The sequence below is a fragment of the Biomphalaria glabrata genome, chromosome 18 (assembly GCF_947242115.1).
Source record: "Biomphalaria glabrata chromosome 18, xgBioGlab47.1, whole genome shotgun sequence".
NCBI lineage: Eukaryota > Metazoa > Mollusca > Gastropoda > Planorbidae > Biomphalaria > Biomphalaria glabrata.
In genome coordinates this window covers 11,413,221-11,645,720 of record NC_074728.1, presented here as the reverse complement: position 1 = coordinate 11,645,720, position 232,500 = coordinate 11,413,221, and the positions used below count along the sequence as shown (strand labels likewise).

Genomic DNA, 232,500 nt, shown 5'->3' with positions numbered 1-232,500 from the left:
AGTCGACAGTCAGCCTGTCAGTCTTCCCTGCAGTTTCTGTTGCAGTCATAGCCAAAAGTCTTCTCGGGGCAGTCTGTTGGAGAGTGGAAACCTTTCATAACGAAATCGGTGTTACGGTATTAAGAGAATTTTTCCTGAAACGTTTCGATCCTGACAGAGCTGAGACTGAAAGCACGGGCGCTACTTCTAACATCATTTACGTTCTTGTTAATCTACAGGTGCCTAGTCGAGCTGGACGTGACGTATATTAGCTCTGAACTGGCTTTAAGTGGTCTCGATAATCCTGGGTTCAAACCCTTGCCACAGCCATCCTCCGCCGCCCCCGAGGGATTTGGGCTAGGATGTAATACTTTTTAGAGCATAAGGACAATACGAAATTTTAAGAAACAAAATTTAGTGACAGTTAGTATCGTCCAATAGTCAAATGACTATTGTTTACCACATAGAAATGAGTTGAAAGCCTAGGCATTAAATATGACCCACACATCAGTTAACCCCACTCCATGGAGCATATGTGTCCAAATAAACGCAGGTAGCCGATTCAGTTTGGAATCAGCGGCGTTGCAGGCTGTGCCAGGTTTTCGTCAGAGCTGCTTTTGGTGGAATTGGTAATGAATATAATAAAGCTTGTCTTCAAGTCCGAAGATTAAAGACGAACCCTAACCCTATTTCCCGTGGCTACGCATCCCCAGCTGTGACCTACATATTTTGCCACATCCAGGGTAAGCATTAACCATTGTCCGCAGGTGGACGATTAAGTCTTTCTTTTCGCCGTCTGCGTCTGTCAACGGCAGCGGAATTTCTCATGTGTATCCCGCGGCATTTGTGAGTGACCTTCAGCTGTCTCTTTCTGAGGCCGCATACAGCCAAATGCTCTCCTCTATGTCAGCCTAGGAAAGTTGACGCCTAAGCTGGTTTTTAAAGCGTTTCCGTGGGGCGCCTCTGTCACGTCGACCACCTTTAAGCTCACCAAAAAATACTGTTTTAGGCATACGTTCGTCTCCCATACAGGATACGTGCCCTGCCGATCGTAACTGTCGGACTATAAGAAGTCCCTCTATACTGTCCATGCCGACGTTCGCGAGGACATGGATGTATGTATAATGAACATAATCAGTCGACTATCTACTAAATACTTCCCATGGCATGCATCTCGAATATCCTCTTACAACCAGTTCAATATCGGTAATGACAGCGTCACAAAAAAAAAAATAATAATAAAAGCAAGACCACAATCGCGTTTGTTCCTCAAGATGACCTTCTGACATCGTCAAAAAACGCGAGCTTAGACTGTAAGGCCATAACACGAGATCCTCGTGGCATGCAAGGACCTTTCTGGAGGGAATTTTACCAGGAAAAAGAAGGAGTGTCAGACACAAGAAACAATCCAAAGACAACATCAGAGAATATAAGTATTTTGTATTGTGTATTACTCGAAATGTGACTATATATATATATTTGAGGTTTCCACCAAGACACATATGTGAATGTCTTAAAAATGTAATTCACTGGATGGCTGTCAACCATGACTTTACTTTATTTCAGGTTTTGCAAAGACGTTGTCTCATAATATGTACTTTTATGTGAACGAACGATTTTAAAGGTATGTAACTTAAACAAAAATGTTTTTTTGGTTATGAATATGATTACTTCCCTTGTCAAAATGTAAGAAATGTTGTAGCTAACGGAAAAAGAAACAATATTGATTTTAGTTATAGCGGTGTGTCTGTGAATTAACCTTTGTGTAGATATAGTCATGAATCTTCGGGAAAAAAACAGCTATTTTTTTTTAAACAATAAATTGTAAGGAACATACACTCTATTGAGCAATACATCTGAAGTGAATTGATTACAAACAAATCACTGAATCAGGGCTTCTAACTCTTCTAACCAAAAATTTCACGAGGTTCAAAGCACTTCTAACCAAATACTTCACGAAGTTCAAAGCACTTCTAACAAAATACTTCACGAGGTTCAAAGCACTTCTAACCAAATACTTCACGAGGTTCAAAGCACTTCTAACAAAATACTTCACGAGGTTCAAAGCACTTCTAACAAAATACTTCACGAGGTTCAAAGCACTTCTAACAAAATACTTCACGAGGTTCAAAGCACTTCTAACAAAATACTTCACGAGGTTCAAAGCACTTCTAACAAAATAATTCACGAGGTTCAAAGCACTTCTAACAAAATACTTCACGAGGTTTAAAGCACTTTTAACCAAATACTTCACGAGGTTCAAAGCACTTCTAACAAAATACTTCACGAGGTTCAAAGCACTTCTAACAAAATACTTCACGAGGTTTAAAGCACTTCTAACAAAATACTTTACGAGGTTCAAAGCACTTCTAACAAAATACTTCACGAGGTTTAAAGCACTTCTAACCAAATACTTCACGAGGTTCATAGCACTTCTAACCAAATACTTCACGAGGTTCAAAGCACTTCTAACAAAATACTTCACGAGGATCAAAGCACTTCTAACCAAATACTTCACGAGGTTCAAACCACTTCTAACCAAACAATTCACGAGGTTCAATGCACTTCTAACCAAATACTTCACGAGGTTCAAAGCACTTCTAACCAAATTTTTCACGAGGTTCAAAGCACTTCTAACAAAATACTTCACGAGGTTTAAAGCACTTCTAACAAAATACTTTACGAGGTTCAAAGCACTTCTAACCAAATACTTCACGAGGTTCAAAGCACTTCTAACCAAATACTTCACGAGGTTCAATGCACTTCTAACCAAATACTTCACAAGGTTCAAAGCACTTCTAACCAAATACTTCACGAGGTTCAAAGCACTTCTAACCAAATACTTCACGAGGTTCAAAGCACTTCTAGCAAAATACTTCACGAGGTTCAAAGCACTTCTAACCAAATACTTCACGAGGTTCAAAGAACTTCTAACCCCATCTGTGCATTAGTCGTCTAATGAAAGAAAGGTTTGGTTATCTCTAGGCCTGTTACTGATGGTCTAAAGAGATGTTATCAATATCTAATACCGTACATTGCTTGCCTTATGATTTAATGTTGAAACAAGCAATAGAAAAAAAACAAACTTTTAAAGCCAAAGCTTATCTAAAGGGAAATAACCACTAATTAATATCGTTTATCTAAAATTACAGGGCTTAGCTCCCTATCTGTTCTACTAAATAAATTAATTATTTAGTACTAAATGCTAATTTAAAGGGTTAATTTTGTAATTGATTCGTGTGTTATTATCGACTATGAATAATTATGCAACTTGATCCCAGAGCGTGAAGCTGGAGAGAAAAAACGTCTCGAAACGTAATAAGGGGACTCAATCCCAATATATATCCTCCTATCTCATTATGTAGCTTTTATTCCCCTTTATTTCGAATCAAACAAGCTAATTAATCACCAACAATTAATTAACTCATTGTTTAATTATTTTGATGGATTCATGTCTTGTCAGGTTCAATGAAAAGTTCTGCAAAGTTTTAACTTGATCCGAAAATGGGAAATGTGAGAAAAAAAAATTTTTGAAACTTTTTACCAGAAAGACTGACACAAAGAGTGAGTTGATAAAAGAGAGAGAGAGAAAGAGACAGAGACAGAGGAGGAAAGAGAAAGTGGGCCGTTTCATTTCATTGTAACAGATACAATAATTCACGGGCTACAAAATATGTTAGGGGGCCGTTGAAATTTGGCCCGTTTATCTGAAGTTCCACACAAAAAAACAAAAACAACAGGAGGTGATGCTCCAGCCATAATAAACAATTTAGAGCTTGGGGAAAAAACAACGGGCGTAGCCGGTGTGGACTGCTAGTACATAAACTTAGATAATTTCAGAAAAAACATTAATTATTTATTTATTTATTTAATTAATTAAATGAGTTTTAGTAAACATACATCAGCTTTTTTTTTTTAGTTCAATTCGTATCTACTAACCATTTTAGCAGTTTACTTTCAGTTCTATCAATTTCAGCGTTTTACTTTTACTTCTATCAATTTTAGCGTTTTACTTTCACCACTATCAATTTTAGCATTTTAATTACACTTCTATCAATTTTAGCGTTTTACTTTCACCACTATCAATTTTAGCGTTTTACTTTCACCACTATCAATTTTAGCAGTTTACTTTCCCCACTATCAATTTTAGCATTTTACTTTCACCACAATGAATTTTAGCGTTTTACTTTAACTATCAATTTCAGCGTTTTACTTTCACTATCAATTTTAGCATTTTACTTTCACCATTGTGAATTTTAGCGTTTTACTTTCACTATCAATTTTAGCGTTTTACTTTCACTATCAACTTACTTAAGCATTTTACTTTCCCCACTATCAATTTTAGCATTTTACTTTCACCATTGTGAATTTTAGCGTTTTACTTTCACTATCAATTTTAGCGTTTTACTTTCACTATCAACTTACTTAAGCATTTTACTTTCCTCACTATCAATTTTAGCATTTTACTTTCACCAGTATAAAAAATTTAGCATTTTACTTTTCTCACTATCAATTTAGCATTTTACTCTCACCACTATGAATTTTAGCATTTTACTTTCACCACTATAAATTTTTACATTTTACTTTCCCCACTATCAATTTTTACATTTTACTTTCCCCACTATCAATTTTAGCGTTTTACTTTCCCCACTATCAATTTTTACATTTTACTTTCCCCACTATCAATTTTTACATTTTACTTTCCCCACTATCAATTTTTACATTTTACTTTCCCCACTATCAATTTTAGCACTTTACTTTCACCACTATAAATATTAGCATTTTACTTTCACCACTATAAATATTAGCATTTTACTTTCACCACTATAAATATTAGCATTTTACTTTCACCACTATAAATATTAGCATTTATTTCTATCCTTTTAGCGTTGACTACTTGGTCAAATGAAGTGTAAGGCAGTATGCTATATCAGACCTATATATACCTTCTAGTTTGAACTGTTAAATATTCATTCGTTGTAAGATTCATTCCACACTACAGCAAAATTATATTAATGTCTACGAGGCTTGGTAACCTAGTAGTAGAGAACCTGGCCTCCGTGCCTGGCGGTGAAGAGGTTACTTGGTGAAGGCTAAGATCTTGAACTTGGGGGTATTTAGGACTTCCCAACTTAAATTTGGGTTCCTGATTAGTACAAAAAAGTAAAGGATGTTAGTCACTGTACTAACCACCCGATACATTCGATACCATTAGCCAAATGAGCTTTATATCACCAGCCTTCATGTTTAATAGCTCCCATTACCAAAAGTGTGAGCATCTTACCTATTGGGCAAGTGATGAGATTGTCTCCCCTTTTTGTTGGCCTATTTCGGTGACTAAATCCATGACATGATGGTACTGAGTTGTTTGAGGTCTGTTTGAGAAGGCAAGTCCGACTGGAGGATGGATAGGGTTAACATCGTCTCATAGTAGTGTGTTAGTTTAAAGATCTTTCTCTATTCGAGCTATTTCTTTTTTTTTTTTCTACATTTTTTAAAATTATAATTGTAGTCATTTAAAACTAAATTTCATTATTTATTGATTTCTCAGACTGTGCCGGATTTCTTTATATTATTATTCTTCTAACCAGCTTTTTGCTGCTGAGCTGTCAGCTCTTTTGCAGACTGCGCCAAGGAAAAATTGTGTGCTGTTTTCTTCAGTTGTTCAGCACTGCCGTACAGGCAATGTGCCGGGTTTTAGTAAGTGGAGACCAAGTGGAGGCCAACTCTCGCGAATGTACGATCTCTAGCCGACACCCGTTTGTCAGCACTTTGGTTCGACAGTTGGGACGCTTCCGATAACGACCGAGAGCTTCATAGGCAGTTGAAAAGACTAGACCGAAAGGAAGCATGGTGGGAGCTCAGCCGTGCGGAACAGGCTGTCCTAGCCCAGTTCCCAGTCCAATGGACGGTTTGGGGAGAACTACCACAACGGTGCCGCCATTGCGACGAGGACGAAAAAACAATAAACGACATTCTTTACGAGTGTCGCGTTTGGCATGAGAGACGATCGGGACAAGGAAATGAAATAGAACTGGTTCGTGTGCGGCATTAGGTCTGTCCTTGTACGGTGACAAGGCGACACAAACTCACTGCTCGCTCCCTGTTCCGTACTCTAAGGGAGTAATTCTCAGCATGGTTCACTACTAACGGGGTTTCTGATTCGGATAAGTAGAGGCCAAGAGAAGGATTTTTGTGGAGGTGAAGTGGAGTCCAAGCGGAGATGAAGTAGAGGATTTGTGTGGAGGTCAAGTGGAGGTAAAGTAGAGGATTTGTGTGGAGGTCAAGTGGAGGTCAAGTAGAGGTCAAGTAGAGGATTTGTGTGGAGGTCAAATGGATGCCAAGTGGAGGTCTAATGGAGGCCAAGTAAAGGACAAGAGAAGGGTTTGTGGAGGTCAGGTGGAGGCCAAGTGGTGACTAATAGAAAGATTTGTGTGGAGACCAAGTGGAGACCAAAATGGGGGTTAAGTGGAGGTCAAGTGGTGATCAAGTGGAGACCAAGAAAAAGATCCGTGTGGATGACAAGTGGAGGCCTAGTGGAAGTTAACTGGAGGTCAAGTGGTGATCAAGTGGAGACCAAGAAAAAGATCCGTGTGGATGACAAGTGGAGGCCTAGTGGAGGTTAACTGGAGGTCAAGTGGTGATCAAGTGGAAACCAAGAAAAAAATCAGTGTGGAGGTCAAGTGGTGATCAAGTTGAGACCTAACGGAGGTTAAGTGGAGATCAAGTGGAAGCCAAGTGGTCAAGTGGAGGATTAGTGTGAAGACCAAGTGGATGCCAATTGGAGGCCAAGTAAATGACAAGAAAAGGTTTTGTATAGAGGCTTCTTTTGGATGGGTACATTATTTCTCAACATTTTTGTCCTGTACCTTTAGCTCCATTAAAAACACAATCAACCACTAACCAACACGTTAGAGATACGTGGAAAGTTGTATGTAAAAAAAGGCAAGTAAAAACAAATTTCCTAGCTAGTAATACGAACTCGAACCAGTCAGAGCTGTTGCAGTATGTTTTATCACTTGGCCACTGAGATAACACTCTTTCTTACCTCCCTTCTTCGTACTGAGGGGAAGTAACTCTTCCACAATAATCTGGATAGCTCCAGCTGCTCCACTCCCCCCACTGGCCAGGAATTGGTAAGGTCGCTAAAAAAAGAATTTAAAAAACTGTAATTAGTTTGACGACAAAGACAAACTAACAGTAAAGATAAAATTAAAAATCAAGTTGGATAAAACTTGTATTTAGCTGCGTGCCACATTGAGAGCGTCGTTCCGCTCGAGGGGTCAAAGTAAACAGTAACAATACCAAGTCTGCATACTATTAACTAGTTGATAGCCTTAAACATTTATTTACTAACTAATTTATTCACAGCGAGTGAGACTAAAGTCTACAAGGCATGCGTTCTTAGCATCCTATTGTACGGCAGCGAGACGTGGACAACCTACACAAAACAAGAGAGACAACTAAACTCATTTCACTTCCGCCGCCTTCGAAGGTTCTTAAAAATAACATGGAAAGAAAGAGTGTGTAATACTGAGATCCTCGCGAGAACGGGCCTTCCCAGCATCTTTACAGTCCTCAGGCAACGCCGCCTGCGCTGTCTCGGACATGTTTGCCGGATGGAGGACAATCGCATCCCGAAAATCATTCTGTACGGGCAACTTGAGTCTGGCTCAAGAAAAACTGGTCGCCCCCACCTCCGTTACATTAATACCGACCATTGGGAAGACATAGCCTTAGACCGCGCGAGTTGGAGAGAGACGGTGACCAAGAAAGCTATGGACAGCGAGAAAACATGGGCCTCGACTTTTGAAGAAAAGAATGCCACACGGAAAATGGCCAGCTCTTCTATCACCAAAGCGAAAGCCACCTTGACCTGCAATATTTGTGGACGGGAGCGTCTCTCCAAAATAGGGCTCCACAGCCACATGAAAAAGTGTTCGAGATGAACTATAGTCATTTAACGACTGAAAGAGGCCAATTAATACATTTATTCAGTTTTATTTCTAGAGTCATTGCAGCAGTGGCGTCGCTATTGGGGGTGCGAGATGTGCCGACACTAAAACGATAACATTTTAAAAGTTAACGAAAATGAAAACAAAAAGTACAAAGTGCTTTACAAGATTTAAAAAAAAATGATTTGGGAAGTGTGTCTGGAAGACTCGCTGAGCTAATCTCACCGGATGACACTAAGCCCTAGAAATATCCCTGTCTTGTTGCATGGCACACATTATAGGATGCTACAAAAATGGACATGAATAAGTATTTTTAAACATTAAACATTTTTCAGAAACATTCATAAAATAGATTTAAAGCAGCGAGCCAGAGTACTATCAGCAAAGTGAATCAAAATTACTACATTTTTTTTTTAATTTTTGAAATGACAGAAACAAACAGTTCTAATATACGTTTTATGGCTACTTCTTCTGTCTCTGTGTTTTATGGCTACTTCTTTTGTCTCTGTGTTTTATAGCTACTTCTTTTGTCTCTGTGTTTTATAGCTACTTCTTTTGTCTCTGTGTTTTATAGCTACTTCTTCTGTCTCTGTGTTTTATAGCTACTTCTTTTGTCTCTGTGTTTTATGGCTACTTCTTTTGTCTCTGTGTTTTATAGCTACTTCTTTTGTCTCTGTGTTTTATAGCTACTTCTTTTGTCTCTGTGTTTTATAGCTACTTCTTTTGTCTCTGTGTTTTATAGCTACTTCTTTTGTCTCTGTGTTTTATGGCTACTTCTTTTGTCTCGTTGTATGGCTACTTCTTTTGTCTCTGTGTTTTATGGCTACTTCTTCTGTCTCTGTGTTTTATAGCTACTTCTTCTGTCTCTGTGTTTTATAGCTACTTCTTTTGTCTCTGTGTTTTATGGCTACTTCTTCTGTCTCTGTGTTTTATAGCTACTTCTTTTGTCTCTGTGTTTTATAGCTACTTCTTCTGTCTCTGTGTTTTATAGCTACTTCTTCTGTCTCTGTGTTTTATAGCTACTTCTTTTGTCTCTGTGTTTTATAGCTACTTCTTTTGTCTCTGTGTTTTATAGCTACTTCTTTTGTCTCTGTGTTTTATAGCTACTTCTTTTGTCTCTGTGTTTTATAGCTACTTCTTTTGTCTCTGTGTTTTATGGCTACTTCTTTTGTCTCGTTGTATGGCTACTTCTTTTGTCTCTGTGTTTTATGGCTACTTCTTCTGTCTCTGTGTTTTATAGCTACTTCTTCTGTCTCTGTGTTTTATAGCTACTTCTTTTGTCTCTGTGTTTTATGGCTACTTCTTCTGTCTCTGTGTTTTATAGCTACTTCTTTTGTCTCTGTGTTTTATAGCTACTTCTTCTGTCTCTGTGTTTTATAGCTACTTCTTCTGTCTCTGTGTTTTATAGCTACTTCTTTTGTCTCTGTGTTTTATAGCTACTTCTTCTGTCTCTGTGTTTTATAGCTACTTCTTCTGTCTCTGTGTTTTATAGCTACTTCTTTTGTCTCTGTGTTTTATGGCTACTTCTTCTGTCTCTGTGTTTTATAGCTACGTCTTTTGTCTCTGTGTTTTATAGCTACTTCTTCTGTCTCTGTGTTTTATAGCTACTTCTTTTGTCTCTGTGTTTTATGGCTACTTCTTCTGTCTCTGTGTTTTATGGCTACTTCTTTTGTCTCTGTGTTTTATAGCTACTTCTTCTGTCTCTGTGTTTTATAGCTACTTCTTTTGTCTCTGTGTTTTATGGCTACTTCTTCTGTCTCTGTGTTTTATGGCTACTTCTTTTGTCTCTGTGTTTTATGGCTACTTCTTCTGTCTCTGTGTTTTATAGCTACTTCTTTTGTCTCTGTGTTTTATAGCTACTTCTTTTGTCTCTGTGTTTTATAGCTACTTCTTTTGTCTCTGTGTTTTATAGCTACTTCTTTTGTCTCTGTGTTTTATGGCTACTTCTTTTGTCTCGTTGTATGGCTACTTCTTTTGTCTCTGTGTTTTATGGCTACTTCTTCTGTCTCTGTGTTTTATGGCTACTTCTTTTGTCTCTGTGTTTTATAGCTACCTCTTTTGTCTCTGTGTTTTATGGCTACTTCTTCTGTCTCTGTGTTTTATGGCTACTTCTTCTGTCTCTGTGTTTTATAGCTACTTCTTTTGTCTCTGTGTTTTATAGCTACTTCTTTTGTCTCTGTGTTTTATGGCTACTTCTTCTGTCTCTGTGTTTTATGGCTACTTATTTTGTCTCTGTGTTTTATAGCTACTTCTTTTGTCTCTGTGTTTTATAGCTACTTCTTTTGTCTCTGTGTTTTATGGCTACTTCTTCTGTCTCTGTGTTTTATGGCTACTTCTTTTGTCTCTGTGTTTTATGGCTACTTCTTCTGTCTCTGTGTTTTATGGCTACTTCTTCTGTCTCTGTGTTGTATGGCTACTTCTTTTGTCTCTGTGTTTTATGGCTACTTCTTTTGTCTCTGTGTTTTATGGCTACTTCTTTTGTCTCGTTGTATGGCTACTTCTTTTGTCTCTGTGTTTTATGGCTACTTCTTTTGTCTCTGTGTTTTATAGCTACTTCTTTTGTCTCTGTGTTTTATAGCTACTTCTTTTGTCTCTGTGTTTTATAGCTACCAATTTTGTCTCTGTGTTTTATGGCTACTTCTTTTGTCTCGTTGTATGGCTACTTCTTTTGTCTCTGTGTTTTATGGCTACTTCTTCTGTCTCTGTGTTTTATGGCTACTTCTTTTGTCTCTGTGTTTTATAGCTACTTCTTTTGTCTCTGTGTTTTATGGCTACTTCTTCTGTCTCTGTGTTTTATGGCTACTTCTTCTGTCTCTGTGTTTTATAGCTACTTCTTTTGTCTCTGTGTTTTATAGCTACTTCTTTTGTCTCTGTGTTTTATGGCTACTTCTTTTGTCTCGTTGTATGGCTACTTCTTTTGTCTCTGTGTTTTATGGCTACTTCTTCTGTCTCTGTGTTTTATAGCTACTTCTTCTGTCTCTGTGTTTTATAGCTACTTCTTTTGTCTCTGTGTTTTATGGCTACTTCTTCTGTCTCTGTGTTTTATAGCTACTTCTTTTGTCTCTGTGTTTTATAGCTACTTCTTCTGTCTCTGTGTTTTATAGCTACTTCTTCTGTCTCTGTGTTTTATAGCTACTTCTTTTGTCTCTGTGTTTTATAGCTACTTCTTCTGTCTCTGTGTTTTATAGCTACTTCTTCTGTCTCTGTGTTTTATAGCTACTTCTTTTGTCTCTGTGTTTTATGGCTACTTCTTCTGTCTCTGTGTTTTATAGCTACTTCTTTTGTCTCTGTGTTTTATAGCTACTTCTTCTGTCTCTGTGTTTTATAGCTACTTCTTTTGTCTCTGTGTTTTATGGCTACTTCTTCTGTCTCTGTGTTTTATGGCTACTTCTTTTGTCTCTGTGTTTTATAGCTACTTCTTCTGTCTCTGTGTTTTATAGCTACTTCTTTTGTCTCTGTGTTTTATGGCTACTTCTTCTGTCTCTGTGTTTTATGGCTACTTCTTTTGTCTCTGTGTTTTATGGCTACTTCTTTTGTCTCTGTGTTTTATAGCTACTTCTTTTGTCTCTGTGTTTTATAGCTACTTCTTTTGTCTCTGTGTTTTATAGCTACTTCTTTTGTCTCTGTGTTTTATAGCTACTTCTTTTGTCTCTGTGTTTTATGGCTACTTCTTTTGTCTCGTTGTATGGCTACTTCTTTTGTCTCTGTGTTTTATGGCTACTTCTTCTGTCTCTGTGTTTTATGGCTACTTCTTTTGTCTCTGTGTTTTATAGCTACTTCTTTTGTCTCTGTGTTTTATGGCTACTTCTTCTGTCTCTGTGTTTTATGGCTACTTCTTCTGTCTCTGTGTTTTATAGCTACTTCTTTTGTCTCTGTGTTTTATAGCTACTTCTTTTGTCTCTGTGTTTTATGGCTACTTCTTCTGTCTCTGTGTTTTATGGCTACTTATTTTGTCTCTGTGTTTTATAGCTACTTCTTTTGTCTCTGTGTTTTATAGCTACTTCTTTTGTCTCTGTGTTTATGGCTACTTCTTTTGTCTCTGTGTTTTATGGCTACTTCTTTTGTCTCTGTGTTTTATGGCTACTTCTTCTGTCTCTGTGTTTTATGGCTACTTCTTCTGTCTCTGTGTTGTATGGCTACTTCTTTTGTCTCTGTGTTTTATGGCTACTTCTTTTGTCTCTGTGTTTTATGGCTACTTCTTTTGTCTCGTTGTATGGCTACTTCTTTTGTCTCTGTGTTTTATGGCTACTTCTTCTGTCTCTGTGTTTTATAGCTACTTCTTTTGTCTCTGTGTTGTATGGCTACTTCTTTTGTCTCTGTGTTTTATAGCTACTTCTTCTGTCTCTGTGTTTTATAGCTACTTCTTTTGTCTCTGTGTTTTATGGCTACTTCTTTTGTCTCTGTGTTTTATAGCTACTTCTTTTGTCTCTGTGTTTTATGGCTACTTCTTTTGTCTCTGTGTTTTATAGCTACTTCTTTTGTCTCGTTGTATGGCTACTTCTTTTGTCTCTGTGTTTTATGGCTACTTCTTTTGTCTCGTTGTATGGCTACTTCTTTTGTCTCTGTGTTTTATAGCTACTTCTTTTGTCTCGTTGTATGGCTACTTCTTTTGTCTCTGTGTTTAATGGCTACTTCTTTTGTCTCTGTGTTGTATGGCTACTTCTTTTGTCTCTGTGGTTTATGGCTACTTCTTTTGTCTCGTTGTATGGCTACTTCTTTTGTCTCTGTGTTGTATGGCTACTTCTTTTGTCTCTGTGTTTTATGGCTACTTCTTTTGTCTCGTTGTATGGCTACTTCTTTTGTCTCTGTGTTTAATGGCTACTTCTTTTGTCTCTGTGTTGTAAGGCTACTTCTTTTGTCTCTGTGTTGTATGGCTTCTTCTTTTGTCTCTGTGTTTTATGGCTACTTCTTTTGTCTCTGTGTTTTATGGCTACTTCTTTTGTCTCTGTGTTTAATGGCTACTTCTTTTGTCTCTGTGTTTTATGGCTACTTCTTTTGTCTCTGTGTTTTATAGCTACTTCTTTTGTCTCTGTGTTGTATGGCTACTTCTTTTGTCTCTGTGTTGTAAGGCTACTTCTTTTGTCTCTGTGTTGTATGGCTACTTCTTTTGTCTCTGTGTTTTATGGCTACTTCTTTTGTCTCCTCGTTGTATAGCTACTTCTTTTGTCTCTGTGTTGTATGGCTACTTCTTTTGTCTCCTCGTTGTATAGCTACTTCTTTTGTCTCTTTGTTTTATGGCTACCTCTTTTGTCTCTGTGTTTTATGGCTACTTCTTTTGTCTCCTCGTTGTATAGCTACCTCTTTTGTCTCTGTGTTGTATGGCTACTTCTTTTGTCTCTGTGTTTAATGGCTACTTCTTTTGTCTCTGTGTTGTAAGGCTACTTCTTTTGTCTCTGTGTTGTATGGCTTCTTCTTTTGTCTCTGTGTTTTATGGCTACTTCTTTTGTCTCTGTGTTTTATGGCTACTTCTTTTGTCTCTGTGTTTAATGGCTACTTCTTTTGTCTCTGTGTTTTATGGCTACTTCTTTTGTCTCTGTGTTTTATAGCTACTTCTTTTGTCTCTGTGTTGTATGGCTACTTCTTTTGTCTCTGTGTTGTAAGGCTACTTCTTTTGTCTCTGTGTTGTATGGCTACTTCTTTTGTCTCTGTGTTTTATGGCTACTTCTTTTGTCTCCTCGTTGTATAGCTACTTCTTTTGTCTCTGTGTTGTATGGCTACTTCTTTTGTCTCCTCGTTGTATAGCTACTTCTTTTGTCTCTTTGTTTTATGGCTACCTCTTTTGTCTCTGTGTTTTATGGCTACTTCTTTTGTCTCCTCGTTGTATAGCTACCTCTTTTGTCTCTGTGTTTTATGGCTACTTCTTTTGTCTCCTAGTTGTATAGCTACTTCTTTTGTCTCCTCGTTGTATAGCTACTTCTTTTGTCTCCTCGTTGTATAGCTACTTCTTTTGTCTCTGTGTTGTATGGCTACTTCTTTTGTCTCCTCGTTGTATAGCTACTTCTTTTGTCTCTTTGTTTTATGGCTACCTCTTTTGTCTCTGTGTTTTATGGCTACTTCTTTTGTCTCTGTGTTTTATGGCTACTTCTTTTGTCTCTGTGTTTTATAGCTACCTCTTTTGTCTCTGTGTTGTATGGCTACTTCTTTTGTCTCCTCGTTGTATAGCTACTTTTTTTGTCTCCTCGTTGTATAGCTACTTCTTTTGTCTCTGTGTTGTATGGCTACTTCTTTTGTCTCCTCGTTGTATAGCTACTTCTTTTGTCTCTTTGTTTTATGGCTACTTCTTTTGTCTCTGTGTTGTATGGCTACTTCTTTTGTCTCTGTGTCTTATTGCTACTTCATTTGTATCTGTGTTGTATGGCTACTTCTTTTGTCTCTGTGTTTTATGGCTACTTCTTTTGTCTCTGTGTTTGATAGCTACTTCTTTTGTCTCTGAGTTTTATGGCTACTTCTTTTGTCTTCTTGTTGTATGGCTACTTCTTTTGTCTCTGTGTTTTATGGCTACTTCTTTTGTCTCTGTGTTGTATGGCTACTTCTTTTGTATCTGTGTTTTATGGCTACTTCTTTTGTCTCTGTGTTTTATGGCTACTTCTTTTGTCTCTGTGTCTTATTGCTACTTCATTTGTATCTGTGCTCTATGGCTACTAAATTTAGCAGTTTTTTACCGGTTAGTTGACCTATTTCATCTTACATTTGACTTAATATAAAGTTTTGGTTGGACAATTTACCAATGTCTTTCAAGGAGCAGTCTTCTGTCATGTTACACATGTCAGTCTTCTGTCACGTTACACAGGTCAGTCATCTGTCACGTTACACAGGTTAGTCTTCTGTCACGTTACACAGGTCAGTCTTCTGTCACGTTACACTGGTCAGTCTTCTGTCACGTTACACAGGTCAGTCATCTGTCACGTTACACAGGTCAGTCATCTTTCACGTTACACAGGTCAGTCTTCATCTCTTTGTCATCCCCGATGCAGTACTGTGCGTCTGGTGTGGGCTTGGGGTTAATGCATAGTCGACTAGTAGCGTAAGAGAGAAATAAAAACTCTAGGCTTTCAACAATGTGATAGAAAGTTAGAGATAGAGAGATGAGAGATGAATAGATAGAAATAAAGAGAGAAAATGAAGGATATAGAGAGAATGAATATATAAGAGAGAAGTACAGAGATGGAGATATTTATCTACAAGGCTTGTCTTCGAGTCCATAGATTAATGAGGAATGCAGTATTTCCCGTGGCTACGCAGTCCTAGCTGTGACCTACATATTTTGCAACATCCATGGCAAGCATAACCATTGTCCGCAGGTGGTCGATTAAAATTATCTTTTTGCTCTGTCGTGTTTGCACGACACACATAATAAGCTGCTATAAATGAACAAGTGTTTTAAAACATTACAAATGTACAGAAACATTCACCAAATAGACATCTACGAGGTACTAGCTTTACCCACCGGCTACGCCCGTTGATTTGTTCCCACGCTACAAATTGCCAAACCTTTTTTTTTTCTTTTTAGTCTCATCTTAACAATTTCTTCTCTAACATACTTTTCGCCCGTGAGTAGTTGTACCAGATATCTTCTCTCGTCTGTATCTTCTCTCTTCTGTATCTTCTCTCTTCTGTATCTTCTCTCTTCTGTATTGTTTCGAATCTCACTATCCAGGCTCCCTGCAAACTGCACCTTACACCACCAACTTAAAGAACTTGACAACTCAGGGCTCCAAAGTAACGTAACACTTTAATAGTTGAATAAATAACAGCCAATACTGTACAATTGGCAACATGTACACTGTACAAATATCTCTCCGATAACACCGTTCCGCCGTATCAACTCTTGCACTGGCCTCTCCGTCTCGTTCCGGGCTTGCACTGGGTTCAAAAGTTACAGGACTGACTTCACACACTAGGCTCGTTGTGTCAGACTCGATCGCCGACCAAGATCAAGACGCCAGTCGTCTCAACTGTACTTGACAGTACTCCACACTGAACCGTCGTAATGCTCCGTACAGAACCACACCGCTGAATTGCGCTGTAGTCGACCGGACTGTAGTGAACCGGGCTCTGAACCGTCTTGACTGCGTCACCTCCGCTCTTATATAGGGTCCCTACTGGCCTTCTCGAACCGGACAGAACGCCGCTTGACGTTTCTAGGTGGTCAGATGACTACAATTCTCGTGACGCTCCTGAGCTCTGTTCACGACGGCGATTCTTCCCGAACTGTCCTGTTGACACTCGACTCGGCTGACCGTCGTAGCTCGTCACGGTTGACCGCTCGTCTAGCGCTGGCCTGGGGCGATTTGCGTCGGCTGACTACACACACACACCACTACCCCTCTCTGTGCCACCACCAAGTTTATAACAATATATTCTATAAGAAATAAAAATTAATTTCAAAATCGATTTATTGATCAAATGATTTTACATTGACTCAAGTTTCGTTAGGAGCGATTAATAATTTGTGCAAAGTTCATCTTGATCCAGGAATTGGGAAGTGATAGAAATAACATGTACAAAATTTGTAGCAGACAGACAGGCACACAGACAGACAGACAAAGCAAGTTGTTCTATGCCTTGTTAAAATACGATGGATATATAAATATTCACCACAAGAAGTTGTCGAGTCTACCTACCTATTGATAGAAACAACAGTGGATCTGAATCCACCAGGTCTACTGTTTATTGACAAACAAGAACAAACGACTACTATCAATGACTGTTAATGGGACTATAATGAACCTCATTCCTGACGATTTCAGAAAATAAATATTCAGTTTTTAATACTAAAAAATAAATATACTCAGAGAGTAAGCAGAGTTTGTTCTAAATACTATCCGTCGTAGTTAGGAAGACAGTACTTCTATAAGCTAAGGTTCCCTTTTCCTACTATACGTTCCACGGACCTAGAATTAGGATAGGTCATAAAACCAGTGGCCTCTGCTGTACTGGCAAGTTAGTCCAGTGGTATTTTGTGGTCCCAAATTATATTATCTAGGCTATTAATTATAACCTCTAGATATATAACTTACTAAGACATACAAGTAATAACTTTGAGATTTCATTACAACTAATAAAGAGTTTATTAAGGAACAAAAGAAAAAGATCATTAAAAGAAAATGGGCATAAGGGCCAACAAAGGCAAGTCAAATAATGAAGAAATGAAAATAGTAGGGCCGGTTCAGTTCAACACAATCATAGAACTGCCATCACAGAGGCACAATAGTGTCTCAGCTCAAGACAAACAATGAATTACAATAATATAAAACAGGAATCAAAATAGTCCATGAGACACAACTGTCTCTTCTTAAGACAAAAGTTTGTCTTTTACATACTTTACGACCAAAATCTGGTCGTTATAAAAAAAACATGTACAGGAAAGTATAAGAGACTAAGTAGACATAATATTCACATCAACCAACTTATTAACAACAAATACATAAAGTCTACTTAGCTCGTTAGAGAAAGATACATTCCCATAAAGTGGCACACTCCTCTTGATTAACACAGTCAGAGTAGAACATCAAAACTATCATATAAACATTATGGAAATATAGTTCACAAAAATGTACAGTGGTCAGCTCAAAGACTGAAGAGGAAGTGGCAATTTTACACAGTTAACAGGGACTTAAATCAAGTAATAAAAGGGGACTAACTCTAATAAAAAAAATAAAGGTAGCCACATAGACATAAATAAATATAGACTAGCCGATTAAAGAGTTTTATGAAACGAAAATTTGTGACTTACAATTTTGTGTACTTTATTATAGAGCATTTATGAGCAGTATTAAAGTTAAGTATTCATATCTATTTTCAGCCGTAACCTATATAAGTATTACAATATTTTCACTAGTGTTTTTTTTTTATCTCTTAACGTGAAGATCATGCAACTTTTCAGAATTCGGAAATCCGAATACAATAGATGTACATGTTTTCAAGTTACATGAAGTTACTTCCTTCAGCCAGTCTATATTTATTTATGTCTATGGGTAGCCACCCTCATTGTCCCTCTTGTCACACTATGGAATACGATTGTGTCATTTGTGTGTAATAGACTATACGTGGAATTACACAGTTGATGTGTTCGGTATTTTTGCTCTAATCATGTATGTTTTTGTTTTTTTCGTTAAAGGTAACCCCGATTATTCCCTCACAGATAATAAAGATTATTATTATTATTATAATTATTATTTTGGTTTTGGTTACATTGAATATTGTTTTATTTTTACATTAACAGCGTCTACAGACGTCTTCTGAACGAGTTAGAAGAAGGTTATTTAGAAAATAGACTGAAGAGGACTATTACTACTCTCTTGGCTAAAAGAGTGCCAGCCTGTCATTTGATTTCTTTCGCTAAAAGAATTGTTTGACTCACAAACTTTGTGCCTTCATTTGTTTTCAACTAGTGCCGTCCACTTTTAAAACCAATATGACGTCCGAGGAAGGAAAATAAAAAGATCAGAAAAATAGTCACGATCGGTCACCTCTACATCAGATACCACACCCAACGACATTTCTCTGTGGCTTTCAATCATTTTTTGACCAAACCTTTCTCTACAACTTGATCAGCCTTTTGTACTGTCTTAACAAACATCCATGTACTTCAGTACTGAATCCTCTCCCTGTTGTTAAATATTCTTGTGTTGGTACCTAAATATTTATTTTTTTTGAATCCCTGTGATCCTATGTATGTTTAATTAATCCATAAATGACTAATCCTTTACTCTACATTCTAACTAAACGTGAACCATGTGGTATTCAGTTTTTTTGAAAATGTTGACTTCTTAAGTGTGTAGAAATACTAGAGACTACTATGAAATAAAACATAATGTTTTGTATGTCACCCTAGGTCATTATGTTTGTTTTCATATCAACTCAAGGAAAGATTCAAGAAAAGATTTGCCAGGGGTCGCCTAAGACCATCAAAAATATGGATTGTTATTGTCTATTGCTGTATGTGTGTGTGGGGGGGGGTGGCGGCAGAGTGGGGGATTGTAAAAACCGGTCGCGAGCATAAAAGGTTGAGAACCGCCGAATAAACCATAATCTACAAATGCTAAACCAAAACCTAATAAAATACTCAGAAAGACACAAAGATGAAGGCACATTCTTTGTTCCATATGCTAGTGGGAACGAATAGAAATGCTCCTTCTTGACTAGTGCTATTAGAGCTTGGAATGGGTTGCTTGAGTCAGCCAGGAAAACAAATGGCTTGGAAGATGTTTCGTTACTGACTAACATGCATGGCTAGATGGACACTGTGAGACGTTTAGGACGAAAGTATCTTCTCTTTTCATGTCATGTCTGTCATTTATAAGATACAAAAACAAACTCGAGTCCAAAGGAACTGCTTCCTATGTATGCATTTATGGTCAGATGTTTCATGGGGTCTGATAGCACCAAGTCACGGGTGCGATCTGGCCCACGGGCCGTAGTTTGTACATGCTGATTTATAGGATCTACCAGCTGAATGAATGAAATAAAATATGGTCAATAAAAAGTAAACAATATTAATCCATATATTAAATAAAAGAGTTAACATATACAGTTAACAGTTGTGTTGTTTAAGTTTATCCTTAACGTATCAGAATCACTTCGGCTCCCACAAAAATATGCATTTTCCCCTTAAATTCAATCCTTGTTCTTGTCTTGTTCTAGAAGAAAAAATTTGGTTTGTCACATAAGGCAGCTCCCATTCTCATTGTGGGATTCTGATGAGTCATTAGATTTTGAGAGCCTGATCAGTCTCTGGATTGTCAGAGCCTGATCACTCAGTAGACTGTCAGAGACTGATCACTCAGTAGATTGTCAGAACCTGATCACTCAGTAGATTGTCAGAACCTGATCACTCAGTAGAGATTGTCAGAGCCTGATCACTCAGTAGATTGTCAGAACCTGATCAGTCAGTAGAGATTGTCAGAGCCAGATCACTCAGTAGAGGTTGTCAGAGCCTGATCACTCCGTAGATTGTCAGAGCCTGATCACTCAGTAGATTGTCAGAACCTGATCACTCAGTAGAGATTGTCAGAGACTGATCACTCAGTAGATTGTCAGAACCTGATCACTCAGTAGATTGTCAGAGCCTGATCACTCAGTAGATTGTCAGAGCCTGATCAGTCAGTAGAGATTGTCAGAGCCTGGTCACTCAGTAGAGATTGTCAGAGCCAGATCACTCAGTAGAGATTGTCAGAGCCTGATCACTCAGTAGATTGTCAGAGCCTGATCACTCAGTAGATTTTCAGAGCCTGATCACTTAGTAGATTTTCAGAGCCTGATCAGTCAGTAGAGATTGTCAGAGCCTGATCACTCAGTAGATTGTCAGGGCCTGATCACTCTGTAGATTGTCAGAGCCTGATCATTCAGTAGATTGTCAGTGCCTGATCAGTCAGTAGAGATTGTCAGAGCCTGATCACTCAGTAGATTGTCAGAGCCTGATCAGTCAGTAGATTGTCAGAGCCTGATCAGTCAGTAGAGATTATCAGAGCCTGATCACTCAGTAGATTGTCAGAGCCTGATCAATCAGTAGATTGTCAGAGCCTGATCAATCAGTAGATTGTCAGAGCCTGGTCACTCAGTAGAGATTGGCATAGCCAGATCACTCAGTAGAGATTGTCAGAGCCAGATCAATCAGTAGATTGTCAGAGCCAGATCACTCAGTAGAGATTGTAAGAGCCTGATCAATCAGTAGATTGTCAGAGCCTGATCAGTCAGTAGATTGTCAGAGCCTGATAAGTCAGTAGATTGACAATCTCAGCCTATATATTTTAAATCTTTTCAGTAGTCATCTATTTTTTCCACATTTGAACACTGCTTTTTTTTCTGTACTTCCACTGAAACTTTATCCCTTCTTTGTTTAGTTTAGTTTTTTTGTAGATATTACTTAGCATTATCAAGGCTGTCATAGCTAGGGATAGCAATTGGGATGGGCTCCTACTGTCACTATAAATGGTTAAGTGTCTCAGAACAACAAATGGTCTGCTCGTGTGGCTTAAATTGATTTACTAAACCCCGCTGGCTAGATGGCTGAATGCTCGTTTGGCTTAAATTGATTTACTAAACCCCCGCTGGCTGGATGGCTGCATGCCCGTGTGGCTTAAATTAATTTACTAAACCTTGGCTGGCTGTATGGCTGCATGCCCGTGTGGCTTAAATTAATTTACTAAAACCCCGCTGGCTGGATGGCTGCATGCCCATGTGGCTTAAATTATCTTACTAAACCCCCGCTGGCTGGATGGCTGCATGCTCGTGTGGCTAAAATTGATTTACTAAACCCCCTCTTGCTGGATGGCTGAATGCTCGTGTGGCTAAAATTGGCCCCCGCTGGCTGGATGGCTGCATGCCCGTGTGGCTTAAATTGATTTACTAAACCCCTGCTGGCTGGATGGCTGCATGCCCGTGTGGCTTAAATTGATTTACTAAACCCCCGCTGGCTGGAAGGCTGCATGCCAGTGTAGCTTAAAATGATTTACTAAACCATCGCTTGCTGGATGGCTGCATGTCCGTGTGGCTTAAATTGATTTACTAAACCCCAGCTGGCTGGAAGGCTGCATGCCAGTGTGGCTTAAATTGATTTACTAAACCCTCGCTGGCTGGATGGCTAAATGTCCGTGTGGCTTAAATTGATTTACTAAACCCCCGCTGGCTGGATGGATTAATCCTCGTATGGCTTAAATTGATTTACTAAACCCCTGCTGGCTGGATGGCTGCATGCCCGTGTGGCTTAAATTGATTTACTAAACCCCCGCTGGCTAGATGGCTGAATGCTAGTGTGGCTTAAATTGATTTACTAAATTCCTGCTGGCTGGATGGCTGCATCCTCGTGTGGCTTAAATTAATTTACTAAACCCCCGCTGGCTGTATGGCTGCATGCCCGTGTGGCTTAAATTGATTTACTAAACCCCCGCTGGCTGGATGGCTGAATGTTCGTATGGTACGCGTTTTGGATTGTCGTTCGGATGGTCTCGATGATCCGGGTTCAAACCCTACCAGCAGCCTTTCCCCGTTTGGGAGGTTTGGGCTAGGATAAATTTATTTTCAAAACTGAAAGAAAACCCGAAACATGTCAAACAAACTGCTTGGTGAAAGGTTGAAGGCAATTACCAGGCGCCTTATACAATCGGCAGAGCCAGGCAGATGGAATTCATCAGCTGAGGGATTACGTTCTTCTTGATACCGAGACTTTAGAAATATGGGTCCAATTTTTGAAATAATAATAATAAATTACTAGCCAGACATTACCCGCGGCCAGCGGGCCTCAGTTTGTGTTTACTAGTCTAGTGGATTGGTTTAGATGTATGTTAAACTAAGCTAAAGATCCTTTTAAGTTTTTCTCTTTCGCCACGAAAATAAAGGTTTTGCGAAAATGGGTTTACCCGTTAAGCCGACACATTCATATTCATACCTATTAAAAACGAAAGGAGCGCGAAATGATTAGGATATAAAGTACAATTAAAACGGGTTTACACGATTTTTTAAATGAAAGGAATTATAAAGTAAGTCAGGACGTCTAAATTCGCAGATATAAGGAATGAAATTATGTAAAAATGCTTTTCAAACACAAATTTGAAGGTTACTTTTATTTAATAATGAAATCAATAGACTATATTTTGTATTTTCATGTGTCCGAAAAAACTATCTATGCAAAATGTAGTTTTACAAATTAGATCTTCTCTCTTGTAAACATGGTAAACATGGCGTAGATCAATGAAACAGAAATACTTTCATAGGGTTGAGCAACTTTTTTTTTTATTGAGGCTCTTAAGTTTGTTTTAGGGCTACCATACATACGTTACGGTTCCAGTTAGTATCCAAGGAACATTTGTGCCAAATTTTATCAAGATTGGTCAAACAGTTTCGATTTCTATGCGACATACATACATACATACATACATACATACATACATACATACATACATACATACATACATACATACATACATACATACAGCATACATACATACATACAACTTACTTTCTACTTTATAGAATATAGATTTATGTAAATTACTAGAACCAAACATGTAATAAAATGTATTAAATTTAATATCCGCTGAAATAAAAAATCAGTGACGGCAGCGGTAACATATAATGCTCTGATAAGACTACACCAATGTAGCATTTTAATTTTATTCACAAAGTGTGAAAAAATAAAACTGCAAAAGATAAAAAAAACAGAATAATGATTGCAGATGATTGCATAATATATAAAACAATATAATATGGACACAATTGCTACCATGATAAAAGACGTAAAATTAACTGTCATTCTAAACTCTAAACTCTATTATTATTTCTCAAGTTGACAACAATGACTGTACAATAAGGCACCTGTTTACTTTCTGTTGTTCTTTTCACTAATCCTCGCTTCTAAAATTCTTCAAAACTTTCTTTACTTGCGAAGCAAAGTGGATCCACTGAGTAGAAAACTGGGATTACATGGCCCATTAGGCCTTCTCTCAAGTTTACAAAGCTTCTATCAACTCTTTCTGTCCGGTCAAAAGTTTATACACACTATTTCTCCCTCAGCCAATCTTGGTTCAATGTGAAATTTTGCACAATTTTTTCTTTTACCTAACAAAACAAGAATCAATTTTAATTTTTTTTTTTTTTGTAACGAACAAGAGAAAGAAATCGTACTTGACAGATGTAGTGGTATAAGTTGAGAATGAGAATGCTAGAGCTCTGAATGGACACATTTTTTTTGTTTATTCTATTGAAACGCGATCACGAATAGCCCACATTTTTTGCACAAATAAATATAAGATTTGTTGTTTTTTTTTAAATGTTTTTCTTGTTTCCTACAGTAAGGACTAAAGATCTATTGGTATGACAAGTGTCATTCAACTTGCTTAAGAAAATCATCATTGGCCAGCAAGTCGTCAGCTGTTGGTCTTTGGCTTGGATCTTTTTCAAAACATTTATCCCAGAATTTTTTCAGGTTGCATGAACATTTATTGAACTCGATGTCTGGTCGCAGACCTTCTCCGATACCAGCGACAGCTTCAACTTGGTTTTTGAAAGTGGATTCAAAGGGCGCGGTGCCGCTGGCCATTTCAAATACAGTGCAACCCACACTCCTAAATAAATATATAAATAGTTATGATATATATATAGTTATTTAGGTATAGAAAATTTAGATTAGATTGATCAATATACAAATATGGATATACAGACAAACAGTCTCAGACAGATCGATGGTGATGATAATGACGATAGATAGATAGATAGATAGATAGATAGATAGATAGATAGATAGATAGATAGATAGATAGATAGATAGATAGATAGATAGATAGATAGATAGATAGATAGATAGATAGATAGATAGACAGACAGATATAGATAGATAGATAAATAGATAGATAGATAGATAGATAGATAGATAGATAGATAGATAGATAGATAGATAGATAGATAGATAGATAGATAGACAGACAGACAGATAGAGATAGATAGATAGATAGATAGATAGATAGATAGATAGATAGATAGATAGATAGATAGATAGATAGATAGATAGATAGATAGATAGATAGATAGACAGACAGATATAGATAGATAGATAAATAGATAGATAGATAGATAGATAGATAGATAGATAGATAGATAGATAGATAGATAGATAGATAGATAGATAGATAGATAGATAGATAGATAGATAGACAGACAGACAGATAGAGATAGATAGATAGATAGATAGATAGATAGATAGATAGATAGATAGATAGATAGATAGATAGATAGATAGATAGACTGACAGAGAGATACATAGACAGAGAGATAGACAGACAGATAGATAGATAGATAGATAGATAGATAGATAGATAGATAGATAGATAGATAGATAGATAGATAGATAGATAGATAAATAGAAAGACAGATAGACAGACAGACAGACAGATAGATAGATAGATAGATAGATAGATAGATAGATAGATAGATAGATAGATGGATAGATAGATAGATAGATAGATAGATAATCTTTTCTACTCTTTAATAGAAGTCCTAAAAAGTCACAGGACTACCAATGTTTACCATATATCGGCCTTAAAATCATAAGACTTGTACGGGTCGAATGTTTCTGGGGCCCTGTAGCTAAATGTCCCGATGTCTGACCTGGCATTGGTTAGGTCACTGATCACCTTCGAGACACCAAAGTCAGTCAGTCTCAAGTGATACTCATCCTCCAGTAAAACGTTCTCACCTGCAATGCATAGTGTCATCGGGGAGGTTAGAAAATTAGTGGAAGAATAAAATGTTTAGAATGTATGAAAACACTGTTATGTTTTCATTATGTTATCTTTATGTTATCATTATGTTATCTTTATCTACGTTATCTTTATATTTACCTATTCCTGTCAACGTTACCATATTGTTTGAGTTCTTGCTGTATTAAAGTGATTTGACCTTTTTTTTTTACCTCTAAGGCCAAAGTTGTTGTTTTTCAAAACATTTTTATATCGCATTGGCCAAAACTCGATCAGTATCATAGGCGATGCATTCAGTATAACAATGGACCTCATTCACCAATCGTAAACAAACAACATTTAGTCACGTGATCTTATTGATAAAACAATGGGGAAAAAAACTGTCACGTGACAACCATCATGAATTAAACATGAGATCGTAAATTATATAGAAGAGATAGAGCACCACGTGGCTAAATGTTTGTTTACGATTGGTGAATGAGGTCCATTGAAATACTTTTCTAACATATGTAAGCTTGCGCTCCCAGAGCTATTTTTATATGTATCTTTGTTGTATAGTTTAGAGCTATTTTTATATAGGCTAGTGCGGGATAGTATAAAAAGTGATGTACATGCTGTCTTAAAACAGTTGAGTGTACATTTGACCAGTGGTCAGTACAGTATCTCTGTCTGGGTGACAGCCGAAGATCTTTGTGGTCTTTCGTGTAATTATTTTATTATTCTGTACCTGGGATGGCCTGCTATTGCTGAATATTACTGCTGAAATACATACTGCTGTATCTAATATTACTGCTATTACTCTGCTGAATATAACTGCTGCATAATTCTGCTGTTGTTATTGCTGCTGTAGATCTAGGGAATCTAGTGTTATTTTGTTTCTGTAGTGTAAGTGTTGCCTTAGTCTTTGCTTAGTGAATAGTAAGGTACTAAGGCGTTCTTGTTTTAGTGTTAGTGTAGATCATAGGTCTAGTGTAGTGTTGTAGTGATTTAGTTAGATAGTTGGTTTGGTTAGTTTGTGGTGTTTGTAGTGGCGTAGATTTAGAGGGTTTTAGTTAGTTGCTGGGTTCAGTTGTAGTGGTTAGTGTATATATATTTTATGGTTCATTTATTTTTGTATGTAGTTTCATTTTGTCTTATTTAATTTCAAGTAAAGTTTCGTTGGTGTTTTCATTTAGTTTAGGTTAGTATGTCTGGTTACTTAGGTGACTCTAGCTGGTCACAGACTGAGGTGTCACAGATGAAACCCACCCAGTAGCGCTACCATCTGCCTACTGTAAATAATTGAACGTTGAGCAGAGAAAAGGTCTGCAGCGCCTCCTGACCTGCTCACACACACACACACACATATCAGTATGCACTCCGATACAAAATGTACAGTGTTTGTCTTCTTTTGAATTAAACATTGCCCTGCACCCTGAAGTTTTCATTTTGGTGAAAGTAATGGTGTCAGGAAAAACACTGTTAATGAAACGATTAAAAGTAAATACAAACTGGCCTACACTCTCTCTATATTTATATTTATATGTTTAGTATATATATGGGCGTGGCCAGAATTTTTGACGGGGTTTGGGGAGGTTTTGATTTTTTCTCCACCCCCCACATATATATATATATTGTTACGAATCTCACTATCCAGGCTCTCTGCAAACTGCACCTTACACCACCAACTTAAAGAACTTGACAACTCAGGGCTCCGAAGTAACGTAACACTTTAATAGTTGAATAAATAACAGCCAATACTGTACAATTGGCAACACGTACACTGTACAAATATCTCTCCGATAACACCGTTCCACCGTATCAACTCTTGCACTGGCCTCTCCGTCACGTTCCGGGCTTGCACTGGGTTCAACAGTTCAGGACTGACTTCACACACTAGGCTCGTTGTGTCGGACTCGATCGCCGACCAAGATCAAGACGCCAGTCGTCTCAACTGTACTTGACAGTACTCCGCACTGAACCGTCGTAATGCTCCGTACAGAACCACACCGCTGAACTGTGCTGTAGTCGACCGGACTGTAGTGAACCGGACTCTGAACCGTCTTGACTGCGTCACCTCCGCTCTTATATAGGGTCCCTACTGGCCTTCTCGAACCGGACAGAACGCCGCTCGACGTTTCTAGGTGGTCAGTTGACTACAACTCTCGTGACGCTCCTGAGCTCTGTTCACGACGTCGATCCTTCCCGGACCGCCGTCGATCCTTCCCGAACCGCCGTGTTGACACTCGTCTCGGCTGACAGTCGTTACTCGTCACGGTTGACCGCTCGTCTAGCGCTGGCCTGGGGCGATTTGCGTCGGCTGACTACACACAAACCACTATCCCCGTTTGTGCCACCAAAAGGTTTATAACAATATATATATATATATATATATATACCATTTAGCTACGCTCATAGAGTTTGGCGAGAGTAGTTTCCTTTAGAATAATATTGAAGAGGGGGGTTTTCAACCTCAAAACCTATTTGGCTATGCCCATAGCATTTTGAGTGTGTAATTTGCTTTTTTTATATTAAAGAGGTATTTTTTTTAGTTTCAAACCCCGCTGAAGGGTGTTTAAACTCAAAACCCCTTTGGCTACTCTCATAGAATTTTGAGTGTGTAATTTGCTTTCTTATATTGAAGATAGAGCTTTATCTTTAATTTCTAAGGGGATTTTAAAATCAAAATCTTTCTTAGCTATGCTCTTGAAATTTTGGGATTGTCGTTTGCATTAATTTTATTTTGTGTTGTTTTATAGAAGAGGGGGGATTTAACTGCAAACCCCCCTGGTATGGGGGTTTAAACTTAAAACACGCTGGCTGCGCTGGAGAAAGTGATGGTTTTGCATGAAAATCTCACGTAAAATACAACAAAATCAAATCCAACTATCAGTCACTAACTACATGTGTGTGTACGTAGTTAAGTCTTCATGACTTTCTGGCCCGTTATCCTTACGGACTTTATTTCTAACCTTCAATAGGTTCTTCCTGGAGTTAGTGGAAAGACAGCTAGGGGAGTCGGAAGGTGCTGTAAGCTCCCCCAGCGGGGTCCTGGACTGAACCCCTACGCTAAATATTATTTCCGGTGTTTAAAGCTAAGAGCATATTCTTGTATATCTACAGGGCATCATCCTGTTACTGTTCTATTTAAAAATGTATAGGTCAAAAATCAAATCTGCTATTAACTCCACTTTATTAATGGAGCCCAGTGACACTAAGTAACTATAGTTTCACTTTAGTTTTTTTCTTTTTATTGGAGGGGAGGGTAACCACAAAACATTTTTGGAGACGCTAATGAAAGTTAGTAATTGTAGCTTTGCTTTTTCTTTTGTTGAACGGGAGAGGGTTTAACCTCAAAACTCCTCTTGGCTGAGCTATTAGAATTCGGTGACTGTAGTTTGCTTTAGATTTAGTATCGAAAAAGGTTTTATCGTCAAAACCAGATGTTAGGGTGTGGGGGGGGGGTAAACTCAAAACTATCTGGAGGGGATTTTTAAACTCACAACCCCCTTGGCTACGCTCATAGATTTTCGTAACTGTAGTACGCTTTAATATTGAAGAGGGGGTCTTTAACCTCGAAACTATTGGAGATGGACTTAAAACTCAAAACCCCCATTTTTTTTTATTGAAAAGGGGGGAGGGTTTAGCTTTAACAACCCCCCCCCCCCGGCTGCGCTGGGGCAGGTGATGGTTTAACATTAAAATTTCACATACAATAAACAAACTTAAAGAAAACAAAATAGTCACAAAACTCCACCCCACGAGTGAGGGGTTAAATTACCTTTAATGTCTCTGTGGATAATAGGGTCCTTTAAGTTGTGTAGATAGGAAACTCCTTCCAAAATCTGAATTGTATATAGTCTAGTTCTGGCTTCATCTAGGGCGCCGTTGTTACGGATGTATTGTTTGAGAGAACCCTGCAAGTTTACATGCAATTTGAGACGCTGGTAAATAAGTTAAACCAGTGGTTCCCAAACTTTTTTGTCTCGTAGACCCCTTGCCATGTTTTCTGATTTTCGGTAGACCCCCTGCTTAACTTATATTGCATTTTTGTACATTCACAAACTAATTTTTTTAACTAATTTCTAACTGCATTAAGTCAAAGAGTGAAAAGTAATGTAAAGCTACATCATAAGTTAGAGAGATATATCTTCTTTTACAGATATAATTCAAATTTAAACCTATTAAAATAATTAATATGTATTGCCTGAATCACCATGCACTTTGGAAATGTTTTTTTTTTGTATGTTCATCAGCGTTTCTATGGATATTGTTTCATATAGGAATTCGTTGTTCTATGAAGTAGTCCTTCAAACATTAAATATTAATTAATTAATTTGCCTTATGTATTATTGTATTAGTTTTGGCAAAGAGTTTCTCCTGTATTTCTTGATCTTTCACGTTTGGCTCAAATATTGAGCCTGCGGAGCTGTTTTCACTAACAGGAGAAGGGGCGAAGGTGAGTTACTGGCGCCTAAACCAGTAAGCTTCGGGCAGGAGGGACTCATTAGCCTTGGCTTGCAGCCTACCTCGCCGAAGGAAAATAGAATTGAAACCTCTGCTGATTTGCAGCTATACAACCAAACATGGGAAAGGTTTCGTGGGTCAGCCCTGGGGAAAACTATGGAGCTGAAGACCATTAGGCAGTTTGCAGCTTTACTGCTCATCCCACCGATGTGCCCTTGAACTGTAGTGTTACTAAAAGAAATTCGTTTCATAATATCAGATGAAGGTTTGTGTAAAACAGTTTTTAAAACTACTTCAAGGGCTGGTAAAATCAATGTTTTATATACAGTATTTTCCGTATTCAGGGTGGCATCGTCTCAAATAATCAAATAATTATTTGTTTCTTATGGTCATAAAAAGGCTCTTATTATAGACAACCGCTTATTTAACAAGGAAATAAATAATCAACGCTTTAAAATCAAGATTTCTTTTTGTTAAACATTACTTACATGTAGACAAAATTAACTATTTAAATAAGTATTGAAATTAAATACAACTATTTTACTTTTGAACAGGTAAATAGATATTTATAACTAAGGTACAAATCATTTATAAGCGTTTGAAATAGTTACATTAATGAAGTGTGAACATTAAAGTCATAGACCCCCATGGACATCTCATAGACCCCCAATTTACTTTTTCACTTTCGTAGACCCCTTGGAAGTCTTCGTAGACCCCTGGGGGGTCTATATAGACCACTTTGGGAATCACTGAGTTAAACCATTATTCGGAAATAAAGAAACTATTGAGTTACTAGACGACTAGATCATTGTGTCATTAATACATTCAGTAATACATTCAGTAATACATTCAGTAATACATTCAGTAATACATTCAGTAATACATTCAGTAATACATTCAGTAATACATTCAGTAATACATTCAGTAATACATTCAGTAATACATTCAGTAATACATTCAGTAATACATTCAGTAATACATTCAGTAATACATTCGGTAACGCATTAACACTAAAATGAATCATTGTGTTCGAGTCCCGTGATTAAGGAAGAGTGCAGAATGTCACTTAGATAAGAAGAACTACATAGTGTGTCCTTTCAACGCAGACAAAACTCTAGTCTAGAGGGAGTCCATTGACATTCTCTTTTCGCTATTCGCTCCATTTCTTTGGTGGTGTCTTTTCTTCGGGTCTCAAATGTATGTGCGTTGGTATTTGGAAGTCTTTTTCCACATTCTCAGGTTGCTATATGTACCGGAATCTCAAAATTGGAACCAGTGAAATCTGCCCGTGTGGAGTGTCACCAGAGAATGCTGACCATGTCCTCCAGGACTGCTCTCTTTACCTCTTAACCCAAGAGACCCGTACAAGACACTGGCCCCAAAACACCCCAATAGAAAGAAAACTATATGGAGAGCTCCGTGATTCGGAAACCACTGCGCAGTTCATCTCATGAACGCGCCAACACAACAATGAGAACGAAGAAGAAGAAGGTTGCCATATTTTGCCAAGTGTTCTCCACAATGCCAGTTAAACGCAATCTTGCGCCTGATCAGGTCTTTAAAGCGTTTCCGTGGGGCGCCTATTGAAAGCCCTTAGAGAGTGTTTTCAGACAATTGTATTAGAGCGTTTCACAATCTGTGGGCAATTCAAGCGCTCTAATATACCCCGTAGCTGGCGAAGGTAGGAGGGGGGGGAGGAAACTTCAGAGATCATACCAGTGCCTAAGAAACCAAAAATAGATTGCTTAAATGATTTCCGCCCAGTAGCACTAACACCTATTGTTATGAAATGTTTTGAAAAATATATGCTTAAACAACTTGTAGCAAAAGTCAATAACAGCCGAGACCCTCACAAAAATGCATACAAAGCAGCTAGAGGAACTGAGGATGCCATTCTATTGCTTTTGGACCAGCTTTATAAGCATCTCGATATACCCAAAACATATGCACGAGTCCTCTTCGTAGATTTCTCCTCGGCTTTCAATACCATACAGCCACATCTAATGATAAACAAACTGAGTAACTTAAATGTAAGCCCTTACTTACAAGCATGGGTTCAAAACTTTTTAACCCATGTCCCCAGTTTGTTAAAGTCAACAACACCAAATCGTCAACTCGAGTACTATGTACAGGTGCTCCACAAGGTTGTGTACTTTCTCCTGTACTATACACTCTTTACACTAATGACATAAGAAGCATCTATGACTCAGTTAAACTCATTAAATTCGCTGATGATACTGCCATAGTCGGTCTTATTTCAGGAGACGAAACTCAGTATCGAAGCTCGATAGAAGAGTTTACAAACTGGTGTACCGACAACTTTCTAGAACTGAATGTAACAAAAACTAAAGAACTTATAATAGATTTTAGAAAGAAAAAACAAACTATACGTGAACTGCAAATAAACACTACATCTATTGAACAAGTAAAGGCATATAAATATCTAGGCGTTATCATCAACAACAAGCTTTCATGGGAAGACCACCTTGGAACTCTGACAAAGAAAACAGCCCAGCGACTCTTTTTCTATACAAACTCAACAGTTTTAAATTAAACAAGAAGATCCTTGAGACATTTTACGGCGCGACTGTACAAAATCTGCTAACATACGGAATAAGTTGTTGGCAAGGCAACGCCTCATCTAAACTGTTGCAACGTCTAGAAAACATCATTAAAAAAGCATCAAAAATTACACTCACAACATTACCACATTTAAAGGAACTTTTTGAACATACGTGCCTAAGAAAAATCGGAAAAATCTTGGAAGACAACGGCCACCCGCTCCATCAGAACTACGCCAGGTCGTCGCGAAGTGGACGACTGCTGTCAATCAAAACAAGAACGGAGCGGTACAAAAACTCGTTCGTACCTCACTCGGTCAGACTCTATCACCGCCACTCATTGATCAGGGAACATGAAATGCACCAAGATACCTGTGTGTAGTCGCTGAATGAACTCTATATGTTGTCTGTTGTATTTATGTGTATTTTTCTGTTGTGTTGTCTTTATATGAGAAACGGGTCCTTGTAATCACAACAAATTTCCGTAAGGATCAATAAAGCAGTCTTAGTCTTAGTCTTAGGGAGGTTGTAACCTAATTTTTGTTGTTTGAATGGTTAAGAAACACTGTTTTATTTATAAGATCAATATATTTGACCCTCTAGTTTTAGTTATCTAGTTTAGTATTGCAGTCTAGACAAATTGACTTTTGATTTCTATACCGTTTTGACAAAATGACATACAACTTCTATACAGCCTGGACAAAATGACATGTGTCTTCTATACAGTTTTGACAAAATTCCTTGTGACTTCTATTCAGTCTTGATAAAATGGCATGTGATTTCTATACAGTTTTGACAAAATGACATTTGACTTTTATACAGTCTTGACAAAATAGCATGTGACTTCTATACAGTCTTGATAAATTGTCGTTTGACTTTTATACAGTCTTGAAAAAATGACTTTGACTTTTATATAGTCTTGACAAAATATCTTTTGACTTCAATACAGTTTTGACAAAATGACTTTTGACTTGATAACTTATGACTTCTACAGATGTATTAGTCTCACCATTTCCATAAAGCCCATAAAAAGCAAGAGCTCAAATTCCAACGGAACGTAGCCATAAAACGGAACAATTCGCTCATGCCGATCAAGTGTTCTCAAAACGTTGAGCTCTCGTAGGTCTTTGTGCTGTCGAGTAAAAAAAATAATAATTATAAGGCAAGAAATTTAAATTAACGTTTTTAAAAAAGCAAAAAAACAAAAAACCTTCATGATCCATTAACTAGCGTAGAGATTGAAATATAAATAGGAAAATATTTATAGACTTCGGATACTTGTACATTGAGGCGTATCCATAACTAGCAAGTTCTTGGGTGTATCCGGTGTATAAACTACTGAAGTGTTGATAACAAAGTATTTTTATAAATCATATAATAAGTTTCGTGCACTGTGCCCTTCTAACACAAAGTAATTTTTTTTTATTATTTAGTTGGCATCAGTGATCTTTCCATATGGCCTATAAGATATTGTTAATTTGGTCTGTTTAGTTCAAAATCTCTGCTACTATTCAACTTTTCATTTTCTAACGTTTTCCTTAGGTCCATTATATCACCAGCCCATTTTATGGTCGTTGTGCTGGCCACATGATGATCTGCTCGTTAACCGTTGGCCAAAGAAACAGATTACGTTAACGTCATCTGCCATATTGAGTGCAAAGTGGAAATTTCCTTTGGGAAGCGCGGTAGCTGAGTGGTTAAGCGCTTGGCGGTCCCGAGTTCGAATCCTGGGGAATACTGGGATTCTTACTTTCGGGATCTTTAGGTTCTGAGTCCACCAAGATGTAATGGATACCTGACATTGGGGAAAAGTAAAGACAATCTAGTTAACCGTGGGCCACAGAAACATGACCTTTACATCATCTGCCCCATATACCACAAGGTCTGAAAGAGGAAAAAAATTGTATTGTATTGTTGTATTTTTTACATTTTTCTACAAAGATATATCTTCAATTTCACTATATTTTACTATATTTTATTACTTTAAAAAAATAAGGGAATCTTGAAAATCAAAGTGTGTACAATAAGTATATAACTGTGATTGACTTTTACTGAAAAATATAATAACCTCTTAGTAAAAATGCTGAAGAGGGCAGGAGTATAAAAAATCACTGGATACCTTTAAAACATTACAGCGTATTGATTTGGTCGGCAAAGTTTCCTAGACTACCAGATCAGGGGTCAAAACTCACCTTAGTGGCGTCCTTTGGATTGTTCACAGAGATCTTCTTCACAACAAATCTCTCGTCGTTCTTCAAGCGATAAACTTTACCCTGAGCTCCTTCACCGAAAGGGACGTCCTCAAACTGGTAGTTCTTGGGAACTTCGTCTGAGAGTGTGCCTACAAATGTTATAATAAAGAATAAAGACATTAAATGGTGTAAAAGAGACGTGGTGTCAATATTACTATTACACATGAGACTGGTCACTATTAATGTGTCGCGAATGCCGTGGAATGCTGGGTTCGTGCTTCTTGGAGTCACACTTAACAAGTAACAGCAATTTAGTAATTTAATGTCCTGGGCATCATTTTTGTTGATGTCCGTGCCTATTCAATATTAATAGATCTAATAGTATGCCATATTTGTACAGAACGAGAATACTTTAAATTTTATATCATTCCCCTTTTTCAACTGTGATTAAAATGCATAACTATGTTGCCAATGTACGGAATCAAGCCAGTGATGGAATTTCTACATGACATTTCCTACAATTTAATTTAGTGAAAGATATTGTGTGTGTGTGTGTGTGTGTGTGTGTAAATTTGACAAGTATCTTTGCATGTTTTCTAAATACACTTTTACAATGTAAATAATTGCTATATTTTGAAATTATTCATTTTACCTTTTTATGATTTTTGCTTATTTATGTTTTAAGATATCTAAAGTGTTTCCTGCAAAATGACTGAAAAATTATGATAACATTAAAACAAAAAAAAAAATATTGGCTCTATTAATATTTTACGATATCTTAAGTATTTCTTTCAAAATGACTAAAAAAAAATTTTTCTGCTCTATTTTGTCGGCGCTATTTCGTCCGCGCTATTTTGTTCGCGCTATTTTGTCGGCGCTATTTTGTCCGAGCTATTTATCTATATAAATATATCTGTATATATAATTCTCTACGTAGCCCAACCATGCGGGACACCACGCACGCACGCCGACTCACTAACCCTCGATGAAAAAGTCATGGAAAGATAACTCTTTTATTTCTGCAAGTCGGACTAGAGTTACCCCACGTAGCTTTCGCGCGACAGAAAGCACGGCTCAGAAACAAAAAGAGGGGGGGGGGGGAGAACAAGTAATCTATTTTGTATATATAATATTCTACGTCGCCCAACCATGCAGGACACTTCGCATGCACGCCAACTCTCCAGGTCGACTAGTATTTTTTAAAGCTTCTGACATATTTCGCACACTTTATCGCACTGCATAACAAAATGTTCCCCTCGTTGTTTAAAGCTCCTTTCATGTTCATTACTTTTAGTTGTCAACAACGAATCTTTTGATATTGCGTCCTTGACATTGTTAAGTCTTTTCATTTCAAAATCTTTTTCAAATCTACCTCTTTTTATTCTCTTTTGTTTATCTGTAGATTCCATTATATCGCCCCCACATTTCCCATATCTCTTGTTTTTTTCTTTTGCTATTTGTTATTGCTTAAAGATAATAAATCAAAATACAAGTAGACAGCAGATTACTGTAATGAATATTTAAGATAATTTTTCATACATGGTGCATCAGGTGTACACAATCTTATTTTATCTTATATAATGCAGACGTTACTTCAAAAAAGAAGATGATTACGTCCTACGCGTCATGCATTTAGTCATATTAACCAATGACTTAAATTCTGCCAAGTCACTGGTTTTCCTGGCTAGCTCAGGCAACCCATTCCATGCTCTAATAGCACTAGGGAAGAAGGAGTATTTGTACAAATTTGTCCTAGCATATGGGACGAGGAGTGTTAATAACCTATGTTTTTATTTTAAGATATATGATCATTTTTCTACGCTTGTTAACACTGCAGAAACAGAAAGCTTGTCCGTTTAGATTACAAAATAATTTCAACATAAAGTAAGCATTAAACAGAGGCGCAAATTGAAAGATATTTAAAAACGAAATGGGCAACATTGGGCATATTATTGGGCATTTCAAAATTTAATGGCAGTGCATTCCATCACAAAAGTTACACTTAAGCATTCAGCTCAATTTTTTTTCTAATCTAGAATTCGTTTCGCTACATTGAATCTCCATCTAGCGCCTACTGACATTGTTTTGTTTAGCGTGAAAATCTCCAACAAACCTTGCTCATTAATGAATAGGAAATTACAAACTGAGATTGAGAGAGGGGAGGAAAGAAGCAGCGTGGCAAACAATGGTACCTAAAACTAATATTCTACATCAAGACACAAGGCGCTGCCCATGGATTAGTCACCCATATATTAGTCTTTGAATTTCCATAAACTAGATTCTAAATACAAACTTTCAAGACTCATTGTACTGTCCGTAGATTCCGAAGTCATCTCGTGGTGTACTGCTGACATTTAGACGTCACCGGACTCATTGATTTTCGACGCCTTTCTAGATGTCTGTCATGGAGAAGTCAACAGTGGAGTCATAAGATCTGTCCACAATACAGCATGATTTTCTATGATGCATACAAGAAAATCAGTTTTAATACTTTGACATGCGTAACTTAAGCTGCAGTAACCACATTTGTATGCTGTCGCTTTTAACATTGATTCGAAATTCATAGTTACAATGCAAACATGTTGGATTAGACTACTCTATCGAAACGGAGTTTTTAAAAAATTATTAAGCGTTATTCTTTTTTATTTTCAATTCTTACTATTACCTCACACTTTCTTCCTCTTCCAAATGTGGTCAAAACGTGGAATGTGGTCATAGCGTGGAATGTGGTCAAAAGGTGGAATGTGGTCAAAAGGTGCAATGTGGTCAAAAGGTGGAATGTGGTAAAAAGCATAAGTAAAAAAAACAACATTTTATTTTTATTTCCATTTTCCATTTTGAATACGTGGAGATAGTTGTGGGGGCTCCTATTTAATTTGGAATCTAGTCAGCACGGGATATTTCTCTGTAGACCAAATTAAGAGGTCATCTGCATAAAGTGCCTTATTGGCCGAGATGATGTCCAGGAGGTCATTCATGAAGATTAGAAAGAGAAGGGCTGAACCTTGTGGTAGGTATTCTTCAAAACTTTTTTTAACTAGAGATGGCGCATTGGAAACCGGTTTGGATGGATCTTTTTTTAGGAATGCCCTGATTGATTGTGTACTGGTCTATGGTTCGCTCCTAGAACCCCCCCCCCAGACCTAAGTGCGCCATTTCTAATAAATAACTAAGTAATTAAATTTATTTAATTACACTAGCGTCACACTGAGGCCACTTGTTTGTTTTATACAATTAGTGATCCACATTTCAGACTGATTAAATAGCAATGATTTAAATGTATAAAAAAATATATTTTTAAAATCCTTCAAAGGTTCATAATGTCTGTCTTATTTCAATGATAATAAGTTATCGTTCTTGATAAGATAAAGGGAAAAGGCGTAGTGTTAGGTGTGACAAAGACCCAAGGGTGACCTAGATATTCAGAACTGAGTGCAGACTGGACTGTTGGTTACTGTGTGCGCTATGTGAAGTTTTGTTTACATCATTTGCGTTAACAAATTAGTCGAGTTACAATGTTGGGGTCACGTGTTAGAATCTCTGTGAAGACTGGGATTTTTAATTTCGCGATTGTAACGGCGCCCATGAGTCCACTCCAACCCTAATGGGTACCTGAAATTAGTTGGAGGGAAAGTAAAGCGGTTGGTCGTTGTGCTGGCCTCACGGCACCCTCATTAACCTTTGGCCACATTAACAGATTGCAAAGGTCTGAAAGGGGTATTTTACTTTACGAGTTAAAATGCTAAGAAGTAGGTAAACAAAATCACGAAATCTGCAATAGTGGGGTTAGGTGATTATGGTTCCCGCCTCCCGGTCATTTCATCCGATGGTCATTTCATCCCCTGGTCACTTCATCCCCCGTTCATTTCATCCCCTGGTCATTTCATCCCCTGGTCATTTCATCCCATGGTCACTTCATTCCCCAGTCACTTCATCCCCTGATATTTTTATCATCTGTTTATTTCATCTAACAAATTGCAATAGAAGCGCTATAGCTAAGTACACACTCAGATTTACAATATAATATAAGATTTCTCATTAAGAAAGCATAGTGGAAGAGGAAACACTATAAACGCATTAGTAACAAGTCATAAAATGTCAAAAAGCATTCTACATAATCATATTTATATATAAAAATATTTAATTGGGGATGAAATGACAGTGGGATGAAGTGACCAGGGGATGAGTTCAAAACCCCCGCCAGAGGAAGGGGGGGTGAGAAAAAATCCCCCAAAACCCAACCCCCGAAAAATAATCCTGGCTACGCCCATGATATACAGAGACCTAGTTTCACTATCTTCTATAGGGTGTGCTTATATGTATGTGTGTGTGTGTGTGTGTCTATTTTCTTGTCTAAATCTTGATCAACAGGCGAACTTACACGATGTTGCAATATCAAAAGTCAAAAGCCTATCTATAAACGTATTTAAAGGCCAAGCACATACCTCTCTGGACATGTCGACTGAACTAGAAGGTTTAAAACAAACTTAAAATAATTTTGGATTTTCCCGAAATTACCAAATTCAAACGGAAACCACTTCGGATATATATATATATAAATATAAAAAGGTGGTCGCTACCCCCCCCCCCCTATAGTATATCTACCTCTTGGCGCTAAGATTTAAAAAAAAAAAGAAAAAAACTTCGATTAAACTTTATTGCTACTTTATTAAATTATTTAATTAAAAAAAACAACAGATAAAGTTATAACGTTAATTAAGTTCTTTGTTTCCAAGTGTCTTCCCTCTCTAAGTCCAATCTAAATATATTTTATCCTCAAAACTTTTACCATATTCAAATCAAATACGTAGTCGTAGACCAAGACCTGAATATAGATCTATAGGCTATAGACCAGACTTGTCACGCCGATATTATAACACTACACAACGAAACGGTTTGTAAAGAAGTAAATTTTTGTTTGTTTAAACCTAACCTATAATATGTATGATATAAATACAGATCTAAGTTATGTAAAAAAAAAATACATTTGAATGTTTAGATTCAGACTCTAGGTATAGATCTAAAAAGATCTTTTATAAAATCATAAGATGATTAAAATCATCAGGCTTGAAATATTTAGATCTATGATTGTCGAAACGCGAACTATTTATCTTCATGGAAACTAAAAGGAAAAAAAAGCTTTCTATTAGATTTGCGTGAATACACATTTGAGACCAAAAGAAAAGTCACTGTCGAGGACAGACGTAGACGGCAAAAAGAGAATTTAAATCTAAAACTTGCGGAGAATGGTTATGTCTATGCTAGATGTGGCAAATTATGTAGGTCGCAGCTTGGTGTGCGTCGCCACCTGAAACACTGAACTCCTTATTAATCTTCGGACTCGAAGATAAATATTATTATTACTATTAAAGATCCGCCAAAGGAGTTTGCATTATTTCTAAACTTTGAAAACTAAAGATCATTACTTTTCTGATATGGACGTAGTCACGGAAAAGCGATTCCCAACATTTAAAAATTATATTAATATCTAGACAATTATTGATTGAATATCAAGTTTCCGGGTAAGCGAGCTAAGGCTTAAAACACAACCCTAACAAGGCGAATTCCCTTGCAGCTTGAAAAAGATTGACGCACACAACGACCTGACACGAAATGTAGCTGTGTTTCCAGTCTAGATATATATCACCTTCACCTATCAATTAGTCTGTTGGACCATTAAGGCACCATACAACAACAGACAACCGTCTTTATCTCTCTTTAACTTGGATACAATGTATTCACTGATAGTCATGTCCATTCTTTGGTTTTGGTTTCCCATGGCTTGCTCTGCCTTCCTCGTTCTCTTCTTCCTGGTATTGTTTCCTGAAGGGAGGTCTTTGCAAGCCCTGAGGCCCTTGTGATTTGGCCCCCAAAAAATATATGATTTATTTACAGACCTATATATATATATATATATATAGCCTCTAGCACAACTAGCACAACTAAATTGATTATGCTATTATTTGATTAGCAGTCGTGACTCTTTGAATAGCGTTTCCTTGATGCTGTGTTTTCTTTCATTTTCTTACGTTTTTATTTCGGTTTCATAATATCGCCACCCATGGGCGTAGCCAGGGGGGGGGGGTTGGCCCCCCCCCCCCCGAAATAAAATCCCCCACCCTTCGGGGGGGGGGAGTCAGAATTTAGTGACTGATTTTTTGCTTTGATTTTGTTTATTTTAGGTGAGATTTTAATACTAAACCATAACTTGCCCCAGCACAACCAAAGGGGTTTTGAGTTTAAAACGCCCTACCAGGGGGGTTTGAGTTTAAAACCCCCCTACCAGGGGGGTTCGAGTTTAAAAACCCCTACTAGGGGTTTTGAGTTTAAACCCCCCTACCAGGGTTTTTGAGTTTTAAACCCCCTACCTGCGTTTTTGCAGTTAACTCCCCCTCTTCTATAAAACAAAACAAGAAAAATGCAAACGAAAATCCCCTAATTCCAAGAGCACAGTTAAGGAAGATTTTGATTTTAAAACCCCGTCTAAAATTTACGATAATCCCCCTTTTAATATAAAAAAAAGATAATTACGCACTCAAAATGTTATGAGCGTAGCTAAATGGGTTTTGACTCAGTTTTGAGTTTAAACCCCACTTCAGCGGGGTTTGAAGGTAAAAAATACCTCTTTAATAATAAAAACAAAGCAAATTATACACTAAAAATGTTATGAGTGTAGTCTAAGGAGTTTTGAGTTTAAACTCCCCTCCAGTGGAGTTTGAAGCTAAAAAGTACCTCTTCAATATAAATAAAAGAAAATTACTCACTCTAAAATCTATGAGCGTAGTCAAAGGGGTCTTGAGTTTAAACCCCCCGCCAGGGGGGTTTGAGGATAAAAATACATCTTCAGTGTAAGAAAAAAAAGCAAAATTACGCACTCAAAATGCTATGAGCGTTGCCGAAAGGGGTTTTGAGTTTAAACCCCCATTCAGAGGGGTTTGGTGCTAAAAATACATCTCCATTAATAAACTGCAGTGAATAGTCATCTGCCGAAATCGAAAAACACTAAATGTAGCTCAACAAAGATGGCTAAGACAGATTTTAGGAGTCAGTTATAGAGATCGGGTCTAAATCAAGGAAATCCTATGCCGAACTGGGAGTCGACCCCTTAGTAAGTGTCACGTACACTATGACCATATATGGTAACAGTTTTGAGTTGTTGGCCGACACAGCTTGAAATAGCTGGGAAAAAAATCAAGCTTGTGATTAAATGAACTCCATTGGTTCTGAAAGTTAATTGTTGTACATTAGACTGCAATGATTGGTTGGTCTGGGAGGAGTAAGTTGTTGATCACGTGATTACAAGCTGAAACCCGGGGAAGATGCAAAATAGCGCCAGTCGGTTGTAAATATTTGTAGGGATAAGATCTAACTTGTATGTAGTTAAGAATATATATTTTATTCGTATCAAGACTCAGATATATTATTGAATAGATCAGTTATTCAAGTACATTTTAACCATTGTAACTATTTGTGTATAGTGTTTTCAAGTTATTAATTAAAGTAATTGTTTTTGAACGAAGAGAAGTTTCTTCATTGAATTTAGATCGTACTTAGATCATATTTGTCAAGTTGTAACTCCTAGACCTAGATGATCCTCTTATCAATTGGCAACATTCTGTATGATCGTATCATCAACATAGATCTGTCTACTTCTATACGATCATCTTATCGAAAGATCATTTCAAGATCCTCGGCAATCACGATCATTGATGGTGCAATATAATTCAAGTCTGATCGTGACAGTAGCATCATCTTAGAGTGTGACATCAACACCATTAAAGATCGTGACAGTAAGATTGTGAGAGAATGACTCATGAGGTTTGCGGGAAATATTCTCTGACATAATGAATTACGCATAAGAAGAGTTGCAATGATATCCTAGTACAACTTGATGCCACTCAATTATGGAGGTCCTCATGGTAGGTGGGAAGAGGCTTCAGACATTACCAGTGACAGATTTTTATGGAAACAGCTTGACGTCAATTGCTCTGAACGTCGTGGGAGTGTCTAAGTCAGTAAGAATAGCACATTAGGTTTTTGAAATAGAACTTTTTAATAGCAGGAAAATGCACTGTAGATACCTCAGAATATGCATTTTGTTGGTTTTCAATATCAGAAATAGTGCTTGGCGGCGGGGCTTCGCCCCGCGCTGGGGGAGCACTAGGACCCTTTGCTAGTAATATCGGGGAATCTACAATTTTTCCACTAACTCATTTAAGAACCTATTCTAGGGCACAATAAACGTCTTCCGAAAGAATGAAGGGTCAGAATGTAATAAAGATTATGTACACACACACACACACACAAATGCATAGAATTTTTTTTTCGCGGGTTCTAACCCCAACCCCCCCCCCGAAAAAAAATCCTGGCTACGCCCATGTGACGCCACCACATTTCTTGATATCGATTCTGAATCTCTGTTATTTATTGCTTCAAGATTTGGACTATCAGAAGTACACTAATTAACTTTTTAGTGTGAACATCTTTAATATGACAATTAAATAAAAACACGTTTAAGCAAGGTAACAAAGACAGTTTGTGTGGAAACACAAACTCAAAATCGGCCGCCAAAGTGGTCCACCTAGAGTCTTCACCAGGTATCGAAAACGGGACTTCCGGTTCCAAGTGCTTTACCCCTCAGCCACAGCATCTCCATATATTCATTTAGCGTACACTTATATTTTTTTAACTTATAATTATTAACCTTATCCATACATTAAAAATTACATGTAATAAAGAGACACTAAAAAGATCTATTATTCTAACAAAATTACATAAATTGGCAACACGAAAAAAAATTACAAATGACTTAACATTAATTTAAAGACTTTCCCCTCGCAAATAAAAATTAATATCTCCATTGTCATTTGTCTTACAAACTAGACATAAATCTACCTAGATCTAGACCTAGTTTTAGATCTAAATCTCGCGGGCACGTTGCCCTGCCTCATCGTGGCGCCCGCGTGGAAACGGCCACTAGAGAAAGTGGCTAGGCTAAATGGGTAGCAACACAGGACTCCCGTGGAGATGCCCACGGGTAGACGAGAGTCCACTCATTGCAAGGGCGGGGTTGTAATAAAGTCTCCACAAACATGTCACCAATCCATGCGCTGTTCCTCAAAGGGACCGTTACATAAATGGCGGGCCCCGCACAGTTAGCTTGGTACATTGAAGGAAAATGGCAGAAGATCCCGGTGCATTCTCGGCCTTCGGCCGTGTATCTAGCCCACGTGTCGGGGGTCAAACGCATCGGTCAACAGCAATGCCTTACATAGGCATTGTCTAGGGCAGTGGTCTTCAACCTTTTTTGGCCTACCGCCCCCTTTTCTAATTTTTTCTTTAAAAAAATCCGCCAGCGCCCCCTTCTAAGAAAAACAGTTATAAAGAAGCGTGAGAAGGCAAATTTGAACAAAATATCATCTATCTATTAATTGTTATGCTGTCAATAACGCTTATCCCGCTTGGGAGACGACCGTATGCCAAAGGCGATTTTTGTGAACTCCTTGGCCTATGACTGACGAGCTTTGAGGAGGACTGAGTTACAGAGGTGCCCCCCTCCCCGGTAAACGCTATAAAGATTTATTCATTTCGCTCTCACTGGCATAGAGGAAAGTACCTGGCAGCATTCTCTGGCAGCAGATAGCCTCTGAGAGAAACAGTTCGAGAGCTCTTACAAAAACTGCGGGACTAACATTTGATACTCAAAGAAAAGCCATTATTGAAGACAGGCGCAAAAGACGGAAAGAAAACTTAAATAGAACACCAACATACAAAGGCTTTGTCTGCATAAAATTCAGGGAAAATATGTAGGTCGCAGTTGGGTTTGCGTAGTTATTTGAAACTCTGGACTAAGCCGTAATCTTCGGAATGAAAGGCAAAAAAAAAAAAAAAAAGCCAATATTATCATTATGCAAAAACTTATGTCAAATAATTTGCAGTGATTACACACAAAAATTAATTGTAAAGACTTTCTTTCAAATCCTAAGAATAGTCTCCGTTTAAATTTTTGACTATTAGGGCCTACTGTTTTTAAGTTTAATTGTAAATATAGTTATTTTTTTAATATAAATATTATTATTGCTGAATTCACTACAAAATGAAATTAAGCTAACCTTGTGCTTCCTGCAGTCTGACAATATTAGAAATTACAAGCTTTAAGTTAGCCAAGGCAAGGCGATGGTCTTCTCTAGTCGCTACATCCTGTCTATTTCTTTGCTTATTCATTAACTTTGTTACGTACTAAATCTAGGTTAACCATGTAGGTTTACTGAAAAGCTAAAACATAATTCCTATTTCGACCACAGTTTTGGAATTTTAATGAAACATTTAAATGCAGCCACATCTCTGTTGTGCCTCCGGGACGTAGCTAGGAATTTCCATTGTTTGGAGGGCCAGGGGGCTTGACATCTTTGGGGGCCGCTGCATTTTGCGTAATATTTAATTTAATTAATTAAAAAAGCGCTAAATTTCCCCCCCCCCATTTTAAATGGGGGCCCGGTGGATTTTCAAATTTCCCCCCTCCCCCCCCCCCCCACCCTAGCTACGCCACTGTGTGCCTCCTATGTTTACATTCTTTTTTACTGAAGACATAATTTTGTAAATCTATTTTTTCATGCAACTCAATTTGAACGTCAGTAACAGATGTTTAATAATTGTCATTTATATATATATACTTTTAATTTTAGAAGCGAATCTTAATTTCTTCATAGAGCATTTTTATGTGAATTGCATAGATATCGGTGTCCTTGGGCAGTAATCATTTGTCCATAAACAAGTTAATGTGAGATTGTAAAACTCTTTAAAATAGATTTAATTCCTCGATAAAAGAAGAAAATGATCAATGACAGTCAATTTCTTTCCGAGCAGTCGGAGGTTCGTTTCATTCATTTGTGTGAGATGCCTACATGTAAAACAATTTTTTTAGCCTGCTTTAAGTCATCGCCAACCGTTGAATCTTCCCGTTTCTAAAAAAAATAATTATTTAAGAGCTTAAAAAAACGAGCCATAACAATTAACAAACCCCTTTCGAAATTCCAGCGAACTTCAGTTTACAACAAGTCTAACACCTTTTTCATCATTTGTTTCACCAAACTGTTGAATGATGCGCTTATTTGCGGCATAGGTTTGTATTTTATTTACAGTTTTATAATTAGATTCATATAGAAATGAAATTGCGGGCTAAACTTTTCTTGTGTATCATAACTCACAATGTGAATAGTAAATAGATTTGTTCTTTATTCTATATTACCTATAAAGTCATTGTAGCGTCCAACCACTGATGGTTTCCTATATGTCCTCAGAAGCTACATAACTAGATAATTTTGAAATAATATTTCATCTCTAACAGAAAAAAAAGTATTTTTGTGTTACATATGTTTTAAAATAAATTTAGTTTTAATCAATTTTTCAACAATATTATAAGAATTTTCAAAAAGCTATGCATTTTACTAAGAGGCCACTAAAGCATATCCTGCTTTGCCGTTTTTTGTTTTTAATATTGTTTTAATTGAAGATTTTTATAATTGTTCGTGAATATTCTTAAATTATATCTGGATATCGCTATATATTCGTGAAGCCGACTTGGTTTCATAACCTCATCTGAAAATGCGATCAAAGTAGAACATACTTTTTTCTAGTGGAAATTCACTAAATCTCAAGGAAATATTACATGACATACCAGTGAGATTTCGTAACAACATTTTATCAACGTTTTTTGTTTTTAAAAAGTTAAATTATTCTATTAAATGTTTACCAGTATTGTTGTTTTTTTTTTTGCAATTAACATTTACATATCAATATATTGACATATGTAGATAAAATAAACTATAATCTAAAAGGCGTATTACCTAGTTTGTTTATCAAATCTTCAACATTTATACGCGCCAGATCTAAGGACATTAATACTCTCCAATCACAGCAAAAGAGAAAGAATTTAAAAATAGAAAATGGGATTCCCGAACTCCTTTTCTAACGCTGTTTCTGTTCTTAAATTAGTAGCAAGTTATTTATAATTTGTCTATATTTAGTTTCCCAGCTTAAAAATGTTGAAGAATTTTTAAATTTGTTTTGTTTCAGAGCACCTTAAATTTCTTCTTTCCGCCTTTATGTCCAGCGCCCCCTTACCGCCCCATTTTGTGCTCAGCGCCCCCCTACCGCCCCTTTGGCTCTCAGCGCCTCCCAAAATCTCGAAAACGCCCCCTAGGGGGCGATTTCGCCCCCGTTGAAGACCACTGGTCTAGGGTCTTTCCCAAACAGAACTGTGTGTTCACACAGGTTTTTTTTTTTTTTTTACTGTTTGGCGTCCTAGCAGGTTTTTTTTCAAACTTAGGGCTCGAAGAGCCTTCGGCTCAGCCCTTTAGACATCAACAAGATCTAAATCTAGATTCAAGATCTAAATCTAGGTCTAGATCTATAGTTAGATCTAAGTCTATATCTAGATCTAAATCTAGATCTAATTCTAGATTTAGAATATAGAATCTTGATATAAAACCTACTATATCTAGACTAGAACTCGTATGAATTTAGACGTTTAATCTTAAAATTACTAGACCTAGGCTAATGTTATGATCATGAATTGTAGGCCTTTTGTTACCGGCTATTCGTATCCGATTAATTTCTTAATGTGATACTATTGTTTACATAATAAATAAATCTGCACCCCTTTGCTGTCAGAAGATAAGTTATTGCCTTAATAATTAAAATTTTGTTCAAATTATCAATACATTTATTATAAACATATCTAGATCTGGACTCTATTTAGTCATATTTAGACTGTCAAGTGTAGGCCCATATAATGAGGATATGTCAAAACTGCGCGATATAAAAGTAGTTCGTTATTTTTTAAACTAATAACTAAAACGAAGTTTGTATAAAATTTCTTTAAAAAACCAACAACATTTGAATCAGTATTCTATTCAACGAGTTAGTTAATAAATGGAAAATATATTTTATAAAGATCCATTGACACTATTACCATTGTGACCTTAGATGCAATTTTTTTTTTTTTTACCAATGCGCGAATCTATGAATGAAGCTTCAGTTATTAATGAAGAAGTCCAGGACCTTTTTTTAAAAAGTTATCTCCCCTGAAGTTTTTCATTGAAAGGTGGTGTAATTTTTTGAAAAATCTGCTTGCATATATAATTTTAAAATTTAGATGGTTTACTTTCGGAAAAGAAAAAAGTAGCCGTTGCATCATAACTTTGAATGATCTATAATATCATGGTGTTCAATTTTCATTTTCTCTTCTAGTTTCTGAGATCTAAGCGGAACGGACGGACGGACAGACAACCACACAAAACTAATAGCGTATATTCCCCTATTGGGGGCCGCTAAAAATGACTAGATGTAAAAATAATAATAATAATAATAATAATAATAAAAACTTTTACATTTATAACATTTACACCAAATTAAAAAAAAAAATGGCAATAATTGTAAAGCGGTTGGGTTCGGAATCGGAGGGTCCCGGGTTCGAATCCTGGTGAAGACTGAGATTTTAATTTCGGGATCTTTAGGGCGCCTCTGAGTCCACTCAGCTCTAATGGGTACATGACATTAGTTGGGGGAAAGTAAAGGTTGGTCGTTGTGCTGGCTACATGACACCCTCGTTAACCGTGGGCCACAGAAACAGATGATCTTACATCATCCCCACCTCTTTAGACCGCACGGTCTGAAGGGGCAACATTTATTGTTTAACACTTATCCTTTTCAATTAACTTTTTTAAAAAGTAAATACATAAACTAAATTTGAATTCATTAAATCTACTATATCTTACATATACATCTCCTCCTTCGTGATCGGAGATATGCATATTTCTTATTTCCTATGGACTCGAAGGTGACTGTGACCTCCAATCCTCGCTTTAAAAGGAGAACTGCAAACGTGGCATGGGTGGGTTTGGTCAGTTGCAGACAGGCCTGCTTCTTCTCCCAAACTTTTTGATTGTGGGAAGCGTGGTCGAGAGGCCAAGTGAACTTGGCTTGGCTTGGCTACCGAGAAGGGGGCTCGAGGTTATACACCCGATTCGGGCAGAGTTGTGTTTACTGAGCGCCTAAAGGCAGCACGGAAAACCAACTCCTATATACCCCCTCCCCCCCCCCCCCCCACTGGTCCACAGATGAGATTGGACCAAAAGCGCTCAGAGCATGCTATAAGCATGAAAGTAGCGCTACATAAAAGCTATAATAATAATAATGGTTCGTCACTCTTGCATACTTTTGTATTAGCTTCTAGTATGTCCTATTGAGTATACTTATATTGGGGTGTAGTTTAGGTTTGAATTAGATATAGTTACGTTTATTTCTAACTAGCATTGCACACCGGCTACGACCTTTGATTTGTTCTAAGGCTTTATCTTGTTTAGTAGGGCCGGAACCCAGCTTATACCAACTCACTCTGTTTGTCTTTCTGTCTGATAAAAAGTCCGTACATGTTATTTCTTTCACACCCATTCTCAGATCAAGTTGAAACTTTGCACACTTATTCATTGGCATAGACAAGACATGAATTCATTTAAAAAATCGATTAGTCAATTAATTACTGGTAATTAATTATTTAGTTTGATACCAACAACGGAAATTAATCATTTAGTATTCACAGCAAAATAAGCTAACATATATACAATTGAGTGCACAATTAATCTCTTTATTAATTAATTTAAAAAATACATTTTTTTTGCTTGCATTTTAAATAATTTAATTTGTAGTGTAATAATGAGCCAGATATACAGTAACTGTTGCTTTTTTGGTACTACAGAACATCCCCAGAACACAAATTAGGACCTACAGATATTTTGATTACCTCTGGAATTTCATTAAAAGCCATCTTAAAAAAATATAGAAAATCATATACCAACTAAATACTCATCAAACAAAATAAATAAAAGCTGGTTTAATAATGACTTAAAGAGACTTCGTAAACAGAAGGAAAACATATATAGACAATGTTAACAAACTAAGGCAGAAAGAGTTTATAAAAAAGTACATAAAAATTAAACACAAGCTTAGTGGCCCGGATAAAGAAACATGGGCAATGAGAGACATGACACTCCTTGGCGACAACAAGTCTCAGCACACGATGAATCTGACAAATTGAAAACTCGATGACCACTATAAAACGTTTGGAAGAAGCTATCAAAAGGTCACGCACTAAACAGGGCTGAAAAGATTTGATCTACTGTCTCAAAAATATGTCCCCTAAAAGTTCAACAGCACTGGGACGCTCACTGGGTTCAAGTCTGAAACACTTGTCCCAGAAGTGTTTTAAATCTTGGGGACAGTCTTTGAACTCCTTGTCAGGACGTTCTCCTTGGCTTATCAAACCAATCAACTCAGAGGTTCTTCTGACGGCTTCATAAGGAGGAGCTCCTGACATCATCTCTAATACAGTACATCCAACACTCCTGGGGAAAAAAAGTAATATATTATTTGTAAAGGAAAAAAATATATTTACAATTATTATTATTTTTTACAATACCTCTATTCAAGTCAGACCTTCATGGAAGTCGGGTGGGTAGAACCTGAACGCTGATCTCATAAACGGCTCTAACGATTTTTCTAGAAATTTAACAGTTGTATAACGCTGAGGAAAATTTACTACTTCGTTGCCCACATGGGAAAAACTCTAGTTTGACCGTTATAATTTTTCGAAGTAAAAAATAAATAAATGTAAATTTGGCTGGAGTACTGGACTTAGATATTGAGATAACATCGGTTTTGCAAGGACTATCGCACTCTGAAAGAACTATCGCGTTTGGGAATTTCCGAAAGCATTATTGATTCAAGAGATTAATAAATTAATGAATGGAATATTTTGCGAATCGTCTTCTCATTCCTGATTTAAAGGTCTAGATCTATATCATTGGAATTTTTTCAAAAAAACAACAACAGTTGTTTATTACTATTAAAGTTACTATAAGTTGATTGATAGATTATCTAATCCATCCACCCATCCCAGTGGCGCTACAGCCCATGGAGGGCTCTGGCCTGCTTTAACACATCCTTCCATTCAGATCTCTCCTGGGCCTTTCGTCTCCACGCCCTAACCCCAAGCTGCTTCAGATCTGCTTCCACGTCATCTATCCATCGCATTCGGGGTCTGCCTTTGGGTCGCCTGCCTTTTGGTTTTTGCCTGTATACGATTTTCGCCCCTCTGTTGTCTGACATTCTTTCAAGGTGACCTGCCCAACGTAGTCTGTTCTTTTTTATTTCGTTCACTATTGGTGGGTCTTCATATAATTGATATAACTCATGGTTAGTGCGTGTCCTCCACCCTGTGTCATCCTGTATGGCACCATAGAATTCCCTAAGAATTTTTCTTTCCCAAGTGTTAAGTAAATTTTCAGATGTCTTTGTCAGTGTCCAGGTCTCACTTCCATACATTGCTGCTGGTCTTATTATGGTTTTGTATATTATTTTCTTGGTTTTCCTTGAAATCGTTTTGCTCTTAAGTAAATGGTGGGTGCTATAAAATGCCCTGTTGCCTGCTGCTATTCTTTCCTTTATTTCTGTTAGTAGGTCATTTTTGAAATTAATAGTACTTCCTAGATATTTGAAAGTTTGGACGTTTTCAAATTCGTGGTCTTTGATTTTGATATTTTGTCCCTCTGTTTGATTGTCTCTTGTCATTGTGATATACTTGGTTTTACTGTCATTGACCTCAAGTCCTGCTGGTCGAGATGCTTCTTCTAGTTGTATGAAGGCTCTAGCGATGTCAGTGGTTTCTTTACCCAATAAGGCAATGTCATCGGCATAAGCAAGGTATTGTAGAGGTTGGCTGTATATCGTCCCTGTTGGTTGTGGACCCATGTTTTCTCTCCTGAAGTAGTTAGTAATAGTTCCCCTTGTGTTTATGTGTATATTTCTTATAACTCTCTCCAGTGTTAAATTGAAAAGCATGCAGGAAAGTGCGTCTCCTTGTCTTAATCCTTGTTTAATCCTAAATTCCCGTGAGTGTTCTCCTTGTATTATGACTTTGCTTTTTGAGTTGTTTAATGTCATATGTATAAGTCTTATCAGCTTGTTGGGTATTCCAAAATCCTGTAGAGTGTCATATAGGTATTTCCTCCTGATACTGTCATAAGCCATTTTATAGTCTATAAAGAGTTGGTGGATTGGTAAGTTGTATTCATGGCATTTTTCTAGTATACATCTTAGTGTGAAGATGTGGTCGGTTGTGGATTTGTTGGGTCTGAAACCACATTGGTAGTCACCTAAGATTTCTTCTGAATATTTTCCAAGTCTCTTAGTTATAAGCCTAGACAGTATCTTATAAGTCACATTTAGTAGAGAGATTCCTCTGTAATTACAGCACTTTAACTTGGATCCTTTTTTGTGTATTGGGGTTATAAGAGCCGTTTCCCATTCTGTTGGTATTACTTCTTCTTCCCAAATTCTTGATATTAGTCTGTGTATTTGGGAATGTAAGTCTTTCCCTCAATATTTAATTAGTTCTGCTGTGATTTGGTCCTCTCCTGGTGCTTTGTGATTCTTCATGGTCCTAATTATTTCTGATGTTTCAATGAGTGTTGGAGGGTTCACTAAGGGATCTGGTCCCCCATGTGGCAGTTCATATGCTCTATTGTCTCCATCTTCAGTGGTATTTAGGATCTCCTCAAAGTATTCAGCCCATCTCTCAATGACCCTGCTGTTTTCTGTAATAAGCTGACCATCTTTGTTCTCACACATGTGTGATCTAGCTTGAAATCCGTTCTTTTCATCTTTAATTTTCATATACATTCCTCTCATGTCTCCCTCCTTTGCTAGTTCCTCAATTTGAGTAATCTTGGACTTTTCCCATTCCCTTTTTTTCTTTCTTACAACTTTTGTGGCCCTTCTTCTTGCTTCATTGTATTGCTGTCTAGTGTTCCTGGTTTCTCTCTGTAGCATTATCATTCGGGCATTGTTCTTCTCTTCTATAGTTTGTCTGCATTCATCATCATACCACCCTATTTTCTCGTTCTTTTGTTTAAGTCCAACTACCTCTTCTGCTGTTCTTTTTGATAGCATGCTTTATTATTTCACAATGCTCATTTATGTTATTTTCGCAGTCCTTTTCTAATGTTGTCAGTTGCGTTTGGAGTGCTATTCTATAAGTTTCTGCAACAAGTGGATCCTTTGTGAGTTTTTGACTATCATATTGCTGTGCTCTCTTTCTTTGGTAATTTTGTATGGTACTTTTTCTTTGTCTAAGTTTAGCTTTTACTAGTAGGTGGTCTGAGTCAGCATTAGCTCCTCTGAAACTTCTTACATCTAGTATGTCTGATCCATTTCTCTTATCTATGAGTATATGATCTATTTGATTCTGGGTGTTGCCATCAGGTGAGATCCAGGTTACTTTGTAAATATTCTTATGTTGGAATTTTGTGCTGCTGATAGACATTCCTTTTCCTGATGCAAAATCCACTAATCTTATGCCATTATTGTTGGTCTCTTCATGTAAGCTTTCTTTGCCAATTATTGGTCTGAATGCTGGTTCCTTTCCAATTTTTGCATTGAAATCTCCTAGTACTATTTTGATGTCATGCTTTGGTGCTTCATCATAAATTCTTTCCAGTCCATCATAGAAGGCTTCTTTTGTGTTATCATCTGCATCTTCAGTAGGGGCATGAACATTGATAAATGATATGTTGAAGAATTTTCCTTTCAAACGTAGTGAGCAGAGTCTATCACTTACAGGTTTAAATCCAATGACATTACCTACCATTTCCTTTTTAACAGCAAAACCTGTACCTAAGTTGTTAGTGCTTCCACCACTATAAAATATAGTATACTCCTTGGTTCTGAGAATGTCCGAGTCTTTCCACCTGATTTCCTGTAGGGCTACAAGGGGTATCCTATATTTCTTTAACACTTCAGTAAGTTGGGCTAGCGCACCTGCTCTATAAAGGCTTAGCACGTTCCATGTCGCAAAACAAAAATCATGTCCTTTTCCAGGCCTAGGTCGTTTTCCGTTGAGATCTGTCCGGGTTTTCTTGTGTGTATTAGCTTTCGTAACAGTATTTTTTATATGACAGAGTTGTTAGCCCTGTGCATAACCATCTGGGGGGCTGCCCCTTTCAGCTCTCTGGATAGCTGCCTTTATTTTCGGGTAAGGTGCCCTAGCCTTTGTGGATCCCTCCACTTCCTGCAAGGCAGCAGGTTTGATTTTGGTCCACCCCGGGTATTTTATTTCCCCGGTACCCACCATATCTGGAGGGCATTCCCCTATCCGCCACCTGGGGAGGCGCTCGATGGGAGATCAAAAACTCCACACGAGATAGATTATCTAAGCTTTGCTTATATTTTTTACGTAAATCTAATATAGATTAAGTCTAGATTGTAGAAGTAGATTTAGATCTAGACTAGATCTTAAAGAGGTCTACGTGTAATAAAGGAGCGAATAAATAATTGGTTTCTTATACAATGCCCGCTGGCCGAATTTAATTTATGGTAAATAGTTGTTTTTTTTTTACTACACTGATGTGTGATTTCCGCAGAGAGACGATAGCTAGCCTTATGTCATAGGACTATGTAGGCCTACTTGTTTGTAATATAATGACTCGTGCGATGTGTCATACAATTTTGGAGCGTGTGGATTGTTTATTTTTTTATTGCTTGTCAATTTACGGCCAGTTACTTCTCCAGTTAGTTGTCTTTAATTGTAAATAAACTATTTGTAAATATGTTTACCTGGGACTTTGCTGAGTGTTGAGTCGTTGTTGAGTATGATTTGCATACATTAGTGACTAGTGTAATTATATACCTAGAGGTTATACTTAATAACCTAGGAAATATAAGTAGGGACCAATATACCACTGGACGAACGTGCCAGCACACCTCAAACACTGATCGGTTGATCTTAATAACCTGATTCTAGCTTTTTTTTTTTTTTACAAAGTTTATATTTACTCACTTTGTCTGTCTGTCTGGTAAAAAGATAGTACATGTTATTTCTCCAACACCCAATCTCGGATCAAGCGGAAATTTTGCACAATTATTTCTTGACCTGACAACACAAGAATCAATAAAAGAAATAACCAATTAGTTAATTAAATATTGGTAATTAATTATTTTGTTTGATATCTCGAAAAAAAAATTGAAATAGACTGAGGTGATAAGTAACTTAGAAGCAAACAATAGATACAATCATCTGTTTTCGTACACAGCTCACTAGCAGAGTGGTTAGAATGTCGGCTTAGGAAGACTTGAGTCAAAAGTTCAATTCATGTCGTTCCCTTTTTTTTTCAATATATGCTTTTTTTTAAAAAAAAAAAGGATGACTGTAAAATTCCTCCAGATAGCCTTTTCTTTCTCCTTCTCCCACACCTCCATTTTCACAACTGGTCCAGAGAAGTGAGACAGAAGGAGCCATATATAGAGCTAAAACTAAAAACATGAAAAAGCGTCAAACAAAAACAATTTGTAAAACAATATTTCTAATTACACTTTGCATAAGATCTGTGGGGCTTTTATTATTATTTTTTTTGTTTTTTCTTTTTCTTGTGACTAAATTATGCATTTTTTAAATCCAAATATAAAGTTCGTGTTAAGCAAGCAGCTTTGTGGAATCACTGGCGGATCCAGAACTTTGGAGTGGGGGGGGCGATTTTTTTCCAAACCCTAACCCTAACGCCCAGTAAACCCTAACCCTATGCATAAATGCATATATATATATATATATATATATATATATATATATATATATATATATATATATATATATTCGATATATGAGAATAAAAATAAGACTGTTTCTCAATCTTTGGCAAAAAAAAAAACAGTCATGTTGAGGCCTTTCTCTTGCAAGCTTGGGGTCTGGGAAAGCGCTGTAAGTTTTATCGGTGGGGTTAGGGGCGAAACGAATTCTCGTGACATCTACAGCTCATTGATTATCAGTGGAGTTCGGGGCGAAGCCCCGACGCCAAAAGCGTTTTCTTGCATTTTTCACGGCTGAAACTCATTCTCCTGACATCTACAGCTTATTACTTATTAGTGGGGTTCGGGGCGAAGCCCCGACGCCAAAAGCGTTTTCTTGCATTTTTCACGGCTGAAACTCATTCTCCTGACATCTACAGCTTATTACTAATTAGTGGGGTTCGGGGCGACGCCCCGACGCCAAAAGCGTTTTCTTGCATTTTTCACTGCAGAAACGCATTCTCCTGACATCTACATCTCATTGTTTATCAGTGGGGTTCGGGGCGACGCCCCGACGACGAAAGCGTTTTCTTGCATTTTTCACTGCAAAAATGCATTTTCCTGACATCTACAGCTCATTGTTTATCAGTGGGGTTCGGGGCGAAGCCCCGACCCCAAAAGCGTTTTTTGGCATTCTTTACTGCAGTAACGCATTCTCCTGACCTACAGCTCATTACTCATTCTATTATAAAGGACCTTTTGAATAATGTGGAAATATATGCTAATATGAATTTATAGTCCCTTAATACATTGCAAATACAACCGATTTGTTCTTTGAAAAGATAAGATACCCAACATATTTAGATTAAGGCTTTGAGGACCTCCGCCGAAAAAAAAAATTCGATTAATAATATTCAATAAAATGTAAGCATAAATTGTGAGTTATAGTCCTAAATTTATTTAAGTAGAAAAATATGAGATAGAGTAAGGTTGGAAAAAGTCGACTAGGAAAAGATTATCTGGCTTTTGAACTCATCTCAACCGTGACTGTTATATTGAAAAATTTCGTTTGAATTATACATTTTCCAAAGCAAAGTCTTTCTTAAAATAGTTATGATAAATTCATGTGAAATTACACAAACTCTGTCTGGAAAGGGGAAGGGCGGTAAAATGAAAACGATTAATCCTCGCTCCTTTTTATAATTTCTGCTAATGATTGCATTTTGCATAAAAGAATAGAGGTTGGGCGACTCGATATAAGAATTTACTTTATAGCATATATAGTGACAGATTTTTTTAATTTTGTAATTTCTTACTATAATACAAAAAGAAAAAGTATTGGTTTGTCCGATGGGGGGAAGGGGATTGCATGTATCGCACTTCCACCTGTTTATATTATATAGATATTCGACAAATTTTGTTCACATACTATGATTTCTCCATAAAAGTAGGACTGCCGCCCCCCTACCCAAAGGGTTTAGATGGGAAGGGCAGTAGAGGTATTCGCTCCTCCCCTTCCAATCGGCCAAAGATGAACGACATAATATGAAGACCGGTTAAAATACCAATAACAAGTTTTAATCACATAGATATTTATTTGATTCTGTTAGCAAGCTGTGATTTCCGCAAATAAATAGGACCGCCCCCCCACTCGAAAGTTTATGGTTGGGGGGGGGGGCGATTTGATGCCATCGCCCCATCCAGACCCCGCAAATCGGCCATAATACTAGAAAGGGGGGGGGCGAAATAATCTAAAAATAGGTTGAAATATAAATAATTAGTAGATATTATTAACATAAGTAATAAATTCGTATACAAATTGTGTGAATTCTATACTAAAATTCGTCCTCCCTTCGGGGGGGGGGGGGGTCGGCCGAGTGGGGGTGGGGGCGATCGCCCCTACCGCCCCCCCCCCTGGATCCGCCAGTGTGTGGAATACTCCGTTTTTAGATCGAAATGAAAAATGTATGAAAGCGATATGCCACATTGGCTTGATATATACCCAGGGCCAAAACTTGTATCTAACACGTTACTAAGTATTTTGTTTACTCTGTGACTTTACTGCTCAAACATGATGCCTTGTCATTAGCTCTTTTAACTTCATTTGTTTAATGATTATATTTACCATATATCTGCCTTGACATCATAAACTGTCCCTGGCTTGAATGTTTCAGGGGCTCTGAAATTGAATGTCCCAGTGCCTGTCCTTGCATTAGTTAACTCTGTGAGAACCTTCGAGACGCCGAAGTCTGTCAGCCGGAGACTGTTTTCATCTTCCAATAGCACGTTGTCAGCTGTCAAATATTCAAGGTTGTTGTGTCTTTATGGATATATGGATATTTTGTCTTTATGGATATATTGATGTAGTGTCTTTATGGATATATGGATTGTGTGTCTTTAGGGATATATGGATAGTGTGTCTTTAGGGATATATGGATTGTGTGTCTTTAGGGATATATGGATGGTGGGTCTTTATGGATCTCCAGGTGTTCTTCAACACATGGAAAGCTTTATCAATGCGGATTCTAACATCTGCATCTTTTCCTCCATGGTTATCTATGCGAAGCTTTCCACCTTTACCAGCGCTTGGACTGTAATGGATGTGAGTACGGTAAGTGACTTATTTTAGACGCTGCACAATCAATGTACATTAAAAGTGTATACAATCCAAGGTTTACCTTTAATGTCTCTGTGTATGATTGGGGGCTGGCGGTTGTGAAGGTAGGAGACCCCTTCCAAAATCTGAGCAGTATAAACTTTAGTCTTCGTTATATCCAAGCGCCTATTGTCTTTGATGTATTTAGCCAGAGATCCCTGACGGTTGATGAATTTGAATAGAAGAAATAACAAAAATAAAACCTAACAAATTCAACCTAACTATATGAAACATAATACAAACATACCATTGGGCTTTGTCAAGATAAAGTAAAATAAGACAAGAGCAATCAACTTTGTATGTGTTGAATTTAATGATGTGGGGCATGAACATGAAACATGAACATGAAACAGAAGAGCATTGTTAATGAACATTTAGTAGACAAAGTGAAGATGGATGTTGCAAAAAGAAGTTAAAAAGATAACAATAATTGTATAAAGCAAAAGGCAGACAACGTTGAACAATAAGAGAAAGTTTGAACAATGTTTGTTCGGACCACTGGCGGATCCGGGGGGGGGGGCGATAGGGGACGGACGAATTTTAGTATAGAATTCACACAATTTGTATACGAATTTATTACTTATGTTAATAATATATACTAATTATTTATATTTCAACCTATTTTTAGATTTTTTCTCCCTCCCCCCTCTAGTATGTTAGCCGATTTGGTGGGGTCGGAACTTTCTAATAGGGGGCGGGGGGGGCGGTCCAATTTATTTGTAGAAATCACAGCATGCTAACAGAATCAATTAAATATCTATATAATTAAAACTTGTTATTAATATTTGAACCGATCTTTATATTATGTCGTTCCCCTGTTGACCGATTGGGGGGGGGGGGTCGGATGCTTATACTACCCTTTCCACCTAAGCCCTTTGAGTGGGGGGGCGGTCCTACTTTTATGGAGAAATCATAGTTTGTGAACAAAATTAGTTGAATTAACATATGAATTTTATATTATGTCGTTCCCATTCTGGTATCTTGGCCAATTCGGTGGGGTAAGGGAGGGGACGATTGCATGTACTGCCCTCCCCACTGTAGCCCTGTAGTGGGGGGGCGGTCCTATTTTTATAGAAGTATCATAGCTTGTGAACTAAATTAGTTGAATATCTATATAATATAAACTACGTGTTGATATGTGAACCTATTTGTATATTATGCCGTAACACACTCTTATCTCAAATTTTATGATTAATAAACATAAAATGAAAAGGGTTGTATCAGGTGGGAGGGGCGATACATGCTATCGCCTTTCCCCCATAAGAAATTACAAAATTTTAAAAAAGTCTGTCACTAATATAATTTATATATGCTATAAATTAAATTCTTATATCGAGTCGCCCCACCCCTATTCTTTTATGCCAAATGCAATCATTAGCAGAAATTATAAAAAGGAGCGAGGATTAATCGTTTTCGCTCTACCGCCCCTCCCCTTTCCAGACAGAGTTTATGTAATTTCACATGAATTTATCATTATTATTTTAAGAAAGACTTTGCTTTAGATAAGTTAGAATTCAAACGAAATTTTTCAATATAAGAGTCACGATTAAGATGAGTTCTAAACCCAGATAATCTTCTCTTAGTCGCCTTTTTTCAACCTTTACTCAATCAGATGTTTTTAGTTAAATAAATTTGGGACTATAACTCACAATTTATACTTGAATTTTATTGAATACTAGGCTGGCATTACCCGCGGCCTGCGGGTCTAAGTTTGTGTTTACTAATGTAGTGGATTGGATTTAGATGTATGTTAAACTTAGCTAATGATCCTTTCACGTTATTTCTCTTTCGCTACGAAAATAAAATTAGTTTTGCGAAAATGGGTTTACCCGAAGCCGATACTTACATAACTATTAAAAACGAAAAGAGCGATAGATTAATAGTACAATTTAATCAGGTTTGTTAAATGAATGGGATTATAAAGTAAACAATTAAACGAATTAATTTTTAGTACGCGATTCATTACGGTATTGTCTAATGAAAGAATGTTCGCCAGGAAATCTGTAGTCACAGATATAAGGAACTAATTTATGTAAAAAATGCTTTTGAAACACAAAATTGAAGGTTAATTTAATTATATAATGAAATCAATGGATCTTCTTTTGTATTTTCATGTGTCAAAGTAAAAAACTATCTGCGCAAAGTGTATTTCTTAAAATTAGATCTAGGTCTAAATCCTTTCGATCTTTTCTCATGTCAACATTGTAAACATGGCCTAGATCCATAAAATACTATAGCTTTAATGGAGTCGGACAACTTTATTTTTTTTTTAGGGTCTTAAGTTTGTTTTAGGGCTACAATACATACACTACGGTCTAAGTTAGTACCCAAAGAACATTTCTGCCAAGTTTTATCAAGATTGGCCAAGCGGGTTTGATGTCTATTCGTCACATACATGGCTGCCTGGTCGTGCAATTTGTGCGCTGAACTGTCTGCAACTCTGAAGGAACATCCGAAACAATGTAAAACATTTTACAAAACATACATACATACATACATACATACATACATACATACATACATACATACATACATACATACAAATACATACATACATACATACATACATACATACATACATACATACATACATACATACATACATACATACATACATAAATACATACATACATACATACGCCTTAATTTATACTTTATAGCATGGGCGTAGCCAGGGGGGGGGGTTCTTGGGGTTCAAACCCCCCCCGAAATGAAATACCCCCCCCCCAGGGGGGGGGAGGTAATTAAGTGACTGATTTTTGCTTTCATTTTGTTTATTTTAGGTGAGATTTTAATACTAAATCATCACTTACCACAGCACAGCCGAGGCAGTTTTGAGTTGAAAACCCTCTACCAGGGGGTTTTGAGTTTAAATCCCCCTACCAGGGGGTTTTGAGATTTAAAAAACCCCTACAGTGTAGGGGGTTTTGAATTTTAAACCCCCTACCAGAGGTTTTTTGCAGTTAAATCCCCCTCTTCTATAAAACAAAACAAAAAAATGCAAACAACAATACCCAAATTCCAACAGCACAGTTGAGGAAGATTTTGATTTTAAAACCCCCTCCAAAATTTACGTTAAACTCCATCTTCAATATAAAAAAGCAAATTACACACTCAAAATTCTATGAGCGTAGCCAAAGGGGTTTTGAGTTTAACCCCCCCCCCTTTTTTTCAGTTGGGGTTTGAAGCTAAAAAGTATCTCTTCAATATAAAAAAAAGCAAATTACACACTATAAAATCTATGAGCGTAGCCAAAGGGGTTTTGAGTTTAAATCCCCCTCCTCCAGATGACTTTTTCTTTAAAGTTTAAAACCCCTCCAGGTGGTTTTGAGTTTAAAATTCCCCTACAGAGCGTTTAGAGTTGAAAACCTCTCTCTTCAATATTATTTTAAAGCAAACTACAGTCACCAAATTCTATGATCGTAGCTAAATGAGGTTTTGAATTAAAAACAAAACAAAAAAAAAAAAAACAGAGTTTTTTTTTTTTTAAAACCCCTCAACAGATGATTTGACGAAAAAACTTTCCTTTTCGATATAAAATCTAAAGCGAAATACAGGCATGTAATTCCAAGAGCGTAGTCAAGAAAGGTTACAAATTTCTACCAGTGGCTTGGGCTCCATTAATTAAGTGTGAATAATCTTCTGCCTAAATTGAAAATCATTAAATGTGTCTCAACAAAGATGGCTAAGACAGATTTTAGGAGTCAGTCATAGAGATCGGGTCTAAATCAAAGAAATCATATGCCGAACTGGGAGTCGAATCCTTAGTAAGGTTGTGACAGAGCGTCGCATGAGGTTTTGCGGGACATGTTTTCCGACAAAATGAATTACGCAAAATAAGAGTTGCGGAAACAGCTTGCCGGAAAATGCGCCGAACGGCGCGAGAGGGTCTAAGTCAGTAAGAATAGCACATTAGGTTTTTGAAATAAAACTTTTTAATAGCAAGATAATGCACTGTAGATACCTCAGAATATGCATTTTGTTGGCTATCAATAGCAGAAATACTGCTCGGCGGCGGGGCTTCGCCCCGCGCTGGGGGAGCACTGCGAACTCCCCCAGACCCCCTTGCTAGCAAGGGCGGGGAGTCTACAATAAACAATAAACGTCTTCCGAAAGGGTCAGAATGTAACAAAGATTAATTATGCACACACACACACACACATATATATATATATATATATATATATATATATATATATAATTTTTTTCCGCCGGGGGGGGGGGAGGGCGGCCCCCCCCCAAAACCCTCCCCGAAAAAAAATCCTGGCTACGCCCATGCTTTATAGTATAGATTATTTATCGAATTTTTTTTTCTGTGGCGATCCTCAAAACCTTAATGTGGGGTATCTTATCCTTTCAAGGAAAAAATCGGTTTTATTTGCAATGTATTAAGGGCTTATAAATTCATATCAGAATATTTTTCAAACACAACTCACCCTGTAACACCTGCTACACAGAGTAACTCACCCTGTAACACCTGCTACACAGAGTAACTCACCCTGTAACACCTGCTACACAGAGTAACTCACCCTGTAACACCTGCTACACAGAGTAACTCACCCTGTAACACCTGCTACACAGAGTAACTCACCCTGTAACACCTGCTACACAGAGTAACTCACCCTGTAACACCTGCTACACAGAGTAACTCACCCTGTAACACCTGCTACACAGAGTAACTCACCCTGTAACACCTGCTACACAGAGTAACTCACCCTGTAACACCTGCTACACAGAGTAACTCACCCTGTAACACCTGCTACACAGAGTAACTCACCCTGTAACACCTGCTACAAAGAGTAACTCACCCTGTAACACCTGCTACAAAGAGTAACTCACCCTGTATCACCTGCTACACAGAGTAACTCACCCTGTAACACCTGCTACACAGAGTAACTCACCCTGTAACACCTGCTACACAGAGTAACTCACCCTGTAACACCTGCTACACAGAGTAACTCACCCTGTAACACCTGCTACACAGAGTAACTCACCCTGTAACACCTGCTACACAGAGTAACTCACCCTGTAACACCTGCTACACAGAGTAACTCACCCTGTAACACCTGCTACACAGAGTAACTCACCCTGTAACACCTGCTACACAGAGTAACTCACCCTGTAACACCTGCTACAAAGAGTAACTCACCCTGTAACACCTGCTACAAAGAGTAACTCACCCTGTATCACCTGCTACACAGAGTAACTCACCCTGTAACACCTGCTACACAGAGTAACTCACCCTGTAACATCTGCTACACAGAGTAACTCACCCTGTAACACCTGCTACACAGAGTAACTCACCCTGTAACACCTGCTACACAGAGTAACTCACCCTGTAACACCTGCTACACAGAGTAACTCACCAGTCTCATGTAGCCCATAAATAGCTGAAGTTCATATTTTGACTGACTGTGTCCAAAGAACGGCACAATACGAGGATGGTCTAAAGATGTTAAGATCTTCAATTCTGTTATGTTCTGTGAAGAAAATATTAATCGTTGTTATTGAATTTGATAAAATGTACATTTATTTTAATTACCTATCAATAACTCATTTAGTACTAAATATCAACTACCCAAGGACATACGTATGTATGTATGTATGTATGTATGTATGTATGTATGTATGTATGTATGTATGTATGTATGTATTACATTATGTATTAAAAGTAAAGATTACATTCTGAGTAAGCTGTTAATGTTACATTACATTACGGAACCTTCACCCCCCCCCCCACTCCAACTGGTTCACAAAACAGATTCACTATATAAAAGTCGTTTTAAAATGTATTACAGATATCTACAATAGTCCGAAGTGCGTACCACACGACCAGGCATCCCTGACTTTATAACTTTCAGCAAAAATAGAGTATTACGGTTTGAACTCGGGACTATCACCATGACATCCCAGAGCACATACCTCTCGGCCACGTTTCTGTGCACCAATGATAAACTCTACAAGACTCGTGTTTAGGAATTGCAACATATTAGAAATGAGCTAAATGAGCTTTCTTTTAAATAATTTATTGTAAGTCAAACTCATTTCTTTATCGCTACTTTGAATCAAGGGCGTAGCTAGGGTGGGTGGAGGTGGGAAAAATCCCCCCGGGCCCCCACTTGAGGAGTTGTTCGAATTTTCGTTTTACATTAAATTGTCGAAAATCATTCTGTACAGACAACTCGCGTATGGCTCAAGAAAAACTGGTCGCCCCCAACTCCGTTAAGTGAATGTAATAAAACGGGACCTCAAAACAGTGAACATCGATACTGACCATTGGGAAGACATAGCCCTAGACCGCACTAGATGGAGAGAGACAGTGACCAAGAAAGTATGGACAGTGAAAAAAAAAACATGGGCCTCAGCCCTGGAAGAAAAGCGCGCCATACGAAAAATGGGCGGCTGTTCTACCACCAAAGCGAAAGCCACTGCGAAATGTTCGTACAATGTTTTTCATGTTTTGGACGTTCCTTTCAGAGTTGAAGAAAATTTACTTCTTTGTCCAAACCTCCCGCAAGACGACGGGGATGGCAGTGGTCAGGGTTTAAACCCGGGACCATCAATAAGTCCGCATGACAGTCCAGAGCGCAAACCACACGACCATATTTGTGGACGGGAGTGTCTCTCCAAAATAAAGTTCCACAGTCACATGAAACAGTGTTCGAGATGAGCCATAGTCGCTCTAACGACTGAAGGAGGCCAACAACATAAAAAATATTACCTCATGTCATAATGTCAAAAGGCAGGGGCCCCCTAAAGAGGTCAAGCCTCCGGGCCCCAAAATGATGGCAAATTCCTAGTACTACACTGCTTTGAATTATTGGTTTATTGCAGCCTACATTGTTAATCTATTGTTTTTTTAACTGTTCGACACAATTTCTATCAGTTACCTGATCTCTGTCTCTAGTTGCATCAGATAATTTGACTTTCTTGACAACATATTTCTTTTCATCTGGATGGTCATCATCAATTAATAAATAAACTTCTCCAAACGCTCCATCACCAATGAACTTTAGTGTGTAATTTGTAGGAATTAATGGTGATATATCGCCTGTAATAAAAGGTACATATTTTTTTAATGTTGATTTCATAAGTATAAAAGTATTGCAAAAATAGACAGACATTAAAACAAATAGGCCTATACAATTTTTTTTTTTTTTTTAAATATAAGTTGTTGTTTTTATGTTTTTTTTTTAATATTTACTAGGTTGGCTTATGTTATATTTATATAAATAAATATTCAAATGTAAATATTTTGTTCAAATATATTTACTTGTTAAGCTCATTGTGTAATAGTCCTTATCAATGTTGAAACGTTTATCCAATGGGCTTGTAAAACTTCAAATTCAAATGTCTATAATTTAAACACTCAGGTTCAACTGGAATATAATAGAAATATATATATATATATATATAAATAGTGTATCCTGATTCTAACAATGTGTCACTTGTGTATTTTAGTTGGTCAAAATAAAGTAGAAAGCAAATCTTTGATGTTTTAAACGTAGACTGTTGTATGGCTGTAAATTGTTTTTTTTTAACTAATTAGTTTAATGCTTTTAATGTAATCTAATATTATTCAAGAAATCTAATATATAATAATAATGCAACCTTTTTTAAGAAGATATAGACTTAAGGGCCTTGTCATGTGTATGTTACAGAGCCAAATAAAACCTTACATTCCACATTCGGTTTTAAATCATAGAGCTTCGACAGAAAACATAGAGGATTTTCCCGAAATTATCGTGTTTCAAAAATGGTAGAGAACAAAAGCAAAAAACAAAATCAATAAAATAAGCAGACTTGGTCAGCAAAGGTTTTTTTTTTTATATTTCTCCAGTACTTATCATTTTGCAACAAGAAAAACAGCTTGATCTAACATTTTACTATAAAGGTTCTGCATTTAATTATTTAATTTCTAAACTGACGTACAGACAGCACAAAAATAATTGCCTAATTTTTGTACAGAGTTTTATATATAAAAAAAAAAAAAGAAATACGGGAATTTCTAAAATAAAATTTCCAATGAGGGAGTTTCCCTTGTCATTTTTATATCATCTCAAAAAAAAAAAAAACTAACAGCTTTAAATCTCAAAAGCATTAATTGGAAGGTATGCACGACTGAATCAATTCTTAGTTACAGTTCGAAAAATATATCAAGATCTCTTCTCTACCCTGTCAAGGCGTGATGTTATTGTGATGTTATTGTGATGTTATTGTGTTGATATTGTGATGTTATTGTGATGTTATTGTGATGTTACTGTGATGTTATTGTAATGTTATTGTGATGTTACTGTGATGTTATTGTGATGTTACTGTAATGTTATTGTGATGTTATTGTGATGTTACTGTAATGTTATTGTGATGTTACTGTGATGTTATTGTGATGTTACTGTGATGTTATTGTGATGTTACTCTGATGTTATTGTGATGTTACTATGATGCTATTGTGATGTTATTGTGATGTTACTATGATGCTATTGTGATGTTATTGTGATGTTACTGTAATGTTATTGTGATGTTACTGTAATGTTATTGTGTTGTTATTGTAATGTTATTGTGATGTTACTATGATGTTATTGTGATGTTATTGTGTTGATATTGTGATGTTATTGTGATGTTACTATGATGCTATTGTGATGTTTTTTGTGATGTTATTATGATGTTATTGTGATGTTACTATGAAGCTATTGTAATGTTATTGTGATGTTATTGTGATGTTACTATGATGCTATTGTGATGTTATTTTGATTTTATTGTGATGTTATTGTGATGTTACTATGATGCTATTGTGATGTTACTCTGATGTTATTGTGATGTTATTGTGATGTTATTAGCAATGTTTTATGTACAACATCCGAGGTCGTGTAAGCATTAGCCTAGCAATGATGGCGCCAAAGGGTGCAGTTCACCCTGGCCTTATGACCAATAGGAGCCCACAAGGATCACTGAAAGAAAAAAAAAAGAGTGTTGATTGTACAAATTTAAATGTTATGGCAATTTTGTTTTTTATTGCATGTTGGGTGTTGCTTATCAACATCACCCACAGACCAATATTTATTATAGATAGGTCTGTGATATCACCTTAATCGTAAGTTACTTGGAAAAGAAAACACTTTTTTTCGAAAAACAAATAGTCGCTTTTTTTTTTTGGAATTATTGTATAAGAAACTCTAGTTCTCTTTCTAACCTATTGAAATATTGCCTAGAAAATAATTGCATTATTTACATTTGCTATCTCAAAACATCACTGTTAAATAAGAAGGAAGCTTTCTTCATGTCCAAAGACTTTAGAAACAGCAAAGTGACGATAGTCTTAGTTGAAAGACCTCTGAATGCTGTCGTGCGCATCTAGAGTTGCTTCTTGTGTGATGTTTCTCATGTGTGCACCATAATGGTTTGTGCACTAGTTCCTAGGGAAGCGCTTTGTTGATGTCATTTGCTTCTTTGCTTCTGTTGTGTTTGGGCTGATGGCGGATCTTTTGTTGGAGCTTTCTTTTGTTGTTTTCTTCCCCAGTATTGGGGACGCAGGCTTAGGACTCGGCTGGAGTCGAGTCCGATTTGTCGGCTTTGTTACGGTATTTGATTATCGTCCATGGCGTTGGGGTGTGGTCGTTGCGAGCCCCGATTGATTGTGTCACTGAGATTAAGGTGTGCTGTAGTTGTTTTGCATAGAATGTATAACTTGTAGTTGCCTTTGTTAATGCTACCAATATTTATTAATCATTTATGCCTCATCATATCATTACTTCATTAAACCTTTTGTTTTGTTTCATGCATTCTCGTTATTGACTAGTATATGTCACTATTTGTATTATTCGTTCTTTCGATACTCAGTTCGTAAATTGATTGATTGTTAGGGGGTGCCCAGGCAGACGAGCCACGGCTAAATTACAACCCCGATAGGAAGTTAATAACCACCGTTGGGCTGGGGAACCGGGCATAGTAAGTCATAGCCTTGATAGATCTGGAGAAACCCACCCTGACAGAAGTGGGGTCTCTGTGGAAATGAGTATTTAAATCTAACCCTTGTGACCTTTGTGTCCTTGATTTGACCGCTAGGACCAACATAGGATATATAACATATATGTAATGTTTATTTATTAAAGATAATTAAATAAAGAATAACTATACTTGTTAGCCGTCTCAGCGATCTGATGTGGGGTACCGCAAATTGTATAAATAAAATTTAACTAATGGTAAATTTAGAGCTTATTAGTGACTGTTTTGCACCGATGTAACCTGTTTTTCTCATTTATAGTCACCAACGCCTGAATCCTTTGACTCTGAGCGTCAACGTGTGAGTGGATCGAGTATGTGTCGACAGGATCGGCCTAAACTGTGTGTCTTGCTGGTTGGTGTACCGGAACCGTCCTGAAGTTAGAACCGTTGGTCTGCTCCAGTGGCTTTGGTTGTCTGTGGCTATTTTCTTCTGCGGAGCCTGGAGTGAGGCGATCTTCCTCCGACGCGGGATACTGAGCAGATAAGTCCTTGGTCCTGTTTTTGTCGATGCACACATTATTTCAGTTTGCCCGTTGTAATGCATTAAGATACTAATATTTTGTTCTTTTGATTATCTGTTAGTTTGTAGTGCTAAATAATTAAGTCTGTAATTAAGTCTGTAATTAGGATATAATAGTGTATTAAATGAAGACTAGGTTGACGTTAACCGCCCAATTCATCAGTGACGGCCGTGCTCTTGGTTATGAAGGTTATGAAGGTGAGAGGTTGGAGAGGTATGTGGCGGAGCAGAAGGATGACTATGAGAGAACCAAAAAGGAGGAGTTTGAGCGGAAGAAGGAAGAATTTGAGCGAAAGACGACTAGACTTGAGCGCGAGGAGAGATTGAGGAAAGAAGCGAAGGCAGAGGAGGAGAAATTAAAGAAAGAGGCGGAGGCTGAGGAGGAAGCCAGACTTGAGCGTGAAGAGAGGTTGAGAAGAGAGGCGAAGGCTGAAGAGGAGAGGATAAAGAAAGAGCAATACGAACGTGAGGAGAAGACCAGGCGTGATGAACACGAGAGGTGGAAGGAGAGAGATGCTAGGGAGGCGCTCAAGAGAAAAGATGAACTGGAGTTGGCACGGCTTAAAGAGAAGTCGGCGCCAGAGGCAGGTGCAGTGGTAGGTCAGGCAGTTGAAGTGCGGCAAAAGAGTGTCTTGGACAGGCTAGACAAGAACTTCCAAGGCGTGAAGGAAGATGATGACCTTCTAGCGTACCTGGCACACTTTGAGGCCGTGGAAGCAAGGTGTAAAATCTAGAGTAAGGAGTGGTCCCTTTTGTTGTCGTACAAATTGACGACACCACTTAAAAACTTTGTGTTGAGGGACAGTCAGTTCCTCAGCGATAAATATGAGGATGTAAAAACGGCACTTCTCCGCCACGCAGACATTAATGCGGAAACCTGCCGTAAAAGGTTTCATCGGGTCAAACCACGGCAAAATGACTTCCGTGGGTATGTGAGTTGAGGACCGCACTGGACAACTGGTGAAAAATGGCCGAGGTCGGTAAGACAGTAGATGAGATCAAAGATCTCATGATCAAAGTTAGAATACTAGAAAACGTATCGGGGGAGGTCTATCGGCAAATAGTTCTCAACAAACAAAATAGGGTAGATAACATGTTGGATATCATTGAGGGATTTAAGGTCGCGAATTCGGGGGCGTTGCTTGCCAAAGAAGAAAGCGTATATGTGGCAGCGGCGGATTTAAAAAAAATAAAGTAATGACGAGTTTAAAATTTAAACGTCCTTGTGCCGATTGAGAGCTAATGGAGAAAAATAAATGTGAACTGGTCTGAAAGATCTGGAAAGGAAAGATATGTTGATTTGTATCACCTGGAATCAGGGCTGGCTTTAAGCAAACTAGACAGCCACCTAGGGTCTCCGATTGGTGGGGGCTTTGGACAGTTAAAAACATTGCGAAACTTGTATCAGATCTCAAATATCTCAGAGCACTAGGGACTCTGCTTTTACTAGCCTAACTGTAAGTCACTACTATGACTCAAGGTTTATTGACAAATGATTAAATCTACTTGTTAGACTACTTAAGTTTGACGATCTTTTTTTATTATTATTAATAGTGTAATTTTTAGCTGCCACCCAAAGGGGGGAAGATGTTATTAGTTTTGTGTGGAATATCTGTCCGTCCGTCCGTCCCGTTCAGATCTCGTAAACTAGAAAAGATAGTGAAAATCCGACATCATGATATTTTAGACCTTTCAAAGTTATAATGCAACGGCTACTTTTTTTCTTTTCTAAAAGTGAAAATGTTAAAATCAACAGTTTTTTCATAAAAATACACCATTTTTACAACTATTAATAGTAACAAACACAGGAGGCTATATAGTTACTGAGATTACTATTTAATATATTTTTAACACATTTATGCAAACGGATTTTAGATTTTTTGTCAAATTTTGTTTTATAAATGTATTGCTAAGTTATGTAAGTTCTGTCATATTAATTACTACATTTACAAAACAAATTTTTACTATCTTTTTCAAAGAGAAAAAATCTATTTAATAAGCATATAAGTAGAACATAATTTTAAAACAATTTATAAGTAGTTTTTCATATTATCATGTGAACTGCAGGATAGTAAAGTAAAAGAAGATATCTACTAATGATTCTTTTTTTATTATTCAAACGAAATGTTTTTGTTTTTTTTTAATGAGGCTTTGAATAAGAGATTGATTCTTTACAAAACAATTAGATCAATAAGAAAATCATTAAATGAAATCAGTTAGGCCAGGCTCACATCTAACTTCACTTTCACCTATCCCTTGATCTCTTGGACCGTTGGGGCACCACACAGGATCTGTCAACCTTCTTTCTCCATTCTTCTGTCATTTTCCTTTGATAGAATTTCTTTATGATATTCTTTCTGAAAATATTGAAATCTGCCTTTTTTTACTTGCCTGAGTGGACCACTTTGAGGGCCGAATTTGAGTTTGTGTTTCCACCTTGTTTTATTATTATTTTTATTTATTTATTTTTTGACGTTTAAACTATTCCCCAAACTGTATCTGGAGATCATGATGACAAATCTTACTCACACTGGAATGAGGGAGTCCCAATATGTGGTGGATTTTTTTTAGCCAGAAGGTTTGTCTTACGACATACCAAAGAGTGATGTGTCGCAGTCTGCATTGTGATAGGACCTGGTAAGCTTAACTTGTCTTACCATGACAGTACTAGTCAGTAGAAATGGCACCTTTTAAATATTGTAGATAATAGGCTGTTTACACAAACAGCTAAATGTAATTTTCTCCTTTAAAGGTGCCCTCTTCGAAAGTTTAAAGTAAACAGCGGGATTTAACAAGGGTGTGTCCTGGCACCAACCCTCTTTTCAATGCTAATCCATCACGCGTTTGACAAATCCAGCGAAGGCATCCATCCCCATTTCAGATTTGATGACAGACTTCTGAATAATGCCAAACTGATGGCCAAAACGAAAGTCAGAACCACCCTTGTAAGAGATTTGCTGTTCTCGGATGATGCAGTATTCGTGTCATACACACAAGAGGAGCTTTAGTAACTTATGTCCCGCTTCTCACATAGAGAAAACGAAGAAAACAACTGTTATGTGACCATCCACATTGATAAAAATAAGCTAGAAGCCTTAAATGAATTCTGCTACCTTGGATCATCAATTCAAGATGACCCGTCTTTAAAAGAGGAGATTTAAAAAAAAAACGCATAAGGAAGACTATCGACCTTTGCTAGACTCGGACCAAGAGTTTGTGAAAACCAGAAACTCACCCACCGAAATGGAGCGTGTGTTGTGAGCACACTGTTGTAGGGCAGAAAGTCATGGACTACCTATTGCCAATGAAGAAAGAAAGATAAATTCATTCCCATTGTGCTGCCTCCGAAGGATCTTTAAAATCACATGGCATGGATGGCTGCCTGGTCGTACGGTATGCTCGCTGGACTGCCGTTCGGACTTATCGATGGTCCCGGTTTTAAACCCTGCCCGCTCCCATTCCCACTCGTCCTTCGGGGGTTTGGACTAGGAAGTAAACTATCTTCAACTCTGAAGGAACATCCGAAACATGTCAAACAATTTACAAAAAAAGTGTGAAACACTGATATACTTGGTCGAACGGGTCTTCCCAGCATCTTCGCAAACCTCAGGCAACGACGCCAGATGGAAGACAATCGCGCCCGTAAAGTCATCCTTACGGGTAGTGAATATTGATGCTGACTACTGGGAAGACATAGTCCTAGACCACACTAAGTGAAGAGAGACGGTGACCAAGAAAGCTATGGACAGCAAAGAAATATGAGCCTCAGCCTTAATCTGCATATATCTGGACGAAAATGTCTCTCTAAAATAGGGCTCCACAGCTACATGAAAAAGTGTTCTACCATATTCGTAACGACTGAAAGACGGCCAACTTGATGCAAGGAAACGACCAACTCTTTCTGACCTAGTTCTACTGTAATGGGGTTTTCTCTAAGGTTGCTTGAGTAGATTCTACTGCAATTACGGCACTCGGGCCACATGCGGCCCGCCGAAGTGCTTTATGCGGCCCGCCGACACCTACAGAAATCAGATGTGCTCACAGTATATAAAAATGCAAATATTAAAAATATTATCGATATAAATTATTGAAACTGTCTCATTATAAAAAGTTTTAAGTAAACCAAGATTATGCTTATTGCATATACATCAATACACTCAATTCAAGACACAATCTCTCTGTGTTGGGTAGGCTTGGAACAAGATGGCAAGTGTAACAACTGACGGAGCTCGATCTTTGACTGAGAAAAATAGTTTTTTTTTTGTTTTTCAATTTTAAAAAATATCCCAACCATGAACTCTAAACAGGAAAGTTTGCACAAAGCTGCAAAAAATCAACATTGATTTTGTTCACATGAATACAATTAAGCTCATTAGAGCTAGAGATGTTAACCACAGGTAGTTCCAATTTATGAAGAAAGTGATCCAATGTATTAGCTAGCTTGGCCTGGGCAAGGAAAATGAGAAGAATATAATATCTCAAGGAAGAAATTGTTATGTTACCTGAAGTGTCGACATGGAAAGTGGAAAACAGGTTTCGTAATTTTTATAATTGCTAATTGCAATTGGTTGTTTACACGTGAAATGTAAATGCATGTTAAATCTTTTCAAACAAGGCTTTCCCATTTCTACAGGCAAGCAAAAGAAAATAGTTTTTGTCATTTTCCTTTGCTGAAAGGTGAGACTATTTTTAGTGAAATGTTTAAAAATACAACACTTATTAAAATTCCTTAATTGTGCAATTTATAAAAGCAAATTTTAAGACGTCAAGAACCAGTCTTCAATACCATCAGCTCACCATTTATCGCAAAAGCTGATTCAGCTCCAGAGGGAAGTTCCAGTCAGTACATCCACGGGAGTCTCATGGGTGCCAAAAGCTTCATTTCCACACTTAAAGAAACCTTGCTGCTGTTTATACTATTTTGGGTACACATACATCTGTTCTTCTTATTCTTCGTTCTCATTTTTCATGTTGCAGGTTTCAGATCAGTAATCCTATATCTGAGATGAACCGCGCAGTGGTTCTCAGATCAGGCAGTTCTCCGAATAGTCTTTGGAGAGTCTTGTTCGGGTCTCTTGATTTAGTATGCACCATTGAAGGACATGGTCAGCATTCTCTGGTGATGCTCCACAAGGGCAGGTTTCGCTGGTCCCGACATTTAACTTCCGAAACATATATTGTCTCATTCAGTGTGCAAGAACTTTTGGGTGGAAACTAAAAAAGTATAATCACTGGTCAATGTTGACTGACTAATTTGACAGCAGTCACAGGGTTAACAACTAGTAAGATAGTTTCACAGTTCCGGAACATTATGCACGAGTGTAAAAAGTAAAATACTGCACATTAAGTACAACTGTATATTTGTGGGGATATTGTGATATAAAAAGACAACAATGATAAAAAAATCGTAAAATTGGTTTCAAAAATTGCTAACGCTTGTTGAAATTTTTCAATGTGGACTGCGAATATAATACTGTGTAAATATGAATTAAAAGACTTTCTACACAGTTAGCTAGCGTATCTTTCTAAGATATATATATATATATATATATATATATATATATATATATATATATATATATATATATATATATATATAGATAGATAGATAGATAGATAGATAGATTAGGGGTGCACCGGATAGTACTTTTTGATATCCGGCCGGGGCCGGATATGACCGGATAGTAAAATTTGATATTCGGCCGGGGCCGGAGCCGGATACTTAAGTGTCTTGTTAATAGCTTGTGTTGCTTAACATTTTACGAAACTGTTATATAACATACCTATATTGGTTGGTTTTATTTTTTTTCCTTTTATATACGTTATTGTTTTAAACTCTGTTACTGATTGATTTATTCAAGCTTAACAGTATTTCTAAAAATCTGTATAACATGAGTGTGTCTGTGTGTATGTACAATGCCACCAACTGAAAAGGATGTGTGTAGGAAGGTCAATGTAAATAATGTTAGTATATATTTAACTAGTTACTAATGTAAATCTCATAAGTAAAGTGCAATCTGCCTTGTATAGTGGTCGGATGTATGTGTTCATGAATTTCAGACCAACACCCTGGTCAGATATACCTAGTGAGTCTACACATGTAGTCCTAGTGTAGTGTGTATAGTTGTTTGTGTTAACCATCAAGCATTGTTTTTTTCCTTGAGCATACGCACGCAATAGAGTTGGGTGTCAGTCAAAAAAGACAACACATAGGCATGGTCAGTCAAGCATGTAGATAAATTATACCCGTCCACTAGTTAGAGGTCAAGAGTTGTTGTTGTTTTTTTACGCTCCAGCATATTGTTTCTTTGTTTACTAGATCTAACTGCGGTATTATTATTCAATTTATTTTATGCGATTTTAAAATGTACTGTAAGGTTTTCCGTTATTTATTAAGTCAAAAGAATTAAACAATGAAATTAGCTTTCTTTCTAAAGATTTTAATACAGGGCAGAAAAATACACACACGCAAACATGCACATCTTTGTTTTATTTTATTGTGCAAAGAACGTACGTAAGAAACATTAAATGCAAAGAACGATTGTTAGAAACATCTTCCTTAATTATTACTTATTAATTATTTTATTCGTGGTTTCAGTAACTGTTACAAAAGGGAACGATAGTAAGCCTATGAATGTCAGGTGTGTAAAAGTCGTCCTAGCCTGATACACAGTGGCTAAGTACGCATCTAAAGTAAAAAAAAAATAGTAATAACAAGGAGTTAATTGACTGTCACAAATTATTAGGAATATTGTTATCAAATCAAGACACTTAACTGCTGGAGTAATATTCAAGTTAACACGTTAGAAAAATTATTTAACCGTAATATTTATTGACAATGTAGTATGCTTTGTTAGCACGTTGTGTTTTTTCATTCTGGCTTAAAAATGGTCAATGTCTATCAATAAATTGGGTGTCAAGGACCAAAGAAATAAAGAGTAGGGGGTGTTAAGCTATCCATTTAAAGATAGACCTGGTCGTGTCTTCTACAAAATAATTAGTTACTGGCTTACTGGGCTATAAAATCTCGCGGTTTGTGTTCTGTGTAGCTAAAGGTCACTCGTTTAGGTGCGTGTGATCTTTAGTCCAGCTTACTAATTGAGATATATGTTCAAGTAACTCGGAACAATTGAAAAGGTGTGGCCTCTAGCCCAACCACGTGATTAAGATTTTTCTCCAAATAAGCAAACCCGTGTAGATGTTTGGCTTGAAGTCCAGTCCACTCCTCCCCCCCCCCCCCATTAAGATTAGCTATTAAGTAAACAAACATAGTTCCCTCGTGTGACCTCTAGAGAGTGCTTACGTCCATCGTATCTGACTTGGGGTCACCTGTCAATCAATGAACTCAATGTGATGGACTAAACAAATAAAAGAGGGAGGGTGTTGTTCATCTGGAAATATACCTGGTTACCTTAGAGGTGTGGCTCTTGTAGTCCAGCCCCCTAATAAAGATTAACTACTAAATAAACAAACTCAGTTCCCTCGAAAACCTACGTCCATCGTATTTAACTTGTGGTCACCTGCCTTTAAAAAAAATGTGATGGACTAAACAAATAAAAGGGGTGGGAGTTGTTCATCTATACCTCTGGAGATATACCCGCACAGCTAGACAGACGTCTGGTCAGCATGACGTAGTCAAGGAATGTAGCATTTTAACATAACTAACCTACTCAAAGGTCAAGACAAATTGAAAAAAAGTGCCAGCCATTGCTGCTCTGTATGTAAAGCGCATTTATGATGTAAAGTTTCATTCATATTTATATTAAGTTATTAACACGCCTTGTCCTTATAATAAACTATGTTTGATGCATATTCATAATGGCTCTATTTTTAAGCACATTATTTTGTTTTAGTATAAACATTAATACATTCTACAACAGACATTAATGGAACGAGGTCCACTTTATGCATATTAAATAGGTGTATTTTTTACTATCCGGTAGTGATATCCGACCGGAGCCGAATAGCACCGGATAGTAAAAAATGCCGGATATTCGGCAGAAGCCGGGGCCGGAATGACTATCCGGTGCACCCCTAATATATATATATATATATATATATATATATATATATAAATGCGGCCCGCCATTCCCAAACTTTTCTTAATGAGGCCCTCGACACGAAAAGTTTGCCCACCCCTGTTCTACTGTAATGGGGTTTTCTCTAAGTTTGCTTGAGTAGACTCTACTGTAATGGGGTTTTCTCTAAGGTTGCTTGAGTAGACTCTACTGTAATGGGGTTTTCTCTAAGGTAACCTGAGTAGACTCTACTGTAATGGGGTTTTCTCTAAGGTAGCCTGAGTAGACTCTACTGTAATGGGGTTTTCTCTAAGGTAGCCTGAGTAGACTCTACTGTAATGGGGTTTTCTCTAAGGTAGCCTGAGTAGATGAGTGGAGTAAACGGTGAAAAGGAAACAACATCTCCAGTGTGCGAACTGCACTTGCATCTGGAGGGGATGAAAGAAAGGCTCGCTAATCTTGTCCTATCATGATATCCACCACGCCTTTCCTCATTGAAATCGCACGGTGCTTTGGTGACCTTCTCAAACTTAGTGGCGGTGCAGTGTAGGAATACGTAAGTTGTGATGGAGGACTTCTGATCAAAGAATCAAAAAAAAGAACACTATAAAAAGAGAAACCAAGGAAGATTGTTTGAATCTACACAATGTGTGTACTTTTTAAGTTGAAACTAACCCACAGTCTCTTACTATAGGAAAGAAAATGGGCATTTTAAAGTCCAATACAAACTTATACAACACACTTGAAAAAAAAAAAACACCAAAAAACAATGGAAATGATCATTTGGACAAATACTTTTATTTCAAATCATGTTAAGAGCTAAACACGGGTCAAAGGTCTAATTATGTGCCAGAATTTTATATATCCAAACCAAAAAAAAACAACAACTTTATATTTGATCTAAATTTTTAAGTCATTACGAAAAATACAGAATCTACGTATGGCAGGATTTCTAAAAACTTTCTCACGCATAGTAGGTATATTTCAATTTCAAGGAAAATAAAATCTGGCCAAATTGTATGTCAATTCGCTCTACCCTCTAGCTTCTTTCTCTACAAAGTCATGGGCTATACAATGAATGTTTCAAACATGTGTGCACTAAGGCATGGAGAGAAATGAAAATACTGCAGTCAACAAGGGTGAGATAGAATGTCATCATGTACAACACAAGACAGTTACAAATAAAAAGATGATTCAACTGACATTTCTTTTCAAGTTTTCTAAGTGATTGTATTCATAAATTTTTAAAATGAAAAAAAAAAAAGTTTGTGTTTCAATACTAAAAAGATCAGCTGTTGTAAGGCACAGTACCAAGTATGGAACCAAAAGTCAGGACAAAATGCACTAACTGTTTGAGTCTTAAGGTTCTCCAGTCAAACTTTCTTCTACCCAACAACTCATTATGTAGAATAGCATCGAGAAACCATGACATAGTGAATCAAGTAAAGGTAAAAATTGTTTTATATGGCTGTAAATTATAATTCTTTTATCAAAATTCGATGGCATATAAAAATTTAACACTCCACAGTTTAATAGAATTATATTTGAGGAGGGGGGGATGTGTACATCAAATCTGGAATATATTTATTGAAAATACTAATTAAGTGTAGACAAAAAAATATTGACATTGCATAGCCAGTTGATTGGTCACATAATTAGATGACCACTACTTTAAAAAAAATTGTATCTGGACACAGTGTATATAATTACATTTATACATGTATAATAAATATGAAAAAAAAAAAGTTTCTTTTTCTAAATGATAACAAAATAAATCTGGGCTTATATGCATAGTTCAGGAGAAACATGACCAGATTTAGCACCTAATGAGACAAGCTGGGACTGTGTACAAGGTGTGGGGGAGGGGGGAGGACTGCAAGTGCTGACATTGAATGAACAACATTATAAGAAAACATCTAATAAAGCAATGGAGGTCGAAACAACAACATAGTCATACATAGTCACCTGACTGGTTTGGAGGCCATAGTCATACATAATCAGCTGACTGGTTTGGAGGCCATAGTCATACATAATCACCTGACTGGTTTGGAGGCCATAGTCATACATAATCACCTGGTTGGTTTGGAGGCCATAGACATATATAGTCATCTTATTGGTCTGGAGGCCAAGTCCCCTGATTGGTTTGAGAGCCACCAAGTCACAACACAAGGGGCATTTAGCCAGCAGCTGAGACACAGCAGGAGACATTTAGCCAGCAGCTGAGACACAGCAGGAGACATTTAGCCAGCAGCTGTGGCATGAAATGGCACAGTTAGAGTGTGCCAGTAGCTGAGACATGACATGGCAAACACAGACAGCTCCTGTGACCACTGAACATGACCTAGCAATCTGCAATAGCCATAGCGTGACAGAATCACCAGTGCCAGACTACCAATGACATCAGCTTGCAAAGATGTCACAGCTTTTGTAAGCCAAAATGTAGATGTCTGCAGCCTAAACCCTCAGTGATAACAGTTGATCATAAGCCACTACACAAAAATACAATTTAAAAAAAACATTTTGAAAAACAAATGACCTACTTCCTCATCCACCACTTCTATATGTAGTACAAGACATGTTTAAACGACACAATACACAATAAGCCCAAATAACAATTGCTTGTTCATAAAATAGTTTATAAAAAGAAATAAATAGCCGTCAAATATACACAGAACAATCAATCAAAAAAAAAAAAAAAAATTAAAAAGAAAAAAAATAGTCATTTACAACATAGGCATTAAGAAGAATATAAAATAAGTGATCTTGGGAGACAGTTCCATTCAAATCAGTTGTCACCTCTTCTGTGTTGTTGATGGGCTAAATGAAAGGCAAGGTATACTGAAAGCAATCTTTGGCCACAATTGTTAATGAAAGTTAATAACACTAATATCACTCTAAAAGTGATCCAGTGGTCCTCACAATGTGATGCTACCCACAGAGACACACACTATAAAAGCTGCTCTATTACCACTAATCACATCAACACTGACCACGAGTTCAAAATATCCTCAGACATGTCTAACACAAGGCCTCTGCCTATAAACTATTGACTTCAAGATGTGCATTGCTAGTAAACTAGTTGAATTAACTGAAACCACAAAACAGCAACAAGGTCTGGGACATAAGACAAAACTAATACAGACCAGTAAAATACATTTAAAACTCAGATTTTCTTCTAAATTTTAAAGGCCTATGAAACATTTTTTTGCTTATGTTTGTAATTATTTCTTTTTTTCCCCCCAAATTTGTAGTAGCTTTTATTTGATTTTTTTTAAAATAAAAACTCATTCAAAATGTCTCTGATATGGACAGGCAAATAGGGGAAGGTAATATGTTAAGGATGTAAATATTGGTCAGGGTAGCAAAGTGGGCTACTACACTCCTTCTTAATCTGCAGACAATAAGACTAGCTATAATATTCTTATTAAATAAAGCACAGATTATTCAAAAACTTTAACACCTGATATAAATCAGAAGGAACCATAGTAAAAGTCTAACTACTAACATCAAGTGGAAACGCAAAGACAAAAATCCTAGAGGGATGTCAGGAAAGCAAAACATTCAGTATTTTATGATACTACAAGCTTATATTGTAAATAAAAATTATTGACATGATGTAACAAATTCATTTTTATTTTTGTGCTTTGAAAAAAAAAATATTCCAGTGGGTCACACTGATTGGCATGAATATGGAATATAAATTGAATCATCACAGAAAAAAAATCAAGTAAATAATAAAATTAAAACAAGGGCACTTTTTAAAAGGGTTACAAAAAACACTGTGAGAATAGAACTGAATCAGACACTAACCTATATAAAGTAGGTACCCTGTTCATCTTGACAGTCGTATTTATAGAACGGATGAGATCAAATTGGCAATGTGAACAAATGAAAAATACACGCTGTAATTATGTTAGATCATCAAATTGAGCTTCAATAGAATGTAGGAGAGTTTTAAATACAATCATGTTACTAGAAGATAACCCTGGCAGGCCGCCATAGAGAAACGACAGTATCTGAGAGACTTTTATTTAAATTACACTCTAATAATGTAGAAAATCATCAAACAAATGTATAGCACAGGGTAAACAACAAGTACTTTAAAAACAATGGAGAGAAAAAATAATTGACTGATCAAGACTTGAACCCCAGTACCTTCAGTTCAAATTATAATAAAACAAACAAACCATATATTAAAATATGACCAGAAATCCATAGCATCAAGATTAGGATGCAGATGCCACGCAGATGGCAAGAGGTGGGGACAGTTGAAAAGACCATCCCAAAACAGACACACCAGGAGGACGCTAGTTGGTGGCCCATGACCCAGACAGGCCCACAGGAAGAGTTGAAATTTAGATTAAATCAAATAAAAACCTTTTGAAATTACTATAAAAATAAAGAAAGAATAATAAAACCAAAAAACACATTGTCCAGGTTTGAATTTTGTGTTTATCATTATGGACAATTTTATAAATACAATCTCTCCTTTAAAAGAAAGAGCATGGATCAGCACTCAATATGAAATATTTTTATCCAATTTAGAAGAATGTACAACAGGTGTGAGAATGCGGATCACCAAGTGACTCATCCTGAATCATAACAATCTAAATAGAAAATGTCAAGGAAGACCAAGTCTGAAAACAACAAGGCATCTAACTGTAGAAAAGGATGTTGCAATAGTACAATCAGAGATGTCATGTGGAGAGTTCAGATCTAGAATATAGAAAAGAAATGAAACAAAACACACACATATCTGTCCAAGACCCTATTCATAGAGAAATGTTGAAAAGTTGAGAATGTGCAAAATACAAATTTAAAAAAGGCACAAAAATAAAATCACATTTCAGTTTCATGGGTTAAAAAAAAAGAGAGAACAGGTCAAATCAGGTGTAAGAGTCAGTCAGAGATCATAGAAAAGAAACAGGTTTAAAAAAAAGTGTTTAAAAGAACTTTTTACAAAATGCTATGATTAATAACTGAATGAGTGAAACGCTTAAATTTGCATTCACTGCACTATTATTACAGGGGAGACTACAGACCTAATAATGGGAGGAATCAAAACATAAGAAATTGAAAGAGGGGGGTAACTCATTGTAAAATATAATTCTGAGGAATGTAAAAGGGACTGGATAAAATGAAAACACAAAAAAACAACTAAAGTGGTAAATTTGCTTTCAAATGTTGGATGACTGAGACACATAGAGCTGATATGGACAATGCCAGCACAACTAACAGCAGTTTTACCAACTTTCAAATGAATACACAAACCTGTTGATCTCCTCAGTAACTTTGAAATGTAATGATCAATCTGAATGAGTAAAAAAACTGAGCTGTTCTGTGCATTGCAATAACGAATGTGTGTGTGTGTGTTCATCAGCATTCTCACCACTCTACAGTCAGTAGTTTCAATCTAAACAATGTACAATTTACAATCCCAAGAAAACTCTACTTTCCTACTCCACTATAGTGCAATGACCCTAGCCTATACAGCTATGTATAAAGTGTATCAAATACAAGATCAAATTATAAGTTATTCTTTGCAACAATACAAAAATACAGCCTATAAGAATCCAAACTGAGCTGAGTGTGTGTGTGTGTGTGTGTGCATAAAATGTTCATATTCTCAAAGCACTATTAAAAATCTAATAAGAAAAAAAAATATTTTAAAAGAAAATAAGTTTAGCCCCAAATGTCATGAAAGAATGTGACTTGAAGAAGATTTTTTTAAACAAAACACAAAATCTAAACACTAAAACACAATCAGGTGTCATAATTCTAAATACAGTCATTCCAAACTGAATGGATGCCACAGATGTGATAAAATTGTAAAGTCAAGTGGCATTCTAAACTGTACAATTGTAAAAAAAAAGTTTATGAAAATCAAAGAACAATCTAACTACAATGCGTCTCATTTCTTGACAACTAAGTAACAACTAGACTTCTCATTCTATTATTCTCCGTTATTGAGATTTTAAAAAAGTTTCTTCTCTCATTTTTGTTTCATAGTCTTTTTTTCCCACTGAATTTCCTATGGCACTGGGCGCTAAATTAAAATTGTCCTGAAGTTATATGTGGAATACAAGGCACAAACTTTAAAGCTCACTGTGGGTTTATAAAGTCTATCTGATCAACACTTTAAAAGATTCATTCACTGTCTCCTTCCACAACAAAAACAGACGATTATCTAGAGGTGACACATTTCTAGCTTCATTTACAAGTCAAAACAGCAGCCAATGCAAATTCAAATTTAGAAGGAAATGTCTAAGAAATGAGATACTAACATCTCGAAATGCAAAGGAATTGTCATTGCTCTTAATGATAAGAAAGACTAAACAACAAATGTCTGGGCTCCCGACAATTTGATTTGGTAAGGAAAATAAGGATATATAATCATAAGAATAAAATATACACAAACAAGGTGCTAATTCTAAAAAAAATCAACAAAACATTTTATTTAAAAAAAAAACCATAAATCTTGTAGGATGCAAACCTAGTGATATCTTTGCTGCAATGTAACATGCTATAAAATAAAATGTTCACAAGTGACCCACAAATATTTAAACAAACGAATTCATATAAGATGTTACCTGAATTAAAGTATAAACTTTGTATTAAAACAAATCAAAAGTTGTTCATTTAGTAACTGATATGTTCACACGCTATAAGTAGTATTTTGTTCAGATCATAAACCTGACAAAGGGAAAAAAAAAGAAGGAAAATGTCGTATATAACAGACATAAGGTAAAAACCCAAGAAAATCTTAAAAAGAATAAAAAGGCTGGATATGAATTATTTGCATCATATGAGATTACTGCATTCTAATAGCTTAGCATATTGTTGTTTGTTTTCCTAAGGGTAAAAAAAACAATATTTTATATTTTACTAAAAATTGTGAAAGTGAAAAAAGATAAATTTGACAGACACAGCTGGAAGTTGGTACCCGAATAATTCATGAAAATGTTTTTTAAAAAAGATAAGACAAATTAGAAGAAAAAAAAAAACATCTCCAGTGACACTGGAACAGGATCCCTGGTAAACAATAAGAAAAGGTCAGCATCTTTGGGGAAAAGGCTAACTTTAGTTAAAAACAGAAGGCCTACAAGTTTTAGTAGCAGGTGTTGGGAGCTCCAGATGAATGGGAAAAGTTAAGCATGCTTATCAAAATAAAAAGGCACCAGACAGCCAAACCTAACCTGTGCACCATAGGCAACCTTACAATCTAGTCACCACTTTGGTCTAGTCCTGTCTTGCTGTAGGACAAATAAAAAACTATTTAAAAAAAATAAAAATAGTCATAGCCCATGATTCATATGAAAAGGGTGACAACTTTTGTTCAAAGGACAATAGCTTCTTATTATCTTACTGCCTTGTTGTTGTTTTTTTTTGTCTTTTCATTAGGGGAAGTTTCTCATTTTAAGAATAAAATAAAAAATTTATCTGATTGATAAATGAATTTGTATTAACTGAATATGTCTACAGATGAAACTAGGAATTAAAAAAAAATGTTTAAAGCCTTATTATAAAGATTATACAACATTTAGCAACATGATATTATTACCGTATAATAATGTAAACAAAAAAATTGTCTAAAAATATGTTCCGTTTGCCAAAACAGATGGTTCTAAAGCAAACAAATAAAACAAAATAATCTTGTTCAAACAAAATGCAGATTACAAAATAGTTTTAAAAATGTTTAAATAGCAATTGAAACACAAAACCAAGAAATGTCCAGTTTATTTCTTGGAGCCTAAACTCAACATGTGTAAGAAAATATTAAGTAACACAGCCTGACTGAAATCAAACAAATCAATGCCACAGAACCGCAGACAGAAACTTAACACACACACACACACACAAATTGCGGATCTTTATCATATTTAAGTTCTTGAGATACTTTTGTTTTCCCGACTGAAGAACCATTCTAAATGGGCTTGATGTAAATTAATACAAACAAAATTGTACACAGTACAAAATTTAATGTCTTTTTTTTATAGGTAAAGTTTTTTGCTTCGTTAAACATGTAGAGAAAAACAAAACTAATTACATAATAAATTTTGATAAAATCAAATACAAAAATTTTATAATGACTGATCAAATGATTGATTTTCTTTACAATGTTCAGTAAAACTGTAATACAAATTTTTTGTTTGCCACTTTTGGTGGCTCATTCATTGATAAAAAAAAAAAAGGCTCTGAACTGATAAATGAAATAAAAATATCTCCAGCTTGAGAAACATAAAAAAAAATCCACTTAAGGAATATTTCCTAATATCTCTAGTATATGGTAATACATCTTGGAAGTCTGGAAGCAAAAAAAAAAATGTCTCAGAAAATTTTAAGTGAAGTGGAGAGAGAGAAGAGCCTACAGAGGTCAGAGGTTACCTTGAATTACTTGCATTACTTGTAGCTTAATTGAAATCTGGGGAAATGTAACTTCAAACATTGTTTGGTTCCATAAGAAAATAAAAGGGGTGAAAACAACTGCAGTCTTTCTTATAATTTACAAAGTCAATCAAAACCCTGGAAACCAAACATTTGTCCATGTTTTCTTGATAAACACAGGTCATCTAATTAACTCAATCATACCTCAAACTCACAAAGGCAAGATTTGCCCTTATCATTACAGAAATACAAATATTTGATCTTACAATGCCATCAGGTTAATTCTAAACTAACTACAAACTAGTGCATCCGACACTATTGTAAGATGAGAGCAGACTGTTAGGAGAGCTCTGAAACACACAAGCCAGTGTTTCTTCCTGTCCATTTGTCTACTGAGATACAATGTATGCACAGGATCAACAGATGCGCCCAGAATAGAAGTATGCAGTTAAGGTGTGCACATTTAGAAAGGTCATTTTGATAGCTATAAAATAAAAAGGTGCATGAGGCTTTGCCCATGGGATGTCAATTATTCTAGGTCAGCAACCAATGCTTTCAAGTCACAGGACTAGGCCTGGTGAATCTTTTGAGTTCAGCTCTATATCTGGTGAATAAATTCAAGTCAAACAATGAATAAGAAATTTAAACTGAAAAGTGAAATATAAAGATGGTGACCCAACAAATAGTGCAAGACAAAATAGCGACAACTTACAAATAATGTGTTGAAAAGTACTGGATTTTTAGGAAGTGAAGGTTCTGGGCAGCATTTTTCCTTTATTCTATTATTTTATCTTCTACAATATTAATAGATCTAAAAGTATGCCATATTTGCAGATAAAGAGAATACTTTAAAATTTTATCTCATTCTCTTTTTCACCAATGTTTAAAATGCATAACTTGCTGAAAATTATTTTGAAATGTAGTGACTCCATTCAAGGGTTAGGTATATGTGTTACACATGTGTGTTATAATAACACTTTGATCAAATCAGGATGTCTCTTGCAGCAACATTGGTAAACTTAGGTGTGTCAGCATTAGTGAAGCTGGCAATCCCATTTCTTATCTGTAAATATTGCCTTCAAAAAACTAAATGATGCTTTGACAGATTTTGTAGGGAATTAGTGTGACTATTGGGAGGACAACTATATTGGTCACCAGAGACTGACCAGAGTCAGAGTAACTCCAAGATTTCCAATAGCATAATAGAATGTTAGAGATCGAGTACAGGACAATCTACCACGAAGAAACAATTCATTGGAGGGATGGCACCATACATTACAGCTGTCTATTGACAGTAATCACCCCAAGTCAATCTCTCACTTCCTCAGAGAACAGGAAAACACAGAACTACATTCTGAGGTATAATGCTGGAGAACGAAGTAAAGCTGCAAGCAAGACAAAGTACTTCCAACTTAACAGACAAGCCACTGAGTTTCTACAAGACATTGCATACAATTGAACTTTGTGAAAGTTTGTGCATGTGTGTATATGTGTGTGAATCTGACAAGTATGGAAGTATATTAGGATGTTTTTGAAGTACACTTTTGGAATGAAAATAAATATTTAAAAAATTATTCATTTTAGCTTATTACAATTCTTGCATAATGTTTGCATATTTATATTTGAAGAAATCCAAAGTGTTTCCTGCAAAATGACTGATAATTAATGATAACATTAAAATAAACAATATTGGCTCTATTAATATTTTAAGATATCCAAATTAGTTTTTGCAAAATGACTGAAAAAAATATTTTTTCCACACTAGTTTGTCCACACTATTTTGTCTCGGAACCTATAAAGGCCATAAAATTTTTAACAATTAATTAATAATTTGCAAAAATTTTAATTACTATTATATTTTAAGACACACAATAAAGTAAAAAATTATTTTAAATGAAAAAAAAAATTCTCTTGTAAACATAGTTTTAACTTTTGTATCTATTCCTGAGTCATAAACACCCCCACACTGTAAGGTTAACCTTCCAGATCCAGATTACTTAACACTTCATTTTATGTTATGATTTGATGTGTGAAATGTCTAAATATACTTTTGTTTTTTTCTTTTCTTTATGAAAGAAATCATATTCTACTCAAATTAATTAAAGATGTAAATTGTATTCATTAAATGAACATTATTTATTTTTTTGCATATTTGTGTTTATTTCATGAACCTAAAAATATTAAATGGAAACTAACCTGGGACCACTGACTTCATTGATTAGATAGTGAGCTTAGCAAGACAAAACACTAGCCTGAGATTCAAGGAGAAATGAGCGATTCCTGGACAATGAGTAAAGGACTACCTACCAACAATTACTTTCCCCTGGCTTTAGATCTGCTTCCCGCTCTTTCATCTGTGCCAACTCTGTCTCTAACTGTTGGATTCTCTTATCCTTCAGCTGCAACTGTTCCTGGAGATTTTTTATTTCATCCAACTGCCGAAAGTAGGCTTTCTTCAACTGAAATTTGGAGGGAGAAAAAAGTGAAGACACTCAAAATGATCTCATTACGAGAAATAGAAACACACAATTCTTTCATGTGTTTTAAATGTATCAATCTTGTCACATAAAATTCATGGACTGTTTTGAGGTAATGGATGCAACACAGCAATATATAGCATGACATTACTCACAAACTGCTGGTGTACTATGAAATGAAATTCTAAATGAGAGAAAATGTATTTGATATGCTGTGAAGCATCAAAAACAGGCATTGGTCAAAATTATTCTTTGTGACGATGTAGAAGGATCTTGCAAAAAAACGACATAAGAAGAAAAGCTGGTTCCACATTGTAAAAACTTGGTCAGCCCTGTCTTATGACATGCAAGAAGAGATATGGACAAATGTGCCTATCATCATTGTATATCAATCAATATTAATGAAAAATTTGACATTGCATGTATTCTTCTTTTAATACACATAAAAAGGTTTCATAGTTTGAGACACTAAGCAATGTCATTTGAAAAGGTTTCATAGTTTGAGACACTAAGCTATGTCATTTGAAAAGGTTTAATAGTTTGAGACAATAAGCTATGTCATTTGAAAAGGTTTAAAGTCAATGAAATGGTTTACTAGCAAATAGATTACTGAAACAAGTAGAGGTTATAAAAACAACATCATAATAATAGACTGTAACCAAGAAGGATAACATTTCAAAATGTTTAAAGTAACAAATAATAACACTAAAAAATGTAAAGAAAACAAAACACTGACATGAAGACAGTACAAAAAAAAAGATGATATAATTAAACAATATTTGATGACAAGTATACTTCATTTGAAACAATGTCTTAGACATACATTTGCTATGCATACATTAAAATGACTATATATATAATTACATATCAAATTAAATCCACTAAACATCAATCACATCCACATTGTTAATGTTGTCGAACTGATACTCAGGGTAAGGATAAAGATATTAATATTTCCAAATTTTGAAAACCAGCACTATTCATTTGGTCTTTAACCAAACAGTTTAACAGTTTTAATTAAAAATACTTGTAATGTGATCAGACCCAAAGAGCGTTGGTAATTTCTAAAAGTCAACTGGGTCTACTTTAAGAACAAAAAAAGGTAACTCTTTAAGACACATCATTATCATACATTCATGACGCTATCATCAAATTTGTGGACAAATGTGTTTTTATTAGTAAAAAAAAAAATGCAATTTAAAATCTAAGCTTACTCCTTAATCTTTGGACTCAAAAGACAAGTCTTTAGTATTATTTTTAACACTTCAAATCCATTGTTTCATTTTCAAAATGTCTCTATCCATTGTAATTAACTTTTCAATTCTATCAAGCGCAGATAATATTGAACACAGTATTTCCCACTTTAAAATAATAATACCGAACACGTGTTTGTAACTGTATTGACCAGTGATGCCCAAAATACGACGTTATTCCATCCGACCCGCCGAAATGTCGACACTAAGTCTAGAAAATCCCCCCCCCCTCTCTATTTTTCCAAAAAATTGTATTTTTACCTATGTTATGGTCCTTAATTTTTCTCTGATGGATCGGTATCATGACCTTTAAGATTTTTGCATTTATGAAATGGTACTCAGAATGTAGAATCTAGCAGAAAAAGTTAAGGGATCTTTACTTTTTGTGGAACATGATAGTAAGTCAACATATTTGTTTAGTAAATAAAGTGTGGGTGTTTTAAAAATAAACAATATATAAACGCCATTATAAGCCTATCAATGGGAATATTTACCAAAACGAGACACGAAAATGAGTCGGAGATTAATCTAGCTACAATGTTGCTTATTATGGCCTCTTCCGCGGTGTCGAATGCAAACAATGAAATAAACAGGAGGTAACCTTCAATTAAATCAGGAACACAGATAATTATAATAATAATAATTTTATTTATAAAGCGCTGTTAACAAACAAAATGTAGGCTCAAGGAGCTGTAATAACATTACAAACACAAACACGACAGTTACAATGACAAACTAATCTAAAATAAGTTTTAAACAAATAAGTCTTTATGTTCTTCTTAAAAAAGGTGTAGCATATTGTCTGTCTGAGATCAATGGGGAGTGAGTTCCAAACTTTTGGTCCATGCATTACGTCCTGCTCATTTCATGTGTCAATCTAGTCATGCAAGTTAATAAGACTTAAACTCTGCTAAGTCGTTGGTTTTCCTGGCTAGCTCAGGCAACTCATTCCATTTTCTGATTGCACTAGGGAAGAAGGAACACTTGTACAAATTCGTTCTAGCATATGGAATAAGAAATGTGCCTCTTTGTGTCTTTCTGAGTATTTCATTAGGTTTAGTTTTTCTATTTGTAATTATGGTTCAATGTTTGATGTATTATGGCTACTTTACTTTGTTTTTCTTCAGTCCTGAAGTGTCTCTAAGTTTAGAGATTACAAGCTTATATCAACTCACTCTGTCTGGTAAAAAGTTTGTACATTTTACTCTCTGTGGTGACACAGTTATTGTACTATATGGGTGACCAACCGTGACACATGGTCGGTCAAGAGAAGTGCACATGTCCCATTGGTGAACTGGAGAGTTGGTCATGTGGTAGTGTTGTCTACAATTAGAATGAATACACACCTAGCTGTTTTCATTGTGGATGAATGTTGGCTAAATATACATTGTATTATTAAATTCTTTCAATTAAAAGACTTAAAAGGAACTGGCATCAACACCTAACCCCACACCTAATTCAGATGAAGCTAAAATTTTGCACAATTAATGCTTTCACCAGACAACAAATATTGACCAATAAATTAGATTTCTCATATATCTATATAGTGCTTAAGTACATTTAATTAAGAAATTTAAAGATTTTTACACATTTAAATTGATTTTTATGAAAAAAAAAATTAAAATTTAATTGGATAAAGCACATTTTGAAAAAACAAAATGCAATGTTTATAAAAAGTATTGGCAAAATATTTTGCAAATTCTAGGATATTACTTAAGATATTTCACCTGAACAGGTCACAACAATCAAAATGAACATGTGACAATCAAAATTACACACACATACAGACACATGGACATAAAACACACACATTTCACTATGTGAAATGTTGAAGCAGACTTAGATCAGTTGAGGAATAACATTTCAAATTATTTTTTTATAGTTAAAGGGTATCTGAGCTTTTCAATTAGCACTAATAGTTAGGAAGTTTGTTAAGAAAACTAAATGTTATTCTAAAACTGCATGAATACATGGTGAGAATGTGAAAACATTTTTTAAAAAAATGAAAATGGTTCATAATGATGAAGCCCAAAACAAGGGGAAACTACTCACCTCTGTTTCACTACTGGGGAAACTAATTCCAGACTTTGACGACACTGGCGTAGGGGAAGGGGAAGCAACAGAAGATACAGGTGGTGACCAAACTTTGCGTACATGAATAGCCTAGTGTGATGGGAGATAGAGACACAAGGGCAAGAATCAGTACAAGGGCCTGCGGTGAGAAGGGTGCTTACAGCATATATAGATAAATATAACAAGCTGAAATAAAGCTTCATAAATAAATAAAGTTGAGAAAAAAGTGATTCTACTAGAAGCTTTACCTCTTTTATCACTGGTTATTATTGTTAGTAATAATTTGTTATGTTTTGTTTTAATCAACCAAACCTTTAAAAGAGATCTAGTATTTGTTTAATCACATAAGTATCTGTAAATGTAATATTCCACATATGAACAATTCCCTGGTAACTTTATTAATATAAACTGAACTCTATTAAGCTGAATAATAAAGAACTCGTTAGAAAGAGAGGAGTTACAATGTTTGGACCAATCAAATCTTATCTTATCTTATCTTATTAACGGACTTTGACAATGACATTACATCCAAATATATTGCTTAGGTACTAAACATCGTTTGACTACACACAAATAACTTAACAAAAGGTTTATATGAAGTCGGTACTATTGAAAAGAATGTTGTTAAAAGCTCAAGAACTGAAGTTGTTGGGTTAACCTTTAGGCTGTCTACAATCAAGACAAGAGCTCTGAAGATGTTAAATCAGAAAACTTTACATTGTATACTGTTCTAAGCACTGAGTAACTCAAGTATTTTCACTCTTTGAGAAATACAAGCAAATATATTATAGTTGTAAATATATATATTGTCATAATTTTAAAATCTCATTTGTATATTTGTTGACAGTAAAAAAAATAATTAAACAACACATTTTCCTACAAATATCTTTGGTTATAAGACATTTCAGGCATGTGAATTCAAATAACAGTGAATTAAATTTGTTTTTAAGCTATTCTTTGTTTTTTTTTGGGGGGCGGGGGCGCTCCCTACAACAACTAAAAGCACTTGAAGGTAAAAATCCCAGCACTTAATTATAAAACCAGCACTCATCAATTAAATGTTTTCTTCACCAGGAAAACATTAAAAGTCACTCATGTTCAAATTTATAAATTACTTTGCAGCTTTTGTATTAAGCTTTAGCTATGAAAAAATAAATATTTTTTTTGCAAAAAAAGATTAAGTATCTTGAACGAGGACAAATCACAAATGTTTATATAGCTAGGGAGAAACATTATGCACTGATCTAATTAATGTGGAAAGGACAAAAATGGTTTATCAGATAAACAGATAATTCTTTGTTCAAGTCCCAACTGTTGCATTCCAAACATAGCAGCTGGTTTCTAGTATTTACTACCAATCGTTAGCTCTACAATTTAAACAAATTAAACAACGCTACATTTTTTTTTCTCAGAAATACAGAAGCATTAGTATAGCTACTTCAACATTAAACAAGCACATGAAAAATTAGCCTTTTTTTTTTCATTTATCCAATAATGTATTAACATTTTTCTACAATTTTTTTAGATCATCTATCCAATATTATAAAACACATTTTTTTTTACATTGACAATATCATATTATTTAGACTACACTTGATTGGTTTGCTCTACCGCTCTACCATTGTCACATTTATAGACAGATTATTGTACACAACATATTGAAGACAAGCAGATTAATTCTACAAATGAGCTGCAAAGCAGAGGTTAGTAAATCACTCAAATAAAAAGGGTAAAAAAATAAAAGGAGGGCTAGCACGTACATACATTTAAAAATGAAAGAAATAAGCATGCTTCATATTGATTAATTAAATCCATTCAAAATAAAATATTGATTGGTGAAGTAAATATATTGCACTAAGTTAAAGATGGAAATCAAATTAAAGCTTAAAATCACACATTTATGTAATTAATCTATATGGCTAGGTGATATTTGTTTGACTAAAGTTAGGTGACACTATGACAGATTTTAGTTTGGTTTAGATATTTGTTGATAACAAATAGTAACATTTATTATAATTCATCAGAAACGTTACTTGTACATTTTTTGTACATAAAATATTTAGCAGATATTAGTTTGAAAGAAAAGCTAAAAAGTAGAATATCTGTTGCATTCATCAAATTATTTGGGACTGAAATTTTCAAGATAAAATTATGAAGTAAGTAAAAGTAATTGGTGAATGGCTGGCAGGGCTATCTTACATGGCCTTGTGCTGTCTGCGCTGGCTGGCCAATCACCAGTTTCACTGCACTGATGTGTTCAGCATTCTCACTGCTGGCTATAGTGTTAGCCCGCTGTTGCACGAAGCCTCTGTTTAATCTGGCCTGGGAGTAGCGGGTGGTGCCAGAGGGCTGTGACTTTTGAGATGTGGTTAGCGTTGTCATCATTGTAGGTGAGGCTTTAGAGGCAAGCTATAGAGGAAACAAAGGTGATCATGGGGCAGGAACAGAAAATTAAACATGCACCAAAACAAAATGTGGAAACATCATCTCCAATCATTGGAAATAAATCAAACATATCAAAATCAGTCAAAAAAAAAAAAAGAGGGAATTTTAGGTTAAACCAAACAAACAAACAAACAAACAAACAATGCTTCCAGCATTTTTGGATGTAGAAAAATATACAGAAAAATTTTAAGGACAAGAATGTGTTAAACTGAATGATTTATACAGGTATACAGAAACTCTAGAATCTGTTTTACAATTCCTCTATTCAGCTTGTAAATTCATAGGTACTGGGAAAAACATGGACATGGATCTCATTAATGGCTCTACCGATTTTCCTAGAAATTTAACAGTTGATGTATTACTAGCTGATTGACCACACTATCTTCTAAAATTAACTTTGGTCTTCCAAATCTTTCTTTTCAACAGACTCATCAGCAGGCATTTTCGCATGTGGGCCCAATTCATAAACAGTTAATAAATAAATAAATGTCCAGGAATATTTTGCACATCGTCTTGTAAGTCTGGATCAATATACCTATCATTACAATTTTATATACTCAGAGTGAATTTATACATTTGCTTACTCTTGATTTTTTTCCAAGGGTGATGGTGGAATTGGGGCAGGGTAAAAATATTCCTTTTTTTTTTAATAGTTATTAAGAAGAAAAAAAATCTTTCTTACAAAAAGTCATCTGCTTCTTAAAGGAGGAAATGTCTTTTTTTTATGTTAGTTGTTTATTCAAAAGTGTCAGGGTTTTTTTTTATTGTATATGTTACTTTTTTATTTTTGATTAGAATTACCTCTCTTTGTTTAGGAATCAACTTTTTAAAAAATTTAGAAATGCTAGTGAATGGGTTTAAAGTAAGTCGTACATTATCAAACATAAACACTTTGTATCAACATTTCCAGCCGTGAGAGACAACGAGATCTAGCTCAACTAAAAACAAGGTTGTTTCGGTAGAAGACATGACAGAAAAAATGAATTCAACAAAAATAAAAAGTGAAACCATACACAGCATCTGGTCAAAATTAATCAAAAACACCTTTTAAAATAGTTTTTTCAGGCTGCTATTTTAAAATCAAATTTAAATAAGAAGAGATATCTTATAAGGAAATTAAGTCCACCTTCCTTTATCTGGTGTTAAATATTTTCTAAGTAAAAACAAGCATAACATTTTTAGCAACATTTTAAATGACCAAATTGACACAAAAATCACATATCATACATAAATCAACATAATAATATAAACTCTAAATTAATAAGGTTTAACTCTAGGTATAACTTCTAAATTTATTTTTTGGAAATGCAGGGAATATTCTCTTCCTTTATTTAAGAAAGATAAGCGCTACAGATGACAGTCTATTCAAGTGTTAAAACCTAAAAAAAAAATAAAAGTGTACAAAGGAAGCATTGTTTGTGTGAGAACATAATGCAGAAACAAAATGATCAGCAGGCTATACAAAGAAGCAAATCAAAGCAAAACATGAGAAAGGAGAACAAAAACTTCAGTGCTTCATGCTGTGCTGAACTAAACGCATGAAAACTAAAGGAAACGAAAAAGGGAAATGATGAGTGAAAGCCGAAGTGTAGAACCATTTAAATAGAAAAAAATGAGGAAGAAAATTAAAGATACAAATTAAAAAAAAAAAGCTAACAAAAAAAAAAAAAAAAAAAAAACAGATAGTGATGGCAACAAAAACATCAAAAATACAAAACAAATATCTCAAAAAGTCATGAATGTTTTGATTTGATCTGTGAAAATGCACAGTTGTAAATCTAAAAAAATAACATTTATTTATAGCATTAAAGATGTTAAAATGATGTGATGATATATGCTGAAAGTAAGATCAGATATATAAAGATCTACAACTTGTTTCTTTCTATTGTCAATTCATGTACTATCTGCTATGATTAACAGCAGACAAACATTGCCTTACATTAAACTAAGCAGTATGTGCAGATAATAAAATACATACATAGTCTCCTGCTTGTGGGTCTTCATTGAAGCCATTGACATGCGGAGCTGCTGTGGTGGAAGTAAGAGACAAAGAGCCAGGGGACCAGGACCTCTTGAAGGAATTGGAAGATGATGCAGAAGATGATGGAGAGAGTGGCGAAATGTCACTGGAAGGGAAGGAAAAAAAAACAACAGTTCAGAAAAAAAACAAAAAATTCTACTACAAAAATAATAGTTTATTAAACTTGTTTATGTTTTTCTTGTATTTATGTATTTCAAATGTCCTTCAGAAATGAAGAACCTAGTCCAGAACACCTGCAGGACAGCAGGGGAAAGCAGCAAGGCTCAGTTCAAATTCAGGACCATTACGATGGCAGTCCTTACTGCATATTTCACTGACAAAATTTTACCTTGCTCAGCTGCAAACTGGTCTAAGCATCATCCCATTTGTCTTCAACCCAGCAATTTTGAGGACAATTAAAACTTGGACAAGAGTGTACATTAAAGAGATCTTTTTCACTTTTAGCCTCTTAGACTCAACAGTAATTATTTAGTATACTTTCTATTTTTAGGAGGGGGGTTATTTTCTGTAATGTGAAGATCATTCCTTTCTATAAATCTCCAACACTATATAAGGTTTCAACGCAATGTAACTTATTAGATGCTGATGTTTAAAAGTAGCCAACAAAACCTATCTTAACTGTCACCAACAGCTGTCCAAGACTTAGTAGTGCTGGCTGAACTCAGATATGTTCTCAAAATGCTAAATAAATATTTAGCTATCAGTATTGTAGATTCAACTAAGTGCTCTGCCATTCGGCTATCGCTACCCATATTTAGCTAAGAGAAAAGACGACATATTTACTTGATGGCTTCTTTACTGCTGGAGCTTAATCCTCTGATGTTTTTGATGGAGGCTGGCTCTTGTTTTGTCTTGTCCATCCCATTCCATATGTGGGTCTGCTGAATGACAGATGGCATCTTCATCGATGGTGACTTCAACACAACTGGTGCATGGCCTTCAGGAGAGGGACGAAGATTGGTGGATGGGCCTGAGGGCTGGAAAGGTGCAGGAGTCTGAGCAGAGTTAAACGGCTGTTGTGCTGTCCTACTGTTCACTGCTTTGTATGTTGTGATCTGGGGAGCCTTGCTGAGAGCACCAATCTAGAAAATAGTAGTATTTTTTTACATTAAATTTTTTAGCAAGTGGCATATATTCTAGACATATATTCATGTTCACATCAACCTCTCACACTATTGAAACATATCTTATAAAATAAAAGAGTTGGAACTTTTACCTATTTAAATCCATGTAGCTATTAAAATTTCTTCTTTGCTTAAACATTTAGAACAAGACCACAAAAGCCATAACAAAAAGATTATAATATTGTCAAGGACAATAACCAGAAGTGAAACAGTTACATAAGACCCCACACACACTACAAATCTTAACACAGTCAACTAAAATACGAAGCACATAGGCATTTCATTAGACATTATACAAACAAAGGCCATCTTTTCAATGTTTTCACCTTGGTCTGTGGTTTGTGCCATGATCAGGACATTCCATATTTAGTTTAAGTTAAGTTCCCCTTACAGACCTTATGTCTAATGTCAGGTATTCATTAGAGCTGGGGTGGACTCAGAGAGGCCCAAAGATCCCAAAATTAAAAATCCTAATCTTCCCCAGGATTCAAACCCTAGACCCCCGGTTCAGAAGCCAAGTGCTTTACCGCTCAGCCACCACACCTCCTGAAGACATGTTAACATATTACCATACTAATTGAACATTTTTAGTCGATGGCTCTATGATCACAAAATGTCACAAAGACTAGTTATTGTAGAGACTCACCTGTTCATAAACTGAAGATCACTAATTGTAAGATGCTGGAAATGTTGAACTATGAGACCTACTTTACAAAATAATGGTACACAATATGAGCCTCCACATTCCTTACTTGGGCATATTTGATTCCACATTTAGTCTCATTAAAAAAATATTGTCCTTCAGAAATGAAGATCCTAGCCCAGAACACCTGCGGGACAACAGGGGAAAGCAGCAGGCTGTGTTCTAATTCAGGACCATTACGATGGCAGTCCTTACTGCATATTTCACTGACAAAATTTTACCTTGCTCAGCTGCAAACTGGTCTAAGCATCATCCCATTTGTCTTCAACCCAGCAATTTTGAGGACAATTAAAACTTGGACAAGAGTGTACATTAAAGAGATCTTTTTCACTTTTATTGTAACTACTACTGCCATAATAATTCAATGTGTCATCCCTTAGCTTCACAATTGTATGTAAAGACATTTGTTATTAAGACAAATAAATTTAGAAAACAGGTTGAAATTACAAAAAAAAAAAGAACTTACCTGGTTTTGTACAGCTGGTGACATTGAAGACCTTGGTTTATCTAGAATGGTTCCACTCTTATCAGATAACAAATAAAATATACAAATTAATTAAAATAAAACTAAGGAGTTTTTTTTTGCTGTTTTTTTTTTACTTTCAACAGCAAAGTTAACTACATTAGCTCTTTTCTATTTTAGAGATGCATCCAAACAAGATCTTTTTTAAATTATACATATTCATTACATCCTGACTACTGGAGCTCACAAAAAACAAGAGTCACAAAATACAATACAGACACAATTTAAAATAATTTTGATCAACATTCATTGTTAGCTTTTAATATTTTATTCTGAAAATGTCATCCAAGTGACAAGATATATAAATCATAAATACATAATTGTTATTCTATGAGCTTTTAACTGTTTGGAAAGTAAATAACTAAAACCATCTCTAGTTAACAAAAAAAAAAAAAAGAAGATTTTGGCTTAATAGAAAACTTAACCCTAAACTTTCAATTATGTGAATGGGAATTCAAATGAAGGCAAAATGCCTTAGATTCAAGTCTAGCACCTCCAAGTCCAGCAAGATTGGTCCTCTGTTCACCCCACTCATCCACTCATCTGCTGTAAGGGAAGGAATTGTACTTGCTGTTGGTGGGAAGACATCTGGCTGGAAACCTTCAGCCTGTCAACAAAAATAAAACAATGTTAGTTGGCTACAGATGAAATGGATGGGATGATTCAATGATTTCTGACCTATAGAGAGAGTATATTTTGGCGAATATAAAAAGTGGGTTACACAAGTTTTTACAAACGAATGGCTGCTGTGCAGAGTATACAAAGGTGCGGGGTTTCCAAAATTTATTTTACTCAAGATTGAATAACAGAACTATGGACATTTCGGTTGGTCTTCATATCTCCTAGTTCATAGTCTGGTGGTGAAGTGTACTTTATGAATGTTTCATTATAAAAAAAAAAAAATTTGTACCAGTGCGGTAGAGAATCTTTAATATACCAGTAATCCATTGGGACAAGTAAGATACAATATATACCCAATCAATCGCCTGTCTCCCTAATGTCCCTGCCTCATTATAGTTAGCGATCATATTCACTGTCTTCTTCCAATAAGCAAAGCATGTTGGCAGCAGCAGTTGGGTCATAAATCCATTATTCACATATAAGGGTTCAAGTTGTAAGATTTTGTTTTTACTTATTTTGTCATTTGTTTGGGGCGCATGTGTGGGTTATATGTGTAAGTGGGGTATGTATGCAAAACATATGGCAGGTTGACTTCGATCTCACATAATTATAGAATTTCAATTAGTAGAACATCAATAACAACAGTGATACTGCAAGACCATACTGCAATGAACATTTAATGTTGACAACAACTCAATGATACTAAATGACAATACTCAAAATGGACTCTAAAAGATAAATGAGTTTTTACCTTTCTGGGCACAATCATTGAAATAGGTTCCACCAAATTTTTGGAAGCATGCAACTTGTAAAATCTGGCAACCTCATTCTTAAATGGGTCAATTCCTCTTTTGGGCATCATGCCTAGGTAGTGTTAATGATAAAATAAATAGTGTTAAGATATTGTAACAATCATGCAATACAGCAATGTGACGACAATTTTAATAGTAGTCAATATTTATACAACAAATAATGTTACTGTTTATTTTCATTATATGACAAATAGATACTGTTTGTACATGTTAAATATTCAGAGAACCTATCTCAGACTAGGAATGCATCAGAGGCCTACTCCTAACCTGAAGTGTTGGAAGAATATTTCCAACCTGAAGTGTTGAACCCTATTTTAACTAGTAGGCAGGAAGAAAATGAGGGTGAAGGTAAAGGATATGCATAGGTATCCAGCTAGAAACAAGCAAGGCTCTCTTTCATTTCCCACCTCCTATATATGCCACTAGTTTTTATTTGAAAATTCAATTTCAATTAAATATTTTTTTCAAGCAATATTACAGTGTGAAATGATTTTTTTTTACTCACAGAAGTACAAAGTTGTAACATTAATTATATAGAATCAACACTGAGACTACTTATACATAAATTAAACTTCTTTAGAAAACATGCAAACCTTGTGCATTATTTTTTTTTATGGTTGGACAAAAGAAGAAAATTCACCATATGTAATAACTAGCTTGAAAACAAACCCATAATCAGAATTGGGGCACTGCTTAAATAGTCTTCTAAAATAGAGCAACAAAAAAAAAAACCCTCAGACAACAGTTTGTTCCTCAATCTGCGGGACTGTATAAATACTGAGCTCTTGCGGGCAGGCATGTACAATAGCAAGATGTGTCTGCATAGTTTTTGTAATTTTAAGATGAGTGCAGAGTGTGTATTTGTTTTGTCTTTTGTGATTGTTGTACAATGTTTCATTGTTTTACTGTCAATGAAGAAATTCTGATCTTCTAAGTCAGCGGTTCTCAACCTTTTATGCTCGGCGCCCCTTTTTACAATCCCCCACACACACACAGCAATAGAAGAATAGACAATAACAATCCATATTTTTGATACTCTTAGGCGACCCCTCACAAATCGTCAATGGACCCACAAGGGGGTTGCAATCCACAGGTTGAGAACCCCTGTTCTAATTGAAAGGCAAAGTTTTGAATTCCTAGTGGGAGCGCTCCAGCTCTTATAATTTAAGAAAGTATAATTAAACGAAATTATAATTAGCTAAGCTACTTAAATATCTTTCCTATGATAACTACTTTAATGTCTCATTGAAACATGAATCATAATGAAATATAACTAAAGTTTTAATGACAAGAGTGTCCTAAGAGATAAAGTGATTGACTCACCAAGTCCTCGCTGTGGTAAGGCTGACTGGTAAGTATTGAGAAAATGTACTGAATTCTCTTCAGAATCAATTTCAAAATATCTGATATTACCATCACCCTGCAAGTAAAACACAGTTCCCTGTAAGTCTATGACATGGAATAATAAATGTAGATTTGTTTAATTAATTTAAATAATTCATTTAAATGTCTCATGAACTAAAGCGAATAGTGGAATAAGTTTATCATTAGTTGTTTTGTTTTTTTTAAATTATGATAATTCAACTTTTTTTTTTATTCTATAAAAAAAAGTATTGTATTTACAAAGAAAAATCTAAATTAATGTGAAATATAAATAACTTTTTCTTTCTGTGGTGTTATATAATCACTAAAGAAAAAAAAGATATTCTATTTTTACTCTATATCTTTAAACTAAGCATTGCTTAAATTTTACTTCAATTATATTATTGTATTTTTTCTTACATGAAAAGTATATTTTACTGGCTATTTTGCCTACTTATACAAGTCCAAAAGTTGTCTATCATGTATAATGCTCTAAAAGCTCATTTCAATTTCATATCTGGTTATAAATACAGTTTCAAATCAGGTTATGAATATACTGACTGTTCAAAACAACTTACGTGGTCTGATTAACAAATAAACAAGTTCGATTCTCAAACCTGTACAAAACAAGAAAGCTAAATTATTTGTTTACACACCTTGCCAGCCAAGTAAACAACTCGAATGTCAGGGTCATAGTAAGGCAAGAGGATACCACTGGAGCAGTCCAGGTCTGACATGGTAAGAGCTGGCCCTGACTTTCTCTGAGGAAAAGAGAAAAAAAACTGTACATCATAGTTTTGAAACAACAGAGTGTATAATATATTCATAATTACAATATCTACCTAATGCAATAGGAAGCAATATGATGCATTAGGATAGTAGCAGCATTTTCAAAAACGTTTCTATAAGAAAGAGCTCATTATGTCTCATTCAGAAAGAGAACAAGAGCATTAAGACTCTTTTGTTTAGTGAAAACCACATATGTATAGCTATTTTATAGTGAAAACCACATATGTATAGCTATTTTATAGTGAAAACCACATATGTATAGCTATTTTATAGTGAAAACCACATATGTATAGCTATTTTATAGTGAAAACCACATATGTATAGCTATTTTATAGTGAAAACCACATATGTATAGCTATTTTATAGTGAAAACCACATATGTATAGCTATTTTATAGTGAAAACCACATATGTATAGCTATTTTATAGTGAAAACCACATATGTATAGCTATTTGATTAATTATTTTTTTTACATTTTTGAAATGAAATTGAGTAAAGTAGGCACGCTCGAAACAATTGAAAGCTATCCAAAAACAGCTATCCATATATACATCAACGGATCGGCCTTCAAAGCCACCATCAATGCTGGTCTTGGTGCCTTCCTGGTCTTCCCCAAAAATAAACACTTTGAAATAAGTGCACCCTGTGGCGATTACTGCTCAAACTTCCAAGCCGAAATTGAGGCAATTACCTTAGTATTACAGACAGTGGAAAACAAATTATATGAAGGAGTGCAACAGCCATCAGATATTGTTGTCTTTACAGACTCCCAATCCACTCTGCAAACACTTAACAGCAGCACCTCAAACAAGAGAGTTGACAACACTAATTGTGATAATCCATTAGATGATATCGAATTTAAATATCAATATCACACTACAGTGGATTCCTGGACATATTGGCATCATGGGAAATGAAAAGGCAGATAAACTATCAAAGGCAGGATCATCTATGGAACAACCAGATAGACCTGTTAACTACCTCACCCTAAGGTCAATGTTAGTCAACAATCACAAAGAGGAGTGGCTCAACCAATGGGCATCAGGAAACACAGGCAGAGCCATGTACAAAGAAATGACCATGCCTAACAAACTGGACAGTATTAACTTCCTCCCCCGCAAAGAACAATCTACAATTTTCCAACTAAGAACAGGACACACACCTCTGTTAAATTACCATCTGAACAAAATAAATTCCACACAACTCCCCCTTTGTAGACATTGCGCCCACCCCTTTGAAACCGTAAACCATATCCTCTTTGAATGCCCCTTCCTAATAGACCTTAGGCAGACCCTACTACCACTACAGCCCTACATAACCAACACCCTGTACGGCAGTGCTGAACAACTGAAGAAAACTGCATACTATTTTTCCTTGGCACTGTCTGCAAAAGAGCTCACAGCACAGCAGCAATAAAGCTGGCTAGAAGAAGAAGAGTTTACCTTGTTCTTATTGTAGATTGAATTATTTCCTAATTCCAATAACATTCTAATGAGAAGAGCAGGTGGCATGCAGTGGACAATCAAATATATTCTTACATATTTCTATAATAAACATTCGTAAAGAACAGAACGAACTTACCACATCCCACAATCCATACTGTCTGTCACTGTTCCGTGAGAACCCTGTGGTGAATACTTGGTTGTCTGACACAAATACAATTTTTGAAGTTTTAGTACTTTGGTGTCCATCCATCTCCTATAGACATAATGTTTACATACAGGCCTTGAAATTCTAATCTTTAATAAAACTGAACTTTTTAACAGACTAGAAACATTCAGTATATACATTTGCTTTACTAAGTAATAAATAAATAATTCTTACTAAAACTATCTGTTATCTGAATACATTTTAATAACATAAATATAATTCCCTTGTTGTTGGAGATATCTATTTTTCTTTATTTATGGCATCCCATAGCTTATTTAGGGAATCCATTAGTTATTTAAATGTCACTTTTTTTTTAAATCTACAAGTTTTATTTTAGAGCTTAGAGAATAATGTCTTTTTCATTTTAAGTTATACAGACTCAATGAAATCTATGGCTTAATCATTTTATTATAATAATTACAATACTATTAGAATTACAATCATTACAATACAAATGATATAGTGTAAGAGTATTGAAAAAATAGTTATATACAGTTACAGATAAGACAAAAGTATTAAAAGAGTAAAAAGTATTAATGACATCCATCTGTATCACAATGTAAGACATTAACAGCAATGCTTCCATCATATCAGCAATTATGTCTCCTACAAATACAGAATTATCTAGAGTTTGAAGCATTGGTGCTAAAACATTTTAATTTCAAATACAGAGTGGAACTTACAATGACTACTTTCGCCTGACGTGGGTCCATGACTCGAATTTTTTTATCTTTGCAGGTGGAAGCTATGAGACTGCCATCCCTTCCCCAACAGGCTGAATAGATAGTGTCAGTGTGACAAATGAGGGAGTTGATTGGTTCAGCTTGTTCCACGTTCCATACCATTATCTGCAATCAAACATTTTAAAACAGACAAGAGGTGAGTATCTCATATAGTATTCTAAAACTAAGAAAAAAATTGCCCATGGAATGATAATTCAATAAAACTATGGTATGTTTTCTTTTACAAATGGGAAACAGAAATCTAAAATCAAGTAATAAGAAGGCTCTACACATGCTTTACTAACAAACAAACAAACAAAAATGAAAACAAGATCTTATCAACCTGATTTTTGTAGAATATTATTTCAGAAAAATTTATAAATACAAATATATTTTTAACAGCCCCCTTTTTCACAACATTTAACTTAAAATCACTATACTGACTTTATTTACCTAGGCCATCATTACTAATGAAATCATTGCACATAATTTTAAAATAATTCATATCTTGAAGCCTTTAAAGTGGTAACATACATTTCTCAAGTTCTCTTACAATTTGATAAGATACATGATGTCCAAAGTTTGACCAATTCATACAGAGAATAATAAATATTATTACTTACTTTGAAGTCAAATCCTACAGACATGAGAACATTGGCGGCAGATGTATGCCAGTCTACATAAGCTATCCTTCTGGAGTGACCATGAAGATCTGCTGACCAATCGGTCAGAGTCCCTAAAAGACCAGATTCAGGAACTGTCCAAATCTTAACCTGAGTACAAAATATAAATTTCAAGCATTTTAATAACAGCTTGTTGATTGTTAAGCTGAATAAATGCAAAACAAGTTATTGCAAACATTATAACAAATAAAACACAAGTTATTGTAAATAGCATAAAAATATGAAAATAAAATAATATCATTCGGTTAATTATGAATTCCAATGAATAGTATTAGGTTGAGGCTATGAGTATGGCTCAATGCATTCAAGTAAATTAGAAGAACAGTACAGTTTATCATGTAATGGGTACACTCAATAAATTTAATCCACATACAGATTGAACTCAACTGTCAAAACTATGACTAATTATTATAACCTTAAAGTTTGGGATAAAAAAGACTGAACTTTAAACACATCATTTTGACACAAATGAGGAAAAATAGCAAAATCATTTACTTGGGTGAATAAATGACTAAAAAAAAAAGGGTAAATTTCATAGCAGATATATCTGATAACTCTTAGTTTGAAAAATGTCATAAAAAGTGCAATTTAAATAATTTTCTAATAAAAACTTTATGTTACATTAAAGGACTTTTTATGGAAAGCACTGGTATATATGTCTTCCCTTTAATGAATGTTAAACAAAAAGTTATGTTATTTGTCCTGTTCATTTACATGTTCAAGCTATAATTATGTTTAGTATAAGCTTACGGTTGTGTCATCTGAACCAGAAGCAATGACACAATCATTGAATGGATTCCACTTGATATCCAGAACAGCACCAGCATGGCCACACACTTTAGGACAGTTGATATCCACTCTGCCAGGCTAAAATGAGGAATCAATATAAAAAAAAAATCATATAAATGTGATAACTATAACCCAATATTACAAATATTTGCTGCAGACTACTTTAAAATGTCCCTATTCACAGAAACATTGTCAATAATTTTAATAAGCACCTTAATAGTTTCTACTTCTTCTCTTCTTTGAGTAGATAAATTGGAAAAGGTAATGGCTATTGTAAAGGGCACACAAATTAAAATAAATCAGCAAAGAACTGAGAAGTAATTCTAGGTGTAAATCCGGCTGTTAGTTTAATAATGTAGCTTTAGGACAAAAATAGATTTAGCCCTCCTTTTCTAGTTTAAATCTTATAAATAATCAAGTTAATGAATCTTTAATTAAAACAATGGTATTATAGTAAATATAATGTGCTTAGGCTTAATCCCTTTTGTGACCATGTGAGTGAGAATAGCTGGCAGAGGTGTGCCTTGGTCTCCATCACATCAAAATATTATCTAGTGCAATGGGACCAACCTCTTCAGTTTCATTATTCACTGTGAGCAGAAGTTTTGAGGGGCCAGATAGTGTCCCATCATGAGCCAGATATGGTCCACAGATCATAGTTTGCATCATTGCATTGTAGTAAATCTGTACCTTGTCTTTTTTTTTTACTTACTTTATTTATAAAACAATTTTTTAAAAACTTGCAATATAACTATTAACATTGTTAGACACTTAATTAACTTTAGAGACGCACTGTAGTAGACAGACTTTGAATGCAACATTTTAGTGACGACATAGGTATTGGATTAGAGGTTATTGATGTAGACTTTTAGGACTGTTACTGCTAGGCTCTAAGGGGTAACATCATATTTAGTTATTGACCCAACTGTGGCCCATTCTGTATTAAAGTTTGTTATTCTCATTCATCACAAGTGAAATTAGTTACTGTGCATTGATCCTTTTTGTGACGATTTATGTTTCTTGTTCGTACTCGCATATGTAATACACCATACAGTATACCCCATCTAGCATCTAGAATTATTATCAAGGTACTGTAGAAATACATTGATCACAACTCGCACATACAACCGTTACAACATCAATTTAACAAAGACATTAGAAAAGTTCTATTCTCTCACTCTGTTCACATCCAATATGGCAAAAGCACCTCCGCCAGAGCTCTCAGTGACCACTGCCAAAAATCTCGGGTTGACACTGCAAAAATTGCTGTCGTGGGTGTTCCTGGTGATCCTAACATTTTCAAATGTCTGTTCCCTTCTGCATTGGGAGCCAAAGACATGTCGAAACTTAGATGCTCTGAGTTTGAGAGACATTGTTACTCAAAAGAGCAGTGTGATAATCCTAAAACTGAATTGTTCCAATGGTTTTCAGCAGAACCTAAAACAAGAGAAAAATAAAGTTTTCTTTCTAATTTTTTGTTTTGTTTAATATATATATATATATATCATTAGTACAAGAAGAACCAAGGAAGTTCTAAACTTGCTTTGGTTAGAGGTAAATGTGGGTGTCTAAGAAATTATTTAAGAGTAGAAAGAAAAAAAAGAAAGAAGGAAAAATTCTTTGAAATTATCATAGGAACTCACCATTACAATAATATAAATGGGCTTATCTTGGAAGTTCCTATTCAGTACACATTTCTAAGTTACAAAAAATTAAAACAAGAAAAATTTTTAAAACATTTAAAAAACAAAACAACAACAAAGCTTATAATATTAAGTGTGTGTAATTATATCAATTATTTTGAATCAGTTATATAATTAAATTTGTAATAAATCTATACTAACAATAATAAATCTGTGGGATTAGAAATATTTGAACCGATTAATTGTTTGTTTCTAAAGCGCAACAATCTCAATGCGCTATGATCCTATCGCTTGTCTAATTCAGTTGACAAAGGGGGTGGGGTGGGGGAGAAAGAAGGGAGCATCTGGGTAAATATTACTGTGAATGCTTTTAAAAAGCATTTTTAAAAAACGTTGTACAACTTGAATTCTAACTTGAGGACTGAAGCAAATACACTCTAGAGCTACTGTGCCAAAGAAGTGCTTATGTATTATATATATTCTAGTTTTGTTTATTAGAACTAGATCTAGATCTAGAAGTTCACATCATGCTCCTTCAGATTTGAAGATGATCACATCCTAACCCAAACATCCCTCGGGATGACATGGATGGAAGCAGGTTGGTTCGAAACCTGGACCCAGAGACCAGTTCAAATGGCAGTCCAGAGTAGCGCAATGGCAATGGTAATGATACACTCAGACACAAGTTAAGATACTCATACTGAGTGATACTGGCAGCTGCAGCATACCTGATACCACACAATCAAATTGTCAAGTAGATCTCGCCTCTCTATAATTAATAGTCTCTAGACCAGTCTAAAGAGAATATATAGAGATCTATAGATCATATGAGACATATGTAGATAGTAATCTAGATCGAGGACTAGAGTGACTAGGCTAGATAGTAGGTAGATCTATAGATTAATACTAGAATAAGAAAGAATCAAAGCCTTGATAGACATGAATTATAATTGTAATTATTCTTATTCACTTGTACTATTTTATTTTTAACTAGATTCTATTTACAGATTCAGATAAAAGATTATGAATTTGATTGATTATAGATAGAACTAAAATTTTGTAAATGTTTTTTGTAACAAAATTAAACTAAACCGGTGGCTAAAAAAAGTAAGGAGTAAAGTCAAGTTACCGTATACTAATACCCAAGTGACTTTGTGATTTGCGAGTTTGTCAGTTGTTTGTTTGTTGTTTTTTTTTAATAAATATTTTACTAAGTTACTTATTAGTAGATCTAATAATAGTAATAGTATTAATAGTAAGTAGATGAGATCTAGAGACTATTATCCTAGATTAAATATTGAATACATTGAGAATCTAGATTGATTCAGATCTTTTAGTAGGTGATAGATCTAGACTAGTATAAGTAAATTTAGCGTTTAGACTAGTACTAGTAGGTTAGGTTAGTGATTCAGACAATTCAGTCACCTCTCCCGGATTATCAGTCCGCCATCTTGGCCATGTCACGTGACTGTGTATAACTTTATTTTACTATCCCACTTCATACATCCATAAATGGGGAACGCCCAGAGATAACTATGCGTGTAAATACTCTACAGCTTAATGAATAGTGTTGCTCATTTTATAGAGTTTAACTCTATTTTAAATGGCAACGACACTCCCTCAGTCACGTACTCACGTACCCCAATTCCTTAAATTTTAACGTAGCGCTGCTTTCGGCATTCATAAATAACTGCATAGGCCTATGTATCATTATAATATAATTTATAAAGCTAAACGCATTTACTCTTCTGGTTATAGATTCTATGTGCGTTACGGATTGAGATAGGCCTAGGCTACTGTGTTCGTCAACCCTATGTTAAAATACAACAATTAATCCACTGCAGCCTTGATGGATAGCTTATTAAATTAAGCCAGGGCCGGCATTGGGTAATTGAATCGAAGGCACTAGACAAAGTAAATATGGTGAAATTAAATTAGAAAGGAACAGCGGGAGAAAAAACGCAATTTATGAAAAACTTGCCTACGTCTATAGTATATCTAAATCGACATAATTAAAATTCATATATCTGATCCAATTTTCGCATTTTATTCTCTTAATTTTTGTTTATTCCCTTTGCCTATAGGCCCCTTCCTAAGGTCGGCCTGATTTAGCTATAGGCTGGCTATTATACAGTGGCGTAGCTACCAATGTGCGGGTGGTGCGGGCCGCACAGGGCACCAAGTGGAGAGGGGCACCAAAATTCCCCCAGTGTGTATTAATTTCCTATTTCCCTGAGCTAAAAACGACTAATTGTATGGACACGAACAAACATGAACTAACGATTTATAAACTAGTCATGACGCTATTTTGTTTCATCTCCTTGACTATTTCTTCAATACAATGTAAGCTATAGAACAATTTGAATCTAATTTACTAGATTGATTTCGGACACACGGTACATGTTGTTACTACACTGATCAATGCTCTGTAATATAAAGAAGAAGAAGAAGAAAGGCCAACCTTTTTTTTACTTCATTGTTTAGTCCATTAGTTTAATCTAGATATAGAGTCTAGAGTCTAGAGGGTGAAAATCTGTTACATATTGCGCATTCGCCACTATAGGCGAGCTGTTATTGTGTATGAAATAACTGAACAATTAAAAGCAACAAAGCAAGATGAGACGGTTACAATTGAATCCAGAAAAAAATGATGAGGCCGACATCCTGAATGATGAAAAAGAAGAAAATACTTCAATACCGCAGGTTCTAGAGACTAAAGGACAGCACACAAGCATGTCTTTAGTACACTCCTCAAAAATTCATACTGAAGAAGCTGAACCATCAGACAGTGTAAACAATACAGAAAGCAGGATAATAAACTCTAGACTGAACGACATTGGAGATTGGCCTGATGTCATCATAGATAATACTCGCATACACCTTGCCACTCAAGGATCTGAAACAGGTCAGCGTATGGACAGTCAATTCAGAGAGGTGTATAGACATCAAGAATCAGCAAAAGGAAAGGCTAGAAAGCTTCCAAAGGCTTGGTTTTTTCCGGCAAATGTAAAACGGTGAGGAAATTCTTAGAAAGTGGATGTGTTATTCGCCAAAAAAAGAATCCTTATTTTGCTTCCCCTGCATACTCTTCTCAACAAGATCAAGTACCAAATCTTCATTTAAATCCAAAGATTGATTCAATGATTGGTGGAGGTTATCCACGAAAATAGAAAAACATGAGACCAGAAGAGCTCACATTCAGTCATCGCTTGCTTGGAGGGAACTTGAAGTTCGCCTGAGAGTAGGGAACAGTATTGACAACAAGGCCCAAGATTTGATTATACAAGAGACGAAAACCTGGTGAGACTACCTGAAGACAATCTTGGACATCATTCATCATTCAAATCTGGTACTTCGTGGGCATCGCGAGCGAGCAGAAGAAGTGTTGGAAGGGCAAAATCAAGGCAATTTCTTGGAGTTAGTAAACTTACTATCAAAGTACGATCCACTCTTGAGGGAGCATTTGCTTCGAACTAAGCTTTGTTCCAGACCGAATACATACATGTCTCCACAAATACAAAATGAATTTATTACAATATTGGAGAATCACGGTAAAAACAAATCATACAGCAAGTAAAACAAGCCAAATATTTCTCTATTATTTTTTACAGTACACCTGACATCTCAAAGCTGGATCAAAACTTCCGAAATAAATTGTACGGTACGTTGTCATGGATAATGACGGGTGTGCAAGTTCATGAGTCTTTTTTTTGACTTCATCGACACAAAGGACAAGCATGCTGCTGAAATCGCTGAGATGATTCTAGAGAAACTGCGTTCGGATGGCTTAGACATAATGGACTGCAGGGGTCAAGGCTATGATAATGCTGCGGTCATGAAAGGTCAAAAAACGTATTCTAGAAGTCAATCCCAAAGCACTATTCATTGCCTGCTCAAGTCATTCTCTTAATTTAGCAGGAATTCGAGCTGCTGAAGCTGAAGTCAATTCGGTAACATTTTTTGGTACACTGGACCGTTTACACGCCTTTTTCTCAACTTCAACACACCGCTGGGATATCCTCATCAAAATAACCGGAACTAGCCTTAAACGTTTAGTTGAGACCCGCTGGAGCGCCAGAGGAGAAGCCGTCTAGATGGTTAGGGATAAATTTTCTAAAATTATAGAAACTCTGGAGACATTAACTAGCAGAGATGAAAATTCATCGGCTAGATCCGAAGCAGGTAGATTATTAGTTGCTACTCAGTCTTTTAATTTTCTCACCTATCTTGGATTTTGGGCTCCTGTATTAATTATACGCAGGTCTAACTTCAAAAACAAGGATTGTCTATTCGAGACTGCTCACTCAAACTAAAAAAAATAGAGACATTTTTAAGTAGTAATCGAGAGGACATCGCTGAAGTCAGCATTACCTTTGCCGAAAGCGTGTGCTCAAAACTGAGAATCAGTACAAAACCCCAAAAACGTATCGGCCATAAGAAAAAGATGCCTGGTGAGAAAAGTGACGACTCTGTACTTACACACAAAGAAGAACTACGAAGGGAAATTTGTTCTACCTTGGACAGGATTGTTCAAGAAATAATCATCCGATTCGAGCAACTTCATGATGTAGCAGATTGATATGAATTTTTGTCGCCTTCCCAGCAATTATAAATAAATCCTCAGGTCGAAATCAATATCGATAGTACTCCTAGCGACATTGATAAAAACGAATTTCTGCTGGAGCGAAAAAAGCTTCAACGGTTTGTCACAGTTTCATCAGAAGCCTCCGAACTTCCAAAACAAGGACCTGTTGGGCTCTTGAATTTTATAAAAAAATATCAGCTAGATGATTCAGTCCCGAATATCGTCATCATGATTCGCCTATTTTTTACTATTGCGGTAAGCGTCGTTACATGCGAGAGAAGTTTTTCCAAACTTAAACTGATCATGAATTACTTGCGATCAACGATGACAAATTTACGACTCACTAATTTGGCCATTTCGTCCATTGAACAAGAGCTGGTGGAAAAAATTGAGTTCGATAAAATTATTGATACTTTTGCCAGCAAGAAAGCGCGTAAAATTCACTTGTAGTATGTTTATGTAAAAGTGATTTTTTGAATTAACAATATTTGATTAATGAATACATATTATTTTGAACAAAAAAGTAAGGTTTTGCAATGTTATTATATAGTTATCTTTTCCTTTTTTTTTGGGGGGGGGGGGGGGAGGGGGGGGCATCAAGATGAGGTACCACACCAGGCATCATATACTCTAGCTACGCCACTGCTATTAAATATATATAGACCGAATAGCTGGATGTGAAATAAGTCGTGTCTGGCATCTTAAGATAGTTCTTCTGATATTTTCTTCTTGCTTTTCTATATTAATGATGGGCGTAGCCAGGATTTTTTTCTTTTTTTTTTTTTTTGGGGGGGGGGAGTTTTTTTCTCACTAGATTACTAGTCACTAGATTCCGATCTCCCCCCCCCCCCCCGGCTATACCCATGAAATCAAGTATATAGTAGTGTGTCTGTTACTGGGGGGGGGGGGGGTTGTAAAAAAAAATTCCTTTTTCAGACCTTGTGGGCGTATTTTCCTTTTTTTTTTTCTTTCTCTACTGCACGCTGATTAGCAAAAACGACTTTTCAACTTTATTATTATCTTCTTATCTTATATAATACAGACGTTACTTCAAAAAAAGAAGATGATTACGTTCGACGCGTCATGCATTCAGTCATGCATATTAACCAATGACTTAAATTCTGCCAAGTCACTGGTTTTCCTGGCTAGCTCAGGCAACCCATTCCATGCTCTAATAGCACTAGGGAATAAGGAGTATTTGTACAAATTTGTCCTAGCATATGGGACGAGGAATGTGCCTTTATCTTTGTGTCTTTCAGAGTATTTTATTAAATTTTGTTTTGAATTGGAAGATTATGATTCAGTGTTTTATGTATGATTGCTATTTTACTTTTGAGCCTTCTGTCCTGAAGGCTTTCTAAATTTAGTGATTTTACTAAAGGTGTTACTCTGGTTAAATGTGAATATTCGTTTGTTATGAATCTCACTGCTCTATTTTGTGTCTGTTCCAGTTTCTTAATGTTTTCTTGAGTTGAAGGGGTCCCAAACGGAGGATGCATATTCTATTATTGGCCTAACCAAGGTTATGCATCAGAATGCTAAATGAATACTAAATGATCTTTGTTTATGTTAAGTTAAAAATTACTGCTTTCATTTAAACACAAACACCTGGTCATAAGGGGGGTGGTAAAAAAAAGGTGAATTTGTGCAATTAATACAGAAGATATGAAGGAATAAGCCCGATTGATGTATTATATCCAATTGTTTTGAACAAGCAGGGCATTTTTACACTTTAGATCAATGCCTGCCAGCCGGAGGAAACAACCCCAAAAAGGAAGACATGACCTCCGTTTGCCGGACATCTTAACACTACGGCTACCTCATTCTTTACATAAGTAGGCTATTATCTGCCCCCTTAGCGGGTAGGCCTACTGTCTCTATATAAAACAAAATTTCATTTCATTTAATTACGACTAATTGTTACAATAATTGGTAGCTTTTTTTTTATTATTGATTCGTGTGTTGTCAGAGCATGATTAACTGTGTAATGTTTTAACAGACAAAGTGATATAGCCTAAGCTTTGTAAAAAGGACCTGTCGATGACTCTTACAATAATTGATGGGAGCTTTGTAATACACAAGTTGCCTAGTAGTTTCATAAACGAAGTCTTAAAACTAAGATTATGTCCCTCTCAAGTCTTACAAGACTATGTTACTCTAGCTTTACAACTAAGATTATGTCCCTCTCAAGTCTTACAAGACCTTGTTACTCTAGCTTTACAACTAAGATTATGTCCCTCTCAAGTCTTACAGGACTATGTTACTCTAGCTTTACAACTAAGATTATGTCACTCTCAAGTCTTACAAGACTATGTTACTCTAGCTTTACAACTAAGATTATGTCACTCTCAAGTCTTACAATTATGACCGAGTTACTCTCAAGCCTAACAACTAAGACCACCTAACCCAAAAAGTAAGCAGACAGCTACAGAGTGAATACATAAACAATTTAATATCTAAGGATAACAACAAAAACCTATGTTCATACATTAAGTCCAAGAAAACAATAGGAGTAGCACCATTAAAAGGAGAAGATTACACATCATGATAATGAAACTAAAGCTAACATACTAAATAAATAGGCCTACTTTGCATCAGCATTCTCAGCCCTAGGAGACAAAGACATATTACTTAATTTGAACTAAGTAGACAACGTAGGAGATATATCGAAGTACAAAAAAAAAAAGAGGATCCAAAAACTATTAGCGAATATTAAACCTAATAAAGCGTCTGGACCTGATGGTATTCCAGCTAGATTACTCAAAGAACTAAGCAATGAGCTAGCACCAGTGTTCAAAATACTTTTTCAGGCATCGCTTAACCAGGGCAGAAAACCAAGGGACTGGAAAGAAGCTAACGTCACCCTCATATTTAAAAAAGGAGAAAAATCTGACCCAGGAAACTACAGACCAATATCACTAACCTAGAACAACATCATAGACCGCTTAGACAATTATAATGTCCTTAATTACTCAATACCAACATGGCTTTAGGAAATATATATCAAGTGAAACACAACTAATAGGAGTAATGAATGATTTTTCCAAAGATTTAGATAATAGTGATCAAATCGATGCTATCTTATTAGATTTTTCCAAGGCTTTTGACAAAGTTCACCACCATAGTTTGCTTACAAAATTAAAAAATACTTTGGCATTGATAGTCCATTGCATCAGGGAGCTCAAAATACGCTGTTAGAAAGAGAATAAACTGTAATATTAAATGGCTCTAAATCAACACCAGTAAACAGTAAACTCAGGTGTACCTCAAGGTACAGTCTTAGGTCCACTACTATTTTACTTTACATAAATGATTTACCAAATTGCATTAGTCCAGGAACAAATGTCAGATTATTTGCAGACGATTGCATAATTTATAGAACAATAAAAAAATTAAAAAAAAACAAGATACAGAAATTTCACAAAGAGAATTAGATCTAGATGAATTACAGAAATGGGAATCAAATTGGAGCATGTCTTTCCACCCAGAAAAATGTCAGTTATTAAGAGTAACAAAAAAAAAATAAAACAAATTAATTCCACTTATCTTATTCATGGTAAACTAATAACAGTCCAAAAACGCAAAATACCAAGGTGTTATAATAAATGAAAAACTGTCATGGAATCCCCATATTGATGACAATATCAAACAAATCTAACAAAGCATTAGGGTTTATTAAAAGAAATTTATATAAATGAAATAAGGACATAAAACTAAAATGTTATTTAACCTTGGTTAGGTTGATAATAGAATATGCATCCTCTGTTTGGGACCATGGACCACTCAACTCAAGAAAATATTAAGAAACTGGAACAGACACAAAATAGAGCAGTGAGATTCATAATAAACGAATATTCACATTAACTATAGTAATAGGCCTACCTTTAGTAAAATCACTAAATTTAGAAACTCTTCAGGAGAGAAGACTCAAAAGTAAAGAAGCAATTATACTTCAAACACTGAACCATAATCTTCAAATACAAAACCTAACAAGATGACAAAGAGAGTATGTGTTATTTTAGATAACCTTTTGGTATTGATTTGTGATAAAAAAAAAAAAAAAAGAAAGAAAAGAACAAGGTATCGAGCTTGTACTTCGGCAAGTCAAAAATTCAATGATTGCATTTTTTTGATTTGATTTGTTTACCTGTGATGATGGTGGCCTACAATGAGAATCCTCTCCATCTAGATCTAAAGCTTTCAGTGAAGTATTTTAGATCTATAATGCAAATATTTGTGAACAAACAACAAGGCAATGGTCACATTTTTTTTATTTCAGATCAAGTTGTGTAGTTCTAACAATGACAGAAATTTGGATTGAATTGCTCTATCAGGCAATGCATGGTGGACAGTACATGGTGGTGGTACTAAGCAATCAAAGAGTTGGCAACAACAACCAAACTTGACGGGGGCACACAAAGCTGTATAAAACTACCATTTAAAGATAATGATTTGATGGCTGTACTGGTCACATTGGCAAAGGAGATTTAATTAGACAGCCTTTATGATATGAAATTCTATTTATCTCCTTGGCTTTACAGCTAATGGTGGGGGAGGGGGAAGAAAGGCCGGGGAGAGCGAAGTTGGCCTGGTATCAGCATTTATTCAGACCATCCCCCCCCCCCCCCAACAAATCAAGGTCTGTCTCCACATTGTTTGTAGGAGTACGTGTGTTTTTAAACCAAAGTGACAAACCAAGGACATTCTGTTGCCAACTCAATGACTAAAAAAAAAAGAGCGAAATAAATCTAGCCAAAAATGTATTAACATAATTAGAATGCTTATCTTTCATGCTTCTATGAAGAGACAAAATAATAAAAAAGGAAGTTTTCCCTAACCCATTACAAAAAAAAAAAAAATGTATTTGTCTAAATCTATGGTGAACAATATATGAATGATAATGAGTAACAAACACTTATCTCTAAATAACAAGACATGGAAGCTACTTTAAAAACCATAGCTGGATATGTACATTTTGTTTTTTTCATAACAAGATCTATATATTTAAAGGACTGCTGCCATTGGAAATAACTATTTTGTTTTTATATGGTCCTTACACAGAGAGAGTGAGAGGCATTCCAAACACACAACTACATGCATGCACACGTCAAATGTACACTCAAGTGAAATGGAGATAACTAATTTGACTGCATCAAACAAAAATAGTCCTAATTGAAATTGTTCCAGCTTACTTAAAAGGACAAATTAAATCCTGGTTATCATGTGCTATTGTTTTCTATTTAAACCAAATCAAATGATCATGAAATAAGTTATGACTAGGTTTGTTCACAGGTAATGGACAACTGCCACTATTCCTTAATGAGACCTGAGTCAGTCTTCAGGAAACTAAAAACAGAAAAAATAAGTACAATTCATAAAAATGTAATGTAAAAATCTGACAATATCCACTGTAAGATGACACAGGGTATGGTTTACAGAATTCCTCTAGTCTATGTGTTTTTATAAGACAGACTTTGTTAGGCAATGTTATAAAAATCAAACAGTGAATATAAATTTGGTGCTAATGACATAGCACATACAATAACCTGCAGCACATGCCATTAACTAGTGTCTTCTTTAATCTTTAAATCCAAAACTTTACTTATAATTTACTTTAAAACATTACAAGCAATAGTTTCTTTTCTTATTAAAAGGTAAAATTATGAAACGATAAGTCATTTGTACACATAACTGACTAGACTTGAGTCATGATTTCATCTACCAGTAAGAGGTATAGCCTTGCCCTGACCACATAATTGTCAAATGAACTCTGTGCTAAAACACTTTTTAGTTTTAAACTTCACAACAATAATGCATATATTATATTACTACTCAAGAAGATCAAAATGAGTAGCATTGAAAAAAAAAACAACTTAAGATACAAATCGACAAAGAATAAACATTTTAGTTTTTATCATACACTATTAAAAATAAAACTCAAATTATATTTAAAAAAAGCGTTTGAAGTAGAAATACTGGAAAACTAAAATTCACTAAATTCAGAAATAGTTGACTTTATACTAATCATAACTAGAGGTTTTTGATAGCTGACTGTGTTGATTTACAATTGACAATTATATTTGGTTTTAAGTTAAACTCAACAATGAAAGCATGATTCTACAGATATGCAAAAATGTTCCAAAAATTTTTTTTTTATATCAATTCTAATTTTTTTTTCAATTGTTATGCAGGTTTCACAAAGTAATTTAAAAAAAATGAAATCATGTTAGCTTTATTCTAAACAACATAGACACTTCCTTTCAAACAGAGTGAAAACAAATGCCCATAAATCCAGGTTTATTGGTACGTCTGCACAAATGTTGTAAATGAACTCAGATATAGAAACAGCAAAAATGACTGATGTAGGATGACTTGACTTCCAAGACAGTAATAAACCCTGAGAAATTAAGGAAATTGGACATAGGAAAAAAATGAAAACAATTGCAGGAACAAAAATATCTCTTTGCCGTCTTGTAAGCATCTGTTTAGTGAATGAAAGTCAACAGGACAAAAGTTGCTACAATATCTAGAACAATCTTATTGCAAAGGAAATCATTTTTTTTTTTAAATGTTCATTAAAAAAACAAACAAACATAAAACTTAATTTAATGCAAATATATTGAAAAAAAAAAAAAACCCACTTAGAAATGATATTAAAATATAAACCACAACATCAAAAATATATTACAAGACATATATAACAAACAATTAATAGTAACAGGCAATACTAAATACTTTTATTGTTATGTACAAAAGAAAAAGTCTGCTCCTCTGATATTGCTCAAGTTGTATGTACATAAAAAAAAATGCTGTAGATTTGATCAGTAGATAAACTTTACAAAAAATGTGTACGGCCAATTTGGATGGGGAGAGGAAAAAAAAAGAAACCAGTTTGATTTTAAATAAGTATATATTGCTCCTAGTGGGAACTTAGTGAATCAACAGTTACATCAACAAAGTAACGCCTTGGGGAACTTACATGAAAAATAACCAACTCAACAACAATGAAATATTATTAATGAGCTGAAAACATTATAGTTCACAAAATGTAACAAAAAAATCTCTTCCTTGCTATTAAATAACAATAATTTGAACTAAAAACTGTAAAATCAAACATTGTCTCAAATACATTAAAAACTTATATATTTATTTAGATACAGAACCATTATTTTTTTTGAAATAGATTCTTAACTTAAGATTAAAACAAAAATGTATGTATGTATCAAAAATAGGATAAAGCAACTAAATGTCAAAAAATTGATAATTCTTTTTTTTTTTTTAAATAATATTTTAAACTTAACATCACTAAAGTCAAGCCACTACTTTAGAGGCAATTAATCTTCTTTACAACTAAATTGTTTGTTTTTTTTGTAAATGTTTCAGTACATTTGCAATAAATTGAATTTTATTGAAAAAAGTAAATAAATAAATTCTGAATTTACTTGAACAAAAATAAAGTTTTCACACAACAAAAATCTTAACATGAAGTGAAGTCTGACACAAGACTATTTAGCCATCTAGCATCAACTTCCAACAGGACCTAACAAATTAGTCCTAAAAAAAAATAAAAAAATTTACACAGACCTTTAGCTTGCATCGTATAAAGGTTTTAGAATTTTTGAACAATGTTCTTTTCACCCACGTATTGGGACCTTTCATTTATTTCAGCAATATGGCTCTTTAAGCTCTAGTCTTGGGTTTTAGTTTTGTTGTTCTCATTTATATATCCCTGGGGTGGTATCTCCTTTTTAATGATTGAAGTCACCAGCGAAGTAATTTTACAAATGATAATCCCACAAACAATTTGGTCACAATGTCAAACCAAAGCACCACCTCTGTGTCACACTGGAAGTCGTGTCATGTTCAGTAACAAATCAACAGAGAAACTCATGAGACAATGTCAAATGTAAACAACAGCAAAATGTTTTTCAAAAATGTAAAATATATTTACAGCACTGATATATAATGTCTAGAAAAAAAAAAGACACTATCGTATAGAATTGTGGCTTTAAAAGTGACTGGAGATTTTAATAATATATATAAAATGTAAAAATATATAAGTACCCTTGTTCAAAATGTATATAATATATTTTAACTAAAACCCTTACAGCTTTAATTAGCATTTTGTTTTTAAAATACAACTTCTTCAGTTTTGAAAGATTAATAAAAAAAATAATAATTCAATCCATATGTAAAATCTCACGTTTCAACAACTGGTTAGTCTTGTTAAAAATAAATCAGTAGAATGTAAAGTCATTGTAAAATATATGCCTAAATATAATGCATGTACAAACTAAACATTAAATTTAGTCAGAAATGTCTGCTAAAAAAAATAACTTTATGAAAAACATTTCATTCATAAAGATATTATCTTAAAAGTTACCAAAATTCATAAATTTAAATTATATTCAAAGAAAAGTTTCCATCATCAACTCTGTTAAATAGTGTTTTTTATACATCAGTAAAAAAAAAAAGAGTCATTAGAGTCACTAGCATCACTTACTATGATGTTTAACTAACAATGTGCTCCATGATTTTGTAGTTTACAAACACTTTTAGGACACCAATAGTCACAACAAGGTTTTTGTACAAGAACTTCAACAAGGCCAACCACTAGAATTTATAACCAAAAAAATGAATTATGTGACGATATTAAAGCTTTCAAGGTATTTAAATGTGAAAAAAAAAAACATCAGAAATTATAAATATTTATACATGAGATTACTTAAATAATGGGAGTAAAAATTGCATATATATTTATCTTTGTTGTTCATGTCTATTATAATAGATTTCTAAAATTTCAAGCATGAGAAAATACCATTTTTTACATTTATATAATATCTTCAACATAGAATCATAGAAGAGACATACAAAACCATTAAAACCATTTTTATGGTTCTTAGTGAGCAAGCCTTTTAATGACCCTCTGAAAACACTAGAAAATTTATTCCAATCGGCCTAATGATTAAATTGTTGTATATTTCTAAAAAAATGTTCTCCTATCAAATGAAAGCTCTCTCTCTGACCAGCAAGAGATTCAAACCCTTATCCAGGTAATTCAACCTTTACATTACAGCTTTCTATGGATTAAATTTATATAAGACAATTATATTTTGCCAAATAGCAAACAAATCCAAAAAAAAAAATAATTTTAATTAAAATAAATTATTACTTTGAATTATAAAATTATTTATAAAGAATTTTTTTGCTTAATAGTTATTTGTGAAATGGTGACAAAAACAAAAAAATGTGACAATTAATGTAAGGTGAAAATGTTTGCTTAAAAATGATCTTCTGATGGATAGTGTGTATAGATTACTTACTGAAAGAGAAAAGAACACAAAAAAAAAAAAAAAGCTATGTACAAACTAAAAACAAATCAAAGCGTTACTTTTAACTTGTGATATTAAAAGCTCATTTAAATAAATCATAAATTAAGTACTAAGTAGATGTGTAGTAACAAAGTGACATTGAATATTGAACATGCATGTGTATAATTGGAACCATTATTTTTATGTCCTCCTAAACCACAAAGGAGAAAAATCGGAACTCGACACATTTCAAAAACGAAAAAAAAAAAATTACGAGACAAACAGTGTATTGCACCTTAGATTTGACCTAGATTAGCAAATAAATAATTCGCCTAGATTGCATGAGGTATTAAGACTAGCTACACTGTGATTCTGTTCTGCCTTTCAGATTACCATTCAGGAAACCACTTGTAGACCACACATATAATTGCATAGCCTTGAAATTTGTATATATAATGAAAACTGATATTTCTGCAATATAGTAGACCTAAAAATAAAAAAAAAAACTAATACTAATCAGGTAACAGTAGAACAATTTGACAATGCAAGTATTGCTTGTGATGAAACGTTTTCTGCTCTATACAATTGTATTGCTTGAAGTGATCAGTTTCAATGAATTCCAAATCAATATGTTTAAACAACTAGCAGGAATGAAAAATATTTCTCGTCTAAAGGTTTGTGTTGTATGTATAGTATTTCTTTTTATCTCCACCGGTTTGTTGGTGTAAGCAGCTTGACAACCACTAAAATAGGCATTATCATTTTTTTACATATTTTTTTTAAGCCAGTATTTTCTTATTGCACCATTTGAACATAATGAATTATAATGAGTAATTGTGACCAGTGCAAAAATGTCAAAGCCTGTTGAAAAAATCTAGTATTGATGTCTGCCGAGGTGCAATGATTACTTGTTTCTCAATGAAATCTTCTAACTGGTTCAAGCAGCCAAACATATCTACAGCCTCATTTCTGGATGTTGCTGTTGATTCAACTAACCTGCGCAGCAGCAGAAGGGCATTATGAGCTTCACGCAGGGAAGGAGGTGGAACAGTTTCTTCAGGCTCTTTCACATCCACTGTTATTGTACAATTGTGGCTTCTGTGAAACAAACTTGGTTTCTCATTCTCTTCTGCAACACATCCAGTAGTAGCCCCAGTGGAGACTGCTAAAGTTTCAGACACACAGTTCTTAACATTACTATTGCCATTAGATTCTGCATATCCGGAAGTTAGAACAAAGGCTAAAGCAGAAGTGTCACTTGTCATGGAGGTGTTAAAAGTAATGTCCACATCATTGCTTGGATTGCAGTTGGAACCGTTTTCTTCCATAGGAGTGGCAGAAGACAAGATGGGGCTAGTGGAGATCGAAGTCTGGAGGGAAACACAATTGGGTGTGCTTGGAGACACCTGACCACACGACTGAACATCCGAGTCTGGTTGGTTGTCATTGCAGTTTGTACCATTTTCATGAAGTGAATTATTAAGCATTGCCACATGACCAGGTGTGGAGATCATAAAAGCTGCACCATTTGGTAATCGAGATAACTGATTGTCAGGCTTCACTTCTTCTGAAGCACTTGAAATAGCTTCTAAACTCGGTGAGACTTCCATAGATTCTGGAAAAGGCTTACGCATGATGAGGCTATTATCACATGTCAAGCCATTCTGTTTGGAGCGTATGAACCCTGTATTGTAGCAGGTGTTAGAGATTATCTTGCTTACCATACCCATCTGGTCCCAGGTTACCACTCGCTTATCCACAGTAATATAGTCTTCCATGGACATGTCTACTGGAATGTGCAAACTGACCCTCTGGTAAAGGGACCTATAAATCTGTCGCTGCAGCATATGATCAGAACTGACCTCACTAGTAGTTTTGTCACTCTGAGGTATAGAGAATCCAGTTTCCGTAAAACAGTTATGAACTATGTTGGGTGGTAGCCTGTCCCACGCTCTTTTCAAATCATGAAGTGCATCTAAGACACTCCATTGAAAAGGCTTGGCCGACTCATGGGTTTCGAAATGTAAGATCATTCTCTTCAACATTAGCTCTCTGTATTTCCACTTCAAAAAATAAACAATGCCCTTGTTTTGAGACTGCATGCATCGAGATGTGTGTGGCGGAAGAAAAATAAGTTCAACAGATTTAAGGTAGGGGGGCTTCATGTGAGCAGGGCTGGTGTCTACAAGAATGGCAACTTTCTTACCCTCCTTAGTGAAAAAGGTATCTAGCTCTTTAATCCAACTGCAGAAAAATTCAGGAGTCATCCAAGCATTGTAGCTACACTTGTAAGTCACTGGAAAATGTTTCACGCCTCTGAAACACTTTGGGTTACGCTCCTTACCCACACAAAACAAGGGCAGCTTACTAGAACCATCTAGATTAGCAGCAGTCACAACAGTTAACCTCTCCAAGGCATGATCCCCTCCTGCGCAGGTCTGACCCCGCAGGGAATTCATTCCAAAAGGCAGGCATTTAAAATACAACCCTGTTTCCGTAACACTGTAAATGTTGGATGGGGTGTAGGTGCGCAGCAGATCCGGCAGCACTGCCTCTGTCCAATTGGTAGAATCAGTCCATGACGTGAATTCAGCCAAGCAGCTGTCAGCTTCCGCAACACTTGCATCAGAATATTTTAAGCTTGTCCTGACAGGTAAATTGTAGACATGTTTCTCTTTTAACTGAGCATCAGTAGACTCTTCTTTTACTCCACAAGACTTGGCCCAGTGGCCAAGGCCTTTTCTTTCCTTAAACCTGTGTAGCCATCCTGATAATGAAAATTAGAAGCCCATTTTAAATCATCAAGAAAAAAATATATTCAAACTTAAAAAAAAAAAAAAATCTTAAAAAGTAGCAATGGTCAAAGCAGAAATTTCTTGGAACCCTCATTTTGGAAGCAGTAAGACCTTACCACTTTATCAAAGAAATGTTTTACAAATAGAAGAAAATAAAATATGGTACAATCATCATTACCTGTGCTGGCGCAAAAATCATCTAAATTCATATGTCTGGCAAATTCCCTAGCTTTGTTCTCCAATAGGGCATCAGCAACTTCAGAGCCACTTTCAAGTTCCTGTTAAAAAACAATAGTGACATGCATCTGAATCAAAGTTTCATGCTTATAGTATGATTTGAAATTACTGTTAGTTTCTGATAAGATTAGAAAATTTTAGATCTAGATAATCATCTAGAACTAAATAGTAGACTTAAGACTAAAAGTCTGGAATGACTATACTATAGATCTCGATTTCTAGACCTAGATCTAGCTGCTAGGACTAGAATCTAGAGATCTAATGATAATCTAATCTGTAATGACTTACTATAGACTATAGAATGTACTACTAGTCTATAACATTAGATGTCTATATTGAATTTATCTATGACTAGTATGACTAGATTAGATATAGATCTAGATCTAAATATATTTAATCTACATGTTTGACTAGTTTGAGTTTTTGGCACATCGGCACAATTTAGGTCATGTCGTGCCCGTACAATCCTTCAAGTCAAGGGTTACTCTCCCTTCATATCACACGCTATCTATAGATCAATAATCTAGCTAGAATCTAGATCTATTTATAAAATCTATAGTAGACTTGTGTATTGAGATTTAATAATCTTTTACTAGTTTTAGAGCTAGTTTTATTATAAAAATAATTAATCTAGATCTAGATCTTTTTAGTGTGTATACTAGATCTAGATCTAGATCTATTCTATACTCTATAGACAAAAAATAGATCAAGATTTTTTGCCCATTTTGGTAAAACTTTTTTTTTTTACTAGATGATGAGTAGATCTAGATCAGTAAAATGTCATTAAATTGACTTTACTGACTAAATAGATCTAACTAATTGTTACTAATCTAGATCTAGATCTAGGTCAGTCACTGTTAGATAAAGTATCATAAAGGGAAAAGGGGGGGGGATACTTTCTGATTCTGAAGTAACGTCAGTAATTTATAAGATAAGAAGATAAGATAAACATACTTTTTTATACCAAGCCAAAAGCTGATCTTCCAGTCTGCTATACTTTCCCATTCGCAACCTTTTTCTATTGGGTGAAAATTTTGCCATTCGGAATGCATTTTCTATTTTAGATCGAGTCGCAATTATAGAAGACAATGTTGATTTCGAAATTCCAAATTTGTGAGCGAGGTTGGTTTTTCTACCTTCTCCCTCGTCTAATTCTCTTAAAAGTCGTAATTTGTCTTGTAAAGAAAGGCAATGTCTTCTCCTTATTTCAGGAGTGCCTTTATTTGACCCGAGAGGGGACGCCATGTTTAAATTTTGAAGTCTGAAATTGACGGAAGTAAGGCGAAAAGAAAGAAACACAAAAAAAATCTATCAGCGCTTTTCCATACATAAAAATCCACCGATTTCTTATTTGTACGAAACATTGCTAGATCTAGATCTCCACTGCACTGGCAGATACGATTTTTTTTTGGGGGGGGGGGGGGCTTGTAAAGTTTTAAAATAATTGTCTAATATTATACATACAACCCCTATTTTTAATTAAAGGGAAAGTTCTTTCATGCCATTGCATAATTTTTTTTTCTGACCAATGACCTCCTTCACTCTCGAAGCGACTATGGCTATGGGTTATGGATCATTTCTTGGAAATGAGATGAATGCCTGGGCATTAGCTGTGGTCGGAACGATGTCACCCACACATCAGTCCCCCCCCCCCCTCTCTCTCCACGCAGCTGATGTATCCAAAGGAACGGCAGTGCCGATACAGTTTAGGGTCAGCGCCGTCGCAAGTTCTATCAGATTGAACACTGGGTGCTGCAAACTGCCTTAGGATCGCCAGTTCCTGATTTTCCCTCAGGGTTAACTTCCAAAGCCTTGATTGTGTATAGGTGCAAGGCAACAGAGGTTTGAATTAAGAGTCTTCCTTCTGCTCCTAGGTGAGTAGCCAGCCATGGCTAACTAGCCTCTCCTGCCCGAAACTTACTGGTTAAAATTAAGGCGCCAGTTACTCGTCCTTGACTTGGTGTAACTTTAGTTCGCAAACTAAAAATGTGTGAGCACATCCAGAAAGTTGCAAGAAAGGCCTCAGGGAAACTTTGCATTGTGCGGAAGCTGGCATCCTCGAAATGGGGAGCCCGAGCAGACATGCTCCGATCACTGTATCTAGGAGCAGTCCGATCACATATAGACTACAGCCTACCTGTGCAAATTTATAGCTATAGGAGAACTCTTGAACAACTTGATAAAATACAGTCCCAAGCCCTAAGATTTGTCTGATGAACCTTTAGGACAAGCCCAGTAAATGCGGCTGAAATAATGGCTAATGTAGGTAAATTAAACCTTAGGAGGAAAAGGTCAGTACTGACCTGCTTTGAGCGGTATAAAAGGCTGGATGAATACCTCCCAGCTAGAAAATTAGTGGATAGTTAGAAATGCAGAAGACGTATCCAGATGCAGAATTTTATGCATCATGCCACTTGACTATCTGATAAAGTTGGCCTCTCCACCAACCAACAAAAAATTCAACGTTTTCATCCCCTTCCCCCTTGGTGTCGCCCAACGACCCCAGAAATACGATTGAAACTAGTAGACCCTAATACAACTAAGCTTAGTCGCTCATCTAACGACCTTCAAATTCTAGCACTGGAGACCATTAATGCCTTCAAGCCCAGAGCTATTTTTGCATATGCTGATGGGTCGGCATTAATAGATTCTGGAAGAGCAGGCTATGGAGCCTAAATCGACTTTCTTGGCTCTTAGTAAAAATCTTTGGACCATGTGGTAGTGTTTGCATTTTTGATGCGGAGACCATGGCAGTCTGTGAAGTCTTAAAGGTCATTGACTCTCAACTCGGCAGGGGACATTTGAGGGCAACACAGATTGTTGTGGTCACTGACTCAAAATCTGTACTACAGGCTTTGCAAAGCACTGGACCATGCCCCCCCCCTCCCCAATATCGACACTGTCATTGTGATAGTAAGTGTATGTGTTTTGCGTGGCTGGTAGTGCAGTGCGTGTGCCTGTGTATGAAATGACCAGTGGACCTTGAGTGTACATGCTTGAGTGAACAGCAGTGTGTCAGGGACTGTGTGTAAAAGGAAGTCAGAGTATAGAGAACAAGTGGCTGGAGAAAAGAGCATAAATAAGGACGAATAAAATCATTGTGTTTATTGAAGCTCGTGTTGTTTTAGTCTATTACAGTCATCATGGCCTCACATAACATAAAAACACGCTATGGCACCCCTGTAATAATGCAGTGGGTACCGAGTCACATAGGTGTGACTGACAACACTATTGCAGACTCCATGGCCCACAAGGGAGGGCAAATTCCACCAACTGAACAGGCTGTAAGTTTTCATCAAGCCCTGGCTATAATAAAAAAAAAAAAACAGAAATGGAAAAGTGGTTTGAGTGCTGGGACAAGTCCCAAAAAGCCCGTAAAGTCTGGGAGCGCATGAGACGCCCTGACCGCACTTCCCCGTGGTGGAGGCTGTCCAGGACCCGAGCAAGCTATTATAGCACAGTGCAGGACAGGCCACTGTCATTTTGGCTCATATTTCTCACGGCTTTGGCCAAATTTCGATTCACTGTGCCCCTGCTGCGGGGAAGAAGAGGAAACCGTGCCTCATATTCTGTTTGACTGCCCCAGACTTGCTGATCTCCGCCTCGACTGGGAAACCAAAAATTCTCAACCTGTATGTTGAAATATACGCTCTAAGCAAGACAGCAGGGTTTCTGTCCAGGGCTTTTGCAAGAGAGGATTTAAGCCTCTCAAGCCCTCACTCAAATGGAGTTTGATGATGATGATGATGATGAACTTTCGACAGCTATGCTGAGACAGACACCTATTCCGTATGGGGGTGACCGTATGCCGATAGTCGATCTTTTTTGGCAAGCTTAAGGGGTACGGCGTAACAATAGGTTCTCCCTTCGAGGAAGCGCCATTTTGCCTTCACTGGCATAGAGGAAAGCGGCTTGTGGCAGATGGCCTCTGTAAGAGACAGCACGGTGGTAGCGGGACACACATTTGAGACTCAAAGAACTGCCCTTTCCGAAGACTGGTTCAGGTGATGAAAAGAAAATAGACTCCCCCCCCCCTTTCACCTCTGCGGAAAACGGATTTGCCTTTAATTCCGTGTAGTCACTGACATCAACATAGTGCTTGAAGACACTCGCCCTATTTACAACTTACTTTTTAATACAATGATTGTTTCTTTGTTTTTAAGCAACATTTTTGTATTAACAAAGGAAATATCCATTAAAAAATTAATTGCTTCCGTTTATTAGACAATGTTGTGTAAAAGTAGTTAATCTATAATTCATAAAATATTTTTTATTCTTTTATTATGTTTCACAATATTAATTTGGTAAGAATTCTGAAAAATCTACGTCTACATTAAATGTAGCATTTAATAGTTGAAGACAAAACAACATAATATTGATATTTTATTGCATAAAAACTGTCGGCCAATCGTTACCGTACACTCACGACTCTCCAGTATCACCAGGACACTAAATGACTATAGACTATTATTGATAGACTACATGGAATCATCGAGATCAGCGGTGGACTGGCTATACGGGGCATTCGAGCAAAAGCTGTGTGGGCCTGCATCCAATATAGTGGGTCCGCCGCCGAATGGGCCACTTTGAATGACAGTAAGTCTGTATACGGTTATGTCGTATTCCGTTAATCTAAGTAAAGTAGCAATTATACATAAAACACGGAACCATAGGCCTAATCTTCAAATACAAAAAACGAAACCTAATATAATACTCAGAAAGACACAAAGATAAAGGCACATTCCTCGTTCCATATGCTAGGTCAAATTTGTACAAATGCTCCTTCTTTCCTAGTGCTATTAGAGCATGGAATGGGTTGCCAGAGCTAGCTAGGAAGACCAATGACTTGGCAGAATTAAAGTCATTGGTTAACACGCATGACTAGATGCATGACACGTAGGACGTAATCATCTTCTTTTTTTGAAGTAACGTCTGTACTTTATGAGATAAGATAAGATTGATGTCTGTTGATAGAGACGTTGAAGAAATCAATTTGAACACCATCAAAAAAGATCAGCGAGTAGCTTGTTAATGCTTACGTTAGAAAGAACTATCATGTCGCTTCCTTGTAAGTGTTATGAGTTACTCTTTGAGTAATATTAAACCATTTCTAATTCATATAATACAATTTTCTATGTCAAAAAAGAACATAAAAGTAAAATGCTATTTAACCTGGTTAGGCCAATAATAGGCCCTCAAACATGAGAAAACATAAAGAAACTGGAACATACACAAAATAGAGCAGTGAGATTCATAACAAACGACTATTCTCATTTGACTGGAGTCACATCTTTAGTAAAATCACTAAATTTAAAAAGCCTTAAGATAAGATTTCCATTAAGATTGGGCTTGGATTGTAGATTTATTTGCTCACATCGAGATTTCATATTGCCTTTGAGGCTATCTACTTCTAAGCCTACTACAGTAACTGTGTATGCAAGCCAACCAATACGTAATAAGTTTTCCATTGTCTACCAAACTTTACATATTATGGAGAAATACTACAAATGAATACTCATCATATGGTACGCAAATAAGAAAGGATATGACCGATGTTGGCACCCAGTCCTCAGGCCTATCATCAGTTTAAAGCAGGGCCTGCATTAGACATAGGCAAACTAGGCAGCCCGCTAGGGTCTCTGATTAGTCAGGGCCACGCACAGGACTCACAGAAAATATTTTTTATATAGAAATTAGATTTTAATTGTTCTGATGGTTCAAAAAATGGCTAAAATTTGGCTTCTCAGAATCCAGAGGGGTGCAAGTGCACACCTTTGCCCCCCCCCCCTTGCAGGCGCCCATGGTTACGTGCTAAGTGGACACACGAACCCAGCATTCTACAGCATTCGCGACACATTGATATTAATGCACGATTCTACATCTTAGTGACCAGCCCTATGTGTAATATTAATACTCGTCAACCCTAACGTTTACACCAACCGAATGTACAGACCTTCAAGACTTTATCATATTCCAATGTCAGGCCTTTGGATCGAGACTTACAAGACGATGCGAAGAATTTTCCTGAACATTAATTTATTCAACTCTTCAATGAATGCGGATATAACCCAAGACGTCTAATCCATTCAAGATAAATATTTCTCGTTCTCTAGCCAAATTAATTTTTTTTTTCTGCTTGAAAAATTATAACAGTCTAAGTAGAGTTTTCCCGGTGCGGCCAACGAGCTAGTAATTCTTTTTTCAGCTATTGAATGTTCAATATCTAGAAAAATCGTTAGAGCCGTCTTCTGAGATCTGTGTCCAGGTTCCACCTAGAAGGTTTATGTTTCCACGAAGATATGAGATGAGGTATTGTAAAAACACGAATCATTTTTTTAAAGAAGGAACCAAATAGTTAATTAAATAGTTGTAATTAATGTTGTTTGATATCGAAAATAAAAGTAATACGTCTGAAAAACATGGCTTTAAATGTTGAGTTCTCCCACTTAGATACTTTTTTAAATGCAATTTTTTTTTATTTCGCTTGCTCTATTCTGGCTAGTAACACTCTATTTTGATACATTGCAGCACTTTTGATCGAAGTAAAAGTTTGATCTTTTGTCAGTTTTCCACACTGTCAGCAACGAAACAACGCAAAATCTGTAATATAACAAACCCAACCAGTTCGCATGTCTGGAATAAATACCATTTTGTCTCATGTATTTATAGTTTGGAGCTGCAACGAATATATTGTAGCAGGTTTGTTGTTTATATAAGCAGTACATTGTAGAATATATTATATTGAAGGTATAAATTCGCATTTTATAATAACAAAATAAGAAAGACAATATTAAAAAAAAATGTAAATATTTTCAGAAAGAAACACTGTTTCATCTTCTAAGCAGGACCTTTAAAAATGTTTTCTGTTTCATCTTCTAGCAGGACCTTTACAAATGTTTTCTGTTTCATCTTCTAGCAGGACCTTTACAAATGTTTTCTGTTTCATCTTCTAAGCAGGACCTTTAAAAATGTTTTCTGTTTCATCTTCTAAGCAGGACCTTTACAAATGTTTTCTGTTTCATCTTCTAAGCAGGACCTTTAAAAATGTTTTCTGTTTCATCTTCTAATCAGGACATTTAAAAATGTTTTCTGTTTCATCTTCTAAGCAGGACCTTTACAAATGTTTTCTGTTTCATCTTCTAAGCAGGACCTTTACAAATGTTTTCTGTTTCATCTTCTAATCAGGACATTTAAAAATGTTTTCTGTTTCATCTTCTAAGCAGGACCTTTAAAAATGTTTTCTGTTTTTCAGAGAAACGTCTACGACAATATCGAATTAATTTAAAAAAAAAAAAAAGACATTTCCAAACGCAATATTCTTCTTGTTCTTTTTGGTGAGAACGGTTGAATCTATCCCGACACATATTATTATGTTGACGCGTTTTGCGTAAACAAAACAGTTCGCGATAAGACGTGCTACATACCAGGAACACAGTCGTGTAGCTAGGGATTTGGGGGTCCCGTGAGGCTCGACTTCTTTAGAGGCCCCTCAATTTTGACATTTGACATCATGACATGAGATAATGGAGTAATATTTAATATAAAAAAAAATTTGGAACAATCATTTAGGGGGGGGGGGGATTTTCAAATTTGGACCCTCTTCCTCCCCCACCCTAGCTACGCCACAGCAGGAACATGATCATACGACAATCTTGCCCAGTACAAACGTGCATTAGCTGATTTTCACTAAAATGTCCCTCTCACATTAGTATTGGCTAGTCTGCTGCTACATCTTTCTTTTTTTAGACTTAATTGGGCATGCGCACAAGTCCGCCTCAACCTTTTTTTTTTTTTTTTCACAAATCTTATATCAGCTGACTCTGAATATCAGCTGACTCTGAATATCAGCTGACTCTGAATATCAGCTGACTCTGAATATCAGCTGACTCTGCCTGGTACAAACTTTGTACACGTTATTTCTTTCATTTCCCATTCTCGGATCAAGTTGAAAATTTGCACAACTTTTTATTGTCAAAGACAACACACAGGTCAATAAAAAACAACAACTAATTAGTTAATTAATTAGTGGCAATTGTCAGATACGAAGAAAATAATTATTGAAATAATAATTGACGCCGATGGGTGTTCCCATGAACATAACATAAAGTGTTTATTCAAAAATAAAATTAGTATGGTAAAGAGTAGTGATAATCGATTCTGTAGATAGTCACCAATAATTAACAATATTTGAAAAACTATAGCTGAACAGGACCTCAGGCTTTACTGAATTTACTCAGGAGTTATAATAAAAAGAATGGGTTTTAGTGGTGAAGTAGCTTGAGAGTCTTCTATCAGCATTCAAAAAAAAAAAGTAAAGTTTCCCCTTCAGACCTTATGATCTATGGGCAGATGATGCAAAGGTCATCTGTTTCTGTGGCCCAAGGTTAACGAGGGTGTCATGTGGCCAGCAGAATGACCAACCACTTTTAGTTTTCCCCAAATAATGTCAGGTACCCATTAGAGCTGAATGGACCCAGAGGCGCCCAAAGATTCCAGTCTTTAGGATTTGAACCCGCGACCTCCGGTTCGGAAGCCAAGCTCTTTACCACTCAGCCGCCGCGCCTCCATCAGCCTTCATCTACATAAATATCAAATCATTAACTGCTTCTAGTACAGGTTCTTCAATTCTTGGGTCATCCAAAATTGCTTCACCTTCTTAAAAGACACAGTGACACTGTCACTGGCCGGGTCCAATAGCGGCCATATGGGGTGGCAAGTGCGGCAACCGCCCCAGGCCTCGCGCCTGAGAGGGAACCCGCGATCGTAGATTTCCTTGTCATCTTCAGCTTCGCAATACAGATCAGTTCTCATTATCTAGGACTTGTTACATTGTTACACAATATTTTGGACGCTTTCCCGGCATCTGTATGATACCATACAAGCTCTTAAAATACATTTTTGGTTTCAAATACCGTTCAGTTTCTGCAAAGACAGCATCTTATGACCTGACGATTCTACGAGGTTAGCATTGTTTAACAGCTCACCTTAGCATCAATAAAAACAAGTAGCCGTAAGCGACCAATTAACATAATTTATTTCGTAAATAAACGACATCCAATCGGATTTGAATAGGAAAACGTGAAGTGATCAAGTTTGAACCAATCAAAGTGGGATTATTATTTCTACATGAAAGTCATAGGCTATTTTCCTTGTTGTAACATTAATGCAACTTTTGAAAATTGATTCTTTTTAAAATGAAAATTTATAAAATTAATAAAGAACTATAGTGTTTTCTTGACTTTCCGAAACCGCCTGCGAAATTAAAATCTCCGCGGTATTTAATTTCATTTCACTATTCATAAACACAAGACCAATCATTATATAACGAATGGTCTTGATATACATCGGGTGGCTGTTAGAAAACATATGTACTAGCCAATAAGAATATGGGAGTGTATTTTTTTCATTATTTATTTTGAAAACCCGTGGTATAACCATTCCGCGAAAGTCGGAATTGTGAACTATTTGGTCATTGCCAGTGTTCTGGTTCTCCTTCGTAATTAATAGTTCCTTTCTGACGCCAGCGTGCTTAGCAGAAAGTATTATTATCTAGTTTATTGATTTTTCATGCAAAATGTTTCAGAATCATTAGTTAGATTTATTAACCTTAAAAGGCGATATCTTTCGTGCAGAACAATCCTAATACACTAAATACAGTATGTAATTAATGAAAGGCCTATAGTACAGTACCTACGTAACGTACTATGTTTAGCACCAAAAATAAGGCTTACAGTTTTAGAGGCAGATGAACCCGTTAGCGTGATATGGTACGGTATATATAGGTTCAGGGCCCCGGATATGACTCTTGCCCAGGGCCCCGCGCTCTGCTAAGGCCCCATTAAATGTGGATAGGTGACAATGGTTATCAACTACAAAATGAACATCTGACATTGGACACACCGTATTAAAGTCAACGACATGGCCTCCTGTTACAAGTTACGGGCCTACTAAGGCCTCCAGTTACAAGTTACGGGCCTACTAAGGCCTCCTGTTACAAGTTACGGGCCTACTAAGGCCTCCAGTTACAAGTTACGGGCCTACTAAGGCCTCCTGTTACAAGTTACGGGCCTACTAAGGCCTCCTGTTACAAGTTACGGACCTACTAAGGCCTCCTGTTACAAGTTACGGGCCTACTAAGGCCTCCTGTTACAAGTTACGGACCTACTAAGGCCTCCTGTTACAAGTTACGGGCCTACTAAGGCTTCCTGTTACAAGTTACGGACCTACTAAGGCCTCCTGTTACAAGTTACGGACCTACTAAGGCCTCCTGTTACAAGTTACGGACCTACTAAGGCCTCCTGTTACAAGTTACGGACCTACCAAGGCCTCCTGTTACAAGTTACGGACCTATTATGGCCTCCTGTTACAAGTTACGGGCCTACTAAGGCTTCCTGTTACAAGTTACGGGCCTGCTTGACCCCTCAACAAACTACACTCTGGTCATTCTCACATGTGACAAATCAAAGCATTGAAGATTCATTCACAAAGGAGGTCTCTTGGAGTCGTCCAGATAAAAGGTTACATTAGTAAGTAGAATAGAAAAAAATAAGTATGAAGATACTGGCAGTAATGAATACATTTTGTTTTATACAGTTAAAAAGGAGATAAATCTTGCAGTATTGAGAACTATATCAATAATTATGTGGTTCTTTCCCTTATATAAGCTTTTTAAAAGAACTTTCGAACTTTCTTACAAGACTCTACGTTGTAGACGCTAGGAGGATGGATTTCTGAAGTTCAGAACGCAGAAAGCTCTTGGTGCCCACACACACTCCCAACCCCCCCTCAAACCCCATTGGGAAGCTTACAGCTATTTGGATTTGAGACTTATTGCAAATATTTATGCTAAGAGCCATTATGAAGTCATTCAATTTAAGTGCCACATTAGTAGTTTTAGTTACAAAGTTACTCCCGTCGCCTTCAGTTAGTTGTGTTTCTATTAACTTTGTACTAAGCACCGCTTGTCATCACTGCCCAGGAATGAACTCATCCACTGCAGGCCAATACTTCATAGTACAGGTCTATGGGCTACAGAACACAAGCGTCATCCACGCAACCGCATTCACCATCTCCACGAGCAACTTCACCGTGTCTTTGACAGGCAGCAGGTTCGATCACTCTCTCAATGAGACGAGGGGAGTAAGTCAGTACCAGCCAGCCAGGTTCCAAATCAACCAGACCTACTTGTAAGTACCAATACAGGTTTACTCCATCTTGGCGTACTTTGTTTTGACTCTCTAAAGAGGGTAGGGCCCCAACAGTACTTCTCCATTGGACTCTAGGCTATTCTCCTAAGTAGGGATCGTCCTCCCGTCTTTGGTTCTTGTTCCAAGTATCTCCTTCGTGCTTGCTTTGTCAGCCTCTCTCTCCCTCTGGGGGGTTTCATCCCAGAGTCTGCTTAGCATTTTTCTCTATTGTTTTTTTTTTTTGGTTCATTGTATTCTCAATCCAACTCACTTTGTCTGACAGGTAAAAAAGTTTGTTAACGTTAATTCTCCCACACACAATCTCAGATCAAGCGGAAATTGTGCACCATTATTTCTTTTACATGACAACACAAGAATGAATAAAAAAAAATTAACCAATTAGTTAATTAAAAATTTTTATTGATTATTTTATTTGGTATCGAACAAGGGAAAGAAATTGTACTTGATCGATGTGGTGGTATAAGTTGAATACTTTATACTCTGTAGCGAGAAATAAGTCACCGCTTTAAAGTTTGAGCTAGCTGTTTCTAATTGTGCACCACATATGAACATCTGTTCAACACTTTGACCGAATTTCAGTTGCCATTCAATTGGCATGTGTGGGACGCTGGTGTTTCGAGGGAATGAGAACTTTGCGCTCGACCTGTTGAATGTCTACGCCTACAAGAACGCAGACGCAATGCAGGTTATTCCAGTGGCTGGCTTTGGTACTCACTATATCGTCATGACGATCGGGTAAGAAAAAAAAACAAAATGAAACAAATAAAACAAAAAATGAAACAAATAAAACAAATAAAAACAAATGACACAAATAAAACAAATAAAAACAAAAATCAAACAAATAAAACAAATAAAAAAAAAACAACAAATGAAACAAATCAAACGATGGGTTATGTGAAGAAATCACTGACACATTTTACCCAGCTAAAAGCCTCTCACTCGGTCTGTCCGTCTTGCGGTGTCGGGTACAAATGTTGCATACGTTATTTCTTCCACGTCCCATTCTCGGATCAAGTTGACGCCTTGCCCAATTATTCATTATCTACGACAACACACGAATCAATCAAAAACTCAACAAGGTAATTTAATCAATAAGTAGTAATTAATTAATTGTCGTATATGAAAATGTACTAATTTGGCGGCGAATGACCCATGACAATAATCACGCACAGTCACACCCCTATAATCAAGCAGAGAACTAGGTCATTCGCTATCATTTGTTAACTAGCAATAGACTAATAAAACCTTCTAGTTTTATAAAGCTTATATCAAAATCAAATCACCCTGTCTGTCTGTCTGTCTGTCTGTCTGGTCAAATGTGTGTACACGTTATTTCTCCCACACCCCGTCCCGGATCAAGTTGAAATTTTTGCGCGCGTGTATCTAGACTAGGTCTTACAGAGTTCTAAATAATGTCGATCTAACCGACAAATATTAGCACAAGTCTGCATTGCCCTTTGGTCGACTTAGTACCATCGTACGTTCACTCAGCTGATAGTGTCAGAATCACTGACTATGTTGATATAGATATAGAGTTACTATATAGATTACATATAGAACTAGATCTTAAAAGTTTTAATTTAGTTCTAGACACTTATATAATGAAAGTACCAATAAATTATTGAACAATTATGCATCACGAGAAAATCACGATCTCGAAACTCGGTTTGAGATTTAATTTTTTTTAAAATAACTTAATGATAATTAATTAATTAATGAATTGTTCGTCATTTATATAAACAATTAATTTTAATACATTTTTAAAATATTTTATTTTATCTTAAGTTGTATAATGGAGATATTCCCTATTTAAATAATGTATTTTTAAAAATCTTTCTCTTGTTATTGTGTTTGATACCAACAATGGAGATTAATCCTTCTGTATTCACAGAGATACCTAAATATTTAGGGTCTTGGAGTCTTTGATAATTGTACACGTTATTTCTCTCACACCCATTCTCGGATCAAGTTGATACTTTTAACAAATTATTTATTATTCCTAAAAAGAAATCAACGAATCAATTTAAAATGTAACTAATTAGTCAATTAATTATTGGCAATTAATTATTTTGTTTGATATGAAATAAGGAAAATAATTTCTACATTATTGAGAAATAAAGTTGTAAAAAAGGAGTTATTCCCCTTAGATAACCTTTGTTTTCAAACAATTATTATTATAGCTTTTATATAGCGCTACTTTCATGCTTATAGCATGCTCAGAGCGCTTTTGGTCCAATCTCATTTGTGGACCAGTGGGGGGAAGGGGTATCTAGGAGTTGGTTTTCCATGCTGCCTTTAGGCGCTCAGTAAACACAACTCTGCCCGAGTCGGGTGTCGAACCTCGAGCCCCTTTCTAGGTAGCCAAGCCAAGCCAAGTTCAAGCGCACTTGGCCTCTCGACCACGCTTCCCACAGTTTTTAAAAATATTCTAGCTGTCAGGACCAATTGCGAATTTGTAGTCCTTGACTGCAAAAAGTATTTAAGTCTTCGGCAGTGACTCGACCTTGTATTCGTCTCCGGCATGTAGTGCAGAATACACATATCTCCATTCTTAGCATAATAGTATACGCCATACGCCTCAACTTAAAACATTAAGAAACTAGAACAGACACAAAATAGAGCAGTGAGATTCATAACAAACGAATATTCACATTTGACTAGAGTAACACCTTTAGTAAAATCAGTAAATTAAGAAAGCCTTCATGATAGACGACTCAAAAGTAAAGTAGCAATTATACATAAAACACTGAACCATAATCTTCAAATACAAAAATATAATCTAGTAAAATGCGCAGAAAAGACGCAAAGATGAAGATACACTTCTCGTTCCATATGCTAGGAGAAATTTGTACAAGTTCTTTCTTCCCTAGTGCTATTAGAGCATGGAATGGGTTGCCTGAGCTAGCCAGGAAAACCAGTGACTTGGCAGAATTTAGGTCATTGGTTAACATGCATGACTAGATACATGACGCGTAGGCGCGGCGTAGGACATAATCATCTGTTTTGAAGTAAAGTTTGTATTTTATAAGAAGAAGAAGATAAGCGATCAGTTTGACTCGACGATAACAAGTCCTCGGACATTGAAGGCCTTCGACAGTTTTAAGCAGGGGCGTAACTAGGGATTTGGGGGCCCGGGGGGATTGACCTCTTTGGGGGCCCCTTGCATTTTGACATTCGACATATGACATGAGATAATGTACGCAAAAATATATAAGCCCCAAATCAAATTGGTTGAGTATATCAGTAAACTTAACAAAAACTTATCATCAAGACTTTTAATGAATAATATCGTAGTTTATTAGTTAAATAATGCACAAGTGACAAATCTAAATTGATATCGCTTCACGTCGTGCATTCTGTGAAGCAAAGACATCTATAACATCAACTACATCGATACTTTCTAGTATTTGTGACTTCACTGACATTAATTAAAGCCACGATAAGCCTTTCTTGCGTCATTGTGCTCTTTAGATAGTTTTTGATGAACTTGAGCTTTGAGAATGATCTCTCACATGACGTAATGGAAGTGGCCTGAGTTAGCGTTATTCGGAGGAGGTTGCAAAGTTTGAGCACACGTAATTCCCATATGAAGCCTGTTTCCTCAATATGTCTATTGGTGATTGTATTACTGGTTTGTTGATGAAAAGTGCTCGTGCATCAATGACATCATTGAAAAAGCGATTTACCATTTATTTCATCATACAAACAGTTAAAGTAGTACAGTTTGTCATAAGCGTGTCTTCATCTAACAGGTGTCTTCGTTCAAGAAGAAACCCAAAGGTATCCATTTTCTTTCCAGCCTTTGGAATCTGCCCTTCATCTCCATATGAAATCTGTCCAGCACTTCTGTCGCAACACGTTTGAATTGCAGTTCTATTGAAAGTCCTACATTAGAACTCAACTTTCCATCAAGTCTTTTCTTTCTTCTGGTTGTTTTGATTACAGGGAATCCATAGTATTCACTACCTTCTTTTGCTTTTTCGATGGATTGGGTTTTTGTCAGTTTCTCATTCTTTTGCAGAAAGCATGAAAGGGTACTAATTTCTTTAGCAGCTTCCAGTATATGCAGTCCAGACTTTTGTAGTTTCATCTCCATATGAAATCTGTCCAGCACTTCTGTCGCAACACGTTTGAATTGCAGTTCTATTGAAAGTCCTACATTAGAACTCAACTTTCCATCAAGTCTTTTCTTTCTTCTGGTTGTTTTGATTACAGGGAATCCATAGTATTCACTACCTTCTTTTGCTTTTTCGATGGATTGGGTTTTTGTCAGTTTCTCATTCTTTTGCAGAAAGCATGAAAGGGTACTAATTTCTTTAGCAGCTTCCAGTATATGCAGTCCAGACTTTTGTAGTTTCTTCTGAACTATATTAATTGGGCGCAAGAGCTTTGACCAGAATTCAAGATAGGCAAAAAAATCTTAAGTTTCCACTGCATGAAGAAGATTCTGTGCTAATATTGTATGGTATTACGTCATTGTTGGTTGTTTATGTTTTGTGCGAAAGCAAAAGGATTCAGAGCATACAAAAGTTGGAAAGATCCATATCTCGTTATGCTCGAGTATAGAAATACTCAGATAAGTGTATTCACCATCAACACTGCTGACGAGTAGAAGACTCAGGGAATCATTCCAACTGATCCCAAACTATTGAAACCATCGGTAGCTGAAAATGCAGAGACATTACTCAACGAACGACAGATGAAAAGCAAAGTGAAATACGATGCAAAAGCAAAGATTATTCTGTCGGAGAGTTCGTCTAGGTCAAACATGGCAGAAAGCAGTTGTCATAAAAAAACATTCAGCACCCAGATCTTACATCGTAAAGAGAAACGATGGAAAAACATACAGACAAAATTAACACTTTTTGAATAAGAGTTTCGATGAAGACATCTCTGGGTACTATGATACCGATGAAGACAATGAACTGCACACTGTTGGAACAAACTTTGAAACAGACAGTTATAGACCAACGTCTAGAGAACTTATTGTGCCAGTCAAGACAACCAGAAGTGGACGAATTGTTAAAGTTCCTAGTAGACAAGGCCGGCCTTAGGCCACTGCAGCCATTGCGGTCGCAGTGGGCGCCGCGCTTTCATAGGCCCCGCGCTAATTCCAAGTGTACATTATTAAATTAAACCATTATAACGTATATAAAATAACAGGGTTTTCGCGACCTCCTGATTTTCCAGGGCCTCCAGGAAATCTCATGAAAAGGCAAAATATGCGATAAAGTCCTGAACTTTTTTTGAATTTATTCAGATCTCCTGAAGAATAGACGAAATTGACATTTTGGGGTGCCAATAAAAAAAAGTGGCATTGCGAGCTTTCATTTGATAAAAATTTATTGCAAAGACGAAAGTAGGCCTATTTTCTAATAAAAAAAATAATTTTGACATTATGCTTATCCCTACCCAGACTAGGCCCCGTGCGATCCGTTTCGCATAGGGCCCCGCAAATGCTAGGGCCGGCCCTGCTAGTAGATATCACTATTAAGAACTTTAAAAGGAAGGGTGTGATAATAACTGCTAATATTATATGATATTACGTCATTGTTTTTTGTTTATGTTTTGTGCGAAAGCAAAATGGTTAGATGTTTCCATTAGATTGAGGAAAGATGAATTGAGGGGTAATAACTCGAGTGTGAAGTTTAATTCTGAAAATATAGACGCCAAACCCGAATAATGGACTACTTTAGCATTATAAAGAATAACTTTTAGATCTTATACTCGATTCTGTAAATTTTGCTACAAGGTTAATTAGTGTAGCCATATAATACTCGCCATTTAGATCTATTATTAGTAAAGGTAACAAGATACCTGGAATTCGCTGTATATCATGCAGTTTTATTCGTGGCAACAAAGTTTAAAATGTAGGGCCAACTTTAAAAAAAAAACATTGATCTCTGTGGGAAAAAAATATTTTTAAAATGTCAACAAAGTCAACGTACTGATAGACCTAGATCTAGGTTTAGTCTTTGTGATAAATTTAATCCATAAATGTTGAAAAAAAAAAGACACCCGTTGACACTATTTGTCAATCAAATATATTAATTTATGTATTAACAAATAAATTTCGGACACCCATTTGGGGGACCCCAGGTGGGGGCCCGGGGGGATTTAAAAATTATCCCCCCATCCCCCCCCCTTAGGTACGCCACTGGTTTTAAGATCATATTTTAGAAATTTGGGGATCATGTTGCTCTATCTTTCCAGCTAACTTAGCCTGAGGGGCACTTACTTGCCCAGTATGAGGTGTTGGGTTAATGTTTTCTGAGACTTTTTTTTTTTTGTGGTTCTGTTCGTTTTGGGGAAAAGGATGTTTATGTGGGTTTGTGTGTTGGGAAGAACGGTAACACTTATTTTTCACAACGTAGCTCGTTCTCCCTTTGTAGCAACGTTGCGAGGCGATTCGTGGCACATTGATCGATGCCAGGCCTTAACACCCTTTCCCTGGCTGGCGGAGACGTGTAGTGTCTGCTTAGACCTGGTGTTCATTTCAATTTATTCTCGACATAAGTATGGGTTCCTCCAGGGGAGGAAATTTGGGTTGCCTCTTAGAGTGACCTGTGTTTGCAGTCCAGACATTGACATTGATGTCTAAAATAGAAAATATAAGAACAACATAAGCCATCAGTTAGACTCGACGATCATGCCTCGAGCAGTAACGTTTAAAGATGTCTCCTCTTGTTACTATAGGGACCGTACAATAGCCAATGAATGATTGATTTTTTAAAAAATTTAACATTTTTTACCCTGCTCCGATTCTCCCCTCCCCATGAAAAAAATCCTTGTTATGTGAATGTATACACCCAGCCTGAGCATGTGAAATTCTAATGATAGGCCTATAGATCCAGACTTTAAAATACGGTAGGCAAACTGTTCCTAAATATCTATTGATTTATTATTATACTATTTAATAAATAGGGCATACATGCGGGAATATCCTCTGTTCAAGATACAGATTGTGAAGTCCATTTACCAAATTATTATTTTTTTTGTTAAACTTTGAAAAATGATAACGGCCAAACAATAGTTTTTCCAGTGTGGCCATTGAGCTAGTCATTCCTTTCCGCAATGATGTACATCAACTACAAATTTCTAGGAACATCGTTCGTTCTATTTTCGAGATCCGTGTCCGCCAAAGTTCCACCCAGCTCCCAAGAATCTAAAAGCTGAATAGTGGAATAGTAAAATTTAATTACATGATTGACTCAATATAATGTATGCAAGTTCAATTCACTATCTATGTATACAATTCTCTTCTTGGCTCAAGAGTTTGGACAAGAAGTAAAGGAAAGATCACTCTTTTATTTCTGCAAATCGGACTAGAGTTACCTTACGAAAAAAAAAGAGGGAGGAGGAGAACAAGTAGTATTCATTCGTCACTAAATAGCAGGGCCGGACTTACCCGTTGCGATCAAGAAGTCATGGAAATATCACTCTTTTTATTTCTATCCCACGTAGTTTTAGCGGTGAAAAAAAGAGGGGGAGGGGGGAGAACAAGTAATCTAATCTGTAATCACCCGTCACTAAATTGCAGGGCTGGGCCCCACATATGCGAAACGGAATTATCAGGGCCCAGTTTGGGTAGAATACGGATTATAAGTGAAAATTAAGAGTTTATATTAGAAAATACATTCGTCTTTGCATTTGATTCATTCATTACTACGTAGAGAATTACTTTACGAGCCTTGCCTGTAGCGAAGTCATACAGTATATTATAAAAATTATATTTCTTACATAAATCACGCTCAATAGCAAGAGTTACCAAATGTTTTAATCTATCTACGAGAATTGTTGACCTCAAGTAATTCTTCATTAGTTTGAAGCGCGAGAAGCTTCTTTCACCAGATTCCAAAATTAAGACTAAGACTGCTTTATTGATCCTTACGGAAATTTGTTGTGATTACAAGGACTCTTTTCTCATATAAAGACAACACAACAGAAAAATACACATAAATACAACAGACACAACATAAAGAGTTCATTCAGCGACTACACACAGGTATGTTGGTGCTTTTCATGTTGAGTGGCGGTGATAGAGTCTGACCGAGTGTGGTACGAACGAGTTTTTGTACCGCTCCGTTCTTGTTTTGATTGACAGCAGTCCCCACTTCGCGACGACCTGACGTAGTTCTGATGGAGCGGATGGCCGTTGTCTTCCTAGATTTTTTTGGATTTTTTTTTTGGCACTTTTGTTCAAAAAGTTCCTTTAAATATGGTAATGTTTTGAGTGTAATTTTTGATGCTTTTTTATGATGTTATCTAGAGCAACAGTTTAGATGAGGCGTTGCCTTGCCAACAAGTTATTCCGTATCTTAGCAGATTTTGTATAGTCGCACCGTAAAAGGTCTGAAGGATCTTCTTGTTTACTTAGAAGATTTTGTATAGTCGCGCCGTAAAAAGTCTGAAGGATCTCTTTGTTTAGTTTATAGCTATTGACTTTGTATAGAAAAAAGAGTCGCTGGGCTATTTTCTTTGTCAGAGTTCCAAGGTGGTCTTCCCATGAAAGCTTGTTGTTGATGATAACGCCAGGGGCAGACTGGGTTTCAATATCGGCCCGGGCATTACCATCTAAACCGGCCCACAATTGGCATGTCATATATATTCGGTGGGGGGGGGGGGATTTTCACCCCACTCCGCAATTTATATATATATATATTAGTGTGTGTGTATATGTAATTAAGGAGTCCGGGGGAACGCTGCGAACTCCCTCAGTTCGCCCCGGACCAAGCATCATTTCCGTTATTTTAAGCTTTAAAAAACGCATATTCGGGGTGATCCGTCAAAATAGCGCCGACAAAATAGCGCGAAATTTCCCGACAAAATAGCGCAAGACAAAATAACGCGGACTTATATATGATGTGTATGAAAGTACCAGATTATTCGTAATTTAATGTCATGTGCATCATTTTTGTTGATGTCTCTATCTTTTTCAATATTAAAACATCTGAAATTATGCAATATTTGCAGAGAACGAGAGTACTTTAAATTTTATATCATTCACTTTTTTTCACCTTTGATTAAAAAGTATAACTTGCTAAAAATAGGATCTTGAAATGTGGTGACCCGACAAAATAGGATAGAAAATACGAAAGTGTGTTATACTATGATCAGAAATCTGCGGCATCTTTCTTTGATCAAAACAGAGCGTAAGGAATTTGTATGACTATTGAGAGGACAACTATATTGGTCGCCAGAGACGAAACCGCAGAGTGAATCCAATATTTCTGATAGCCTAATGGAATGTTAGAGATCGTGTGCAAGACAATCTACCACGAACAAACATTTCAGTGGAGGGATGGCACTATGCATTTCAACTGTCTATTAACAGTCATCCCCCTAATGTGTTCAAGTTAATCTCTCACTTCCTTAGAGAACAGGAGAACATTGAGAACAAGATTCTGAGGTACAATGCTGGAGAATGAAGTAAAGATGCCAGCAAGACAAAGTACCTCCAACTTAACAGACGACTTGAAGATATATTACCATTGTATAGAAACAAGCCAGTGATGGAATTTCCACGTGACATTTCCTACAATTTAACTTTGTGAAAGTTTGTGTGTTTGTATGTAAATTTGCGTGTTTTCTAAGTACACTTTTATAATGTAAATAAATGCTATATTTTGAAATTATTCATTTTACCTTTTTTTTTTATTTTTGCTTATTTATTTTTTAAGATATCTAAAGTGTTTCATGCAAAATGACTGAAAAATTATAACTTCAAAACAAAAAAACAAAAATTGGCTCTATTAATATTTTACGATATCTAAAGTATTTCTTTCAAAATGACTAAAATATTTTTTTTTCTGCGCTATTTTGTCGGCGTTATCATGTTCGCGCTATTTTGTCGGCGCTATTTTGTTCGCGCTATTTAGTCGGCGCTATTTTGTCCGCGCTATTTTGACGTGGTACCCATATTCAGAGGTATATACAGTGCAATTAGCCTGCTACTTTTCCGCAAAAAAAAAATCAAAAACTAAATTTGCTATTCACTGGAGTTCAGCGACTGGTAGAAAATGGTGAAAATGCTTTAGTTTTTGTATTGGGGGGGGGGGGGGTAACCACAAATCCCCTTTTGGCTACGCTCATGAAATTTGTTGACTGTAGTTTGCTTAAGTTGGCTGCACCGGGGCAGTAAGTAAAGTTTCCCTTTCAGACAATGAGGTCTGGGGCAAGTGATGGATTGAACCCCTCCCCTCCCGACTACGCCCATGTGTTATATTATAGGTGTAAGCCTAATTCTCTACAAAATATATAAAGTTTAATAACGCATCGAAAACTGTATGGATGCATTCGTAGGATTACATAATGTTTTCTATTTATACATGTATGTAGTCTGGAAACTATAAACAATACAATAGCATACTAATGAGTTTGAAGCTTTTTGGTATTATTTATAGATTACAGACGTTTCTTTAAAAAATAAGATAATTACGTCCTACGCAATTTATGTGTCAATCTTGTCATGCATATTGATCTGTGATTTAAAATATGCTAAATCATTATATCAATGTTTTCTAACAATCTCTCACATCCCTCTTTTTCGTTAACTGACAATGGAACCATAAGAAGACGGGGGAGGGAAGGAGCAAAAAAAAAATGGGAGCGCCATCAAAGGGCCATGCCAAACACAGCCTCGAAGACATCAAAGCAGTCTATGCCGCTCGTGCATAGCAGAAAGTACAGTCTAACGTTTGGCAAATGATAATACGTATAGTGTATTTCTCTTGATATTCTTGTTGAATTTCAAATAAAATTAATTGTAATAATAGTTAAAAAAAAAACAAAAAAAAAAAAAAAAAACAAGAAAACGAGCTCGGCCTTTGTGTCTTGCTGCTTTCACTTTTTTAAAAATGTGTTTGCATTGAATTTTTTTTTCTTTGGTCGCGACCAGACCGGCCCATTTGGTACCGCCCACCGGGCATTTGCCCGTTTGCCCATATAGCCAGTCCGCCCCTGGATAACGCCTAGATATTTATATGCCTTTACTTGTTCTACAGATGTAGTGTTTATTTGCAGTTCACGTATAGTTTGTTTTTTCTTTCTAAAATCTATTATAAGTTCTTTAGTTTTTGTGACATTCAGTTCTAGAAAGTTGTCGGTGCACCAGTTTGTAAACTCTTCTATCGAGCTTTGATACTGAGTTTCGTCTCCTGAAATAAGACCGACTATGGCGGTATCATAAGCAAATTTAATGAGTTTAACTGAGTCATAGATGCTTCTTGCATCATTAGTGTAAAGAGTGTAGAGTTCAGGAGAACGTACACAACCTCGTGGAGCATCAGTACATAGTACTCGAGTTGACGATTTGGTGTTGTTGACATTAACAAAGTGGGGGCGTTGGTTTAAAAAGTTTAGAACCCATGCTTGTAAGTAAGGGCTTACATTTAAGTTACTCAGTTTGTTTATCATTAGATGTGGCTGTATGGTATTGAAAGCTGAGGAGAAATCTACGAAGAGGACTCGTGCATATGTTTTGGGTATATCGAGATTCTTATAAAGCTGGTCCAAAAGCAATAGAATGGCATCCTCGGTTCCTCTAACTGCTTTATATGCAAATTGGTGAGGGTCTAGGCTGTTATTGACTTTTGCTACAAGTTGTTTAAACATATATTTTTCAAAACATTTCATAATAATAGGTGTTAGTGCTACTGGGCGGAAATCATTTAAGCAATCTATTTTTGGTTTCTTTGGCACTGGTATGATCTTTGAAGTTTTCCAGATGTGTGGAATTACGCACGTTTGCAACGAGTGGTTAAAGATATGACAGAACATAAAATAGATTTGCTCCGCACATAGCTTGATCAGCTTGCTACTAATTTTGTCTGGTCCAGAAGCTTTTGATACGTCTACTCTTTTAAATAACAAGGTCACTTCATCCTCAGTTACAAAATTGACGTAGGGCTCTTGTTTTCCTTTGGACAGAGTGTTGAAAAGTTCTTTGTGTAGATCAACAAAATCTTCTTTGTCAAAATGAGAATAAAAATCATTAGTTCGTTGGCGAATTTCTCATCATCAGCCACTGAAATTCGTTCTCGTTTTGAGGCGCAGCCCGTTATTTTCTTTAATCCCTCCCAGCATTGTTTTGAGTTGTTCTTGGCAAAGAAATTCTCAATTTTTTCTTTGTATGTTTTTTTCCCTTCAATTATTACTTTTCTCAGTTTATTTTTAGCATTTATAAACTCTTCGTTGCTAGCCTTATACTTTGTTTTCTTTTCAGTAATGAGGTGTTTTTTGATCATCCAGGGCTTATTGTTTACATAGACTTGTATTGTTTTTGTTGGAATTGTTAAATCCTCGCAGAAAGATAGATACGAGTTAACAGTTTCTGTTATTAAGATTTCCCAGTTAGTTTTCTCAATGCATCCTTGTAGTTTTTCTACAGCTTCTTCAGACCACATCTTGACCGTTTTTATAACTCTCTTTGTAGTTTTAAGAGTAGGTTTGTAATTAGGTATAACATGTGTCATGATATGGTCGGATTCCCCAAGTGGGAACAAACTTTTACATTTGTAAGCCTGCTTAATGTTTACGTAGCATTTGTCGAGCGTTCTACCCTGCCTTGTGGGGATGGAGACGTACTGGCAATAGTTTGACAGTGTGTGTTGACAATATTCAGGTTGTTAAAATCTCCAGTTACGATAGAAACAGAGTCTGGGTGTTTTGATTGTACATTGTGAAGCACATCAAAAATTACTTCCGACGCAGTCGCAGTGTCAGCCGTCGGTGGTATGTACACAACAAAAACACACGATTGGGTGAATTCTCTAGGCAAGTAGTAAGGCCTAAGTGTGACACACATAAATTCAATGTTAGGGTCACAAATTTTATTTCTGATGTTCACATTCTTGGCGTTGCAGTATTCCTTGTTTATATAGATTGCGAGTCCTCCTCCTTTTGACTTCCAACTACTAATTGTTCTGTCTGCTCTATAAACGTAAAATTTATCGAGATCAACAGAAGAGTCGGGTATCGTATCATTGAGCCAGGTTTCAATGAAACACATTTAAGGAACACTCTCTAAATTGATACAGATGTTCACAGCAGCCTTGTTAATTCTTCCATCTTATTATGCAATGACCTAACATTGCCTGTTACGATGGGTGAAAGGAAGCCTCTTTGTCCTCTTCTTCTACATTTAACTCGTATTCATCCTCTACGTTCTCTCTTATTACGTTTTGCACAAGGGATTTGTTCGGTTAAAGCCTTGGGCTTAGGCTCGTTATTAGGTTCCAAGATGGCGGGTGTGTTGTCCATACTGTCAAGCGCCTTACCACAAAACTCCATTGAAATTACGGGATAATGTCGTTTTTTATCTCGCGTAGGATTGTCGTTTTCCACATTGAATGTCACCCCAAAATGACATTTTTTTCTATACACTTGAGGAAATATTTATGAGTTTTTAAAAGATTTTAATAATTTCCGGAGATTTCCAGGACTTTTTCGTACATTTTGCAATTTCAGGAGATTTCAAGGAGCTCCTGGTAAATAGACAGGAGGCCGAGGGAAATCTGTTATAAGTTATAAAATAGTTTAATTTAATAATTTATACACCTAGAATTAGCGCGGGTCCTATGGAAGTATGCTACGCCGCCGGTCGACTAGAAAGATTTTTTAAAATATATATATTTTACTTCTTCTTCCACAGGTACGGTGGCTTTGTTCTTTTCCTGTCAGCGATCAATGAAAATACAATTTTCGTTAGACTGAAGTTTAATCCAACAGAAGCACTATTGCGAATACCTTCTATGTCTTCGAACTACAGAGATGGAGAGATAATGACCATCATACTAGACAAGTAAATCGTTTAACGAAAAGCATTTTACGTTACTTTAAAGAGGTTCATCAAGGGAAGACGATTGTCCTCACATTACTAAGACCTTAGAAGAAAAAGCTTAGTGAAAGCAAACAAGGTTACAAAGACAGTTAGTGTGGAAACACAAACTCAAATTCGGCCCCCGAAGTGGCCCACCCAAGCAGGTAAAAAGGCAGGCAGAAAAAGCACCAACATGAAATTCTATCAAAGACAAATGGCAGAGAAGAATAGAGAAAGAAGGTTGACCGATCTTGTGTGGTGCCCCAGCAGACCAAAGGATAGGTGACAGTGAATGTGAAGTTAGATGTGAGCCTGGCCTTATAATGAATATCTAATTGATCTAATTGTCTTGTAAAGGTTTATTCTCTTATTCCTCAAGAAAAAAAAGACATTTCCTTAAAAAGAAAAAAAAATCATTTAGTAGTATATTCTATTGTAGTGCAGCACTGCAGTTCACGCTATATGAGAAACTACTTCAATCAACCCCCCCCCCACCACCACCACCCAAAATGAAATCCCCCACCCGCAAGGGGAATTGGGGAGTCGGTGTTTGATGACTAATTTTTTGCTATGATTTTATTTTAGACGAGATTTTAATACTAAACCATCAATTGCCCCAGCGCAGCCATGGGGGGTTTGAGTTTAAAACCCCCTTGCAGGGGTTTTTGCAGTTAAATCCTCCTCTTCTATGAAACAATAAAAAAAAAAACAATGCAGACGGCAATCCCCAAATTCCACCCTCCGAAATTAACGATAAAACCCCTCTTCCATATATGACTATCCATTTATCAGTCACCAGATTCTTTAAATGTAGCCAAGAGGGGTTTTGTGTTTAAAACCCCCCTCCAGCGGGGTATGCAGCTAAAAACCACCTCTTCAATATAAAAAAATAAAATTACCCCTTTCAGTGCGGTTTGAAGTTAGATAATACATTTTCAATATAAAAAAGCGAATTACGCACTCAAAATGCTATGAGCGTAGCCAAAGGGTTTTTTAATTTAAACACCCCCACCCCCAGCGCGGTTTGAAGCTAGAAAATACATATTCAATATAAAAAAAAGGCAAATTAAGCACTCAAAATGCTATGAGCTTAGCCAAAGGGGTTTTGAGTTTAACCCCCCCCCCCTCAGCGCGGTTTGAAGCTTCCAAATACCTCTTTGTTGTGACACGGTTACTATGTGTGGTCAATCGGGACACACGGTCAAGTGTTGGGTACCTGGGAGTTAAGAGACTTGCGGGAAGTGACGAGTGGGTTGTAAACCAAGAAGAAAGGACGTTATCTAGTGAACTTGGTTATTATAGCCTTGTAAAAACCCATTCTCTTTATTGACTTCAAGAAGATCATAAACATTTGGCGCCGTTATAAAATATTTTAGTTGTCTACAAATGTCATAATGAAATGAATAAACTATTTTATCTTTTTTACTGTAGAAATCTCTCAATTTTAGAACCCCTCATTGGAGTATATTTTTGTAAAGGATTTACTGTAAGGTCTATTAGCAGAAATAGGATAAGTGTAATTATAGTTTATGTTTGCAGATTTGTATTACACAATCACGGAAGCAAAAATTAATTCAAAATTTAAAAAAATAAAAAAAATTACCTCAAGTATCTTGCCTTTTGTTTCAGAGAACAGGCATTTAACTTAATGCAATGTTCTTACAAAGCCCCGAGAAAAAGTCCTGATTTAACGGGTAAGTTAAACAATATTCACAGAAATGTTTTGGCGGCCACCCATCCTAGGCATAGGCAAACTAGGCAGTCACTTAGGGCCTCCAATATCTATATTATAAAGTAGAATGTGAGGTGTATGTATGTTACTTATAGACATCAAAACCGCTTGACCAATCTTGATAAAACTAGGCCGGAATGTTTCTTGGGTACTAACTTAGACCGTAGTGTATGTATTGTAGCCCTAAAACAAACTTAAGACCCTAAAAAAAAATAAAGTTGTCCGACTCTATTAAAGCTATAGTATTTTATGGATCTAGGCCATGTCTACAATGTTGACATGAGAAAATATCGAAAGGATTTAGACCTAGATCTAATTTTAAGAAATACACTTTGCTCACATAGCTTTTTACTCTGACACATGAAAATACAAAAGAAGATCCATTGATTTTATTATGTAATAAAATTAACCTCCAATTTTGTGTTTCAAAAGCATTTTTTACATAAATTAGTTCCTGATATCTGTGACTACAGATTTCCTGGCGAACATTCTTTCATTAGACATTACTAATTGGTTACACATTAACACATCTCTCTACTTCTACTGAGTCTATTCCTAGGTCTAGGTCTAAAACTCTTATTGAACTCTAAGATGATAAAACTTCTTTTCGCAAAGATAGTTTTGTGCTTTAACACATAAACATACTAATTATTGTCCATTCATTTGATATTTTAATCAATCTAACATTCAAATTTGTTTTTCTAAAGCATTTTTAATACATTCGTTCGCTGTTCACTAAAGTTGCGTAGCCGTGTTGAGATAGGCCTATATTCATTCATGAAAAAAGGTAACGCTTGCGCAACACAGAATGAACTCTATAAAAGCCAATTTTTAACTCTAGATTAGTGTAGATCTAACTCAAGATCTACTTTATACTTTAACACATGAACATACAAAATTAAGTCTATTCATCTCAAATTTTACTCAAATATATGTAGGCCTACAAGCAAATGTTTTAATTTGAAAAAAAAAATGGATTTAAGCCTATTAGCTATTTTGATTTGATAGCTTCATTCACACTATTTTTACATTGACACATTCGCTTTACTTTTTACATTATTATTTCGTTTAATTGTGACTATATCGACAGTAATGCGCAAATAAAGACCCGCGGGTCGCGGGTAACATATGTCTAGTATATATATATATATATATATATATATATATATATATATATATATATATATATATATATATATATATATATATATATATATATATATTTATGTAATCTTTGGTCCTGACCACTCTTCACTAATTCTTCCTCTTGCCGCGGACGATAACATACGAAACTTTCACCTGTTATTACTTACCTGAAGCCTAGGACAGCTGAGTTATTATCAAGATCAAAACTGCAGAGGTTAAATTTACCAAAAAAATGTTGTTTTTTTAAATTTCAAAGCTTATATCAACTCAATCTGTCTGTGTGTCTGTCTAGCCAAAAGTTTGTACACGTTATTTCTCCTACACTGATCGACACCTAATCGCACAATTATTTATTTTTCCTGACAACACAAGAATGAATTACAAAAAATGTGTTAATTAACTATTGGAAATAAATTACTTTGCATCTGAAACAGGGAAAGAAATAGCACTTGACTGATGTGGTGGTATAAGCTTAATTAGTCCCGTTAATTGGACTGTCGTCTGAGGCTTAGTGAGCACAAATATGAAATAAAAACTATAACTATACTATCTTACAGTCTTACATGTTCATAGACTCTTCGCTAGCATAGTGGTTACCTCGTTAACCGAGAAGGCATTAGCCCACAAGTTTGAATTCAGGTGGTTTCCTTTTTTTTTTAAATTTATTTTATAAATGCTTTTATATTTCTAGTCTAGATCTATTTCAAATTTAATTACATGGCTGATCCAAACTAATTGATGCACGTACGATCAATGTAAGCTTTGTTTTGTTTTTTTTTAAGTGTTTTTAAACATGTTTTTCTTGTTTCAATGTGTATCACGGTCAGGAACACACTTGTCAGGAAGCGATTCTTTCGGTGTCATCACAGGAAGTTGTAACAATTATTTACCCAATGTCATTGTATGCGCAGAGGAAAAAAATACTGACTACATCTCAGGTAATGCACCTGAATGCTCCCGAGAAGTTATCTCATTTAGGACATACATCATATTAAATAGTTAAAATTAAACAGCTATTAGGTTAAACCAAACAGCAATTAGGTCAAATTAATCAGCGAATAAGTCAAATTAATTACTTATTTAAGACAAACTTCACACCGATTAAGACCTAATCGTATAAATAAAATATTACATTACTAGTCGACCCACGGCTTAGCGTTTTGCAGGGCCGGCCTTAGGCCACTGCAACCTATGCGACCGCAGTAGGTCCCGCACTTTCAAAGGAAATGCGCTAATTCTAGGTGTAAAGTTATTAAATTAAACCATTTTATAAGTTATAATAGAATTCCCGCAGCCTCTTGACTTACCAGGAGCTCCTTGAAATCTCCTGAAATTGCAAAATATACGAAAAAGTCATGGAAACCTCCGGAAATTATTAAAATCTTTAGAAAACTCATACTAATCTCTTGAAATATATAGACAAAATATGTCATTTTGGGGTGTCATTCAATATGGGAAACGCCAATCCTAAATAAAAACAGCATTATGCATTACCCGTAATAGTGTAATCTAGTGAAAGAAGCTTCTCGCGCCTCAAACTAATGAAGAATTACTCGTACATAGATTGAAACATTAGGTAATTCTTGCTATTGAGCGTGATTTATGTAGGAAATGAAATTTTATGACTTCGCTACACGCAAGGCTCATAAAAGTAGTTCTGTACGTAGTAAAGAATGAGTAAAATGCAAAGACGAATGCATTTTCTAATACAAACTGTTCTATTTCACTTATTATGCGTATCCCTACCCAAACTTGGCCCCGCAAAATCCGTTTCGAATAGGGCACCACAACGGTTGAGGCAGGCCCTGCTATTTAGTGAATACAGATTAGGTTACTTGTTCTCCCCCCCCCCCTTCTAAAACTACGTGTGGTAGAAATAAAAAAGTTATCTTTCCATGTCTTCTTGGTCACAACGATTAAGTCCGGCCCATCTATTCTGTGACGGGTGAATACTACTTATTCTCACCCCTCTTTTTTTTTCGAAGGGTAACTCTAGTCCGACTTGATAAAATGAAAGAGTGATCTTTCCTTTACTTCTTGTCCAAACTCTTGAGCCATGAAGAGAATTATATATATATAGATAGATTATTTAAATGAAATAAAAAGGTGATGTCTTTGTGCAGATTTGCCAAAGTGCACGTTACTAATGTACTCCGTAAATACTACTACTACTATGGCCTTCTTCAGTCGCAATGCGACTATGGATCATCTCATGGAAATTAGCCTGGGCCGCCCTGGGCATTAGCTGTGGTCGGAACGATTTCACCACACATCAGTTGCCCCTCCTGCTCGAAGATTACTGGTTAAGGCGCCAGTTACTCGTCTTTGCCCTGTTAGTGAGAACAGTTCCGCCGGACTCAATATCTGAGCAACACGTGAAGGCCAGAAGTTGGATTCCATTAATAAACCTAAATAATGTACTCAACAAATGCACGTAACTAAGGTCTAATTTAGTCAAAAAATGAATCTAAATAAGCATTAGAAAAAAGAAATCCTTTAAAAAACAAAATTTATCAAAGGGAAAGAACTGCTTATTACTACCATTTGTCTGAAAATTTCATGGTTTAGTTCTCTTTGTGCTTTTTAAAACAAACCTAATTAATCAGTAGTAAATGATTAAATAAATGATTAACTAATTGGTTAATTTTTGGATTGATTCGTGTATTGTCATCGACTATGAATAATTTTGCAAACTGTCAACTTGATCCCAGAATGGGAAGTGTGAGGAAAAGAGTGTCACTCGTAATAATGGGAATAAATCCATGTATAAATCCACATCTCTCACTAAGCAGAATTTATTCCCTTTATTTCGGTGTCAACAAAAATAATTAATCACCAACTATCAATTAACTAATTGAATAAATGTACATCAGTATTGTGTGTCACAAATGGACTCATGAATATACTTGACGCGAATTTATTTTGTTTGTCTTACTTGATGAGATATATTTGTGTCCTATACGGATTCGGAGGGGCCATACTTCTAGTTCAAACACTTTGAGAATGCATGAAGTGCCACAGAGCTGATCTACTTTTCTTTAGTTTAATTCGTTTAGCTTTAAATTCGAAACAACGAATGCATAGTAGATATAGGAACAGTAATAAGGATAAATATAATAATCAATCTTTACTTCAAAACATTTTCTTTTCCGCCTTCTAGATCTTACTTTCTAACCAAAAAGTTCCAGGCTCCTACCCGTCACCAAATAAGCTTCTCTCCTTTTTTATAGCCCTTCATCGAATCAACTAGAACCATTACGTCACACCATGACACCTGTGACAGGTGGGGAAATGTGACGTGTGTTTGGCACGTTTTATGTCTAGGGGATGATTATTTTTAAAGCAATCACACCCCCACTTATCAGCATATGAATCGGGAGCAGACACGCAACGAGACAAAGCAATGAAAGATAGATACAAAAGTTAAAAATGAAGAATATTTATTTACATAAATATACATATAAGAATAAAAAGGGGGAGGGTTTGCATCTATCTCTAGTATATTCTATGTTTAATCATCACTCTTGCACCTAATAAGAGAGTATGTCACTTTGTCCTCTGACTTAGCTGGTATTCCTGTTGATGTCGCAGCTGGCTGTGTCCTGGCTTGAGGTTCTGCAGCTGGAGGTGGCGCTCTAGCGGATAGAGGGACGCCGGTGATATAGTTCTTGTGGAGTCTCAATCCCCAAAATCTAATATCTGTAGTGGGCACAGTAGGGCGAGTGGCCGGCTACCGTGGGCACTAGGTTACTGCGGGCAGAGCTGATCTGCCGTGGGCAGCGTAGTTGACAGGATATGTCCAGTGAGTTGCAGAGGGTTGGCGTAGCTATGACGTCTCACACAGATCTGAATCTACGGGAAGTCGCGCCTAATAGCTTGACAGGTGGGCTGTCGAATAGGCGGGCAATGCCGATAGCGCCAGGTGGTAGAGTTGAGTAGATCTCAGTAGGCAAGTGCAGCGCTGAATAGCACTAAGCACAGCTGCAGGTAAACAGATCGTTGATCCAATAACTAGGCAATCTCAGTAGGAGAGTGCAGTGCTGAACAGCACTCAGCATACAGCTAATAGGTAGGCAGTTGACTAGGCAGACAATGCCAAATAATTAGGCAGGTAAATAGGCAATAGTTGATTCTTGGTAGCAACTAGGCAAGTGCAGCGCTGATTAGCACTAAGCACATAGATAGGCCAGTAGGCAAATAGGCAGGTAAGTAATCCGATAAATAGGCAATAGTTGATTCTTGGTAGCAACTAGGCAGGTGCAGCGCTGATTAGCACTAAGCACATAGATAGGCCAGTAGGCAAATAGGCAGGTAAGTAATCCGATAAATAGGCAGACACCTGAGGGAGGCACCGGGTATTCCTCTAGGAGAAAGAATAAGTGATATAGTCCAGACTCGATAGCTCAGCTCGAATGAGAACGAAAGAGTCTGATTTTATTTGGATCTACTTTATATAGGCCTGGAAAATGCGAGCGGAAGCAGGAAATGTCCTAGGCTTAGCATTATCTTACACGTGGGTGAATTAGACTTAAGATGGGAGCGTCGAGAGGCACTTTGACTCGAGTAATCTCCTAGATCAAAGAGAGACGTGAGAGAAGGGGGGGGGGAGAAGGATTAGCTTGCATTCAAACCAAGGTGGTGTAAACCGCGGCCGTCAGACATCCTGTCGATAAGATCAAAGTCTGTGCGTATCTTTGCCCCGGTCAAGGGAAGATAACTCGAAAGACGTGGCCTAGCTATCTCCAATGTGGTCAACTAAGTCTAGCCTGGAGCGGAAAAGGTGGCGTGGGTGAAGAATTTGGGGGTAGGATGGGGAAATAATTAAAATAAAATAAATAAATAATGAAAAATAATAATTAATGCTGTGATAATTTAGAGTGACTCTGACAGCGAGTTTTTGACTTGTCACAACACCTCAACAGCCTTCACCTTGTCTTACTTTTGTTTTTTTCTTTGTGTATTTTTTTTCCCTTGACCTATATTAAATTATATTTCCTTGCTGTAGCCTTGAACTACTTTTCTATCAATGTCTGTCTGACATTTTTGAACCATTCCAAGTGTCAAAACTTGTGACGTAATTTGAGCTGTCTACGTACAAGGATGTGACAGTACTCCACGTGTAACTGATGTGCTCACTAGTGCACTTAGCTAATCTGCTTAACAAATGTTGTTAACTAATCTTCCCAACAAATGTACACATGTAATTGTCGTATGGTCGTCTTGATGGTCCCGGGTTCATCCCCTGTCTGCTGCCATCCCACGACTTCCCGCGGGTGGACTAGGAAATAGATTTCCTTCAACTCTGAAGGAAAATCCGAAGCATGTAAACCATTTTATATTTTTACAAACATTATTTGCTGTTTTTTTTTTTTACATCGCGACATTTTTATGAGCTGTTTAATTTGTATCGCAATGCAATCTCAAAGAATAAATGTTTCTTATTGAGCATTTGTTACACAGCTTATAACAACTCACTCTGTCTGTCTGTCTGTCTGTCTAATAGAAATTTTGCACACGATATGTCTCCCACTTTCCAAGTTTAAACTTAGCACAATTATTTATTGCCAAAGACAATATACGAATCAATAACATAAGTAACAAATTAGCTAATTAAATAGCGGTAATTAATTAATATAGCTGGATATCGAAAAAAGAGAAATAATTCGTACATTACTGACTGATATATATATATATATATATATATATATATATATATATATATATATGTGTGTGTGTGTGTGTGTCTGTAACTGTGAAGTTATCCCCTTTATATAAGTTTTTAAAAAAGTATTATGAAATATATTTTGCTTGTTTTCTTTGTGTATTAGACAGCAAATCAGGAACAGAGTTCTATATGCTGAAATCAAGACTTTCAAATATTTAAACTATTATAATTTGTCCGCAAAGTTTCTTAAACAATCACAAAATATTGTGAGTTGCAATACATTTATTTTACATCTCACTTTGTGGCTTATGTAAAAAAAACAACAACATATCTTCTAGACATGGCTCTTCCGCTGGAGACATATGGACGCTATTTCATCATATTTGAAAGAGGGACTCGAACATCGGACACCCGCCTGGCTATCGTGATTTCCAGTGAACCCAACACCACCATCCGCGTAGATCAATCAGACAAATATATTGTCTCGATGCTGGACCCTGGAACCAGGATTTTAGTACGTAACTGTCTGTCTGTCCGTCCGTCCGTCCGTCCGTCCGTCTGTCTGTCTGTATGTCTATCTATCTATCTATCTATCTATCTATCTATCTATCTATCTATCTATCTATCTATCTATCTATCTATCTATCTATCTTTCTTTCTTTCTTTCTTTCTTTTGGGTGTCACCGGTGAGGCCCGCACCCCTCCCCCCCCCCAAACTGTCCAGTAACGTCACTGTTAACATTGGCAAGCACATCTTCACACACATACATTTGTGGCTTGTGATGTAAAAATTTACCTATTTGTGATGTAAAGATCAACTGTTTATTTGGTCGACGGTTAACTATGGTGTCATGTCATTTACCTATTCATCATCATCATCAAACTCCATTAGAGTGAGGGCTTGAGAGGCTCAAATCCTCTCTTGCAAAAGCCCTGGACAGAAACCCTGCTGTCTTGCGTAGTGCATAAATGTCGCCATACAGGTCGAGAATTTTGCGTTTCCCAGAACTGTAGAGACGGAGATCAGCAAGTCTAGGGCAGTCAAACAGAATATGAGGCACGGTTTCCTCTTCTTCCCCGCAGCGGGGGCACCGTGAATCAAAATTTGGCCATAGCCGCGAGAAATATGAGCCAACAGGACAGTGGCCTGTCCTGCACTGTGCTATAATAGCTTGCTCAGGCCTGGACAACCTCCACCACGGGGAAGTGCGGTCAGGGCGCCTCATGCGCTCCCAGACTCCACTGGCTTTTTGGGACTTGTCCCAGCACTCAAACCACTTATCCATTTCTGTTTTTTTTTTGTATTATAGCCAGGGCTTGATGAAAGCATTTACGTATTAGCACTGTGTGGACTAATAGCCCTAAAATTCAAAATCCCAGTTGTCACCGGGATTCGAACACCAGACTGTTCGGCTCGGAAGCCAAGTGCTTTAGCCCTCAAACATGAAGCGAAAAGTCATTATGGAGTTTTGTTGGTGATTTTTATAAATATTCTTTCATAGGATGTATGAATATTTTTGTGGGCGATTCTCGATTAATATTCTTTCATGGGAAATATGTATTGTCTCTCTTGTCATTGTTTTTCTGTTGGAAATATAAAAAAATGGTGCTATTATTTTTGTTGTTGTTGCTTTTCTAATGGTGTTAATTCACTTTGTTTTGAAATGACCCCACAGCTCCACAATTTCCCAAAAGAGCACTACGCCCTCCGGGCTAGCAAGCCCTGCGCGTGCTACCTTATGCTGCCTTCAACTTGTGGCAAGATCGCTTTTGGCGACGGCTCTTTGACTGTGGTGCCGCCCAACGAGCTCTTCTTTAACATATACATGTGGAGGTAATAAACTTCTCTTGAGTTAGCAGACGTCAGGTTTGTTGGTTGTCTGGCATGGAAACTGAAGTATGAATGCAGTTAGTGTAAAACAAGTAAAATAACGCAGATACCTTTAACTGGGACACGTGCCTGACATTCATTTACTTCATTTCATAAAGATTAATAATATTGCATTTCTATTTATTTAATAATATTGCATCTGTATTATTTAATAATATTGCATTTTATTCATTTTACGTTCCAATTTTGTGAATTGGGTCATGAGAAAGACACAGTGGCGTAGCTAGGGTATATGATGTCCAGTGCGGCCGCGCCTCGTGATGCCTACCCTCCTTAATAAAAAAAAAAGAAATAAAATAGCGAAAAGACGTTTTTTTTTACTGAACTAATGTGTTTTCGTGGTAAAAGTTATGCTAATTAACAAAAAAAGAAAAAAAAAACTATTTAATAAAAAGATTCTTCAAATAATGCTTTCTTGCTCGCAAAACTATCAATAATTTTATCGTGTATAGACACAGTTACCGCATTGTCGATTGTCAAATAAAGACAATATTAGGAAATGATTTATCTAGCTGTTGTTTTTTTTTATTGACAAAACTCAAGATATCAAACATGTCCTTGTTTTAGATGTTTGTTGATGTTGGTCATGTATGTACAATGTCTTGTTTTTTATTGACAAAACTCAAGATATCAAACATGTCCTTGTTTTAGATGTTTGTTGATGTTGGTTATGTATGTACAATGTTCTGTTCTTACTGAGAAAGTTTGTCCTTAGTTTGTTGCCCATCTCCACTTGGGTCCCGTGCGGCCAGCACCACATGCACATGGCTAACTGCGCCTCTGACAAGACATCTTTGACAACGAAGATCACATATAGTAGTAGTAACCTCTGCTTTCTGTCACACACACACACACACACACTTGAACCGAATCGACCATACTTTCAGAAGAAGCAAAAAAGTCTGGACTTACTGACCCCTCAAAAAAAAACAACCAACGAATTTATGAGAATCAATAACAAACAAGAGTGCGCAATTGTACAGAAGGGAAGAACATCCTCGACACAGACCGTTTGACCAATCTGGGCAGTAGGGTTAGTGGAACTGATGACAATACATAAAATCGCATTAATAAAGATAAGTTAGAAACAATCGGGCGTTCCCAAGCACTGTTTCTACAGAACAAGATACGAATCTTTTACACAAAATTTAAGTCGGTCCATTTGTATGGCCCCGATACACGAAGAGTCACAAAAACTCATGACCCTCGTAAACATCTTTCCTACTCTCTGCACTGCAATTACTTTTATTATTTGCTCATATTGGGGATTATCATGATGTAATTTGAACACGCCGGATACTGGAAACTTCATGTCCCTTAAAGATATCTTTTGTTCACTTGTGGGAGAGCACCAAACAGAAACCCGTATCCGAAGACATCGACAACTTGAATATGGAGTTGGCTAGGATACACCTTGCGAAAACCAACTGATGCTAGGCAGGGACATAATAGGAATCTACAGAGAAAGAGGAAATTCCTAAACAAACCTGGGGAGGTCAGTCAAAGCTGCTCAGAACCGAGTTCGGTGGAAAGGTGTGGTTGTGGTCCTATACTACCCTTGGGGTACACAGGATTAAATAAGTGTCCATAGAGCTGGGTGGACTCAGAGGTGCCCTAAAGATCCTGAAATTAAAAATCCCAGTCTTCACAAGGATTCAAAACCGTGACTCCTGGTTCGAAAACCAAGTGCTTTACCACTCAGCCAACGCGCCTCATCTTTATCTTCTGAAATAGGGGATCTTCGCTACAATGGCCAAGTGCGCTGCCATTAAATAATATACGCAGTGCAGGAAGACTGCGACTCTCACTTGTCCAATTATTATGGTTATATTGTCGGAGGGCTAGTCGTTTGAATACAGAGTGACAGGAAATAGATTTTTTTGGAAATGCATTGGAAGAGCGCTTACAACTTCTGAGACCAGATTATATTACCTTAAAACACGGCATTTCATTTTGTCAAAAAATACCTTATTTCGGATACGATATTTAAGTTGCGCAACTATCACAGAGAGAAAATATTCTAATACTTCCTAAATATTGAAATAGTGTTGTTCCACAAACATGAAAGCTTAGAAAGCTTTAGTTTGATTTGGCAGTGCTAAGAATGCACATAAATTATTTTATAATCCACATTAAAGAAAAACAAATAGACCATCAACACTTTCTCTATTCTGTACACCGGACACACACACTCACACAAACAACTATTCATTATTTGGCTCACCTTAGATGAAGATCTCTAATATAATTCGACTTCGAATTAATGTTTAGATTTTAATGGTGTATTTGTATTGTGTCTTCTGATTTAAAAGATGACCTAGAATCCGTTGACTATTTCAATTGTTCTGCTCTAGTTTTCAGACGGAAACTTATACTCCCGACATGCAGACATACGTGATATTAATTGTACACAAATGGTATATCAATTCGACTCAGATCAACGACACGTTCATACATAACAAGTAAGTGTTTCGTTCTACAACATCTAGGCCCAACCATACATCAAAGTAAGTGTTTAGTTCTATAACATCTAGGCCCAACCATACATCAAAGTAAGTGTTTAGTTCTATAACATCTAGGCCCAACCATACATCAAAGTAAGTGTTTAGTTCTATAACATCTAGGCCCAACCATACATCAAAGTAAGTGTTTAGTTCTATAACATCTAGGCCCAACCATACATCAAAGCTTATACCACCGTTTCAGTCGATTACAATTTCTTTCCCTTCTTTGAGACACCAAACAAAATAATTTATTACCAACAGTTAATTAATTAATTTCTTTAATTGATTCTTGTGTTGTCAGGTAAAATAAATAATTTTGCAAAATTTCAGTTTGTTCCGAGATTGAGTTTGGGAGAAATAACGTGTACAAACTTTTTACTAGAAAGACACAATGAGTTGATATAAGCTTTGTAATAAATAAACAAACTAAATAAACAAAAGTTGATATAACCTTTGTAATAAATAAACAAACTAAATAAACAAAAGTTGATATAACCTTTGTAATAAATAAACAAACTAAATAAACAAAAGTTGATATAACCTTTGTAATAAATAAACAAACTAAATAAACAAAAGTTGATATAACCTTTGTAATAAATAAACAAACTAAATAAACAAAAGTTGATATAACCTTTGTAATAAATAAACAAACTAAACAAAATTGGTATAATGATATATTGCTATATTTATTGTTTACTGTTACATTCTGTATTATAAAAAACTATTTTGCTAAATCGAATGAGTTTAGAAATTTGATTTTATTATAGGTCTATTGAAATGTGCATAATAAATTTCGTAAACTTTCGCTAATACATAGCGTACGAACTTTCCCTGTATTCTGTACACCGAATACACAAAAAAGCTAGCTATTCATAATTGACAGCAATAGATGAAATTCTAAAATGACTATTAAAATAAAAAAAAATGGAAAGAAAGAAATTTGTGACATTCTCAAAGCCGAAAACGTTCGGATGTGATCTGATGTTATAAATGATCTATTGTTTCATTGAACCCAGATTTTCTTTCTATACATTTAATGTATTTTTTATTGCACAAATCGTGGGACTAATTTCCTTATCGATAATACAGATTATTATTATTATTATTGGATGTCCTAGATTTGTAGTCAGCTGGAATAAAGTGATGGGAAACAACGACTGGCTCGTTGGGGCCATACAATTGGAAGGAGGGACGCACATCGCCCACCTGACGTCGAGCCTGTACAAATTTGGCTGCTACATCTACGTGTCCTCGGAGGGGTTCGGCTTTATCTCCTCGGCTGGATTTATTCTGGCCAGCATTAACACAGACTTTAAGGTCAGCTGCTATTTTATATACTGCTAATTTGATGCTAATTTGATGCTAATTTGTTGTTGTTGTAAAGAGGTCGATCTAAAATATTTTTTGACGTGTCTCGCCGTGCTGATAATATTTGAATTTAGAATCTTCAGTTCAAACTGATTAACATTGCATTCATGGAGTGGTGTAAGGATCTCTATGGCTGGGCTCTAGGACAGTTATGTAAGACAGGTCTCAAGGAATTAGCGGATCCAGATTTTTTTATGGGGGGGGGGAATTTTTCTCCAGTCCCAACACGAGATCTCTTAAACTTTCGTAGTACAAGTATTCGCATCCTATTTCGCACACAGGTTCCTTGTACCTCCTAGGGGCTCACTAAGAACGCTTTTTGACAGATACGCAACATGACCGCTGCAATTTGCAAAAAACCGCAAGCTCTATGAAACCTTTGTATTTTATTTTTATTTTGGTATTTCCCCAGAAGGCCGCAGTCTAATTAGAAATCATTTGAAAAATATCACGAATTTTTCTTTTTCCCTACTAAGTCTACTTACTTTTAATAGGCCTTACGTCATTTCCACTTCCTTTTAGACGCGGTCTAAATAATACAAAAAATCCCAATAGCATTAATAAGATAAACCCAGAGATTTTTTTTTTTGAGAGAGAGAGAGAGAGAGAGAGAGAAAGAGGGAGAGGTGGAAGCAAGTAATGGTACTTTGCAACACTGTCAAAAATAAAATCTAATTCTAATAGTATTGAAATATAAATCTAGATCTATTGTCATTTCTCTACATTCAAAAAGGGTCTAATAAACGATTACAATTAATAAAACCAAAATTGATATTGATTTCTTTTTAGAAAACAAAATACAAAGGTAATTGCAGAAATGGGAACGGGAATGTGTGCGAAGGACTAGCTTTTTGTTATTGGCAAGACAGGGAGGGGAACGTATAAGTACAAGTGCCACTAAAATTAGCGGGCCCAAAAATAGGAAAGCCTGTATATATTGGAGGGGGGGGGGCGCATTATGCAGCGGGTCTTTTCAAATCAAGTCAAAAGTCTATGTGGGAGAAATCACGACATCATACAAATCCCTGTTACGAACCCTGTCCGCCTTCTTCTAGAATGTTTGGGCTAGGACGTACTAATCTTTATTCACTTAAGTCAAACCTACAATACAGTCAAAGAAACGGTTACACAAATACCTTTGTGAATGTTGTTTTTCTGTTCAACAATCTAGAAATGTATAGCTACAAATGGGACTGATCGTTACGACTACATAGATAATGACTGTGATGGTCGAATAGACGAAGAGATTAAGAACGATATAGGTTCGTAGAATTTGATTTATTTAATTTCAGTCATAACTGTGATGTCAGGGTCATCTTTAGTATTATTATCAATATTTACAGTTTTAGAGGTTATAGATTGAAGTCGTTGAGGTCGAGTCCAATATTTTAAGAAAGAATGCTGTTACGAGTTATGTGTATCTTGCTCATGCAAGCCGAGTGGCTGACTCGTCCAAGCAATTGTAATGTCTCTAGCTTCTGTTCAAACCCACTCAAGCTCGATGCTAGCTATACGTAAAGACAAGGAATAATAGAATCTCGGCGAAATAATGGCAATGACTTAAGGCCTAATCAACTAACCACCTTTGAAGAAGAAAGGTAGGACACTGCAAAGTGTTAGCCAGGGGGCTGTGAAATTGCCATTGTGGTTCATTTTGTACACCAATGATTTTCAATCCGATTGTCCTTTTTGCTCTTTCACAAAATTCGCTGACGATGCGACTCTTTTTGCTCTGCTCTCAGAGAACTCAGACGTAAATGAGTATTTCAGAGAAATAGAACACATTCATAAAAAAGCTAAAACGATTCTAAGAATAAAAAAATCACCCTTTGGGTCAGGATTTTGTTATTTTACCATCACAAAAAAGATACAAGACACCGATAGCAAAGGCAAACAGACACAATAACTCTTTTGTTCCCCAAGCAATCAAATCGTTAAATAGAAACAATCTGCTATAAACCTTTCGTATGTAAATTATGAGTGAGTCTGCTGTGAATGTATTTTTTTTTTCTAAAAATATACTGTTTTGTTTGGTGCAATGCACAAATTGTAAGACAAATTTCCCTTTATACGTTTGTCAGAGGAATTTTCTGCTGATGGGGCAGGTCTGCAGCAGTACCGCACTTTTACAAACTGAGTTGGAAAAACAAAGAAAATATGGGAACCTAGACTTGGAGATTACGCGTTTATGGAAGTTATCTAAAACAACAATATACCCCATTGTTATGTAAATCGAAAGATAATAACTGACCTTACAGATACCTTCAAGGCCCTTGGCATTCCTAGGAACACTCTCGCTGCCTGTCAGAGTGCGGTACTGCTGTAGACCTGCCACATTACCAGAAAATTGCTCGGTGGAAACTGATAAAAGGACTACGGTGAATTTTGTTTCCCTTTAACGAAACTCGACCCTGGCAGCGCCAGAGATTGAATACTTGTTCGTTTCTAACATAAAAATCTTTATTATTATTATCTTGGGGGAGCTACCACCTTCTACCAAGCGCGTCCCCAGATGGTGGGTAGGGGAAAGGCCCTTAGATATAATGTTTAGCTGTGAATAGCAAATAAACAGCCGCGGACCAACTGGTTTGCAGTCATGGAGGATGAGGTGAAGTATTCCAGTGGTTAGAATATTTATTAAAAACATCTCAGAAATCCAGGGAAATGATTGCAAAAAGCGAGTATAGAGCGCTCTAACTCTAAACCCGGGTAGATGAAGCTCGTTAGCTAGGGATAGCAGTTCATCTAGGAGAGAAAACTCCGAAAATAAACACCTGCTGCCTTACAGATGATCTTGGATGATCAAAGGCTATGGGAGCACACCCAGAAAAAAAAGCAGGCTGAAGTCGGAGTCAATGGGCCTCCTGGCGCATAACACATTGACACGCAACCTCACCTATGTTGGAATTCAGTAACGATTCTAATAGATGTGGCGTCCTGCCTGTGGAGTCCCACCGCGCAGGTAGGGGGCCGGGCTCTCCGACCTCGTCCTCCAAAACTGCTCTCTTTACCAAGAGGCCCGTATAAGACATTGACCCCAAAACACCCCAATAGAGTGAAAATTATATGGGGAGCTTCCTGATTTGGAAACCACTGCGCAGTTCATCTCATATATTGGTCTAGTCATCTGAACGCTCCAACATAACAATGAGAACGAAGAATTATTATTATTATTATTATTATTATGTTATAACACCACACACAAATAGGTGCCCCTTAGCCTGTATGATTGTACAGCGACTGTCCGAGACGCTGAGAGATGACGTAACCCAAAAGTCTTTGGAAATATCACACACTTAAAAAAAAACAACACAACTTTCTAGTCTGTGCAGAGAAGAGCGCAAATAATAAAACACTTAAAACTTTCTAGTGCTCTATGTGCTTAGAAGGGGGTGCGGTGGCTGAGGGGTTATAAACCTTCCTAGCATGGAGTCCTGGGTTCAAATCTCGGTGAAGACTAGGATTCTGAATTTCGGGATATTTAGGGCGTTCCTGAGGCCATAATCTCTAATGGGTACCATAGTTGGGGAAAGTAATGACGGTTGGTGCTGGCCACATGACACCCCGCTCAAAAACCGTTGGCCAAAAAAAAACAGATGACCTTATCGTCTGCCCCATAGATCGCCAGGTCTGAAAGGGAAACTTTTTTTTCACCGAATGTGCTTAGAAGTGCGCAAATAATAAAGCACTAAAAAGTCCTCAGAAAGCCCCTTGAATATCAGTTCAAACTCTATCAACGTAGTTCTTGAGTGTGACTGTTTTTTTCAGACGATGACGGAGATGGTAGAACCGACGAGGATCTTGGAATACCAGATTTTTGTAAGTAAGACAATGCTTTGAAGTATTTGCTATATTCTGTATATATATATATATATATATATATATATATATATATATATATATATATATATATATATATATATATATATATATATATCAAGTAAAATGGAAATATGCATTTTGTTTTTTAAATGAGTACACATTTTTAAGACAGTAAGACTTCATTGAAAGTCCTATACATAGCAAGCAGGAACAAACGGAGAAACAGAAAGGATTATGTCAATTCACCTTCAAGACTTATTTTACAATTAATTTTCTGGCTGAAACATAACAGAAGTTTTTTTTTTAATCGGTAAAGATTGTGGTACCTTTGAGTCCTCGAAAATGTAGCTGTACGAGCAAGAGAGACTTGTGTTAGTCAGACAGTTCTGATAAGTTCAAGAAAGCATTTGAATTTGATGTAGCCTTGGCTGTCGATGTATGAGTGAGAAGATCGTAACAATATATATATATATATATATGTGTAGTCAAAATTTGCCCACAGATCCCTAAGTCTTAGTGAATTAGCTACAGTATATAACTGTAAAAAAAAAAGAAAAAAACAACATGATTTTGTAATAATAATAATAATAATATGCCTAAACTTTTCTGTCCTGAAAGACATTTGTCTTACAATATGTGCATTACACCAAACAAAACATTCGTGTGTTTATTGATAGTATCACTTTTGTTTTTAAAAAAATGTATGACTTGTGTGAAGTTGAGATTTTATGAATGTATTTTTGTTTGGATCGAAATTAGTAATTCATGGAATCCGGATGGGTGCGTTTACAACTTATCTCAAAAACAGCTCTAATGATGTTCCTAGAAATTTAAGTTAATGTATATCGATGAAAAAAAAGAATTACCAACTCGTTGGCCAAAGGGAAAACTCTAGTTTGACCGTTATAATTTGTCAAAGTAAAAAATAATGAAATGTAAATTAGGCTGCAAACCACATCTAGGTCTGTTGCCAACATAGCGTAGTCAACCGTATTTCCGTAAATGCGATAATTGAGTATCTAATAAAGATTACATCTAGATTCCAGAGATCCAGAAGTAGATTTAATCAAGATCTTAATAGTTCTAAATCAGAACTTTAGGTCTAGTGTTAGATCTAAATGTCCGTATAATGAACATACCAATAATTAATGGTGTCACGGGCTCGATACTCGAATGGAACCCAAAATTTTTATTATTATTTTTTACAAATTATTTTATTATATTTGAAGTTTAATAATGGAGGCATTGTCTTTTTTTGAAAAATATTTTTAAACATGTTTTTCTTGTTTGTGATGAGATTCATTTCGGTAATGAATCCACGTTGTACTTAATAAGAAGACGGGGGAGCAGTCAACAACTTCTTTACAATTCCATAGTGCCCCTGTATTAAGGAGGAACTGTTAGATAGCTAGTTTAGTTAGTTGGGTGACGCACTTTAATGTACTGACAGTGAACGGATATTTTAGAATGACGACATAGACTTTGGGGTTAGAGGTTAAGATTGACGTTTAGGAATCAGTTACCGCTAGATTCTCAAGGGGATAACATCGTTCTATAGTGACAGACTAGACTGTGGCCCATTCTGTAATAAACGTTTGTTTGAAGTTCACCTTGAGTCGACTTGGTCATTTGAGTCTGTGTTCCTGTTTAGTACCTTATCTATATTTGTGACGGTGTGCATGAAGAGCTCGTAGATTGAAAATACATCATACAAGGTACGCACGCACTTATTCTACATAAGCATATCTAGAAATACTTCAGCTACATCTGACTACACATGCACCGTTACAGTGGCGACCCTTAATATGGGTTAATTTTGGTGGGATCATAGTTTTATCCTCGCGCCAAAGTGGCCTTTAGCGAAAAAGTTATTTTTATCTGTATATATAATTCCCTACATGGCTCAACAGTTTGGAAGAAGAAGAAGAAGTAAAGGAAAGATCACTCTTTTATTTCTGCGGATAGAGTTACCCCACTAAAAAACAAGAGATGGGGGGGGGGGGAGACCAAGTAGTATTCACCCGTCACTACGGATGGCTGTCTGTTCGTGCGGTTTGCGCGCTGGTCTGTCGTTTGGATTTATCGACTGTCTAGGGTTCAAACCCTGACGCTCCCATCCCCCCTCGTCCTGCGGGAGGTATGGACTAGAAAGTAAACTATCTTCAACTCTGAAGGAACATCCGAAACATGTAAAACATTTTACAAACACTAAATAGCAGCGCCGGACTTAACCATTGTGACCAAGAAGTCATGGAAAGAGAACAAGTAATCTACTATGTATATTCACCAGTCACTAAATAGCAGGGCCGGACTCAACAGCTGTGGGGCTCTATGCGAAACAGATTTCGCGGGGCCAAGTTTGGGTAGGGAAGCGGATAATAAGTGAAGTTAAAAAGTTTGTATTAGAAAATAAATTCGTCTTTGCATTTTATTCATTCTTTACTACTTACAGAATTACTTTACGAGCCTTGCATGTAGCAAAGTCATACAGTATATAAAAATAATTATGTTTCCTAATTCCTACATAGATCAAGCTCAATAGCAAGAATTAACAAATGTTTCAATCTATCTTTGACAATTGTTGACCTCAAGTAATTCTTCATTAGTTTGAGGCGCGAGAAGCTTCTATCACCAGATTACACAATTAAGGCTAATGCATAATGCCGTTTTTTTTATTGCGCGTAGGATTGGTGTTTTCCATATTGAATGACACCCCAAAATGACAATTTTTGTCTATATATTTTCGTATATTTTAAGGACGTTTTCGTATATTTTGCCATTTCGGGAGATTTCCAGGAGCTCCTGGTAAATCGACAGGAGGGCACGGGAAATCTGTTTTATAAAATGGTTTAATTTATCGATTTATACACCTTGAATTATCGCGGGTCCTATGAAAGTGCGGGTCCTATGAAAGTGCCGGTCCCACGGCGGTCGCATAGGTTGCAGTTGCCTAAGGCCGGCCCTGCGGTTTATGCTACGCCTTCGGTCGACTAGTTGTATAAAATTTTCATCTTCCTGCGGACCACAGTTTGAGAACCATTGATCTACTTGGTTTGTGAGAATCCATTACTATGTATCCATATAAAACAATAAAACAGTCTATAGTTCAAACCAATAGGCCTCCATAATGTTTACAAATTTTGTCTTCACAGTGCCTGGCATCTGGACGCAATGGAATGCTTGGGAATGTCGAGATAAATGTGGCAACAGTTCGTATGTCAGATACAGGTAGGACTTCAAGATAAATGTGGCAACAGTTCTTATGTCAGATACATGTAAGACTTGAAGATAAATGTGGCAACAGTTCATTATGTCAGATACAGGTAGGAATTGAAGATAAATGTGGCAAAAGTTCGTATGTCAGATACAGGTAGGACTTGAAGATAAATGTGGCAAAAGTTCGTATGTCAGATACAGGTAGGACTTGAAGATAAATGTGGCAAAAGTTCGTATCCAGCCATCTTTTTGAACTCATGAAATGTTTGCTAGCTAATAAGTAAAATTGTTAATATCACCTTTATTTCTTAGAGGATGCAAGCCGAGGTTGGAGGGTCCGTTAGAAATGAACTGCCCAGGTGATCCTTACATGACCAAGGATGGAATCTGTATAACAGGGGTATCTTGCAATACAGGTTAGATGATAGGACTAGAAGAGTTGATATTCAGGTTAGATGATAGGTCTAGAAGAATTGATATACAGGTTAGATCTTAGGCCTAGAAGAATTGATATACAGGTTAGATCTTAGGCCTAGAAGAATTGATATTCAGGTTAGATCTTAGGTCTAGAAGAGTTGATATTCAGGTTAGATCTTAGGTCTAGAAGAATTGATATTCAGGTTAGATCTTGGGTCTAGAAGAGTTGATATTCAGGTTAGATCTTAGGTCTAGAAGAATTGATATTCAGGTTAGATCTTAGGTCTAGAAGAATTGATATTCAGGTTAGATCTTAGGTCTAGAAGAATTGATATTCAGGTTAGATCTTAGGTCTAGAAGAATTGATATTCAGGTTAGATCTTAGGTCTAGAAGAGTTGATATTCAGGTTAGATCTTAGGTCTAGAAGAGTTGATATACAGGTTAGATCTTAGGCCTAGAAGAGTTGATATTCAGGTTAGATCTTAGGTCTAGAAGAATTGATATATACAATTAGATCTTAGGCCTAGAAGAATTGATATTCAGGTTAGATCTTAGGTCTAGAAGAGTTGATATTCAGGTTAGATCTTAGGTCTAGAAGAATTGATATTCAGGTTTGATCTTAGGTCTAGAAGAATTGATATTCAGGTTAGATCTTAGGTCTAGAAAATTGATATTCAGATTAGATCTTAGGTCTAGAAGAATTGATATTCAGGTTAGATCTTAGGTCTAGAAGAATTGCTATTCAGGTTAGATCTTAGGTCTAGAAGAATTGATATTCAGGTTAGATCTTAGGTATAGAAGAATTGATATTCAGATTAGATCTTAGGTCTAGAAGAATTGATATTCAGGTTAGATCTTAGGTCTAGAAGAATTGATATTCAGGTTAGATCTTAGGTCTAGAAGAGTTGATATTCAGGTTAGATCTTAGGTCTAGAAGAATTGATATTCAGGTTAGATCTTAGGTCTAGAAGAGTTGATATTCAGGTTAGATCTTAGGTCTAGAAGAATTGATATTCAGGTTAGATCTTAGGTCTAGAAGAATTGATATCCAGGTTAGATCTTAGGCCTAGAAGAGTTGATATTCAGGTTAGATCTTAGGTCTAGAAGAATTGATATTCAGGTTAGATCTTAGGACTAGAAGAATTGATATTCAGGTTAGATCTTAGGTCTAGAAGAATTGATATTCAGGTTAGATCTTGGGTCTAGAAGAGTTGATATTCAGGTTAGATCTTAGGTCTAGAAGAATTGATATTCAGGTTAGATCTTAGGTCTAGAAGAATTGATATTCAGGTTAGATCTTAGGTCTAGAAGAATTGATATTCAGGTTAGATCTTAGGTCTAGAAGAGTTGATATTCAGGTTAGATCTTAGGTCTAGAAGAGTTGATATACAGGTTAGATCTTAGGCCTAGAAGAGTTGATATTCAGGTTAGATCTTAGGTCTAGAAGAATTGATATACAGGTTAGATCTTAGGCCTAGAAGAATTGATATTCAGGTTAGATCTTAGGTCTAGAAGAATTGATATTCAGGTTAGATCTTAGGTCTAGAAGAATTGATATTCAGGTTAGATCTTAGGTCTAGAAGAGTTGATATTCAGGTTAGATCTTAGGTCTAGAAGAGTTGATATACAGGTTAGATCTTAGGCCTAGAAGAGTTGATATTCAGGTTAGATCTTAGGTCTAGAAGAATTGATATACAGGTTAGATCTTAGGCCTAGAAGAATTGATATTCAGGTTAGATCTTAGGTCTAGAAGAATTGATATTCAGATTAGATCTTAGGTCTAGAAGAATTGATATTCAGGTTAGATCTTAGGTCTAGAAGAATTGATATTCAGGTTAGATCTTAGGTCTAGAAGAATTGATATTCAGGTTAGATCTTAGGTATAGAAGAATTGATATTCAGATTAGATCTTAGGTCTAGAAGAATTGATATTCAGGTTAGATCTTAGGTCTAGAAGAATTGATATTCAGGTTAGATCTTAGGTCTAGAAGAGTTGATATTCAGGTTAGATCTTAGGTCTAGAAGAATTGATATTCAGATTAGATCTTAGGTCTAGAAGAGTTGATATTCAGGTTAGATCTTAGGTCTAGAAGAATTGATATTCAGGTTAGATCTTAGGTCTAGAAGAATTGATATTCAGGTTAGATCTTAGGTCTAGAAGAGTTGATATTCAGGTTAGATCTTAGGTCTAGAAGAATTGATATTCAGGTTAGATCTTAGGTCTAGAAGAGTTGATATTCAGGCTAGATCTTAGGTCTAGAAGAATTGATATTCAGGTTAGATCTTAGGTCTAGAAGAATTGATATTCAGGTTAGATCTTAGGCCTAGAAGAGTTGATATTCAGGTTAGATCTTAGGTCTAGAAGAATTGATATTCAGGTTAGATCTTAGGTCTAGAAGAATTGATATTCAGGTTAGATCTTAGGTCTAGAAGAGTTGATATTCAGGCTAGATCTTAGGTCTAGAAGAATTGATATTCAGGTTAGATCTTAGGTCTAGAAGAATTGATATTCAGGTTAGATCTTAGGTCTAGAAGAGTTGATATTCAGGTTAGATCTTAGGTCTAGAAGAGTTGATATTCAGGTTAGACCTTAGGTCTAGAAGAATTGATATTCAGGTTAGATCTTAGGTCTAGAAGAATTGATATTCAGGTTAGATCTTAGGTATAGAAGAATTGATATTCAGATTAGATCTTAGGTCTAGAAGAATTGATATTCAGGTTAGATCTTAGGTCTAGAAGAATTGATATTCAGGTTAGATCTTAGGTCTAGAAGAGTTGATATTCAGATTAGATCTTAGGTCTAGAAGAATTTATATTCAGGTTAGATCTTAGGTCTAGAAGAATTAATATTCAGGTTAGATCTTAGGTCTAGAAGAGTTGATATTCAGGTTAGATCTTAGGTCTAGAAGAATTGATATTCAGGTTAGATCTTAGGTCTAGAAGAATTGATATACAGGTTAGATCTTAGGTCTAGAAGAATTGATATACAGGTTAGATCTTAGGCCTAGAAGATTGATATTCAGGTTAGATCTTAGGTCTAGAAGAGTTGATATTCAGGTTAGATCTTGGGTCTAGAAGAGTTGATATTCAGGTTAGATCTTATGTCTAGAAGAATTGATATTCAGGTTAGATCTTGGGTCTAGAAGAGTTGATATTCAGGTTAGATCTTAGGTCTAGAAGAATTGATATTCAGGTTAGATCTTAGGTCTAGAAGAATTGATATTCAGGTTAGATCTTAGGTCTAGAAGAATTGATATTCAGGTTAGATCTTAGGTCTAGAAGAATTGATATTCAGGTTAGATCTTAGGTCTAGAAGAATTGATATTCAGGTTAGATCTTAGGTCTAGAAGAATTGATATTCAGGTTAGATCTTAGGTATAGAAGAATTGATATTCAGATTAGATCTTAGGTCTAGAAGAATTGATATTCAGGTTAGATCTTAGGTCTAGAAGAATTGATATTCAGGTTAGATCTTAGGTCTAGAAGAGTTGATATTCAGGTTAGATCTTAGGTCTAGAAGAATTGATATTCAGATTAGATCTTAGGTCTAGAAGAGTTGATATTCAGGTTAGATCTTAGGTCTAGAAGAATTGATATTCAGGTTAGATCTTAGGTCTAGAAGAATTGATATTCAGGTTAGATCTTAGGTCTAGAAGAATTGATATTCAGGTTAGATCTTAGGTCTAGAAGAGTTGATATTCAGGTTAGATCTTAGGTCTAGAAGAATTGATATTCAGGTTAGATCTTAGGTCTAGAAGAGTTGATATTCAGGTTAGACCTTAGGTCTAGAAGAATTGATATTCAGGTTAGATCTTAGGTCTAGAAGAGTTGATATTCAGGTTAGATCTTAGGTCTAGAAGAATTCATATCCAGGTTAGATCTTAGGCCTAGAACAGTTGATATTCAGGTTAGATCTTAGGTCTAGAAGAATTGATATTCAGGTTAGATCTTAGGTCTAGAACAGTTGATATTCAGGTTAGATCTTAGGCCTAGAACAGTTGATATTCAGGTTAGATCTTAGGTCTAGAAGAATTGATATTCAGGTTAGATCTTAGGTCTAGAAGAATTGATATTCAGGTTAGATCTTAGGTCTAGAACAGTTGATATTCAGGTTAGATCTTAGGCCTAGAACAGTTGATATTCAGGTTAGATCTTAGGTCTAGAAGAATTGATATTCAGGTTAGATCTTAGGTCTAGAAGAATTGATATTCAGGTTAGATCTTAGGTCTAGAAGAATTGATATTCAGGTTAGATCTTAGGTCTAGAAGAATTGATATTCAGGTTAGATCTTAGGTATAGAAGAATTGATATTCAGATTAGATCTTAGGTCTAGAAGAATTGATATTCAGGTTAGATCTTAGGTCTAGAAGAATTGATATTCAGGTTAGATCTTAGGTCTAGAAGAGTTGATTTTCAGGTTAGATCTTAGGTCTAGAAGAATTGATATTCAGGTTAGATCTTAGGTCTAGAAGAATTGATATCCAGGTTAGATCTTAGGTCTAGAAGAATTGATATTCAGGTTAGATCTTAGGTCTAGAAGAATTGATATTCAGGTTAGATCTTAGGACTAGAAGAATTAATATTCAGGTTAGATCTTAGGTCTAGAAGAGTTGATATTCAGGTTAGATCTTAGGTCTAGAAGAATTGATATTCAGGTTAGATCTTAGGTCTAGAAGAGTTGATATTCAGGTTAGATCTTAGGTCTAGAAGAATTGATATTCAGGTTAGATCTTAGGTCTAGAAGAATTGATATCCAGGTTAGATCTTAGGCCTAGAAGAGTTGATATTCAGGTTAGATCTTAGGTCTAGAAGAATTGATATTCAGGTTAGATCTTAGGTCTAGAAGAATTGATATACAGGTTAGATCTTAGGTCTAGAAGAATTGATATACAGGTTAGATCTTAGGCCTAGAAGATTGATATTCAGGTTAGATCTTAGGTCTAGAAGAGTTGATATACAGGTTAGATCTTAGGCCTAGAAGAGTTGATATTCAGGTTAGATCTTAGGTCTAGAAGAATTGATATACAGGTTAGATCTTAGGCCTAGAAGAATTGATATTCAGGTTAGATCTTAGGTCTAGAAGAATTGATATTCAGATTAGATCTTAGGTCTAGAAGAATTGATATTCAGGTTAGATCTTAGGTCTAGAAGAATTGATATTCAGGTTAGATCTTAGGTCTAGAAGAATTGATATTCAGGTTAGATCTTAGGTATAGAAGAATTGATATTCAGATTAGATCTTAGGTCTAGAAGAATTGATATTCAGGTTAGATCTTAGGTCTAGAAGAATTGATATTCAGGTTAGATCTTAGGTCTAGAAGAGTTGATATTCAGGTTAGATCTTAGGTCTAGAAGAATTGATATTCAGATTAGATCTTAGGTCTAGAAGAGTTGATATTCAGGTTAGATCTTAGGTCTAGAAGAATTGATATTCAGGTTAGATCTTAGGTCTAGAAGAATTGATATTCAGGTTAGATCTTAGGTCTAGAAGAGTTGATATTCAGGTTAGATCTTAGGTCTAGAAGAATTGATATTCAGGTTAGATCTTAGGTCTAGAAGAGTTGATATTCAGGCTAGATCTTAGGTCTAGAAGAATTGATATTCAGGTTAGATCTTAGGTCTAGAAGAATTGATATTCAGGTTAGATCTTAGGCCTAGAAGAGTTGATATTCAGGTTAGATCTTAGGTCTAGAAGAATTGATATTCAGGTTAGATCTTAGGTCTAGAAGAATTGATATACAGGTTAGATCTTAGGCCTAGAAGAATTGATATTCAGGTTAGATCTTAGGTCTAGAAGAATTGATATTCAGGTTAGATCTTAGGTCTAGAAGAGTTGATATTCAGGTTAGATCTTAGGTCTAGAAGAATTGATATTCAGGTTAGATCTTAGGTCTAGAAGAATTGATATTCAGGTTAGATCTTAGGTATAGAAGAATTAATATTCAGATTAGATCTTAGGTCTAGAAGAATTGATATTCAGGTTAGATCTTAGGTCTAGAAGAATTGATATACAGGTTAGATCTTAGGCCTAGAAGAATTGATATTCAGGTTAGATCTTAGGTCTAGAAGAATTGATATTCAGATTAGATCTTAGGTCTAGAAGAATTGATATTCAGGTTAGATCTTAGGTCTAGAAGAATTGATATTCAGGTTAGATCTTAGGTCTAGAAGAATTGATATTCAGGTTAGATCTTAGGTATAGAAGAATTGATATTCAGATTAGATCTTAGGTCTAGAAGAATTGATATTCAGGTTAGATCTTAGGTCTAGAAGAATTGATATTCAGGTTAGATCTTAGGTCTAGAAGAGTTGATATTCAGGTTAGATCTTAGGTCTAGAAGAATTGATATTCAGATTAGATCTTAGGTCTAGAAGAGTTGATATTCAGGTTAGATCTTAGGTCTAGAAGAATTGATATTCAGGTTAGATCTTAGGTCTAGAAGAATTGATATTCAGGTTAGATCTTAGGTCTAGAAGAGTTGATATTCAGGTTAGATCTTAGGTCTAGAAGAATTGATATTCAGGTTAGATCTTAGGTCTAGAAGAGTTGATATTCAGGCTAGATCTTAGGTCTAGAAGAATTGATATTCAGGTTAGATCTTAGGTCTAGAAGAATTGATATTCAGGTTAGATCTTAGGCCTAGAAGAGTTGATATTCAGGTTAGATCTTAGGTCTAGAAGAATTGATATTCAGGTTAGATCTTAGGTCTAGAAGAATTGATATACAGGTTAGATCTTAGGCCTAGAAGAATTGATATTCAGGTTAGATCTTAGGTCTAGAAGAATTGATATTCAGGTTAGATCTTAGGTCTAGAAGAGTTGATATTCAGGTTAGATCTTAGGTCTAGAAGAATTGATATTCAGGTTAGATCTTAGGTCTAGAAGAATTGATATTCAGGTTAGATCTTAGGTATAGAAGAATTGATATTCAGATTAGATCTTAGGTCTAGAAGAATTGATATTCAGGTTAGATCTTAGGTCTAGAAGAATTGATATTCAGGTTAGATCTTAGGTCTAGAAGAGTTGATATTCAGGTTAGATCTTAGGTCTAGAAGAATTGATATTCAGATTAGATCTTAGGTCTAGAAGAGTTGATATTCAGGTTAGATCTTAGGTCTAGAAGAATTGATATTCAGGTTAGATCTTGGGTCTAGAAGAGTTGATATTCAGGTTAGATCTTAGGTCTAGAAGAATTGATATTCAGGTTAGATCTTAGGTCTAGAAGAATTGATATTCAGGTTAGATCTTAGGTCTAGAAGAATTGATATTCAGGTTAGATCTTAGGTCTAGAAGAGTTGATATTCAGGTTAGATCTTAGGTCTAGAAGAGTTGATATACAGGTTAGATCTTAGGCCTAGAAGAGTTGATATTCAGGTTAGATCTTAGGTCTAGAAGAATTGATATACAGGTTAGATCTTAGGCCTAGAAGAATTGATATTCAGGTTAGATCTTAGGTCTAGAAGAATTGATATTCAGGTTAGATCTTAGGTCTAGAAGAATTGATATTCAGGTTAGATCTTAGGTCTAGAAGAGTTGATATTCAGGTTAGATCTTAGGTCTAGAAGAGTTGATATACAGGTTAGATCTTAGGCCTAGAAGAGTTGATATTCAGGTTAGATCTTAGGTCTAGAAGAATTGATATTCAGATTAGATCTTAGGTCTAGAAGAATTGATATTCAGGTTAGATCTTAGGTCTAGAAGAATTGATATTCAGGTTAGATCTTAGGTCTAGAAGAATTGATATTCAGGTTAGATCTTAGGTATAGAAGAATTGATATTCAGATTAGATCTTAGGTCTAGAAGAATTGATATTCAGGTTAGATCTTAGGTCTAGAAGAATTGATATTCAGGTTAGATCTTAGGTCTAGAAGAGTTGATATTCAGGTTAGATCTTAGGTCTAGAAGAATTGATATTCAGATTAGATCTTAGGTCTAGAAGAGTTGATATTCAGGTTAGATCTTAGGTCTAGAAGAATTGATATTCAGGTTAGATCTTAGGTCTAGAAGAATTGATATTCAGGTTAGATCTTAGGTCTAGAAGAGTTGATATTCAGGTTAGATCTTAGGTCTAGAAGAATTGATATTCAGGTTAGATCTTAGGTCTAGAAGAGTTGATATTCAGGCTAGATCTTAGGTCTAGAAGAATTGATATTCAGGTTAGATCTTAGGTCTAGAAGAATTGATATTCAGGTTAGATCTTAGGCCTAGAAGAGTTGATATTCAGGTTAGATCTTAGGTCTAGAAGAATTGATATTCAGGTTAGATCTTAGGTCTAGAAGAATTGATATACAGGTTAGATCTTAGGCCTAGAAGAATTGATATTCAGGTTAGATCTTAGGTCTAGAAGAGTTGATATTCAGGTTAGATCTTAGGTCTAGAAGAATTGATATTCAGGTTAGATCTTAGGTCTAGAAGAGTTGATATTCAGGCTAGATCTTAGGTCTAGAAGAATTGATATTCAGGTTAGATCTTAGGTCTAGAAGAATTGATATTCAGGTTAGATCTTAGGTCTAGAAGAGTTGATATTCAGGTTAGATCTTAGGTCTAGAAGAGTTGATATTCAGGTTAGACCTTAGGTCTAGAAGAATTGATATTCAGGTTAGATCTTAGGTCTAGAAGAATTGATATTCAGGTTAGATCTTAGGTATAGAAGAATTGATATTCAGATTAGATCTTAGGTCTAGAAGAATTGATATTCAGGTTAGATCTTAGGTCTAGAAGAATTGATATTCAGGTTAGATCTTAGGTCTAGAAGAGTTGATATTCAGATTAGATCTTAGGTCTAGAAGAATTGATATTCAGGTTAGATCTTAGGTCTAGAAGAATTAATATTCAGGTTAGATCTTAGGTCTAGAAGAGTTGATATTCAGGTTAGATCTTAGGTCTAGAAGAGTTGATATTCAGGTTAGATCTTAGGTCTAGAAGAATTGATATTCAGATTAGATCTTAGGTCTAGAAGAGTTGATATTCAGGTTAGATCTTAGGTCTAGAAGAATTGATATTCAGGTTAGATCTTAGGTCTAGAAGAGTTGATATTCAGGTTAGATCTTGGGTCTAGAAGAGTTGATATTCAGGTTAGATCTTAGGTCTAGAAGAATTGATATTCAGGTTAGATCTTAGGTCTAGAAGAGTTGATATTCAGGCTAGATCTTAGGTCTAGAAGAATTGATATTCAGGTTAGATCTTAGGTCTAGAAGAGTTGATATTCAGGTTAGATCTTAGGTCTAGAAGAATTGATATTCAGGTTAGATCTTAGGTCTAGAAGAATTGATATTCAGGTTAGATCTTAGGTCTAGAAGAATTGATATTCAGGTTAGATCTTAGGTCTAGAAGAATTGATATTCAGGTTAGATCTTAGGTATAGAAGAATTGATATTCAGATTAGATCTTAGGTCTAGAAGAATTGATATTCAGGTTAGATCTTAGGTCTAGAAGAATTGATATTCAGGTTAGATCTTAGGTCTAGAAGAGTTGATATTCAGGTTAGATCTTAGGTCTAGAAGAATTGATATTCAGATTAGATCTTAGGTCTAGAAGAGTTGATATTCAGGTTAGATCTTAGGTCTAGAAGAATTGATATTCAGGTTAGATCTTAGGTCTAGAAGAATTGATATTCAGGTTAGATCTTAGGTCTAGAAGAATTGATATTCAGGTTAGATCTTAGGTCTAGAAGAGTTGATATTCAGGTTAGATCTTAGGTCTAGAAGAATTGATATTCAGGTTAGATCTTAGGTCTAGAAGAGTTGATATTCAGGTTAGACCTTAGGTCTAGAAGAATTGATATTCAGGTTAGATCTTAGGTCTAGAAGAGTTGATATTCAGGTTAGATCTTAGGTCTAGAAGAATTCATATCCAGGTTAGATCTTAGGCCTAGAACAGTTGATATTCAGGTTAGATCTTAGGTCTAGAAGAATTGATATTCAGGTTAGATCTTAGGTCTAGAACAGTTGATATTCAGGTTAGATCTTAGGCCTAGAACAGTTGATATTCAGGTTAGATCTTAGGTCTAGAAGAATTGATATTCAGGTTAGATCTTAGGTCTAGAAGAATTGATATTCAGGTTAGATCTTAGGTCTAGAACAGTTGATATTCAGGTTAGATCTTAGGCCTAGAACAGTTGATATTCAGGTTAGATCTTAGGTCTAGAAGAATTGATATTCAGGTTAGATCTTAGGTCTAGAAGAATTGATATTCAGGTTAGATCTTAGGTCTAGAAGAATTGATATTCAGGTTAGATCTTAGGTCTAGAAGAATTGATATTCAGGTTAGATCTTAGGTATAGAAGAATTGATATTCAGATTAGATCTTAGGTCTAGAAGAATTGATATTCAGGTTAGATCTTAGGTCTAGAAGAATTGATATTCAGGTTAGATCTTAGGTCTAGAAGAGTTGATTTTCAGGTTAGATCTTAGGTCTAGAAGAATTGATATTCAGGTTAGATCTTAGGTCTAGAAGAATTGATATCCAGGTTAGATCTTAGGTCTAGAAGAATTGATATTCAGGTTAGATCTTAGGTCTAGAAGAATTGATATTCAGGTTAGATCTTAGGACTAGAAGAATTAATATTCAGGTTAGATCTTAGGTCTAGAAGAGTTGATATTCAGGTTAGATCTTAGGTCTAGAAGAATTGATATTCAGGTTAGATCTTAGGTCTAGAAGAGTTGATATTCAGGTTAGATCTTAGGTCTAGAAGAATTGATATTCAGGTTAGATCTTAGGTCTAGAAGAATTGATATCCAGGTTAGATCTTAGGCCTAGAAGAGTTGATATTCAGGTTAGATCTTAGGTCTAGAAGAATTGATATTCAGGTTAGATCTTAGGTCTAGAAGAATTGATATACAGGTTAGATCTTAGGTCTAGAAGAATTGATATACAGGTTAGATCTTAGGCCTAGAAGATTGATATTCAGGTTAGATCTTAGGTCTAGAAGAGTTGATATACAGGTTAGATCTTAGGCCTAGAAGAGTTGATATTCAGGTTAGATCTTAGGTCTAGAAGAATTGATATACAGGTTAGATCTTAGGCCTAGAAGAATTGATATTCAGGTTAGATCTTAGGTCTAGAAGAATTGATATTCAGATTAGATCTTAGGTCTAGAAGAATTGATATTCAGGTTAGATCTTAGGTCTAGAAGAATTGATATTCAGGTTAGATCTTAGGTCTAGAAGAATTGATATTCAGGTTAGATCTTAGGTATAGAAGAATTGATATTCAGATTAGATCTTAGGTCTAGAAGAATTGATATTCAGGTTAGATCTTAGGTCTAGAAGAATTGATATTCAGGTTAGATCTTAGGTCTAGAAGAGTTGATATTCAGGTTAGATCTTAGGTCTAGAAGAATTGATATTCAGATTAGATCTTAGGTCTAGAAGAGTTGATATTCAGGTTAGATCTTAGGTCTAGAAGAATTGATATTCAGGTTAGATCTTAGGTCTAGAAGAATTGATATTCAGGTTAGATCTTAGGTCTAGAAGAGTTGATATTCAGGTTAGATCTTAGGTCTAGAAGAATTGATATTCAGGTTAGATCTTAGGTCTAGAAGAGTTGATATTCAGGCTAGATCTTAGGTCTAGAAGAATTGATATTCAGGTTAGATCTTAGGTCTAGAAGAATTGATATTCAGGTTAGATCTTAGGCCTAGAAGAGTTGATATTCAGGTTAGATCTTAGGTCTAGAAGAATTGATATTCAGGTTAGATCTTAGGTCTAGAAGAATTGATATACAGGTTAGATCTTAGGCCTAGAAGAATTGATATTCAGGTTAGATCTTAGGTCTAGAAGAGTTGATATTCAGGTTAGATCTTAGGTCTAGAAGAATTGATATTCAGGTTAGATCTTAGGTCTAGAAGAGTTGATATTCAGGCTAGATCTTAGGTCTAGAAGAATTGATATTCAGGTTAGATCTTAGGTCTAGAAGAATTGATATTCAGGTTAGATCTTAGGTCTAGAAGAGTTGATATTCAGGTTAGATCTTAGGTCTAGAAGAGTTGATATTCAGGTTAGACCTTAGGTCTAGAAGAATTGATATTCAGGTTAGATCTTAGGTCTAGAAGAATTGATATTCAGGTTAGATCTTAGGTATAGAAGAATTGATATTCAGATTAGATCTTAGGTCTAGAAGAATTGATATTCAGGTTAGATCTTAGGTCTAGAAGAATTGATATTCAGGTTAGATCTTAGGTCTAGAAGAGTTGATATTCAGATTAGATCTTAGGTCTAGAAGAATTGATATTCAGGTTAGATCTTAGGTCTAGAAGAATTAATATTCAGGTTAGATCTTAGGTCTAGAAGAGTTGATATTCAGGTTAGATCTTAGGTCTAGAAGAGTTGATATTCAGGTTAGATCTTAGGTCTAGAAGAATTGATATTCAGGTTAGATCTTAGGTCTAGAAGAATTGATATACAGGTTAGATCTTAGGTCTAGAAGAATTGATATACAGGTTAGATCTTAGGCCTAGAAGATTGATATTCAGGTTAGATCTTAGGTCTAGAAGAGTTGATATTCAGGTTAGATCTTGGGTCTAGAAGAGTTGATATTCAGGTTAGATCTTATGTCTAGAAGAATTGATATTCAGGTTAGATCTTGGGTCTAGAAGAGTTGATATTCAGGTTAGATCTTAGGTCTAGAAGAATTGATATTCAGGTTAGATCTTAGGTCTAGAAGAATTGATATTCAGGTTAGATCTTAGGTCTAGAAGAATTGATATTCAGGTTAGATCTTAGGTCTAGAAGAATTGATATTCAGGTTAGATCTTAGGTCTAGAAGAATTGATATTCAGGTTAGATCTTAGGTCTAGAAGAATTGATATTCAGGTTAGATCTTAGGTATAGAAGAATTGATATTCAGATTAGATCTTAGGTCTAGAAGAATTGATATTCAGGTTAGATCTTAGGTCTAGAAGAATTGATATTCAGGTTAGATCTTAGGTCTAGAAGAGTTGATATTCAGGTTAGATCTTAGGTCTAGAAGAATTGATATTCAGATTAGATCTTAGGTCTAGAAGAGTTGATATTCAGGTTAGATCTTAGGTCTAGAAGAATTGATATTCAGGTTAGATCTTAGGTCTAGAAGAGTTGATATTCAGGTTAGATCTTAGGTCTAGAAGAATTGATATTCAGGTTAGATCTTAGGTCTAGAAGAGTTGATATTCAGGCTAGATCTTAGGTCTAGAAGAATTGATATTCAGGTTAGATCTTAGGTCTAGAAGAATTGATATTCAGGTTAGATCTTAGGTCTAGAAGAGTTGATATTCAGGTTAGATCTTAGGTCTAGAAGAGTTGATATTCAGGTTAGACCTTAGGTCTAGAAGAATTGATATTCAGGTTAGATCTTAGGTCTAGAAGAATTGATATTCAGGTTAGATCTTAGGTATAGAAGAATTGATATTCAGATTAGATCTTAGGTCTAGAAGAATTGATATTCAGGTTAGATCTTAGGTCTAGAAGAATTGATATTCAGGTTAGATCTTAGGTCTAGAAGAGTTGATATTCAGATTAGATCTTAGGTCTAGAAGAATTGATATTCAGGTTAGATCTTAGGTCTAGAAGAATTAATATTCAGGTTAGATCTTAGGTCTAGAAGAGTTGATATTCAGGTTAGATCTTAGGTCTAGAAGAGTTGATATTCAGGTTAGATCTTAGGTCTAGAAGAATTGATATTCAGGTTAGATCTTAGGTCTAGAAGAATTGATATACAGGTTAGATCTTAGGTCTAGAAGAATTGATATACAGGTTAGATCTTAGGCCTAGAAGATTGATATTCAGGTTAGATCTTAGGTCTAGAAGAGTTGATATTCAGGTTAGATCTTGGGTCTAGAAGAGTTGATATTCAGGTTAGATCTTATGTCTAGAAGAATTGATATTCAGGTTAGATCTTGGGTCTAGAAGAGTTGATATTCAGGTTAGATCTTAGGTCTAGAAGAATTGATATTCAGGTTAGATCTTAGGTCTAGAAGAATTGATATTCAGGTTAGATCTTAGGTCTAGAAGAATTGATATTCAGGTTAGATCTTAGGTCTAGAAGAATTGATATTCAGGTTAGATCTTAGGTCTAGAAGAATTGATATTCAGGTTAGATCTTAGGTCTAGAAGAATTGATATTCAGGTTAGATCTTAGGTATAGAAGAATTGATATTCAGATTAGATCTTAGGTCTAGAAGAATTGATATTCAGGTTAGATCTTAGGTCTAGAAGAATTGATATTCAGGTTAGATCTTAGGTCTAGAAGAGTTGATATTCAGGTTAGATCTTAGGTCTAGAAGAATTGATATTCAGATTAGATCTTAGGTCTAGAAGAGTTGATATTCAGGTTAGATCTTAGGTCTAGAAGAATTGATATTCAGGTTAGATCTTAGGTCTAGAAGAATTGATATTCAGGTTAGATCTTAGGTCTAGAAGAATTGATATTCAGGTTAGATCTTAGGTCTAGAAGAGTTGATATTCAGGTTAGATCTTAGGTCTAGAAGAATTGATATTCAGGTTAGATCTTAGGTCTAGAAGAGTTGATATTCAGGTTAGACCTTAGGTCTAGAAGAATTGATATTCAGGTTAGATCTTAGGTCTAGAAGAGTTGATATTCAGGTTAGATCTTAGGTCTAGAAGAATTCATATCCAGGTTAGATCTTAGGCCTAGAACAGTTGATATTCAGGTTAGATCTTAGGTCTAGAAGAATTGATATTCAGGTTAGATCTTAGGTCTAGAACAGTTGATATTCAGGTTAGATCTTAGGCCTAGAACAGTTGATATTCAGGTTAGATCTTAGGTCTAGAAGAATTGATATTCAGGTTAGATCTTAGGTCTAGAAGAATTGATATTCAGGTTAGATCTTAGGTCTAGAACAGTTGATATTCAGGTTAGATCTTAGGCCTAGAACAGTTGATATTCAGGTTAGATCTTAGGTCTAGAAGAATTGATATTCAGGTTAGATCTTAGGTCTAGAAGAATTGATATTCAGGTTAGATCTTAGGTCTAGAAGAATTGATATTCAGGTTAGATCTTAGGTCTAGAAGAATTGATATTCAGGTTAGATCTTAGGTATAGAAGAATTGATATTCAGATTAGATCTTAGGTCTAGAAGAATTGATATTCAGGTTAGATCTTAGGTCTAGAAGAATTGATATTCAGGTTAGATCTTAGGTCTAGAAGAGTTGATTTTCAGGTTAGATCTTAGGTCTAGAAGAATTGATATTCAGGTTAGATCTTAGGTCTAGAAGAATTGATATCCAGGTTAGATCTTAGGTCTAGAAGAATTGATATTCAGGTTAGATCTTAGGTCTAGAAGAATTGATATTCAGGTTAGATCTTAGGACTAGAAGAATTAATATTCAGGTTAGATCTTAGGTCTAGAAGAGTTGATATTCAGGTTAGATCTTAGGTCTAGAAGAATTGATATTCAGGTTAGATCTTAGGTCTAGAAGAGTTGATATTCAGGTTAGATCTTAGGTCTAGAAGAATTGATATTCAGGTTAGATCTTAGGTCTAGAAGAATTGATATCCAGGTTAGATCTTAGGCCTAGAAGAGTTGATATTCAGGTTAGATCTTAGGTCTAGAAGAATTGATATTCAGGTTAGATCTTAGGTCTAGAAGAATTGATATACAGGTTAGATCTTAGGTCTAGAAGAATTGATATACAGGTTAGATCTTAGGCCTAGAAGATTGATATTCAGGTTAGATCTTAGGTCTAGAAGAGTTGATATTCAGGTTAGATCTTGGGTCTAGAAGAGTTGATATTCAGGTTAGATCTTATGTCTAGAAGAATTGATATTCAGGTTAGATCTTGGGTCTAGAAGAGTTGATATTCAGGTTTGATCTTAGGTCTAGAAGAATTGATATTCAGGTTAGATCTTAGGTCTAGAAGAATTGATATTCAGGTTAGATCTTAGGTCTAGAAGAATTGATATTCAGGTTAGATCTTAGGTCTAGAAGAATTGATATTCAGGTTAGATCTTAGGTCTAGAAGAGTTGATATTCAGGTTAGATCTTAGGTCTAGAAGAGTTGATATACAGGTTAGATCTTAGGCCTAGAAGAGTTGATATTCAGGTTAGATCTTAGGTCTAGAAGAATTGATATACAGGTTAGATCTTAGGCCTAGAAGAATTGATATTCAGGTTAGATCTTAGGTCTAGAAGAATTGATATTCAGATTAGATCTTAGGTCTAGAAGAATTGATATTCAGGTTAGATCTTAGGTCTAGAAGAATTGATATTCAGGTTAGATCTTAGGTCTAGAAGAATTGATATTCAGGTTAGATCTTAGGTATAGAAGAATTGATATTCAGATTAGATCTTAGGTCTAGAAGAATTGATATTCAGGTTAGATCTTAGGTCTAGAAGAATTGATATACAGGTTAGATCTTAGGCCTAGAAGAATTGATATTCAGGTTAGATCTTAGGTCTAGAAGAGTTGATATTCAGGTTAGATCTTAGGTCTAGAAGAATTGATATTCAGGTTAGATCTTAGGTCTAGAAGAGTTGATATTCAGGTTAGATCCGAAGCAGAACGTTTTGTCTCAACCGTTTTGGAGCGAACTGTTCTAGTCACGTTGCCTATGGTCACTGTAACGTCTTTCAAAAGAATGAGACACATCTGTGTTTTCTATGTGTGTTTTTGTCTACAAACCCTTTTTTTGTTTAATGTAAATAACAATAGTTATTTTTGTTGGTAAGATGTGGGATTTCAGTTTGCTATGCAGTTATTGTTATCTCACTGACATAATAATTTATGCGCGGGCTTAGTATTGTCCGAAAACAAAATGAAACAAATCGATAGGAAAAAAAAAACGATGCCATTTTTAATTCATGTCACCCTTAACAAATTCGCGCGGTGGCGCTGTGATAGAGCGGTAAAGTGCTTGGCTACTGAAATGGGGGTTCCGGGTTCGAATCCTGGTGAAGACTGATATTTTTAAATTTTGGGATCCTTGGGCGCTTCTGAGTCCACCCAGCTCTAATGGGTACCTGACATTAGTCGGGGTAAAAGTAAAGGCGCTTGGTCGTTGTGCTGGCCAAGTGACACCCTCGTTAACCGTTGACCACTGAAACAGATGACCTTTACATCATCAGCCCGGTAGATTGAAAGGTCTGAAAAGGGAACTTTTTTTTGGCGTTTGGCGCACCTCGCCTATAGCCCATGTGGATGGGGAAAGCACCTCAATATCATGGTCTCAGGTTGGAATCTGACCGTTTATAGTTGGTATGTTTTACATGCCTCGGATGATTCCTCAGATTTGAAGATTATTACATCCGAGCCCAATTCTCTCACATGATGGCGGAGGATTGTGGAGAGCAGGGTTTGAACCCAAAACCATCGATACGACATATGTCATGTCCCTAGCACACACTACACGAGAAGGGAGCAATCCATAGTTTGCAATATTCGTTCATGAAATAGTCAAAATTGTTAAAACTTTTTCTTTGAGGGTGTGTGTGTGTGGGGGGGGGGTAGACGAAGAATATATAATATTGTTACGAATCTCACTATCCAGGCTCGATGCAAACTGCACCACACGACACCACCAACTTAAAGAACTTGACAACTCAGGGCTCCAAAATAACGTAACACTTGAATAGTTGAATAAATCTGAGCCGATACTGTACAATTGGCAAAACGTACAATGTACAAATATCTCTTCGATAACACCGTACCGCAGTATCAACTCTTGCACTGGCCTCTCCATCTCGTTCCGGGCTTGCACTGGGTTCAACAGTTACTGGACTGACTTCACACACTGGGCTCGTTGTATCGGACTCGATCACAGACCAAGATCAAGACGCCGTTCGTCTCAACTGGCAGCCTGGTCGTGCGGTTTGCACGCTGGACTGTCGTACAGATTTATCGATGGTCCCGGGTTCAAACCCTGCCCGCTCCCATCCCCCGTCGTCCTGCGGGAGGTTTGGACTAGGAAGTAATTATCTTCAACTCTGAAGGAACATCCGAAACATGTAAAACATTTTACAACTGTACTTGATAGTACTCCGCACTGAACCGTCGTAATGCTCCGTACAGAACCACACCGCTGAACCACATTGAACTGTACTGTAGTCGACCAGACTGTAGTAAACCGGGCTCTGAACCGTCTTGACTGTGATACCTCCGCTCTTTATATAGGGTCCCTACTGGCCTTCTAGAACCGGACAGAACGTCGCTTGACCATTCTGGGTGTTCAGATGACTACATCCCTCGTGACGCTCCTGAGCTCTGTTCAAGACGCCGATCCTTCCCGAACGGTCATGTTGACACTCGTCTCGGCTGACCGTCGTAACTTGTCACGGTTGACCGCTCGTCTAGCGCTGGCCTGGGGCGATTTGCGTCTGCTGACAACACACACACCACTGTCCCCATCTGTGCCACCACCAGGTTTATACCAATATGTATATTATAGTACAATAAAGTGAAAGAAACAATCTTTATTATAAAAAAAACTAGGTGTTCTATATATTATCGCCAGAACCTCTCGAGCCAAAACGAACGACTCCGCCAAATTGGCTGCTCCAAAATGTCGCGTACTGGTAGAATAATATACACAATTACTCAAACGGGGCTTGAACAATATTCTCTGAACTATAATAGGACTTAGTATTTAAAAACAAACTTAATCCAAATATTTTTTTCTTGAAAAGATTGTCCCGTTGGATTGTACGGTGAGCAGTGTTTGAACGACTGCAGCAATTGTGAGAACAAGTGTAACTCACGCAACGGCTCGTGCGCTTCTTGTAAAGCTGGTTGGGCGGAGCCAAGGTTTGCTTGCACTCATGGTAAGTTTTTTTTTTTTTTTTTTGGGGGGGGGGGGAGGGGGGTTACTTCTCTCCTGATCTTCCTCTTTTCATTTTCTTACGTTTCTTTTAGGTTTTTGTTGTATCGCCGCCACATTTCTTTATATCGTTTTGTCTTCTTTTTCTCTCCTACAGTATGTTATTGTTTTAAAACCGTACACGGGATGTAAACCAGCAAAGTGTAAACAAACAAATTGTGGGATTGAATTTGAGTGTGAAACTTTTCCTTAGTAAGTTGTCCATCGGGATAAACATTGAACTTCAAAAGAAGACTGGTCTAAGGCATATTATGTGTACATTTAGTTTATCGTCGAGACACCGTCTAGACTGTTTCTGTGTCGGAATCGTTGCTACCTTCCCTCTTAGACCACACTCAAGTCTTCTCTACCACACTCAAGTCTTCTCTACCACACTCACGTCTTCTCTACCACATTCAAGTCTTCTCTACCACACTCAAGTCTTCTCTACCACACTCAAGTCTTCTCTATCACATTCAAGTCTTCTCTATCACACTCAAGTCTTCTCTATCACAATCAAGTCTTCTCTACCACATTCAAGTCTTCTCTATCACACTCAAGTCTTCTCTACCACGCTCAAGTCTTCTCTACCACACTCAAGTCTTCTCTATCACACTTATGTCTTCTCTACCACATTCAAGTCTTCTCTATCACACTCAAGTCTTCTCTATCACACTCAAGTCTTCTCTACCACATTCAAGTCTTCTCTATCACACTCAAGTCTTCTCTACCACGCTCAAGTCTTCTCTACCACACTCAAGTCTTCTCTATCACACTTATGTCTTCTCTACCACATTCAAGTCTTCTCTATCACACTCAAGTCTTCTCTATCACACTCAAGTCTTCCCTATAAATCTCAAGTCTTTTCTATCACACTCAAGTCTTCTCCATCACACTCAAGTCTTCTCTATCACACTCAAGTCTTCTCTATCACACTCAAGTCTTCTCTATCACACTCAAGTCTTTTCTACCACATTCAAGTCTTCTCTATCACACTCAAGTCTTCTCTACCACGCTCAAGTCTTCTCTACCACACTCAAGTCTTCTCTATCACACTTATGTCTTCTCTACCACATTCAAGTCTTCTCTATCACACTCAAGTCTTCTCTATCACACTCAAGTCTTCTCTACCACATTCAAGTCTTCTCTATCACACTCAAGTCTTCTCTACCACGCTCAAGTCTTCTCTACCACACTCAAGTCTTCTCTATCACACTTATGTCTTCTCTACCACATTCAAGTCTTCTCTATCACACTCAAGTCTTCTCTATCACACTCAAGTCTTCCCTATAAATCTCAAGTCTTTTCTATCACACTCAAGTCTTCTCCATCACACTCAAGTCTTCTCTATCACACTCAAGTCTTCTCTATCACACTCAAGTCTTCTCTATCACACTCAAGTCTTCTCTACCACATTCAAGTCTTCTCTATCACACTCAAGTCTTCTCTACCACGCTCAAGTCTTCTCTACCACACTCAAGTCTTCTCTATCACACTTATGTCTTCTCTACCACATTCAAGTCTCCTCTATCACACTCAAGTCTTCTCTATCACACTCAAGTCTTCTCTATCACACTCAAGTCTTCTCTATCAAACTCAAGTCTTCTCTATCACACTCATGTCTTCTCTACCACATTCAAGTCTTCTCTATCACACTCAAGTCTTCTCTATCACACTCAAGTCTTCTCTACCACATTCAAGTCTTCTCTACCACGCTACAGTCTACTCTACCACACTCAAGTCTTCTCTATCACAATCAAGTCTTCTCTACCACACTCAAGTCTTCTCTATCACACTCAAGTCTTCCCTATAAATCTCAAGTCTTCTCTATCACACTCAAGTCTTCTCCATCACACTCAAGTCTTCTCTATCACACTCAAGTCTTCTCTATCACACTCAAGTCTTCTCTATCACACTCAAGTCTTCTCTACCACATTCAAGTCTTCTCTATCACACTCAAGTCTTCTCTACCACGCTCAAGTCTTCTCTACCACACTCAAGTCTTCTCTATCACACTTATGTCTTCTCTACCACATTCAAGTCTTCTCTATCACACTCAAGTCTTCTCTATCACACTCAAGTCTTCTCTACCACATTCAAGTCTTCTCTATCACACTCAAGTCTTCTCTACCACGCTCAAGTCTTCTCTACCACACTCAAGTCTTCTCTATCACACTTATGTCTTCTCTACCACATTCAAGTCTTCTCTATCACACTCAAGTCTTCTCTATCACACTCAAGTCTTCCCTATAAATCTCAAGTCTTTTCTATCACACTCAAGTCTTCTCCATCACACTCAAGTCTTCTCTATCACACTCAAGTCTTCTCTATCACACTCAAGTCTTCTCTATCACACTCAAGTCTTCTCTACCACATTCAAGTCTTCTCTATCACACTCAAGTCTTCTCTACCACGCTCAAGTCTTCTCTACCACACTCAAGTCTTCTCTATCACACTTATGTCTTCTCTACCACATTCAAGTCTCCTCTATCACACTCAAGTCTTCTCTATCACACTCAAGTCTTCTCTATCACACTCAAGTCTTCTCTATCAAACTCAAGTCTTCTCTATAACACTCAAGTCTTATCAATCACACTCAAGTCTTTTCTTTCACATTTAAGTCTTTTCTTTTACATTCAAGTCTTCTCTATCACATTCAAGTCTTCTCTATCACAATCAAGTCTTCTCTATCACAATCAAGTCTTCTCTATCACACTCAAGTCTTCTCTATCACACTCAAGTCTTCTCTACCACACTCAAGTTTTCTCTATCACATTTAAGTCTTCTCTACCACACTCAAGTCTTCTCTACCACACTCAAGTCTTCTCTATCACAATCAAGTCTTCTCTACCAGACTCAAGTCTTCTCTATCACACTCAAGTCTTCTCTACCACACTCAAGTTTTCTCTATCACAATCATGTCTTCTCTACCACAATCAAGTCTTCTCTACCACACTCAATTCCTCTCTATCACAATCAAGTCTTCTCTATCACACTCAAGTCTTCTCTACCACATTCAAGTCTTCTCTATCACACTCAAGTCTTCTCTATCACACTCAAGTCTTCTCTATCACACTCAAGTCTTCTCTACCACACTGAAGTCTTCTCTACCACAATCAAGTCTTCTCTACCACACTCAATTCCTCTCTATCACAATCAAGTCTTCTCTATCACACTCAAGTCTTCTCTACCACATTCAAGTCTTCTCTATCACACTCAAGTCTTCTCTATCACACTCAAGTCTTCTCTATCACACTCAAGTCTTCTCTACCACACTCAAGTCTTCTCTACCACATTCAAGTCTTCTCTACCACATTCAAGTCTTCTCTACCACACTCAAGTCTTCTCTACCACATTCAAGTCTTCTCTACCACACCCAGCTTGGCACCTGTTTGACACGTTAGCTCAAATCGCTATAGACACGTGGCTGATCAAACCAGCAAGGTATTTTAATATAAAACACCCTTTTTTTTTTTTAAAGCTTATCTTAATGGAAAAACTCCTCACTTACAACTATATATCTCAGTAATGTATAAGTTATTTCACTTTTTCCATATCAATCAAAATAATTAATATGCAACAAATAATTGATTAATTTTTAAAAATGATAAATGTTTTGTTACAACAAAATAATTGTTAAAAGTTTCAATTTGATTCAAGAATGAGCGCGAGAGAAATAAGATGAACAACTCAAATTCGAATGCTTTTTCCGCCCCCCCACCACAACCCTTCGGGTGGAGGGGGGGGACTTAATTGTTTTGCAGAAATCACAGTTGATGAACAAATTAGTTAAATAAATGTATGCTTTAGGCTACTTCTTGATATTTCAAAGTATTGCCTTTTTTTTTGTCGCTCCTTCCCCCATCCTTATTGTTTGTTGGCGAATTCTGTAAAGTGGGTAGGGCAATAGCATCTAGCCCCCCCCCCCCGGGCTAACCCATACTCTCGGGTGAGGGGGGCGTTTCGATTTTTGTGCAGAAATTACAGTTTGTGAACATAATTACTCAAACGATTTTTTTTTCTTGTATTTCGTCCCCCCCCTTCCCCCGCCCCATAGAATGTTGGCTGATTCTTTGGGGTGGAAAGAGCGATGGCATTTAACCCGCCTGCAGACATTACAGTTTGTAAACGAAATTAGCTAAACCTATAAACATACTTACTGATATTTATCCCATATATGTCGGGTTGTCGTGACCAGTTTGAACCGTAGGAGTGGCGGTCCAAGTGGAGAAATTACACAATTTATGTAAACTAAATATGTCACTGATATATGTTATATATGCTATATATTACCATCTTAAGTCGAGCGCCCCTTACGTCCGAAAATGTCAAATGCAATCATTAGTAATAAATAAATATAAAATGAATAGAGGAGTCATATCTGATTAATCGTTTACATTCTTTCGGCCCCCCTTTTTTCGCAGAAAAACGTGACATTTAAAACAAGACAATCAGATATGACGACATGTGTTTTGCGTGATTCCTCAGTTTTTTTTAAATTTGTATATTCTGCATGAATTCGTTGCAATTATTTAAAGAAATACTTTGAATTGGAAAATTTAGAATTCATACGAAACTTGTGTCAACAAAATGCAATGGGCCTAGTCCCCTCTTCTCAACCTTTTCTGAATCTCAGAATTTAATTTTATTGTATAAACTAATTGAGGCCTATTCCTCTCCCAAACAAACTCCAATACGTTTAAAATGCTTTAAATACGCAAAATTAAAAGTATAGGCCAGGGGCGGACTGGCTATTTTGGCATTTGGGCAAATGCCAGGTGAGGGGGTACCCAAATGGGCAATAGGGCCATCGAAATTAACAATGATTTTTTCAGTACAGGTAGACGTAGAAATGGATGCTTATCATATGATTTAGGATATATGGGCCGGATTGTTTAGATATACCCGGGCCGATTTTAGCACCCAGTCAATCCCTGGTATAAGGCCTACTTCATTTTATATTCCTCTCCCGAAATTACTTTTTGAGAGTTTTACCAGACTCAATGTAGTTTTGTAACAAAACAAAGTTTCATACAACATTTAGGACTTGAAATATTAATGCCTTGTTTTTGGAATATTATTTCTCAAAGGCAATGAATTTATTTTCTGGGGCGACACTTTAACCTTTTAATCAGCTTTTCTCAACCTTTGAAAGCATTTGCTGACGGCAGTTGAAGGTCTTTCTTGTTGTTTTTTCCTGTTTGCAAATTAGTTTGGGCCTATGAACTCATATTTGAATATTTATCAAGTAAAAGCAGTCTTCAAAAGGTTCTTATACATAAGACCTTTCAATATATACCCTTCAAACCATTTCGACACTTTTCTAGGGGGGGGGGGGTTACGAAGGTTGAATTTAACCATCGATTTGAACTTCTTTTGACGTTTTTCTACTGATCAAAACAGGCCTATTACAAGAGGTGTCGAGTAATATATAGCTAATTTTACGATGACTATGCCCAATACCGACATACTTAGCTGTAATGTACCTCAATTGTCACTGATACTTCAGTATAAGAATTCCCCCCCCCCAGCACACACACGCACCTTACTTTATTTCACTTTATTAGACATGCCCTTTTAAATTGGTTAGGAATGTGGTTGGTTGGGATAGTGAACTGTGGTTGGTTGAGATAGTGAACTGTGGTTGGTTGGGATAGTGAGTGTGGTTGGTTGGGATAGTGAGTGTGGTTGATTGTTATAGTGAACTGTGGTTGGTTGGGATAGTGAACTGTGGTTGGTTGGGATAGTGAGTGTGGTTGGTTGGGACAGTGAACTATGGTTGGTTGGGATAGTGAACTGTGGTTGATTGGGATAGTGAACTGTGGTTGGTTGGGATAGTGAACTGTGGTTGGTTGGGACAGTGAACTGTGGTTGGTTGGGATAGTGAACTGTGGTTGGTTGGGATAGTGAACTGTGGTTGATTGGGATAGTGAACTGTGGTTGGTTGGGATAGTGAACTGTGGTTGATTGGGATAGTGAACTGTGGTTAGTTGGGATAGTGAGTGTGGTTAGTTGGGATAGTGAACTGTGGTTGGTTGGGATAGTGAACTGTGGTTGGTTGGGATAATGAACTGTGGTTGGTTGGGATAATGAACTGTGGTTGGTTGGGATAGTGAACTGTGGTTGATTGGGATAGTGAACTGTGGTTGGTTGGGATAATGAACTGTGGTTGGTTGGGATAGTGAACTGTGGTTGGTTGGGATAGTGAACTTTGGTTGGTTGGGATAGTGAACTTTGGTTGGTTGGGATAATGAACTGTGGTTGGTTGGGATAATGAACTGTGGTTGGTTGGGATAATGAACTGTGGTTGGTTGGGATAATGAACTGTGGTTGGTTGGGATAGTGAACTGTGGTTGGTTGGGATAGTGAACTTTGGTTGGTTGGGATAGTGAGTGTGGTTGGTTGGGATAGTGAACTTTGGTTGGTTGGGATAGTGAGTGTGGTTGGTTGGGATAGTGAACTGTGGTTGGTTGGGATAGTGAACTGTGGTTGGTTTGGATAGTGAACTTTGGTTGGTTGGGATAGTGAACTTTGGTTGGTTGGGATAGTGAACTTTGGTTGGTTGGGATAGTGAACTTAGGTTGGTTGGGATAGTGAACTGTGGTTGGTTGGGATAGTGAACTTTGTTTGGTTGGGATAGTGAACTTTGCTTGGTTGTGATAGTGAACTGTGGTTGATTGTGATAGTGAACTGTGGTTGATTGTGATAGTGAACTGTGGTTGGTTGGGATAGTGAACTGTGGTTGATTGGGATAGCGAACTTTGGTTGGTTGGGATAGTGAACTTTGGTTGGTTGGGATAGTGAACTGTGGTTGATTGGGATAGTGAACTGTGGTTGGTTGGGATAGTGAACTTTGTTTGGTTGGGATAGTGAACTTTGGTTGGTTGGGATAGTGAACTGTGGTTGATTGTGATAGTGAACTGTGGTTGGTTGGGATAGTGAACTGTGGTTGATTGGGATAGTGAACTTTGGTTGGTTGGGATAGTGAACTTTGGTTGGTTGGGATAGTGAACTGTGGTTGATTGGGATAGTGAACTGTGGTTGGATGGGATTGTGAACTGTGGTTGGTTGGGATAGTGAACTTTGGTTGGTTGGGATAGTGAACTTTGGTTGGTTGGGATAGTGAACTTTGGTTTGTTGGGATAGTGAACTGTGGTTGGTTGGGATAGTGAACTTTTTTTGGTTGGGATAGTGAACTTTGGTTGGTTGGGATAGTGAACTTTGGTTGGTTGGGATAGTGAACTGTGGTTGGTTGGGATAGTGAACTTTGGTTGGTTGGGATAGTGAACTGTGGTTGATTGAGATAGTGAACTTTGGTTGGTTGGGATAGTGAACTGTGGTTGGTTGGGATAGTGAACTGTGGTTGGTTGGGATAGTGAACTTTTTTGGTTGGGATAGTGAACTTTGGTTGGTTGGGATAATGAACTGTGGACGCCAGGGGCATGAATTTGAGCTTGTAATAATACAAGAGTACGCTTAGTTTAAATCTAGAAGAATCAGATTTACATCTAGATCTGTGTAGAAATAAACATAAATAATAAGCCGAATGGTATATAATTGTATAGGCCACTTTATACATTTAAATGTTGGCTTTAAAAAATACTGGGTCGAAATTATGAAAAATTTTTTTTTTTAAGTTAAGAAAGAATAGGGTGCATTTTCGTATCATATATATATATATATATATATATATATGTTTCATATTTACTAAAGACAATCATTTTAACTGAGCTACAGAAGCTCCACTTGTTTTTCAACTAACATATCCCTCTAACTTTGTGTCACATTCAAATTCTCTACTAACCTCCAGAATGTCCCAAATGGACATACGGCTATAAATGTATGGACTTGTGTGAAGTCAAGTGTGGCGAAGATTGTATGGAGCGAGTGCAAGGTATTTGTCCAGGTAAGGCATTTCTATAGCTTTGTCTAGCTAGAGTCTAGATAAACCATTTGCATACTATTGTCAAGATAAATCATTTGCAAAGCATTTACCTAGGTAAACCATTTACGTTGTAGGCCCTATTTGTCTAGGTGAGTTTTACACGTAGTATTCGTCTCGGTAAGCTTTCCACACAATATTTGTCTGGGTAAGCTTTCCACACAATATTTGTCTGGGTAAGCTTTCCACACAAAATTTGTCTAGGTAAGCTTTCCACACAATATTTGTCTAGGTAAACTTTCCACACAATATTTGTCTAGGCAACTCTTTCACATAATAATTGCGGGCCACATGCACGCCCTTCGGAGCGTTTTATGCGGCCCGTCGACACCTAAAGAAATCAGGTGTGCCCACACATTACACATATAAAAATGCAAATACATTTAAATAAATAATTGTAAATATCTATAGATTTAGAAACATTGATACTTTTAATTCTTATCACTTATCATGCAGAGGCTAAAGAAGCATTGTCTTTAAAAGTCATTCTAAAAAGTTTAAAGTAAATGAAGATTATTCTTAAGGGCAATATTTCGAAACATTCAGTCAAAGACAAACACAAGCCAGTATTTATTTAATTCTTTGAAAAACTGTGTTGAAAGAGTTGAAAGAGTTGGGTCGGCTTGTACAAGATGGATCCAGTGCTTTGACCGTGAAAAAGAGGCTTTTTAATAAAATAAAGCATTGAATATCAAATGTATTGTCATTGATATCGCAATGATCTTATTGACACAAGGCCAGCCTTAGACATAGACAAACTGCTTATGGCCCCCAATGGGTGAAGGCCTTGCACTATATACTTCCGTATTTGTCTTGATATTTTAGAGAAGAAATAGCGATACTTGTCCTCAATGTTATTGTTGAAGTACAATGGGTTTTAAATAAATTGAATAATTTTACTTTTGTCGCTGTTTTTCTATGTTTTATTTGAGGCCAACTAATCACTTTGCAAATGGCCTCCAATTATCTGTCGGCCATGACTGGCAGTTTCGAGAAGTACTTGAAGATTTGGAACAAAACATTCCGATGTTCGGTTACACAGTAGTATCCGCTGGCCTAGAAGAATATGGAATCTCAAGGAAGAAATAGTTAGGTTCATTGAAGGACATTGACTGTGACTTTACTAATATTTCTAATGAAGAATTGAAGGCAGAATTCATGTTTATCATTGCAGACATTGCAATGTTTCTTTTACAAATGAAATGTATGAGCATCTTAAATCTTTTCAAAGTTATTCCACTTCTCGAGCCAGCGAGTGAAATCGGGTCTTATCATTTTCCTTAGCTGAAAGGTGAAACTATTTCTAGTGAAATGGTTCAAAGTAAAAGAAAGACTTATTTGGATTCCTTGATTGTGGAATTTGAAAGCAAATTTTAAGACGTCAAGAACTTGAAACTAGTTCTCAATACCCTCTGCTCACCATTCAGCTCCAGAAGACATACCTCCAAGCAAATTATGACCTGAAAGAGAAATTCCAGGGAGTTCTTCCACGGAAGTTTCATGCCTGCCAGAAGCTGTATTCCCACACTTAAGAAAACGTTGCTGCGAAGCTGTCACATTATTCGGAACCTAATTCATCTGTGAACACGCATTGTTTCGTTTGTTTCAAAATTATGAAATGTTATAACCTCACTGACTGTAATTTGACAGTCGCAAAAAAACAACAAAAAAACTAGTAAGCTAGTTCTACAGTTTCGGAACATTATAATGCACGGATGTAAACAGTTTAAATGCTTCACATTCAGTACAATTGTACATTTGTGGTGGAATGTTGGGATTGTGACAACATTTTAACAATTATTCGTAAAATTAGTTCAAGAAATGGCTAACTCTTGTTGTAATTCCTCAATTGGGAGTAAAAAAAATTATGCGGCTCGCCAGTCACCAAACCTTTTTAATGCGGCCCAAGGTAGAAAAAGGTTGCCCACCCCTGGTCTAGGTAAATCTTTTCATAATATTTGTCTATGTAAGCCATTTGCATAGTATTCGTCTTGGTAAGTCATTTACAGAGGGACGGCTTAGGAAATGTGGTCAAAAGAATTGGCACAATAGAGTTTTAGCAAGTGATATATTTCTAGAGATTTATAGCAACCATCTTGATTTTTATGGGATTTAACAACATGGTGGAGTGGCGGGAAATTTACTAAAATCGCGTGGAGTTTGGTGGGAAATTTAGCACAGTGGAGTTTTGCTGTTTGGTGGGAAATTTAGCACCGTGGAGTTTTGCTGTTTGATGGGAAATTTGGTACCAAGGAATTATTATGTTTTGAAAGTTTTTTTTCTCCCACTTCCCATTCTCTGATGAAGTTGAAATTTTACAGAATTATTCATAGTTGATAACAATACACGAATCAAACAAAAAAGAAATTAACCAATTAATTAATCATTTAGTACTAATTAATTTATTTTATTTTAATTTTAAAAAAGGGAGAAAACTCCGGTAATTTTCAGATTATCTATATAAATAATTCTCTTCATGGCTCAAGATTTTGGACAAGAAGTAAAGGAAAGATCACTCTTTTATTACTAAAAGTCGGGCTAGAGTTACCCCTCGAAAAAAAAGAGGGGAGGGGGGGAGAACAAGTAGTATTCAGCGTCACTCAATAGTAGGGCCGAACTTAACCATTGTGATAATCTCTACCCCACGTAACTTTAGCGGCGAAAAAAAAAAGAGGGGGGGGGGGAAGTAATCTACTCTGTATTCACCCGTCACTAAATAGCAGGGTCGGTCTCGACCGTTGTGGGTCTCTATGTGAAACGGGCTTCGCGAGGACAAGTTTGGGTAGAGATACGGAAAATAAGTGAAAATTAAGAATTTGTATAAGAAAATAAATTCGTATTTGCATTTTATTCATTCTTTACTACCTACAGAATTACTTTACGAGCCTTGCGTCTAGTGAAGCCATGCAGTATATCATAAAAATTGTGTTGCCAATGCATAATGCCGTTTTTTATTTCATCGTGCGTAGGATTGGCGTTTTCCATTTTGAATGATACCCCAAAATGACAATTTTTGTCTATATATTTCAGGAATTTTATTTTTTTTAAGTCTTCAAAAGATTTTAATAAGTTCCGAAGATTTCCATGACTTTTTCATATATTTTGCAATTTCAGGAGATTTCCAGGAGCTCCTGGTAAATCAGGTGGCACCGGTAATTCTGTTTTTAAGTTATAAAATGTTTTAATTTAATAATTTAAAAGTGCGGGGCCCACTGCAGTCGCATAGGTTGCATTGGCCTAAGGCCGGCCATTTAAAATAACGGCGTATGCTACGCCGTGGGTCGACTAGTGTTTTTATATTTTGCTTGTTTGTTTTTTTATTTCAATCAGGAGGAAAATTACTTATGACTATATTGGTACCTTTTATTATCTCTCCCATCCTTGGTTTGTTATGTCTAGTAGGAGCCTGGTGAGTATACGATTCTATGTTACATGCTGCTTAATACATTCATATTTGTATTAGTTGAAGTTTTCCTACGCGTTACTCGGTAAAGTAAAACAAAAAGTTTCCCTTTCAAACCATGCGATCTTTATGGCAGATGATGTAAAGGTCAACTGTTTCTGTGGCCCAATGTTAATGAGGGTGTCATGTGACCAGCAAAATGAACAACTGCCTTTTCTTTCCCTAACTAATTTCAGGTTTCCATTAGAGCTGGGTGGACTCAGGTTTCAGAGGCGTCCAAAGATCCCGAAATTAAAAATTCCAATATCTACCACGATTCGGCCTCAGGACCTCCAGTTCGGAAGCTTTATCACTCAGCCATCGCGTTAATCTATAACCTTTGATTAACTCCTTTAGGGAATCAGCACGAAGGCGCCATTATCCCGATTGATTACTGGATTTTATACATCAAAAAGCATGGACAGGGAGCTCCTCAACCCTTAGTCCCTTCTGAGGTTTCCAAACAGTAACGACCAAAGACCAAGAGATGGTATCGAAGCTTGTATACGCACACCGCGCCCTCGGAACGGGTCCTGCTCGGTATAAGCAGCCGAAGGCAGCTCTAACCATGGAGAATTCGCCTCATCTTCCTATACTGTAACCACCACAACTCCGTGAAAGGGCAGTCATTCCTATTGCTCTTCTAAGACGGCCCCTTCCGGACATTTCTGACTTTGTCAACGGGCTATTTGTTCCATCCCTCTCCGAGTGAGATACAAAATAAATGCTTAAAAACAAAACAAAACAAAAAAGCTTATACCAAGTGTAATTGTATTAATTAGTTAGGATCAGTAAAGTAATTACATTTTTACTATATCTAGGCTAGGGATGTTAGAGCTACAACAATACATCTCTACAATTTGAAATAAGTTTTTCAATCGTTTTTCTTTTGCGCTTTTTCATGCTTTTAGCTTTCTCAATACTTTATGATCCTATCCCTTTTCTGGACAAGTTGGGACAATGGGGGGGGGAGGGATATCTGGGTGAATTATTTACCGTATTCGCTTTTTAAAAGCATTTACAAAAAGTTTTCCTAGTGTGGCCAACGAGCTAGTAATTCTTTTCCCAACGATAAACAACAACTGTTAAATTTCTAGGAAAAAGCGTTAGAGCCGTTTTCGATATTCTTCCCCCCCCCCGCCCCAGATTTGAGCCCCTCGAACCAGAAGTTTTGGTGCGAGTTCAATAGTGGTAATGTAAAAAAAAAAAATCTGTATTCGAATAAAATGGTTTCGGAGCAAGTTATGGTTGGGAACCGATGTACTATTGACTTTGACATGCTACTAATTAGGACTTTACAATAGCTCTTTTCAATTCGTAACTTCGTGTCAACAAAAACCTTAAACGTGGGTGTAAAAAATATTCCATTGTTTTTTTTAATTTAACATTCATTAGTTCATTAATAAGAGAAAAAAATCGCTATATAAGTTGTATAAGGGCACTAATGTCTTTTTTTTTTTTAAATTATTTTTGTTTTTCTTGATATTTAAACTCAGTCAATGCATCTCATTCGAATATTTTGTTTTCTTCTGAAAATTTCAGCACATTACTAAAAAACAACATTTCTTTTCTGAGATGGGACGACTGCAGACACTCTTCTAAATCTGGGACATCGATTTCAATTGGGAAAAGTTAAATACAAGTTTAAACCTTTTTTTTTTTTATAAACGTTTTGTGTGACTTTTCAAATGTTGACTTTTAAAATGTTGACTTTTTAAAACTGCCCAGTAGCCAGCAATATGAATCAACATACAAAAGTCTTTGAGATTCGGTTAGCCTAGTTCTGGAATCTACTTTTATGGTAACAATTAGGAAGAGTTTGAATTTGATGTGCATTAAACAACGTTTTGAAAAAATACAAATAGCTGCTTGTGTTCTTTTGTACGTTCGTTTCTAGACTTCAATAGTTAAGCGACTTTTGTTTAAGACGCGTTTTGGCAATGGCCGTTTGGTGCCCGGAGTTCAGTCACATTTTTTTTATAAAATTTTTTTTTTAGAAAAATTCGGAAAAAAAAACTTGGGTGAATTCGGCTCTCGAAAACGGCTCGAACGATTTAGACAGTTTATTTTTATTTTTATGAAAAGAATTATTAGCTAATTGGCCACGCGTTGCAAAAGTCTGGTTTGACCGTTATAACTTTTTATAACCGTTATAACCTTTTTGAAATATAATCTAATAATTCAATTTGGTCTGGCGGTTTAGACAAGCCTTATCTGAAGCATATGTCAGGATGTAGTCCCGCATGTCTCCATTAGCAAGGGGAATAAGTCAATACATTTTCAGGAACATTTTGCGCACCGTCTTCTAGGTCTGGATCTATAGACCAATCACCAAACTAGAATCTTTTAAATTGTCATATTTGTCGCAGTTATCTATGTAATTGCATAGTAAATATGTTTACATTCTAAGAGCTCCGCTTTCATCCATTTCATCTAATGACAAGGCCAGTGAGTTGATGGCCATTTATTTACATAGTTGTAACATATGACTAGGGCTGTGTGCCATACTATTTTTGAGTATCTTCTGTCTACTTAGCGTTGTGTCGGCCTGTGAGTTGATGGCCAATTATTTTCACATTTATTTTACTCATGTAAATAAACTTTGTATATATGTTTACCTGCGACTTTGTAAAGTCTTTTGTTGCACACATTAGTTTAATTGTATATCTGGAGGTTATACCTAATAACCTAGGCAGTACAAGAAGGGTCCAGTTACACCTCTTGACGAACGTGCCAGCACACTTTTAAAACTGATCTGTTGACCTAAAATATCTAAATCTAGCTATAATTCTAATTGAATATTTTTAGCTTTACCCGCTACTAGGTCATGTGAACTGATCATATTGGTTCATGAATCCTCTTTAAGTCACAATGACGTCATTTGCATTTATTTTATTTACTGGTGTAGTAGGTGATCTCCCCTTGTCGCTTCGTCATAATTTTTTATGACGTAAATTGTCTTAGATCGTCTGGTGTATTTCACGCCATGTTACTAGACTGAAGCAGGCTTCTGTTCTGCTCGTGAAGTTCTCCCTGTGCTTATGGTATTGGATAGCGTTATCGTTGGCCTTGGTAGATATTCTTAAAGGATTATCTTGACCCCTGTTTAGGGTGAGTTTTATTTCACATTGTATAGTTATTTTTATTTGGATTCGATCGTATTCGTATTTTTTTGTATATAGATTAGAAGATTAGAAGAATTTGTTCTTTATCTTTCTATAGGGTCTCAGGTTTCAGGAGTGAGATCTCAGTTTTAGGTTACAGGACTGAGGTTTTCATCTCAGTTTGTCTGTCTGAGGTTTTCGTCTCAAGTTTCGGGACTGAAGTTCGAGTCTGAGGTTCCAGATTTCTGATTGCGGGTTTCTGTATACAGACTTGGTGTATATTGTGACGTTGAGAGTTGTCTTGATACTCTGAACTTTGATATCGGTTGAAGATAGATCGACTTGTATTACAGAATCGTTGTCTTGGAATGAACTATTGTGAGAACAATGCTGATGGACCATATTATAGGGTGGTTATCATTGTAGTTAAAACATTAATTCGAACTAGACTATGAGTTAGTAATTTCTCACACCATACTATATGCAGTTATATTTGTTATCATTATCATTGATCATATATCATTTACATTGTATACATATCATTAAATTAAATTAATAATTTTAATTATAAATCATCATACACCTCGTTTATTAGTTTATGTACAACTGGGTGTGTATGGTGTGACTGTCGGGCTGAACTTGGGACTAAATACATTTTTTATCTAGAAAAAAAAGGAGGGGGGGGGGGCTGCATTTTTAAATTTCGCACGCAGGCGGCCACAAACATCGTGGCGGCCCAGGTTGGGATCAAACCCGATCGTGACAATAAAAATAAAAGACCTGAAACAAGCGTGTGAAATTACACATTTTCAGTACTTTATTTGGTGAGACTTTTACAAAGATATGTGTATTTTTTTAAGGACTAGCTTATTTCAAGTACCCGGCATTTTCCGATACACAATTTCACACATAAAATAATTGTAGAAATAAAAAGTGTAGTTATTTTAAAACTTTAAATGATTTTTAAAAAGGTGTTTCTAAAAAGTTGTTACATGTAATCAATTGTTAATATTCGTTTGCTATAAATCTCACTGCCTATTTTGTATCTGTTTTAGTTTCCTATTGTTTTCTTGAGCTAAGGGGTCGTTTTTTCATGATGTCTATACCTAATTTCTCTATTCAGGCCGCAGAATCAGGCCTTATGAGGCTGGGTCTCCTGTTAACTGTAGAGGAAATTGGGGGCAATTCAGGTGGTTGACTTCAAAACTGTTTTTGTTTTGCATTGTTTTACTTTTTGAGATGTGTTTTTGAATGGAATGTAACTCATAATAAAGTAGTGTGGTTTTGTTCCTAGTCCAGTACAGTTGGAATTTTGTTTATAGATAGAGTTGAAATGTAGACTCAATTATTTTTGTGTATAGTTATTATTCAGTCTACGGGATATTGACCTGTTATATTGTAATTGATACTGGATATTTCATTTGTCAGAACTGAGCCTGTAGTATATTACAACGGACGCAATAAACATGTTATATGTCTGTGAATTGGCATTCTGAATCTTTATTCTGTCGTAATATGTGTCGTTACGGTATTGCCCAGGACTTGGGTATATTTAGTATTCAGCATTGAAGTACACACATGTATATTACAGAAGCCTTGACAGAGACATTGGTCCAAAATAATGCTAAGCTTATATATATTAAAAAATCGCAAGTGAATATATGAATGAACTTGTTTTAGATCAGGGGTCTCAAACTCATATCAGCATGTGGGCCACAGTGGAAAGTAACAATCAGTCAGCGGGCCACACCACGAAAAGAAAATGTTTTTTCATTAAATTTTACAAACACTACTGTCACTGCAGTTAAATGCTAAAATAAAGTTTTTATATAATTATTAATTACATTTATTGTAGTTTTTACATGCACAGGCAGTTTAGTTTACTAAAATAAGTTGACGTTGCCTCTGTCACTAATAAAAAAAGCAGAAACTGTAGTCCCCCCCAAAAAAAAAAACAACTATAATTTCTAGGCCTACTGCAGATGGCTCGTCACTCATGTTTCTGTCCACTCAGCTGAGAGCGTTTGGCAAAGACCAGACCATCGACATTAGGCCTGAAGTCGCGTGTAGTGGCAAGCCGCAAGGTTGGTCTCAGATGCTCATCAGTCAGTCTTGATCGTAATGCTGTTTTGTTGATCTTCATTCTGGAGAAAAACTGTTCGCAAACGTACGTACTCCCAAACATCGCAAGAATTCTAGCAGCTGCGCAAAATAAGTTTGGAAACTTCTCTCTGGGATGAAACTGGTAGAAATCTGAAACGCCAACATCAGCGTATTTTTGCTTCAGAACAGTGTCACACTGCAGGTCCAGTAGTTTCATCTGGACTTCCTCTGGAACGTTTTTCACGTCAACTGCGAACGGAGTGGCAACAAGGAAAAACTGTGGCTCGAGAGCAGTGAATTGCTGAAAGCGGTGTTCAAAATCTTCAAGTAGTCTGAAGAGGATGTCTACGTTGTCTTTCAGGCGCTGTAGTTCAACCGTTATGCTCTGTAGAAAAGAGAAATGAGCCAGGTTTCCATCTGCCAGCTGAGTGGCCCACAAAGTAAGCTTGCATCTGAATGAATCAAACATCACGGTAATCAGCTGCTTTGTGCCCTGTATTTGTGAATTGATTGCATTGAGATGTTGCGTGACGTCAGTAAGAAAGATCCGACAAAACGTTAGGTCACTGAGCTGAGGTATGTCTCTGTCTTTCATTGCCATGAACAATGCTATTGGGTCACTGAGCTGAGGTATGTCTCCGTCTTTCATTGCCATGAACAATGCTATTGGGTCACTGAGCTGAGGTATGTCTCCGTCTTTCATTGCCATGAACAATGCTATTGGGTCACTGAGCTGAGGTATGTCTCTGTCTTTCATTGCCATGAACAATGCTATTGGGTCACTGAGCTGAGGTATGTCTCTGTCTTTCATTGCCATGAACAATGCTATTGGGTCACTGAGCTGAGGTATGTCTCTGTCTTTCATTGCTATGAACAATGCTATTGGGTCACTGAGCTGAGGTATGTCTCCGTCTTTCATTGCCATGAACAATGCTATTTCCCGTCTCAGTTCAAAAAATCTCTGCAGCACTTTTCCACGACTCAACCATCTGACTTCCGTTTCTAAATCAGCTAGAAATGACACAAACTGTCTGTGGTTGAGACCCCGTGCACGTATGAAGTTCACCGTCTTCACGACAACATCCATCACGTTCTTCATTTGTAGACTTTTGCCACAGAGTGCTTTTTGGTGCAGAATGCAGTGTATGGCTGCAAAAGGTCCCGCTAAGCTGAGCTGATTCCGTTTCTATACCATTAATCCAACAATACCAACCTTCTCTGAACACATAGCTGGTGTACCGTTCGTAGGCACTGAAACAAATTTTTCCCACGGTAGTCTACACCTGTCAATACAAGCTTCCAGTTCTTGAAACACGTCGCGTCCAGTCGTCGTTCCTTTCATGGTAGTAAGTCCAATAGCTCTTCAACAATGTTGAATTTTTAAAGTACGACTTGAACTTGAAATCAGGGCTCAAGCCTCCTCTGTCGCAACTATCTAATTAGTTGCATAGGAAATGATTTTATATGTACGTTTTGTCTCGCTTACTGATTTCTGTTCTTATGCACATATGGATTACGTACAGTTTTGAGAAAGGGGGGGGGGTGAACCCGAAGGTCGTCCAGCAGGATTGCTGTCCCGGGCACCTGGCACCTTTGGTACGACACGACTTATTTGTAAATGCAAAATGCAAAGGTAAGATAGAGACAGGGCCGGCCTTAGATAATTGCAGGTCCTAGGCTAAGTGAATTTGGTGTCCCCAAATGAAATAGAAAAAAAAAAAACAATAAACAGCGAAAAACTAAAATTACGAATTCAATTTAAAACCTAGTGTACTCCAGCAGAAGCAATAAGTTTCGATATTTCTTCTCTAGAAAAAAATTGTTTAGGGTCCTGTGCGACATGGGCGTAGCCAGGATTTTTTTTTCGGGGGGGGGGTTGGGGGGATTTGTTTTCTTCCCCCCCCCCGAGAAAAAAAAATTATATCATGTATGTGTGTGTGTGTGTGTACATGATCTTTATTACATTTTGACCCTTCATTCTTTTGAAAGATGTTTATTATGCCCTACAATGTTTCTTCCTGGAGTTAGTGGGAAAATTGTAGACTCCCCGCCATTGACAGCAATGGGATCTGGGGGAGTGCATGGAGCTCCCCCAGCGCAGGGCGAAGCCCCGCTGCCAAGCACTATTTCTGGTATTGAAAGCCAACAAAATGAATGTTCTGAGGTATCTACAGTAAATTTCCTGCTATTAAAAAGTTTTATTTCAAATCCTCAAATGCTATTCTCACTGCCTTACTGGCACCAAGTTATACTAGGATGTCATCGCAACCCTTAAGTATGCGTAATTCATTTTGTCGGAGAACATGTCTGTTACGACACAAGACTCTTCGAAATAATAATAGACTCTCAGGTTATTACTCTATAAATACTTTAATATTACAACAAGTTATGTAAATCCGAACATTTCATTCCTCTTCCTGTCAATTACTCCCGGCTTCCCCTTTTCAACATCCTTTCCATTCATTACACAAATTCGCACCATTATTCATGCACACCGTGCTGCGCTACGACCGTAACAATGTCCCGCAAACCTCATGCGACGCTCTGTCACAACCTTACTAAGGGGTCGACTCCCTATTCAGCATAGGATTACCATGATTTAGACCCGATCTCTATAACTGACTCCTAAAATCTATCTCAGCCATCTTTGTTGAGCCACATTTAGTGTTAGTCAATTTCGACAGATGACTTTTCAAAGCACTTTATTAATGGAGCCTCGCCACTGGTAGAAATGTGTAAACTCTCTTGAATATGCTCTTGGAATTAGGTGACTGTAGTTTGCTTTAGATTTTATATCGAAAAGGGAAGTTTTATCGTCAAAATCATCTGTTGTGGATTTTAAACTAAAAAATCTCTGGAGTTGTTTTGTTTTTTTAAATTCAAAACCCCATAGTATTTGGTAACTGTAGTTTGCTTTAGAATTATTTTTTTTTAACTCAAAACCATCTGGAGGGGTTTTAAACTTTTAAGAAAAGTAAAATTAGGAGAGGGGTTTAAACTCAACCCCCTTCCCCCAATTGGCTTGGCCTCGCTCAAATAATTTTTGTGTGTAATTTGCTTTTTTTTTTATTAAAGAGGTATTGTTTTAGCATCAAACCCCGCTGAAAGGGGGTTTAAACTCAAATCCCCTTTTGGCAACTCTCATGGCATTTTGAGTGCGTTTTTTTATATTGAATAGTTATTTTTTTTAGCTTTAAACTCCACTGGAGGGGAGTTTAAACTCAAAACTCCTTTGACTACACTCATAGAATTTTGAGTGTATAATTTGCTTTGTTTTTAATATTAAAGAGTTATTTTTTACCTTCAAACCCAACTAAAAGGGGTTTAAACTAAAAACTGAGTCGAAACCCATTTACCTACGCTCATAACATTTTGAGTGCGTAATTTGCTTTTTTTTTATATTGAAGAGATATTTTTTAGGGGGAGGGGTTCAACTCAAAACCCATAGGCTACGCTCATAGAATTTTGAGTGTGTAATTTGCTTTTTTTATATTGAATAGGGGGTTATAATAAGGGGGTTATAATAGGGGGTTATAAAATCAAAATCTTCCTTAACTGTGCTCTTGGAATTTGGGGATAGTCGTTTCCTTTTTTTTTTTTGTTTTGTTTTGTTATTAGAAGAGAGGAATTTAACTGCAAAAAAAAACCCTGATAGAGGTTTTAAACTCAAAACCCCTTGGCTGCGCTGAGGCAAGTGATGGTATAGTATAAAATGTCACCCAAAATAAATAAAATCAAAGCAAAAAATCAATTACTGAATTCCGATCCCACCGGGAAGGGGGGGGGGATTTAATTTCGGGGAGGGTTTGAACCCCAAACCCCCCACCCCGGCTACGCCCATGCTGTGCGAGGCCCCCACCAATCTGTGGCCCTAGGCGGCTGCATATGCCTAAGGCTGGCCATGATAGAGTTGAGTTGGTCAAATGATTATCTGTTAATAGTATATTGTTCTGACGACACTGGGTTCAATTCCTGATACAGATCTTGTTTTTCAAACTCGGCATACAAAATTTCAATTGTTGAGTTCTATAAATAAATATTGTGTGTCAATAATAATATTTATGTTTCGTTATGATTTCATTACTTCGTGTAAAACAGTGATGCCCGAAATACGGCCCGCGGGCCACATCCGGCCCGCGATATGATTCGATCCGGCCCGCCGAAGCGTTAGCACTAAGTGTTGAAAATTCCCTTTCAAAAAAAAAAAAAAAGACTGAAAAAAATCTTTCCCCACGTTAGGGTAAATAGATTGGCACCAATAATTATCCTTTTTTTAAAGAGTGGCTCTTTTTAAAGAACATACTATTAAACAGCTTTGTGAAACTAAACATATCAATACAGGCGGCATTCTTGGTTTCAGACGCGATTGTGAATACACCTGGGGTGGAAGATTTATGAGAATATTTACCAAACAATGAGTCGGCTCTAAGGCTAACTTCAGAGTTGTTCACATTGCGATTAGAGACATGAAGACATTTTCCGACAGCCCGACAGCGAATGCATCAAAAAGTGCTTGTCAGTAATGATGGAAGAAATGATTCGTGAAAAGAAGAATACTGTTGCCTTTCTCATCATAATTACAAGGCGAGTGAACGATATGGGTAAAAATCTCCATTCAAAACTAACAGACAAACCAGATTTCGAAATGTTTTCTGTTACCACTGACTAATCTAATAAAGCCCAAAATCTTGGTGTTTATTCGCTGTACAAAAAGCAATTTTTGAAATCAAAGAAGTTAGTAGCTACGAGGAGCATGCACGGGACATTTACTGGCGGGAAGTCCTGTCAAGTTAGTTTCGACCAACACAGGGGATCTTTCTCTTTCTTGGGAGAAATTAGTGGAAGTGGCTATTGATGGTGCCACTGGTATGGTTGACAGCAAGTGTTAGTAAAAAAGTTGGGTTAGGATCAAATCGAACCGAGGCTCTGTGGCTTCATTAAATTATTCACCAACAAAATCTATGTGGCAAGCTGTTCAGTCTGGACCATGTGAGGATAATCTTTTTCGGATGGAACAATATTCTTCGTTTCGAAAATCCATCTTCGGCCAATGAGTCAAGTGCCCAGACAGAGCTGCAACTGGAAGTGGTTGACTTACAAAGCTAACCCTAACCCTGCTTGTCAAATTTGAAGTGATGCAGACAATTGATTTCTACTCCGTGTTGATTGCAGAAACTTTTCTAAATCTCCGAAAACAAACTTTAATGATGATCACAAAAATTACCACACAAATTACCAGCCCCTATTTGTGAGGAGGAACCTTTTCAGTGATGAATCTTCCGAAACCCAAGTAATGTAATCGTCTCTACGATCATTATAGAATCAGTGCTCATATTGTGCATCCAGATATTTATGAGTTGGTTTAGGATAAATCTCTCATTAATTAATGTAACTACTAGAGTCACGGGTTTCTCATGCAAATGGTTCATTGTCTTTTTTTTTTTTTGATGTGGCCCGCAAGGCGCAACACGAGTGTCGGAAATAAAAATGGCCCGCCGTCCGATTAAAGTTGAGCATCACTGGTATAGAATGTTTGCTTTTTTAAAAAAACAACACAGTTAACATTTTTAAAGTGTGCAATTTTCCACACCAAAATAATTCAAGTATGAACATGAAATCAAGATCTAAATATACAGGAAAAAAGGATTTTTCTAAACTGCATCCATTGAAAGGTTAATAATGTTAGAATCTAGATCTACGTCTATATTCTTGTATCAGGTAATCTTCACTGATTTTTAAAAAAGTAAATAGATAATTGTTATAATAATGGACATGTTTTCGATTCCAAAAATCATGGATGAGTGCAGTGTTTCACATGACTATAATAATAATTATAGCTTTTATATTTTAAGGCAGTCAGTAGTATCTTTTGGTCCGGTGCGGACAGTAGTGACTTAGAGAGCGCAGTAGTAACTTTGAGTTAAGTTGTATATTTTGAACAGCTGAAGCCAGTATTTTGATAGTTTTTCTCTGGATTTGAGAGTCAAGTAGTAACTTTGAAGTTTATTGTTACCCGCTGTGATGCGGACGTGATTTAATAAGATTTAGTATATTGGTTATGTATAGAACCGCTGTTATGCGGACGCGACTGTATTCTATGCATTGGATCATTTTTGTGACTACCATGAAGTGTGCAACATATTGTTTTATTAAATAAATGTTATATCTTGTCTGCCGAAATTGGACTCATTCAATCTCTACCATTTGTGCTGGTTACGTGTCAAGTGTAACACGAACACAGGAAGCACGAATCCAGCATTCCACGACATTCGCATTCCTCAACATTACACCATTTAACCTTTGACAGCTTCTTTAGGCTCGCTAAAAGAAGATCGCCTTTGGCATTCGGTCATCTCCCATGCGGGATAGGTGTCCGACCCAGTGCAGCTGTCGAATGGTAATTAGTGCTTCTATACTGTCCACACCTGCCTCCAGCAGAACATATTTATTAACAGTTATTTATTATGTAATCCTGCCTAATAAATTATTGTATGCATTAAAAACTAGAATCTAAGACTATCATTAATATTCTACAACATTATATCTTATAAACTCAAAGACGTTCCTTTACAAGAGAAGACAGCTATACATATCTAGATTATGTGCTGATCTATTCGTGCATGTTAACAGAGACTTAAAGTCTTTTTCGCAATGGGTTACTTTGGATGATTCAGGCAGCACGTTCCATGACTTTAAAAAAAAATATGTTATATCTAGAGCTACTTCTACTAGGCCAGATCTAAATTGAACTAATGATTAATAATCTAGATCTAAAATGTTAAGAGTCTAAATAAGGATCTTTTTTCTAATGATTTTAACATGTAAGATCTGCATTTTTTAGGCAAAGAGAAACGTTATATCCCTACCCTAGCGCTAGATCTAAACTTGAATTTAGACTTGTTCTAGGTCTATAGTTTCTGGATCAGACAATGGACTTAAGGAGCATTCCTAATTGATTTCAAGTACACAGATGTCTACAGTACATGTCTATTTGCTGTGCTGCCTCTTCGTGGCCTCTTGTAAGTACCAAAAAAAATGCGCTGTTAAATTTAAGTGTCTGTTAATCACGTGACATTCAGAAGCCGCATTCAAAGCGTAACACCAAAGCGAGGAAGGACGCCTATAAGCTAGAAACAATTGCTTGGCGGGTCAAGCGAACAGAGCTGACTTTAGAAATGTCATCCTATGATCAGGAAAGCTCCTGGGGTTTTAAAAGTCGTAACATCATAAAACATTTATATAAATACATTTGTAGACTAAATACAATAATGCATTCATTTAGCGCATGACACACACACACACACATACACACTAACACATTCCTATGACATAATGACGAAATTAAGCAATCAAGAGAAAAAAAGGGACAGAAAAAAGTAATCTTGTACCCTTTGCTAGAACAAATATTTAGGCGTACTAATTGTTTCCTTTCCATCTCGCCATGTCCATTCAATCCTTTGTTTCTATTTCAGACATGTACATAAGTATACACATTGTCTAACGTAGCATATATTATATAGTTTTACTGAATTATATCTTCTTCACACCAGACATACAAATGTCTTAACTTTAAGTTATTTACATCGCAGGGAACTTGAAAAAAACAACACATTTTTAAAATGTGAACGTGCTACATATACATAATCTTTTAAACAAGCTGATAATTACATCCTTTAGACAGCTGATACTTTCTCTTTTAGACAGTCTTAGCTGAAACTATCTCTTTAAGATTGTACTTGTACTTAGCTGATACTTCCTCTTTAAGATTGTGCTTAGATGATACTTCCTCTTTAAGATTGTGTTTAGCTGATACTTCCTCTTTAAGATTGTGCTAAGCTGATACTTCCTCTTTAAGATTGTGCTTAGCTGATACTTCCTCTTTAAGATTGTGCTTAGCTGGTACTTCCTCTTTAAGATTGTGCTTAGCTGATACTTCCTCTTTGTGATTGAGTAAAGCTGATACGTCCTCTTTAAGATTGTACTTAGCTGATACTTCCTCTTTAAGATTGTGCTTAGCTGATACTTCCTCTTTAAGATTGTGCTTAGCTGGTACTTCCTCTTTAAGATTGTGCTAAGCTGATACTTCCTCTTTAAGATTGTGCTTAGCTGATACTTCCTCTTTAAGATTGTGCTTAGCTGATAATTCCTCTTTAAGATTGTGATTAGCTGATACTTCCTCTTTAAGATTGTACTAAGCTGATACTTCCTCTTTAAGATTGTACTTAGCTGATACGTACTCTTTAAGATTGTGCTTAGCTAAGACTACATCTTTTAGACAGTGCTTAGAAGATGGTTTTTATTTCAGACGGTTCTGGACAAATGGGCAGATACTTCATCTTTCAAGTTCCTTACCTGAACAAAGTCTCACTCTCTGTACAACTGTACACGTCCTCAGCAGTGCCTGGCAGGATTCTCCTCTTTGTGTCCCGCTTTCCCCGCAAAGAAGTGTGTAATGTAACTGTGACGAGATCTCAACCAAACTATTGTCAAATCAAACAAACTCACAGGTATGTTTGAAGGGCTGCCTGGGCACATGACATGCCCTGTAGACTGTCATTTCGATGGTCACGGGTTCAAACACTGCCCGCCGCCACCTCTCGCAGTCCTGCGGGACTTTTGGGCTAGGTTGTAAAAATCTTCAATTCTGAAGGAATTATGGGCACGACATGGCCTATATTGTGACAGTGTGACAAATATCAAACAAACTGAAGAAACATCCAAAGCCATTTAAACTAAAAACTTTTTTTGCTTCGTGCCCAGTGGCGCGGCTAAGAGGTTCAAGGGGTACTGACCTCACTGGATAATACCAACCCTAGAAATGCCCAGGAATAAATCGTATGAGCCATAAGGTCATTAATTTAGTCTTTGGGGAAAAAGAGGGGTAGACAGTAAGAAAATCAAGATAGTGCCTATAATTCACATTGAATTTTGACGATGGCGCCTATTTTTAGTTTCTCAATGTTATGATGGCTGCCTGGTCGTGTGGTATAGAATGTCGTCTTAATGGTCCCGGCTTCGAATCTTTCCCGCCGTCAATCCCCACCGTTCTACTGGAGGTCCGGGATGCAATCATTTTCTATTCTGAGGAAACATTCGAAACAATTTTAAAAAATCGAAAAAAAAGTTTTTAATTTTTTTTACATTATCCCAGAAATTATATTTAACGATACTCCTATTTGCAGCATTTTTTTTTTCGAAAGCGTTATTTTGGTACGCTAATTATTTTGTCAATTATAATACCTTGACTATGTTTCAATCTAATCATACAGGCAAAACTACACTTATCCTATCTGGACCTTCGTGTTGGAGAGTTCGGCTAACTTCGGTGCCACTGTTTCAATCTTGTCATCAGGCCTCGTCCTGGACATAATGTTGCTGTTTCCGGTGTCTCGGTTCGGCCACAACTACTACGTCATTACCCCAGCGTACGTTGTCGGTGGATTACATAGTTGTTTTTACAAAGCCTCATATTAACTAACTCTGTCTGTCTGTCTGGTAAAATAGTTTGTACATGTTATTTCTTTGACACCCAATCTCGGATCAAAGTGAAATTGTTTTGCAAAATTATTTACTTTACCTAATAACAGAAGAATAAAGTAAAAAAAAATATTTAATTAACTATTGGTAATTAATTATTTTGTTTGATATCTCGAAGAAGGGAAAGAAATTGTACTTAACTGAAGTAGTGGTTTAAGCTGAATTAGTCCCCTTTATAGGCCTCGCTTTAAAGTAAGTTAAAAAAGAACAATACATAACTATACAATCTAATATTTTCATAGGCGTCTTACTAGCAGAGTGGTTAATATGTCCCCTTCAGGTCGTTACCCCTATTTGTTTTAAATGGTACTAGTCGAACGGCGACGTAGCATACTCCGCTATTTTGCAGGACCGGCCTTATGTCACTGCAACCTATGTGACCGGAGTGAGCCCCGCACTTTCATAGGACCTGCGCTAATTCTAGGTGTATAAATTATTAAATTAAACCATTTTATAACTTAAAACTGATTTCCCGCGGCCTCCTGATTTACCAGGAGTTCCTAGAAATCTCCGAAAATTATTAAAACCTTTAGAAAACTCATACAAATCTCCTGAAATATATAAACAAAAATTGTCATTTTGGGGTGTCATTCAATATGGAAAATGCCAATCCTACACGTGATTTAAAACAAAAACCGGCATTGTGCAATACCCCTGATCTATGTAGGAAACAGAATTGTTATGATATACTGTAGGACTTCGCTGGACGCAAGGCTCATGTAGTAATTCTGTGCGTAGTAAAGAATGAATATATTTTCTAATACAAACTCTTAATTTTCACTTATAATCCGTATCTCTACCCAAACTGGGCCCCGCGAAATCCGTTTCGCATTGGGCCCCACAACGGTTAAATCCGGCCCTGCTATTTAGTGACGGGAGAATACATGACTTCTTGGTCACAATGGTTAAGTCCGGCCCTGCAATTTAGTGACTACTTGTTCTCCCCACACCCCTTCTTTTTTTCGCCTCTAAAATTAAGTGGGGTAACTCTAGTCCGTCCGACTTGCAGAAATAAAAGAGTGATCTCTCCATTTCTTGGTGCCCAAACTCTTGAGCCATGAAGAGAATTAAATAGAGAGATGGTTCACCTAGATATCTCTATTATCTTAATTTCTCCCCCCCCCCCCAATTTTCCCAGCTGATCCAGATAAGTTATAGGATCATACCGTATTGAAAAAACTAAAAGCGTTAATTACATAGTGCTAAACAAAAACAATTGCGACAAAATATTTCCAAGTCAGCACAGATTTATTTGTAAGTCTTGAGATCTATTACAAATTTAATAACAGATCCAAACGAATTAATACAATTTGGCCTACACTTCGTATAAGCCTTGTTTTGTTTTTTTAAAGTATTTTTCTTGTTAAATTATAGTTCAACAATTCATAGTGGACATCTCGTCACATTGGCACATATTTTCGCTTCTATCCATTCGGGAATGAAGTTATATAAAGTTTATGTTTACTTGGTGAATTGTATCCAGAAAAAAATCTCGCCTTAGGGAAAACAAAATACTTTCATAAATTTGTGACAATTATATTGCAGGCATTTAACAAAAAACTTATAAGACATTCAAATACTGGGTTGATAATAAAGAAATTAGAATGGTTTGTGGCTCGGACTCTCAGACGTAGCCGACGATTACATCTAAGAGAAAAACTTACAAGAGGAGAAACACCCCACTTTTTAGGAGACTTGTAGGGAGTACGAGTGTGAAGAATGGGCTAGATCAGTGGTTCCCAAACTTTTTTGTCTCGTAGACCCCTTGTCATGTTTTTTTGGTTATCCGTAGACCCCCTGCTTAAGTTATATTGAATTTTTGAAAATTCATCAATTTCAAATTACACATTTTGTTTAAAATAATTTCTAACCAGTGACACGAGTAGTGAAAAAGTTTTTTAAACCTACATTTTAAGTTGAATTAATTTTTTAAAATAAATGTATTAACAATATTCAAATTTAAACCATTATATAACAGTTAATATGTATCGTTACTATCACTATACACATTTTTTAAAGGTTTGCAAGCTTACCATCCGTTACTACGGAGATTATTTTTCATATAGGGATTTGTTGGTTTATGAAGTAGTTCTTCAAAACATTAAATATTAATATGCCTTAAGTATCACAGTAAAAGTTTTCACAAAGAGCAGTTTTTCGTGGATTTCTTGAGCCATAATAATTTGAATAAAAAAATACATCATTACCAGACAAGGTTGACTCAGCCAGCTGTATAGAGAAATTTGTTGTTTGCAGAAATATGTCGTTTGCAAAGACTTATATAAGAAGAAAGAAAAATCTGACTATATTCCCACAGAGCTCAAGAATTTAGTGAACTCTTCTACAAATCCATTGCCCTAACAACCAATGAGTCAGAGTTTGCATGGATGGTTCTCAGAAAGCCTCCACAAACGGAGGAGCTGGAATACTCATTGAATGTCCCAATGGAGAAAAAATAATTTAAATATTAACCACAGAGAAGAAATAGGAGCAGTGGAGCTAACAGATACCATGCTAGCGAATCGGCCAAGTTCGCCAAACAGTTAAATTTTTTCTTGACCAACATTAAAAATAGTTATTCAAAGCCTGACAAACTCTGATGTATCCTAAATGAAACAACTCATGATGCCTAGACTGATGTTCGGTGGTCACCTTGCCTGCTCGCATCTCCCGTCGGGAGATTTGGGTTAGATGCAATTATCCACATAATCTGAAGGAACATCCAAAAGATTTTGTACAAAACATACTGTGTGACCTGTTCGCTAATGTTAAAATAGAAGGAAATAGAAGGCTGACACACTTGCCAAATGTGAGAAAACAAATACACACTTGAACATAGCACTCTATCAGGAAGAAATGAAGAAACTAATAGTAAATTGTAAAAACGAGAAATGGACAAGCTCTCATTCGATATACAAGAAAGATGACACCTATTATAAACTATCCCGATAGAACCACCTAAAATTTTTCACATCAGAACCGTACACATCATAATGAGAAAACATATGTTCCGGAAGCTCAAAATTGGGACCATTGAAATTTGTCCTTTTGGAGTGTCACCAGAGAATGCCGCCAATGCCTTCAAAATTGCAGTCTTCACCAAGAGGCCCAAAACAAGACACCGGTCACAAAACCCAAACATGAAATTCTTTTAATGATATAAGTTTGTGTAAGAGTTTTTACTATTTCTTCAATGGCTAGTAAAATCAATAATTTACCTATCATGTGTAGATTTTCAGTATTTTACTATAGTCATTTTCTCAATGTCATGTCAAAGAGAGTTTTTGTGGGTGTATTCTGAACTTTATCTTAGAGTGTTGCAAACTTTTATCTTTTTATTAGGGTGGTATCATCTCAAATGATCCTCCAGCTTAATTGGTTTCATAGCATCATAAAAAATGGCACATTAACACTCGCTTGTTTGACAAGGAAGTAATGAAGTTCAATTTCAAATATTTAACGCTGTACAGTTTACATTTATTTATTTTTAAGTTATAACTAGACAAAACTACACTATTTAAATATAGTTATTAAATTAAACAAAACAATTTTTCATTCAATCAGCAGGATAAAAATTTTAAGGATTTTCTAAGGTACAAATCATAAATGTGTGTATGAAAAAAATTCCAGTTGTCAAAATTAAAGTCACGACATGCTGAATTAAGATTCTTTATCGTAGACCCCCGTGAACATCTCATAGACCCCCGATTCCCTTTTTAACTTTCGTAGACCCCTTGGAAGTCTTCGTAGACCCCTGGGGGTCTATATAGACCACTTTGGGAATCACTGGGCTAGATAGTCCTGGCTACTAACGCTAGGGTGTTTCGCAATTTCAAGACCAAGTTAACAGTTTATAGCCACCGGGAACCCACGCTTTGAGAAACACTGTAGATATGACAATGCTCTGTAGCTGCCGAGCGCTGTTGGATTTTCCTTTGCTGCTCTTAATTTGCGTGCCACTGCTATAGTTACTGATATAGTCTATTTGAAACATTAAAACAAAATAATATTGTTCTAAGTATAAAGTAAATGTGAACGTATAAATAGTACGAAAGAAGCTTTTCTATTCAAATAGCTCATCAACCTAAATCCATTTTTTAAATAAAAACATTTGCTGGTAAGCCTATATATAGGCTATTTAAATCTAGATCTGGAGTCTAGATACTATTATAATAGATGTAGATTTATAGATTATAAGAGTGAATCGAAGGGATCAATAAGCTTATTAATATTTGATATCCCCAGATAGTTTTATATTTTAACACAAGAACATACACATTATAAGCGTATTAATATTTGTTATCCTCCATATAGGGCATCATCTTGCCTGTCCATTCATAGTGCTTTTACAAAGCGCTTGTTAGATGTAGGCGACTCATGAATGAAACTATAAAAATAGCTCTAGAGCTATATGTCAACACGACTTCGCCGCTATAGAGAACGAATGTACGAAAAAGGCTTTAGAAGAACACATTTTGTAAGGTTAACTTGATTAAGATATGAAACGAATGGACTATAATTAGTGTGTTCATGTGTTAAAGTTTAAAACTATAATTGCGAAGAGAAGTTTTATCATCTTAGAGTTGAATTAGACCTAGGAATAGAGAGATGTGTAACATTTCGGTCTTGTCTAATGAAAGAATGTACGTCAGGACTTCCAAATTCGCAGATATAAGGAATGAATTGATGTAAAAATTCTTTTGAAACTCAAATTTGAAGGTTAATTTTATTAACTTTATAGTATAGATTGTCAGTAATGCTTCTCTCTGCTTTGAGTAAATGAAATACTTCTCTCTGCTTTGAGTAAATGAAATACTTCTCTCTGCTTTGAGTAAATGAAATACTTCTCTCTGCTTTGAGTAAATGAAATACTTCTCTCTGCTTTGAGTAAATGAAATACTTCTCTCTGCTTTGAGTAAATGAAATACTTCTCTCTGCTTTGAGTAAATGAAATACTTCTCTCTGCTTTGAGTAAATGAAATACTTCTCTCTGCTTTGGGTAAATGAAATACTTCTCTCTGCTTTGGGTAAATGAAATACTTCTCTCTGCTTTGAGTAAATGAAATACTTCTCTCTGCTTTGAGTAAATGAAATACTTCTCTCTGCTTTGAGTAAATGAAATACTTCTCTCTGCTTTGAGTAAATGAAATACTTCTCTCTGCTTTGAGTAAATGAAATACTTCTCTCTGCTTTGAGTAAATGAAATACTTCTCTCTGCTTTGAGTAAATGAAATACTTCTCTCTGCTTTGAGTAAATGAAATACTTCTCTCTGCTTTGAGTAAATGAAATACTTCTCTCTGCTTTGAGTAAATGAAATACTTCTCTCTGCTTTGAGTAAATGAAATACTTCTCTCTGCTTTGAGTAAATGAAATACTTCTCTCTGCTTTGAGTAAATGAAATACTTCTCTCTGCTTTGAGTAAATGAAATACTTCTCTCTGCTTTGAGTAAATGAAATACTTCTCTCTGCTTTGAGTAAATGAAATACTTCTCTCTGCTTTGAGTAAATGAAATACTTCTCTCTGCTTTGAGTAAATGAAATACTTCTCTCTGCTTTGAGTAAATGAAATACTTCTCTCTGCTTTGAGTAAATGAAATACTTCTCTCTGCTTTGAGTAAATGAAATACTTCTCTCTGCTTTGAGTAAATGAAATACTTCTCTCTGCTTTGAGTAAATGAAATACTTCTCTCTGCTTTGAGTAAATGAAATACTTCTCTCTGCTTTGAGTAAATGAAATACTTCTCTCTGCTTTGAGTAAATGAAATACTTCTCTCTGCTTTGAGTAAATGAAATACTTCTCTCTGCTTTGAGTAAATGAAATACTTCTCTCTGCTTTGAGTAAATGAAATACTTCTCTCTGCTTTGAGTAAATGAAATACTTCTCTCTGCTTTGAGTAAATGAAATACTTCTCTCTGCTTTGAGTAAATGAAATACTTCTCTCTGCTTTGAGTAAATGAAATACTTCTCTCTGCTTTGAGTAAATGAAATACTTCTCTCTGCTTTGAGTAAATGAAATACTTCTCTCTGCTTTGAGTAAATGAAATACTTCTCTCTGCTTTGAGTAAATGAAATACTTCTCTCTGCTTTGAGTAAATGAAATACTTCTCTCTGCTTTGAGTAAATGAAATACTTCTCTCTGCTTTGAGTAAATGAAATACTTCTCTCTGCTTTGAGTAAATGAAATACTTCTCTCTGCTTTGAGTAAATGAAATACTTCTCTCTGCTTTGAGTAAATGAAATACTTCTCTCTGCTTTGAGTAAATGAAATACTTCTCTCTGCTTTGAGTAAATGAAATACTTCTCTCTGCTTTGAGTAAATGAAATACTTCTCTCTGCTTTGAGTAAATGAAATACTTCTCTCTGCTTTGAGTAAATGAAATACTTCTCTCTGCTTTGAGTAAATGAAATACTTCTCTCTGCTTTGAGTAAATGAAATACTTCTCTCTGCTTTGAGTAAATGAAATACTTCTCTCTGCTTTGAGTAAATGAAATACTTCTCTCTGCTTTGAGTAAATGAAATACTTCTCTCTGCTTTGAGTAAATGAAATACTTCTCTCTGCTTTGAGTAAATGAAATACTTCTCTCTGCTTTGAGTAAATGAAATACTTCTCTCTGCTTTGAGTAAATGAAATACTTCTCTCTGCTTTGAGTAAATGAAATACTTCTCTCTGCTTTGAGTAAATGAAATACTTCTCTCTGCTTTGAGTAAATGAAATACTTCTCTCTGCTTTGAGTAAATGAAATACTTCTCTCTGCTTTGAGTAAATGAAATACTTCTCTCTGCTTTGAGTAAATGAAATACTTCTCTCTGCTTTGAGTAAATGAAATACTTCTCTCTGCTTTGAGTAAATGAAATACTTCTCTCTGCTTTGAGTAAATGAAATACTTCTCTCTGCTTTGAGTAAATGAAATACTTCTCTCTGCTTTGAGTAAATGAAATACTTCTCTCTGCTTTGAGTAAATGAAATACTTCTCTCTGCTTTGAGTAAATGAAATACTTCTCTCTGCTTTGAGTAAATGAAATACTTCTCTCTGCTTTGAGTAAATGAAATACTTCTCTCTGCTTTGAGTAAATGAAATACTTCTCTCTGCTTTGGGTAAATGAAATACTTCTCTCTGCTTTGAGTAAATGAAATACTTCTCTCTGCTTTGAGTAAATGAAATACTTCTCTCTGCTTTGAGTAAATGAAATACTTCTCTCTGCTTTGAGTAAATGAAATACTTCTCTCTGCTTTGAGTAAATGAAATACTTCTCTCTGCTTTGAGTAAATGAAATACTTCTCTCTGCTTTGGGTAAATGAAATACTTCTCTCTGCTTTGGGTAAATGAAATACTTCTCTCTGCTTTGAGTAAATGAAATACTTCTCTCTGCTTTGAGTAAATGAAATACTTCTCTCTGCTTTGAGTAAATGAAATACTTCTCTCTGCTTTGAGTAAATGAAATACTTCTCTCTGCTTTGAGTAAATGAAATACTTCTCTCTGCTTTGAGTAAATGAAATACTTCTCTCTGCTTTGAGTAAATGAAATACTTCTCTCTGCTTTGGGTAAATGAAATACTTCTCTCTGCTTTGGGTAAATGAAATACTTCTCTCTGCTTTGAGTAAATGAAATACTTCTCTCTGCTTTGAGTAAATGAAATACTTCTCTCTGCTTTGAGTAAATGAAATACTTCTCTCTGCTTTGAGTAAATGAAATACTTCTCTCTGCTTTGAGTAAATGAAATACTTCTCTCTGCTTTGAGTAAATGAAATACTTCTCTCTGCTTTGAGTAAATGAAATACTTCTCTCTGCTTTGAGTAAATGAAATACTTCTCTCTACTTTGAGTAAATGAAATACTTCTCTCTGCTTTGAGTAAATGAAATACTTCTCTCTGCTTTGGGTAAATGAAATACTTCTCTCTGCTTTGAGTCAATGAAATACTTCAGAGACTCGTTGTGTCTTCAGTGGGAAACCATCCTTCATCATAGTCGCAAGCTACAACAACACGTCCGTCTCTGTCAGATTGGTCAACGCAGGACTTGCTTCGCAACCAATTCTAGCTAACGGACGAAATTACACAAATAACGACCTGATGGACCTACTTCTGAACAGGTTTAAACACAATGTTTATGTTTCACAAAACTTGTATCAACTCTCCCTGTCTGTCTGTCTTTTGTCTGGTAACTAGGTTAAACACGGTATTACTCCTACACCCATTCATGAATCAAGTTGAAACTTTGCACAATTGTTCATTGGCGTGGACAATACAAGAGTTTAAAAAAGTGACCAGTTTGTCAAAAGATTACTGGTTAGTAATTATTTTTTTTATATCAACAAGGGAAACCAATCTTTCAGTATTCACATAAATGGTTAAATATGTCGAGTTTCGTCCCCTTAAATAATTGTACGCGTTATTTCTCCTATACCCATTCTCGGATCAAGTTGAAACGTTCAACAATTATTAATTGTTCCTAACAAAACATAAATCTATTTCAAAATTAACATATTAGTTAATACATTATTGGTAATTAATATTTTTATATCTAAAAATGGAAGTATATTCTACATTATTGAGCGATATTTTTCTTGATATTAAATTTTCATTAAAATATGCCAAACTCCAACTGGCAACTTGTTTAGCTTTTAAAACATGAAGCAGGCTTAAAATAGTATCTTCTGTCTTTATGGAGACCGTTTGCTCTAAAGAGAAAAATATTTATAAATGCATAACGAATTCTGGTTTGGACAAACTTGTGTATTCTTGCATATAAATATGAAATTAATATACTTTATTGTATTATTTCTCTTTATCATTATCATACCAGCGAACAAGGATTTATGATACAACGCTGTAACCATCACGGCAGTGAAGACTTTACAGGTGATTTTATTTCTTACATTTAAATTGAAAAATAAAGGTCGGCCCTACCTTCACTCTCGGGATTTTTAGGGCGCCTCTGATTCCACCCAGCTCTAATGGGTACTTGACATAAGTTGGAGAAAAGTAAAGTGGGGTCGGTCGTTTTGCTGGCCGCATGACACCCTCGTTAACCGTGTGCCAAAGAAACAGATGACCATTACCCCATCTGTCCCATAGATCATAAGGACTCATAAGGTCTCTGAAAGTGGTACTACTCCTTTACTTCTATGAGATGATAAGAAGTGCATTGGCTTAATAAAAAGTTATGGATACTTCTTTAATAAATAAGTACGAGGTTTACCGGCTACTCGGGGTGGAACAATCCATAGAGTAAACTCTTTTGATGCAAATAAGTTTTTAGATAATGCTTAAATGACTATGCTCAGTGGCGATACATTGGACACGGGACGAGTTTCATGGACGCCCTCAGCCTTGTGTGGGGGGGGGGGGGCTTTGGGCGGTCGCCTTTGCTATGGTAAAGCTTCTTAAGAACTTCCAAAAGTTGTGTAGTTTCAAATCGACGACTAACATTGTCCCAAAATAACATATGTGTTATGATGTGAAGACTGTAGCAAGACTTGTTGAGCAGGTTGTGGTACTGAGTTATTTTTTTGTTTAGGGAAATATAGTTTTGATGTCTGGGCTTCAGGTATTTTAGCATGTTGCTTGCAAACCATTATGCACCCCATTCATTAGTGCTATTGCTGTCAGGTCATTCATTCTCAACTTATAGAACATTTTCTTTTGACTGTGAAAGGAAATGTTGTCAGAAGCTACGGTTGAAATACACTAATCTTGATAAATGAATACGCCTCTAGCGAAAGCACATTTATAGATTTGTTTATCTTTTTTTTTTATAAGAACCCCCAAGAGAAGCTTTAAATACATTCAAAAGTCCTTCTAGTCTCCTCATGCTCTTGTTTCGTCTTATCACACTCCGAAATCTAATATAATAGCCTTATCATACGCCTCTTAATCTTATTATATTCTGTTATTCTTATTAGTCTTATAATATTTATGTTAGTCTTATTAGGTGATGGAAGGGATTGCGAATTCTTTTTATTATTGGGACGTATTTTTTTATTAGAAACTCGATTCTAACGGATTCATTACCTAAAAATTAAAAAAAAAAAAAAAAATATTTGTTTTAAATTGATGGCAATGAGTATTATCATGCATTCAAATAATGTAAGATGGTATTTGGGATCTTATAGAGCGGTAACTCCTCACATCAGCAAAGCATAATAGTATTACAGCTCCATACATAGATACCTTGAAAATGTTCTTAATTTCATTCCTATTACCTTTACTTTAAAAAAAAAATATTTTAAAAAGAGTAATATATTTGAATTATAATATAAACACTATAAGTTGATTGCTTCCCTCTAGGGACGTCAGTATACGGGGTGAAGCCTATTGGTTTAATATCTGGAGCTTGTGGTGCGAAACAGAACTGTTCAACGCAAGTTTATATGAGTGAGTAGCTGACCTTTTGTTTCAAGTCTACATTTGTTTAATAGTCATTGAGTGAGCAGCCGCCCTTGTATTTCAAGGTCATATTTGTTTAGAAGTCATTGAAAATACACAATGTTTAGGCTTCTTAACAGAGGTGGCGTTTGGGGAGTGAAAATGGAGGCGAACGAACCAGGCCCGCTCTCGGAGAGTCAAACGCACTTTAGCCTTGGTGTCACCATAATGATTTTATAAAATTCTACAATAAAGTCTGCTATTGATATATAAAAGCTGATAAGAGCTTTTTAAAATCGTTCTTTAAGGTCAAAAACCTTAGGTCTCGTCCTATGTACTTTGATCTCCTGTAATAAAAAAACAACTTTCAGACCTTGCATTCTATTAGCGCAGATGATGTCAAAGTCCTCTGTTTCTCGTACCGTCGACGATGTCATTTGGCCAGCACAACGACTACCCTCCTATACTTTCCTCAGTAATGTCAGATACACATTACGCCATTAGAGTTTGGTGAACTAAGGGACGCTCTGAAAAATCTAGAAATTCAAAATCCCAGTCTCCGCCGAGATTCGAACCCGAAAACCCCTAGTTTCGGAAGCCAAGCGCTTGACCACTCAGCAACCACGACTCTCGATCTCCTCTAGGTCCCCTAAATAACGCAAGTGTTTCACAATGTGTCAGTTCATTAAAACCCAATCTATGGCCAACCAAAAACCTCTGCCCACACGTGACCTTCATGATAGAGATCGAGATTGGGTCGGCCTTGGCCCACAGTGCATGATGAAGCCTCAGAAGCATTCACCTGACCGAGTTTGTTTTTCTGTAATACGGCTCGTGATACGCATGCTAGAGATTGGCGTGGCCCCCAAGCTAAAAAAGGTTGGCTGCACTGTAAAAAGTGGCCTCAGGTCATCTTCTACACAAGAAATGTCCACTTCGTGAGTCATTGCCCCGCTTCCCTCCCCTCCCCCCAACCATTTCACCTATCTGAATTAGATGTATATCGTTCCGCACCGTTCGGTGCATTGTGCGGCAAGCTGTGTCCGCTGTAACCTCGACTGTTATTGTTATATGTGGGTAAAACTTTAATTGAATGATTCAATGTTTTTAGTCTTCTATTGTTTTTTTTTTATAGAAATGTTGGAACCTGATAACCAATATGGCATGGAGTTTATCATAGTCAACTTATCTAATCAGGATATAGAGGTCATCGTCATGACAACGGTGCAATCAACTCGATTAAATCTGACTTTGCAAGAGCAAACATTAAGCTTGGTAGTAAAAGAATCAGGCCGTATATCCAAAGTAAGACTTATACCCTTTTATTTTACCTTTTTTTTTTAAATCTTTGTTTTCTAATTACTGACACTGCGAAGACAGGAGCTGGAATGGTTTGAACAAGTATCTTTAAGGGTTTAATGAAGATTTACGTCAAAACGGCTCAGGCGGAACACGAAGACAAGCGTGGACTGATAGAACGGGAGATTTTTAATAGGGGAGGATTTTAAGGAAGTCAGTGCTACTCTGTTGCTATGTAATCTCTTAACACTTACATTCAACTAAATTTTGTTCTGTCTATCTGTACTTACTGATTGCATTTAGACCAGCTTACTGATTTCTTTTACTTGAGATCAGCTTACTGATTTCTTTTACTAGAGATCAGCTTACTGATTTCTTTTACTTGAAATCAGCTTACTATTTGCCTTTACTTGTGTTGTTACCGGTCGTCGCCTTGTAGCAACCAATTGCTGATAGACCACAAGTCGTCTCTCCTAAGACCAAGTGACGACAATGCCACCTATGTTGCATCATTCACAACCAATCTCTAACCTCTTCACACAGACACCATTTATAAACACACACACACACATTCCATAACAATTTGAGGTAATCTTACTATTTGTCTTTACTTGAGATCAGCTTACTATCATGTCAAATGTACCGTTGATGATTGGATCTCTAACATAATGTTAAGTATTGTTAAGGGGGCTCGAGTTTCAATCCTCAGTCGAACTGAGTTGGGTTTGCAAAGCACTTTAAAAAAAATGATATGCAACTTCATGGGAGTTCATTATTACCTGGCTAGTCTGGAGACTTCTTTGCATTCTGTAAATGATACACACGTATAGATGCATACCTCAGTGCTTAAGGAGCTCTGACAAACTATACGCTTTGATACTTACAGAGATTTGGTCAAAAACACAGAAATTCCAAATCCTATACCGACCGGGGACTGGACCATCTAATGAGGATGTGGCCTAGCGTAGCATGAGGTTTGAGGGACATATCCTTCGACAGAATGTATCGCCCATCCTAAGAATAGAAATGACATGGAGGCCCAAACGAGGAAAACGCAAAAATGGATGTTTTAATGAAGCTTAAATCTAAGTCCGAAAGTGAGTTTCTTTTCAGACCTTGTGGTCTATAGGACAAATGATGTAAAAGTAATCTGTTTCTGTGGCCTACGGTTAACGAGGGTGTCATGTGGCCAGCACAACGACCAACTGCCTTTACTTTTCCCCAACTAATGTCAGGTACCCATTAGAGCTGAGTGGACTCGAAGATCCGGAAATTAAAAATCCCAATCACCACCAGGATTCGAACCTCGGATCGGAAGCCAGGCGCTTCTTCGCTCAGCCACCTCGCCTTCAAACCCAAGTGTAAGTAAACTGTAAGACACGTGACAGCGATGAAAAAGAGACCCTTCTATAGACATAGAAGCCAAGTTAACAATAATACATCCCAACATTACCGAAGATATTTTGCAGTCTCTGGACTATTTCTGGACGAACATGTAGACATACTGAGAGGATCAAGTGACGAAATCCTTGACCCTGACCTCTTCTTGTGTGGCAGGTGAACATGACGCAGGGGGACAGTGGCTTCATGCTGAGTGATAGACCAATCATATGCTACCTTTTGTACGTACAATCCTGTCGTCACAAGGATACTGCGCTTTATCCCTGGCTGACAACAGTCCAGCCCAACGCTTTATTTCATGACACCTATATCTGGACAATCAGGTAAACTTTACATTTAACAAAGCTGGACAATCAGATAAACTGTACATAAACAAATATGGACAAACAGGTAAATGTTACATAAACAAAAGTATTTTTTATATAGTAAACAAGCAAATTACAGAAATTCATTTTTTTTAAATAAAAGCTAATCCAAGGCGATAAACTTTACAATTACAACTAGATCTCTCAAAAATGCAAATTTGTATTCCTTTTTCGATATCATACTCAATAATTAATTACCAATAATTAATCGATTTTTTTTTATTGATATATGTTCTGTTAGGTACAGTAAATACTCTTGGAAAGTTTCACTTGATCCGAGAATTGGTTTGGAGTAATAACGTGTACAATTATCTAAGGGGACAAAAACCCGACATATTTAGCCATATATCTTTATATTGAAGAATTAATTTCACTTTTTGGTAACTAACAAAATATTCAATACCTGTAATTAGTTGACTAATTGGATTTTTAAAAATTGATTTGTTTTTTTAGGTAAAATAAATAATAGTGTAAGGATTCAATTCGATCCGAGAATAAGTGTGGGAGAATAAACGTGTTAAGAATTTGTACCTAACAGACACAGAGTAAATTGATATAGACAAACAGAGTGAATTGATATAGACAGAGTGAATTGATATAGACAAACAGACTAACAGAGTGAATTGATATAAGCTTTGTAAAAATTCTTCCTCTCCAATTCATAAGCGTAAGCATATTTGGAAATCCATTTGTGTCCAAACCTGTGACAAAAACTTATTGCTATCGCCTTATTCCAAACTCAAATTATATTTGTAATTGCAGTGATGTATGACGCTGTGGTAGCCCCGAGCAGCAAATCTAACCAGATTTTGTTGTTGTTGTTGTACATGTTCCTTCAGATTTGAAGATTATTTACATTCTAGCCTAAAATCTCACGTAGGTTGGCGGGTGATGTTGGTGGGCAGGGTTCAAACCCATACCATCTAGACCGATGAACGAAATGTTAATTAACAACTATCTAAAGACATTCTATAATCTCAGTGAAGAACTATACAGAACAAAGATGAAATGTTAAGAGATTTTGAATGAATCTGTTAACTCATTCCAATCTGCTGTTCCCGCTGTTCCCTGTTCACACGTACATTCCTATGCCTTTCATCCCAGATTTTTCCCCTTTCTTTTGTCTACTTAGTCAATTTACATGTAAAGTAAAGTTCCTCTTTTAGATGGGGCAGATCACCTGTTTCTATGGGCCATGGTGTCACGTGGCCAGCACAACGACCAACCGCCTTTACTTTTTCCCAACTATGTCAGGTACCCATTAGAGTTGGGTGGGCTCAGAGGCGCCCTAAAGATCTCGAAAGTAAAAATCCCAGTCTTTTATTCTTTATACTTAGTCAAAGTAGATGTGCTAATTAATTAATCAGATACTCATTCCAAAAAAAAAAATAGTATTATAAAGGTCTTTTTTCTTGTTATTTAAAAAAATCTTAATGTAGTTAATCGCTGTTTGCTTAATTATATGCTGAAGTCATATTACTCGGGTTTGGCAAAGAACTGAAAATGTTTTATTTGCTATTTCAGAGATGACAAAGAGATTTCTGGCTGGTTCCATAACTTCGTGACATTCATTATACAGACAGATCATGCTGACCAACTCACTTTGGATGGCCGAGTTCTTTCGTCTAGGTAGGTGAGAAATGGTGGGGGTTCCCGGTGTGCTCGGCCTTCGACCACGTACTCTAGCGTTCGATTCTGTTGGAAATCGCTGTCTTCAATATTAGATTCTCTGCGCTTTGTTCTACCAGGCTTACAAGCCTAGAGTTTTGAGAGTTTCGGATCAGCTCTTTTGGCAGTAAAACGGTAAGCTCAAGCCCTGTCAGCGCTTCTCATCTTAAACCTGGCACCCGGATTGAAATGGTCGTTACAGAAGACGGTTAGAACAATAGTGAAGCAAAACAAGACCCCTGTTGGGATGCTGAAGAACTATGTTCATTACTCTGGCGGGAATGAAGAAAGTTCCACGATCCACATACCATTCCATGAGTCTGTCATGACAGACATCTGCACAGCCTCTGTGATACAGAGAAGGAAAATGACGGGGTTTCACTGGGTGCTATGCCTTTGTTCTCGCCTTTCGTCTTGAGATACGAGTCTCTGGAATCAAAGGAGCAACAAAGTTGTACCTGCTTGTCAGACAGAACAATTGCTTAAGTAGGACGGCGGAGTTGAGCTTCTATTGGCTTAGAGCAGTGTTTCCCAGACTTGTTTCTTAACGAACACTTCGCACATTCTTAAGTAGGCCTATTTGGTGGACCACTTTGCTTATTTTGTTAGAGTCATTAATTCACGTGGTGACCTAATTGTTAATTATTCAAGCAGTTCGTGGAACACCGATTCAGGCCTCGCGGAACACTAAAGTTCCGCGGAACACAATTTGGGAAACACTGGCTTAGAGTTTCAAGGGTCCACGTCTCAACTCATGCATCAAATACAAATTTGATAAGCTCAAGAGTTACGGCTCGTTAAATTGTTGAGTTGCGTTGGAACTGTTGCAGTGCTAAGGTAATAATGTATAGGAATGCTTGCCTTGTGAAACTTTACAAAAAGCAGAAGAGGACAGCCAAAATGTTCCGCGTTATTTGTCTAGTATCATCCTCTCAGCTATTGCTTCCTGACAATATCCATTGGTCCTTACTGTAGATCAGCGATTCTCAACTTTTTTAGTTCCACGATCCCTTTTACAATTTTTCACTAGGTGGCGACCCCCAACCGTAAAGTTATCAGTATTTTCGCTAATGTTATAGAAATCGATTTTAATGGGTTGTTCCATTATAAAAATATAATTTACATGGCCACGATGGCCATGATGGCTTTTTAATCACGTGGGTCAATCTTCACCATAGAAACAAAAGGCCTACCTAGGATTCTGCAATGGCGTAACGTTGCATTTTTTGCCGCACCGTTTGATGGACAGTCATTGAAACTGTTACAAAAAATGCTGTGACGACTAAAATGGTTGAAATGATTCTGATTCAATTTTTTTTTTTGTAACATTTATCTTCAAATGATAATGCTAGTAAACAAAATAGTAACTACCAATGAACATTTTTTTTACAGTTTCAAGTTTCTTTTTAGACAATTTTTTTTCCTATGGGTCTTAGGCGACCCCTTCAAAATCGTTATTCGATCCCCAAATGGGTTGCGTGCCACCTACAGGTTGAGAACCTCTGCTGTAGATAAAAACATATAAATTGTGATATTCATGTTCATCGTTGATCTCGTCGCGAACTTTAGAAGCTGGTCAAACAGATATTTCTGTATCTGTAAGGTTTACTGCAGCGGTATGGGCTTAAATATAATTTCCTATATTGGCTATATCTGAGATATGGTTGTTACATTTGAGGAGTCAAATATCTAGTCCTACATCTGAAATGTTGAAATATACTGTAACATCGGAGTGCCAAATAGATAGTCGTCTATTTGAAATGAGCTGTTCTGTGTAACCATAGAAGATTTTGGGTATGATACAAGATTTCTTTCGACTTTTCCCGAACAGAATAATTATGAAGCTATCAGTGTTAGGTTGCAGATCAGACAAAGGGAAGTAACCCCCCAAAAAGATCTTTACTTGACCCCAAAGGGAGCCAATTACGTATGTCATTGTGTGTTTCGCCTTTATCCCCAGCAGATAATGAGTGCTACACTTGTGCTACCGTTGTATCCCCAGCAGATAATGAGTGCTACACTTGTGCTACCGTTGTATCCCCAGCAGATAATGAGTGCTACACTTGTGCTACCGTTGTATCCCCAGCAGATAATGAGTGCTACACTTGTGCTACCGTTGTATCCCCAGCAGATAATGAGTGCTACACTTGTGCTACCGTTGTATCCCCAGCAGATAATGAGTGCTACACTTGTGCTACCGTTGTATCCCCAGCAGATAATGACTGCTACACTTGTGCTACCGTTGTATCCCCAGCAGATAATGACTGCTACACTTGTGCTACCGTTGTATCCCCAGCAGATAATGAGTGCTACACTTGTGCTACCGTTGTATCCCCAGCAGATAATGACTGCTACACTTGTGCTACCGTTGTATCCCCAGCAGATAATGACTGCTACACTTGTGCTACCGTTGTATCCCCAGCAGATAATGACTGCTACACTTGTGCTACCGTTGTATCCCCAGCAGATAATGACTGCTACACTTGTGCTACCGTTGTATCCCCAGCAGATAATGAGTGCTACACTTGT

General features: G+C 36.3%; 5 protein-coding genes across 16 annotated transcripts in view; 2 read left to right on the top strand and 3 right to left on the bottom strand.

Moving 5' to 3' along the window:
* Positions 1–22,943: 22,943 nt before the first annotated feature.
* Positions 22,944–38,839, bottom strand: LOC106057925 (uncharacterized). Of its 2 annotated transcripts, none has more exons than XM_056017237.1 (7): positions 38,774–38,839; positions 36,622–36,786; positions 34,329–34,477; positions 33,146–33,268; positions 28,890–29,025; positions 24,957–25,125; positions 22,944–23,998 (listed from the first exon to the last, which is right to left on the bottom strand). In XM_056017237.1, exons 2-7 carry the CDS (start codon positions 36,680–36,682, stop codon positions 23,758–23,760), a joined length of 879 nt encoding a protein of 292 aa, XP_055873212.1. In that variant the 5' UTR covers positions 36,683–36,786; positions 38,774–38,839; the 3' UTR covers positions 22,944–23,757. The 2 variants fall into 2 exon arrangements, with proteins under 2 accessions (XP_055873212.1, XP_055873213.1); XM_056017238.1 differs by lacking the exon at positions 38,774–38,839 and adding an exon at positions 38,710–38,732.
* Positions 38,840–76,916: 38,077 nt separating this feature from the next.
* LOC106063424 (coronin-1A-like) lies at positions 76,917–107,748 on the bottom strand. Of its 5 annotated transcripts, XM_056016845.1 has the most exons (18): positions 107,661–107,748; positions 106,236–106,289; positions 105,771–106,029; positions 104,554–104,670; positions 103,744–103,893; positions 103,082–103,246; positions 102,330–102,446; positions 100,616–100,720; positions 99,921–100,017; positions 98,537–98,649; positions 97,658–97,771; positions 97,108–97,164; positions 95,598–95,896; positions 94,752–94,899; positions 92,528–92,737; positions 90,308–90,418; positions 86,833–86,984; positions 76,917–85,129 (listed from the first exon to the last, which is right to left on the bottom strand). In XM_056016845.1, coding segments are annotated over exons 3-18 (2,151 nt in total). In that variant the 5' UTR covers positions 105,966–106,029; positions 106,236–106,289; positions 107,661–107,748; the 3' UTR covers positions 76,917–85,128. The 5 variants fall into 5 exon arrangements, with proteins under 5 accessions (XP_055872820.1, XP_055872822.1, XP_055872823.1 ...); XM_056016847.1 differs by lacking the exon at positions 90,308–90,418; XM_056016848.1 differs by lacking the exon at positions 92,528–92,737.
* Positions 107,749–115,073: 7,325 nt separating this feature from the next.
* Positions 115,074–124,412, bottom strand: LOC106063423 (tigger transposable element-derived protein 4-like). The gene is made up of 3 exons (XM_013221783.2): positions 124,118–124,412; positions 123,105–123,204; positions 115,074–122,898 (listed from the first exon to the last, which is right to left on the bottom strand). Exons 1-3 carry the CDS (start codon positions 124,406–124,408, stop codon positions 120,986–120,988), a joined length of 2,304 nt encoding a protein of 767 aa, XP_013077237.2. The 5' UTR covers positions 124,409–124,412; the 3' UTR covers positions 115,074–120,985.
* A 2,972-nt stretch (positions 124,413–127,384) lies between these two features.
* Positions 127,385–201,980, top strand: LOC106072740 (uncharacterized). Its single transcript, XM_056017868.1, has 19 exons — positions 127,385–127,759; positions 129,692–129,862; positions 134,142–134,349; positions 134,950–135,105; positions 148,022–148,171; positions 149,819–149,883; positions 151,895–152,005; positions 157,071–157,246; positions 158,409–158,566; positions 160,978–161,085; positions 162,246–162,444; positions 163,667–163,757; positions 166,264–166,314; positions 169,470–169,545; positions 169,846–169,949; positions 188,571–188,705; positions 196,551–196,646; positions 200,013–200,091; positions 201,667–201,980. Exons 2-19 carry the CDS (start codon positions 129,793–129,795, stop codon positions 201,758–201,760), a joined length of 2,127 nt encoding a protein of 708 aa, XP_055873843.1. The 5' UTR covers positions 127,385–127,759; positions 129,692–129,792; the 3' UTR covers positions 201,761–201,980.
* Positions 201,981–210,928: 8,948 nt separating this feature from the next.
* LOC106061805 (uncharacterized) overlaps positions 210,929–232,500 on the top strand; it is a 28,332-nt gene continuing 6,760 nt past the window's right edge. For 4 of the 7 annotated variants that reach the window (XR_008775962.1, XM_056017511.1, XM_056017507.1 and 1 more), the window contains exons 1-10: positions 210,953–211,049; positions 212,173–212,350; positions 213,637–213,838; positions 214,601–214,756; positions 222,817–222,963; positions 223,677–223,732; positions 225,161–225,247; positions 226,374–226,543; positions 228,095–228,261; positions 229,828–229,932. Coding sequence is in view for 6 of the 7 variants with exons in the window: in XM_056017511.1 (XP_055873486.1) it covers positions 212,302–212,350; positions 213,637–213,838; positions 214,601–214,756; positions 222,817–222,963; positions 223,677–223,732; positions 225,161–225,247; positions 226,374–226,543; positions 228,095–228,261; positions 229,828–229,932 (1,139 nt within the window). In the remaining variant the exon portion in view is untranslated. Of the gene's footprint in view, positions 211,050–212,172; positions 212,351–213,636; positions 213,839–214,600; positions 214,757–222,816; positions 222,964–223,676; positions 223,733–225,160; positions 225,248–226,373; positions 226,544–228,094; positions 228,262–229,827; positions 229,933–232,500 lie in introns of all 7 variants that reach the window. The other 3 variants (XM_056017508.1, XM_056017509.1, XM_056017510.1) reach the window with 3 other exon arrangements.

What these genes read in the sequence shown, in the direction of transcription:
- LOC106057925 (XM_056017237.1), bottom strand. Translation starts at nt 36,682, where the DNA reads ATGTCAGCAGTACACCACGAGATGACTTCGGAATCTACGGACAGTACA. An exon ending in CAGTACAATGAGTCTTGAAA is followed by an intron (nt 34,478 to 36,621) that starts GTTTGTATTTAG and finishes TAACATTTGTAG; the next exon opens with GCACACTCTCAGACGAAGTT. An exon ending in TATCCACAGAGACATTAAAG is followed by an intron (nt 25,126 to 28,889) that starts GTAATTTAACCC and finishes TATGCATTGCAG; the next exon opens with GTGAGAACGTTTTACTGGAG.
- LOC106063424 (XM_056016845.1), bottom strand. Translation starts at nt 105,965, where the DNA reads ATGTCTCTCAAACTCAGAGCATCTAAGTTTCGACATGTCTTTGGCTCC. An exon ending in CAATGATTGTGCCCAGAAAG is followed by an intron (nt 97,772 to 98,536) that starts GTAAAAACTCAT and finishes TTTTGTTGACAG; the next exon opens with GCTGAAGGTTTCCAGCCAGA. An exon ending in ACCCACAAGCAGGAGACTAT is followed by an intron (nt 92,738 to 94,751) that starts GTATGTATTTTA and finishes TTTCCTCTATAG; the next exon opens with CTTGCCTCTAAAGCCTCACC.
- LOC106063423 (XM_013221783.2), bottom strand. Translation starts at nt 124,408, where the DNA reads ATGGCGTCCCCTCTCGGGTCAAATAAAGGCACTCCTGAAATAAGGAGA. An exon ending in TTTTGGCTTGGTATAAAAAA is followed by an intron (nt 123,205 to 124,117) that starts GTATGTTTATCT and finishes GTTTTTTAACAG; the next exon opens with GAACTTGAAAGTGGCTCTGA. An exon ending in TGATTTTTGCGCCAGCACAG is followed by an intron (nt 122,899 to 123,104) that starts GTAATGATGATT and finishes TTTCATTATCAG; the next exon opens with GATGGCTACACAGGTTTAAG.
- LOC106072740 (XM_056017868.1), top strand. Translation starts at nt 129,793, where the DNA reads ATGTCTGGAATAAATACCATTTTGTCTCATGTATTTATAGTTTGGAGC. An exon ending in AGTTCGTATGTCAGATACAG is followed by an intron (nt 169,546 to 169,845) that starts GTAGGACTTCAA and finishes TTTATTTCTTAG; the next exon opens with AGGATGCAAGCCGAGGTTGG. An exon ending in AGTGCAAGGTATTTGTCCAG is followed by an intron (nt 196,647 to 200,012) that starts GTAAGGCATTTC and finishes TATTTCAATCAG; the next exon opens with GAGGAAAATTACTTATGACT.